Raw genomic sequence first — 288,358 nt, 5'->3', positions numbered from 1 at the left:
GTGACATTGTCACTAATAGTCATTGACTGATTTGATTACTTCCCCTACACATTACACATTCTGCTCCTTTTAGTACAGAAAACCTCAGGACACACAAATGCCACCATGTCAGCATACATCAGAGTTTGGTCAGAGGTTTGAGGACAGCCTGGATCTAATAGTCGAGTCTGTCTCAGGGAGGCTAACTATAGAATCTTTTTTGTGCACTATTGGCTCAAGATAGCTTGGCCCTGCTCCACCAACAGGGGGCGGAGTGGAAGGTGACATCGGGTGAGGCTGTACTATTCTGTGAGGTACAGCACTTCTGATTCCAGAGGGCCCGGGTATTGCAGGGTGAGGGGCCGGCTGTTGCCCAATGGATGTGGAGGAAACATGGGCTGACAGTGGTGGGCTGGTACCCACAACTGTCACTCCGTCCTGGGGCAAAGAGGTTTGGGAACTGGACAACGCGCGTGCATCTTGGCTCATGCTTTCCACATGTTGCAAGGAGTGAGCACCCTTGCGTGTTGGACTGGGCACATGCTGCTGAACAAGGGACAGCTGAGATCCTGTACGCCCACCCATGGGGCTACAACCATACTGGAATGTCCTTGATCCCATTGGTGCCATTGGACTCTGCCCAGGTGGACTGGATGTGGCAGCGGAAGCACATGCACCCCCTGGCATGGGGCCTGGTGGCTGTGGCTGCATAGGAGAGACCGATGCAGGGCTGGAAATGTTCTGGATTACCTGGAAGCGCCGAACCATGCGGGGGGATTGTAGAGTGCCCGGGCCCACCAAAGGATTAGCCATTTGTGGGCAGAAGCTCATGGCTACGGCCTGCTGTAGGGTGGCAATGGCTGAGGTGCCTTGTGCCTGGCCAGGTGGGGCAAATATGCCACCAGGGATTGAAGCTGTCATAGACATGGCACGTGGACGTTGAAAGTCCACCAGTTTGACCATCTCACGGTCGTACTTCACAATTTCCTGAATCATTTCATTCTCTTGATTGTTGAAAACTCCAGTGTTGAGGTCATGTTGTACCTTGTGCATCAATATGGAGTTCTTCTTACCTGGTAGAGAAGGTATAAAAGATGGCAATTCAATTAAAAAGTAGGATGTCATGACACATTTGATCTTCTTCACCATATACCATAACACCGGTAATCTGTCATCCATCAAGAAGATATTTGTACAGCATTTTATGGAATTTTTGCTGCTCTAACAGATTCCTTACTTAGAGTCAGTGCATGACTCAGCTGACTGACTAAAACTATGGAAATACTATATTTGTTTTTTACATCCTGTCTGTTTTACTAGGAAAACATAAGACAAATGTTGTTTTCGTTGTCATTGATTTTTTTTACTTTAAGTATTTTTTCAGAGCAGGTGACACACCATCATCATTTAAATTTAACATCTTAAAGAAACAAACACTTATACAACATTATCGTTAAACCTTAATCCACATTAATAGAAGAGTGCAACCCTCTTACCTAGACGATCAAGTCTGTCGATTGCTACAGTCTCAAATGCTCTTCTCATCATAGGGTACTCCTCTAGTACCTCGTTGAAGTTGTCCACAGAGAGTGAGTAAAGACGGCAGTATGTCTCTGCCTGAACACTTGCTGTCCGGCGCCCTCGAGTTAGCAAACAGATTTCTGTAGGAAAAACAAACCACATACACACAAAGCACCTTGATTTGCATCTGCTATTTTGCATAGTGAAATTCCACACCTGTTGTTTTTGTCCACTATGAGTATACAGTAGGTATTCCCATCCTCACGCCATAGACAAAAAAACTGTGCGACATAACAAATATGTTTTTTTGGTGAACACAGAAGAAAAACAGATGTTTAGGCAAAGTCAGGTGTTGAAGTTGATACCTCTGAATTTTATGAGCATCCATTTCATTAGATGCGGATGGTGACTGGGGACGGTTCCACTTTACCATTAAGATAAGAAGTCTTGGCCTCGGCTGATGCAGACAGCTTTTCTCTGAGGACTTGTGACTGCAGTCGCTTGATAGTTAAAGACTGGGATTTTTTACAGACTACAGTACCTGAGCCTCCAATAATGAACTGAACTCCATATTAACCCTAAAGACATCAACTGTTATATTGAACTTCCAGCTGCTTAACACACAGTATGAATGCAGATCAATCCCTGCTTTCCATTATCACCTAAATGAGGATGGGTTCTCTGTTGAGTCGGGTTCCTCTCAAGGTTCCTTCCTATTGCCATCTCAGGGAGTTTTTCCCTCACCACTGTCGCTCTTGGCTTGCTCATCAGGGACTATCTAATAATGTTCATTCTCACACATTTACATTTTATACAAACTTCCAAAATTTCCTTTTGATTGTGTAAAGCTGCTTTGCGACAATTACAATTGTTAAAAGCGCTATACAAATCAAATTTAATTGAATTGAAGTTTCAGCTTAACAAATATGTATAATGTATTTTTGGAACAGCTTTTCTTCGCTCAGTTCATTTCTGGCTTCCACATCAAATTATTTCCAAGTACTGTACAAGCAACATAAATATAATCTCTGAAGAACAGATTTTCCACCAAGTGATGATCAGCAAGTGCAAGAGGGAGCAGCAATCAGCATATCCTCCAGCATTGCTATAGCCATCCATGGACAAGAGCCAAAGAAAGAAAATCTGCGAATGAATATCAGGGAAGGAGGGATGGATGGCAATACCACTCTCCCGTAAAAGCCGGTGACACTACCAATCGTGGACTTTTGAAAGCTCATAAACTGTACATGGTAGAGAGCGCTTTAGAAGGTGTTAGCCTTCACCTTCGCCATTTGGAAGACATTGTCCATGATAGTTGTTAGCAGGTGGAAACAGCAGGTCAAAACAAATGGTGGATTAAACGCATATACACAGCACTGCTTCGATTATTAGTCCAAAATTTGTGCAGATCTGTTCTCCTCAATGACTGGTAAAAACATTCTAATACCTCTTGCTGACATTATAAACACTGGCCAGTGTATTAACATCGCCTTCCATCAATCAGAGCCGGCCCCCAGCCTGGGCTCTAAATCAGTTCTGGATCAGCAGATGCAAATTCCAATATTCTTCTTCCAGGAGGCTGAAATTAATTATAGACAGCAGTGTCACTCCACAGCTACTCACTCACTGCTGGGTCTCATTCATCAAGTCAAGAGGCGATATTTGAAAGCACGCACACACAACTGAATGGCCCAACACAAGAACACATTCACGGGTGTGCACCAATACACCCTGGCACATACGCACATGCAAACAGATTAACACTAACAGCTCGACTCGCGTCTGGTCTCTGCCTCAGTCTCTCTATTTTGTAAAGCCCCTGAAGGCTGGCACACTGCATTGAAGAAAAACCAAAAAACCATGCTGTTGCTGCTACTGCTACTGATATTTCTCTCATGATTGAGTTCAATATCTGTCCTACTGAACACCCCAGGGGACAGACATCTGAAAAAGCCTTTTAACTCAGGCTACAGAAGGCATCTGTTTTAGTCTCAACCTTTCCAAGGTCAGTCGGGGGAAAAGCTCCCAGTCGCTCAGCAGTGCTGAGTCATCAGGGGTTTAACGGCACGCTAAGCTCATCTTCCACTTCCTAAATAAATAGATAAATAAATAACAATAATCATAATAGAAATTCCACCAAGTTGCATCACTTACCAGGCTCCATTTTCGTGCTAGTTGGTCATCTTACAGTATATGGATGAAATGAACAATGACTTTCTCTTGATTTTGTTCCTCCAGACTGAAATCAGCCATCATCCAGTAGTCATCATTGTACTGTACCTCACCACCCTTTGCTACCACTGCTGCTCCAACACCACCAACACCACCCTTCTACTACTTCTTCTTTTACTGCACTACTGTACTAACCATCACTACTACTACAGCTACATTACTGACTACTACTTCTACAGTACTTACCATGACCACCACTTGGAAGACAACTTCTTCTACTCATACTGTACATCACTAACCAGTATTTAGCATTGCCAAATACTACTACTTCTACTATTCAAACTTTTATTAATCTGACTGTTAATAAGAACTGCTGCTAATTTTGCCAACCCTACTGTTCTTAATTCTAAAACCTTTACATTTAGGCATTTGGCAGACGCTCTTATCCAGAGCGACTTACATTTTTTTAATCTCATTACACATCCGAGCAGTTGAGGGTTAAGGGCCTTGCTCAAGGGCCCAACAGTAGCAACTTGTGGTTGTGGGGTTTGAACCTGGGACCTTCCGAACCGTAGTCCAATGCCTTAACCACTAACCCCTGGCGTTAATGGTGGCTTAGTGGTTAGCACTGTCGCCCTTGCACCTCTATGGTCTGGATTTGCGTGTTCTCCCCATGCTTGGTGGGTTTCCTCAGGTACTCAGGTGGGGATTAGGCTGACTGGCGTTCCCAAATTGCCCGCATGTGTGTGACCTGTGATGGACTGGCACCATCCCCCACCCAAATCCCCCCCGCCCCTTTGGCGACCATGTATACAGGAATATGCTGTATAGACGATATGTGAGTGAGTAACGTTACTACTATTACAAAGTATACCACACCTGCTTCATCTTTTACTACTACTGCTACTACCGCTGCAGCTGTTTTTACCCCTTTTTTCTTTCTGTCCTCTTCCTGCTACTAGCATACTTGGTACTACCGCTAACACTAAACTAGGAACAAAAACCAGTAATGCATTAACTGTGCAGTTATGTCAAAATCTCCAGTCTAACATATCTCATTTTCTAGTTCATGCTCAAATTCTAGCTGCTTATGCAAACATTAAATCCTTAGTCCTTTGCAAACCAAGAGTGTACACCTTTAAGATTATTGAAGTTCAGTTGATAAATTTGTTTCAAGAAAGCATTATAAAGAGGCAGAGCTTGAGTCAGAAGCCATTATAAATCAACTTTCAAAACGAAAAGGTCATTGACTATCAATTCTGGTTGGTTGTAAGAGTTCACCATTTGCATTATGGAGCACTGAGTGAATTCGGAAATCGCAGGGAAATAAACCACAGATGCCTGTGGAACATGTGCTCGGAGTTTAATTAAATGCGGTGCACATTAAGAGAGTAATTATCTGTACAGCCCGTACCCTTGTCACTGTAAACAATAGGACACAAAAAGCAAACACCTGCACTTAACAAAGCTAACTCAGAGATCTTTAAAAATCTGCTTGCTATTTTTTTTTTTATTCAGCTGACTTTCCGTTAAAACCTGCTGTTCTGGCTTTGTGCCCTATGAAAGCATATTATTGCAGCATCATGATATAATTATTTGATCTGAGCATGAATGTTTGCGTGAGCTACATCAAAAGGCTAGACACTTTGCCATACAGAACACCATAAAAAATAAACTCATTACTGAACAGGGATATAATTATCATGCTAGCTTATCAGCATGAACATTGTAACCGAATAAGTACTGATAGAATTATGCTCGTCTCATAAAAACTATAAAGGTAAAATTACCAAATGAGCTCAGGAAAATTATGCCATCATAAATGACACAGCAATCTCAAAAGGTTTTGATGGGTGCTATCACCTTGTGAAACAAGCTTATACACAAAATAAATCATGTCCTAAATCTTGTAGGGTCATAATTAGGATTTAGGCAGTTTAATTACAGAATGTGACACTTTAATTTCCGTTATAAAAACAGGTTTATTTCAAGGATGACAGGATACTCTACTTTACCTCCAAAATAGGAGCCGTCGGATAGCTTCATTCCTAGAGTTCCTTTGGTGAGGACGTTGACCACGCCGTGTTGGATGAAGTACATCTTTTTGCCAATGGTGCCTTCGCGGATGATGTAATCCCGGGGTTGGAAGACCTCGAAGCGGAGCTTAGTTAGCATTGCCGTGACAAAGTTGGGCTCAGCGTTGGCAAACAGGGGCATCGAGGCCACCAACTTACGGCAGTTGAAGTTTACGATTTCCTAGCGAATGATAAAAAAAAATGCACCAAATATAAATAATATATACAGCATGCAATACATAAAACATTAAAAGCATAAAGATTGAGGTCAGCAGCTTGGTGCCAGACAGGCTGTTTGAGAACTTTCCAGCTTGCCAGCTTCATTTTACATGCAGTAGTCTCTAGAGAAAGTTCAGTCTGTTCTGAGATGCTTTTCTGGTCACCATGGTTGTAAAGAGTAGTTACTCAAGACTTTCTCTCCACTTAAAATAGACCGGGTATGCTTCTCCTATTTCAGGAAGGTGCTTCTACTCATAGAACTGCCACTCACTGGACTTTTTTCGTCTTTCCATACCATTCTGTCTAAACCTAAGAGACTATAGTGTGTAAAAAAAGAAAAAAAAACTGTTATTTAAAGGTGATCAGATCTGATCTGGATCTAATCAGGCTGGAAGCCCTAATCTGAAATATTGTCAACCTATCTATTTTGTTTGTTAGTAAAGACACTGGAGCTTTGCATAAAGTATGATTTTTCTCATATAGAAGGAATTAAATCTCGACACTCCCTCTGGTTTTGCCAACAGTGATGCATCCCCCCAAAGTGCTCTTAGACATTTTACTTTACCCTCTGTCCAGGGATTGTTATTGCTCTCCATTTCCATACTGTGGTTAAGCAAACCGCTCCTCCTGAAAGCACGCTAAAATCAAGGGTGTGGCCTTTACATACATCGCAGTAGTAGCACCAAAAGATGAAGAAAGACCTTCTGTGACCTTCTTAACTTTCTACAAAATGATATTTTTTTTATTTCCATCTCAGTTTCATCCACCATGACCTCCCGCTCAAATAAAGTCCATGGAATGTCTGGACTGAGACACATACTGTATTTCGGAATCTGATTTGAATCAGTTTTATGGTTCAGACTACATCTGATTCCAATCAGATGTAGTCTGCCAAAATCGGATTTGGGCTGGCATTCTGAACGAGATCATATTTTCCCTCATTTGGATTTTTGATAGGAACATAAACTCACACTCATGTTCTGTACCTGCACGATTTTATGCATTGCAAGGGTGCCACATGGAAAGTGGCTAGTCACTTTAAATCCCGTGCTACTATACATACAGTATATGCAAACATACCTAAGAAGATTTTGTAAACATACCTAAGAAGACTTTCTCATTTTTACTGAAACGAAACAAAAAAAAAAATTACAAAATGCATTGTGGCTTTTCTGAGAGAAGGATTGCTTTGTGCAGTACAACGCATTTTACCGTCAGCATCCTTTCATTGTTTTGGAAAGTGAGAAGAGTGCTGAGGTAACTGCATGGCCTCCTGGGATTTTTTTCCATGGATGTTTACACACAGACATCTACACCAACGTTCCCCCTACACAAAGTGAGTGTGCTCTGTCTCACCTCTCGGAGTGGTTCGTTCAGCTCCTCCAGGATGCTCTCCTCATCAAACATCTTTCCCTGGTAGCGGTGCTCGTAGTAGTCGTGGATCTTCTGCCGGAAATCTGCTGGAAGTTTGTGGAAGGACATGTACTGCTCCACTTGCTTGTACTAAGGCAAAAATATACGGAAGAAAATCACAGATAGTGTGTGTTAAAGGAACTATGTCTGTCTCCACATATTTGCACAGCTACAGTACACCTTTGTTATAAGGGTTTACTGTAAGTGAGTATACTGTAAGTGAGTATACTGTAAGCTATATCTTCCGTAAAAACACAGTCTAAAACCATTTGTGATGTTATATGGACCCCTGAGCTGCCCTGATAGATCATTTCCAGTTTTCATGATAGTTTATGGTTTTACTTATTAAGCCAGCATGCAGTATCTTTGTATGACGTATATGACGTATATGTCACATCTTTCTACAGTATGTATTGTAACTATTATGACACGATACAACAGGTTTTTATTTGATTCACTCTTACAACACAAGGGGCTTTCAAGTCAATCCAGTACTTGTGATGAAATGTCTAGTGGTAAAACTGATTGATATTTCCAGACAACATATAGGTACAGTAACGACTCTCTTAGCCTCAGTAAACCATTTGAATAGTGCAAATGTTTTAAAGAAGGCAGTATGTCTGTGAGTAACAATGACAGTCCTGGCCGAGGTGAATCAGAACCAATTGTTCCTGGGAACATTAAGCAAGTGGAATGCTTTCAAGAAAAAAAAAAAAACCTGGTTTGATTACCAAAGATGTTCTGTTTTTGCAAGACAATGCATGACTTTATCTTTCCCACTGCACCGTTTGTAGAAACTCAGCTGGGAGGTATTGCCAGTTTCCCCATACAGTCCTGACCTGTTTGAGCTATTAAAGGAGTTCCTGGGAGGCCAGCGTTTTAGACGTGAAGCAGACAGTCTGGTCGCTACAGCATACTGAGAAAACGTTCCACCTTGATGGTATCCAAGCACTAGTGAAATGCATTAGTGTAACAGGGGATTATATAGAGATGAAAAGATGATCCATGTACACTGTAACTTAATACTGAAAGGCAGGTAAAGCTCCAATAATAACTTTTTTTTAACTATAAACAGCATGCCTGCACATATCCTTCTTCCCATACCTGTAGTACTACAGACTTCTAACATTATCCTAACGGTCACTGTAACTGACACTGAACGTATCATGATCATTTTTACTGTATGACTGGACTTTAACTGGTGAATGATATACTCAGGGTTTAAATACTGTAGGAATACACCCTGGGTGACAGAATGCACACAAACACACACACTCATTCACAGCTACTGTAGGGGTCATTTAGACTCATCAATCCACCTATTTTTTGGGAGATGGAAGGAAACAAGATAACATGCACAAAACAAATTTCTGCACCGCCAGTAAACCAGACAGGAGCACTAAATACTGTCTTGGGTAATAGTTTTGTTAAACAAATAGAACTTGTCGCTCGTTTAACTCTAAAGACCACAATGGCATGATTATTAGCACCATTAAGCTACTTTATCATGGCACTGCTCGATAAGCATTAAGGAGTCGAAAGAAATCTTGGCCATGATGGCTCAGTAGCTCATCGGGCTCATTGATAGCTTAATAAAGGTAAATGTGCTTAATGGTTGACTCGAGAGAGAAAACACATACACTATTCTCGATTGAGAATACAAGTGATATAGACTGATGTCTCTTTATGTTGGGGAAAAAAGGGACAACCTCAGAATAGAATCCAGACACAATGAGAAAAGTAACTGAATTATGTTAGATAACAGACATGAACGGAAAAATGTGTCAATTTGTGTTTTCTGCGAGACTTTGATTGCCTTAGGGATTCGACTACAGGCATATCATCACTGGCTTGATGGGCTGAATTACGAAATATTATCTGTCTCTACTCACACGCTGAAAGATAGCAGTAATCACTTACAAGCAAAAAAGTACTAGAACAAAACACACATTCATAGGCTTGTGCTTGAATGTGTGTTTCCCATGCAGGGGACTAAGACAGAGCTGTAATGGCTGTCTCACTCCTTTATCTGTGTTGTGTTAGGTGATTTATAGTTGCGTATTTATAGCTGTGCCATACTGTAGGCTTCCAGTGAGATGTGCAGTGGCGGTTAAGCTCAGGGACACTAGGAGGTCTCGGTGTACTGCTTCGTGTCAGCCTCCTTCTCTGTGATTTACAGCAGGTCTGGCTAAAAGTGCTAAGCTTCATCAGACATGAGCCCGACTGTCAATGTGCATTGACTCGCTTCAAGAAATATACACACGCACGCATAAAAGTTTGATGCTCAAACTAGAACTCGATATAGCCCTAAGCAGACTCAAGCATGATAAAAGGAACACACTTTAGAATTCGGATCATGTGCAAATCGGGTGACGGCGGTGCAAAGTGTGAAATCATGCAGATACAGATCAAGAGCATCAACGAATGTGCACAGGCAACATCAGAATGGGGAAAGAGATCAGAGGGTAAGTGACAGGATGCATCAGGCTGACTGGAAGACTGTATTTTATCCCACTTCTGTCAGCCGAGGATCTGGTCTTCTTTCGGAAAATGACAAGTGGTGCATCCATTTTTGCTCGCACCGTGGTTACAAATGAATTGATTTAACATGTTCACAAATGCACAGCGCCCAATAAATGTTTTCCTACAAACTCGACTCATGTAATAGTTTACTGTATCTAAAGTAGTGATGGGAAGTTTGAATCTTTTCGAGTCATTTAGTTCAAACATTCTTTTGATTAGAAATAAAATAAAATGTTGCATTTTTAATACACAGACCCCCAACACATCTTCATACACAAATTTTGGCTATAGTTCTAGTAATTAAAATATTACAATGCAGCTAACATATTATGATAAACAGAATGAGCAGCTCACCTCTCATATCTTCTGGTCTGAGTCAGTCATTTTTTTGATTGCACTGCATAGCGTCTATGGGAGTCACATGACAAAAGAGCGACCGACTCAGGCTAAAAGACTCATCGAGAAGAATCACTCAATTCTGTTTCCCGTGTACCGCACTGCATAGCGTCTATGGGAGTCACGGGACAAAAGAACGGACGATTCGGACCAAAGACTCAATAGTAACTACTCATTTCTGTTTCCTGTACATAACCTATGGAGGTTTTCTACCCAGTAGAAAATTAATGCATCACTTTCCGAGAGTACTCGTTCTTCTGAGTCACGTTAAAGACTCGCTAAAAAAGAACAAATCATTCATGAACGACCATCTCTAATCTAAAGTACCTTTTGGGCGTCCTTGTTAACTCTTATATACAGCAACACAACGGCTCATTCTCTAGACAATACGTACAAAGGCACCGCACCAATACTAACAATGTATTAAATAATCCCTTCAGATGGAGAGGATTCCATTCTGTTCACCGATAGCAAGATTGTGGATGAGCAATAAGAGAGAGGAGCATGGCTATTCCAAATGCCTCAGTTGTGACCTTCAGTCCTACACCCAGCTGTAATGATTGAGAGAAAGAAACAGACAGGGGAAGGGGAGACCGATGAGGAGGGAAGGAGAAGTGGCCCTGGAGGCTAAATGTCTGGGTGTGAATAATTGAGAAGAGTAAAGATTCCCTACAGCTCCGGGTATCAAACTCTTTTTCCCCTGAGGGACCACATTACATGTTCTTCTGCTAGGTTGTCTTCTAAGGTTGTAAAACATCATAATCTGTATTTAAAGTCAATAACAGAATAATAGAATCCAGTTATGAGAGGGTTTCCTCCAGGTACTCCGGGTTCCTCCCACAGTTCAAAAACATGCAGATTAGACTAATTGGCGTTCCCAAATTGACCGCAGGGTGTGAATGAGTGTGTGTATGTGTGTGCCCAACCATGAATTGGCACCCTGTCCAGCGTATACCCTGCCTCATGCCCTAAGTTTCCTGGGATTGGCTCCAGGCTTCTCGCGACCCTGTATACAGGATTAAGTGGTATGTCACACCAGGATTAAGTGGTAAAGCGCACCTCCGGGACAGAGGGTCCAGATTCCCGTCTGGGGTGTGTGTGAGTGGAGTTTGCATGTTCTCCTCGTGCTTGGTTGGTTTCCAGGTACTCTGGTTTCCACCTATAGTCCAAAGGTTATTTGGCGCTTTTAAATTGCCTGTAGTATATGTGTGTGTGTCCTGCAATGGATTGGCACCCTGTCCAAGATGTACCCCACATTGTCCCCAAGTCTCATGATGATAAGTGAGTTATGAGAGTAGAAACTACCTTTAATTTGTCTATATTCCTCTGCTACACTAGTGCTTGATATATCAAGGTATATAAAGTTTTCTCAGAACGCTGGAGCCATGATCGGATTGCCTGCTTCACATCTGAAATTCCGGCCTCCCAAGAACTCCTTTAACAGCATTAAAAAAGACATGTGGCATGGCTTGGAGCGAGGTCAGGACTGTATGGGGGGATGTGCCAATACTTTCTAGCCAAGATCGTGTAATGTGCAAGTGGTGTTCATGAATGATTGTGTGTACAGTTCCCACAGACAGATGCGTCTCTTTCGCAAGTTGGCGGCAAGTTATCAGTTGATTTTTTTACGGATCAGGCATTCCATTCTGGCCAGCTTGGCCGGAATGCCTTCAGGTTTTTTTGCGTTCATTCACTAAAAATTTCACCTGGTTTGACTTGAACACCACTTATCTATCTATTTAGGGGGGCATGGTGGCATAGTTGTTTGCACTGTGTCGTCGCACCTCCAGGTGGATTTGCACCCTGTCCAGGGTGTACCCCACACTGTCCCCAAAGTCTCCTGATAGGCTCCAGGCCCACGTGAAAGATTGAAAAATTAAAGGTCATTTGCACTGAGAAAATGATTACGTCTTATTCAATATAAACAGCAATTCTGTAATGCTAAAAATAGCCACATGTCTGTTGGAAAAGGTCACAGAAAAAAAAAAAGGAATGATTTCATTTGACAAGGTTTTGTTCTCTGCCTTTCAGCTCACAGTGTCTTTTTCTTCTGCCTAAGACTTATTAAGAAGCCTGCTTTAAAAAAAAAAAAAATGATTAGTCCTATCTGAATATGTCAAAAGCTCAACTCCTATTCTCATTACGCATTCGAGACATGCTGTACTGCTCCGCGTTTAAACATTGTCTAATCCAAAACAAAACACTTAGCCATCACACAGCAACTAAGTGGAAACTACGCAAGGCAGCATGTCTGCTAAGTAGATAAACCTTCAGCAGGGGTTGTGTGTGTGCGCGTTTGTGTATGTGTGTGTATTCTAGGCACAGCGTGTCAACCCTCCCGCAGCTCTGTCGCAGTGCCCTCCTGCCGCAAGTGAAGTTTGACTAATTTGAGGTTGGGAACATGCACCTCAGCACACACTCACCTGGGAGGTGCTTAACTCGTCCTTCGGATTTGGGCGGAAAATGGCTCGTTAAATTACTGAGCAACGCCACTGCTGCTGGCAGACAGGGCTGAGCCGAAATCAGTCTGCCCCAGAGCTATGTGCTGAACTACTCCTCACCCGTCACTTCAACTCTCGAGTTAAAGTCGTCAGCGACAGTGAATACCTCCAAGCCGGGAGGTTATTTTAATTCTGTCTTGAGAACAAAACTAGAGCATGCTCGGTTACTTAATAAAGCTTACAGAAATGTTCCCAGAAAAGAAATGTATATTCTGGTTAAAGAACTTCACAATACTTACTTCTATAATTAAATATCAATTATTTACTGCCTTGTCAGTTGCCATTTTAGAAGGGTCAAATTGTTGGCCTGCATCAAGCGAAAAAAACAACTAAGGAAATTTAAAATGACTAGAATTGTGTTAAGAACTGTAAAAGACGTTATTCAAACTACAATGCAGCCCTTATGGAAAAGAATAGATGGCAATATATTGTAAAATATAATGTAATATATCAAATAATACATTTCCATATATAGAAAACTAGTGCGTATATTTAATAATATATTGCAATATATGCATGGACCCTGTATGGATATATACTGTATAGATTGCAATGAAGACAAAAACTATTATATTTATACTTTATTAAAACTTTATGGATGTTTAAGAATTATACACACTTTCTCAGTGGCTCTGATTAATTGATTAATTAATTTTGTTCAAACTACATTAACATATAAGCATGTTGTAAAAAAAAAATAATAAAAAAGAAATATATATATATACAGTGGAACCTTGGATTACGAGCATAATTCGTTTCGGAAGTGGGCTCTTATTTCAAAACACTTGTAAACCAATTTTTTTTTTTCTATAAGAAATTATTCATTTCACAGCCCAAAAAAATAAATAAATAAAGTTAAAATAAAACAAATTATCCCGCACTTTTCCTTTTAAAAAAGTAAAAATAAATCCTGACAGATAAGTGTTATCGTTAATGCGTGCAGGCGCTGTGTGTCTGTGTGTAATGTGCGTGCACACACACAAATTAACAGAAAGACTGTTTTATCAGAAAAATTTGCAAGGAACACCGCTAATGAGACTCGCGTGAGCGTAAAATAATGAAATCACTGCTGTAAAGTAAAACAACAAACAAACAAATTAACCTGCACTTTACCTTTGAAAAAAATTGCGACAGAGCAGTGTTTCTGTGTAGAGCAGAGAGTGTGCGTCTGTATGTGTGTGGGAAGCCGAGAGGAGGAAGGTAGGGGGGCTGTAAAGGCGAGAGAGAGAGAGAGAGAGTGTGTGTGTGTGTTTGTGTGTGTGTGTGTGTGAGTGTGTGTGTGAAGGAGCACAGTGTCAAATTACGTGTGCGCACGCACATAACGACTAACTACAAAGAGTAAGAGAAAAAATGGATCTTTACCCTCTAATGAGACTTTCTTTTGCTTTATACGCGCGCACATGTGTGTTATAATAAACAGTACACGCGCACTGTACACACATGCTTAGAAACACAAAATAAAATATGTTTTACGCGCACACACATGCTCACAGTGTTACAGTATAGTAAACAGTACACACGCGCACGGATGTTGGCTATACCAGTAAGAGACGCGCACTAAGACCCAGCAGGGGAGACGATTACCCACAATCCCGCAGCACAAGAGAGAGTAAAACCGTTGGCTCAGTTGTGATCATGTGACGTTCGGCGTTAAAACACTCGGTACTCTTAAACCAAGACTTGCTAATTTTTAAAGTCAAAATGTTTTTAAAATCTTTGCTCGTCTTGCAGAACACTTGCAAACTGTGTTACTCGCAATCCGAGGTTTCACTGTATATTATTCTGTATATTGTGAATATATTTTTGAATATGAATATCTTTTTTATGTTAATTATTAGTTAGTATCAGTTAGTGTAGCAACAAGGAATATTAACGTTATAAAATCTTTGCAATTTACCATTAGATCAGAACACTAAATCATTTAATATACTGACAGTTCATGTATAGGGACATATTTCCTTTGCTTAAGAGAGCTTATGAAAGGAGATCATTTAAATGCTTGGTGAGGTTGCATCATAAAAAACCCGAAGTAGAAATCAAAGTTATGTTTTATAGTAAAATTAAGAACATACAGTATCCACACACACACACACACACACACACACACACAATGTGACAAGAGCCCACAGGATTTGGACTAAATCTCTGGAGACAAATCATTAAAAAAGGATGATATTTGCTAGGGAGCACAAAGATTGGACTTTGGAGAAATAGAAAAAGGTCGTGCGGTCTGAGGAGTTCAGATTGACCCTATTCTATAGAGATGAGTGTGCATAAGGGAAGGGAAGCGCATGAAGCGATGCACCCGTGATGCACTGTACAAGCCTCTGGAGACAGCGTTATGATCCGGGATTGCTTCAGTTGGGTGGGTGTAGGTTCAGCAACGTTGTGTGGCAAAAAAATAAAGTCAGCTGATTACCTCAATGTACTGAATGACCAGGATATCACAAAAAAGTACTTCGATGAAATTAAAAGAAAAGAAAAAGAAACAAGTAACTAATTACAGTGGAACCTCGGATTGCAAGTAATGGGTTTTTTAAAAATAAATTTTGACTTTTGAAAATGAGCAAGTCTTGGTTTACTAATACAGAGTATCATGTGTCACGCATGCGCTTCTTGTTTTGATGCCGAGTGTCACGTGATCACAACAGAGCCAACGTTTTTTCTCTTTTGCACGCTGCAGAATTGTGGATAATCATCTCCCCTGCTCGGTTTTAGTGCGCGTCTCCCACTGGTACAATCAACATTCGTGCACGTGTGTACTGTTTACTATAACACTGTGACCATGTGTGTGTGTGTGTGTAAAACATATTTTGTGTGTGTGTGCGTGAAAGCCGTCATTTCAAGAAGCAAGTCTTATTAGAGAGGTTAAATTTCTCTCTTTCTTTCTCTCTCTCTGTCAGCCTGCATGCACACGCACGTCATTGGACAGGGTGCTCCTTTCCCCCCTCCTATCGCCTTCACACTCACACACCCAGCCCTCCTCCTCTCGCCTTCACACAAACACACACACACACACACACACACACACACACAAACACACACACTTAATGGAAACACTGCTCTGTCGCGATTCTTTACAGCAGTGATTCCGTTAGTGTGCGCTCACTCGTGTGTCATTAGCGATGTTCTTTGTTAAGTTTCTCAATAAAACAGTCTCTCGTTAATGTGTGTGTGTGTGTGTGTAAGAGAGAGAGAAACTCAATTAAGAGAAGAGGAAGGGTTACTGTGTAAGAAGAGAAGAGGGAGAGGAAAGAACACCCACAGCGCGTGTATGCACAAACACAGTTACATGTGTGCATGCGCACACAAACACACACACATGCGCGCACAAACACTAACGGAAACACTTATCCGTCGGGATTTATTTTTACTTTTCTCAAAGGTAAAGTGCAGGTTAATTTGTTTTATTTTCACTTTATATTTTGTGTTAATTATTTTTATGCATTTCTTTTTTGGGCTGTGAAACAAATAATTTGAGTTTTCATTATTTCTTATGGGGAAATTCACTTTGATTTACGAGTGTTTGATATACGATCCCGCTTCCGAAAAGAATTATGCTCGCAATCCAAGGCCCCACTGTATTTACAAGCTTTAAAGGTTTATTTTGCCCCAAAACATATTTTAATCTCAATTCTTGCACTATTTATGTCATTAACTAGAGGTTGACTTGCTGCATAGACTTTATTACTTAGTGTAACAAAGAAGCAAAAAAAAGCCGGCTTAGTTAAATAAATATGTGAATGTTAGCAAATTAATGAAAATAACCTCAAAATGTTTTTTTTTTTTTTTTTAGATTAGATGCAATTCATGCCGTCTGTGGAGGCGAAAGAGACACTTCATTTTAATTAAGTCTTCACATAGTGAAGACATTATTGATGCAGGGCCAGGTGTGCTCATTCTCCACACTGCAGTCTGGTGAATTATCCATATTCATATCCATACAGATAGCTACAGCATTCACTTTTACATTCTGCAGCATGAGAAGGTCACAGTGTAAATGACATTAGGGGACTATTCTATTCTATTCTTCACACTGATGATCTTTATTGGATGGAAACTAAAATGACTGAATACTAAACCTTTGAAAAATATAAGAAAAGGGACCTGAATAAAAAAATGTAAGATGTAATTACACACAAGAACAAGTATTAAAATCTAATAATACAACAATAAAGTAAAGTGTAAACATGCCAAATGTGTGCCTAGTAGAGAATTACTCTCATATTTTTCCACCACTAATCATATACTGTAGCGTCTCGGCCTTCTGGATATTATATCATAGCTGCCTCTAAGTAATGTAGTTGTGGTCCTTGCTAATCATATGACTATCGGCATTTTTACTGTAAGTCGACTCGGTTATTTGAGTCAGATGACCTCCGGGATCAATTCTGGACTTGTTTGTTAAAGGTTTTCATTTCATAACATCAAAGGTTCACATTTTTATACATTGTTTGTCAATGATTTCCTTTTATTGCTCTCATTTATGTTTGCTTGAAATTATGTGTGATGAGCATACAGTATGCTCTAATTCCAAATTTAACAAGTATTTTAGTTATGCACAGTATATACAGGAGTATCATATATACAACGGTTATAAATGTAATAGTGCCGTGCCTAAATACAGTAATATAATTGTCGTCCTTGCATTTTTACAATTACCCTAAATATTTGATCGGAATTTGATTCCGAGGCTTTCCGGGATTGATTCTGAGCTTTGTTTCATCATCACACATGTGCAATACAATTATCATTTAAGAAATAATTTCTGCTGTGTAGATTATTTTATCAATCTGTCAATTCTCTTTGTGATTCTTTGCTCCTTGTAAGACTGTGCAAACCATTTGGCAGACATTTGACATCCAAACATGAGCATCTTGCTCAAGGACTTGTTTGTAGTCCAAAGCCTTAATCACTCAGCCACTCAGGCTTATAGTATCAGGCAGGTCCTCATGCACCGCTACCTTCAAGCATGTCTTTCTCACTCCAGATCAATTGTTGCAATTGTCACGAGAAGTGCATCCTAAGCCATGCTCTTCATGCAAATATGTGCACCACAACCACAAACTGAGCTGACTGCAGTATCCAATTTCCAGTCATATGCAATTCCATAGTGTTATACATACAGTACAGTACAGTATATTGACACATAACATAGAACCCATTACATCAGTGACCTAGAGAAACATTTTGTAACCACATATGCTTTGCACAAATGAGCTGCTTCTGAAGCACGATGTAACGTGACACGACGTCCAGTCCCAGGAGTATAGATACCTTACATAGATGGTGCAATCCACACCCAGGCTGACTTGAGGTGAACCTGAAACCACATACTGTGATTTTTAAGCAGACCAGGGACAGCTTTTCTGGACTGCACTTAAAACTGAAATGAATCAAATAAAATGTCAGTTCATGCTGCTGCAAAGCCCATTTGTGCACATCTGTATCGAATGACACATCTCTGAGAGCTCTCAAATGTCCCAAAGAGAAGTGAACCTTTATAAGCTGTGGTCAGAACATCTAGAGAATATCATTCAGGTCTTCCAACAAGAAACATAGATTTGGTTTAGACCTAGTGTTTATTGCATTGTATTTGCTGCATGTCTTGGCAATTTCCAAACCTGTCCAAGTTAGGCAACTATGAGCAGTATTGATTAAACCCTGAACTAATTTACTCACTGTGACCAAGTGAGCAACTTCTCATACTGTAGACGCTATAGAGCCCTGGCTAGGTTAAGGATCAATTCACTATAGGATGCATATTTTTAGCAGCGCGCAGACAAAGAGTAATGGCAAGGCGCCATATTAGATAAACGGCCAGAGATGAGGGAAAACGGAGGTGATAAGTGATAAGGAGCAAGAGCAATGCGCTAGAAGACAAACGACTGCTGGAGCCTAATAGTGAGAAAAGACAAAGAAAGAGAATCATTCTTCATGCTTGGCTCTTTGGACTGAACTGCACCTGAACTGCAGGTGTATCTAATAAAACCCAGTGGAGCTACAGATGGAGCTTATAGCGTGCTTCAACTACTGCAATTAGCCAGATGTGACTTGCTCATCTATTTATAGATTACTCACTCTCACTCACTCATCGTCTGTACTGCTTTATCCTGTATTCAGGGTCGCGGGGAGCCTGGAGTCTATCCCAGGAGACTTAGGGCATAAGGCGTGGCACACCCTGGGCAGGGTGCCAAACCATCGCAGGGCACACACACATACACACACACACACACACACACACTCACACTATGGACAATCTGGGAACACCAATTAGCCTAATATGCATGTTTTTGGACTGTGGGATGAAACCAGAGTACCCAGAGGAAACCCACTAGGAGACTTCATGCACACAGAGGCGGGAATCGACCCTGGCCGAGAATCAAACCCGGAATCTGGAGGTGCAAGGCGACAGTGCTAACCACTACACCGCCTTAAACAAAACAAAAATGGTGTTTAGATATTTCAATACTAAATTAGACATATTTAATATATAGGAAACTATTCTTAGGTACTTAGGAGCTTATGGGGCGGTGGCTCAATGTGTTAAGAGATCGGAAGGTCTGTGGTTCAAGCCCCGGGTCTGCTATAGGTTGCCACAGTTGGGCCCTTGAGCAAGGCCCTAAACCCTGTGTGTTCTGGGGCGGTGTATAATGGCTGAACCTGCGCACTGACCTCAGACATCTGCTAACAAAAAACTTGGGATATGCAAAGAATAAAGAACTTCACTGCACAGTAATGTACTGTATATGTGATGAATAAAGGCTGAACTTAACTTAATAACATCCTGAAGGTATTGCCATGAAGGCCCACATCCTGAAGTGTTATACTCATCTAAAACAATTGTTTTCAAATATAACGGCTTATTATTTACTAAAGAATGTATAATAATTAAAGAATCTGCTGGTCCATTTATAATCCATTTCTACAACTAGTTCCTCGTGTCTGAGTCATTCCCTCACCAGACTGCCTTTTCTCTCTCTTTCTCTCTCTCAAAGGTAATAAGCCAGAAAAAGCAGCATATGTTATCAGGAAATTGCAAATCATTCTATCCATCCTGAACAATTTTCACTGTCTGACGAGGTTTACCTCTTACTGTCATAATGTGCTGTCACTGGTGACTCCTCCCCCAAATTACCCATATTTCTCACACAACGCTTTCAATACACTCCTTATAAAACGATGTTGTTATTGCAGTTTAAAGTTGTTATCGGCATGATAGAGCAATACACAACGCAACAGGCAGATTGATATAAACCTTATCAACATGGTCTTTTAAAAGCATTGTGGTGTATAATGCACATTCTTCTGTTCTAATGTGTCACATTCTATTCATACAGAGTACACACTGATCAGACATTTAAACTTTTAATCCTTTAATATTAAAACCACCTAGGTTCTAGCTTTGCCTTGTGCATCGTGATGTGGTGGGATCAGACCTCAATGGATCAGAATCGTTTGTCTGGTGCGTCCGTTTGTCCTGGTGATGTGTCCTTAATCGGATTAGGATCTTGGAAGTTCAACAACTTTGGTCTCTTTGCCCGCTGAGCCACATACACAGCAGGCTGTTCTGCCTTTGTATTGTGGCTAGCATGGACTTTTCCCAGCAATTTGTGCTATATTAGCTTGGTCTATGGGATTGGACCGGACAGGCTAGCGTTTGGTCCCCATGTGTGGAGATGAGCTTTGGGCGAACATGATACTTTAACAAGTTTACTGATATATAATTAATAATCATTGTTATGTTCACCTGATAAGTTTTTATTTATTTATTTTTGTGTTAAAATAAGGCTGTGTATTTATTTAAGTATATATGAACTAGTTATTTTGGATATTTGCAACTTACTGTAGGTTGTGCTTAATGCTACAGTAAATGTCATTACAGTGTCAATTTAGTCATATGGTATAAAGGCCTTTTTCATGACAATTAAGGGGGAAATTGACATCAGAAGGTTTTTATAGCATGAAAATGTTCTACTCCAGTTTTCATATAAAGTACACTACATGGCCAAAAGTATGTGGACACCTGACCATCACATTAGGTGTTTTTTTTTTTTTCCTGATTTTCCCCCTTACTTAGTTGTGTCCAATTCCTCCCCGTCACTAGGGGGCGCTCCCACATAAAGGTTTCTACTACCACTGGGTCAGGAGGGCACACTCGGAGGACAGCGCTATCCGCTCCTTCTGCTTAGGTGAGCTCACAGACTGGCTCTGAGAGAGCTCAGCGACTGGCTCTGAGAGAGCTCAGCCAATCAGCTCTCTCTAGACCTCCGACTGCGAGAGGTTACAGCACCCCCCGGGAATCGAACCAGCGATCTCCGGATGATAGGGCGAGCGCTTTACCACTGCGCCACTCGGACATAAATTTAAATAGAACTTTATGATGGATGGGTTGAATGAACCTGAGTGGCCCGATCAGTCGTTAGCTCATTACCCCATTATCACGAAGTATTGAAATGTGTCATGTTGTCGTGTTGTCACTTTGTCGCTGATGTTTTCACATTTGCAGGTGCACTTTACGTTGTCTCTTTTGTATAGGACTATGTATTTCTGTTAATTAAAAAATCTGTCTTCTTTCAGCTACTTAGCTAATTATGTTTCTTAAATAGCTAGTAGCTTTGTTTATTTATCGTTTCACTGTGTACTAAACTGTACAGTATATGGTTGAAATGCCCATAAAAGCCTACTTGACTTGACTTGCGCTAGCTTGCTCTTAGCTTAACAACTCAAGGCTTTCCCTGCTTCAACAGAACAACCCAGATCCAATGTCTACAACTTATTCATTTATTTTCCTGGTAATTACCTGCGGAAATGAGCAACCACCGTTTTAAAGCTTATGATTAACATAAAATTAATTCATCATGCTCAAATTGATACTTTGCATGCCACGCTAACAACACGGATAGCGCAAATTATGTACTCAGTAGACAATAGACAACTAAACTTGCCGCAGGAGAAGTTTAAAATGTCAGGGTTTGAATGATGTTTCTGCTTTTTGCCAAATCTTCTTGGCACAGAGAGGAAAGCTGTAGGCTGTAAAAAAAATTTTTTAAGTAAATTAAGGGGTTTTTAGTTTAAGAAAGGAGCTGCGAAATGTGTGTATGTGTGTTTGAGGTGACAAATGAAGACACATTGATGAGTCTGCCTCAATCTCATTTTTTACTACCTAATCTCTTTCTCCATCTTTTAGATTTACTACAGCCATCCAACTTAGTTTTATAGAGGCTATACAATCATTACTGGATAATGTACACACACACACACACACGCTCACGGACACAGACACAGCTTCGCACGTATGCACACATACTGTCAAGCAGAGCTAAAGCAGGTCAGGTGCCTGAAGGAATCGCACGCAGTAGACACAATCATTTAATGCAGCATATGCAGAGGGACATGAGTGCTGTTTTTGTGTCAAACGTCACCTCCAGGCTGTGAGCACCCACCAGTAGTCAAATCTCACATCTCAATGCTATGACTTTGTTTGTGTTGTGCGAACACTTGTACGTGTTCTCGGTCGTTATAGATAGAAGGCAGAGCCTCTGCTCTCACTTGAATATACCGTATTTCACCAAACTACAGTATACAGATGTTTTACATACACTTGGATCATTGGCTTCAAAACTTAAATGAAATAAAAATGTTCAAGCAAAGAAAAAAATTGTCATAATTATCTGATCATGTTTTTCGTGCTACAATGATCAATCAAGGACACAGCTGTCATAATGTCATACGCATGCTGTTTATTTCGTTATAATGGATTATTTATTTATCTTTTGGTTACAGTGAAGCATGTTTGTTCCATCCAGAGAAAGTCTCACCGCCATATGTTTGTTCCATCCAGAAAAAAGTCTCACCGCCTTTTACAAAGCAGATTTTATTTGATATATACAGTACACTGTCTGGCCGACACTCAGTAAAACTCCCACACTCAATAAAATTCCGGCACTCAATAAGGTGGCCAATTCATGTGTGAAAATGATTCCTCATGCTCACAGGAACCACTCTTTCACCATTTAAGTCTTGAAATATGCTTCTGCCATCAGGAAAGAAAAACTCCATAGATGTGATACCCTGATTAATCAGTACATTCAGGTCATCAGCTAACTTCGTTTTATTTCCACATAACGTTGCTGAGTCTAGCACTCTGAACGACCACGGCCCCCTGAAGTTAGAATAGTAACTACAACTACTTATATCAAGTACTATATGGTAATTAGGGTGATTTTGTTTGTTTGCTTGTTTTTAACTCACACTACGCATTCGCACTGTATGATCAATCAATGCAGTTCATATGTAATGTTCTGTATGATCAATCTTACAATCCTTGTTTTGTCGCACATTTATAAAAAAATCACTTTTTGGTCATTTTAGACACTATAAACACAACCTCTTCTCTTTTTTCATATTAACATTTCTATATTTTTTTCACTTAAATTTCCATGGCGAAGGATACTGAACTGACGTTTGAGTGAAAACATTTTTGTTGAAGCCCCTCGTCCACCCAGGAGGGGCCACATTGTGAAAACAACGACCTCTAACCCCCATAACACCCCCCACCCCAATCTGCAATGTGAAGAAAACCTGCCTATCAAAGTTGTACGTCTGCATCCTTAACATTTCACATTATACTACTATTATACCACAATAAGAGACAAATCAGATCCTGAAGCTGCTGTATAATTGTTACCATTTTAAAGTTACTGTTTATGTTGAATTTAGGCACACTGTGAGGCTAATGATGTTGCTAACGATATCTCGCATTGCATCTCTAAACATACGCATAGGGATAGACATTTGAAAACAGTTCTAATGTTCTTTAGATGATCTGTGTTGATTACTGATTAGCAGATGAACTCAAAAGATAATCCAGCTTCTTTTGTGTGAGTAGGAGTAGACGAGCCATCTTCTCATATCCAAAAAGTGGAACTAAACCTATGATCTGTCTGTTATTTATTGGGCAAACAAAGATTGGTTGTTTGAGGTAAGAAAACGTGGAAATACTCAAAACTAGATGTAAATATAAAACCTTTCTGCAGTACCTCTGTGGAGGCTTCCACAGAACATCTACATCTAGGCATTTGGAAGATGCTCTTATCCAGAGCAACTTACATTTTTATCTTATTATATATATATATATGATATATTGGTCCAAGGGACAAACAGAGGCAAATTAATGGTGGTGTGGTTTGAACCTGGGACCTTTTGAACCATAGTCCAATGCCTTACCACCAAACTAACCCTGACCCTCCACCACTTTTTTTTCCTTCAAGTTAGAAGAAAGAATCTTGTTGAAATTCATATAGAGTTTTGTAAGTGCTTGGAAAGCTTATAAGGAAAGCTGGTAACTCTAAATGATATTCTCTTCTCCAGCAGAGGTAAGTTTTGGCGTTGCTTTCCTGGGATGGTCTTCATGAGAGCCAGTTTCATCATGGTGCTTGATGGGTTTTGCATTGTTCTTTCAAGAACAGTAAAATAACAACTGACTGTTGTTGTTGCTTAATTTCATAATTCCATAAGTATTTTTTCATAGTTTATCAAATTTCCAGTATTGTTCTCGAATGTAGAAAAATAGATCAAACTTGTGTCCAACCTTTTGATGTACAGTATGTCCATGAAAAGAAACTAGAACTTACAACTAATAACATGCAGTTGTTGTAAAAATACAGTACTTTCAGTGGTTTCGATGTGAGCTTTATGGAACATTTCAGTACACAAACAACATAAACAAAACAATATTTGCTGGCTAAAATAAAAATGGAATTAAATTTAATTTAAACTTTAATTGTCACATACACAACCATACACAGAATGATATGCAGTGAAATGCTTATACAACCTAAAAAATTTTTTTTTTTAAAGTAGAAATAGCAAAACAGAAATATAAAAGGATTTTACTGCACTAGGAGAAATTGCATTAAGAGAAATGTAAATTAAAACATTAGGATAGGACTAAAAGCAGCCTTTCTGTTCACATGCATACATTCATCAAAAACTGTAGAATGTCATGCCTAGGTCTATGTGCATTGCCACAAATACATATACAAATTTAATCTGTTTTTAGAGGCAAATTCGGGAGCTCTTAAAGTGAAATTTTGTATAGTGAAACGCATTTTCCCATAGGAAATAATGAAAATCTAGATAATCCGATCCAGTCACCCAAAAAATATTACCAATAATTTAAATTTCCAACACTATGATTATATTTTACATAAAAAACAATCAAAACATTTAGAAAAGACATATTAGTAAAGTAAAATATGAAATAAACATACATTAAACTTAATCTTAATTTATGATTCCTCTTGGCACCTTTTTTTCCTGCTACCATCCTTGATAACATTCTTGGGACCCATTGCACAAAATTGCATAAAATGCAAAAAAAAAACAAAAAAAAAACAATAACTATAAAGCTTCGTTTGGCAAATGCCTTGTATGCCGAGGCAATTTTATTAGCTTACAAAATATAATGTATTGTTGCAAAAGACATATGTAAGATAAATTATTATTCATATTAAATACTAGACCAGTCTTCATTTCCTCACTGACATGTATGTGTGCGTGCACATGGATGCTATTTCAGAATTTTCTGGCTATGCCAAAAAAAAAAAAAAAAAAAAGTGGGAGGGGTGGGGGGAGTTTTTGGCAGAGATTAACTAAAATTGCGGTGAACAAACCAAATCAACTGATGAGCCACTCATCACTCTTTCCAATGATTTTACTGCGGTCTCTACAAACACGTTCCTCCGTGTACAAAGCTGAGTGTGCCAAGTCCTCGAGGAAGACAAGGTCGAGCATCGTCTGCAATCAGTCTTTAAATATGCTTTTCATATGATTCGTTCTGCAAATGTCATCGATTTGCACCTCGTTGTGAGCTCTAAAGTCCGTAATTACTCCGTTGCCCTAACATGGTTCAAAAGTGTGATGAGCGCCCCTCCTAAGGATCCCAGAGTGTGTAAATATGCACACTAAGGACGATAACCCTACTAGAAATTCTAGTTTAGCCCACATGATCAGGTCTTATGATACACCGCAGACCTGAACATGAAAAGGATTGATTAAGTCAGGATCATGCACAGGATAATTATACACCTCCTTAGATGTAACTGTAGGGTCTTTTCATCTTCTTCCAGTTTTCGAATTAGCGGAACACCTCTCTGAAAACCCGGAAATGTCACTAATTATGAACCAGGAATGTAAGAATTAGAATAATACAAACAGAAAAATACTGCGTGCTGGTTATTGACATAACCTGTCACTCTCGATCAGCCAACGCTTGTGTTTTTTGGTTGAAGTCGCGCCTTTAAAAGAGGAACCGTGAATATATCCTCTCATGCGGTGTCGCATTGGCACAAAAGAGATAGGATTACACTCTGAGTGCTAAAAGGAAGAGTATAGTGGAAGATGTGCGGGGTGGAGAGGGGTTTGAGCCACTCTCATGTAATAGTCACCTTTACAATAAAGCAGGGCTTTGAGTGACAAAATGATCTAAAACAGTTCTTAAATACGGCACATAATGCAGGCAACCTCTTACACGTCGCCTACAGAAACACTCGGTCTCTCATCAGCTTATTACTCTACCCTCAAGGACACCAAACGAGCCATAGAAATGTGCGCACGCACACGCACGCTTACACGCACACACACACACACACACACACACACACACACACACACACACAGTGTATATCACCTTCAAAAGGACATCCGCAGAACACTGTTTTGCTACCTCGGCAATTTCTGCCTGTCTAGTGGGATGCTGTAATATCTTAGCCACACGCAAGCACGCACACATGCACATTTATACGCACACACACAAATGATCCCACCCTAGCATGCACGAGCACACAGCAGGACACAACCCCTGCTTCTCAGCTGAGGCGAATCTAATTGCAGACTGCAGATCAGTAAGTGGGTCATATATAGGCTTGAATACACACTCTAACACAAAGTGTGACGAAATGGGGGAGGCAAGGATGCAAGTGCAATGGCAGGAATGTTTTCTTTGCATGCATGCAGTATTTATAGGCACTAAACAAAACACAAAAAAATAGAACATGAACTTATGACATTAGCTAGCATTAAACAAAGAGATAAAAACAGAGACTCACTGTCTAATAATGGACACGCCACGTGAAAGTATAAAGACAATCATGTGGACAATTAATGCTACGCAAAAAACAATGAAGCTAAAAGGATTCCATAAGGCAACTTGTTGGTGGTGTCCTGTTGGCTGCCGCCATGATGGGGTTGACACGTTTTATACGCTGGATGTTTTTCGTTTTTTTTTTTTTTTTGGATGCAACCCTTTAATTTTACCCAGATTTAGGACCAGCACTGCATCCAATGGATGGGGTTTGGGAATTGACTGGGAATCAAACCTAGCCCTTCCACATAGCAAGCAAGGAACCTACAGTACCACTAAGCCACCAATGCCTGTTTATGTAAGGCAAATGCAAAGTTTGTGAATCCAGTTAAAACAGGAAGTCATCGGTGTACTGAAACACTAAGAACTCTACAAAACAAAGGTCCAAGAATGTGATCACTGTGGCAGCCACTCTACTTTCCCACATCTGTCTCTTCAAAGCTGAAGCTGAGATAGAATGGAGCAGAGTTCATCCAGAGGCTTGTTGGCTGGACCAAAGCTGAACTGGGACTGGGCATGGGGGCTAGGTGCGAGCTTGCTGTGTGAGCTGTGATAAAATTTGGCATGGGAGCATGGCATGGAGAGGTGGAACTGAACTTGGCATGTGGGCTGTGACAGACTTAGGTCAGGCTCTGGAATGAAAGTTGGCATGAGTGCTGGCCCGGAACAACCCATGGGCAATCAGTTGATGTTTAGAATACTCAAACTTGGCAAGGGAGCTGAGCTGAAACTAAGCATGGGAACTGGGCCAGAACTTAGCATGGGCTCACCATAGAAGGAGCCATCTCTGAATGCCAAGGCCACCTCATAGTCCTTTGGGAAGAGCCTGATAAAAGCAAAATGTCCTTAAGCCACTCTGTCAGTCTCACCCTGGAGAATCTGATGCTCTGTGGAGACCTTCATTGAAGTGTGGTCTGCCTTACTTCAAACACATTGCTGATCTACTGCTCATGTCAACTCAGTGTCTGATCTTTTAGCTTTATCTTTTAGCCTACATAGCACACTAGCTCTCCATTTTACGTTGTTTGGGACGCAACCTCAAGACCATTAAGTAGCTGAGGCTATTGTAAAACGGAGTAAGTAGCGACATGAAGAGAAACTTAAGAGATTTACAGGACTGTCCACTACTTCAGTGGTTTATTTTGCTTGCCTTGGCTACAGTACATTTAAGTTTACGTGACTCCTCTTAGATACACTTATTTAATCACCATCTATACCATTTTATCCTGTATGAAGCGTCATAGAAGCCTGAATACATTGGCTAACCTACATGTCTTTGGACTGTAGGAGGAAATCCACCAAGCACAGGGAGAACATGCAAACTCCACGCACACAGATCCCAAGTTGGGAATCGAACCAAGACCCAGAAGGTGCAAGGCGACAGTGCTAACCACTACGCTACTGTGCTGACTCCTCACAGCTACATTCTTCAAAACAACCTTCAGGTGTTTTTCATATGCCCTTAATTACAGTACATATTCAGATTTTTACTCAAGTGCACACTTCATTATATTGATCAACATGAACAATAACGCAGCCAGTCAGGATTTTTAATTGACTCAGCTTCCTCGAGTGATTTGACTGGACTACAGATGTGTTTAAAGTTTCCTTGAGGTTTATAGAACAACAGTGTGGCCCATAGTGACTCATTCAACCAGTACTAGTAAGAGCAATAAATGTCTCAGTGCTGTAACATTGATCACCAAGACAGCTTGAAGACAAGATGGAATAAAAGCTGCTCGAGGCGAGAAAGGAAAAATGGCAGCTGGGCCGTTAGCTTTAAGTACCCTGCCTTGACGTTTAAACTGTTTCTGTTTTTGAACAGCTGAAGACGTACCATAAAAAAACAGCATTTATTCTGGAAAGCTTTACAACCAGTTAGCACGGTCGCTTAGTGGTTAGAACAGCCTTATACTGTGCATGCACGGTCCGGGTTCGATTCCCGCCAGAGGTCTGGTTGCATGGAGTTGGCGTGTTCTTCCCATGCTTGGTGGGTTTCCTCCTACTGTTCAAAGACATGCAGAATAGGCTGAATGAGGGGGGGATGGATTGGAACCCCATCTATGCCCTTAGGACCAAGGTCTGGGATAGGGTCCAGGCTCTACATGACCATGTATACAGAATAAAGGGGTATAGACAATGAGTGAGAGAGATTTACAACCATTGCAGTATTTATCCAACTAAATATTATGACTGAGTGTCAGGATTATGACCGATTGTGGGTTGATTTTATATTTAGTCTAATTTCTGCAATATTCTGGGAAAAGTGACAGCTTCAAGACCGTCCGTCATGGACCCTACAAATGAGTGAGACTAGTGAGAAAATCAGGAAGAGAGCATGTCTCAGAAGAGACAGACACATTTAAAGAGACCTTATGTAGGTACAAAAAAAAATGTGAAGAAGGTGGTGTGTTGGGAGACGCAGATGGATATAGAGAGAGGAGGCAGAAAAAAGAACAGTCGGAAAATTATTAGTAAAAATAAAAGCGATAAACAGCCTGGAGGAAAAAAATCTCTGAAAAACAAGAACTACACTGTTACCATTGGTCCTAAACCCGTGAGAGTTTTTCATGCAAAAGAAAAAAAAATGCATCAAAATACAGAGTTAAGAGATAAATAAATAAATAAAAACGTCCCAACCTGAGGGACTGTGAGTGAGCGACTGACTGTCCACCCACACACTCCTCCCACTGATGTGAGTGTTTGTATACTGGTATGTGTGTACACACAAATGTGTGACTGTTAACAATTTGTTTTCTTAAATATGTCTCACTGCATAATAAGGCTTTTATAATATTTATGTCCATCATGCACTGCTGAATTAGATTACTTTTTTTTTATCAATTAACTTGAAAGGACAATATGTTAGATAGATAGATAGATAGATAGATAGATAGATAGATAGATAGATAGATAGATAGATAGATAGATAGATAGATAGTGAAGGAAAGGAGATGTACAGTACAGTAGTGTGAAAGTGATAGGTACATATCGATAAAAGCTTGAGAAAAAAAGAAAGCAAGAAAGAGAGAGATTATTAGAAAGTGACTTTGTTCTCGACCGAACTGCCAAGTAAAAGACTGATGTCGTATTAATGAAGAGGAAAATCAGATCTACTGATATGAATGAAGAAAAAAAAGAATGCATATAGTTTCATAAATGAAAGCAGTTGCAGACAATCTGGTGAGTCATGCGTGCTAAATAAAACAGGCTCATCATTATACAGCGTGATTAATCTGGGCAGGGGTTTATGTTGGGTGATCAACTCTGGTTGTGTGTTTGTGCTGGGATTAAAACTGTTTTGTGCAACTCATAATGATCAGGAGAGTAAAATGATTTAATATTCATTTTAATATTTGCGCTCACACACACACACGCACACACACACTTGCACACACATTAGGGCTGAACAATTATTCTTCGGTTAATCATAATCACGAGTTGTGATTTCAGTAATTAATTAAACATAATAAGTGTGTAATTATTCAGCTTAGCTTTGACTTGATGGATTCTATACTGAACATCTTTAAAAAGAATAAATACATAATTACATTATTATGTCATTTACACAATAATTTCGTGTAAACATTTTAACATTACAGTACTGCCATATGCTTCCACAAGTAACAAAGTTATACAAGTAATCAGATTATTACACTTTTAACTGTTAATAATTGATTGAATAATTGGATGATTTATATTTAATTGTTAATTGTTTAATTGATGCGATTTAATCAGTGATCATTGGCCAGATTCAGATTGCTGCACTGCCATGGCTGGTGTACTGGGGTGGGTGGTATTACTTTTGCAATTAAAGCAAAGAGCCGCTAAGACTTGTTCCTCATCACTGTACCAACCATGGGGAGATTCCTCCTTAAGAGCTCCTGACCAAGTTCAAATTCTAGGGGCTCAGTTTTATAGCCCCTAGGTGTGTGCAAACATATTTATACACACACACACACACACACACACACACACACACACACACACGCACCTCTGATCTATGTTGATTGTGTGAACTTGTTTGGAAAAATGAAAGCTTACTTGCAGTCTTGTATAAAGTACTTGAAAGCAATACTTGAGTACAAGTACAGTAGCTTACCAGAAAATGACTTTAGTAGAAACTTTCCAAACATTACTTGAGGTCTTAAAGGTCTTAAAGTATCTGATATCTACTGCACTTATGCATCAACAGAATTTTTTTGATAAAAAAATTACTTAAATATTACAAATATAAAAAGTAAACGTATAAAAAAAGTGCGCAGCTATAATTCTGGCTCTGAGTTTCTGCTTAAAAAACAAATTTTGAATAAATTCCAGGAAAAAAAAAATCAGTTAAATCAGTTGCTAAAATCTGCATGTAGTCTAATCTGCGACAGTAACTAGTATACATTTGCCTGGTCATCATGTTAGTCAGATATCTAAACAAGCTTATGAAAAAAAACTAATTAACATTTTCTTTTTTTTTTTATGGTAGTAATTTACCTGACCCGGATGTGCTAATCCAGGTTAGATGGGGAGTTTTTAAATGCCAATAATTTAGTGAATTTCGGCAGGCATGAAAGGCATGGAAACACTAGCAGTTGGTCAAGATGGTGTCACGGTCCCCTCTGAACTTTCTCAACTTTCCCAGTGACAATGAAATAAAAAATATATAATCCAATGAAACAATGAAAATAATTCAACCGTTTAATTATATTTTTGTAAAATCTGGGCCATTTTGGGAAACGTCATAAAATCCTAAGCAAGAACAATATAACTTATGGGGTTTTATTGCTCTTAAATGTCAAAATAAGTCAAAATAGACTCAAACAGTATGACAGAGTTAGGCAAAGAATTTATAAATGACTTTATTGTTTTGAAATCATCACATTGCTGTGGTCTAAGTGGAATAAAACACGATGGAGCTCACTTTAACAGGAAAATCAACAAAATTAGGACTTTATTCCTCAAATACCAAAACATTTTGTTAATTTCATTTCTTTTTTTTTCTTTTTTTATTAAAATTGTTTCATTCAAGTTACAAGTTAGTACTAATAAGCAAGTTAGGTCATGCTGTCATTTGCTGTTGGAATCTACTGTAGATATCAGCATTTCTAGTATGTATGGCTCGAGCGTCAGTTTTGTTGTGGACTGTGGTGGCAGACTGAGTGAAATTGACGGATCGGTTATTTGACAAGGTTGCACATTCAGAAATGTGAATTTTAGTATTCATTTAAATTCTATTTTGTTATAACTTTTTTTTTTTTTGGTTAGTTGATTGACTGACTGATTGATTGTGTAATTGTGTTGCTACAAAAGTTTGCATGGCAACTCTTACTTTAATAAGAAAGTTCATTTATTTGAGCCAAAAACTTAAAAAAAAAATAATCCCCTCAGTATTAAAACTTTCTTTCTTTCTAAGAACTATAGTTACAGTAACAACATGGACATCTCTGTAACTTTTCTCTAATGAAAAATTCAACTGTGTGTTTAGAATCTGTGTCAAAATCTTGACTATAAAATAGCAACTAAAAAGTGCTCCATGATACTGAACAAATCATTTTTGTACAAACCTGCGTTAGTTAAGAACCAGGGAGAGAGGGGGCTATTATTCGCTCCTTCAGAACACGTGGTGCCGCATTTTTTCAAACTACAGTACTGCTAACGCACAGTTAGGGGGCGGCATCAAACACTCAGAGCTAAGTGCTATCTGCGTGAGCTCACAGATGGTCATGACATTGTAGTGTTGCTATGACTGGTGTGTGAGAGAGCACACCCAATCTGCTTCCTAAACTCCTGCTACTGATGGCTTGAGCATCAACCGAGATTCAAATTTGCAATTATTGAATGATAGAGCGATCGTTTCCTGTTGCACCTCCCATGAGCCCATGCATGTACTGTAGGGTTAGTTTTCTGGCACAGAATCAGATGTATTTGAGATCATCTGGGAACAATCAAGCTGAAAATGATTGGATTCTGGTCACTGTTAATCAATCCATGCATCATAAATTCAAACTATTTTGTTCACAAAACAGACAATTGAAAAGTATTCCATTTCCTTCAAATCTTTAAATGTCATGTTTCCATCAGCATTTGCTCATTGCAGCCTCATGATCACCTTTTTGCCTGATTAGACCTGGAACTTGATATGAATTTATTAATTATTGGAGTTGTTGTCACCATCCTCTCAACTCGAACCAGGCTGTACATTCTCCCCTGACCTCTTTTAAACCAGAATACTGGATGTATATTGCACTATTCTCTGTAAACTATTGACTACGGTGACACACCATTGTGTGTGAAAATCACAGAAGATCAGTCATTCTCGGCTTGTCTGGCACTAACCACCACCATGATGTTCTGGTCGAAGTGGCTGAGATCACATTTTCCTCCTCGGTCTGATTCATTATAATTGTGATAATATCATCTGTATGATATTATGTGTTTCTCCGCAGTGACAAGCAAAGCAGGCGTTCCTAACAAAGTGGCCGGTGAGTGTACTGGATATCAACAATGTCACTGTAATCTCAGAAACACTGACACTGACAAATAATAGCTACTACAGTGTATGTTGGTGTGGAGACTCAGAACAGTTGCTGGCAGGAGTTACCTGCCTGAGGCAAAGAAATTCTTCCTCTAACCTCTGTAAAAGCCTTTTGTGGGCCTTTAATGGACCCCCCCAGGGTCAGCGAATTTTTCTTCCAAACAATAAGACAATTTCCTGCTGTGGCAGGAAGTTCCACTCAACTCCAGCAGCCAATCCATCTTCCTCTGGTGTGATTGCAAACGGCTGCAGCTTTCAGTTATTGCCATGGATCATTCCAGTGGAATAGCTTCTCAAAACAACATAATAACTTTTTTTTTTTTTTGAAATAAAATGACATGGCTTAAACAAACCAATTAGATTGTTTCCCTTAATCAGACCTCATAGGATTGAAGTTACTGTAGTGTACCAACCATCCGCAGTACTGTGCCGTACCCTTTTCTTCAAATTTATAGATTAAATGAAAGAAATGAGAACATATGTTTAACTGTGAGAGACTTCAAACAACCTAAAGATACTATTAAACAAATCGGTGGTTTATGTAACAATCTTAGCAGCAACCTCATTCCCCCTCTCGTCTGTTCCAACCACTCAGTAACTCTTATTCTGCACCACCAATATACTAAACACTGGCATCTTCATGTGTCATCATCTGCACCTAGTTCTCACTGGTTCATGCCTTAAGTACCTGCTTGAATGATTCATAGGTCACAGTGTGGCTTAACAAACAAAAAACATTCCTCTAAAACTGCTAAGGGACTGGACTGAACATGAGAGCCAAAAACCTGCCAAGTATAAGAGCCAAAACAGTCCTTCAGCAATCCTGGAGAACTATTCCATAAAACTATTGAAAAATTCAAGAAGGTCTGACTTTTGTAAGTAAAATGTAAATAAATAAGGATCAAGACTTTTGCACAACACTGTAAGTCCCTTTATGAATTGTTTACTAAAGTATTAAAATAAGTGCATGAATTTAAGTCTGTAATCTGCCCTTAATCAGGACCTCTTGAACCATCAGAATTGAGCAATCAGTACATTACATTATGGCATTTGGCAGACGCCCTTATCCAGAAAGACTTACACTTACATCTCATTATACATCTGAGCAGTTGAGGGTTAAGGGCCTTTCTCAAGGGCCCAACAGTGGCAACTTGGTGATGGTAGGGTTTAAGCCCGGGACCTTCCGATCACTTGTCCAGTGTCTTGACCACTGAGTAGCAGTTTAGCTATTAGTTAAAAGTCGATATAGTCTTGTTTGAGAAATATAATTAGACAAAAATATTTTTCATGAAAAAATAATAACAGATACTCAAGCTGATCATTCTATTTGGATGTTTTTCTTACATATCCGTTATCCGCCTAATACCAAAACACAAACGTATGTATTTCCGGGCATTGATTTAATAAGGTCTTTGCATTCGTCCACCTTTTGATTTGTCATCTCATGTTAAAAACCAAGCACTACCACAATACCTGCTTACAAACCTTAAAACCTTCAAAACCTGCATGCAACATTAGCTTCATCTTATCCTTGTTAACTGTGTTTCATAGACACGCCCTGCCATTCCACCTCCATTTCTCAGCGAATATACAGTACAGTGGCATTTGCCATGATTAAAGTACAGCTAAGCAAATATACAACCAATCTCTCCTTCAAAAGGTCATCAGCTTTGATATCCCACATCACTGGCTTTCTTACCTTTTCCTGGTACTGTCGCCGGGAGGAGTCCAGCGATTGGATGAGAGCGGTGGCGTGGCCGATGAAGACGGCGTAGCAGGTGGCTCCTACGATCATGCTGAGCATGGTCAGCCAAATATCAGACAAACTCTCCGGAGCCTGACGGCCATAACCTATACAGAGCATATGACTCATGGCCTTAAACACGGCAAAGGAGTACAGCTCACTCCAAGTGTCATTCTGCAGAGAGAGCGAGAGAGAGAGAGAGTTAATAGCATTTAGTCACAGCCCATGCAACTGTCCTAATGACGAGTGATAATGATAACTCTTCTAAAGAGAATGAACAGTGAAGCTGAGAGTGAGTTTTCTCAACTGAGAGTTTTGTCTCCAGCGGACTGTCTCAAATAAGCCACCATTAACCTTTAAAGTTACCCTATATTTTACAAAAAGCGCTGTGGATGATTTCATTATTTCAGGAGAATGCACCTGAATGCACAGACTAAATGAAACGCTGTCACGTTGTTTGGAACAAGAAAAGAAAGCTGAATGTGTTCCTGTAAAAATGTGAGTTGATCATGTGACAGTCAAGTAAGTTTTCTTTTTAGCTACTTGCAATATCATTCCCTTCCTTAAGCCACTTTTATGATTTAACATTATGCTAACACTTTATTTGAAACGAACCTGCATATGGGATTATGACACATTCATAACCATGATGTTACAATGTTAGATGATAGATGATGTTAGAAGGCGTTTGTGAAAACTCATCATGTGATGTTATAGGTTTTATAAAAGGCTTATGCCAACCTTATGAATGATTCTGATCCCTTTAAACTAAAGTGATAAAACAATCACTCGTCATCTATACCGCTTTATTCTGTATACAGGGTCACGGGGCCTGGAGCTTATCCCAGGTGACTGTGAAGCGGCACGAGGCGAGGAACACCCTGGATAAGGTGCCAACCATTTACACACTAAGGGCAAATTGGGAATGACAATTAGCCTAATCTGCATGTCTTTTGGAGAAATCCAGAGTACATGGAGGAAACCCACCAAGCATGCAAACTTCATGCAAACAGACCCGTGGGAATCGAACCTAGAAACTGGAGATGCAAGGCGACAGTGCTAACCACTGAGCCACTGTGCCACCAGTGATGAAACGTTTTCTCTTTATCATGTCATCTGTTCTGAACCCGCTGATATCAAGTTATCTGATGAATTTTTTTAGGGTGTGAGATTTTGGACTGTGACAGCAAAAATCATACAATGTAAAGCATTTATGTTCACATCCATGTAATAACTCTTCTGCACAGCAAATGTGAAACCTGCATTCACAAATGCATTTAGCAATCCACATATCAGTGTAAGGTAATTCACAAATGTATTTCTTGACCCACATATAAATGTCATACATGAATTCACATGATGCGAAAGTATGATTGAAAGTAGAGCATATTTTGGAACATTAACATCCTCGGGCCTCAGGTTGCTGTAGTACACATGTAAGTCCCATAAAAGGTCTGATAAGCCCATTACAGCTGTGCATAACCACACATACTCATGGCATGTACACATGCGTGCTGTGCCGAAGTAATGCTCTGTAGTCACATTCAATCATACTCTCGTTTATGTGATTGCCTGAAGTTGTCGCCAGAAATTAAGTATGATAGCCAAAAAAGAACGCCCTTATCAGGGAAGTCTTATAAATACACAGAAATGCAGGGATGTTCATGAAAAGTCGTATGGTTTGTGAAGGCAAATTCGTGATAGATAGATAGATAGATAGATAGATAGATAGATAGATAGATAGATGGATAGATAGATAGATAGATAGATAGATAGATAGATAGATAGATAGATAGATAGATAGATAGATATTTAGTTAATTCTTTAGCTATGTTGTGTTAAACTGCAAACAATTCATAAAAAAATCCAAAAATTTAAATAAAACCCTGTGATGGATTGACACCGCATCCATGGTGTACCCCACCTCGTGCCCTAAGTCTCCCAAAATAGGCTCAAGGCCCCTCTGATTTTGTAGACAGGATAAGCAGTATAGAAGAATGAATGAATGAATGAATGAATGAATGAATGTATGTATGAACGAATGAATGAAAATTAAACCAGTCACTATAAGGTTTGTGCATTGTATGGTTGAATACAAAGGACAATCATTTCAGTCTTTTCCTGTTTACTCATAATAGAGGCCTAATGGCACTAGGAACCTCTCTCTCTCTCTCTCTCTCTCTCTCTCTCTCTCTCTTTCTCTCTCTCTCTCTCTCTCACCTGCCACCTGGTTTTCTTATCAGTACCAGATCCTGACACATCCCTACCGCTGTGTCTCCTCTCACCCTCCAGGCCCACCTGATTCATCCTGACGCTTCACTTCAGCTTGGAGCTTCTGCACTTGTGCCTCATTTTCATCTCCTGTCCATGTATAAATATTGTATGTATTGTATTTATAAACCCCTCCCCCTACAGAAAAAAAAGCAAAAGAAAAGCCAACTCTCTCATTGCTTAAGTCGATAATCCTTCCTGGATCTTGTAGATTTGGATTAAGGAACTGCTGCTGCAATCATAAGGACTGTGCCGTGCTCATCCTAAGACATTATATACTGTACTCATACTGTGACCACAACACAATTAGTACTGTATGAGGCGCCGGCAGGGTTATCTTTCATCGTATACACAAGAACCGCATTTACTAAAAGAATAAGTGAGCAAGCGAGCAAGATCAGGAAAGATTGATTCCCCTTGTTTATTTATTTATTTATTTATTTTTGCACTTAACAGAGGAAACACCTCTAAACTCCAATTACCTACTGCATGCATTTCTAAAGGCCAGACTCTGTGCAGCTTTTGCTCTAAGCTGAATCTTCACTGCGCACATCAGGTCGCCTCTATTTTCAAAAGCATGAACAATTATCAGTTGTTTTCTTTTGCTTATTTCTATGCTACTTATTTGCCTGCTAGATTTTTTTCTTTTTTTTTTATATTTAGCAGACGCCCTAATCCAGAGTGAGTTACAATTATATCTGATCATACTGTATCAAGGGCCTTGATCAAAGGTCCAATGGGGCAACATGGTGGTGCTGGGGTTTGAACCTGGGACCTTCTGGACCTTAGTCGAATGCCCTTACCACTGGGCTACCCCTGGCCACTGGGCTACCCCTGGTCATGTACAGCTGCTTTGTTACGCCATTGTTTGTTAAAAGACTACGTATATAATAAATACACTAATCACCCATAGCATTATGACCACCTGACTAATATTGAGTAGGTTCCCCCTATGTGAACAGCAATGTACTGTTCTAACACCTTTCTATCACAACCAACATTAACCTTTTCATGAATTTGTGCTTCTATTGGATCGGATTACACGTGCCAGCCTTCGCGATATTAAGGTATCGCTGCAGCTACAAGAAAAAAGTAGTGTGTTGGAAAAGCTCCAATGCACTATTTTAAGTATTTAATTTGCCCTTTTTGAAACTATTCTATGGCAACCCTGCAGCGATTTAATTGCCAAATCAAGATTAATTGCTGTGCTGCCTAAATGAGCGTTGATGACATTAGCGTGAGTTTTGTGTGCGTTCAGCAAGTCTTGAAAAAGTTTCAGGGCTTTAAGTGAAATTTACCAGGAAGCTTCAGAGAGCACTCAGGGAGAGACGTGAAATGGGAACTGACGTGAAAAAGAAAAGAGCACCTAAAGTCATTAGGGTGAGTGGAAGTGAACTGGATGAGGATTAAAGAGCTTGAAGAGTTCGAGAGGAGGATGACGAGAAAGAGAGTGAGTGATGCAGGGAGGAGGGGACGAGGAGAGCACATGAAGGAGAAAAGGCCTGAGAGGAGCACAGGTATGAAAGCAGTGGATTGAATGAGTTTGAATAATAGATGCAAAGTGAGCACTTAGTCCTGAAAATAGAAATTTCAGAGAGTGTATAGCTACACATATGCAAACACACACACACACGCACACAAACCAGACGGCTTCCTGTTCACGCATGGGCATGGGAAGGCCAAGCAGGCGTGTGTGCCCAGGAGCCGATAAGCTCCACAAACATCATCTAGCTTCACCACACACACACACACACACACACACACACACACACAGCACAGCAGTCCTCCCCTATGCATCCTCTGTTCACCTCCACTTATCTGGACACCCAGTGCTCTGTCTGCCTTTGGCTCATGTCACCAAGATTCACTTTAAAGCACCCGATGAGCCATAATATATGGATTTAATCCCAGAATAGACAGCAAGACAAACCTCTCCGAAAACAGCTTCATTTCAGCTCATCTCAAACACAAACACGACTCAACGTGTCCTCACATTCCTGTTGTACCCGCGTGTTCTTTTAATGCTGTTTATTTACCTTTGTGTGTGTGTGTGTAAGTGTGTACAACATGACAACACTAGTTGTAATCAAACATGTAATTATTCACCCGAGCATCTCAAAAGGAGCAAAGTGTGAAGCAGGTGAGGCTGGATATTAAAATCAATGTCACTTTACTTTTTTTTGTGTAAAGATGGTTTAATAAGGGGTTATGGGATTTCCTGTGGACAATTTACAAAACAAAACAAAACTGAAAGACATCTGGTAACAGTCCAGGATCTGTTTTTAGGAACAGTTTCTTTTTAAATGTCTGTTTCACAGATTTATCTAGAAACTACAAAGGCCATGAACATTGATAACAATTTTTTTTTTTACAAAAAACGATTTTTACAGATTCATGACTTTAGATAATAATTTTTTTGTACAATAATGTCATGTCTAGAAACAAAGATTTTACAATAAAAGTTATAACTACTGTATAGACAACTATTTTCACAAAATATCATGTAGACAAAGTTCGTATAGGAAATTGTCATGACCGAAGACAACTATTTTTTACAAAAAGTTCATGTCCATAGACAAAGATTCTACAAAAATTTAATGATTTTAGACAATAATTAAAAAAAAATTGCCTGTAGACAACGTTGCTAAAAAGGTTCCATGACTATAGACAACTATATATTTTTTTTACAAATATGTTATGTCTATACGCAAAGTTTCTACAATAAAGGCCATAGCTATAGACAACCACAAAATATCATGTAGACAAAGTTTGTACAAGAAATTGTCATGACTAGAGACAACTATTTTTACAAAAATATTATGTCTATAGACAAAGTTTCTGTAGTTTCATGTTACAGACAGCTTTTTTTTTCGAATTTCATGTCTGTAGATAAAGTTTTTACAGATTCATGACTATAGATAATTATTCTCTTGTACAATAATGTCATGTCTAGAAATAAAGATTCTACAATAAAGCCTATAGATACTGTATAGACAACTATTTTCACAAAATATCATGTCGGCAAAGTTTGTACAAGAAATTGTCATGACCGAAGACAACTATTTTTACATAAACTTTATGATTTTATACAACAATTAAAAAAAATATATCATATCTCTAGACAAGGTTTCTACAAAGATTCCATGACTATAGAATTTTTTTTTTTTTACGAGAACGTGATGTCTTGATGCAAAGTTTTAACAATAAAGGCCATAAAAATAAACTATTTTTACAAAATATTATGTAGACAAAGTTTGTACAAGAAATTCTCCAGGCTGGAAACAACAATTTTTACAAAAATGTCATGTCCATAGACAAAGTTTCTATAAAAGTTTTATGACTATAGACAACTATTTTTTACAAAAATGTCATGTCTATAGACTTTGTTTCTACAGAGATCTGATGGCTATAGACAGTATTTTTACAAAAATAGCAGTCGATAGACAAAGTTTTTACGAAAATGTCATGCGCAGAAAACAATTTTACAAAAATGTTGTCTCTAAAACCTCATGTCTACAGACAACATTTTCACAGAAATATCATTTCTATAAACAAAGAGTCTATGAGAAATGTCATGTCTGTAAACAAATATTTTTGTCTATAGATTTTTCATAAAACTTTATTTGTTTGTATTTATTTATTTGTGTATTTGTTACACTTTTTAAAAGAAAATGTCACATCTATAGACCAATTTTTTTCTTTTAATTAAATTTAATGTCTATAGATAAATACATTTCTCAGCTCTTTACTAATCTATTTATATTAGAATTAATTCTGGCTCCATTGGTGTAGATTAATCTACTATAACAGCAGCTCTGAGGGCATATAACTGTAAATATTCTAACAACTTACAGTTATTTTAATAATTTAATACAGTAGTAACACTTAATTAACACAGTAATTGTATGACTTAATGATAAATAAATTCTATTAGGGACTGTTTCTTTATGTAATAAGAAACAGTAAATGGAACATTTATAGAAGGAGTCTCCAGTGTCAGCACTTTGTAACAGTTCCTTTTGGGGTTTCTAATGGAATAGTCCACAGTGCTAGGTTACTATTATTATTATTAGGTCTTCTCATTTCCTCTGAGATCCTGATAGCAGGGCATGTTCATATCATGGGAAACGGGTGGATAAACTCACGAGTACAAAATGTGCTTGGATTATTGTGGAGCTTCAACACTGATCAACAGTCACTACTACGGATGTCATCAATGAAGCTGTTCAGTCAGGATTTGGCATGTTTACAGATCTGTAGTGACTATAAATATGGAATATGTCGAAATGTTGAAAACATTCAAATGTCGAACTGAATAGTATGAAAATCCCATGTGGTGAAACGGAAAAATATTCATCCTATCGTCAAGACATCATGAGCTTAGCTCTGAATGATGCTGCAGACATCTGTGCAAAGGACCCAGGAGGCCAAAGCTGTCTGTGCTGTCAGAATGGGAGGGATGACATACTGTCTCTCCACTGTCAATCACATTATGCAGAAGAGGATTGATTCAGCTTGGCCTATAATGAAGCACTTTGAAATAAAGAAAGCACTTAAAGGAAGCATGTGTTGGCCTCCACTAACATCAGTTGCCGTATACAAGATAATTGGGAAACATTGTCAGGTGACTGTAATGAAGAAGAAAAATTTCATGAGATGTACTTCATACAGACTTTAGCTGCATGTTCACCGATCACATATTGCGTATGTTCACCGATTGCGTATATTATCCTTGTGTCAGCTATGTATGGCCCCTTAGGGCATGACTCCACTCATGGTTGTGTTTGGTGATGGGACCTCTACAGTGGACTTGTCTGCCCTGCACATTCCATAGATGCTCAATCGGATTGGGATCTGGGGAGTTTAGAGACCGGGTTGGCAGTCTTTGTCATCCCGTTGTTTACTTGGTGTTCTTTCATTCATGGCCAGCATTTTTAATCAATATGTGTTGCATTGACTTTTCTGTAGGATCTGACCAGACAGGCTAGCCTTTGCTCTCTGCAGGCATGGGTGAGCATTTGGTGCCCATCAACACATGCACATTTACTGGTACACTGGTATAATTGATAATCAGTGATAATGTGTTGATGTTAAATTACAGTATGTCACCTTACGATTGGTGTATACCACAGCACTGCCTTATTCTTGAATTCTGATTGATCAGAAAATGGTTAATAACATTTTATAGCGACAGCTCCAACATGGTGAGATATTTTCAAGAATATCAATGTGCAGATACCTGCACATAATTGCTTCTTTATGAACAATTTACACCAAGCCTTGTATGGTGAACCCTCAACAACCAACTGAAAATCTTTAATCATTAATATGCTAATGCAGTATTGGAAGGTCACTCCAGTGTCAGAGTCTGTCTTTGAGTGTTAATACCATTTCACCATCAGTGCATTATTTTTTATCCTTTTGAACCATCCAGAGGCGTCTCTACGTATGACTGAAAGCATATACTAATCTTTTCGAGTGTTTATCTTAATTATTTAATGAATTACAGTGCATCGCCGTAACCGCTATATCCTTAAATGGATAAAATCTGAAGCTAAAGAACACGACTGCAGCTGTGAGACAGCTGTCGCTTAAACACAGTGTCTCTACAGCACAATGTGTTTCACAAGGTCTGGGGCAAACTGTGACATATTGTTCGGGATTTCAAACACATCCCATTAAATACTGCAGACCGGCACAGCAGCCACAGTAGTGTGCAATTGGAAAAATACTCCAAAATAAAGGGTGGAATATGATCCTATTTTCGACTTGACCTCTCATGGGTTTATGTAACACACAGATTGTTGCTACTGGTTGTTAACTGAATAATCCGACAAATGAAGGAAGACAGCAAAATATACACAAAATTAGTGCTTGTGTGAAGCCTTAGCTACTTTGCATTTCAATTATTTACCCCGAAGCAGCACCATACATATCGCCCCTGACTCGGATTTCTAACAGATGTTCCGTATGCAACACTTCGAGATGGCTGCTGGTACACAAGGGATCCTGATTATTCAGGTATACAGTAGCAGCAGCACCTCAATAGACATCTGTACATTTATTAACACCGAATAGAAAAGTGTGTTGTTTGGAAATCATTTCAGATAGAGGTCAAAGATAGACAAGAAAGATTAGTAGTAGTAGTAATAGTAGAAGGTGTGGTAGCAGTATTGATTTTCGGCACTAACAGTATCTGTGTTATGTACAGTTTGCACATGTAATACACACCCTAAATAGGCACTCTTACATTAAAGCAGAATTCTTTATGTCAGCTTACTCTATACGAACGTTACTGGATTTATTTAATGACAGCACTGTAATATACTGTATATGTAAATTCTATTCAAATTAACTAAGGAATAAAACACATGTTGTGAAAGGAAAATAATCAAGGAGGTGTTGGTGTGATGTTACTGTTACAACCCCATTGTTGATTTATTTTCCAAAACAGCATGTGATAAAGGAGGAAGTGGTGGCTATAAAAGGTTAAGGCTCTGGGGCGCTGGTTGGAGGGTCGGTGGTTCAGAGCCCTTAACCGAAGCCCATATAAGCACCACAAGTGATGATAAAGTAAATAATGGCAAAATGGTTTACTCCATTACAACTTTTTAACAGGATTAAGATTTAATTATTTGTCACATGCACAGGGATATTTTTTTTTTTTTCCGCAAATCCCATTTAGGAAGCTGGAGACAAAGCGCAGGGGGTCAGCCAGGATACAGCGCCCTTGGAGCAGATAGGGTTAAGGTGCCATGCTCAATGGCTTAACAGTGGCAACTTGTGTGTTAAAGCTGGGGCTTAAACACACAAACTTCCAGTCAGTATTCTAGAGATTTAATCATTTGTTAGTAGAGAAATGATCAACGGTGGATCATTGGTAGGGTTCTCACCTACGATGTAGAAGGCCTGGGTTCAATTCCTAGGCACTGCCCAAACAAGCCACTAGGTTAAAGACATCCTTAGTCCTAAGCCTGGATATAAATGGAGGGTGTGCGTAAAACCACAGACAGTATAAGAACTGGACAAACCATTCATGATGTCACCTATACATGTTCGCAATCTCGGCAAGAGCTGACTCTAATTTATCAATGGGCAAATGCGAGGAATGAACAGAGGCTGGCTACAGAAGCTAGTTAGCTTAGCTAAACTGGTATGGTTGCTAATGCTAATTTATATGCTAACTTTACTTTGCATTTGACTACCCTACCCATTCATACCCTACACGTCATCCAATGTCAAGTCCTTTATTTCTTGTGGTAATTTCAGTTAGCTGGTTGGTTACACAGAGCAGACAGCCTACCTGCAATGCAGCTGTCACTCAAAATGGCCACACCCCTAATTTTGCATAATTTTATGGCTTATGTAAATCTAATTAATGAATTACATACAATTAAACCCTCACACAGTTGTCATGAATGGGAAATTTAGTCATGGAGAGCAAAAAAATAAAAAATAAAATGTACAGCCAGCTCTTGGAGGTTATCCCTTGTGTAAAACCTGTGGAAAGTTGAAATGTGCTGAACGGATGTTCTGTGGTGGCAACCACTTAATGGGAGCAGCAGAAAGAACAACACCATAAACAACATTTAATCTAAAGCTCCATACTGGGTACATGAAGAAATAAAATGCTGTTATTGGGAAATAATCAACATCATTGTGGTGTTACTAATGTAAAGTTGCATATATTCCTGAATGGCACCTTTAAAGTGATGTTTGGGATGGACAGTACAGATCCAGATTCAGTCAAGTTCTGATTCAGAATGGGTCTTGATTAAGGAGGTGACTAAGATAAGGACAATCTTCCTCTAAGACACCTGCAATGTTTCCAGCTGTTTCTCACTCAGAGGAAAGAGGTATCTGTTCTTTTCCACAAACCTGAGTCACTGTGCACGACAGGGGAGAGGGGAATGCCATCCCTCCTACCCAGACCCAGCCGTTCCTCCTTAGCTCCAGGCTACAGATGGGTATGGCATTATCTGGACTTTGAATGTTAAAGTGAAGCATTTTTGAGTTGTAAGTCTTCGATATCATTTTTGGCAAAAAAAAGGTAACAAATCTTCTCAAAAGGGCCCAATTCCACATAGAATTTCTAATTGGATCCTGCATGTGTGTGTGTGTGTATGTGACAGATTGGCTTCCCACTGTTAGAAGCTGCGAGGACGTCTAACAGGTCCCGGCATCCTAATGCGGTACAGAACCAAAGACAGATGTCCTGCCTGTGTGTGTGTATACAACAATGTAACAAATTATCAACATAATCAGCATATGAAGAACTCTAAAGGAACCTGATAGAGCCTCTTCAAAAATCGTTCGCTCCGAGTAACCTTTTCTCTCCGACCTGTCTTTTACCGTCTCTCTGAACTTTCCCTCTGATGTGTTTTTCCCCCCGAAACCCTTGCTGTCTGATCTCCCGAGGATTAATTTCATGACATTATATGCGACTGCTCCATGGACCTGATATTACAAAGAACTTACGGGAATTTCAATGAGGAAGAGCAAGACAGGGGAAATTTAAATGAACTGATAAGAAAAGCATATTATGGTTAATCCTGCTAATAGTCTTGACTGTAACCAGATTTTTTTTTTAATCACAATGAGGACTCATGTGTGTGTGTGTGTGTGTGTGTGTGTGTGTGTGTGTGTGGGCGTGTGCATCTGAGAGTGTGAAGGAGTTTACATTTGCACGTGTAATGGTATTTTAGAGCAAGATAAAGTCAAGACTTTGATCAAATAAACCCTACTGTACATGCCTTCAGTTCATTTTTCATTTTTTGTCTTTGATGCTTAAATAGGAATTCACGTTAGAAGGTTTTTGTGAGACTAAATCTCAAATATACTTCATGTAGTGTGAACACCTTAAAGGTCACTCCTCAGAGCCAAAGGGAAATTTGACACATTTTCAAATTTGATCCCAAACTACTGTACTACAGTCAGGATATATTTAAAAAATTTATAATATGATACTGTCAGGATGTTCGTCAGAGCTCGGTATCGCCTGTAGCTTTTTGGAAGACATCAAAGCTGTAAAAAATTGCTGATGTTCAAAAGTTTTTTATTCATATGTCTTAAAAAGAAACCTTAAAAAGAAACCTTGATAAGAAACCTTGCAGAAGTTCAGAACTTATTCACAGATGGCTCAGTACCAATGCTGATTGGTCAATGTGGACCAGTTAGTAAAGGGTTGTTTATGAACGATTCGTTCCTTTTGAATGAGTCTTTAACATGAGAAGTGTCAGAGAGTGATTCGTTCATTTTCTACTGGATGCACATGCAAAATCCATAGGTTATATACAGGAAACAAAAACAAGTAGTTACCTCTCGAGTCTTCTAGTCCGAGTCATTCTATCTTTTGTCACGTGACTCCCATAGCCGCTATGCTGTGCAACAGTTTTAAAAGAACGACTCGGACCAGAAGACTCGTGAGAAGAACCGCTCAATTTTGTTTCATGTGTCTGGAAGCTAGTCACTAAAATGATCCAAATTTCCCATCATTAGGGCCAATCACAGTTGTTGCGGTCTGCGTTGCTACGACGTGTTGTCACGTTTCTGAGGAGGTGCACATCAGGCTACGCCATAGGGTACGCTGTAGTGTACGTGACTACACAAGACCTATGGCCGGGGTACTCAATAGATGGACTCGGTGCACATCCGAACCCAAATACGGTTAAATCTGGACCGACGCCAAAACAAACATTGGGATTATGATTAAATTATGCTAATTTAATTATAATCCCAATGAGTTCTCAATGAAGTGCACAACTGTGATTCCGCGGGATATATCTTTGAGGCTTTTACTCGGTTTGGCTGCTTCATCTATGTCTAGCCAGATTTATATACTGTAGCAGTCATCAAAAATGGTCACCTTCTGGACAAAGACGGTTACTGCAGCAGGTGTTCCTCTCCTGCAGAAGATGGCCCTTCAAATTCTCACAATGTTTCCCTCAACGTACTGCTGTAAATCTGCCTTTTAAACTATAAACAAGGTGAAAAACACATACCGCAGCACCCTCACCAATGAACATTTACGTCAGTGCCTCGGCCTGGACCTCACACCTTTTATGCCCAAGTTCAAACAACTCACAACAAAATGTTGCTGTCCAAATGACGTACCCTAGAGACGGTGTACAGACAGTGTATCCTTAATGCATTTTAATGTATGTACAGAATAACGAGTATTGTCTGCAAATTTAGGACAAACGAGTGTTACATTGGTGAGTCTTATCTTAAACCTTTGTTTTTTGCTTCCAACAAAAAAACCTCAATGATACATTTTTTAATTAGGACAGAATTGTAAAAGCAGCTACAGTACTACATTATGGGACGAAAATGAATTCAAGCAATTTTATAAGGCGCTCATGGACATAAATTCAGATCATAGAGAGAGGGAGGGAAATAAACAGCAATACCCATTATTATTAAAACAGGAACTTTTTAAATGAAGGTAAATTAAAGAGGTGTGTGTGTGTGTGTGTGTGTCTGTGTTTGTGTGTTTAGTGTCTCACACACACTAAACAGGTTCTTTCATGTGTGTTAAAAGGAGGAACAAAAAGAGCAGCTGCTCTGGCACGTCCCAGGTCTCCCACACACACACACACACACACACACACACACACCCTTTTATCTCACTGTCATCACCTTGCCTCGATTCACCCCCGAACACAAAACCGAGGTGCATCACACCTCACACGATTCTCCCTTCTTCATCTTTCTGCTCATCATCATGATAAAGGTTGAAAACGTCTCTCCTGAATTCTTCACTCAGCAAACCGTTCCACAAGCAAGCCTCTGCGTCTCTTCTTTCTCATTTTGAAGACCTATAGCGTCTGCCTAATGATTCGATCGGACTGGAGGGGTTTTATGTTTCTCTTATTAAAGTGCATGGTCTCTGCCCGATGTACCTGAAGCCCTAGTGATCTCAGTGCACTTAGCTAACTAGTGTATACCCTTATCAGTTTCCTTAACCGAATGTCACATTGCATAAGAAAATTCAATAATGTAAATGCTACAAGACATTAAATTTCTGCAAATTACCCGGGGTGAGCTGTCCTCTCCTGCTTCAGGAGGCATTAATCTGTATATTCATGCCAAGGGAACAGAATAAATCTAATTAAATTCAATTTAATTATGCCGCTCTGGTATCGGGGCTCGGCTAGTGAGCTGATTTGCCTATTTCGCATCATTGTGCTAGCGCTAATGCATGCTGGCCAGGATTGGCAGAGGTCTCTCAATGTACCTCACCCTATTGTTCCTGATACACTCTCGCAGCATGTGGCATTGAAAATGAAAAAGATGAGAATCAGCGAGCGGACTAAAAGGAAGACAGTGTGTTTGAACAGTTTGGATTGTTAATGGTTTACTCACCACCATTTTGTTGAGAGAGACCCAGCAGTCAGAGGGGAAGTCCTGCAGCATGGGCACGAGGAACTGAAGACAGCCGTCCCAGTGGCACAGCAGCAGCATCATCGCGATCAGGTTAAAGATGCGCATCATGGCACTCGCCAGGTCATAGGTCATGTGGAAAATCTGCAAAAAACAACAACATTGTTGAGCTCTACATTTAAGTTTTTCGAAAAAAAAATTTCGAGCTTGAGCCTTAAGAAACCCAATTATTACGGGTTATTTATCTATTCCTTTCTTTATTTTTCACCGTACCACCTTTACTCGTTTTAGAAATGATTGTGCTTTAGCTGAGATGACGAACATCATCCGATATAAGGGACGATCATATCTGTATATTACCATTCATCAATTCATTTTCAGTAACAGATTTATTTGGGTCTTGTGGATCTGGAATCTATCCCGGAAAGGCGGGAAAGCCCTGGATGAGATGCCAGTGCACACACAGACACATAGACAGATATATAAAGAGAAAATGTGCATACTTAAGCGAGAAACTGGAAAAATACCCACATTAAACCCAGAACATGTGAAACTTAAGATCAGGATCAAATGGGGAACAATGTTACCTACTCCACCAAGGTTTAACCGAATTCAGTGTTCATAAGATAATAAAAAAAATTTATATAACGCAATTGTCATTGTCGTAAAGCAGCATGTCCTTGAATGTTCTTATAATGAAAAATGAGAAAAGAATCTTTATAACAATTTTATCAACATGTTTTCTAAAGTACATTCTTTAACTCACTTAAATTAACTAAATTATAAGCGCTTTCCATCAGATAATGCTATATTAGGATCGCATTAATAGTCATTTTTTCACTTCTTGTAAAATAGTAAAACAAATCTCCCAAAATCAAGAACAAATAACTAAAATATAAATAAGACTTTTTTAGGAAAATAAAAAAGGTTTCCACTATGACGTACCTCTAATGCGGCGTTTTAGTGTAGAATTTGGAAAACAATTAAATCTAGAACCTTAAAGTGATAGTTCGAGTTTTTCCTTAAAGTCTGTATATAAGTACATTACCAGAGGTCTTGATGGTTATACATGTTCCTGGTCTGCAAATTCCACAACCCTTGTTCCATGCATAATGCATTCAGCTGAGACTCATACAAAGCTTTTACAGTCCAAACAAGCGAAACCGAATTGGTATCTTACAAAGTTATGGTGCATTGGCAAATTACATTATACACGTGTTTCAGAAGACAATTTATAACAACCAAGACCTCTTACAGTATATAAAATATATACATATATATGCCTGCTGTATATATATATATATATATATATATATATATATATATATATATATATATATATATATATATATATACAGTATATATACTGCATGCATATATATAAAACTGTACGATTTGATTTATGACATCCTTTAAAGTTCCAACGAAGGAGAGAAATGTCCTAAAACAACAACATAAGAGGCAGTAAAACCTTTTTATTCCACTTGCTGTGTTTCATTTTTTTTCAACGTTTTTTTTTCAACGTTTTTCTTCCTTTTTTAAGGAGCCTGGACTTGAGAACACAGATCGAATATACGAGTAATCTGTTCATTTATTCTTTTTCCGTACTGCTTATCCTGTGTGATCCCCAACGCAGGACAGAAGACAGACACAAACACATAATCATACACTACTGGCGCGCGCAATTTGGAAACACCAATTGTAATTGGACTGTGGGGGGGCAAACCGGAGCACCCGGAGGAAACCCACCAAGCATGGCGAGATATAAGCTTAGACATTGATAAAATCCTAAGAGTTCCAGAAGACATAAAAAAAAAAAAAACTATATAACGTAGGACAATGTAGGACACCTGTTATCCGCTCTATATTTACTGCATGTAATCTAACACTTTCATTCTTTCTATCACGCTCTAAGCAATGGGTGTGTGTTTATGTGTATGTGTGTGTGTGTAAAAGCAGTGTGAGAACTGGAAAGCTGCAGCGTTATTTCTGAGAAACCTTGAGAAAAGATTTACATTGCATTAATGATGGTGTGCAAAGCCAAAGGCACAAGCACACACACACACACACACACACACAACAGCTCATGCATGCTCTTACCCTAGCTCTGCCGTGTGTTCTGCCTTATGCACAGAAACAGGAATCTAAAGGTACGCTGCTGCTTATAATGTTCATGTTTTATTACTTTTTGCATCCATGGCCTTGTTAAGCAGCCTTGGTGCCTTAGTGCTACTTTTATCTAGCAACTTTTTGCACATGAGAACATTTTCACTTTTCATGAGGTATAAATGATCTGCACTTGCAACACATCTTAAAAAAAAAATAATAATAATAATATACGACAAAGCCAACTCCATGCACAGAAATCTTATGAGTTTAATCGAAAGGAAATGATTTGTTCTGCACAAGACTAATGGATAATAAAACCTCAGGCTTCAGTCTAGTGAAGGGTACTTAGAGGGCTGTGAGGTTTTGTATTTTACATAACAACCGTGTTTCCGTTCCAGTGCAACTAAAAAGCTTTAATAAACAGGAATGAGAAATCAAGTGGATGATATGACGTTGCTGTCACCGGCATAGTTATTTTTATATATTGTACTTCTCGAATTTTCTTGCTGATTTATCAATAGGTGTTGATCAGTTTCCCATAACAGCAGCTCGGACTGATTAATAAGCTCTGTGAATATGTGTTAAAAGACTTCGTTGATATATAAAATAGAGGAAGTATATGAATGAAATATATGAATCTGTATTAAATTAATAAACAGTATACGTGAGTTTACTTTTTTTCATTTAAATAAGGATTTAAAGAAGGAGTCTCCAGTGTCGGTTAGTGATGGGTCGTTCATGAACGATTCGTTCTTTTGAAACGAGTCTTTAGCGTGACTCAGGAGAACGAGTAGTCTCAGGGAGCGATTCATTTATTTTCTACTGGGTGCACACATGGGCAAAACATACCTTCGAGTCTTCTAGTCCCAATCGTTCGTTCTTTTGTCACGTGACTCCCATAGACGCTATGCAGTGCAATAGGTTTAAAAGATGACTTTTAATGACTCGGACTAGAAGACTTATGAAACGGACTGTGTAATTCTGTTTCCTGTGTTATGCACTGCATTGCGTCTAGGAGATTCACGTGACTAAAGAACGAAAGATTCGGATCAGAAGATATGAGAGGTGAGCTGCTCATTCTGTTTATCATAATATGTCCTTAGCTGCACTGTAATATTTTCATTGCTGGAACTATAGCCAAAATTTGTTTATATAGACGTGTTGGGGGTCTGTTTACTGAAACTGTAACTTTTTATTTTATTTCTGATCAAAAGAACGAAATGAAATAAATGACTCACAAAAATGATTCCTTCATTTTGATAAACGAGATTCAAAGAACCGAGTCACTAAAATGATCCAAACTTCCCATCACTAGTGGCGTCCTCCTGTATTCCGAGGAGGTAAGAATGAGAAGTAATGCTGTAACAAAGTTTTCCAGCATGACACGTCAACATGACATGAGAGACAGAAAGAAAGAAAAAGAGAAAGAGAATAATAAGGAAATATTTTAACTTAAATTAAAAAATCAATTAACTTTTTCATTGCTAGGCTCAAGGAAATAAAGAATAGGATTTTCATTATTCTTTTCTAAGTGAGGATTTTAAACCATTTTTGGAAGAAAAAAAATCTACTCTTTAATTTCAATAACATTAACTCAACATGCAGTTTATTTACTTCAACATATTTCGTATTTAAACCGATTTTTGCTAGTCAAAACAAAATGATGCAAACAAATGATGGTCCAGCAGCTCTGTGTTACTGTAGCACTACATAAGAGGAGAGTCAATCAGTGCAACTGTTTTGAAGCCAACAACACACATGTGATACAGAAGGGGTTCATCATGCAGCTGTAGATTAGTACAAAAGCGTTCTGCCTTAGCCTTTTTAACAAGGTGCGTTCGAGTCAAACCGGGACTTGTGATGCAATCATTCCTGGTGAATGAAGGTGTAAATTGATTGGCATTTACAAAAGATGGTCACAGTAAAATGATGGTGCAAACATTTTTAGAAAAAGGCTGTACATCTTATCCAAGCACTCGTGAAAGTGCATTAGTATAGCAGGGGATTATATAGAGAAATGAAGGTAGCTTTTACTCTCATTACTGTGTTCTGCACAATCAAAAGTCCCGGTTTGACTTGAACACTCTTCATACGTTCTATTTCGTCTCCTCCAGTGCTCTGCTACATTTGCATGTATTGACTTACACTCAGGAAAACACAGAGTGATTAGTGCCGATTAATCTACTGTAGCATCCCACCATCAGGCATTCGTCAGCCACAGGACATTTGTTACCACACAGCAGCACTTATCAATCAATGATGCCCTACATTCACTCACACCTCCCCCTCCCCCAGCACAGTGAAACCTGCACAGTGCATACAATACGGCTTGGAAATAAATATAACTCTTAGTCTCTCCGGTATGAATAAACAACTACACACAATCACGTTGTTTGCAAACTGTTTCTCCCGATTTCTGAGATGTCTGTAAGCAGTTCAGGAGGGAGCTGATGAATCTACTGCAAAGGTGTAATCAGGCTTCAGCAGGTTGTCTCCGCTGACTCAGAATACAAATAAGTATATATTTCAGCATAAAAAATAATAACAAAGTCAACTCTACTGGCACAGTATTACAAAGGTAAGGATATATTAAAGCGCATACTCAGGTTTAAAAACCGCATGATGAATTGCATAAGTCCCAGAATGAATCAGACTCACACTGAAGGAAAAGTCTGTCATCAGCATATGTCATTGTACTTTACAGGGTGATAATTGCACTAGTGAAAATCTAATACTTTTGCTTTTGCATTGTATCACTTAGCTCTATTGCTCATGTTTATTGAGAGTGGAAATGTTCCGACTGCTCTCCCGACACTGCTAAACGAGGGACAATTCTAAACAAATATTGCAATGTACTACAGTGAGTCCCCTACATACAAACATTCAAGTTACGAACGTTTGCAGATCAATGGCGGAAGTTAGATCACACGTCCGACGTACATTACATTGTTATGCACATGTAGCGTGCATCCCAGGATGTCCGGAAGCAAGCATAAAAGAAGCAGCGTTGAAGCGCCAAGCAGTAAAAAAGTGACAAAAGTGAAACCAATTTGCGAGAATGGAGCGAGGTGAAAAGATAGCAGACATTGCTTGTTCTTTGAACATGAATCGTTCAACCATTGGCACGATTCTAAAGAACGCTGTACTGTATTATACTGTGTATAGCCAGTTGCAGCACCTAGACAATGTTTGTTGGACTTACGAACAAATTGGACTTACAAACGAGCTCTCGAAACGGAACTCATTCATATGTAGGGGACTGACTGTATAGCTCAAGTGTGGATCCTAAAGCTGTAAGTTTTATTATTTTAAAGTTGAATTTAGGCACACTGGGACTATAATGTTGATAGTGTGTATTGGTACACCCACATTCACACCCACCCAGAAACCAGAGAACATGGTGAAACCCACTCTGACAAAAACAACTTAAACACAGACTGTAACCCGATCGATAAAGATGGTGGCTCACTGGTTAGCTTGGTCATTAGCAAATTGTTAGTCATATGATGGTCCCTTTCCAGAAGGGGCAGAATCCTGACTGACAAATATATACAGCAGATGGCCAATACACTGACGGTGTAAGTTTACCATATTGTATTCCATATAAATCGCATCCCTAGCCTATTTTGTAATATTCAAATTTCTGCATTTTCCGCATTATCTTGTCTTCTGACTCACTTCTGACTCACCAAGCCGAATCACCTCATCAGCTATTTGCATTTATTCTGCTTCCTCTTTGTAACTCCATATGTTCTAACCACCTTCATTACATCGACATGTCCTCGGTGTCACCACCAGCCCATTTCCAGCTGGGGCCTGCGATGTTTGCTGGCTCGAGTGGCCAATCATAGGTTCTCAGAGGTCAGAGCTGAGTGTCTGAGCGGAAGGGAGGAACGGAAGGCTCTGGGTGGCGGGAGACAGGATTATACAGTTAAAGTAATTACACCAGAGCGCAGCCCTAGCACTGCGCTCTGAATGATAATCACTAATGCCCCTGAATGAGCCCGGGCTGTAATTTACCAATTTACTGGAGACTCACGCTGACAATAAAAGAAGCCAGAGTTCTGCATTCTCAGATAGCTCAAAACACTCTAATTACTGAAAACTATTACGTAAAAATGAGTAAACTCAAAATGTATGCAGTTATGGAGCTGTTATATTGTGTAAGACTCAAATACTGGGTCATGTCTTGTTACAGAGCTTTCTTGCTTCCAGGTTTTTTACCACCACCGCTACGCTCGTTTCACATCTGTCCACACCTGCCTGCTTTAATTAGTCTCAATGTGTCTTGTTTACATGTATATTAATGTTATTGCCGTGCTACTGTATTGTCAGTGTCTGTTCAATGCTCCAAACATCAGCAGAAAACTTTCTGCTTTATATGTTTTTTGTTACTCATATACCCTACCACTGTGCCACTGGAAGCAGAAAAACACTGGGGGGGAATGCCAGACATTGCAGCACAGTGTGTGAATCATGATTCTAACAGTTTTCTCAGCCTCAGCTACCTCACTTAAGTTCATAATTGGTGCATGATTGTTTTTTTAGCCAATAATTCTGGTTTTAATCTGCCTGTAATGATCTTTGATGCTCTTTTGATACCCTTTTGTTTCATCGTCGCATCATCTATACCATTTTATCCTGTATACAGGGTCGCGGAGGGCATGAGGAGGGGTACACCCTGGACAGGGTGCCAATCCATCACACACATACACACACACTACGGGCAATTTGGGGACACCAATTAGCCTAATCTTTGGACTGTGGGAGAAAACCGGAGTACTCGGAGGAATCCCATCAATCCTGAGGAGAACATGCAAACTCCATGCACACAGAGACAGGAATCAAACCCAGACCCTGGAGGTACAAGGTGACAGTGCTAAGCACTAAGCCAGTGTGCCGCCCCCATGTGCTTTTTAAACATCAAATTCCAGATTTGCTCTTTATTACTCTCCGCTCTTCTGGAAAGGCTTTGCACTAGATTTTGAGACATTAGTAGTAAGAGAACACTAGTGAGAGTGGGCACTCATGTTGGATGAGTAGGCTTGGAGTTCAGTCCGTGTTGCAGTTCATCTCAAAGCTGTTCAGTGGGGTCGAGGTCCGTGATCTGTACAGGACACTTGAGAAACTTTTACACCAACTTTGGCAAACCACAAATTTAACTCTTTTCTGTTTGTTTAACCATACAACTAGGATGTGTAGAAGAAAAGAGTTAAGAGTTGGTACTAAAGACACCATAATCAAACATAAGAAACCAACTTTATTGAGCTCAGTGGGGACGGCACAAGCTTCATATGAGTCTCGGTTGAACTTTGGAATGCATTTTTGCATGGAACGAGGGTTGTAGAATTTGGACCCAATTACTGGGTGACAAACTTCACGTCAATGTACAGAGCAGGAACATTTATAATGACCAAGACCTACAGTATGGTAATGTACTGATATATACACCCACTATATATAGTTATATTGATTTAGGAGATGTCATTTTTTTATACCAGATAACATATCCGTATTTAAATCCAAATGTTCCTAATCTATATACATAATCAGTTACTTGTTAGCAAATCCGATTGCATTTCCAGTCAAAGTCACTGGTAAGTCTACCATATAGATGTACAGTTACTACTGTATATAAAGTCAGGGGTCAATGAACAAGGCACACTACTGGTAAGAACATATTGTAGCATCGTCATGACATGGTCCTGCTATTTCTTTTTAAGACTGTTTTCTGTCCACATTATTAACCACGCCCACTTTATTGGTAAGAAGATACTGTAAGACATCATGCATATTCTACACACACATAATCATCCTCTACCTTTCACTAGCATCAGATTCTGACTGTATAACGTCAATATTTCAGATGATTCAATTTTTTTTCGATTATTAACATTACATTAAAATATCAATAAGACTTTTGGGATCTACAGTGATATTTGCCTACATGTTTTTTTTTTAGTCACAATTCTTGGATTCTACTCAAATGATGAATCTGAGCTGACTGCTGGCTCTGAAACATGATTTATGATCAGTAGTTGCTTGCCAGCACCATTTCTCAGCATAATATCTGGATTAAGAGTGGTAGAAGTTTTATATAGGTAGAAGTTTTATATAGCCACAGACATCACATATGAGTAATAGATGCACTTTATGATCCAATATACGTATTATGCACAACAACCACCAAAAAAAAAAAACAGTGTCTCATGCTTCAAATTTATTTTGAATGAACTGGTCTAATCAAACATAAATGTATTGTATTGGGATTTTAGACCAACACAAAGTGGCACAAAGGGGTGTGCATTTGTATTCCGCCCCCTTTACTCCAATACCCCTGACTAAAATCCAGTGGAACCCATTGCCTTCAGAAGTCACCTAATTAGTAAATAGAGTTCATCTGTGTGTGATTTAATCTCTGTATAAATACGGCTGTTTGGTGAAGCCCTCAGAGATTTGTTAGAGAACATTAGTGAACAAACAGCATCATAAAGCCCAAGGATAAAGTAGTGGAGACGTTTACAGCAGGGTTAGGGTCTAAAAAAAAAATATCCCAAGCTTTGAACATCTCACGGGGGAACTTTTCAATCCATCACCCGAAAATGGAAAGAGTATGGCACAACTGCAAACCTACCAAGACACGGCCGTCCACCTAAACTGACAGGCCGGGCAAGTAGAGCATTAATCAGAGAAGCAGCCAGGAGGCCCCTGGTAACTCTGGAGGAGCTCAGGTGGGAGAATCTGGAGTGCATCACATTTAGTCATGCACTCCACAAAATCTGGACTTCATGGAAGAGTGGCAAGAAGAAAGCCATTGTTGAAAAAAAGCCGTTTGCAGTTTGTGATAATCCATGTGGAACTGCAAACGGGACGTCTTAATGCTTTCATTCATTTTTTTCCTTCCACTTTACAACTATGTGCCACTTTGTGTGGGACATAAAATCCCAATAAAATACATTTGTGGTTGTAACTTGACAAAAATGTGGTCCATTTTGGATGGTCCAAAAATATAAAGGAATGATGTAAGCAAAGTGTAACTTTTTATTAACTGAAATAGGTCTTTTTCTGTACAAAGGTACCACTTAATATAGAGTTTCGATATTCGAAAGCTTGGTTTAACGATGGTGCAGATGCATTACTTGTGATGGAGACTGTATTGAGTCGTACCTTTGTATAGAAAAAGAGTTATGCCAGCACTGTATCCAAGGGCTAGGGTTTGGGTACTGGCTGGGAATCGAACCTGGGCTTTTCACAGGGCAGGTGAAACATCTACCACAGCTTTACGTCATATAGCAGACCTTTTTTGTTTTATCCAGCTAAACTAGTAAAAGGCGATGTTGTAAAATGAGCTTTACTTACATAAAGATGTTGACATGACTGTCAGAGTAGCATCGTCTGCCACAGACCACATGTTTACGTCATGCAACAAGGCACATTTACTATGCAATGTATCTAATGCTTGTCTATTGTATTGTATGTTCTGTTTATAAATTACCCGTCCATCCATCCATCCATCCATCCATCCATCCATCCATTCGTACAGTACATGAAGCACTACAGTATATGAGATAAGGGAGACAGTGTTCTTGAAAGCAGTGATTCATTCTAGACTCTGTGTTACAGTATAACAGGTAGGATGTTCTGACTTGCAATGTGACACACAAGCCGAGTCCCCTCGTTAAACAGGGTGAGTGCTGAGCGCAGTGCTGCAGGTGTCTGGTGCGCTGATTTATACCAGCTTCAGTAATAAATGTGTGGCTAGACAGAATCTACATGATATTTTCGAGTGATATGTCAGTAAAACCTGAATATTTATTACTCTTCAATAGTATAAGTAACGTTTCATCCATCCGTCTAGGAACCTCTGTAGTCCAACTATGGGACGGAGAGACCAGTGGTGATCACCGTTGTATTTATTCCCGTCAACATTCACACACGTCATTCATAGCCCTAACTGTACTCTAAAACACTCTGGGAGTGAATTCGACACCGGGGGTTTTGCTATGCAGACAATAATCTCGAGATAATTAGGTAATCAAATGTGAAAATGTACTGTTTTGTTAGACTGAATATTAAAAACATAAACAAAGGGGTAAGGGGTATTTCTTAGATAACCGTCCCTGTTTATATGCTTATAGCACTTTAAAGGAGAGTGTTTTTAATAAACCATAAACGCAATTATATTATGTTCTAATATAATCATAAAGCATTGCATTTGCAATTATGTATGAAAATTCATGGGGTGTTCAAGTCAAAGCAGGACTTTTGATTGTGCAGAATAATAGAACACAGTCATAAGCAATAAAAACTAGCTTTATTTCTCTATATAATCCCCTGCTATACTCATGCACTTATCCCAGCGTTTCACTAGTGCTTGGATACCATCAAGGTAGAAAAAATTTTCAGTATAATGAAGCCACGGTGGGACTGTCTGCTTCACGTCTGAAAGGCTGGCCTCCCAGGAACTCCTTTAATGGCCCAAACATGTGGAAATTAAGTTAAAACCTGATATTATTTTAATCTGCTTACACAAAGCCAACTTGTATCTGTATTGTTCTTGTAATCCATTATAAACAAGGGAATCTATCCAGTCTCTCATATGTTCTGATGGTTCATTACAGGCAAATGATCAGTTACTGGATAATTATCATTGGTCGGTCGCTCATTATTGCATTTACAGTGCCTGCTTGATCCGCCCCTGGTGCTTTAATTGATCCAGCCATGTTGACTTTTGTGTTGTGCTGCCTGGGTGTAGCTCTCAAGTATATCTAGGGATTAGAATAACGCCAGGGAGACGTATAGAGGAGGCATGCAGGGACTCAGGTGCCGGAATACAGTACAATGTGCAAGGACAAGACAACACAAATGGCACACTGTACTGGGCTAACAGCCTAGTTTCACATTCAGACCAAACGGCAAATTAGTGATGGAAGCAAGGACTCAAGAGTCCTATGATCATCTGAGCATCTCTGAAAGCACTGAGAACATTCTTCATCACTTGTTTATTACAAAGCAATTATTTCATCTCTTCGTTTGCTCTCTTTCATTCCTAAAAATACTTTTTTTCAATGATGTTCTCCCCTTTCATTACAGTGTAACCTCAGCTTTACTTCATCTGTAAGAGGCGCCATTCCTCTGCAATCAATAAATAATCAATAACTTGTTTATCTATTACTTGATCTGGTCTGAATGCAGTTCTTGTCATATTATTTCCGATTATTGTGACTATTCGCTTTAAATGCCGAACTGCCATAATGTTACAATGTGAAGTACAGTTTCGTAGGTTCGCCTTGGGCCACTCAGGGCATGACTTCACAAGACCTCTGGGGGTGTGCTGTGGTGTCTGGCAGTAGGATGTTGGAAGCAGATCATTTTGGTGCTGTGGGTTCCATAGATCAGACTTGTTTGTCCAGAGCATCCCATGGGTCCTTGATTGGATTGGGAACTGCGAAGTTTAGATGCCAGGTTGGGTGTCTTTGCACTGCAGCCTGTGGTGCACTGGGTCTTATGATGCCTTTCTATCAAGGACAGCACTGACTTTTTTCAGCACTTTATGCTGCATTTGCTTTTCAGTGGAATCAGACCAGACATAGCCTTTGTTCGGGCAAAAATGAGCCTTATGATCCCATGATCATATAAGTGATAATCAGTGCTAATGTGTTAATGTTTTGGGGTGTTAATCCTTGAACTGATACTGATGTATATATTCACCGTGCACTAACAGTACAATCAGGAACTGCACTCTTTATGCGATATCATAAAAATGTTACTGTGACATAATTTTGTGATTAACAGTGTCATTCCCCATGAAAAGAAAATAATGTGAATTGATTTTCAAAAACATCAACACTGTATTTCACCTCTTTATGTTCTTTACAATATGAGATCTCAGTAGTGATATGAATACAAAAAGAGTGTATTCCTGCAGTTCGGTTGACTGAATTGAATTAACGTCAGACACGTCGTCCCTTGAGGCTTAACCACAGTTAGTCATGTGCGATAACAGACACCCAAATGAACACTTGGACTTTTGACTGCTATTTAGATGCGGCTTTAAATGGGAGATATCGGGATAGTTTTTTTTTTTTCATTATTTTTTTTAATATAAATTGAATTACGAGCATACTGGAAGCAGCAGCTGATGTGTCTGTATTTATTTTTAAAATGGTAAAAAAAAAAGCTTTTAAGATGCTCAGGGTCTTTATGTGCGTGTTTATGGGGGGGATTTTGGGGATGAACAATAGCACAGTTCAAATGTTAGGAACTTGTCGAAAGGGTCCATAAAACTAAATATGAGTTAAAGAAATATTTTAACACCTAGTGATTCCACATTTACTAATGATAAGTCTTCATTTATGAAGACATTTGGTACAAGGCAGGTTACACCCTGTACAGGTTTCCAATCCATTGCAGGGTACACACAGCATGGACAATTTGGGAACGTTAATTAGCCTAATCTGCTTGTCTTTGGACAGTGGGAGGAAACCAGAGTACCTGGAGAAAACCCACCAAGTACGGGGAGAACTTTCAAAATCCACACAGGCGGGAATCGAACCCACAACCCTGGGGGAACGAGGCTACAAACCACTACAATACAAGCCCTACTGCAATATTATATCTGTATTATGTTGTTACATAGGTTTAAGTAGTTGATTTGTATCAATTGCAGGCACAGAATCAATGAAATTTTGTAAAACGAATTAAAGGAAAGCAATCCCTTAAAAACAAGAAAACATAAAATACGGCAAACATCAAGTAAACAGGAACTGTGTAAAAAGAAACCAAAAAAGTCCCACTAAAAGTCCCTTGCAACACCAAAGACTAAGGGGACTGCCTTGAGACAACAGCAACAGCTACGCCATGCTAGCAAACGGTTATTGTAGATCACCTATTTATAAGTTCTATATCAATATATAGGCTTTAGCATACCAAATCAGTAACTTTTTCATTGTGCCATCATACTGAATTTCGCCTTAGCTCTACCTTAGCATTTTGTGAGCTACACAGTAGCTAGCTATGTCATGGTTTATAAACCATAGTGATTTAAAGCAATACCTGTGAAAGTGGGAACTGGGTATTAGTCTATGCAGTGATGCACTGCAGTGGCTGAGCTGCATTATTGGAAAAACTAGGACATGTTTTATTGATGCCACTCTTTAATGATATAATCATTAGCAATTCAAAACATTTATCCTGGTTGCTTCCAATTGTCGTTTTCAAAAGTTGGATTCTTGCTTCTATTAAACATGGGCCTTTGAAAGATATCCCATGTGCATTTCTAATTTGTATTATATCCAAACAGAAGCCTACCTCCTCCCACTGGTGTATGTAGCGGATGAGCCGGGAGAGTCTCAGCAGCCTCAGCAGACTGAGGATCTTGGTGAAGCGCACGATGCGCAGGGCCCGGGCCGTCTTGTACATCTCCGAGTCTATTCCCTTCTCCACAATGAGAAAGATGTAATCCACAGGGATGGACGAGACAAAGTCCACCACAAACCATGTCTTCAGGTACTTTTTCTTAATGACCTTGGGATCCAGGATGATGTCAGAGTTGTCTTCGATGATGATGCCAGTGCGGAAGTTGAGCACCAGGTCCATAAGAAAGAAGGTGTCGGAGACAACGTTGAAGATGATCCAAGGTGTGGTGGTCTCCTCTTTGAAGAACGTGATGCCTACTGGAATAATAATCAGGTTGCCCACCATGAAGAGGAGCATTGTAAAGTCCCAGTAGAACCTGAAGGGAAGAGAGAGCAGGAGGCAAAATAAAACAAGATGAGCAATCACTTCTAGTATGAAAAGTACAAAATGTATGGGGCTTTGTTTGTTGGTTTGTTTACATGATCAGACACATAATGATGTAATATAGTTTTGCACATCTGGACATACTTGTTACATTTGACTTTTAGGCTTTGCGTAAAAAAATGTAGTGTTATAGAATTAATTGTTCTACTGTTTACCATGCTCCATTGTTTACTGTTATATACGCAATCTGCCCCCCCAAAACATCCCATACTAAGATTTCATTCCACCGCATTTAACTTTGATTACAGCCTGCAATATGGTGGCCAGTTCATGTGTGAAATGATTCCTCATGCTCTCAGAACCACTCTTTCTGGGTCCTGAAATACGCCTGTGCCATCCGGGAGGAAATAAAATGCACTGATGGAATTTCCTGGTCTTTCAGTACATCAGCTGACTTGATTTTATTACCATGTTATGTTGCTCAGTCTAGACCTGCCTCATAATGCTGCCTCCAAAAGCTTGTAGAGTTCCCTTCTAACCACGATGCACCCATTACTCTGGAAAAGGGTCAACTCACCAGACCACATGACTTTTTCCGAATTGAATCTAAAGCGTCTCATTAACTATTAGTTTTATTAATGATAGCTGTGTAGTCGCAATCCTGTGAGTTTCCTCCACATTGTATGTGTTTGTGTAAATACTTTTAGCATTTAAATGATCTCTATTCATGATTACTTTTAACCACAGCACTATCCTATCAGACGATGTTTCAAAAGCTTTTTTACCCAAACATATTTGTATATTCTAATCAATGTAAACTTATGAATTTCTAATGTTTTTTTCTTTAAGCTAAATAATGTCACCAGGCAATATACAAGGCTTTGTTTTTTGCAGTAAAACATTGGGTTGCATTTCTTTAATTTAATTAACATTATTTAATTTCATTTAATACAAAGAAATAAGGTGTGGCTCAAGTGTTTTGCACGATACTGTATTGCATGTCCATTCCTCTCCAAACCATGCATGTTAGTACAGATAAATTAGAAGTAGTGTATACTTAAATAGGTAGATAAGACTGTGTTTTTTTTAATGGACATGTAAGTGTTTGCAATGAAGGACAAATAAAGAATATTTAAAAAGAAAATACAAGACCCTAATTGACCAGGTTGAACATTGGAAGTTTGATGTAGGCCTAATATTGAAGCAGACTAACCAAGCTAACCAGATTTTTTTTTTTTATTATTGGTAATGTTTTGACTTTACATCCATGACCTGTAATGACCTTTGCAGCAGGGTAATTGTATTGTGTTTGTGTGGTGCTGAATGAACACATGCTCTGGAGTGTCTGAGGATTGGCGGAAGTGACGGAGTTTCCGTGCGGCACGTGGGGAGAGCTCAAGGTCACCGCTATCACTCCCGAGGCGCACTGCTGACTCATAACTTGAGGCTGATGTAATCCATGACCACATTCACTTCTTTAGGCTTAATTGTTTTTTTTTTAACATCACACCTTTCCCTCTCGCTCTCTCTCTCTGTCTCTCTCTCTCTTTCTCTCTTTCTCTCACTCACACACACACCTGTGCATTTTGCACTAATAGACACTGGTATATACACCTGAGCTAACACCAATCAGTAAATCATTTCTTTTTTTACCAATAATATACAAGTGCTACAGATTGTAGTCTTCAATGCAATACAGCATCATTTCTGACATTCGAAAGATTTTAAAGTTGTGATACAGATAAGATAACAGTACAAAGATGTTATACGTCTGGTAGATATATTACACACATATAACCGTACCAGGGCTGCTGTCAGTCATGAAATAAAACCCTCGCTGCTTCCAACCTTAAATGACACCTCTTTCACTCCTCTCCAATTTATGCACGAATAATGAACTAGCTCATGGTGATTTACATGACTGTAGTAAGCATACAGAGAATTAAAAACTCTAAAGCAATTCTGAATTATTATATTCACTGACATAAGTGAAACATCATTTCATGGTGCCATCTGCCTGCGAGTGTGCTGTTGTCTCTGTTTCTCCTAAAAGCTACCATTGCCCAGAACTCCATGTCTTAAAACCTTGGATATGGCACTGAGGGAAAGAGCCAGATCAATCTGGCAACCCCAATGTGGATAATTGCATGCGCTATGCGATGTAAAGCTCAAACTGAAACACAGATGGGGAAATCTTAGGAACAGCCAAAAAACAAACAAACAAATAAAAAAAACAAGAACTGTGCGGAAATATAAATGTGAGACATGAATGATAATTAAAAAGCATTAGAGATCAATGGTTTAGTCTGGCTGTTTCTGGCGCTGTCTGTGGTGCTGAAATCCAGCCCCTGACTTCATACAGCTCTCTTTTATTCTTTCACTTTTGTTTTGTGGATAAAAACAGAGAGTGTACAATTACAAAGCAAACACACACACACACACACACTTTACACAGCACAACTTTCCTTTCCCTCTCGTAGATCTTACCTGAAGTCGCTGTAAGGGTGGATGATCCACTTCCCGGCTGACTTGACGCGCTCCTGCTCTCTCTCCACCGCTTTCTGGCTGCCGTACATCCGTAAGGAGAATTTATTGACCCCCGGCTGGAGCATGCTCCCGAACTGCCTCTGCATGAAACTCGCCTGGCTCCCGCGCGCCTCGCCATCCTCGGCCGCGATCTGCGCCCCGTCCTCGGACTTGAGGAACGTCACGGAGTTCCTGGGCTGCTGGCTCTGCGTGGAAGCGGACGCTTTTCGACTCGGCGCGTTGGAGAACGACACCTTGGAGTCCTTCTTCTCGGGGACGCCGCCGGCGGCGGGACTGGAGGAGTCCCTGGGGCCCGCGGGCGCGTCCGAGCCCGAAGTCGAGCAGGTCGTCGCGCGTTTGTTCGCGTCCTGCTTGTCCTGTTTGGACATGATGGAGCGCAAGCTGCCGGTGCCGGAGCCTCGTCTGCACTCGCCGTTTTTGTTGCACTTCATTGCGGAAACCGGAGCTGCGCCGTGGCCGCCTCCTTCTCCCGGAACATGACAGGCGTCTACGGTGAGCGCGAGAGGAGACGCTTTGCCGGGATCGGGTTCGTCGCGCGCCGCCGCATCACTCAGACGCGCAGGCGCGAACGTCCGAACCGCTGCGTCTGTGGGAGCAACTACTTCTACTTGATCGACTCGCTCTGGAGTGTCTTGGAGAGCCGGGATCTCGTCGTTGGAGGAGCTCTTGTGCGCGGATCCCCCTCCCGACGCGAAGTTTTGCATCTTCCCCGCTCCTCCTCCTCCTCCTCCTCCTCCTCCTGCTGCTGATGCTCCCACACCTCCTCCTCCTCCTCCGGTGCCACCGGCTCGCCTAAGTCGAGGGTGTTGAAACTTGGGATCTTCTTCACTGTCCTCCGCCTCGTCCATCATGTCGTGATTGTTCGGGCCGCACTGGTTGGACAGTCTGGTGTCGCAGCGGCTTGCGCAGTGGATCGACGTTGCGCCACAACCGCTCACGACCGCGGGCTTATGCGTGACGACTCCAGAACCTGGGGAAAGCTCGTTCCGGTCCATAGTGTTCGGGGATCAAAATGGGCCACCGGGAATCTTCTTGGGAGGGGAAACCAATCACAAGAAAGAAGGAAAGAAAGAGATAGAGAAAGAAAGAAAGAGTTTTAATCGCCTTTCATGCTTTATACATACAGCAGCTTCATTCATTCATTCCTTCATTCATTCATTCATACAGTTAGGCTACTTTTTATGCAGCACAATATAGTGGAAGAACTCAAACTTCAACTTATATAGTAACAAAAAATGAATAAATTTCGCCTTCATCAATCAGATCATCAGTCTGGTCTCTGAAGTTTGCTTCTTGTTTTGCACTTAGAAGATTCTTTAATAGCTGAAAAGCTATTTTCCCCCCAGTTCTAATCAATCAATCAATATCAGAGCTTTTTCAAATTTCCTTATTCTAGTGTTATGGGGGGAAAAAAAAAACTACAATGGTTTATATAATCTGCCACATTAAGATCCTGTTTAATCAACTCAGCTTGTGTTTTGATCATTGTTCAGAACAATTTCTGATATTTAGCAGGGAATAGAATGCAAAATAGATGTAAAATAGAATGAATAATGTTCAGATACCAAATAAATAGTGATTAAAAGCATCAAATTCTAGTTTAGCTATTGTAAAATATATAGATTGATAGCCTCATCAGTGTTTTGGCTGCTCCACATGGTCTTTCTAGAGAGAGAGAGAGAGAGAGGTGTGATTACACCTAAATGTGATCTACATATCCAGTGAGATTTATGTAATATCAAGGAGACTGCCAATACTCGCCATTAAAAAAAAAAACAGGTGTGGGTTCTTGGAGGGCTCTGTTTAATTGTTTTAAAGGGGGTGAAAGCCCAGTTATTAGAATTAACTGATAAAAAAAAAAATCAAAGCCCAAAATCTTTTTGAGTTTTTAAACATTTCAGAAAACATTTTTTTAAAATAATTGGCTGGATTTAATTTTCTTTAAAGAAGCAGTTTGGTTTTATAGCTTTCTGTTGACAGTAATGGAAACTGCATGCGCATATCAAATATTGACAAGCATATGTCTTTCTAACAACTGATAATGTTTCTAACCTCAAAACCTAAGAGGTCATCATGCCATCCATGCCAGCTGCTAGTGGAGCTCATTTATGGTCTGTAAAACAATGTAATATCTTTAACCTGCTAAATGAAATGCCTGCTACAAACCTGTTATGTTCATTTTATTTCATTTGTATTCTTTTTTTTTTTTTTGCAAGAGATTCTCTGCAGGACAGTTTTATCTGTACACTTGTTTCTAGCTAAAATAAATTCAAATTCATCTTATTAACCAAGTTTCATTCAAATGCCACTGCAGTAGCCGAGTACGCTTTGAAGTAATCAGCATAAAATATGATTGCCACGACATTGTGAGGTCCTTGTCATAGAGGATGTCCTCAATGACAGGTTTACCTCAATGACATTAACTTACTGCCCCCTGGTGATGGAAATGGGAGACTGTCTCACATACTAAGGCAAGACAGGAAAAGAGGCAAGCAGTGTGTTCAGGTTCAGCCCAGGTTTATCTCAATTACATTGACTACAAGGCAGTAAAACACTCACATAGACAGAGCTTGGAGTTAAACTGAGACTTTAAGACTTTGGTTAGAAATCTTCCCTTTTCTCTTCGCTGTACCGATGATAATGTTCTATGAGATTTGTCCTTTGATCTGGCTTTGATTTCAGGGTTAATGCAACTGACCGAAAATGCTTATTTCTTTTAAACATTTGACTACACGTTAAAAGATGTGCAGTATCACAGACATTCATCCAGATACAAGACTCATTAAACAATAAAAAGCTACACAACAAAGCATCCAACAGATAATAATAGAATAGTAATATAACAATGTCTCGATTGTTTTTTAATAGAGGTCATTAAACTCATCATGAGCACCTACACGCTCTCGTTGCACACTTCTACGGAGTGAACGCTACACATGGCAGAGTAAAGGCATGCACCTGACTTACACCAAGTAACAACAACTCAACAATAAAGCTCACTGATTTATTTAATTCCACATCTTAAAGAACACAGAACAAACCCTTCCACAACGTTCCCTTTAGCTGACATAAATTTACCCCTGGAAGAGAGACAGGCTTACCTTGAGAGAGCCGGCGTGTGCCAATGTCATTGAAAGGTTGTCTGAGCTCTGTGGACTGGAGCGTGGCATCCATGTGCCGAGGACACACATCATGCGGCACCTAAAAGAGGGTCAGTGAGCCGTCAAGGCATCCTGTTTCCCCCCGGTTGCTTCTTTTTACCTTCAAGTGCTTGCTGCTGAGTGATTGATGACAAGCTGCATAACACTGAATCACAGTTTCTCTGTGTCTGCAGCGTCACGCGCTTCCTGGTTGGACACACAGGAGTGTGATGCTCCCGGCTTCATTTGCATAAAAGGCAGAGTTCCGAGAAAAGGAGACGAGACTGGGATTGATCTTGGAGGGGAGCCAGACGGACGAGATCGCAGGAACCGAGACAGAAGAAGGCAGAATAGATATACAGTATATACAATGTCCTTTTGTAACATCTACCAGGTATCAAGGGCATTTGTAGTTTGTACAGTATCATCCATATCAGATGATACTGTATCTTCAAATATAGCTCTGTACTAAATGTTTAATTTCCTTTTTTGTTTGTTTGTTTGTTTATAAGATAAATAATCAATCAGGTTTGTTGACGGTGAAGTGACTGGTTTCTTTACTTGCTAGGGAGCCCTCATGTCTTTGTTTCCTTCTGGCTCTCCCTTTTAGTTATGCTGTTATAGTTAGTCCTGCAAGAGTCTTTTGGAAGTTTCGCACACATTTTACACTCATTTCTCTCATTTGTGATAATGGCCATTATTAAACGTGCTATATAAATTAAAATTAATTTAATTGAATCTGCAGGAGTGTTATTAGAGGTGGATTTTATAGCTTTTTAAATGGCTTGACTTCCTACATTCTTTTTAATTATCTTGCAAATGAAACGTTTGGTACTTGGAAACCTATCAGATATGGAAACATTTGGTTGTCGGGTTCCTGCAGACAGACAAGCTGAAGAATGGTTAATGAATCCAGATTGAACCTTTTCTAAGAGTCTTAATATCATAACGCATATCACATATTCTAAACATCATTAAAAAATGTCATGATATATGAAATTTTTACAAAATCTGTTGTTTAAAATTTTTCCATGCAAGCCCAAACTGTTACCTCCATCCTCACTGATTCACTGATTGATGAGCAGATCTTTCCTTTCTCCACACTTTGGCCTTTCCATTACGTTAGAGGTCCATTTTTGTTCCTTAATTTTTCATTTCTTTACACCTTCTAAATCTGACCTTCTAAATCTTACTACTTATGACAGGTTTGCATCTTGTGGTATTTATATAAATTAAAAAAACAGGTTTTGTCTGTACATTGATCAGAACTCGCCCTTTCAATGATCTTTACGTTTCATACATTGGAGGATCAAAATCAGTCCCCGAAAATTTTCTGTCTGTATGTCTGTATGTCTGTCCTGGTGATTTTTGTCACAGCATCACACTTAACTGGCTGGACAGAATTTTATTAAACTTTGCCAGTCCTCAGCCATTTGCCTGAAGTTAAATTTGAGCCAGAAATGTAATCAAAATGTTGAGTAGAAAGGATGTTATGAGCAGTTTTGTATCAGATTACCTCACAGTAACCCCCATTTTTGGTGACAAATACAGTGCTTTTGCCCTCAAATTGGGTGTGACTATACGTTGTGGTACTCAACAGGGCCAGTTAACGTGATAGTTTACCGTAAATACACGTATTTATGGAAGGTATGAAACTGACTCCTCAAAGATAATTGGGCAGATCAATGTATGTTTATTCTTCCTGCGGGAAGTTTAAAATCAGTTTGTCTTATTTGTTCCAAAACCATGGTGCTAATAGAAAGCAGTCATGTGAAGCTACTACAAGATAAAACATGGGCCGTTAGAGCAAACATATCCGCAACATTCCGAGGTGAGTGCGTGTAAAATACCTGAACTGACAGTATTATGCATACATATCATGTACCGAGATTAATAATCTACTTTAAACAGGAAGTGTATTTGACATAAACAAGGCATAAGATTGTCAACCTTACAAAATTTGAAAGTTAGGCAGAGAGTTCTGACATACAGAAAGACAGGCGGACATGTACTTGGGGTTCAACCATTACACTAAAACTGATCAGCTTTAACCTTTTAACTATATCTAAAAACTCTGTTATTAACCAGTACTAATGTTACAGCCTCCATATTCCTTTACTTAAAGAGACAAGGATACCTTTACCCCTAACCTGTGAAGGTCATTGATGATGTCATTGATTGTTGTGGTTTTTCCCCTTTGTTTAGTGCCTGGTTGTGAGTACACACCAGTGACTTCTTTCTTTTTCAGAACATTGTAAATCGTTGTGTTGGCTATGCTCAATGCCTGTGCAATGGCTCTGGACAGTTTTTACTCTTGTTTCAACTTCAATAAGGCTTGCATTTTTCCCATAGACAGCTCTCTAGGCTTCACAATGGTTTATAATTTTTAACAACAAGACCCAGGCTAAAACCGAGGGTAAACACATAGAGCTATTCATTTGTTAAGCAATTAATCAGGGCAACAAAAAAGTTCTTTTAGTCAAGTTCCAATATTTTTCCTCATAAAAAGTGGGTGGGTTTAAACAAAAGATGCCACATTCTACTTCCTAATTCTAATTTTTAAATATCAGGAAATGAAAGCATTTCATGATCTAGAATTTCACATTCATTGTTTGATATGAAATCCAAATGCCTTTAGCATGCTTAATTAATCATTTAAGCAGACCAATGAAATGAGACATCCTTTTGAAAGGATTGTGTCTGCACTAATTAAAAGAGAGAGGAAACCAACCAAAGCACCGTTGTCCCATACAAATCAACAAGGCCAAGAACAAAGGAGATATCTGAGGACATGAACAAGAGGGTAGTGACAGCTCATCAGTCTGGGAAGGGCTATCTCCAAAAGATTCCAGCTTCACCCATCCACTGTACGATAGATAATTTACAAATGGAGGGCGTTCAACAGGACGGCAACTTTGCCTAGAAGTGGACACCCATCAAAAATATCACCCAAAAGCACCAGAAAAATAATAAATCAGGTAAAGGACAACCCACACATCACCTCTAGAGAGTTGCAGACCTCTCTGGCAGCATCTGGGACTAATGTGCATGGGTCTACAATCAGACGAAAATTGGATAGCCATGACATTCATGGGAAGGTTGCTAGAAGGAAGCCTCTGCTCTCAGGAAAGAACAAAGCTGCCCGTTTACTTTGCCAGAGAGCACTTGGACAAACCAGAGGCCTTCTGGAAGTCCATTCTCTGGACAGACAAGTCCAAAATAAAATTATTCGGTCACAATTAAAACTGACATGTTTGGAGAAAAGCCAACACGGCATATGAAGAAAAGAACCCCCTCCCAACCGTGAAGTATGGTGGTGAAGGTCTGGGGCTGCTTTTCTGCTTCTGGACCTGGACGACTCCCATGAATTCTTCGACATATCAACAAATTCTTGATTAGAACCTCCTGCGATCCATCAGGGGGTTAAAGCTGGGACGAAAATGGATTATGCAACAGGACAATGACCCAAAGCATTCCAGCATAACTACAAAGGAATGGCTTCAGCGAAAGAGGATTCACACTCTGGATTGGCCCAGTCAAAGTCCCCACCTTAACCCAGTTGAAATGTTGTGGCGAGACCTGAAGAAGTTGGTACATGCCAGATGTCCCTCCACCCTCTTTCAACTGGCTGAGTTATGCAAGGAGGAGTGGGCAAAAATCCCCATAGCAGATGTACTGTAAGTTACTGGTTAGTGGTTACAGGAGATGTTTAGTTAAAGTAATGGCTGCAAAATAAGATGCCACAAGCTACTAATACAAGAATTTTGTGAAATTAACTGCCTTTGTTGAATTAAATTAAAAAAATATACCGTTTTTGTGTGTCCATTATTTGGAAGGTGTGCTGTACCTGAGCTATTGTGCTAAAGAGAATCTTGGGTGGACGCACAGAAAACCTGAAAACATAATGTACCTGTTGGAGGACTTTGCAAAATAATCAACTTTATGTTATTAGCAACAACTCCGCTTTGTCTCGGCCGCGTCACGATCCGTCTTAATGATTTTCCTGTAACAGCATCCTTCACTTATTATAATCACCCTGCACGATTAATACATAGCCGAGCTAAAAGCTTTAAAGCAGCATGTCAGTTACACATCTGTCACGGTAAGCTGAGAAAGCAGTGCCACTGAGCTTGAAGCATCAACCCCGAGCACCCTGTTATCACACATTACAAACATGTAATGGGATAATGAGTGAGATAATCTCCTGTAGATTTTCACCACAAGCCACGTTTGACCTTCGAGCCTCCCAGACTGCAGAAGAGGAATGAGTCATGGAGTACTCCAGGGGGTTTCAGAACACAAGGGGCTCATTAGTACAGCGGCAACACTCGCTCTCCGTGGGTGTGTATGTATGTGTGTGTGTGTGCGTGTGTGTGGGCACCTAGTGGGGGGAAAAAGACAAAAATCCAACACCAGAAACTGCTGTTTAGCATTCAAAGAGACAAGAATGTAGTTAGTATTCTGGAATTTTTTATATCCATTTTGTACCTGACACTGATACTTATACGGAATCTACAGCTGTGGACAAAAGTTTTGAGAATAACACTTTTTCACGAAGTCTGCTGCTACAGATGTGTTTTTAGATCTTTTTGTCAGATGTTACTGAAGTGTTAACCCTTCTTTTTCAGGACCTCTGCCATTCACCCTGCTGTGCTGTCAATCAACTTCTGGGCCACATCCTGACTGATGGCGTGGCCCATTCTTGCATAATCAATGCTTGGAGTTTGCCAGAATTTGTGGGTTTTTGTTTGTCCACCCACATCTTGAGGACTGACCACAAGTTCTCAATGGGATTAAGGTCGGGAAAGTTTCCTGGCCATGGACACAAAATTTAGATCTTTTGTTCCCTGAGCCACTTATGGTAAGGTGCTCCATCATGCTAGAAAAGGCATTTTTCATCATCAACCTGTTCTTGGATGGTTGGGAGAAGTTGGCCCTCAGAGGATATTTCTGCACTATTCTTTATTCATGGCTGTGTTCTTGGGTAAAATTGAAAGTAAGCCCACTTCCTTGGCTCAGAAGCAACCACATGCATTAATGGTCTCAGGTTGCTTTACTGTCGGCATGACACAGGCCTGACGGTAGCACCATTTTATCTGGTATATAATCTACTTCTTTTTCTTTCTTTCTTTCTTTTTTTTTGCTTTCTGGCTGCAATCTTGATAAGTGCTCAGGTCAAAAATGTACATAGTATATAGATCTTTATTTAACCTGGTACAATAGATTGTATTTGTTAATTACAAATTGAAAAGATGCGGTCGGCTGGCGTAACATGGTTTGGAGGAAACACGTGATAGTCTTCGGCCCTCCCGACTGAGTGGTAGTAGTAACCTTAATGTGGGAGCCCCCTAGTGACGGGGAGGAATTGGCCACGACTAAATTAGGGAGAAAATCTGGAAGAAAATCCAAAAAAATAATAATAATAATAAAAAAAAAGAAGATGCTGGTTATTTATTTGGTTGTTTAGTAGCTTGTTTGTTTGACATTTTAAGTATTAACGTTTGATTAAGTACAGCCTTGAATTTAGAGATATTTTAAAAACACAAGCTTAATTTTCAAAGTTAAAGAAAAGCCAATTAGGCCATTTTGTAATTCATCGAACAATGCTGTGGTCAATTCGATTCAATTCAATATTACGTATAGAATGCTTTTAACTATGGTCACTGCCACAAAGCAGCTATACAGAATCAAAGAATAATGAAAGTAAGTTTAAAATGTGTAATACATATACGCATATATAACGCTCAGTTTCTCCTTGATGAGCAAACGGGGGTGACAGTGGCAAAGAAAACTCCCTGAGACGGCAACAGGAAGAAGCCGTTTGGAAAATAACGGCTTATTTACACATATAAAATAAGTTCTTATAAAAGAGTTCTTGATTGTGGTCTTAGACCCCTGCGTGCGGTGAAACTGAAGACGTCAAACACAAAGATACGAGAGCTAAAAATGGGTCACAAGAAGAGCCAGCTAGAGGAGAGCTGATAACGCAACGCAGACTATTTCTCACACAGCTGTCAGGGAGCGCATAACAACATGTCTGTTTATGTTTAGCGGTGCAAAAATGATTTTGTTTAAACTGGAAATAGGTAAAATAAAGCACAAGCTGTCAGAGGAAAATACTGATCTAGGTGTTTTCTTTACCTTATAGCAATTTGTCAATTTATTTATGACCTTTATAAATTCTGGCCCATTTATAGTAGAACATCTGCTAAACAAGCTCATCATCTTTTTAAGTTGTGCTTCCTTTATTTTTTACTGAAATAAAGCAGACAAAGATTCAAGAATTTTCCCACTCGAAGGCGCAATGATTAGATATCTTACTTTGTTAAATGATCATTTTTTCTAATCTGTAAAGCTACTATAAAAATGTTTGCATTTTGCTTCATCTATGAACATGGGGAAACCAACATCACACTTTTTTTTACCTCGGAATTTCAAGCTGCAAAGTTCAAAATGCATGTGTGTGTGTATTACTCAAATTAAATATGTTGAACTGGTGTAGAAGTAGAACTGACCTCTTTTTGTGTTGATTTAATATGACTGGTTTGTTCACTTTTAAAGATAAAATATTTAAAGTTAATTAGAATTATTATTAGTATTAGGAACGCTGGTTAATGGGTTTCTCAAAGTGGAGTAAATAGAGGAGTACTCACTTCATCTATCTGTTCTCTGACAAAATTTTGTCATTTTCAGACCTGCAAAGTCAGTATAAATGACCAAATTCTGAATTTTTCAGATTTGTGTAGATCTCACTCAATAAGACAGAAAGCACTCTATGTATCTGAGGTTGAGCGACTGCTTGAGTATCTATACAAGGCACTATTAAACATATATCTTTCATCCTTAACAGGTTCACGGGGCATTTGGGAAAGAGACCTGAAGGGCAGGTGGAAACGAGTGCAATCTAAAAGTACCTCTGTTACTATACATGAGATTATTTACAAGTTTATTAATAGAATTTACTAAACCCCAGATAAACAGAATGTCGCCAAACAGACCAGATCTGTGTCCTAAATGTCAAGTCACAAAAAGGCACTTTTGTTCATTCCTCTTGGCACAAAGACAACATTAAGCTTTTTTGGAAAGCGGTACACTACACTGTGCAAAACATCTTGACTTGATTCCTAGTTTATGTTTATGAGGGTGAGTTAAAAAAGATCCACACTCTGGTTGAATTAAAACTGCAAGACTGTAGTTAGTATTCAGGAATACTGTAGGAGTTCTGCATGTTTATATGCTCTATGTTTCCTTTACTGTATATATTACACTATATCTAATTCCAATCAGTAAGATGCTCCAATTATACTGCTCGAATTTTATAGCTAACACTGATATCTATACTGAATCTACAGCTGTAGCCAAAAGTTTTGATAATGACAAATATTAGTTTTGACAAAGTCTGCTGCTACAGTGTTTTAAGATCTTTTGTCATATGTTACTACGGTATACTAAAGTATTGCTGCAAGCGTTTGCTACTCTTCATAAGAGTCACGAATTTACATTACATAAAGATATACATGCAAACAGTCAATATTGGCAGTGTTGACACTTCTTTTTTCAAGACCTTTACAATTCACCCTGGCAGGCTGTCAATCAATTTCTGGGCCACATCCTGACTAATGGCTGATGGCCTCTTGAGGACTGACCGAAAGTTCTCAATGGGATTAAGGTCGGGAAAGTTTCCTGGCCATGGACCCAATATTTAGATCTTTTGTTCCCTGAGCCACTTATGACAAGGTGCCCAATCATGCTAGAAAAGACATTGTTCGTCATTATTAAGCATTTTTGGGAAGTGGTACACTACACTGTGCAAACAATATCTTAATTTTTTTTGAGTCCTAGTTTGTTTACGAGGGTGAGTCAAAAATTATCCGCACTCTGGTTATATTTCAACTTTCTTTGCCCACACAGTGAGAAAACTAATATAAGGAACAGGTTACTTTTAATAACTCTTACACTCTTTTTAAAGATTTAAAATTAAAACAAAATCAGGGGTAAAATATAACTTTGAATCAGAATTCTTATAAAATCATGATACTTTAAAATATTAATCGAATTACCATGTTGGATCATGACAGTATCGTATCAGAAGGAGACTAGTGATTCCCATCTCTACTGTCAACACTCTGGAAAAACGTTTGTTTTAAGATGTTAAAGCATCCACCCTATCTTGCTCTGACTTTCACCTTTTTGGTGTCCTGTAAGCAGCCCTACAACGATGACAATTAGTAAAGAAAGCATGGATAAAACATTTTTTTTAAATAAGGGAATACAAAGGCTTGTTGACAGATTTACAGTGTATTGAAAAGCAAGGAGATTGTTAAATATAATGCCTTTGTCTTTTCTAAAAGTTAATTGAACTAAATTCTACAACTAGAGTGCGAATAATTCTTGACTCACCACTCATATTTTACAAAATGCAACCTTTGATATTGTTACTCCGTATAGTTATTCTACTTTACTGCTTCATTGGTTCTACACATTTTGTTTAATCTTTTCTAATCCTTATTATAAATATTATAAATGTTCAATTTTCCTTCCTTTTTAAAAAGGAGTGTATTATGAGATACAGTATACTACTAGCTGCATTCGCACACATTTATGTTCATTGTTCTATTCAGAACCTAGAAACTAAACTAGGAAACAAGGGAAACAACATTTTGCAAACAAATACTTCACACAAACCTGAGAGTTATGTTCACTTGTCTCTCATTTTTTTCACCTCAATAAATATCACTATATGTGTAAATACAGAGCACACCTCTTGGCCATTGACATATAAATTAAAAAATTCATTTTAATAAAACCTAAAGCAAAAAAAAAAGTTCTAGTTGATGTTTTTTTCTCTTTATGGAAATGGGACGGTCTCTATTTAAATGACATTCAAATCCTGTAATTGGCCAGACATGACAATGTGTGTATCTGCAAGAGTTCATTACACATCTAACATCGTTCATCCCTTTTTTTTCACCCTTTATTTGCCCCCCCAGTCAGGTTTTGACTTAAAACCCCATCCCTGTTTGTACAGGACTGCTTGTCGTATTTGTTAAAAAAAAATAATAATAAAATAAGAGGAACGATCATGCTCCAGTTCAAAGATAAAATTAATACAGATGACGGTGGTGGTGAGTGCATGTGTGAATGTGGTTTCTCTCCTCCGCTTCTAAACATGTCCTTTGGCGCTTGCTCCAGGAAGCCAGATGATAAAGATTGATGATGATGATGATGATGAAGATGAGGTTAATAGGGTGTTAGCCTTAAAGGGTGTATTCTAGTCGATCAGGTTTCAGCTCAGCCCTCACCTCATTCTCAGTAACAGCAGAACCGAGTCTGAAATGCCAGAACAATCTAAAACAGGGGTGGGCAAACTTATTGGTCATTTAAAAGGCCAGGGCGAGTTTTAAAAGGTACTGTAGGATCTGTGGCATGCTTTTTTAATGTTTATCACACTGAATCTGCTCACACACACACGCACGCACACAAAGGTAGAGCCAAACACCACCAACATCTTCTGTGCCATATCCCGGATGTTTGGATACTTGGATTCGTTTAAAGAAGCATAAAACTTTTCCAGTTTCAGGGAGTTAAGTTTCTCCTTAAGAAACGATTCACACTGAAGACCTATCAGTTTCAACTGCAACTCCTGTGGCACTGTTGACACCAGCTGAAGTGACTTCTCACTAAACTTTTTATTTTAACTTTTTTTCAAAATCAGAGAAATGATGGTGGAATTTTCCATGCAGATCATCTGTTGATTTGCTGTATTTCTTCACATGTTGAGGGACTCCTTTTAGCGTTGAAAGTGTCGGGAAATAATCGTCGTTTGATATTTGTCTCGAGAATAAAGTAAATTCGGCTTTGATGGCTTTCGACATTTCATGGACAAATGGATCTTTCACATATAGCTTTGTAACTCTGTTTACTGTTGATGCTGTGAGCAGGGTGTTAACTTGTTAACATGTTTCCCCAAGAGGATGTCTGAGTTGAGGGATTCCTTGCACTGCTTTTTCTTTTCTGAATTATGACTCAAAGTCAGCTTAAGAACAGTAGCCCATTAGTATAAACCTGTGATGAGAATTACAGCTGAGGCTACACTTAAAGCTGATGTTATACAAAACTATTCACCACCTATAGACCAATCTGATTAAAAAAATTCAACAAGGCGAAATTCAACAAGGCAAAAAAATATATATATATAAAAAGCCTATTTAAGTGTGTCATGATAAAATCCTTTAGCAGAACCACTAAAGTGAAAGTGTGACTATTCATGATGCAAAATTTTCTTTATCATTCTAATTTCCTGACAGATGATGTACATTCTGATTTTTAATTCATTATGATTTACAAAAAAATATTGTTCAACTTATTTTAAGTTAAAAGAATAAAAATAAAACATCTGCACCGAATTGACAAATTGAAAATGAAATAAGTAAAGTATTAGCCTGGCTGAGGATGAATGGAAAGTGGAGGCTGTATGGCGCTAAATGAAAGCATTAAAAACTATACAAACGCTCCAAACGTTCTTAAAAATGTAAAATAGCCTGCAGTTTTGTGTTCAGCACATTCATGCGCGACCATGGATGCAATGGCAAATATAAAGAATGAGTCCAGCCTAACTGGCCATATGTGACCTGTGGGCGACAGTTTGTCCACTAGTGATCTAGAACAATCCTGGTTCTTCACGGTTGCATTATTCAGACTGGTGTGAGGGCTTGAGCTTTAACAGGATTGGCCACGCCCTCTCTGACTGAGACAATAAAATGTTATGGGCTGTTGTTTCTGTTCATGTTTGTGTGTGCACGCATGTGGATGGGTTGTGGGGTATTTTAGGAATTGTTGGCATCGTTTTCGTTACTAGGGGAACTGGAGGAGGAAGATGATGATGAAGATGAAAAGTTAATTCCTGATAAGCCAGGGGGATCTGTGGCTGTGTTCTGGCCGCTCAAGCTCTTCCTGCACACTGGACACGTGTCATGCTGTGAAGAGAAAAAAAAAAACAAGAGACACACAAAATGAGTAGTGAGCACAACTATGTGTCTATTCAGGGGTCCTTATTTTAAAACTAAAACATATCATTAATAAAATGTAAGATTATGAATGTGCAGGATTATACAGCAACATGAAATGAAAAGATTTACTCTATTTCTTTAAAAAAATTTAACTGGGCTGTAATTTTCAAAATAAACTTCTTTACAACTTCTTTAACTTGGCTTGTTTAGCAGCAGTGCATTTTGGCCATCTGTGCAACTTAAGAAGAACTACAGAATAAAAAGACTATTGCTCCTTTCTTGTGATATCTCAGACACACAATGTCATGGCGGAAAAAAAACTATGCCATAGGTGTAATGTCCCACCAAATATGAATTGCAGCATAATTGTTAACAGAGGTAGACCTGTTGATTCAATTAAATTCTAGACAGTGCAATTTACAATTTAATTCATTTCAATAGCCCTAAAGTTTACTGTCTGATTTGTCTAAACAGCTAAATTTCTTACAGGCTCTAAAGTTTTAAGAAATTCTGTCTAAATTGTGCTGATTGTTTTTAACGGTTATGTCTCATCCGCCACAATCCTTTCCTTCTCCACACTCCAGTCCACTAGATGGTGATAGTGCACCAACTGTCCATAAATTAAAAAGAAGGCGGCATACCCTTATTTAAAAAAAAGGTAATTTTAAAAAGTGTAATTCGATTCTGAATCGATAACTGATTCCTCTATTCAATTAATCAAGCAACAAAATCTCAATTAAAATACATAATCTATTAAAATCACCTAGCTTTGGATATTAATATTATATTAGTTCGTATCGCTCACCACTATTTAAACATTTAATAGGCCTGTACTTAAAGACTTTGTTGATTTTTTATTCATTGGTGTAAAACGCTTAAAAAAGAATCTTTGAAAGAATAATTAGTGACTGTGCCTTTTCCCCGCCCACAAATCACATATCAGAATATTTCTGTCAATATAAAATAAATTTACTTTACTACACTCAGTATAATGAAACTGACCCTAGCCGAAATGCTTGTAGTATTTTGTATTAGCTTTACAAACATTTTCATGTGATCATGATGAAGTGAACTGTTTAAATGGCTGCTCTGCTATAAAAAATCCAATTAAATTTTATTTTATTTGTATAGCGCTTTTAACGATGGTCATTGTCGCAAAGCAACTTTTCAGAATCAAAGAAAAATTAGAAACATAAAAATGTGTATGAAATGTGGCAAAATATGCATGAATCAAAATGATCAGATTTATCGGTCGAAGTACTGTGCAAACGTCTTGAGCCACCACTAAATTCATCATAGTAAATTAAAGGATGTAGATCAAATAGACAAAGTGCATAAAAATGTTTCCCCTCTCGTCTATTCTAACCAGAATTCAGCATCACCAATCATTCACTAATCACCAGCCTTACAGTCACAAACAAACATTCCCTCTGAAGAACTATTCAAGCTATTGGAAGCAAAATATAAAAAAAATGACGGGTGCTCAAGGTTTTTGCTCAGTACTGTACGTTCCCAGATATTATCAAAAAATGTTATCTTTAAAATTATACTTATGTAAGAATAGACAGCGTTCGAACAATATGAACAGTGGGAACAAACAGTCAAATCAATCTAAACAGAATCAATACCGCAGTATTGTAAAATTAATCAGAAAGTGCAGATGGCAGGAGCTACCTGTTCAAGCCAGGGCACTATACAGTCATTGTGATAGAGGTGATTGCATGGAAGTTGTCGAACGTTCTCGCCCTCTGTGTAGTCCTCTTTACACACAGGACATTCTGCACCAGATCCTGCACAAAAACAGGGGATAAAAAGAGAAGGTAATGATGCTGGAAAAATTAAGCTCTCAGTGTTTAACGAGGTCAGAGAAAAATTATTTAATCAAGTCAACACCAGCTTAACCACTTTTAAGAGAGATGCATTTTCAGTATCTGTATCAGGCTGACATCAGCAGAAAATGCTCGATCTGATATCGGTGAGAAAAAAGAAAAAAAAAAATCGGATCTGTTTTTGTAGCAAGCTTACATTCCACAAAACACGATGTTCTGTTATGATAAAATAAAGAACAATGTGTAAGATAATTTTCTTATACGAGCACGTCTAAATCAGGTAGGGACGTACCGATCTGACTTTTTATTCAGATCGAGTATGAGTATAAGCACTATCATTTGGGGCCTTGCCGATACAAGTACATTTAGTTTCGAAGAGCACAGTGTAAACAGAACACAGGGAAGGACCAATCAGAACCAACAGTAAGTCCCCGACTTACGAACGAATTCCGTTCTGTTCCGGGAGCACGTTCATAAGTAAGATTCGTTCGTAAGTCCGACAAAGTGAGTCTTGTACACCTTTGACACAAATGTACAATAAAAAGTGTAACAAAACCAAACACTGAGGTTTGATGTTTTGGTTCTGCATTATAAACTGTTATACACTGAAGGTGACCCAGCAGGGTTATCTGACTTTGTTTAAAGGCGGCTCGGGAAGAAGTTGAGGATGTCACTGCATGGTGTTTACTGCACGGTGTTTACTGCACGCTTGAACTTATGCCATTTTGTCTCAGAGCTGTACTGGACTGTAAACTCTGTCTAGTTTAGGATTTTTCATAAATTAGGGGGACAGCTTTACAATATCAGGATGTCAATGTATTTTAGTTTGGATTTAGACTTTAATTCACTTCAGTATTCTTGATACCTTTATTTTTTGTTCATTGTAAATAAGTTATTTTAGTAATAAAGGATGATTTAATACCCGTGTTATAATGGTGACTAAGGCCTATCTTGTTGAGGATTTTTCCAAAATTATAGGAAGAGCTTTACAGGACAGCCATTTGCTATCATCATGCTCCCGGACTGATTCATTAAAACCGATGAGGCCGACTCATTTCTCCCGCACCCCCACACGCACACATATACTTTGGACATTTTATACATTCAGTTACACACTGAAAATATTGTATATAACTGTAAATATTGGTATCTGCTGCACTGCAGTATCTTTTGTACAATCCACGTGAGCTACTTCCGCGATTTTTTCCGCATCTACAAATGTTTGGAGATCCGCGGTCCATTCTATCTGAGTAAAGATTTTTACTTTTTTGGGGACTTACTGTATGGTTCACTTCACTTCGGTGCATCTTTATTTACCTTTTATTATTGTCTTATATTAATATTTGTTATATAGCTTTTTTAATTTAATTTTGTAATAACTTAGGTATAAATTTCTTGATTTTAAGAAGTATTGTGATATCTGGTATAATATCAATACCACGCTGAATAAACAGCACGTAGGAGAAGAGCTATTTTATTACAAGTGAATCTTCTCATTCTTGCAGTCGCACAGACACCAGTTTTGTCACTCGAGGATCAATCTCGCTAGGGGCAGGTGTCCAATCCAATTTCACATGAAAAATGATGACGCCTGGTCTTTTCCAGACACCAGTCGGGGAGCTTGCTTTTTATATAGCTGAACATTTGGACGGGCTGAACTCACAGATACACTTCTTTCACAGCCACAAGGGGAAATCGTATCTGGCAGGTTCTTGGGGTGGAATGGCCTGTGAAACAAGACGTGAGAGAACCAGGAAGATGTACTTTCACCTTTTTTTTTTTTGGAGCTGAAAATTAGATACGAGTGAGATATTTTTGGCCTGGCTGAAAGAATAAGTAAGTCACTGTTTCAAAAGGGCCTACACTCAAGCAATTGGGATTGGAACTAAACATGGCACTTATCAGAAAAAAATATCTGAAAAAAGGCTTGATTTGCTAGGGAGCAAAAAGAAATGGAAAACGTGTCATGTGGTCCAGATTGACCCTGATCCAGACTGCTATGTGCGTCAGGGTAAGAAGGGAAGCGCAGGGTTATGAACTGTGGTTGCTCCAGTTGGTCATTCAATGCTTTTTTAAAACAGCTTGGTTTTTACTTGATGCATAATGCTCTCTCTGCAAATGTTATGGAAATCAGAGCTGTGGTTACCAACCAAACCAGCTTTTTTTTCACATTCACGGTTTACGTTACACAATTGAAATCATTAACGCTGGCTAAATGAGTAGCAAACTAGTCTGCAGTTTCTCAACATCCTCCCACAACACAGCGGTAATAAAACAAACTCTGCTGGCAGCGACTCACCCACATGCTCCTCTGTGATCTGAATCGTCGGGAGATTTTTGATCTTTTCTCTGTCTGCAGGAGGTGGACCCGTATTCTCAAATTGATTTAATAACTGTGGGAAGGCGAGAGGGAAAGATAAAAATGAGCAAATATTCAAAGCAAATTGAGCGTACTTTGCTACAGTGGAACCTTGGATTACGAGCATAGTTCGTTCCGGAAGTGGGCTCGTAAACCAAATTTAATTTTCCCATAAGAAATAATGGAAACTTAAATTATTCGTTTTACAGCCCAAAAAAATTAATACATAAAAATAATTAATACAAAATATTAAGTGAAAATAAAACAAATTAACCTGCACGTTACCTTTCAAAAAAGTTAAAAATAAATCCTGGCAGATAAGCGTTTTCCTTTGTGCATGTGTGTGCGCGTGTGCGTGTTATGCGAGAGTAAGTGGAGACTCTTGTTTTCAGCCCCTTCTGTCTCTCTTTCCTCATCTTACACATTAAAACTTTCTTCTCTCGTTTAAACACACTCACACACACATTAACGGAAAGACTGTTGTTCTGGTCTAAATTATTAAAGCTTCATTTTAATGTTGCTCGCGACAGTGTAACAGCCCGTTAATTCATGCTCGTGTAATGATGAGATGGACAAACTCATCAATGCCCGTTCTTTTATTTTCTGCATTGTCAGGTTATATTACAAACTTTCGGGTGGATCCTGCACTTAAATCCAACTAAAAAAACTACTGAAGAACAAAACTCAGGCTCAATATCCTAACTTAAATCTCACATTCGCGTTCACACACACCGGACTGCATTACCCACAATGCATCTCCCGCACTGGACTACACTTCCGTAAATAGCAGTCATAAATTAACGTCTCTCTCCCGCTACACTGTTTTATCTAAAAAGCAATAAACATCGCTAATGACACTCGTGTGAGCGCAAACTAACAGAATCACTGCTGTAAAGTAAAACAAACAAACAAATGACCCAGCACCTTACCTCTGAAAAGATTTGCGACAGAGTTTCTCCGGAGAGCAGAGTGTGTGTCTCTTGTCTTCATTTCTGTGCGCGTGTGTGTTTGTAAACAACAAATGAGGATTTCACACACACACACACACACACATACACACACATACACACACAGCCGGCACAGTGTCTAATTACGCTCGCGCGCGCACACACACACACACACACACACACATATACACCGCGATAAGGAAGAAAATAGATTTTTAACCTCTGTATTGAGAATTTATTTTGCCTTACTCGCACGCACACACGTGTGTTATAAGAAACAGTACACGCGCTGCACACACGCGCTTCCGAACACATAATAAAATATGTTTCACACACACGTAGTCACAGTGTTATAGTAAACAGTACACGCGTGCACAGATGTTGATTATACCAGTATGAGACAAGCACAAGACCCAGCAGGGGAGATGAATACCCGCAGCACAAGAGAGAGAAAAACCGTTGGCTCAGTTGTGATGACGTGACGCTTGGTGTCAAAACAAGAAGCGCATGCATTATACATAATACTCGGAGCTCGTAAACCACGACAACGCTCGTTTTTTAAGTCAAAATTTATAAAAAATCTTTGCTCGTCTTCCGAAACACTCGTAAACCGCATTACTCGTAATCCGAGGTTCCACTGTATTTTGTTTAACTAATCGATAAAATATCATAATGTCAATGTAGTTCAGTTTGGATTCAGACCTAATTCATTTGTTATAAACAAACTCCGAAACACATACATACCTCTAAAATATCATTTTTAATTATATTACCTTGGGTTTGAATAGGTTTAGCGTTAAAAAAAACAACACTTCAATATTCTTTATACCTTTACTTGTGTTTATTGTAAATAAGTTATTTCGGTAATAAAGGATGATATAATACCTGTGTTATAATGGTGTCTAAGCCGTTGGCACCCCATGCATAGTCCATTGGATTTGAATGTAGCATTCCCCTTAAAGGAAAAAAAAATCCCACAAATATATATAAATACACATAAAATATAAATATACATTGTTCAGAATTCACTCTTTCAATAATATCATGTTTTATACACCAGAAACTAAGCTCAGTAAAATTTCTGTCTGTATGTCCGTCTGTCTCTGTATGTATGTCCAGCCAGATTTGTGCCACAGCATCAATACAGAGTTTAATGAAAGTAAGTATGATAAGATATTTGCCTGAAGTTAGACCTGTGGCATTAAACAAGTCAAAATGTTATGAGCAGTTATGTGCCAGACTACGTCACAGCATCTGGTGCATTCTTGAACTAATATAGCACACCTTTTTTTCCCCTCGACAAAGCCAATTAATGTGACAACATTAAAGACAGAAACAACAGTAATGCACCTACAAACCGCCACAACCCTTAGAAAAGCAACACAGCATGGCTTATTTCAAAATAAAAATAAAAAAGGCAAGTAATCTATGAAAAAGTCAATGTATGTTTATTGTTCTTGCAGGAAGTTTAAAACCGGTTTGTCTCATATGACCTGAAACCGTGACACTAATAAAAAGAAATACTGTGAAGCGCAAACATGAGGTAAAACACGGGTCGTTAGAGTAAACATATCCGCAGCATTTCAGGGTGAGGGCGTGTAATATCTGACAACCCAGTGTTATGCACTAAAATCAAGTTATAAGCAGTTATGTGGCAGATTATGTCAAAGCGCCATGCAAAACTGACTGGACAGAATTTATTAAAACTTTTGCAGTACTTGGATATTTGCCTAATGTTTAACCTGCCCCATAAGTGAAATCTAAATGTTGAGTAAAAGCAATGTTATAAACAGTTATGTGCTGGATTTAAAATTAAACTTTTAAATAAGCTACTAATAAGCTTGCTTAATACTACTACTTGCTCAACGTAATAAATAAATAAATAAATAAACACCTGCACCAATAGATATTAATTTGAAAAGCTTAACTAAATATTTTTACCAAGCAAATCTTTTTTCTTAAAACTTTTTTTTAGCATATACACAAAATCAGACCATGTGAGAATTAAATACTAAACACTGTAACGATTAAATAAAACAAAGTGTGAATTCTACATTAACATACCATGGCATAGCAGGTTGCGCGATGAGTCCGTTTACTATCTGCTGAACTATCCTGTTAAAACACAAAAACAAATCCTAAAATTGTATAACCAACAACAGAGACAAGATTTTTAAATAATATGATGATTTAGAAGATCATTTTATGTATTTAGTAAGACCTTAGATTTCGAGTAACACGGTTTGCAGGTGTTCCGCAAGACAAGCAAAAAAAAAAATTTAAAGGTAAAGTGCAAGTTAATTTTTTTTATTATTACTTTATATTTTGTGTTAATTATTTTTATGTATTTATTTTTTGGGGCTGTGGAACGAACAATTTGAGTTCCCTTATTTCTTATGGGGAAATTCGATTAGCTTTTAGAACGAATTATGCTCTTAATTCAAGGTTCCACTGTATGTATGTGTATATACAGTATAAAATAAGGCATAAGCCCCAGAGCATGATGCTTCCAGCCCAATGTTTCACTGTAGGTATGGTATTATTGGGATGATACTCATCATTCTTCTTCCTCCAAACACGGCAAATGTGCACAGGTGCCTTTATGACAGGTAATGATCTTAAACAGGTGCTACTTATTTAGAATTATGAGCAGATTGTGGCTGGACCATTTAAAATAAAAATAACAGGTATTTGAGGGTCAGAAATCTGGCTGATAAGCAAGTGATCAAATACTTATTTGACTCAGTAATTCAGAAATAAATTGTTTTTAAAAAAATCATATGATTTCCGAAATTTTCTTTTCAGATTCTCTCACAGTGGAGATGCACCTATGCAGAAAATTGAAGTAAGTAAAAGAACTTGCAAAACCACAGGGTGATCAAATACTTATTGTCCTCACTGTATATATAAAAAAGATGTAGCTTAAATGTGACTCCCCCCCCCCCTTTTGTTACTCCACACAGCAATCAATTCACAGTCAACCTGGAATGCCTTGCTATCTGTCCCGTCACTGCTCTAAAATTCCCACTGCTTGCAAATAACCACTATGTTGATCCAGTCCTCACCCCTCTAAAGTGTGCACTGTTTCGGGCCGTGGAGTTTGTCTCCGGAGACCGTGTCGTCCCTGAGGTTGTCTCGCCCCGTAGCGTTGGCGTGATGGCATCTCCCGATCCCGGCGGTTCTCACCATCGCGCCAGTCCTCGGGGGACATGCCCGCCTGGAGATCAATTCCCTCGCCGAAAATGCTCAGAGCCAGTTGGCCGTACGGGTGTGGTAATGTCAGCAGGGTCTGGTCCGCATTCTGAGAAAACAGCAAGGCGACTATTAGATAATACACTTGATTTTGCTCTTTTTTGAACACTTACTGAATTCTACACAAGTTACTTGGTCCTAATCAAACCTAACCTCGCTTTCACACTCAAGTGATTTTCCAATTCACCTCCCTCAACTTGCGCTATGCTGGCTGGTAATTGCTGTTTCTATCTTTAGTTTACAACCAGCTGCCATGGTTTTACTGGAAGCACTAGTCGAGCGTGCCTAGATACAAAATGTAAGCAATTTTTCCAAAAATCACTGATAGTGTGAATGGGGTTACGGAATAATACTTACTGCGATGACACTAGAACAAGAAGTACCATTAATGTTTCGTGTGATCATATTGTTTTTGGTTGATGACCAAAAGACAGCAAAAGCAAACTGAAGCCTAGACCAAACAGTTCGCTGGAGGAGGTCTGCTCACTCACCTCAAATGGATGACGGTTCGGAGCGCTGGTGGATGATGTGGATGTGGAACTGGTCTCTGTACTGCAGGCAGAAACAACCAAATTAATGAATTAATATTATTCTGCAGAAGTGGGAAGAATTGGAGGTGTGAACTTTCTAAAGGAGTGAGCTGGATTAGTCCATCCTTCAAAGTGGGATTGGTGGGCCTTGTTGCGAGAGTTGATACAATTAGTAAAACCTTCCAGAGTCGGATTAGTGAAAATTTTGCAGAAGTTGATGGGATTGGTTCAACTTCCATAGAAGTAGGTGGAATTGCTGAAACATGTAGGACTAAGTGGACTAGATAAAATATTATTGAATGAGAGTGGGCTGGATTGGTGACACATTCAATAGCAGTACCATTCAAAATCATTTAAACAAAAAAAAAAAAATCACTATTTAACAGCACCTTGGATTTGAGCCATTATGAATGCTTTACAGATTATAAGTAGTATTGCTTTACAATGTAAACAGAAATATAAATCAGGTAAGACCATGGAATTATAATATGTTTTTCAAACGTTTAACTGGTAACTGGTACTGTATGCGAGAGTAGTTAAACAGTAAGTGGGAGGAATCGTTGAAACTTCCGAGTTGAGTAAAATTATTCCACTTTTCTGCAGGAGGAAAAGGGATTCATGAAAATGTTTGCAGGAACAGGTGGGATTGGTCACGAAAGCTTGGTGGTGTGCCTGTGATCAGTCAGAATTTCTTAGGAAGTTAGAAATGTCTTAGGAAAAATGATCCATGTGCACCCCAAGTTAAACATTCCAGTAATTTCTGTACAGAAAGCAAGTAATGGCAAGGTTTTGGTAGACATTTAGCAAACATGGTAGAAAGCGTTTGTTTTGTTTTTTTTAAATAAATGATGAACATACCTTCTTTCTGGTAACTCTTCAATGAAGCCAGACTCACACCGCGGACAGGTGTAATCCTAAACAAATTATAAACACACTTCAGCAAGCTGGCAAAATGGGGTTACTCGGGTCACAGAGCATTGTCAGTGAGGTTTAGGCCAGCTACACACAACTGCTGAAAGCATCCAAAATGTGACCTTCCCACACACACTAGATTAGATTCAACTTTGTCATTGTGCAAGGTACATGTACAAAGACAATAAAATGCAGTTAGCATCTAACCAGAAGAGTGGTCTTTATACAAGTTACAATAAATAACAACGTGGTAAATGAGTGTATGCATATATTATATAAGTGACAATGCAGTAGAGCTACATTACATGACAACAGTTTTCAGACTGAAAAAACAATTAACGTAGGATCCTGGGTTTTTACATGAAAATAGAAAGAAGCATGAAAAGATTTCCAGAAGAACTCATTGTCCAGCACGCTCAGTAAAGCATAACAGCTGCAGTACTGTGCAAAGGTCTTGGGCACATAAAAAAACATAAAAATTAAATGCCTTTTAAAACATTTCTACACAAACAAAAAAAAAGTCTATAAGCAGCAGTAAAGAGTAAGAAAATTACCACAGTGAATATTTGGTGTGAAAAATAATCAGTAGTGTCAGATACAGATTTGTGTAGTGTCAGTAAAGCAGCTATTAGATTTTACTGAGTGTGCTGGAGAATATAAGTAACTTTGCTGCACTTGCTTCTTTCTATTGTCATGCAAAACTCAGGAGCCTAAAGTATAATTATTTTGTTCACCATCTGAAAACTGGTCTGGCATGTAATATGTTGCTGTCTTTACAAGCATGCAAATAATCTCCACTAATGTTTTCTGATTATTCATTTTCAAGTCATGTTTGGAAATACTGAATGGTTTTGTACGAAATAATGAGAACATATTTATAACTATAAATATATATAACAACATTTGTATTGAAGAAAATATAAATAAGACTTTTGCACAGTATGTAGATATTGTACTGTAAAAGTAGATGTATTCAGACAGAGTTCTGGAGGATCTGTACAATAATGGGTCACTGTACACACAGGACATTGTTAGTCTTTATGAAAAGCGATCAAGCAACACAAACACAGTTTGAAATTCCAGGATCTTTAAAAATGCGTGAAATCTCACTTCTCTGCGTGTCTGTATGAGATAAATGACTGCAAGCAAACATGACCCTTAGAACTTTCTGGAAATGGAAAACTCTTTTGATCAGCTGCCATATTTGATGAAATATAAACAGATCACAAAAGCAATATTATTCCTGGTGACAGAAAAGAGTTAAGCGTGACATGTGACATTGGCAGGCTGGAACTGGGAAATCTTCTACTTAATAAATTCTCAGCTTTAATTACTGTAAACGACACTAAATACATAGTTTTCTAGAAGAGACTGAATGGTTTAAGCACCAGACCGACAGATTTATAATCATAATACATGAAAGCAAGAAGGTTTATTCATATAGAAACATATTTATTAGATAATTAAACACAATATTCTCAACAACAACAGAAAAAACATCAGTAACAAGCTATTAAACCACACTGACAACGAGCCAGTTAACCCAAATAACATAACCTCGGATTTCTGTGCAGTCTGTCAGCTAGCTAACTTCTAATAAAATCCACTTAGCCGGTTAGCTAGCATTAGTTTAATACTCTAAAAGAATACTAGACTATTACGCAGTAATTAGCAACTAGCTAACAAGCCACATCTCTCAAACAAAACCAGCAGACACGGCTGTGTGCGACAGGCTAATATCTAACGTTAGTTCTCTTAGCTGGGAGCTATGCTAACTAGCGGATAATCGAGCCTAAACTAGCGACGTTTCCAAGCAAATTAACGTTTCTTTAAAATAACTAACACACCCAACGTCACTGATATGGCCGACTCTTTTACGCGTAGGACTTACAGGCAGCCGAGGGCTAATCTCTTCAGAACATCTGTGGCAGAAATACCGGCAGGTCTGTAAAGGAGCTTCCGCCATCTTCGGATTCACTACAGCGGGACTAGCAGAGACACAGCGCGTGTACGGGTCCCCAGCAGGGACAAACCGCCTGAGCGCGAGGCGTGAGAGAGCGAGCGGAGCAACCAGTAGTAAACTGTACAGTGCTTTTAAACAAATACTGAAACAAAAACAAACAAACAAAAATCAGTGGCGTCACTATAGGGTTAATTTTTACTAAATGGGGTAACTAATGACGTCACAACACATAAGTGGGGATAACGAGTGCCCCTGTGATCAGCCATAATATTATGACCACCTGCCTAATATTAAGTAGGTCATCACTTTTGCCACCATAACAGTGATGCACTGTGTTTTCTGACATCTTTTTATCACAACCAGCATTAATGTTTTTCACCAGTTTGATTGCCAGGGCCCGGGTTCAATTCCCAGGCTGTTGCGTGTCCTCCCCGTGATTGGTGGGTTTCCTCCGGGAGCTCCAGTTTCCTTCCACAGTCCCAGGAATTGTAGATTATGCTAACTGGCATTCCCAAATTGCCTATAGTGTGTGAATGAGTGTGTGTACTGTATGTGTGGCCCATCTAGGGTGTACCCTGCCTCGTGGGATAGGCTCCCTGGTTATGGCCATTAGAAAATGACTATGTAAAGTTCAATGGATGACTGTTGTATTTATAAATGTATTTAGTTTAAATATTTTAATAAATCATCTTTTAAAAAAAAAATCTTTTTGTTTTTTGTCAGGTTTGCTCCAGGTACTCTGGTTCTATCATTTTCTAGCGATGAAAAACAACTCATCAACTATAATAGAAACATAATGTAAGAAATAAGGAACAGAAGCTCCAAAACAGGCCTGAAGATGGAGCTGTGCTACCTACTATAATATTCACCTCTCCCCTATAGAAACATTCATAGCTTTCAGAGAGAAAAGGGTACCAGAATGTACAGTACAGAATCTTTCCTAAATTCCATATTAGGTAGACTGGGAATTTTTTTGCAATGTTTTCAGAATCATTTAAACTGTTTATATTATAATGTCGAGTCATTTAGTCCATTTAGATGTTTTTTTTTTAAATCATGTAATCTGTCTTTACATCATCTAATGTCTATACACAGTATGTTTGGAACTGTTTAATCTGTCTATAAATGCTTGATGTGTCTGAATCTTTGAATTTATCCATATTTGTTTACTTAGTTACTTAATTTGTTCTCATATATATAATTTTTTTGTATTTTGGTCCGTCCATGTGATATCTGGCAGATTGGGCGACGGACACTCCCTATCCTGGAGATCTATCCAACATTTCTGTGGCAGTTACTTAGGGCGCCTGGTTGCCAGCTCGATGCCCAATTGTCATTCCCACACACAACCTGCAATTTGGGAACGCCTAACCTGCCTGTCTTTGAACTGTGAAAGGAAACCGGAGCACCTGAAAGAAACCCAACAAGTACGGGGAGAACATGCAAACTCCATGCACACAGAAGCAGAAATTGAACCCTCGACCCTGGATGTGCAAGGCGACTGTGCTAAACACTAATTCACTATGCTGCCGTCCATATGTAGCTGAATCATTTCATTCCTCGTATACCATGCTCAGGGAATTACGAATTTTGTTCATATAGGTTTGGTACATCATTTGATCTGTCTATTAATTTACTAAATCATTTACTTTGTCTATATGTCTTTGCTAAATCATTAAACCAGTCAAGGAAATTGCTGAATTATTTAATATTCCTATTGAAAAATCATTAAATGTGAGGATATGACTTTTGCTGAGTCGTATCATTGCTCTTTATGTTTTTGATGAGTCATTTATTCTGTCCATATTTGCAGAGTCAATTCCTTCAGTTTTAATGTGTTGGCTGAATCATTTAATGCATCGGATCCTTTACTTTTTATCAAATCCATTAGTGAAATCACTCTTCTGTGAAGAGTATGGCAAGGGCATTGTAATTTGTAGTGTAGTAGCACACACACACATGCACACACACACACATGCACATGCACGCACACAAATTCAGACCAATTTATTTAGCAAAATGAGTCAGTTGTAGATACTGTCTGTCTTTTTTAAATTAGCAAAACTCTCTCCATCAACTAGAGACCGTGGAGACCAATTTAGAAACACGAATTAACCTAATCTGCATGTCTTTGCACTATCGGAGGAAACCCACCAAGCAACAAGAGAACATGCCAACTCCATGCACACAGACCCATCGTGGGAATCGAACACAGGACCTGGAGGTGCAAGGCGGCAATACTAACCACTAAGCCACCAAACATGACAACAATGATAACCCATTACAGTAAAAAAAAATATATATATATTTATTAAATAATGCAAATTTGGCTTAATTAGCCATATAAAATGTTTAGGAGGTTTATAGAAATAAAACACCTCTCACAGACATGCTGCTTTAGGAAATAACTAAGGAGAGGTTTCTTCATTCATACATCTTATCCCATACAGGGTCTCAGTGGGGCCAGGAGACTTTGAACACAAGGAGCACACCCTGAACAGTATGCAAACCCATTGCAGGATGAATGCACACAGACCCAAGGTGAGAATTGAACCCTGGACTCTAGAGGTGCAAGACCACAGTGCTAACTTCTATTCCACCGTGCTGCCTGGGCAAGATTCGATTCCCACCTTGGGTCTATGTGCATTCATTCTGCGATAGATTGGCACCCTGTCCAGGGTGTACCCCACTTTGTGCCCCAAATCTCCTTGAATAGGCTCCCTGGGACTCTGTTTAGGATCCGTGATATAGACTATGGATAGATGAATGAATTAATCAATAAAGACACACCATACGTTTTACATGGTTACATTTAATGTTTTAATGAGCCAAAAATGTGCAAAATTCTTTCCTTGAAGACTTTTCTGAAATACACCACTATCGATTAATATGTCCGCTCATCAGTCCATGAATAACATGAAACCCATGTAAAAACTATAACATTTTTAATGAAATGAGAACTTGCTCTCTGTTAAACTTTAAAAGCTTTTTGAAAACTTAAATAAGTCTCAGGTCTGTTCATTATGGTGTTTTTCATATTGCTTATTGTGGGATGAACTTTATTCACTCATGGTATGAACACCAGCTATAGTTTGAGGCAATAATTCCTGGAACTGTAAAGTAATATATATACGAGGGGCCTTCAAGTCAAACCGGGAACCCAGTTATGAGAGTAAAAACTACCTTTATTTCTCTATATAATCCTCTGCTACACTAATGCACTTATTCAAGCATTTCAGTAGTGCTTGGATACCATCGAGGTGGAAAGTTTACTCAGGACACCGAAGCCATGATTTGACCGCTTGCCTCATGTCTGAAACACTGGCCTCCAAAGAACCAAAGAAGTGGTGGCTATGGGTGATTGAGTGTACAGTTTCCACTAACAGATTCATCTCTTCTGCAAGTTAGTGACGAGTTATCCTTCGATTTTCAATGATCAGGCATTCCACCCACCGAATGTTCCCGAGAACAACTGAATAATCATTTACGAGCATACTCTTCATACATATGCTCTTCTTTAAAGCATTTGCACCATTTAAATATTTTACTGCGGCTGAGAGTCTCATCACCGACTGTACAGAAGTCTTCTGTAAATATTAGTTCTTTTAATGCCTTCATCACAAGTCCCGGTTTGACTTGAACACCCTTCGAAAATATGCCGTATTTGGTAAAATAAAATAAAACAATTCCGCCATAGGTTTCTTACAGCAAAGGATTGATACTCTATATAAATAAGAATACTCATATATGTTTGCAAACCATAGTGTCCTCTACATTGATGGTTAATTGTATAGACGTTTAAGCTCAGCTACGTGAGCGCACAGGAAGAGTGCCATCTAGTGCCCAAGAATGATCCACACTGCACAGACATTAAAGGGTTAAACACATAAATTAGATCATCAACCAACAGAAAATCAGTGTAAAAAAAAAAAAAGAAAGATATATTACACGCCATCAGCAACAAAAGATGGAATGGCATCACAGGCCCAACACAGGCCCATATGAACGTGTGTGTATGTGTTTATGAGTCAGCACTATCAGAAGAGACAGTTCATGCATTTGACCGCCTTGCTGCCGTAGTCCACACACTCAGGCCCGATGCACTCACAGCACGCGTTGTGGAACCAGCGGTACTTTGACGCTCCCATTGACTCACAGTACTGCTTACACTGGCGTATGGACACACACTCGTCGAAATACACCACCGTGCACAGGTTATCTGTCAGACAGGAGAGAAGAGCGAGGGGAAGTAAAAAATACAAATAAGAGAAAACAAAAGAAGAGAAGAAACAGAATAGTACTAATAGGATTTTAAAAAAAAGAAATGATTTACAACAAAAGAAATGAAATGAAAACAAAACATACAAAACACCAATATCAGTAATAATAAATAAAACATGGTACTAAAAAAGGCAAGAGAAAAAAAAGGAAAAACATGTAAAAAGATGAAGAGAGAAATGAAAATTGGCAGAAATTAGGGAAAAATAAAGAGGAAAGCAAAAGAGAAGTGATAAGAAGAAATGAGAAGAGAAGAAAAGAAGAAACCATAGTAAGAAACAATGGAAGCAGAGAAAGAGAGAGAGAGAGAGAGAGAGAGAGAGAGAGCTAGTGGAATAAATCAAATGACTTGTGTATGACAAGGATTTTTATTTTCATCCTGCTACCTTTATCATAAGTGTCGTGGACGCTCGCCCCAGGTAGCGAGATGTTATGATGCTCTTGCTGCAGAGACTCCAGGAAGGACACAAGGTTCTCGTGGTGTGAGAGTTCCTCGGCCACAGGGAATGACACCACCATCATGTTGATGGGAGTGTCTCCGTCAGTGAGGGCCCTGAAGAGTGACGGAATGGGAGCATGAAGGTCCTCCACTGTGCTTTTAGAAGTGGGCGGGGTCTCGCTGTAGTTCCTGGGGTTACACATGCCTACGACCATCAGACATATATGTTTATGGATCACTAACACCGTTCAATATACGGTTTATGAACATTAGGGAAAATGTATTAAACAAACATAGAGATGATAGTAGGATAGTAGGGTTGCAAATTTCACACATTTTTCTTAACCTGATAGTTCAACACATCATAATAATCATAATAACCAATTAATCATTAATAATGAAAGATAAGAAAATGCACGTTCCTTCATCAGGTATAATCCTAACAAATTACCTATGTGACACAAGTAATATAAAAGCCCAAATAGTTTCATCTGTTAAGTTCTAATTTGCAATTATTTGATGAAATATTACTGATTATTATCTCTAACTGATGGGTTATTTGGATAAATGTCAAACTTAATAAAAAATTCAACAGCACAAAACTGACACTCCCACACCATACTGTATATTTTATTTAATATTAAAAATGTTATTTAATGTTAAAGTCCTTAAGACAGCAGTTGTAATAGTCAGAGCCCCAATGCTAACTGGTTTTCCTACTACGGTTAATAACTTAAAATTTTAAAAACCTGTCCAGAAGTTAGTCTTGAAGGCGGTCTTGATTTTCTAATATTTTTCAGTAAATACAGTATTTTCAACAGTAAAGAGTTTTCGAACACACCAACTGCGAAAAGTTTTCTAAGGAAACCAAACTCAATACTGTACATTAATAATAATTAATAATTTGGTCCTGATGTGATTTATAGTAGATAGTATAGTCACTTTGTCACATTGTTTTGGTCTGCGACATACAGTAGCACATCACACATTAAAAAATAAATAAATAAATAATAATTAAAATATATATATATATATATATATATATATATATATATATATATATATTGTATAAAAAAAATATATATGTATAATAATAATAATAATAATATATATTGTTTTGTTTACTTGATTTCAAAATAATTTGCTTAAAGACATGTACAGTATTAGCAACAATCTGATATGGATACTAAAATTTTAACCTTAGGAGAGAGGATTTTATACATACAGTAATGCTAGGTCATTTAATTAAAAGGCATTATCTCTTACTGTAGCTCAAAATCAAAACCCAAGAGAAAAGTCGCTATTTTTTAATTTAATGAATTTTATATCCAGTACAATATGCAGTGAAATGCTTATACGACCGTCCGTGACCTTAAAAAAGATTATCAATAGGAAATAAATATGAAATAAAATAAGAAAAAATATATAAATAAACTTTAGGAAAATCAAGGAAAATATAGTTATAAATAATAAAACCCATACGAAATTACCTTTAGTAATGTACACATGAACACACAATGTTATGTTTAGCACAATGTTTATTAGTTCAATCAAGAAGCAAATCAAGAACACATTCAGTTTTATATATCAAATAGTTTTCTCCTCTGCAAAGCTACAGTACTTTTTTTTTTTTTGCCTGCATTTGTCCCAGCACTATGCAACTGCTTCCAAGTCTCCCAAGTCTAGTGCAAATAAAAGAAGTAACTTTTGGTCAAACTACTCTGTTATGATGATGACATGTTGTGCCTGGTTCATTTCAGCTCACACCCTCTTTCCTGTCAGACTGTACAGAGGATTAGGTGAGAGAGCTGGGCAGACTAAAGCACTAAAGACTAAAACGCTGCCGTATCATTCCCTTTAGGGAGAAATAAAACTGCTAAAACTTACTAGTGCCACAATCATCAGGTTCTAATGGCACTGTGAATGGGTAATGCTAGAAACTAAAAGTAGACAAATATGTCTGTGTCTATGAAATGAGTGCAACTTAAAAAATCTTAATGGTTCTGGGTGTATTTTTATTTCTGTATTTTTTACTGATTAATATCGACTCACCCACACAGTCACAGCACTCTTCCCATAGTGTGCTCAAACACAGCATACACTCTTTACAGCAGGAACAGTTTCCTTCTGATGGTCGGCACTGACATAGGCCCTGCACACACGCGCACACACACACACACACACACACACACACACACACACACATAAATACACACAGAAGCAGTTCTTGTGATATACATAAAATATAAATATCTTCCACCTGTTTTAGGATTTCTAAGTAATATTTGCATCATGGACAGCCTTCAATATGAACCTCATCACAGCTAAATACAGTCTGAGTCACTTGGAATGACATGCTTAAAGGAAAGACAAACACAAACATGTCCAAGACTTGCCACGAAATGAATAAAACTATCCAAAGGAAGCCTGGAATAGTCAGACACACGGATAAATACAGGATTAGGAAATAAAAACAGTAGAAAATGGAAACAGTAAAAATATAGAAAAAAAAAAATTGGCACGACCCAATCATCTTTACACAAAGATCAGTATGATGAAAAACAAAAAAAACAATCACAGAGCTGAAAAAAGACTCAGTGAGGAAAGTGAGCAGGATTATGGATATGTTTAGAGGTAATTACAGGGTGAAAGAGAAGGAGAAGAGCTCAAGAATAAAGCAGCGTACAGATGCCTGTGTAAGTGCAAGAATGGAGAAATTCCCCTTCTCAGTACTGCTGTAATTATGTTCTTCTTGACTTGTTCTTACTATTTCACATCCAAATGTTTTGTAACATTAATAACAATATATATATATGAGCCCAATCTAGAGCGCACTGTCAAATGAGATGTTGTTTTATGGTAAAGGTATTAATATATTTACAAAACCAAAAAAAAAGAAGAAGAAGAAAAAGAAAAAGTCATATAAAATAGAAAACTCTTGTTATTATTATGTTATTGTTGACTTGCCCTTACTATTACACATCCAAATATATATATATATATATATATATATATATATATATATATATATATATATATATATAATATTTTGAAAGCTACAAAATTTACTCATGTTTGTATACATACTGTATGTTTTAGCATTTTAATGTATTAAGCATATAAAAAATTATAATAAAATATATGCCCGTTTTTCTAAGAAATATAGCTTTAAAACAATTTAGTCTAAACATGACTATGAAAATCACACTTAACTGGCAAGACATCGTATCCCACATAAATCACTGCAGAACGCCTAAAAATAAATTCAAAAAACATTTTCCTGCCATTTTGGTGAAATATATTTATGATTTATGAATTGAAGTGTCAAACCTCGTTATAGACAGAAAATCTCTATTCTAGAAAAAATCACTCCTTTTTTCTTTTTATCCAGAATTCAGCCTCAGCTACATTCACTTTGTTTGTCAGACGTAATTCGATTAAAGGTCTATTTGTGGTTCCTGTACTTTCTTTTAAAACAGCACACTGCTAACAACTTCCCTTTGCACACCAGTTACTCCGTGATTAAAACAAGGTTTTATGGCCAGGTAGCAACCATGCATATTTTATTAACGAGTCAGTTAAATTACACCTAGTGCCCTAAGTCGAGATTGTGTCTTAAAATAGCTGCAATTCCCATATGATTGACTCAGCAGAGGTCTTTTACCACACATAAATACCTTAAAGTGTATTGAAGGGCAGCCAAAGCACATTTTATAACATTTTTAATGTATTTTGCTAATACAATTCTAAAGACAGGGGTCTGGGGAGGCAGGCAGGGAGGGAGAGAGTAATAGGAGCACTTGGGTAAAAAAAATACAGACCTCCGGACCTGACAGACCTCCAAATGTTTTTAATTTAACACAGGAAGGAAAAACCATTCAGTACAAAAATGCATCTGAACATCCAGTTAGGGATTACTGTGTTTGCGAATGGACTCATAAATGTCATGATATACGTGGTAGAAAAGTGCACTATGGCATGATTATTTATCAACAAAACAAAATGTGTCACTTGGAGCTATTTTCATAAAAGATGAAAGTTTTAAATGATTTAAATTCCAGGAATAAAAATATAAAGTGATATTATAGACCAATTAGAACACACACACACACACGTGTATGTTATTTTTTGTTTTTTGGTCTTTTAGACATCCATCCCTGCTAGGTATAGAAATCATAGAGATCATTGTAGTCATAAACATTTTACTCCCAAACCCCCACCTCCACCTCCACTCATCAACTTTCCTTTACAGCACAAAGGGTTTTTTTTACCATAAAGGATTTGCCCTCATATTTTCCCAACTTTCATATTCATATAATCCTTTCCTTACAAAATAAATTATATGTCACATAATTTTAAGGATATAGTTTGGGAACCACAACCACAAATGTCATATTGCATTTATAACAATAATAATTGTTTTTAAAGAACATGCTTATGTTTTTTGATTTTGTTTCTTTAATCTCTGCTTCACAGTCAAATGTTGTCCAGAATTCACTTACTTCCAAAGTTGTTATTCCATTAATTTAGACTCAAGCGAAGGGAATTTTTTTATTCCAAATGGGGTTGTACCAGGATGTCCCTACTTATAGAATGCCCCTGCTTTGTATCATAAAAAATCTATTAACCAAACCTACCAGTTGTATTAGAAAATAAGTAAATAAAAGGAGTGTGCCGCACATCAAAGCAGTCAAAACTCCAAGTTGTAAGCTGGAAATGGACTGAAATATTCACGGAATAGTGCTTACAACTGAGTGAAACGTAGATGAGGTGGCTAATTATATGCACTCTGCTTCATTCCAGTAAAACAAAAAAAAAGCACATTAGACAGATGTAGGATTTTCAGGTTATAACGCTTCACTCAGCACACAGCAAGATTAAAGGGAACATTAAAGACTGATAGTGAAAAAAGTGTGGAAGGGGGAAAAGAGAGGAGAGGTGCATTCCATGAAGAGGTACGTCACATGCCGGGGCTGGAGAGGGACAACAGAAATAAACTCCAGCAGTACAAAACCATAGAGCTTTACTACGCTGAGTGTTCTGTCTATCCTTTTCTCAACTTCATCCATATCTAACGGCTTTTACTTTTCTTATTTCTGTCCCTCTTTTTTTTACTCTCATAGTTTCACGTTTCCTTTCTGTCTCTGGTTCCCCTCGCTTTTGTTTGCTGTTCTTTCCCTCCCCCTCCTTTAGCCGTCTCTAGCCGTCCGTATATCATTTCTGTTTGCTGTTCTCGGCCCTCCTTTAACGTTTTCTTGTCTCTTTCCACTTTTCTGTCTCCCACCCCCGTGTTCTCTCCATCCATTTTAGGAGAAACACATGCTCACTATAAACATAACATCCTGACTGAGATCTGACTCACTAAGCTTTCACAGAACGGCCACACACACACACACATGTTTGAGCATGCACACACACACACACACACACACACACACACAGCTGACTCTGATTCATGTTGTCCAGTGTGGATGAAAGCTCATAGCGCCTTGTCTATAAAACAAATGTCAGACACGCAGTTAAACCAGAGCACATGAATAAGAGTAAAACAATCCATTGTAAAATAAGACTGGTTAAAAAAAGATATGTTTTCAAGCTTCACTACATAATTTCAGTTTCACATACAATCATAGAATCTGATCCAGAATTATAATAAAAAGTAACGACTGATGCAGAAAGTGCAAGCACACATAGAGAGGGAATACAGGTAAGGTATTAAATCACTGCATTCCATTACTGAAAAAGCCTAGCTTACAATATTGTAAAGGCACCAAATAAAAATCACCTCATGGCCAAAACATGGTATTGGTGCTTAAAGTGTCTCACCAAGGTGAAAAAAGTCAATTTTACTTTAAACTTAATGCTTCTTTTTTTGTTCGTAAATATGCATATACATTTATATTTTTATCAGATAAAAAGAAACACATTTGCTAAATATGTTAAATATGTTAAATATGTTAAATATGCCCTCTTATGTAGTGTCCGTAACTTTTTTTAAAAAAATTAAAATCTTTCAATAATCTTGATTGTCATTCATATGAAACTTGGCCGATTTAGATCCTGCAAAAGTGTATTATTCTAAATGCAAAAAAATTCTTAAGATATTGCAACATGTATTTGACATGGTTACGGACACTACAGATTTGTCACTTTTCAAGCTTTCACCAAAAACCATCTTTTTTCAATTTAAGCAACATTTTTTACAATCCATTGTCATCTACTTCTACAAGCTTTTTATATGATACACCCATTGTAGTATCAATACTCATTAAGAAATATGAATAATTTGTATTTGACGCTAAAAATTTGTTTTTTAGGGGCACATATGAAATCAGCTCTCCAAAACAGCTCTTAACTTAACTTGATTAAAAAAAAATTTTTTTTATAGAAGTAAGATCGGTCACTCCCATGTTGCATAAACTTGGCACACACATTTTCTGAGTTATCGGTTTAACATAAAATAAACTTAATCAGCACCGATCCTGTGTTCTGGCTGTGTTCAGGATTACATGACATAAGTTGTCAAAAAAACAAGTAACCCAGTCTAATATTTGAAATGCAACACTGATACACACATTTATAAGAAAAACACAGAAAAGTTGGACTCCTTGGTTCTGACTGATGAGAAGCATATCTTTTTCCTGGTACACCATGACCTTTATGTGACCCCATAGGGAAAAATCAAGTCTGGGGATATGTACAGTACTGTGCCAAAGTCTTGAGCCAGAATTCCGTCTGTTTTTCTTAATGTAGTCTTGAAGTATAGTTTTCCAGGCTGACCGAAGAACTTTTTTTGCCCCTCATTTTCAGTCCAGTCTGTGTTTGTTAAACCACACAGTGACCTATGAATCATTCAGGCACGAAACAAAAACATCAAACTTAAGGCCTGACCCAGTGAGAAACAGGTGCAGATGATCAGAACGGTGATTATTATACCGGTGATGCTGAATGCTGAGTGGTTGGAACAGACGAGAGGGGAAATGAGGTTGCTGCTGAGGTTCCTACATAAATAACCCATTTTTTATTTGTATATTTAGGCACTTTGCATTTGTTGAAAAGAAATTAATTTAATTTAACCTACAACATTTATTGTGATGTAATAAATGAAGACAGTAAATTAAGAATAGCTCAAGACTTTGCACAATACCGTATGTATATTTTGCTTCTATAGGTTGATCTACAAAGTATTGTATCATGGGGTACTTACTGTAGTATTACCCAGATTATAATTTTTTTGCCCTCATTTTTGTTAAATAAATAATGACATGGTGAAAAAAATGTTGCCTAAGTTTGTATTTGACTAATATTAAGACCCTCAACAATCATTCATTCATTTATCTTCTATACCACTTATCATGTACAGGGTCATGGGGGCCAGCAGACACAGGGTATACCCTGGAACGGTGCCAATCCATTGCAGGACTCACACACACGCGCACACACACACTACGAGCAAACTATGGAACACCAATGAACCTTATCTGTCTGTCTTTGGACTGTGGGAGGAAACCAGAGTACCCACAGGAAACCCACCAAGCACGGGGAGAACATGCAAACTCCATGCACACAGACCTGAGACAAGAATCAAACCCTCGACTCTGGAAGTGCGAGGCCACAGTACTAACCACTATCGTCAGATAAGTTTTATTATGTTTTTATAGACGGATGGTAAGAGTGGCGGGTCTCGACTCACCTGTAGGAGGCACTTGCTGACGTCACTGGCGCACAGAGCTTTGTTACAGGCGGAGATGATGGGGATGTGGGAAAGCAGCAGGAGAGAGCAGAGTGAGGAGAGAAAGAGGAAGAGGAGAGCCGACCTCATCCTCACCACTCAGGGGTATACACATACATACACACCTACAAGGTAAACACAGAGAGGAGTTAAACATACACACGAGGGGTTGCTGTGGTAATATGGGTAAGTTTTTCTGTTTTAATGATAATATAATAAAAAGCATGCAACATTAATATGGGATCCTATCAGAGTGGGTTTATAATAATAATAATAATAATAATAATAATAATAACAGTAGTAGTAGTATCCTTACTATCTCTTGCTGTTTCAATAACATGTATCTTAAAGCAAAACCTTTATATAAAAAATTCTAATTTAAAATTCAAAACTGTAACTTCATAATTATGGAAATAAAAAAAAAATGTAACGTTATATTGTGAACTTCTGTCCAAGCATTAGAGTTGTGTTATAATACATAATAAAATAATAATAATAATACCTTTATGATTTATTCTATTAGGTTTACACCCTACATCAGTTGTTAGGTGATACACTAGTAGTTCTGTACATGTGTTCCAGTCTTAGATAGTATTTTGCACAGATGTAAAACTAAACACACCCCTGTCTCACAAGAACGCACCAGGGCGCAGGTTTAATCTCATACACTCCTAATGCAAGCTAAAATGAAAGAGCAGAAGCGAGTTGGGTCTTACCGTGTGGAGCAGAAAGCAGCTGCTGGTGCCTCTGCGTGCGTATGCGTGTGTGTGTGTGTGTCTCTCTCTCTCTCTCTCTCTTACACACACACACACACACACACACTTTAGTCTTTCCACCACGCCCAAGGGAAGGACTGGCAGCTTCTTAAAGACACCATGACCCTCAATAAACACTGAGCTCTACTGTATGTCTCATGTTCAGCAGTATGTTGTGGTCTATCATCCGATTTCTTGAAGGTGCAAAAGTATTTATACCTCTTGAACTTTTCCATATTTTGTCACATCACAACCACAAACGTTGATGTATTTGATTGGGATTCTATGTGATACACCAACACAAAGTTGCACATAATTGTAAAGTGGAAGGAAAATTATAAATGTTTTTTCACAATTAAAAATTTGAAAAGTGTGGCCCTCATTTGTATCCAGCCCCCTTTCTATTTTTTAGTAAAACCAAATACCCCCTAATAAGTGAATAGAGTCCAGCTGTGTGTACTTCAATCTCAGTATAAATACAGCTCTCAGCATTGTGAAGCCCTTCGAGGTTTGTTAGAGAACATCAGTAAACAAACAGCATCATGAAGCGCAAGGAACACAGCAGACAGCTCAGGGATAAAGTGCTGGAGAAGTTTACAGCAGGGTTAGGTTTTAAAAAAATATGCCAAGCAATGAACATCTTATTGAGCACTGTTTAATCCATTATCTGAATATGGAAAGAGTATGGCACAACCGCAGACCTACCAAGACATGGCCATCCACCTAAACTGACAGGCCGGGCAAGTAGAGCATAAATCAGAGAAGAAGAAGAAAGCCCATGTTAAAAGAAATGGATGTGGAAGCGTCATGTTGCCGGGATGCTTTTTTTCAGCATGGACAAGAAAGCCAAAGACAGGGCAACCTTAGAAGCAAACCTGTTAGAATCTGCAAAGGACTTGAGACTGGGGCGGAGGTTCACCGTCCAGCAGGACAGCGATCCTAAACATACAGCCAGAGCTTCGGTGGAATGGTTTAAATCAAAGCATATCCAAGTAGTAGAATGTCCCAGTCAAAGTGTAGACCTAAATCCAACTGAGAATCTGTGGCATAATAATAATAATAACACTGTTACTTTCAACATTTTTACATGGACATAAATTGAAATCAAATTGGTGTCTGAATGGATCAACAATCATTTTAAATAAATAAATGTATGGTTAATTATATACTTGTACCTAGGACCTACTTTATTTTTTACTGTGTAAGGTGTAAGGGAAATTCTTTCCTTTATGGGATGCCAGTCCATTTGCAAGGCATCATGAAGACACGAACACCGATCGGCCCACAACACAAATCATTCTGCGCAGTATTGTTTAGGTTTCCTGTTGTTCCAGGGGTGCAGGGTGTATCGGACATACACTAAATAGTATACAGTGTGTTTCCCCCTTTTGCGTTAAACAGAAATGACAAATAAGCAGCGCAATAATTCATGTCATTGAATTACACACAAACGGCACACACAGGAGCGACTGCAGGCACACTGCAAAACCGCAACTAAATAAAGTGTCCAGAAACCCACAGTTGAGATTTTGGTAAGTTTAATATATTATCAGAAGTACAATAGATCTCACTAAACATTTCAGTATGAGAACACTACTCGTATTAAAACGAACGGAATATTAGAACATGTTTCATAAAAAAAGGTATTTGTGCCAAAATGACTGATTATAACAAGCATAGGCGTTTTACGTAAACACAGTGAAGGCCAATGTTTAGAAACGTGTGGAGTGTGGACAGAAACATGCCTTTTAAGCTACAGCCAAACCCACAACCCACTCACTTAATTACTGCATATGTTTCCATTTACTTATGAGAACATGCATTCCCAAGAACTACTGGTTTTTGTAGAATACGGCGAGAAGAAAGTGACACAGGAATGTGAGCAATACACTGTCAGCTGGGCATTGAATCAGGAGCACACACTTGTTTGATTGGCCTTAAGCTGTAACACACCAGATTGTTTTTCACCCTAATTACCCTAATCTCGTACAATTTTTTCGCCCAAGCTCAAAGTAGTTATATAAGCTAAATAAACTAAAAAAAAAAAGGGTTTTCCAACTATCCATTCAAAGAATTGCTTAAACGACTATGATTAAAAAAATATGCCTGGAATGCAGCTTGTATGATGATGTGTAACAGCCGAAGGTGATGTTCTCCTCGATAAGAGACTCGATAAAAAGAAAAAACACAACATTTATTGTTCACAACCAATAAAATTTATTCAGGTATATATTACAATTATGTACAATATCCTGTAACAAGTAAATATTAAAATAGACATATTTTTAGAACCATCGTTCAAAAGGCGTGTTGTAAAAAATAGGTTTTGTTTCGTTGTGATCTCACATTAAAACTGTAAAAGTAAATTTCCTTTTCTAACGAGAAGACACATCTATCCTGTTTTCGCTTAATGTGTGCAAGACACAACGGGCAACACAGATAAAGTGAGTGTTACTAAGGGACGACAAAGGCGGGGAAAAAAAAAAGGCAGGACCACTTACATAAACCTCACCACAACACAGCTTTCAGAAAAAGAAGTACAAACCTGCAACGCATGCACAGCATAGAAATCACAAGTCAAAAAACACTTGCTGTGATGAATCTAGGAGGAAACATGTAGTAGAAGAAACGTAACGAACGTAACGAACGAAATTCCAAAACACATGCTTAAAGTTTTTAAGCCAACATCAACAACAGAGAGGACGCGCAATATAAAACCAACTTTGGTCCATTAAACGTTTGACAAAAAGTTTACAATCAAAATATCTATTAACTTCCTTTCTGTTATTTTCTCTTTTTACAAGTTAAAAATAATAATAATTACATGGCTATTTACAAATGCACAATCAGTATGTATAAAATAAGTTAAAAAAGAATGAAGAGCACAATCTATACATCATGAACACTCACTTTTTTGAAACGAGTTGGAACGAGACCTCTCTTCTCTCAGAGGAAAGGTAAAGTGTTTGCTTTGTTTGTCTTTTTTTTTTCAACTTTTCCCTCTCACCTCTCTCATGTTCTCATGCTGACCATTCAAGGCAGACACTGCCCTCTGCTGGCAGGATCTCCAACATGCAGCGTCTGCCTGCGCTTCTACTGTTCTGAACCAGAAACTTTAAGTGCATTTCAGTTTGGACCTAAAGCCAGCATGTGCAAAAAGCTATGTTTTGCACTGGATTCTTATGACAGAAGTGCATTTGGAGCAGGTAAGTGTATTTAAAGAGCTGATACAGAGAAAAGTAATTGGGCCCTATGGGACGCAGTGCAGTGCTGAGCCTTGGACCCATTACTGAAATGTAGCGTGTGTGTTTAGTCTTTTGCCAGACACTTTACTCAGGATGACTTCGAGATGACTTTCTAATCCACAGAGAAAGAGGACTGTTATTTACTTCTGTCTCACTGTTATATATATATATATATATATATATATATATATATATATATATTTTTTTTTTTTTTCCCCTCTCTGGAGTATCTGATCACTTGGTGCAAGACTGTGCAACACACATATACACACTGCTGCTTGCCCAATACAAGTGCTTTGTGTTTCTCTGCTTTTCTCAAAGTCCTGGAGAGATGAGCCTTGTCAGTTCTTCTCCATCCGAGCACTGGCTCACTGTTGTTATATCGGGGTGAGGTCAAAGTCATCGTTGACCTCAACAAGGGGGATGTGAAACTCTGGGATTTCGAAGATGCTGGTTGATTTGTAAGTGGCAGGCTCCAGCTCCTGTAGCTTCAGCTGCCACTCCAATCGCTGAACGGCGTTAAGAGCTGCTGCCTCGTGCTGCTGCCTCATCAGGAGACATGTCTGTGACAGGCAAAGCAGAAGAAACGCACCATCAGGACACAAATGTCTTATAACCCAAATATAACAGCATTACATTTTGCTTTAACAATAGTTGCCACTCCGACTACCCCAAAAATGATCAATTATTTTTAACTCAAACTGTGTATGTTCGAAATTAAGGATTTAAAATGATGTCATTCCTCTTTAATCTTACAAGTGGTACACTCTAAACTATTTACACAGCAAAGCATCCTGGTTGGTTTGTTTAGAAAAACTGAGAAAAGATATATTACATTGAAACGAGATATTTACAAAATTGCAATACGGACAGGGTAAGGATCTGCATCTAGGTATTGTGATAATATGGTATCGAGTAATCCCTGGTGATGTGTTTAGTTTACCTTCAACTTGTCAAATTTGTCATCCACATCCTGAAGCCAAGACATGAACTGTCTTGCATTAAACCGATCTCTAACTGAGGTTTTCCCGTCATCTCCCTTTCATCCATGAAACATGAGAAACACATAAGAATAAAACAAAATTAATAAATTAGTACTACATTATTACCCTCCTGACTAGTTTATTGCTTGTAATGTTTTTAAATTAATTCATCCATTATTTATACCACTTATCCTGTGTCTAGGGTCACAGGGTGTCTGAAGCCTATCACAGGGAACTCAGGTAGCGCACACACATACACATACTTTCAATATGGACAATTTGGAAACACCAATCAACCTACACTGCATGTCTTTGGACTGTGGGAGAAAACCCAGCCAGCATGTAGAGAACATGCACACAGAATGTTGAAGAGACTCGAACCCCAAACCTGGAGGTGCAATGTTACAGTACTAACCACTATGTCACCATCGGGGAATATACAATTTAGAAATACAGAGTTACGAAAGTAGCATCATGCAGCATTTCAGTCACTGAGATGAGATATTTTTTTCTGTTCAGACATGACTTTTTATTTTAGTAGTTATTTTAGTTAACATAAAAATACACTTCCATACAAGGACACATGTACATGAAGTATCAAAAGCACACAGGTCACGAAAAGGACACCAGAAGCACCTGCAATTAAAAAAATTATAAAGTCACAGTACATACCTGTACATCCTGGGGCATGTTGTATACTTCTGCGTCCAATAAGACTGTGCAAGCACTAAAGGGAAGCGTCTGATTGGCTAATGTTCTGGCAGCACGATAATGAACGCGCAGGACTTCTTGCTCATTGGACACAATCAACTTCTCCTGTGAGGAGGGAAAAAAAACATTTATCTGTCAAAAGCCTGGAAAACCACTGTAAGCATAGGGCATAGCAATAGGGCACATAACCGAATACTACCTCCTCCAACATTATTCCAATTGTAAAGAATTTACTAATTCCCAAAAACTACACTTAAATTTGAGGTGCTACAACCCTGGAACTTCTACTGTTACTGATGCGAAGCTGCTTTCCAATAGTCACTTACCCTTTCAATGCTGTGCTGCAAGCGCAGCTTCATGCGCACAACCTCCTGCTGTTTGAACATCTCTTTTAGTGGTTCAGGTAATGATGGTGGTGGTGTTATCTAATGATAATAAATAGGTTAATGAGTTAATACTGACAATAGAAAAATAGTTACAATACAAATATAAAATGCAAAAAAAACAAAAACTCACAGTTGGAATACAGAGCTTGCTCAGAGGATTCCCATCGAGCAAGTAGGACCCGTTGAATGTAACATACTCATCATAATACTGCGGCGCTTGAGGAATGACACTACACAGTACTTTCCTCTTCTCCTCAATCTTTTTGCGGATGTGCAGGAACTCGTAATAAGGATTGGCCCTTTCTGTCTGGTAGGGCTCAATTTCCTCAAGCTTTAGGGAGTCCACGATGGCTGCCAAAGACTGCTGGGTCTTCTCCTTAATCTGCTGCGCTGAAAGGCTGGCTTGGGTTGAAGGTGTAGCTCTGGGCATCTTTCGTTTTCTGGGATGCGTGACCTGGATGTCGACCTCGTCATCCAGAGGTTTCATTTTTGACCTGGCTCCGGCTGGGTCACTGTCTCGATCTGCTACTGACAAAGGAGAAGAGCTTCCAGATGTAATTTCTGATTGGGAATCAAGCTGAACCCCAGTGCAGCATAGATTCTGGTCGCCATCTGATGGGGTACTTGGCTTTATAGGTTTCTCTTCAGCAGTAAGCTGGTCCGTCATCTCCACATCAACATCCGATTTAGTGTCTGAGAAGGTCTGGGTTTGACTCGTGTCCTTTGTAGGCACAGCTTTCTCTGCTTGTGTCTCAGCAACCACCTGGCTGTTGTCTGGCTCGTCACCCGATACGTCCATTGGCTCTTCAGATGACTGTTCGGGACTAGCACAGTAAGGGACGTTTGAAACTGAAGGGACGGGCAAACAATGTTCATTTTTCTCCAGCTGTGTTAAATCAGCTGTTTCTGCAGTCTCAGTTGAAAGACTTGACTTACAGTCATCGTGTGAAACCTTTTCTGTGACCTGCTGAGAATCTCTGATCGCGCTGGGTATACATGGCAGCGTCTTAGTCGACTCTTCTGAACTATTCCTACAAGAGCTAACGGGTGAAGCTTGGCTAGGTGTCCAATCCATTTTGCTCCCGCAAGAAACGCTTTCCATGCTTCTGTCCTCAATAATGTTTTCAGGTCCCGTTGATAGACTTCTGGCTTTCTGCTCTGGTCTCAAATCAACATCTGTCTTTGTCGAGTGATCACTACTGGGTTCTGACCCAAGATCCCATTTTAGGTTAACTGAATGCGGAGGCGTTTTCGTGAGGAAGCCTTGCTCTGGTTGTGAGGATGCACCCGAGGCAAACTGCGACACCGGCGCTGACAAGGAATTTTTGTTTAAGCCATCTGTCATTTCCGTGTCAGAGCTGTCAAGTTGATTTTGTTCACTTTGCTCTGATAACGTTTCAGTGTTTAACTTGTTGATCTCTACTGTAGTTGGCAACAAGCTGCTGGCTTGTGAAAGGCTAGTTTGGTTGCCGGTGGAATCTTTAAGTGAAGTATCTCGAGAGTTTGACAGACATGTAGACTGATTACTTAAAGTGCCACCTGCATCCTCAGCACCTACAGGATGTTCAACTTCAGCTGCAGCACAAGGGTGATGCATGGAGAACGAGCTGTGACTACTAGGGGTTTCCTGTGTGACTGCTCCACTGGTTTCAGTCTGTTGTATTTTAACAGGCTCCTCATTGGTGGAGTATGCTACATCACCGAGTTTTTGAGGTTCTTCACTTAATCTGTCTGCTTCACATGGACCTGCTTTAGCATCCTCATCCATGGCAGCTCTTAAATAAGGGGATGCAAGTCTGCTTGGCAGTGGTGTTCGACTGCCCGAAGCTATTTCAGGAAGACTGGTAGTATCTTTGTCATTGACAACTGGTGATCTGGAGGACTGAACTATAAGGGAAGACTGGAGGAATGGTGGCTGGGAGTCAGACGCTTCCAAATTGACGTCCGAGTCATACTCAGTGGGCCTGGGTGTTAGCATGCTAGCCTGGCAGGAATCCTCTGAACTGGCTACTGAAACCATGGACACTGATCTTGACATGAGACCAGATCGTTCACTGTCAGGTCTTGGAGATCGACTAAGGCTGTTTTCCATCACTGGACCAGACTTTCCGGAACATGAAAGACTCTTTGCGTCGAGTGAAAGCGTCCTTCCACTGGTTGCATCTTTTAGGATCTTATCCCGACTGGAAGCTTCTGGGACTTCTGAGCTCTTGGAGCGCAACAGTTCTTTGTTTGTACACGGTTCACTGGAAGTAGATATCTTTGATTTTTCTTTGCTTTTCTGTTTTTCTCCCGGTCGCTGTTTCAGCCTTTCCCTCTCTTTTTGCTTGATCTTTTCCAAGTGTTTCTTGTGCCACTGTTCAATCTCCTGGTCCTTCAGGCTAAGCATTCGTTCAAAGCTGGTCTGCATGAGGTCATCATTAACCAATCTTTTCTCTTTAGGACGGGTTTCCTTTTGTGCAGATGAGGCTTTGGATTTGGACCGGTCAGACTCAGACTCAACAGGTCTGACTTTATTGGGCTTGCTATCCCTATTCTGCTGTGACCTTTCTTTATCCTTGTCCTTTTCCTTGTGCCGCTCTCGATCCCGGTCCCGATGCCTTTCCAAATCTCGATCCCTTTCTCGTCTGTCCCGATCTTTCTCGGGGGTTTTCATAACGTCTTCCCTTAATTTTGTGGTTACTGTTTTATTGCTCTCAGATGTGTACCCCTTTTTCTCTTCCAAAAGAAATCTGAGATTAGAACTCGAAGAGGAGAGATTGGCTTCTTTTGATTTTTCTTTTTTCTTCTTGTCTGAGTCCTTGTCTTTTTCTCTTTCCTTTTCTTTATTTCGATCTATTTTGCTATGATCACTGTTCTTCTCTGGAGCCTTTCCTTTTTTTTCAGAACTCATTTTGTCTTTTTCCCGGTGATCACTTGAGGAATGTTCTTTCTCTTGCCTCTCCTTCTCACTTTTTCTCTCAAGCTTGTCCTTATTCTTTTTGTTTTCCTCATGCTTTTTAGCAACAGGCACAAGTTTAAGTTTTTCACTTTCCCTGTGGCTCTTTTCACCGGACAAATTAAATGTGGTTGTTAATCTGTCCCGCTCTTTCCATCGCTCAGTAGAGTTGTGAAGGTCAGATTTATCTAATGCGTGTTCAAGTTTTGTTTTCTTTTCTTTTTCTGCCTGCTTTTTCTCACATTTTTCAGATTCTCTGTCCTTTGTGGGTAGCCGTTTTTCATTTTTTTCTCGGCAGCTCTTTTCTGTAGTCTCCAGCTGATTGTGATCAACCAAGTTTCCAGTAAGAGGCTTGTCTTCCACCTCCTCTTTTACACAAGGACTTGGAAGGGAGTCTTCAGACTTTCGTAACACGTTAAGACCTTCTGACCGGTCATCATTTTCAGCCCCTTTCCAATCCTTTCCTCCTCTTTCATCCTTATATGCCACATCTTTCTTCTCTTTTTTAATGAGCTTGTCTTTCTCTCGCTCGTCTTTTAGTTTTCTGTCCTTGGTGCTGTTGCAGATCGAATGTTTGTCTTTTAATGTTGCCTTTTCTTCTTTTATTGGTGAGGAGTCGATAGACTTCTGAGGAGAACAACTGCGGGGTGTCTCGCATTTCCCTTTAAACTCTTCGTTCTCATCGCTTTTGAAGAAATTCTCTTTCCAAAATTCTCGATCAAACTCCAAGTTCCTATGGCCATCTTTCCGTAGCTCCTTCTGCCGATGCCGATTCCTTTCAGACTCGTAGTCTTTCCTGTACTTGTCCTTCTCCTTGTGTTTTAGCTTATGCTTCTTGACAACCTTACTATCTTTGTCAGCCTTCCTGAAGGCCCCTTCAGAACCATCCAAACTGTTACTTAAACTGGCATCTTTAAAAGGACTGGAGCTTCTGTCATCTCCATCCAAGCTATGTTCCTTATAGTGATGTTTGCTCTTGTCCTTGTGCTTACAGCTCTTACTGCTGGAACCTTCAGTGTAATCAGAATCTGTGTAGTGGTTGTACTTGACACCATCCATAGGGCAGGATCCATCTCCGATGGAAACAAAAGTCTTAGCATTTTCCTGTTTTAATGGGGTCATCTGCTTGTCAGTTTGGCTGTAAGTTAGCTTTGGGGAAAAGTGAAAGAGGTGCACTGACGAATCGTCCTTTGGGCTGAAGGACATTTTGAAAGAGTCTTCCTCTCGAACACTTTTATCTGAGTTGTCAGACACCGTTGCTGTAGAAAACAAAAGAGACTTGCTGTTTTCCTTTCCATCCTCTTGAACCTCTTGATTTTCCTTGTTTTTGCTTTGACTCTTGTTCTTCTTCTTGTTTGCTTTGCCCTTTTCAGCTGGTGTTAGGCTTAGGCTTTCTCTTTTTGTCCTGCTCTCTGTTTTATGAGTATCGTTGCAGAGTGACCTGGTCGGTGAACACTTTTGTTCTGCCTCTGTGTCGTCGTCTGAACTGTCTGAACTGCAGTAAAGGACCCGAGATGATTTTGACTTTTTTAATTTGCAGGACGACACTGTCTGATCGCTCTTGTTGGACTGTTTGGGTGTGTAATGGTTTTGGTCCTTTTCCTCCTTCTCTTTTTGACGTGCTTCCCGTCTCAGGATGTGTCGGTCATTTAGGGCCTTGCTCAGGTCTTCCTCCTCTTCCTCATCCTTGAACTCGTACTCATCCATACCAGAAACTGAAGACGTGGCCTTTGCTGTGGTCGATTTGCCATCAGAGTCCTTCTCAGTGTCTGAGTACTCCATGTTCTCATCTACGCTGGAAGGGTTCACTGATGGAGGGTCCTCAGAGTCTATAATACACAGGACAATCAATCATTCAATCAATCAATCCAATAATCAAATATTCAATTTGTTTCAACTAAGGTGAAAGTAAAAACATCAATGAAGTGATTAGGCATAAGCATGCAACAGCAAAACGTACAGACAATGAACAAACTCACGATGAGCCAAAGATGTGGATACTTGACCATCACTGGTGCGTTGTGAATGTCCCATTACAGATGGAGTCCCCAATGCAATTATAATAACCTCTAGTCTTCTGCTAAGGCTTTCCACTAGATTAAACTTTTCTTAAAGCTGTCCATTGAGTTTAAGATCAGGGCTGTGCGCAGGATACTTGAGTTCTTCCAACCATGGCAGACCAGGTCTTTGTGCACAGGGGCACTTTCATGCTGGAACAGGATTAAACTCTGTAGTTCCAGTGAAGGAAATTTTTTACTGCTACAGCCTACATAGACATTCTGTACAGTTGTGTGCTTCCAACTTTATCTCTGGAAGAACATATGACTGTGATGGTCAGGTGTCACGCCTTTGCTCATGTAGTGTAGATGTAGGGAAGTTAATGTCCCGGTCCGTACCTGAAGAGCTGTCATCTGGGTCAGACAATGGGATCTCCCCTTTTAGAAGCTGCTCGACCTCCTGAGAATCTGCAACGTCCACTGGCCGCTCTCCTCTCTTATTAGCCTGGAAGGCATTTCCTCCATGCTGCAATAGTAACTTCACGATCTGCAAAGAACAAAGAACAAAAAAAAAACAAAAAACAAAAACAAAAACAATACTGGTTAAGATTTAAGTAACTTGATCATCCATCACAACCCCTTTGTATTTCATAAACATCATTTGTAAGTCAAGAGAGCAATGCAATGAAACATACATCTTTGTGTCCACTGCTGGAGGCATCATGAAGAGGGGTATCATCGTCCAGCCCCTGTGTGTTCACTTCTGCTCCTGCACCAATTAGCACCTTTGCTACATCATAGTAACCAAGGTTGCAAGCTTCGTGTAGAGGTGTCCAACCTTTAAAAACATATAGTGTCGACCATATATACTTATTTAAAAAAAGAATAAATAAAAACAACGAATAATGCAGGCCCGCATAAAAATGATCATCGTTTAAAAACATTACCTGCAAAATCTTTCATGTTTACATCCGCCCCGAGTCCTATGAGCTCCTTGACTTGTTTGACATCGCCTCTGATTGCAGCCATGTGCAGCGGTGTTTCTCCACGCTCGTTCCTCTTGTTCACCTTGTCTTTCTGACGTGAAGTGGAGCTATTGGGTGTCTTTTTCTGCACTGCTGGAGCTTGGGAGGGGTGGCTCGGCGTGGTGTCTGCGTCGGAGGAAATGAGATATTAAAAAAAAGCTTAAACTTCACTCTTGGTTAGAATACAAGGAAACGAATGTGAGTCGAATGTGAAGAAATCATGTCAAAGATTAATCGCAATATATAACAGGATACGTTTTTGCACATCCTGAAAGATCCTTGTTTAACTAAATTCCACATATCAAATAATACAGTTCATGTCAGGCAGCTGCAATTACCTGGACTGTTGTCTCTTGCTGTCATCTGCATCAGCAGGGCCATCTGCTTGCGTTCAGACAGCGGGTAACCAAACAAAATATTCACAGGGGTGGACTTCTTACCACCGGACTCCTTTTTCACCCTCTTTTTATCAGGACCGTCTTTATCTGCATAAAAAACATCACCAAAAGCATATTTAAATTCCAGGAATAATGCATTTAAAAAGGTTTATAGTTTATAGTGTGGCAAACTGCAAAATAAATCAGATAAGAACATTGTTGTAAGCTTGTCTAGATTCATGCATTATTCATTGAAATCGGTCACCTCCAATTTGTGCGCACGATTTTAAGAGGCATGCGTGTCGAATGGATATAGCAGACGTTTATGCCTGGAAACAGCCGACTATCATCACGGTTAAGAAGTGGAAGAAACAAAATCTAAAATAAAAGGATTCTGTATATTCAGCAACAAAAGGAGATAATGCAATCACTGCGTTACAGAAACCACCCAGTTATGGAAAAAGAGTTAGATTACAGAAAGTTCATGCGGAAGGTGTTAGTGACAGCGGGTTCTCAGACAGAATTTTTATATCATTAAACCCAAATTATAGCATGGCAAAAGTTATATACAATATGTCAGGCAGAGAGTGTGCTGGGATTTATTTAAGGCTGACGCACATCAATATGGTGCCCATGCTTGCTGAGTTAAGCAGTCTGTAAAACGGCTCGGGTTTCTCCGCCGATCATTTTGCTGCCTTTGAGCGGCACAGCAGAGCGGCGGATTTAGCTGAGGCAGTTACCTGCGTATATCCTGCAGGGAGGAAGTAATCTCTCTCCCCACATATCGCTCGACTGGCCGGGGTCAGAGTCATCTACAGTGCAGAAGCAGAGAAGCGGGGAGGAGGGTGGGGGAGAAGGAGGAGGGGTGGAAAGGGGGAGGAGGGGGGGAACGGGAGAGGAGAGCATTGCGTTACACTCACTCGCTCGCTCCCTCCTTTCGCTCAGATGATAAGCAGAAAATACAATGTGCTTCGCTATGGCATACAAGGGCTCTGCCACTGAAAGCCAAAACAACCACCTCATTGTGACTAAACGGGCCAAATCCACCCCCTTCCCAAAGGGTTAAGTTGTGTCTACTTTTCCTACATAATAGTAAAAAGGATTCACTTCCTATTAGGATAAGAAGCATGCGTTCTTCAACATTTTAACTAAAAATGTCTTAAAACACCTAGTAACTATAAGCTGGCATAAATAGAAAGGGCACATTATCTTCTTTGCTTCCTTTTTAGGTAGAAAAACTACATTCCCACATTATTACAGAATATACAATTCCCAGTCCGAGCAGCTATTTCTAGTTTCTCTCCCAGTCACACGTATGAATAATATTTCCCTGTCTTCCGCATTTGAAGACACTGGTTTAACTGTTATATAACTCCAGGGAAAAAAAATAAAAAAAGAACAGCGCTACAGTGTGTACATTCAACCATTTCCAAGACTAACCACAAGAGGCAGCGTAGAGGCACATGACTGCTACTGGAATTTTCTACCAGAATGAAACTGACCTGTGTCTGAGTCCCGTTCCTCGTTACGGGGCAGGCTGACACTGAAGGAGAGCTTGCGTTTCATGGAAGACTTCGGCTTCCCCTCCTTCCCCATGATCTCGCTCCGATCCAGCTTCGGAGTTTTGGTAAATGGGGAGATTTTATCTTTACTCTGCAAAGGAAAAAAAAAATAAATAAACAAACAGTGATTAGATTTTTTTCAATAAACCATAGCGATGTGGAACATCACCTCTTATTTATTAAATAAAATTTTAACCCGGAATTGTAAACTACAAATATATACATACTCTACAGCAAGTCCTATTAAACTGAAGCACTAAGCAACATTTCTCAATCCTACAATAAGAGATCAGAGCACTTCATGTGTATGGCCTCTGGAGCGTACCAAACAACTGCAACCAAATGCTTGTATTATTGTAACAAAGTTTCATTTTCACCATTCATCTTTTTTTAATGCCTGAGAATAATACGCATCAGTTACAAAAAAAAAATGACCAGAGTGGGCGCTGCAGAGGAGGGAGTTGGATGGATATGGTTTAACACGAGATGCATAAATTTTCCTTTAAATTATATACTATTTAAATACTGTACATTTTAAAGCCTCAGGCTTCAGGTGTTCACTCACTCTCATATCTACATATTGTGCAAATACGCATCAAAGCTGTGGCAAACTGCTTTTTATTTTTGCACTAATTACTATTTAACACTGTTGTCTGTTTTTTTTTTACTTCATTTACTTCACTTAATTTTTTTGATTAAATTATATTATTTATTACCTCCTAGTATGACATAAAATTTGATTACACTGCCTACTGTTATGATCATGAGGCACGCCTGTGATGTTCTTCTGTCCAGAAAGTCTTTACTTGAACAGGTTTCCTCAAATTCCCATCATGTGCATTTTGATTTTGAGGTGGTATCCATCCCCGAGAATGCGCACTCTCATGTCAGTCCACAAGGTTTTTCTCTTGACGGCAAACTGGACACTTTGAGGGAATTGTAGAATTCGTCTGCGCTTGTTATTGTTCCTCGTAGAATAACGGGTAGACTTTGACGAAAGTCTCCTGTGGGCAGGACAACAGCTCCTTCCATTATTTTTTCAGCATCTCTAAGATCATGTGATGTTTGACGAATCCCATGTTTTACCTTACACTTGCTTGATGCCTTTGAGACGATCTTCACCTGAAAAACTCTTGTCCCAAAAGTCTTTAACCTGATTAATCAGGGTTCCTTTAATTCCCATCATGTGCATTTTGATGATCTAGTGGTAATCAAATGAAGATGTATTATTACCTCAAAGTATGGCAAAAATTGTTGATGATGACGCCACCTACTGTTACTTTTAGTGAGGAACCTGTGACGGAACGCCTGTGATGAAACGCCTGTGCAAACACCGCAAAAACAGAATTTCTGTTTTATATACGTATTATAATATAAAATAATCTTGTTAATCCTGTTATAATATAATTGTCTATTATTTTATTTTTTATTGATTTTGTTAATAACTTTTTTTATTAATTGCTGTTTTGAGTTTTTTTATTTTTATGTTTAATCTAAAGTGTCCTTGGGTGCTTATTAATAATATTTGCTATTATTTTATTATTATTATTATTGCCACTTTTTTCATCACTACAACTGAACACCAGTGGTTGTACTGAAATTTTCAAACAAAATTCATTCCATTTATTTCCTTTATATAATTTTTTTATTTTCACTGTTAGGATTTTACATACGACTTTGTCATTCACCTTATGTTATTCTGGTAGTTTAGCAGCACTGGTGATCTCCCACATGTGTATCTTGTCTCTTGCCTCCTGACCACGAATATGCTCTACAAGCCTTTACGATAGTTTCTGTTCTCATTGCTACAATTACAACTATAATTGCCCTATAATTACAATCATAATTACAATTAGAAGGAACAAAACACAAGGAGGCATGCTGTTTATATTACCACACCACAGTTGACTGTTTTCCAATAACAGCATTTTCTCAAGAATTTTTATTTCTCTTTCTCTGTCAGATCTTTTTTCTCCCTCCTAAAGTTAATAGGACAGATGCAGCCTGTCATGTTACAGAGGAACTGCGAAACCCTCAGTCAGTCACTCCCATGTTGGAAGAATTAAAAGGAAGAGCATGTACTGTTCCACTGAGACAGAAGACTCTTTCTAAAAATGCTAAATAAACCTCTTTGATTAATTAAATGATGCATTAACATAAACCTTGCGCCAGGAACTACAGTCAGACCTACTGCTGCAGAAAACTAATCAACACCATCTGATCAGACCTAAACTACTATCAAGATTCAAAGAACTTTATTAATCCCAGAGAGAAATTGCTTAACACTGATCAGCACAGTGGTATAAAGTCACTCTTAACAAACACATGATTTCTAAAAAAAAAAAACTTAGATCTGTAGAAGAAAAAACAACAACATGAGAACCAATAAACAGTAAACAGCAAATCCCTGAATATTTATACTACTGCACGAACTTATGGTATATTGAAAGGTATGCTTGTGTCACCTTCTTCCCAGTCGTCTTTTCCACCATGGCTCCATCTCTGTCGGTCCCCGGCTTGGCCATGGTGCAGCTTCTGACTAGCTGTGGCAGCTACGGCTTACCGGGTTCATCATTGGCCTGCAGGTAAAGTCAAAGCCTTAGATTAGACTCAGCAAATACTTTCTGCATCAGATCAGATTGCCTGTTATGCTTTCTGTTCAGACACACTTCAATAATGGCATACTTAATATGCTATAACCCCTACGGGTTATGTGTTCGTAGTAACTCAAATTAAGAACCTGAAAAGATGAATCAAAGACCTGATTTGGATACGATGGAATGAGTAATACTGTGAAGTAAGGAATCTTATCTCGCACAAGCGCTGCTACTCTGATGTGATGAGAACCAGGGTCCGAGCCGAACATTCGAGTCATCTTGTGCAAATATAATACATCTCATTAGTGCTGCCTCACAGCTTCATAACAGATATTTACAGTCACCCGGCAGACTAACAGGTCCAATTGTCTCCAGCTTCCCCCACCCTCAATTTACTAAAGACATTAGCTTGTTTTGATCACAGTGTGTGTGGATTATTAGGATCTGCCATTTAAAGTGTTCTATTGATTGTGTAGCATGTGTTTGTTTGTTTGTTTATTGCTATTCTAAAACAGATTACTATTATCCTAAATTCATAAATTTTAAACCTTTATTGATTAGAAAGCACCATATTCCATGCTTCAATTATTTCATGTAGATTATAAACAAAACAAAACTAAGCGTGCAGCCTATGCTCGACTAAAGAGTAAAAATTTTCCATTTCTCAACTAGCATCAAGCGGCCACACACACACACACACACACACACACACACATACACACAGACCGAAATGCTTATCTAAAATGTGTCTGTCATTTTATACTCTCTCGTTATAACGTGCAGCACATGGATCAAGGCTGCGTCGATGAATAACAAACCGAAACTCTACATCAAACATCTTTAAACAAACACAGACAGACATCAGTCAGTTTGTATTTGTCGAGCCAATCATGGCTACCCATTAGTAAGCGGTGAGGGCAGGTGTTTTTTTACAAATGTCATAATTTCTGCATTTTTAGAAAACTATAATAAAATATCTATACCTCTTTTATCCAGAATGTGTGTAGCCGTGCTGAATAGTCGCTCACTTTAGAGGTAGAGAGTAGAGGTAAGGTAAACCCGGGCTGCCTCAGCCAGAGCTGGGGATCTCTCTTTATTATTATAATTTTTGTGACAATGGTTTTAGTCTTTTTACACTCTGCAGTGAAAGGCTCAAGCGTTTTGAGCACGTCTGCTATAGGTGGCTGACGATGAGGGTCAACTTAAAAGATTTAGCTGCTGCCTTTGCAGATAAGTTCTCATGCTTCATTCATGGTGCCTCATTCTTAACTGGCGGATAGGGTTAGTTGTATTAAAGCTTTTGGCAGACGTTTCCTACATGGTTTTGCTTTTAAAAGAAGAACGTATTTGCATATTGCAAGTCTGAGGGCGTTTAAAGAGACTTGGTAATATTCCCGGACCGGCAAAAGCATGTTGACTGTATTTTGCTTTATCACAATAGTCTTGGGTTTATGTGATCCACCAGCTGCGAGACAACCGATCGATTGGTGCACCCTTACATGTTTTGATGGACCTTTTGACCCTCTAAAATGTTTGCTTATATGCAAAAAAAGACTGCAAAGCAGAACAACATTAACACAATGCACATGTGTAAAAGTTGCTTTTTTGTTTCAAAATGTGACATGACTTGCGGTATTGTAAAAAAAAAAAAAAAATGTTTTGCCAAAGTCATATTTATATGAAATTGTAAAAATCACTTGATCTTCATCTTGCAAACTATCATCATATGTGAACTCGGCTTTAATTAAAAGAACGTTTAAGTCTCCTTTTTTGCAGAATCTGTTACTGTTTGTTACTGCGTTCCTCAGCTTTGTATCAACCATGTTTCTTCTAAGACTCTAAGTATGCTTTTTGTAGATGCTCAAAAATGACTTAAATAACACCACAGCTCGTAATTAAAATGTTGGCCATTTTGGTTCAGAACATAAACATGGTGCTTCATCATGAATCTGTATTAATGCACATTATGATCTTTTTAATACTTTCAGTTAAATAAGGTTAGCTGTAGTGCTGCACAATTAATCACATAAAAATCACAATATGAATCTGTGCAATTACTTACTAGCAAAAGGCTACAATTTATTACAGCTAATATAAACATAGATAGGAACTGAAGTAAAGTTTTCAAGTAAATTAAGTATTTTTTTTTAAATAATATTATAGTGAAGTTAGAAATTGGTAATATTGGTAATATTTTTGGGTGGGTGGAACGAATTATCTGCATTTACATTATTTTTTATAGGAAAGTGTTCTATATTTTTTTACACTTGATTTACTTGTACATTTATGTCATTCAGCAGATGCCCTTATCCAGACTGACTTAATATAAATTTATAATTCCTGTCATCCCTTTCCGTTTAAGCCTACTGTCTCCCCTGTCACTGCAGCGCAGGTGTGAACATGTTACAGTTTATTTGTAACTGCGGTGCGAGCAAAAATGGATGCACTTGTGACTTGCACAAAAGAAGAGCAGGATGCAGAGATTCAGGTTTTTTGTGGTGTGACAGTGTACCTGGTGCCGAAACAACTATGAAACAGCATAAACAAAGGTGTTTGGATATCTGCAAACAAAATGTGGACCGATACTCTAAGGAAGGCAAAATTTTCTTCATTAAGAATCATTATTGGTTAAGAGATGTGGATTCTTCACTACGAGCCCGAGAGTAAACGGCAGAGTATGGAAGATAAACATCCTCAATCTTAGACTGAGAAAAAGTAAAAAAAATCAACTACCAGCTGGAAAGGTGATGCTTATAGTTTTCTATAATTCTTAAAATCATGTTTTGAGGTGTTAAAGCATCCTCACTATAGTCCTGATCTTGCTCAATTCGCACGTTCACCTGTTTGATTCCCTGAAAACATCTCTGCGAGGACGAAGATTCACTTCTTATGAAGTAGTGAAGACAGCGAGGCTCACAGCACAGCCTAAAACATTTTTAATAAGGGGATATGAAAGCTTGTTGACAGAGAGATAAAGTCTATTGAAAAGTAGAGAGATTATGTCGCAAAATAATTTTTTTGTCTTTTCTAAAAGTTGCTGAAAATAAATTCTACAGCCAGAGTGCGGATAATTTCTGACTCACTGTTGTAAATATCTTGCTAACTAATACACCATAATTTACTTTGCTTGCCATGTGTCCATGTGCGGTAAATCACTACAGCATATGTGAAATTCACTCTAAATGTTTCAAGACTGGATTCACAGCTTTTAACGCCAACTGACTCTTTTTGGGATTTAATTTAATGTAAACCGAATGCAGAGTGGAGACACGATGACTTAACATACAATATAAGGGTATACAGGTCAACCGGAAAATCTAGACAAACGAGCAAATTGTGTAATATTTAGCAGCAACTTCTCCGTGTAAAGAATCCTGTCTGAGAACGAGTTTTAATTCATCTTCTAATCTTCATTTAAGGAAAATGCATTTGCGCCACCCTGTATATAAAATACAGAAAGCTGTGCTGTAAGTTAGCAGTGTGTCGTCAGCGTTTCCTCAAATCTCACTACACCACCGCCTTCTGCAATTTGGTTCACGTATACCATGTGATACTATTTCACATATGTAGGGCTTTAATAACTAAATAAAATAAAATAGTGTATAGTATAAATAGCTAAAATAACTAAAAAGTATAGTATAAAATGATTTTTACAATAGGTAATCTACTTGTAGGCTAATTGGTGAGAAAAGCTTCACCCCTTGCTATCCAACACTACATAACGCACAGGCTAGTGAGAAAACGTTCATCTCATAGACTAGCTATTAGAAAGCAGGTTGATCAAAAGCTGATGGGGCAGAAAAGATAGACGAGTGTGACCAGAAATGTGCAACGCAGATAGAAAAGCTTGAAAGAATACACAGAGGTTAACAAGGCTGTTTCAACTCAGGGACCCTGTGCTTTCAGTTACAAATCGAAATATAACTCACGAAAACACGAAAAGTTGTCATGAGGCCAAAGAATGTGCTCCATCACTTCCAGTCCAATTTCCATAACGTGCCTCATGATATAATCCAGCTAATCAATAAGGCCAGGTTTTTTTTGTACCCATTTTTTTTTTATTTAGTTATTTAAGCCGTACATATCTGACATATTTAAGTATCCCATGGTATACGTGAACCGAATCACAGAAGGCGGTGGTGTAGTGAGATTTAAAGAAACGCTGACGACACACTGCTTACTCACAGCACAGGGGGAAAGAAAAAAAGAAAGAAAGAAAAAACCTGCTCTCCATATTTCTATACAAAACTACGCGAAAAGGAGTAGAAGCGCTGAGTCATTCTCTCATAGTGGAGAGTGGAGGGAGAGGAGGTGGGGGAAATAAGCAACTACGCTACTCAGCAGCCAAAACGGCTGTGTGGGACAAATTCAGCTCAGAGGATTTCCTGTTTGAAAAGAAAAAGCCTTCAGATGCGTACAATATGGCTCTACGTCACATGAGACCAAAATCCCTTTACGCTCTCTAGAGTTTGGGTTCGCCAAGCCAGTCGAAACAAGTACAAACTTTCGGCTCGGCAGAAAAGAAAGATGATGACTGTGATCACCTACAAACTGTTTTAGATTTCCTGTACATAAATGTCACAGCAGTGAAACAATGGATAGAATTTAAGTCGAGTATTTAAACAGACAGAATTGACGTTAAGTGTAAATATTTGGAGCGTTTAACTAGTTGCAATTGCGAGATTTATTGATGACAAATTACGATAAGAAAAAAGAAATCAGAACAGGGACATCGATCCCTATAACAATTAAACCTGTGTGATCCAATTAATTATGAGATTTAGTCCATCTTTTGCCGGTTGATTGGATTAAATGTATTAATTGGTCAGTTTTTATTTTGAAATATACAGTGGAACCTTGGATTACGAGTATAATTCCGGAAGTGGACTCGTATTCCAAAACACTCATAAACCAAATTGAATTTTTTCATAAGCAATAATAGAAACTCAAATCATTTCTTCCACAGCCCGCCCAAAAAATACATAAAAATAATTAACACAACATATTAAGTAAAAATAAAACAAACACGCGTGCACGGATGTTGATTATACCAGTAAGAGACGTGCACTAAGACCCAGCAGGGGAAACATTTACCCACAATTCCGCAGCACAAGAGAGAGAAAAAATGTTGGCTCAGTTGTGATCATCTCGGCGTCAAAACAAAAAGCGCATGCGTGATGCATGATACTTGGTACTTGTAAACCAAGACTTGTTCGTTTTCCAAATCAAAATATATTAAAAATCTTTGCTCGTCTTGCGGAACACTCGCAAACCTCTTTACTCGCAATCCTAGGTTTCCATGTATGTGATTCACATCTCTAATCATTTCACAAACACACACTTTCGGAACAAAACAAACCTCCATAAAGTCCATAAATCATTAAAAAAAATGACTCTCTCATTATCTCTTTTTTCTGATAACAATAATGTGTTGGTGACGTCTAGAAATGCAAAGAAATTGATAAGCCAAAACAGTCAGGCGTATATCAACAAAACAAAAAAGTATTTCAGACAGGACTAGATGTTTGCATCAGCAAAGAACGCTTAGACACAATTACATCCCAAGATGAACACGCAGTGTAATTTCACTACACTATGGGAGGTAAATGACAGATTTGGGTATTCAAGAACTTTAAACACACACACTCACACACACTCACACAGACACACAGACACACATGCATTAACATATGCAGTATGTGTGCATGTCTGGCACTGGAATGGGAACACAAACAGTTCCAGGACGTGCAGCGCGACTGTGGTCTGTCGTCTCCTCTGGGACTCTGGGTCGTCAGGAGCACTAGCAGCTCCGTCTTTTTCCCCAAAGCAGCCTCGCTAATGCTCATCTATCTCAATCTCCCCTTGCATTAAGATCCCACTCAGGGGTTTATGTCACAATTTTTAAGAATAAGTTTACACTAACAATATTTGATTAAACTGTTTTAAAAATATGAAATTGCTACACAAATCAGCTCAGTTCACATGGTATGTGAACAACTCCAGTCTGCTGGTGTGATTTTGTGGGAGTTTGACCTTGTCAAGCCAAACCACTTCCACGGCTCCATTATTAGGGAATCAATTTTTCCCAGACTCCACAGTAAGCTTTTTGCCCTTGAAGGACTGCACAAGAACAAATAAATAAATAAATTTTGCTCTCTTTATAGTTATATAGTTCCTGCTGACAATCTGACATCCTGTCACCTGACAAATCACTGCATTTTTGCTTTATTCATTTAAACATTTACCATCATACAATTTCAAGTACTGAAACTTAATAATTAAAGTGTCTGGGTAATTCATTCACTTTCCTTGTACTATATAATAAGAATTGAAGCTGATTTCTATAATTTTTCCACTTCGATTGTGATTCAAAAACCCAAAAATAAAACAATAAAAAAAAACATCTTAAAAATCCAGTCACCCTGTTTCGTAATAATTGCAATTTTATGGAAAAACTGGCAACCATGAGCCCGTCGTCAAACCCTGGCAACCCAGCAGCAGGTGTTACACAGCTCTATGGAGCTCCAATGTGTTTTTGAATCTTGCATTCTTCATTATTCTGAGTAGCGTTTCATATGTGCAGGTGTCCCTCCTACTCTCTGTTTTCTTTAAAAGGAAGCTGCGTCTTAAACCCTTAATTCAGACAGGATTACACTGCAACCAGGTCCTGGGGCAATTTCCGATTTTACACAAGCTTTAATTTAATTTCTATCCAGATGTACCATGCCAGTGTTTTATTGATTTGCACCAAACTTCAAGCAGTTAACTGATAATTTTTGGCCTGTCTGGATAAACATTTGTGACTTACTACGAATAGGTTTTAGACTTTGTAAATGTCCAGATTTGAAATTATAAGCTAACTTAATAATGCGCTCCTACCACACCGTGTAAATAGTTTAGAGGACACAACCTGCATGTTTATAGATGAAGAGCAATATTTACTGCTTGTATAAAATGAAAAGCCAGGCCTTTTTTTTCCAACATCAGTGTCTGACCTCACAAATCCACTTCTGGAAAAATAGTCAAAAATTCTCATAAACACACTCCTAAAACTTGTGGAAAGCCTTCCCAGAAGAGTTGAAGCTGTCCTAGCTGAAAAGGATGGGCCAACATCATATTAAATCCTACAGACTAAGAATTTGAATTTTCTCAAATTCATATGCATGTGAAGGCAGCCGGCCGAATACTTTCGGCAATATAGTGCATCAATATGCTACGATGCTAGCCTATTATCTCATGATAAACACCACACATATTAGAAACAAGTTCTTTTTTTAATGGCTGTAGCCTCTTGAGTCAAAATATAGCAAAGGACATTGCTACTTTCTTTGGTACTATGTGTAATACAGTCTGGACTCTACAACTAAAAGTCTCCTTGAGAATCAAGAACCTCACATCAAACAACTGTTACACCACTAACACCACACGTTTCCTTTCACATGTAACAAATGGGGAAAATATATATATTTTTTTGCTAAGCTTGGGTTCGTAGTCTGTAGGTCAGTCAGAGCCTGATGTCCATAAGCTACCTTGCAACCCTGACTAATGGAAACGGCACTTCAGTGATGAGAGGCAGAGTGCTTAAAAAAGCACACTCCCTTTCATGAGGCTTCTCCTTTAAATGCACTCCTCTGGGAAAAGAAAAATCAGCGATGACAGCGCATATGCTCCACAGGAAAATCACTGCTGTGTCTCCAGGACTTGCAACACCCAGTAGTAACATTGCAACATACTGGCTTTCAGCACTCAAAAATATTTTGTTTGTTTAATTTATTGAGTAATCAACAATAGTCAAGTTCGCTTACAGTTCAAAAGAAAGCAAACATTTTTTTTGTTTGCTTAGACTGTTCAATATCTTACACTAAAATAAGAAATTAATTTAAAATCTCCCTATTTAACATTGTTCAGATGCACAAATTCTAAAAACTCCTTCCTTTTTTGTCCTTCTTCTTCTTCTTCTTCTTCTGGCTGCCCGAGTTAGTGGACACCACAGCAGATCATCTGATCCACCTATTTAATTTGGCACAGGTTTTTATGCCGGATGCCCTACCTGACACAACCCTCCACATTTTGTCTTGGTTTTGGGATCAGTACCGGGCCTGATCTTACACGAGACAAGCCGAGATACTGGTCCCACTGTGTTAACAAGGCTGATTCTTCAAGATGTTCCCAGCTAAATATAATGGTGATGCTAAAGACCTGCTTCATTATCAACCGCGGCTAAGTTAACAGATTTGGCTGGTAAATTTTACCAGCACATTAAAAGATATTTTGATTGCATTTTTCTATCTACAGCATGAGCAAACGAGGATATGCAGTATTAGATGGGCTTTTTAGGTTTAAAAAAAATAAAAATAATGATAATAATGGAAAAAAACAGCTCATCACTGGTTCTGTTCTTAAAGTAAAAAACACTTTACTCTGCGAGACTAAAGATGCCATTTGAACAAACAAATGCAAGTTTATCAGTGTGGACTGTTTATTTCTGGCACACAAATTTATATTAAAAGCAAAACAGATGTTCTGTACTGCTGCCCGGTGTTTTGCATGCACTGCTGTTTGGAGCGGAGATCAGAACAAAGATCTGGGATTTAGTTTAGTGATGTACAGAACAACAATGGAGTGAGGTTTCTGCGCCGCTTGGCTCCGTTATGTGACACTACAGTCAATCAAAAGGTCTTATTTAAAGGCAGGAAAAACTGCAGGTTTAATAAAAAAAGAAGAAAAACAATGAATAAATTGGGCAACTTGAGCAACTCCTTATTTCTTTATATTACATTAAATTAAATTGTGTAGATTAAATAAAAAAGGAAACATATGTTTTATTGCAACAGGCTGCAAAGTGCTTAAAGATAAAATGTAAAAATTAACCGTTTATGTAACAACCCCAGCAGCAACCTCAATTCCCTTCTCGTCTGTTCCAACCACTAAGCATTCAGCATCACCGGTATAATAATCACTGGCCTGATCATCTGTCACCTGTTTCTCACTGGTTTATGCATTAAATTAGACATGTTTTAATGCTTGAATGATTCATTGTTCAGTGTGTGGTTTTAACAAAAACATTTCTCAGAAACTGGTCAGGTAAAGGGAGTGGACTGAAAATGAGAGACAAAAAAAAGTCTTTCAGGAAGCCTGAAGAAATAAGAAGAAGAAAAAAGAAAGACAAAAAGAAGAAGGATATGGGTTTTAATATTATAAATAGTACTGTAAATAAACAAGCAAGGAAGGAAATAAAGGTTTAATTTTTTTAATTTATTTTAAAACTAAATTTGGGATCACAACATTAAATAAATTTTTTTAGTTTTTTCTAATCAGCTTTTCCCAGTCAGGTTGAACAAAAAAATCTCTCGAACATCCACGAAAACCCACATCATGACAACATATATATTAATCATATACTCAATCACAGAATCCGGCCTTATCGTACACCATGACCCGGCAAGAGTGAATTCTGCCGACGTGAGACTCGTCGCGTATCCTAATCAGTGGAGTTGATCTACAAGGTATGTTACACAGACTGTGTGTAAGAACAATCTGTTTCTGCCTCTGTGCATCGATTATTCATTTAAACATTCTCGAATCATTTAAGTGATCATGAACCACTCGTGACCTGGTAACCTCTATCGTTGGGCTACAATACATATTTAGACGTAAGGAATGTGAGATGTGGGAGGAGTTTCACACAACTCTTTCGCAGTTTCACAGCTTGGCATACATCATTCGCACATTTAGAACCAAAGCTTTCTGGAGATCACGTAGATATCGTGTAACAAAAGGTTAATGAGTAATCCCGTCGTGTTATTCTCAGAACCTAAAAAAGACGTACTCTTGACATATTGATTTATACCAGATAAAATATATCAAAGGTTTAGCTATTTGAAACCAGTAATGTTAGACACAGACTAGACAGAGGTTTGATGAAAAGATGAAGATATAAAACGCACCTCATGTCAAGTACAGTAAAGTGTAGGGGTGAAACGGTTCCTCGAGTAACTTGACTAATTCGATTACAAAAAATTATCGAGGCAAGATCTTCTGCCTCGAAGCTTTTTAAAATAAATTTTAAAAGCTTGCGTTATGTTTTTGTGCAATTATATGTTGACAGCGCGCTTTTGACACAGCGCGCTTACGGATGCAAGCAGTCATTAAACACAGACGAAGAAGAAGCGCTTACGTCACCCACAAAGTGGAACGAGACGCAAACAGTTAGCTGTGTATTGATTTGAGGGAGCGTTCTGTTGCAGACTGCAAAATGGAAAGGAGCGATAAAATTATCAGCGAGTCAAGAGAAGAAGAAACCAGCAAGGGAAAACAACAGAAATTGTCAGTAAAGGCTTATGTTATGCCTGAGTTGTAAATTTTGAAACTTTTAGTTCTGAAACTTAAGTTGCACAACGTAGTGTTTTTGTATAATTATTTATTTTAATGTGTTCCTTAGTTTTTTTTATACTTAAAGTCATTTGAAATACCTTTTTTTTGTTTTTGCATCTGGGAAAAAGCTTTAAAATAGGAATATATTGCACTGTAATGCACATAATTCATCTCAGTCAACTTTATTTAGTACTATATTTAACTATAGTCAACTATATTTATTAGGTACTACATACAACATAAATTAACAACATAAATTAACAGAAACTAACTAGCTAACTTAGAGACCTAATTAGCCAGCTAGCTGGGACAAGACAGATTGACATTTTAAGTTTACAGGAAACTTGTTTGATTGTAAAGTAATATATCGATATCTTCGGCAGTTACTCTTGTGCAGTGAATGCATTTAATTATTTCTGTCCTTGTTTTACTTGGAAATGACCAACCAAAAGTCTTGTATTACACGAGAAATATACAACAAAAATTTTCATTTGATTTCATCTTTTTGCCACTGTGCCTGAGAAATCTTCTAGAAGAAATCCCTGACAGTTCATGACACAAATATCTCAAAAAGATATTGGTTGATATTGTCCGTATTTTTTTCTTCTTAAAATGACTTTGCATTGCAATGATGCAATATTCATAAGAAACATAAGAGATCTAAACTTCGTAGGAAGCAGTACACATCGTTACACAGAGCTCGCACTCTGCAGCTCAGAAAGTAGGTTAATGGCCACATGTACCCACACAAGCTCAAAACAACACACTACGTCGTTACTGCAGATCACAACATCTGAAAATGTGCACCACATTCCACCTGCACATGTTTTTCTACGTAGATGTTTGCACACTTCCTTATTTTGCTCGCCGTACTACTTTCTTACTGAATATCTGAACCATGGGTAACGAGAACAACATAGACACAAGTCACACTGGCTTATCTTTACTGACCGTTACAGACATGAGCCAGAGAGTAACGGAGAGTGGTGAACTGATAAGAAAGGGGAAGAGCAAGCCAGTCAAATAGGGTGAAGAAAAAGAAGAAGAAGAAAACATGACTAAGACTGGTGTGAAGAGAATGAAATGGGGATAGACTGGCTGAGGTATGAAAAGGTCAATAAGATGAAGGTCTGGCAGTGTAATTAACCTCCTATGGGCCTCCTTAGGAAATGACCTGAGAGGATACAGGGGTAAAAACACGTTTACAGCGTTTATGTGGGTTGGGGTTTTGAATATTTAATAATTAATCTGATTCCAAGTAATGCATTTTTGTAAGAGAGAGAAAAGAATCCAGATGATTTACACACATTAAGCGATGTACTCAAGATAAATTACTAGATATGCACACTCACAAGAACGTCTTAAAAAATGTATGGTACTGAATCTGTTAAATTTTGGATTTAACAAAAATGTTTATGTTGCCATGAATTGCGCGGAATGAAGGTGTGAGATTGCGTTTATTAAGCAGATTTCAATCACACACACTTAAGCATGTATTAAAATAGGTACAGCGCCATCTGTTAAGATTACAAATTTTTCAAGGTCAATTTTTTTATGATGATATAAGGGCGTTTTTATTTAAATTTAAAATTAGTATCTTCTTTTCCTGTGGGCCGACTGCCATGAAACAAAGCCTATATGTTACGTCAAGCTTGGCCAAATAAGCCTGTGAAAACACCATTAAAATTCGCTCAGGTGTACAAAGTCAGACAAAATAAACAAATTGCTATGTTCTACTACTCATTTTACGTTCCCCCAAATTATTTTGTTCGCAAATATCTTGCCAACTTATTTTATTTATTATATGTAAACTGATAAGCGACTTAAAATCCACCTCATTCTGTGTCAGCAGCACACTACAAGAACACTAAACACTCCCACTAGCTCAAGCGATATTCAATCATTAAACTACAGTGAAACCTCGAATTACAAATAACGCAATTTGTGAGTGTTCCACAAGACGAGCAAAGATTTTTAATAAATTTTGACTTGAAAAACGAAAAAGTCTTGGTTTACGAGTACCGACTATCATGTATCACGTATGCCCTTCTTATTTTGATGCCAAGTGTCACGTGATCACAACTGAGCCAACAGTTTGTCTCTCTCTTGTGCTGCGGAATTGTGGGTAAATGTCTCCCCTGCTAGGTCTTAGTGTGCATCTCTTACTGGTATAATCAACATCCGTGCACGGGTGTACTGTTTACTATAACACTGCAACGCAGAAGCAAAAGCATGTCTCATTAGAAAGGTTAAAGATCCATTACTCTCTGTATCAGCCTGCTCTTTGTGTCTGGGTGCCACACACACACAAACACAGACCCTTCCTACTTTTGCCTTCACAGACACACACACACTTTTTCTCTCTGCACTACACAGAAACACTGCTCTGTCACGATTCTTTTCAAAGGTAAAGTACAGGTTAATTTGTTTTATTTTTACTTTACATTAGTGATTCCGTTAGTGTGTCGCTCATGTGCGTCATTAGAGATTTCCTGTTTATTTTTCCAATATAACAGCGTTTCCGTTGTTTGCGCGTGTGTAAAAGGAGTGAAGGAAGGGTAACTGTGTAAGACAAGAAGGGGGAGAGGGGAGCTTACTTTAGATTCACACACACACACACACACACACACAAACATCGCCTGCGCGCACAAACAGAAATACTTATCTGTCAGGATTTATTTTTACTTTTTTTTTTTTTAAGTAAAGTGCAGGTTAATTATTTTTATTTTAACTTCATATTTTGTGTTAATTAATTGCATGTATTTAATTTTTTTTGGAGCTGTGAAACAAATTATTTGAGCTGCCATTATTTCTTATGAGAAAATTAGATTTGGTTTATGAGTGTTTTAAAATATTAGCCCACTCCAGGAATGAATTATGTTCGTTATCCAAGGTTCCACTGTAATTCATGCATATAAAAATCATTTTAGAATTTGAGTGATCAACTCTAAACCTAACCACCTTCTTGAGAAAACCTCTGGCGATTGAGTTGGACGATTTAAGTCTTGCAGTGTCCTCCATACATCCTGCAACAGATTTCCTTTCACCTATTTTGTACTCTTCTACAGACCTTTAATAATAGTCTGCACTAAAAGGACGAACGGACTGTCTTTACCAAAGATAGGAAAAAGAAAAAGAAAAAAAAACAGAGGAATGGAAAATCAGTTGATGACTTCCAATCGTTTGGATGGAAGGATGCCACACTGTCTCTCCAGCTATCACAGTGACACCAGTGATCATCTGCGTCTGTGAGCTCAGTGTGTGGATAGCGAGTTTTTCTTTGAGTGTGACCAGATGTTGAGGCTTTCTGGCTTTGTGTGTCTCAGAGGAAGCATGTGATCCCTTTAACGCTCCCAGTTTAGTAGCAGTTGTGTTATAGGTGAACCGTATTTTTGTGCACGGTAAAATCCTTTTTCTTCAAACGCTGTGAGTGAATTAGACTCAAACCTACTCATTAAGCATGCTTACACCAGTCTCCAAACACCGCAAGAAGAAATTAGTGTCAAAATCGTGTGCGTTAAAAGCCTCATGTGCCCATGTGAGAAGACTCTCAACCCATACCCTCAATTTCGAGTTCTGACACTTTGGAGGCATTTAAGGCACAAAAATGTCATCCTACATATAATTATTATCAGATATATAAATTATGATGGATGAAAGAAATACATGCCGCTCAGATAAGTGTTAAACCTTTGAATTTTAAGTTAGTTTCTATTGTTTAAATGCTGCACTTGTCTTTTAAGTGACTAATGTTATAAGAAACGGCCTTTATTTAATTAATCATTAAACTTTTTAAAAGGTTATATGTAATAAAATAAATGTAATATCAAATCACAATATTATAATATAGAAACTCAATTTTAATTGAATATACACACAAACAGGTGCATCACATATATTAAGCTCAGTCATCAGAAATTTTTCTAATTTACTTCACTGTTAAGTTGTTGTAACTGTATTTCCTGTATTTACACAGAACTACGCAATAGCAAGACATTGTATATCTCGTAAAGTTAAATACTCATAAAATACTATGGTAAATCCTGCAGTTTAATGCAGTATAATATAGTAAGCTTTAGTATTTTTTTCTTGTAGGGTATATTTCTGTCCTAAATGACAGAGTGAACATTATTGGGTTTAAAAACAAAAAAAGTTCACACACTCTTTGAGAGAAGCACGTGGTTACCAAACAATTCAGCAGCCGTTAAAATCTGAGATACTCATCAAAACAAAAAAAAGAAGAAAAAAACACTCCAAACAATAACAGACAGCTGAGTACATTGTGCAATCAGCATGCCTGAAAAGCACACGCACGCACACACACACACACAAACACACGTGTATTATCATGTACTTTGGTTTATGTACTTGACTGTGTATTGCACACGACTCGCTTTAAGGCATGCAGAAGAGTTTCGTTTTCACATCCTCTTTGAAACAGTCTGCCAGATGGGTCAGTTTACAGACAGCAATTCACTTGCTTTCAAACTGCACTACACTTCTAAAATTCTCTAAAGAAAACCAATTTGTGGTTTTAAAAAGCTAGCATTGTGAGATTTTGGCTTGTCGTATTAAACTACGTCACACGATAACTGCCAAAAGCTTTAAAAAGAAAGATTGAAAAGCTCAGGACACCTTGTTTCATTTTTCACAACTCGAGCAGCTGCTTCTAATTTGGTACGGATATGATTTTTACTCTTAGCCTAACTATAACTGAGGATGCTCCTGACAAACCCAGTGATGAAAACTATGCCACATTTAACCAATTTGATCTTTATCTTCATATAAAATTATTGGACTGTATGGAAAATTCTAGAAGAACTTTCTTTCTTGGTTCTGTACCTTTTCATCTAATTAACCTCATCATAGAAATGCTGAAAATTAGGCAGAAATTAACGTATTTGATATGAAATGGTAGTCACAACTAGAGCTGTAGCTATCGAATATTGTAGTAATCGAGCATTCCATTAAAAAAAAAATCGATTAATCGACTAATCGTATAAAATGCACCTTTGCGTAATTAAACAGCAATTTAAAATATATAAGAGAAGCAAATATTAATTGGTTTTCTTTTTTTAAAAATCTACTTTTATTTTTTAAATGCATACAGCATTTTATCAAAAATAAATATTGTCATTATTCACAATAGAAGGAATGGCTTAAAGTTGACTGAGTGCATTACAGTGCAATACATTCTTACTTTAAAGCCTTTTCTTAGATGCAAAAACAAAAAAGGCATTTCAAATGACTAAGTATCAAAAAAAAAACTAAGGCTCACATAAAATTAAATAATTATACAAAAACACTAAGGTATGCAACTTCACGTCTTCATCTCTTGGCTCGCTGATAATTTTATCGCTCCCTTCCATTTTGTATCCCGCAACAGAATGCTCCTTCAAATCAATACACAGCTAACTGTTTGCGCTTCTTCTTCATCTGTGTTTACTGGCGGCTTGCATCCGGAAGCGCGCTGTGTCACGCCAAACAAATAATTGCGCAAGCTTTTAAAATAAATTAAAAGAAGCTCTGAGGCAGAAGATTTTGCCACTATCATTTTTTTGTATCGAATCGAATTACTCGAGTTACTCGAGGAATCGTTTCAGCCCTCACAACCTAACCTGAAAAGCCTAGACTTAAAAAGTAAACAATAGCCACTTTAGATGTAACGCATCACGGCTTGAGCCATACTTTCCTGCAACACGGCAAATGCAAACAATTACATAAATCTCTGGTTCGAGATCCGGGTGATGCTGTAACCTCTCGCAGCCGGAGGTCTAGAGAGAGCTGATTGGCTGAGCTCTCTCAGAGGGCAGGGATACGTGGTACAGAGGAAACACCTGATGGTCTTCGGCCCTTCCGACTGAGTGGTAGTAGTAGCCTTAATGTGGGAGTCCCCTAGTGACGGGGAAGAATTAGACACGACTAAATTAGGGAGAAAATTGGGGGAAAATCCCAAGAAAAAACACAAAACAACAACATAAATACATTCCTGATATGATGGTGCAGCCCATAACATGTCCTCTTAGCTAACACTTATTTACTATAAAGACTTTGGTCTTGGGTGAAGTGTGACAGCTGAGACAGCATATTAATTCCTATCAACTTGACATGTTGTATACAATACAGATAAACAAAGCATCACACCTCAACTCACTACTGCTCTGATATGATCTGATTCTGAGCTACTTGGGTTCTGTGTATCTGGGTTTGTGTGTAGTTTTTGTCTTAACCAAACAGTTTACTGTATAAGTGAGCAGGTCCTTGTGAATAGGATTCTATCTATTGCTTTTCAGCTGTCTACAAGTGTGATGAAGCGAGCAGTGAAAGAAACCACTAACACCAGCATTAACCGTTACATCTTTAGCTGCAGCTTCAACTTGGTTAGCATCGTGCCAGTGTGTAGCAAGGCCGGTGCTTTGGAAGCTTTGCACATAACAGTGCTTGTGTTAAGCTCCCTGGTGCAAAATTGTCAAATCCAGAGTTGTTTCTTGCTCACGCTGACACACACTCAGCCCTGCACATGTTCGGAGTGGCGAGTGCAAGTTAATTTTCCAAAGCCGTAGGAGTTTTAAAAATTGTCGCTTCAGACTGGGACTGCAAAAAACAACTTTAACTCAACATTTGGATTTTATTTACGACACAGGTTTAATTTCAGGCAAATACTTAGGTACTTTAAAAATTTCACCAAATTCTGTTTTGCAAGTTTTGCATGATGCTGTGACAAAATCTGTCTGGACACACATACAAACAGACAAAAAAATTTCAGAGAACGGTTTCAGTTCTCCAGTGTATGAAACAAAGACATTGTTGAAAGAGTGAGCTTCGACCAATGTACTGACAAAAAATCTCTTTCTTTTATTTAAATATATATATATATATATATATATATATATATATATATATATATATATATAATCACACCTCTACCACCACATGGCGTTCGGTGTGTGTTGTGATCTGAGTGAATACAGTAAAGCTGGATGAGTAATAAAACATTTCGACCTAACAAGAAACAAGTCCAGTTGCCCATGTCTCGACTTCCAGATAGCCTCACCTTCACAGTCAGTCTAGCCCTAACTGGTACTGGGGGATTTTCTCTATTAATGGGGTTTGTTGAAATTAAAGGAACAGGCCTGAGATCTTGTAGTAAAAGATTCAAAAGATTTCTTCATTTCTAAGTCACTCAATGTCCTCAGATAATACTAATCCCGTGCGAATAGGGCTAAAGTAAAAAACGAGATGCTGCACATCAACAAAACACTAGGCAGCTCACTCTGGTAAGTGATATATATTTCCTTTCTCAAAACACTGAACTGCATAGTCAGTGTTTGAAATTTAACAAGCAAATATACCTGTACAGTATGTTGATTAATCTAAGACTAATACATTTATATACAGTATAGCTCATTTAAAAATTGCAAGTTTTACTTTGTTTATTTCCGATGCTGTGAGAAGCCATGCTGACCAGGAAAAACTCAGATCTGGAAATAAAGTTAAAATGCTCCCTATTTACTCTGTCAAGAAATAAAGGTTCGCTGAATTGTGTAAAAGTACAGTGGCTTCAGTATATAGTGTGTATGTTTAAAATAATCACTGTTTGCACTATTTGCTATAGGAAGTGCTGCTACCATTCTTAAATAAGTTTCCACATTGATACCTAGACACAGGTAGGTTTTGTTGTTGTTTTTTTCTTAAAGTAGAAAAAAGTATGTGGCATTTGATGGATTGCTTATGTGTTTAGAGAATTACGACCAGTTTCCTTAGCACCACGTCAAGTAACTAGACAGAGTTTTTCTTCTAAGGCTAGAATCCAGGAGGTGACAAACAATACAGACAAGTTGTCTTTCCAAGATCACAAGATGAGAATGTATATCCTGAATCATTCCATTGTCAAAGGTTAAAACAGAAATATCTACCAGTCATCTGTTTAAGCATTTTGAATAGCCCTATTAACTTCACCGAAGGCGGTCGGTGCAGACAGCCAGACTAGGTCTCCTGGAAGACAATCAGCTGCTGGGACGCTGACAGCCTTCACCGTTCACACTGCCTGATTCTTCAGATGATAAATCGCCTGTGGATGCCTTAAACTGACAGAAAGGTGCTGCAGTCCAAGTCTCCTCATCCAGTCTTTCCCAGTTTTTCTTTATGGGTTTATGGATAAGTGTAGCATGCAGAAGGACACACCTCCAGCAATGGCATATCTACAGTACTGTGCATGACAGTACATGCTGACAGGCTGAATCAACTCCACGTGTGTCTGACTGCGTAACGTTGTGAACCTCATTCGGCGAGTTTCAGTATAACATTCGCACATGTGCTAGTACATCTGAACTTCAGTATAACCAATAAACTAATAAATCCAATGAACTTTAACGCTGTTAGGGTGGCATCAGTAATAAATGCAACTTCTATGACATGACTCTTGTTTCCAGAGAACTAAGACATTTCTATTAGATGTCTTGTCATTAAAATGGTTGGTTTTTATCATTCTGTGGGACTGTTTTTTGTTCCTTTTCCATTTTAACAGCTTCCTACTGTAGTAGTAAAGATACACTAAATTGCCAAAAGTATTCGCTCGCCAGCCTTCACATGCATATGAACTTGAGTTTATTCAAGTTCAATATGATGTTGGCCTGCCCTTTTTATTTATTACAGCTTCAACTCTTCTGTGAAGGCTTTCCACACGGTTTAGGAAGGAGTTTATGGGAATTTTTGACCATTAAGTTCTTCCACACCAAACTCGCTCATCCATGTCTTTATGGACCTTGCTTTGTGCACTGGTGCACTTGCTTTGTGCACTAGTCATGTTGTAACTAGTATGAGGTTGTTTTTTGGGAGTTGGCCTCGGACCGTTAGTTCCAGTAAAGGGAACTCTTAATGCTTCAGCACACAGAGACACTTTGTACAATTTCATGCTCCTAACTTTGTAGGAACAGTGTGAGGATGGTCCCTTCCTGTTCCAACATCACTGCGCACCAGGTCACAAATCAAGGTCCAAAAAGATTTTTGATGTGGAAGAACTTGACTGTGCAGGCGCACAGTCCTGACCTCAACCCGATAGAATGCCTTTGGGATGAATTAGAGTGGAGACTGCAAGCCAGCCCTTCCTTCTTGTCCAACCTCAGTGTCGGACCTTAGAAATGCGCTTTTGGAAGAATGATCAAAAGTTCGCATTAACATACTACTAAACATTGTGGAAAAGCCTTCACAGAAGAGTTGAAGATGTAATAGGTGGAAAGGGTGGGCCAACAGTATATTTAACCCTAAGGATTAAGAATTGGATGTTACTCAAGTTCATATGCATGTGAAAACAGCTTGAGCGAATACTTTTGGTGATATAGTTTATATATGTAGGCGACAGAGACCAGAACTTTTTCTGAGATGCTTAAGTATCCAGCTTTTAAAAAAAAAATTTAATACAACCGATGGAGAAAATCCCCTTGATAGCGTAAAGAGTTCAAGCCTCACACAAAGGCTTTCGATACATATGGACTTATGTTCTCAGTGATTGAATACTACACAGATTTAACTCCAGTGACATCTTCACTCCTACGACTCCTATGGTCAAAACAAAGAGCAGCGTCATTTTTCGTTTTAAGACTTCCTATGTTTACTTTGCTGTAAATTCTGGCGTGGCTGAGGCACTCTGCCCCCTGGTGTGATGGAAGTATGCAGGAAGACACATACGCCAGCGCCATTCCACAAAACTCTATTGTGGTCCCACATACCCAGTCAGAGTACAGTATGACGTTTGTGTGAGTGGGTATATTATAAAGGCAAGACTCGGTTAAGAACAGGTTAAGATTCTTGTCACAGTCATGCAGTAAAAAGGTCAGCTGATCTGGCCAAGCTTTGCCCTTAACACTCTTAACAATATAATATAAAAAAAAATAATAATAAAGCTCACTGGAGCTTTTAGAGGTTTGTTTGATTTAATATATTCCATATTATTCCACATAGTTTGGTAGGATTAAAAAAGGGTAGTGGCATGTTGGCAACATGGTGGCTTATTGGTCAGCACCATCGTCTTGCACCTCCAGGTCCTGGGTTTGAATCTTGCCTTGGGTCATGAGTGTGCATGTTCTCCCCATGCTTGGTGGGTTTTCTCTGGATACTCTGGTTTCCTCCCACAGTCCAAAGACATGCAGACTAGGTGGCATTTTCAAATTGCCTGTAGTGTATGAATGTTGACTGGAGGTTCTACCATGGTCATACAGATGGGAATAATAATAAGAAGAATCTATATTGGCCTCCACGGTCCCTAGTTTTTCCTACGTAGGTTATTAGATGGTTGGATTGATGCAGGTAATGAACGCACTCTTTTTTAAGGGGCCAGGTTAACAGCCATCAGCTCAAACCTGTCCATGTTATAGTCCAGGGTGTGAGAACATATAAAGAACACTCTGTGCCAATATGGACTCAGAATCTCTCGCATCTACATTGAATAGCAACACCGAAAGTTCAGAAATGGAAGCTGAATCTGAATGAATGAATGAATGAATCTGATAAAAGACTTTGTGACAATCCCAGCAAGTGAAATATTAAATATTCATAATGCCACACAGAGGATTTCAAAATTTACACCCTCCTTAGGTCCAGTGTGATCAATTTGGATGCTCCTCTGACTTATTCGTAACTACTGTGTAAACAAAGTAACACATTTAATCACACAAGATGTGAATTTATTGTGCTTCTGACAGAAATGTAACAATGCCGTGTTTTGAATATAATTTAATGAGCAATGGTTGACGTATGGGGCCCAATGTTGCTTGGTGGCCAACACTGTTGCCTTATACCGCCAGGGTTGGGGGTTTGAATCTCACTTCTGGTCTGTGTGTAGTTTGCATGTTCTCCCCGTGCTTTCCTCCCACAGTCCAAAGACATGTGGTGTAGGCTGACTGGCATTTCGAAATTGCTCACAGTGTATGAGTGGGTGTGAGAGTGTGTACGAGAGTGCGCCCTGTGCTCGGATAGCACTCTGTTTAGGACAAATCCCATGGCAAAGAAGTCAAGATGGTAATGGTATCAAGTATTGTATCAAGTATCATTGCCTAAAAGACCAAAATCATATCGCACTGTGTGGAAGCCTGAGGTTCACAGCCCTAAGGTGCTGGAATAGTTTGGACCTTCATATGCGATTTGAACATAAAATAGCTTTAGCCATCAGCACTGCTAAAATCTCCAGGCTTTTTGATCAGAAGGTGTTAAAAGTGAAGCTCTGACAGCAGTATAGGCAGTAGACAGTAAAAGTGATTGAGTAGGTAGGTAGCACTTTCCTACAAATGTGTTAGGAAGTTACTCTGCTTTCAAAAGTTGGAAGTACGAGGGTGTGAATTTGTCGTAAAAATCTGTAAACAAATTTGTCCTTAAACATGCTCATTACACGTGTGCACTAATCTCAAAACACTGAGTGCAACACTGGGTCAGTGGCTGATGTCTCCACCATAAACATTGATATCTATAGACCACAAGACTGGCCTGTGAGCAAGTACGAGTAAAGCGGTAGAGCTGCGGCTTTTCAGAACGGAAAGTACAAGAATGTTTAAATTTTTCATCCTATCAGTTTGTTTTTGTTTCTTAAAAGGTTTATGATCTGCATGTAGTACAAAAAAATAATAAAATGTTCATCTCCAATTATTAAGAACTGTGATGCGGTTGCAGGAACGAATGAACAGTTTCACAAACGACACTTATTATCAACATACTATAATTTCTTCTTGGATGAGAGACAGGTTTTGCAAAATGCGGTTAAGTGTTAGTAAACAATGTTAACTGACAGCAGATCGTACTCTTTGGCCCCTGAAACTAGACACACCCAACAACAGAAGCAGTGTGGAACGTGAGGGACAACAGACGTGAGGAATAAACTGTTGATAAAAAAAAAAGGACGGGTTAGCTTAGCAGTATGGCAGTTTTCGTGCTCTGACTGAGATCAGATCACATTTGTGTGTAAACTGTGTAGCCCCAAAACTGGGGATACAACGAACAAATTTTATGGTTTACTTACTTACTTACAGAGTTCATATTTCTAATATTTATTGTATGGATTTTAATTGCTTTCTTTATTTAATATGACTCAAGGTAAGATCATTTAATTACCTTTATTTATTTATTTATTTATTTATTTATTTATTTTTTAATTTAAGGGTAGGACCTCTTCTCCTTTGTGTCACATGATAAAAAGTGGTTTAAATAAACCTTTTTCTCCTTCTGTTTATTTAAACAATAAACCCTTGTATAAAAGTAATCAATAATTATCAATATCAAATGTTGTGGAAAAATAAAAAATAAAAGGGATGTCTGAACAAGTGTTAACCCAGGAACATAAACCAAATCCATGCATGACAAATGTGTTATTAAAATGTCTTAAGATAGTGAATTATTTTCTCCCATGAAACATTTATAGCATAAATACAAATATAATCCAACGCAGCACAAACCAGAGACAAGAATCAATCCTGGCAATGACTCAGCCAAAGAGTTCAAGGTTCTTGAACCGGCTTTCAAATTCTCCAGATCTCAATGTGATCAAGCCTTCCATGGAATGTACTACAAACAACTCTGATTCATGAAGGCCACACACCCCTCAACCAACAGCACCCAAAGGATCAGCCACTAACGTTCAGGTGTCAGCGACTACAGCACACACCCAGAGATCCCGTGGAGCCATGTCCAGGGGGATCAAAGCTGCCATGGTGGCACATGGGGAACCCAAAACCTAGATGGTTTTAATGTTTATGTTTTGGTTGATGTAGCTCATAAATCTGTGAATAAACAAAAAGAACTGATCAGTTAAAATCGGGTAATGAATGAAAATCTTATAGTCACTTTTTGATCTGAAAACCTGGAGAGGCATCGTTTACTCATGCTTTCTCACTTATGATGTCTATGTAGCGATGTCTATGGTGACAGGAGCAGAAACATCGGCTGCTGCCTCTGAACTTCCAAAACTTGATGACAAGTGTGTTTAACTTGACAATGTGTGAGTTTTAAGACTTATGTCTAGTTTTGAGAAATATATTGTAGAGCTATACTGCCTGTCTTAACCACTTTATGAACCAAAAAAACGTAGGTAAACTGTTTAAAGCAGTTAAATGGACCAGCGTGACAAAAAATTACATGTTTTTAGAGCAGTTCCACAACATTAAATACAAAGATTAACGGATATGAACTATAAAACATGCAAACTGCTGTATTGTTATGGTTTTTAATGTTAATGATTGGAACCTGTAATAATCTGACTACATCTTCAGTAGGTAACACCTGAGAATCCTGAGATTTAAATCTTAAATCAGCCTCCCTTGAGTGTTTTGCTCGGCCATCACGTCTGTGCTTGGGCAGTCCTGCAGGTGGCAGCATGAAAATAACAAAAAAAAGCTTAGTAGCAAAACAACTAACATCTACTGTGTGTTTTATTAAAAAAAAAATAATAACCTAGCTGGGTCTTAAATACAGAACTGAGCTCAAATTAGCATCGTCTTTGCTCACTGAGCTGTATGATGTGTAGTTTTCCATACGACAGAGATGGTGTTTTAGCTATGTATTTAAGCTGCGACCAGAAACAATGTGATGAAAGTGGATGAGTATCACATTACAGCTGTTTTGAGCTTGGACTAGATTCGTTAAAGGTTCATCGCGTCACTCATATCGACTAATTCTTTTTCGAGATACTAAAATACAAAAGAATTCAATGAATCAGTGTTTACCTTTTACAAGTCACTCTTTTTTCCAGCGTGGTCCAGACCACAGTCACAGACGATTCACACATCAGCTGGCTACAGTTAAACCACATTCCTGCACAGACTGCTCTTTCAGGTGGGACTGCTCTTTTAGGGATTCCCCCTGGAAATTATGATTGTGTGTGTGTGTGTGTGTGTGTGTGTGTGTGTTTTTCTTCAAATTGTTAAACCCCTCTAAAAAAATGTAAAAAGCTAAATACGGCATGATTTCTAGGCCTTTGAAAAAAATTTTGAGCAGACAATCTTTACATTTTATTCGAAGGTCACGGGTGATAACCTCCTAATGGAAATTGAAATTTAAAGGACACATAACTTCATCCATCACAGAGCAGTATTTGAATGTAATGCAAAGCTTTATGGACACTACAAGTTCCTAAATCTTACACGTACAACTTTTAATGAGTTTGTAGTAAGCTGAAGTGGAACAAAATGCCTTTCTTTGAAATAATAAGCGGAATAACAGGACCTGTAATCAAATCTCACTGTCTCTAAAGAAGAAGAGGAAAAACCTTGCATGTACTTAACGCACTACGAGCGCTGATGTTCGTTACAGGTTAACCTGGAAATTAAAGAGGTAAAAAAAAACAAAAAAGGGAACATTTATACTCATGACTTTATGTCAAGTCCAATTCTAATTAAAATGCACAGGAGTTTACATAAATATCCACAAAAATATCACTGATACCTTCAATTAAGGAAAAAAAAGTATATATATTTGTACACATTTTAATGTTGTGGAAAAAAAAGAGCGAAATAAAAACGAAATCCAGCTCGAATGTGAAGCAGAGCGAGGGGTCTCTCACGGGAACTGCTCTGAACACAAAGGGCAATGTCTAATGGGTAAGAGGGTGAGTCAGTGTGCTCATACGCATGCCTGTTTCTGTCTCTTGCCGCTACGCTAATGGTAACAGCCCCGGCTCACAGGATGGCCGCCATGGAAATGCTTATCCTTATCGCCCAATGGCGCAGACTGCAGATCCGCATCACTGGTATAAAGCACATAAAGCTTTACACACTGTACATGTTATCACTTAACACTCCATATAAATATGTAACCTTCATGTCATTTATGTGATTGTGCAAAATTACAGCACTACTGTTTGTTTGACTGTAGTGCTGCTGTTGTTTTTAACTCAACTACTACATTTACCCATTATTTTCCCACCATCCATCACTATGCAACCAACCAGGAAACATGAAGTCTTACACGAGGTTTCCTCTGAGACATGTGAAGCCAGTTAACTGCGCATTATTTCCGATCTGCTGCTCTTTCGACACCACAGGCAAGCGAAACACCCTTGAATGAAAGTGCTATCCGCCCTCTTCCTCATACATGAACTCAAGAACAAAAATGTCTATAAATGCTTTTTTTTATAGTTTAAACCCTAAATATGTCCCAAATCACATTAAGTTAATTTGACACTTAGCTTATATATTTAAAAAAAAAAAGAGAGAGAGAGAATGTAAAGGTAAACAAGTACTGTACAGTACTGTACTGCTGTGTCTCCCGCGGTGCGAGAATGTAAAATACTGAAGTTATCCCCTATATGTACTGTAATTTATGCAAGTGCGTTTTCTTTAGTAAAAGTACTGTGGAGTAAATACGGTAATAATTCATCATCCCAGGGCGCGTTTTGTGTCGCTTTGTGTTCTCTCTAAGTAATATAAAATTTAATTTAATTTTAATTAAATTTTATTTATATAGCGCTTTTAACAATGGTCATTGTCTCAAAGCAGCTTCACAAAATGAAATAATTTTTTAGAAAAGAAAATAATAAAAACAAAAAAAATTTAAACAACATTATAACATTAATATTTATGCTACAAAATTAGTAAATTAAATTGTTCTCAATAGTTTAGCATTAAAACAGCTGAAAATTTATATATTGCCATGAAAAATGCGATAAAAAAAACACGTAGAGGATATTTGCGGTTTCCACAAACAATTATTAATTAGGTTCTAAGAAAAAAATCTGTGAACAACTGAGGCCGCAAACTCCACAAAAGAAAGAGAGTGCCATCTTGTCTATGCAGAAAGCAGGTAAAAATTTGTTCCTGTGACTCCTAGGACTATAGAGTGAAAGTTTTACTCAGACATCCTTAAGTCTTTTAGCAATACTGCACTCTGAAAACTACCAACACCAGAATGGAGATTATATTATAAAATATCTTGTAAACGTTTAAAAATCACAAACCAGATAAAATTGATTTCTGTGAATTGATTAAAAACTTAATATTTCCTTAAAATCCTAATTGAAGTCTGGCTAAGAATAAACAGGCTGTGAGCATGCCATAAAGAAACCGAAACTACTGATGCACTTAAAAGTGCCTTCAGCGTTATAAATTCTCAGTCTGTATTTCTGCATACGTGAATCAATTTTTATATTTATTTACCAATGGTGGTCACTTCATCACATTATTTTGACATGTATTGCAATCGTGACTTAAACTGCAATATTCAAATATTAATTTTACATAATTTTGTATTCAAACCTGTTTATCTAGGTTAACAGCAAAAAATGGCACAAATTGTCTCATTAAGAGGGTGTCTATTTATTAACATTCATTCATCACCTCAAAAGTATTTAAAAACTAAATAAAAAAAACAGCATACTTAAATTATTGACAAAATCTATATAAATTCCTGACTATGCTTATATTACTCGAATAATTAGCATCCTTTAGCGATTTATTAGTTGCACAGGTCCATCATGCTATTTTCCATTTTTATGTAATTAAATGTTCAGTAATACCACTTCATGAAAATTAATCCAAGATTGTCCCTACTGGTTTTCAGAGAAAGTCCAATGGGCATATCTACTAACTTCAGTCCTTAGAACCCCCTATCCTATAGTCTGGGTTCTCCTTACCCTCAACACGCTTGCTGTCCCACCTCATTGGTTGGACTGGGTGTGTCAGCGGTAAAGAAAACTTTAAACTGTGCAGGACAGGAAGTCCCCAGGTCTGATGTTTAAACCGCTGCAGTAAAAAGATAAGTCTTAAAATGATTAACAGCACTCTTTAAAGACACCGGTTCATAAAATGTCATAAAGATAAATTAAACTTGATTTCTTAGTTATTTGTTATTTAATTTTTAAATATTCACCTTACCTATTATTTTACAAATAAATAAAAAATCATGAATACTGATTATGTTTATTCTGCAGATTTAGGAAATGCTCAGATCAATTAATCTTAATTAGAGTAAGACTGATCCTTGATCACATTACTACATATCCTTAAACATAGAGATAATCCCACTATATCGTATGCCTAATCTGAAACGTCCTATTGATCATTAGTTTCTGTTTTCCAGAATCACATGGGATTATGTTTGAATACTTGTGGAGAGCAAAAACCCTGAACATGATTTACATCTGATTAATTGTGCAGGCCTTAAACCTTCATGCTACTAATTCTGTTTGACACCAGAGCTAGAACAAGATAATCAGATAGGTGTTAAATAGAAATAACGGGTAAAGTTATACTGCAACATATACTCAGTAATAATATTATTAATAATAATAATAATAATTAAGCATGATTTTAGGCATAATTCATCATCAAATTATTTTCCCTGCTACGTCAATTATCCTTTGTATTAATAATAATGCTGGGCTGAGATTTAGCAAAATGCTAATCATCATTCGTGGTTTGTTTATGTAGACAAACAAGTCTAAAGCACACAGAAAGACATCTACATCTCCATCTTAAATACGTCCTGCTGAAACTGGACCAAATTCTCATCCGAGACCTTGTGCATGTGGCTAAACGCCTGAAAAGGGGTCAATGGAAAAATGAACGACCGCGAGCTCCTGTTGGCCGACGGCCCGGTGGAAAAGCGGGAGCTTCGGATAATCCCTAATATGTCATTTTGTGAGTGTGTGAGTGCAGGACTGTTCGAGTGGGTGTAGAGATTTGATTTATGCTCCAGAATAAAGCCCAAGAGAAAGATCTTTGTCCAAAACACACAGAGAGTCAAAGCTGAAATATTAACATGGTCACGATATTAGGTCAGTCAGTTTTAGTAATTTGGGAGACACAAATACATCCATTGCAAAAAATATTCATTATTATCATTATTATTAATTATAATTATTTTTCTTATTATTATTATAATAAATAATAAGAAGAAGAAAAATAATACAGTGCTATGTGTCATGTTACAGAGTAAAATCTTCCAGCTTTATGTTACTGTACTATGATCATCTATTTGCAGACAAAGGTAGATGGTTTTTTTTTATTTCATTACATGCTGTATGGTACTGCGCTGAAGTGTCACATTCCTATGTCATGTTGTACAGTAATAAATAATTGTGTTTGGCACGAGGATATTGATTTATAAACAATAATTAGCTTGTTATTTTTTGTGTAAATAAAACTATCCTAAATAAAATTAAAACACTATTGGAATGATACAGAATTATACTTGTGTGAGTATTTTATTTACTAAATGTATATATCATATAATGCAATTAAAAAACTGTATATAAAATCTATACTAAAATATTTTGATGAACTGCTTAAAAATTCATTTATATTATCTATCTACCTTACTGCAGTTGTATTTTGGTATAATCATACAAATGTGTGTACAGTTTATTATTTTATATAAACATGCTGCATATGGTTACAGCTACTTGCCAGAACAAATTGCTGTAAATTACTAACATCTTAGAGATAAACTGTAAAACTGAAGTGTTGCATTAAACGTTACATTACACTAAGATTCAGGGATCATTTTAATAAAAATCATTATTCAACACTAAAAAAGAGGACAAATATTCTAGCAAGTCATCTCCCTACAGTCAATCTCCACTGTAATAAGAAAAGCTATAAATCACGGTCCTGATACCTAAAATAATAATAATCATAATTTAAAAAATGCTCACAATATGAAAATTGTACCACCACATCCCGGAGACGTGATTACTGTATAGAATAGGTCTTCTACAGTAAACCAAAAAAAAATTAATAAATCCAAACATCAATGATACTCCTGGACACTGATGCCTGGAATTTTTTGGTCATTATGAGAAGAACTCTATCTAAGTAAACATTTTACTATTCTGCAGCATTAGCTATGATTATATATATTTAAAATCATAGACAATGCTGCAGGATAACAAAATGTTTAGTCAATTTATATATAATGTAATGTGACAGAATCAATCCAGATTTGTAGATTATTCCTCCACATCCCCAAGCCCTGATTACTGTATAGGTTAGATTTGTTACAGTGAATGAAATAAATAAATAAATAAATAAATAAATTCAGGCGTCAATGGTACTCCTGGATACTGAGGTTGTCCAAGCTGTACGTGTGTTTTTGCCCTCAGTTAACCTATCTATGGTTTTAAATAAATAATTTTCAAGTACTGATTTAAGGTCAGATAATGTTAACGATAATGATATATGTGATAAAATTATAATAAGATATAATATAAGATAATGATAAAATGTTGACTCAATAATAACAATAACAGTAATAAAATATTACGTCTGTGTGTGAGTACTTTTTGTACATTGCCTACAATACAGCAGGTATTATAATAATTATAAGACCTAATATTTATTAGAGCTGGTGTGGTGTTGTTGTGGTAGTGGTCATGTCTCATGGTGCAACAGCAGGGCTAGTAAACAGCGTAGTAGAAAGGGAGTTTGCTTTGTTGACAAAATACACGGATAAGGAAATGAAGAACGTGGGAACGGCGATAGGGAAAGAGAAAGAAAGACGCCTTCTCGATGAAAGCCACGTCCTTTAGACAAAAGGCATCTTGCACGAAGGACGCTCACGAAAATCCAGCTCTGTGGTAACACACACACACACACAAGAAACACAAGCGCCTGGGTTTGTCAATGCAGTCGCGTGGCGCAGATACAACCACTACAGCTATAACGCAATCATACATGTGTTATAAATACGCACACGCACGCGCGCACGCGAGCTCGTGTTTATTTTACCTCCATATGTAAAGGAGTGAAAGGAAAAGCAAAACGGCGTTGAGAGTTGGACTGCCCGTTTAGTGAAGTGTTTAGATTGAGAGCTGGTGGTGTTGCAGACTGCGCCACCCCTTCCAACTGCAGACAAAAGCGCTCAGGAGCGCTCGCGACAGCGCCTCAGCACTTCTCTCTCTATGCTAGTTGTGCTAGCCGTGCTAACAGCAGCGCTCCTCATCCCCTCCAAGTCCTGAGAGGGAGAGAGAGAGCGAGAGCACAGCGAGCCTGTAGTGTCACTGCCCCTTTTCCGTCGCTGCAGCTCAAACACAGACAGAGAGAGCGGGAGAGGGGGGAATGCTAACGCTAACGTCTATGTGCTGAATAAAGAAAACACCTCCTGTTTAAACGCGAACACTGACCTACCCGGTGGTGTCTAACGTCCAAGCAACCACGTCCTTTCCGCCACACACATGTCAGAGCTAACGCTACACAAACACCCCGTAACGCCTCCATGCTAGCACGCTAGCCACGTTAGCCATTATCAAAGGAAGACTTTTCCTGCTTACCTTAAAAGCGACGCCTTTTTCGGGTTCCGCTTCAGCTCGGCGCGAGGAAATAGCGTTGTGTTTGTTTGCTCGTTTGTTGGTTGTTTCACGGGAAACCGTTTACTTGAATAAAACGCTGAAAAGCGCTCATGAGCCTGCGACTGTGTGACGTTTCTCTCCAGCTCACGGCTCGGTTTGAAAACATCGCTAAGAAAAGCCAAGCAAAAACACGGCGAACCTCGCGCTCATTGGCACGAGCCCGGGCCACGTGACCGCTAGCGCGAGCTCTGCGTGCAAGAGCTCAAAAAGGTCTGCGTGCGCGCTCAGCTGGGGCAGGACATGCCTCATAGTAACAGCCTGGCCGCCTCCATTTTGAACTTCTCGCACTAAAACGCTGCTGCAGGTGTGTGTGTTGGTCTGCACGTTTGGTTTGTCGTGTTCTTCCAATTACTGAAATTCCGCGTCGTGAACGCGTTCAGAGGGGGGAAAAATTAAAGAGGGCGAGGTGACGCGCGAGCGCGTGACGTCATCCTCTTTTTCCGCTCGGCGCGAGCTGCAGCTACACGTTCTCGAAACGTCCGCGGGATGAGCTTAAACTGCAGACTGGAGTAAATATACATTTCAATTTTCTTTAATACGAATATGATAAGGTAGTAATAGAAGTATGTTAACGTGTATGGGTGTTGTGTAGGTCGAGTTTTGAAAGCTCAGTCGTATGTGTGTGTATGTGTGGCGCAGTGGTATTTGCATGATGGAGAAATGTTCGCGCAGGCGCAGTGGCCGCCATTATGTTGCAGAACAGGCTCAAATCGCGAGGGAGAAATGTGCGCGTGGGGGGAAGGGCGCTGGCTAGACACATCGACAAACAGGAGCACGGCTGAGTGAACGCGCGAGCTGACAGACATGGAATAACTGCTTTATTACACCGTAATGCAGGCACTGGTTTGCAGCGTGAAGGCATGTAGTAGTGGATTGGGGTGGGTGGCCTGGTTTTACATTATTTGCTTTGAAAGAGGTGTGTGTTATGAGTCTGGGACACGATTTACATTTACGGCATTTTGCAGACGCCCTTATCCAGAGCCACTTACATTTTATCTCATTTTACATCTGAACAATTGAAAGGGCCCAGCAGGAGCAACTTGGTGGTGCCGGGGTTTAAACCTGGGACCTTTCAGTCAGTAGTCCAAAGCCTTTTACAACTGAGCTGCTACCAACTTGCAAGGAAAGACATTTCTTCATTAGTGTATGTCGCAAAATAACCCGGGTGATGTGAAAACCCCGTCTGTAAAAATAAACCCACAAGCTTTCCAACAGAGCTGTCATCTTTTAACTGACTCCACCGTTAGATTCCAAGGCGTGCCAGGTGCTTTAAGGCTGATCAGTTTGATTTGATCTGGACTCCTCAAGCAGATGTCGAAAGGTCTGAATTTTTTTTAAAGATCAGCAAAATCACTGAAATGGGCACACAAAAATATGGATATCTTGTCAAAGTACATGGGCAACAGGAATTGCACAAGCCAAAAAAGCTATATATATATATATATATATATATATATATATATATATATATATATATATATATACAGAGTCAGGAAAATGGCTACACACTTCAGAAAAGAAAAAAAAAAATTTTTATATAAATTTAATATTAATAATACAATTTTATCATATATATAAAACATACAGCAATACATTTAGTATTTAACTGTTTATACAAGTTTCTCTTTTCCTGAAGTGTATTCATTCTTTTGACCCTATAAATTATAGCAAATGCTTAAATTGGCAGCCTCTGATTTCATGTCTCCTTCAATGCGACTGCTGTTCTGGGTCAACACTAATAGACTGCTTACTTCAGACGACCTTAAGATAAAAGTCAACTGGTGTTAGGTCTGGTTGTATCCGATCCTCAGTTATAAGATTAGAAGTAATCTTGAGTCAAAATTAAAAATAAGGAAAACACATATAGATTTTTTGAGACACCTTGTAGACTCGACATTTCAGGTGTAATTATGCTGTTCTTACCCATAACACAGCCTCCCTAATATGTATATTTATGATTCTGTTTAAAGTAGGAACATTAGAGAAAATCTGAGAGTGAAAGTCTGGAAATTTGGGCAGGCAAAAAGGTTTGAAAAAAGTTGGTTTCAGTTTCAAGGACTGCATTTGACTTATCCAGCACCAAACGAATCAGATCCAGTGTGAATGGAAATTAAATAGTCAAGGTACTGAATATCTACAGAAAAATGCCCTGAATCTCTGGCAGTTTAATCTCAAATACACAGTGACATTTTTTTATTACAGGAATAATATTTCCTGGGAATTTTAAATATGTTCACTTCTTTGTACAATACAGATTTGGCTGTTTACTGATTAATTTTTAAGAAAGTTTGGGTGCAAGCCATCTCCAGTCAAAAGAAAAGTAAAGCTATCCTTTACATCAGTGATACTGATGATATTTTTTGCCACAGAGATGATAATAATAATCTATAAAGTCCACAGGATTAGTAGGTTTTCTTCACAAATACCACAACACTTCAGCAATAATGCTGCATATCATAGAAATAATTTATAATTATAAAAATGTATTATATCATGTACCAGGGCTTCTCAAATTCTGGACTCCCATTTCAGATGAAATAAGGGAATGTGTCCTACCTTGACACAAACACGTTTTGTACTCGTCAGTTATTTGCCTGTTAGTGTATGTGGAGATCAGTTCCGGTGTTCCTGACCCGCGATTAAGGCTATAAACGTAATAGTTTTCACATCGTTGTCATAGTAACGTTGACAGCGGGAAAGTGTTTGGTGTGTTACGTCACAGGGTTCAATGGTCGGCTATCGGGCGCCAGATTTAGCGAGTTAGCTCACATATAACGGGGCTTTCACGTTCACGGAAGGGTACGACTTCATCTATCAGTGTACATCACACGTCCCCCGTCGCGTTCAAAATGTGAAAAGAAAAGGTGCGTGTTCCCTGTGTCTTGCGACCACACCTTTAGGCGGGTAACAGAAACCAGACTGCAATTTCTTACTGTATTTAAATGGCCTTGGGTCCGTTCACGCGTCGCGTGCTCAGTTTTATCATTTTTAAATAGAGAGACTCGCGAGAGCGACGCTCGCGCGTTTCCCGTGCGCTCTTTTCAGAAAGCCTCGACCAATCAGCTTCACTCTTCCTGGATCATGTGGTGAAATTCTCCGCATTTTCTTCACGCTTGAAGGTGGCGGAAAACACCACGGAAGAAGTCACGAAAACGCAAGTTCGTTGGAAGCAGAAAAAAGAAAAACGCGACGCGGCTGACGTTTTCCACGTATTTTTAGACGTGACACGTGAACGACCCCTCAGGGCATCATATAACTTTTACTTCTAAATCATTTTGATATTGCAGAGTCTTATTGTGTTGGTCTTTAAGGTCGGTTTATTCCGAAATTAAAGATACACTTGACTTATTTAGTGGTTCAGCATGAAAATCAGTCAGGAAAGACTTTTCTATTGTAGTTCATTCTTTTTTCTAAAACGTCTGTAAACTTTGTAATGTTGACAGTTGGAGCTGTTTATGTTCAATTGACATTTTTTTGCATCAAACAGTCTTTTGCATGAACTTAAACGCATTTTAAATCTTTCTGACACTCGAATATACACTATACAGACAAAAGTATTTGGCCAAGCCTAATAATCATTGAATTTAGGTGATTCAGTCAGGCCCCTTATCCTTAGTGATGTGCAATCATAACGTTTGAGCATCCCAAGACATCTTGGTTGTTTCCTAATTTGGGGCAACAGTTTGGGGATGGCCCTTTTCTATTCCAAGATGACCAGCCCCAGTGCACAAAGTAAGAACTATAAAGACATGGTTTGATGAGTTTGATGAGTTTGTTGTGGAAGAACTTGACTGGCCCGCACAGAGCCCTGACCTCAACCCCATCGAACACCTTTGGGATGAACTGGAATGAAGATTGCGAGCCAGGCCTTCTTGTTTAACATCAGTGCCTGACCTCATAAATGCTCTACAGAATGAATGGGCACGAATTCACACAAACACTCTAAAATCTTGTGGACAGCCTTCCAAAAAGATTGGAAGCTCTTATGGCTGGAAAAAGGGTGACCAACTCCATACTAAAGTATATCTATTTGGATACAATGTTATTGCAGATTGCTTTAAAGTCTGATTTAAAGAGTTGCTTTGGTATAAGTAAATTTTTTTCCACTGGGTTTAAATGTGTTTAGTCTCAGACTGCCTTATATGTGAATGTTCGTTGCATGCAAGTTTAATAAAAGTTATTTGCTAAATCACTAATCGTTTCCAGACCTTTGACCTTGAATAGAAATAAGACTCAGGCCTAGTATGTACTGTATTACATAAAGTTCTCTATATAATATTTAGTCTTGTTACAATAAATAGAAAATGGACCATTTAAAAACAACCACATCACTAATCTGTACAATGAACAACATTTTTATTTACACTTACAATGATGTTTGAATTATAAGATTATAATAACTTGGGTTAAGTTAGATGACCCAATGCTGGAGTTATAAGTCAGGCCTGACTCCAAAGCCGGGTCCAGGAGGAGGTCCGGTCAGAGAGGTCAGTCCTCCGGCAGGCTCGCACGAGAAACGGCCGCTCCTGCAAAATGTCACACGAAAATCAATAATTCATCAGTGCTCTCGAGTTTAAAGTTGCTTAAATCACATGATCCTTTGTGATTTATAGCGTTTATCATATAATTATCATTGAGTTAAGATATACAGGATAATAATATCAGGCAACCCAATATCAATGAATAGAAGATATACAAACCAGCCAATTTATTAGGAACACCTGTATGTTCGTGCGGTTGGGCAAAAATCATGCAGGTACAGGCCAAACTCTTCAGTAAATTTTTCATGTAAACATCTTAATGGGAAAAAAAGTGTGACCTGTGACTTTTAACTGTGGCATGGTTATGGGTACCAGATAAGCTGTGTGACTTTTTCAGAAACTGCTGAGCTGCTGGGATTTTTATACACAACTCTTTCTAGGGTAGCAAAGACTGTTTATGAGTTACTGTATCCTTACTGGTAGCTCAGAATAATCTGGCCATTCTCCTCTGAACAAGGTGTTTCCACCCACAGAACTGACACTCATTCAATGTTTTTTTTTTTTTTTTGTATCATTCTGTGTAAAGAATGACACAGAGTCACTAGAGACTAGTGTCTGTGTGCGCGTGCGTGCGTGTGGGAAAACCCCTATAAGATCAGCAGCAACTGAAATACTCAAACCAGCTCTTCTGTTACCAACAGCCATGCATCGATCACGGTTACGTTTTCTTAGTGCGGATGTGATGTGAACATTAACTGAATTTTTTGACCTGTATCTGTATGACCTTTTGCAGTGTGTGCAGCTACCACATGGTTGGATGATTAAATAACTCCATAAATAAGATGTGCAGGTGTTCCTAATAAAGCGGACTGTGAGCATACCTGTGTAACATAGATCATATATACACTAGTCATTTAAAAACTATATTTTTATACTCTGTGTGTCAGTAACACTAAATAATTATATGATTTAGGAAAGTGAAACATTGTTATAGTGTTGAGGTTTTCTTCAAGGAGCTGAACACAGTGTGTAACACTTAAGGAAGGAGACTCCGGTACCAGTGCTTAAAAGTTCAGGATGTGTTTTAATACAGGAAAGTCATCAGGAAGAAGGACCTTAATTTTCCCCCACTTCTAGTCAACATAAGCTTTTCCTTTTAATTTTTTTAATAGATTTATCTTTCAATTATCGTTATAGAGACAAAAGAAAGGCTGGTAAGGGATTAATTGCTGTTGGAAAACGATCAACCTCGGAGTGGTAACAGCAACTCTGCTAAATGTTCAGCTGCATCACATGGCTAACCTGTACTCATTTACTCATAGTATTACACAAATCAAAAGTAACAGTCTTTTTATGGTTATTACTCAGAAATAGCACCCAGAAAGGCCTTCATACCTTGGCCCAGGTGGAGGGACTCTCCCGGCCTTTAGTTCATCAATGATGTGCTCAATATCAGAAGGCTTCAGATCCTCCTGAAGAAAAGAGAAAAAGAAAGCACTTATAATTGCTGAACACTCAAGTTCCACTCACAATAGGCATATTTCTTAAGAAGCTGAGAACTTATTGGTGGACTTTGGTGAGTTTTAATGAGTCACCCTCTGTTTCCTGGTTACTTGGAATGACCACTCTGCAGGTAAATACCCATTTATTTTTTTTCCCCCCGAAAGTGTGACCCCCGAATGCGAGGCACTACAGGATATGACTCGTGATCACGTATTCACCAAACGTTAGCTACAACAAGGCCACATAATTAACAAGTGTCCTTATGAAAACTTTAATGTTAGACTTTAAAAAAAAAACTGCCTATAGAAATGTGTAACATAAGCTACCGTCAGTCAGTGTTGTATATGTAGTGCGATGTGGGCTATGGCAGCGGTTCCTTAAAACTGGATGATGTTTAACAATAAAACAACAATAAACACATTTTACTTGGCAAAAATTTATTTTATGAGTATATTCCAACAATCTGAATATTAAGCCCATTATTTAAAGCTATAAAGTAACATTACAGCTGTTTTTTTAAATCCATAAAGCTTTGAATTAGTGATGTCGGGACCTTGTAAAATCGGCTTTTAATTGTAAATTGTAATAATTCTAAAAAACTAATAGTGGAATGTAAGTTAGTAAGTAAAAAAATAAATAACATCAATAACTAACCGATTTTAATCACCACCACAGGGTTGTGCCTTAAAACCCCAGAACCTATAGCTGCAAAAGTTTCTCAGAGAAAATATTCCTCAAGTCCAACTGTGGTTAATCGAGCCCTTCCTCTCTGACCATGTTACACCGTAGCCCCAAGACAACGTCCAAGCACAGAGTTGATAATTAACCATGAGTGGAATCTGTTGACCAAATTTTAGTCCCTGAAAGTGACTTTCCATTCACCCATGTACTGTAATACTCGATTTAACTGCATCATCACCTTTGTTTTATTTACTCAGTGGCTGAATGGGATTTACCCCACCATTTTTTTTAAATAATTACTTTTTGAGGTTAGCTAGTAAAATCACTTTTAAAATCAGAGCTAAACTTATGTCATTCCTTTAAACATCCAACAAGCATTTTTTTAAAGTGTTTATACAAATGCTGAATAAAGCTACAGTACTGTTGAAATAAAAATGCATTAAAACTTTTGCAAGGTTGTGTGTTTGTTTCTTAGTTCGTATTAAGTGGACATTTTTCAATTAAACTGCTTTACTCAAAGATGTCACTCCAGTTTCTGCATAAATTTTGGCTTTGAGACTTAAAAACAAAGCATGAGACTTTCATCAATGACTCCATGCAGTCTTTTCTCCACATCTGATAAAACTGACACTTGGGGAGAAAAAAAATGCTTTCAAATAAATTTCTATAATTTAACGAAAGAACAACAGGTTAAGTTTGGACATTTTTTCTCATTAGAAGCAGATCTCTCTGAGAGAACAGCTGATAGAGAGTGAAGGAGGCATGTACTCACATGGAGAAGCAGAAGGTTTTCAGCATGACAGATGCCCTACTTTTCCTGCTGGTGTTTTATTGGTTTGTTGTGGGACTGTCACATGACACGATTTATGCATAACGGCAGTGATTCTTTTGTCAAAAATGTTTCCACTACTGTTTCCCGTGACATTTCACACATCAACAGAGATTTGTCTGTTAAATTTAAAGAGTGTGTTTGTATACACATTTTTTTAGATTCCTATTTGATCAGATTTCAGTCTTTTAGAAAAAAGCATTTAGATGGAATCTTGACTAAAGACGATAAAATGAAGTAGTTAAGGTTAGATGCCCCGAGGTCTGTGACTGTGTGTTATATTTATAGCTTCCTAGTCTAACAAATCACATCATAATGGTACTAATGTTAATGTTAAGCCTTGCATACATAATGTTGAGCTGGTAAGGGGTTTACCCTGAACTATTTCTGAAAGTCCTTCAGTTGCTCACAAAGATCCTTTTATATATATATATTTATATATATATATATATATATATATATATATATATATATATATATATATATATATCTTTAATAACAAGACATACATGAAAAATAAAACATCAATTGTGTGCATTTACTGATATAATTCTTACAATTAGAAGTATTAATATGTTTACACTGTATTCCTGAATTAAATTTAGGTTATACCTTTAACAGTAGACTGAATTGTCCTATTAACAGGATGGAAAATAGCTTATAAGTTAAAATATTTAATTAACACCAAATTGATTCTGAGAATGTTATATCAGTTGTGTCATTTGTTTAATAACGTATACCTTTTTACCACAAATAAACAGGTTAATTAATATTATAATAAATCAGAGGACTTATAAACTACTGAAGAATTTATTTTATAGATGACAAAAAGATTTTATTGGGTTTTTAACTTTTTTGGAATATTACACGCTGCCACTTGAGTAGTTTTTTTTTTTTTTTTTTTTTTATTACTGACTCGCCTTTTATGAATCGACTTTAAGTGAAGAGACTTTTCATTTTAACACGGTGTATTTAAGGATGCGTTTTTTTGTGCATTCATTACTGACTCAGTTATCTACTAAATGCCACACGACAGGTGAACGGACGAGTGGAGTTCCATGAGTATAAACTGCCCGGGTTTGTTTTCTGGACTGGGTCACTGCACTTGTCATCAGTTCACCTTAGGTTGTTGCACAGAAACCATTACTATGGGAGCATTAGTGACAACATGCAACATGAGCCACCTTGAAATACAAAAGCTTGTCAGATGAAGATGAGTAAGAAAAAGTGAAGCACCATTAACAGGAATGTACAAACCAGTGTGGGCTCAACAAGCAAACTAACTGGCTGTCAGCGAGTGTCTGTGTTGGCATGGCAGCACGCAAAACGTGTCTGTGTTGGCATGGCAGCACGCAAAACGTGTCTGTGTTGGCATGGCAGCACGCAAAACTTTACCCATCTGTGGCTTTTTTTTGTGATCCGTTTCCGCTAACAAAGAGCAAAAATAAACAAAAAATGTTTGGCTAAATTATGTCCGAAATATCAGGCCTCCGATATTATTTTTTTATTTAGTTAAAAGCAATATCGCATTCACAGTCATGCAGTAGTACTAATTATACCGGCCCGCCTGGCTTTACCTGCAGAATGACAAAATCACAGCCAAGCAGCTACATGCTATATCACTAGCCTTGCTTTAATTAAACCTGCATATGTTCTAAACACTTCAAATTAGATGTATTTCTGTACACCAAAGGGAAGGTTTTAAGAGCATGTTTAACAACAGCAGTGCCATATACTAAAATCAGGACAGAAGAAGAAAAAAAAAAGTCAGTCCTATTAACTACCGAAAGAACTGACATTAAACCCCGCCAGCACCGTGGCACACCGAGGGCTTGAACAGGTGTACTTACATAATAGTTGTCATTGATTTGGACCATTGGGGCATTAACACAAGCACCAAGACATTCGACCTCTATTAGCGTGAACAGCCCGTCTGCTGTGGTCTCGCCAACCTTGATGCCTAGGAGACAGAAAGCAGTGGTATTGAGTTCATAAGTAAGAAGCAGATCAAATTAAACCGCTCAGGCTGCAGACATGCAGTAATGAACCATGTCTTTTATCAGCGGTGTGTATCGATTTACATGTACTTGCAGACTAGTATGAAAAACCTACACTTGTAAAAGTCATCTTAAATTGAACACATGGCTAAGGTAAGTTCAAGAAATCTGATCCTGCATGAACACAAGCTTAACGTGGAGTCCTTTCTGAACGCTCTGCTTCACATTAGGAATTTCGCCACACGTTTTTCTTCAGTAGAATAAAATATATCTGATATATTTCTGAGCGTTTTGTCCTCAGGTTATTCGGAGTATGACAAGCCTTGTTATTTCCTCCTCACGTGCTTAAGCGCTGACTAGCATGCTGTGCTCTAAGAAGATTTACAGTTTATGACAGCTTTGTCCTGTACATAACTTTCCTGTTTCATCAGTGGTTCCGCATACCTGCATGTGTTCCTGATGAGACTGTCTGTCACCTGTGCAAGATAATTAATCCAGCTACTAGAAATGATGTGTAATGCAGCGTGTTTAGGGGGGAAGAAGGCCTGTGATATGGATGTAGGATTAATATGCATAAAAGCCATTCAGGCAACTCTGAATAAAAATAATGGTAAGGCAAGGCAAGTTCATTTGTATAGCACATTTCATACACAATGGTAATTCAAAGTGCTTTACATGAAAGAGAAGTAAATAATCATAAAAAGAAATAGAAAAGAATAGCAATAAAACGTTTACAATTATTTAAAATTTTATTTAAATAAAAATAGTGTGTAGTGGCGCTTTTAAAACTATGTAAAAGTTGATTTAGAATCAAATAATAAAACAGTTGAAACATAAAATACAGTGCAGTCAGTTCGGACGTAGCACAGTGCGCATTCAATAAATGCACAGCTATACAGATGAGTTTTAATTCTAGATTTAAATGTGACTAATGTTTTACATTTACATTTAGGCATTTGGCAGACGCTCTTATCCAGAGCGACTTACATTTTTTTAATCTCATTACACATCCGAGCAGTTGAGGGTTAAGGGCCTTGCTCAAGGGCCCAACAGTGGCAACTTGGTGGTTGTGGGGTTTGAACCTGGGATCTTCCGAACCGTAGTCCAATGCCTTAACCACTGAGCTACCCCTGGCCACAGCACATGTTTTAGCACATCTGATCTCTTCTGGAAGCTGGTTTCAACTGCGGGCAGCGTAATAGCTACAAGCAGACTCCCCTTGTTTTGTGTGAACCCTTGTCATCAGGCTGCTCCCGTTGAGGGTATTCACAACAACTTGATACAGGTTTTAAGCCCTTGTTGGCGAAACCGTCTAATTTTATCCAGGCTTGGGACCGGCACTGCATCCAGTGGCTGGGGTTTGGCAGACGAGAGACCTACCACATCTACATCTAGGCATTTGGCAGACGCCCTTATCCAGAGCAACCTACATTTTTATCTCATTATACATCTGAGCAATTGAGTGTTAAGGGCCTTCCTCAAGGGCCCAAAAGTAGCAACTTAGTGGTTGTGGGGTTTTAACCTAGGATGTTATGAACCATAGCCAATGCGTTAACCACTAAGCCACTAATGCACTAATAATAACAACAACAATCATCCAGCAAAGCAATCACTCCCACCTCTTATTTATATGATTAAATATAAATAAATATACAGTCAGACAAAAAATGTACAATCCTTTTTTAAACCTTGAACTGGATTATGCCGGCAATGTGTAGTATTATGTTTCCTCTAAAGAGGTCAGTAGTCGCATCTATCGTTGATGCGATCATATGATCGTCAAAAGAGAAGCATATATTTTTCATGTGGAAGTGCGTATAAATTTTTTTTTGGCCGACACTTTTGTTTATATGAAGTGTTCTTTGCAAACACTACATATCTCCATTTTTATAATGTTATTTTTATAATGCACCCCAGGAAATACCAAACAAATTGGCTCCTCCGATTTAGGATTCTGAATGTGGCTCACAAAGAATTATACACATGAGTTAAACAGTTTACTGTGATTTGTTTTTGCCAATGCAACCCATCACATGCTTCCCTCTTTCTGTGAGGCTTCCTACACACATCTGTGACGTTACAATTGAGTTTAACTAAGACAAAGCCCTCTTTGCTTACCCAGTTTATTCTGGATGGCCTGCAGGATGCTGTCCGAATCGCACAGCATGCAGGGTGTAGTGGTGCACACCTGGACGTGGTACTTCCCCACTGGCTGCCGGTTGAACATGGTGTAGAATGTGGCTACCTCGTACACTCTCATTGGGGAGACATCTAAGACCTCGGCTACCTGGAAAGTTCACAAATACCACATTCAGATGACTGACTGAGAGAGTTTCCTAAAACTGTCTGTTTGGGCATTAGCAAGAGCAGAGAAGTACCCAGCTGAACACTGGTGATAGGAACGGAATACAATTAATGTATTCATGTACTGTATATAAATATACTTTCTCTATTAATGCATTTATCTAATCAGCCAATTATATGGTATCAGCACTGTGTATCAAATGATTGAACAACCACTAATAAAGTCAGTGGTGAGCAAAATTTATAAATCGTTTCTTTTGCAATATTTGAAACCAGGCCAGGAGCTAAGAATCTCATCATGTTCTTGGAAGCATGTTTAGATTTCTCCAGCCCTACAGGACAGCAAAATAACTCTAAAACCGAGCATAATAGACAAACACTGTCAACTGATCTGAAGCTCTGAATGTAACCCAATGTCAATCATCTAATAATCAGGTAAAAGGTGCGATTTTATTTATTCCTTCTTTTTACAAATAAACCTGGTATATATGCCAAACATGACAAAATAAAAAAAATTTAGGCCATGATCTCAATGCAAATGGCAGAAGAAGAAAAAAACAGAGGTTTGGAAAACCGCCTTGCTTTTGTTTGTGTTTGGATGGACCTCCAAACCATTTTCCATTTTAAAGATACTCTACTTGAAGATGCTTATCCTGTGGGTAGAGCTTCATGCACTTGGGTGGGAATCATCCAATGTCAAGCAGAACGGTTATAAAAAGACTAATCTTCCCTAAAGCACCTTTAAGCATTGATAAACAACAACAAAAAATAAAATAATTATAATAATAACAGTAATAATAAGAAGAAAGTTTTCTTATCAAAATTTTCTAAAGGTTTTGAATATTATTATAAATTGTTTTTATAATGATTTATTAGCGTGCTACTAGAATGTTATCAGCATAAACAGAGAGAAATATAAGAAATCCACATTTTAAAACTTATTATATAATAATACCTATTATGAAAATTTTGTTGTGACTTTTCTTTCTTAACGCTTTTAAAAGAATGAGAGCATGTGTCATATTTTTCTGATAACTACACAAACCTTTACCTCTATCTTTTAATCTCACAATGTTGTTTTACCTTGTTCATTGCTGAAATGGGGAGCCAGCCATGCTGCCTCTGAGCCAGGTCCAGAACAGGGATGGTAGCAGCCTGCTTGTGACCCTCAGGGTAGTTTTTTATTATAGCTTCAACTCGCTATCACCACATGGAAAGGGGGGGAGGAAACAAAACACACACATCAGAAAGACCAGTTAAACTAACATGCAGCTACATTTCACAGCACTGAAAATCATGATGACTAAATTCACTTTCTAGATTTTTTACCAGTACTAATTCTGAGGACTTTTTCTTTTTGTTTTTTCCAATGACTCATACACCGGATTTTAATATTCTTACACAACTACTCTATTCTCTACATTAGCGTTGGACTAAAAGAGGATATTGCGATTATACACGCTGCCAGGCCAATAGGCTACATTATGGATAATTTTTACCAACATTTATTCACAACACGGGCACACAACATTTCTCAGACTCCTCAGTGCACTTGGTTACGTGTTATAGACCTCTTTGAGATCGGTACAGCAAATGACAATATCGCAAAGTAACAAATGATATAATATGCAGCCACACGAGTAAGCCGATGTGATTAAATTTCAAGTGGGAGAGTCATGGATCATGTCTCACCTTCATGTTCTCGGGTGTGAACTCGAATGGAGTATCGGGATTATTTTCTGGTGTATCCCTGTGCTGGGGGGGGAAACAAAAATAAACAAGTTGTAGTAATTGGTGGTAAGGGATGTCTGACAATGGGGCACAGATTTGTGTTTGAAACCTTGTTTTTAAAACAGATAAACTCATACACAAACAAACACATCATATACATTCACATCAATGTGTTACATATATCTTATATACACACATATCAGAGAGGGGCCCAAAAATGTACACACACTTTATCATTGTTATCTATGTCACTATGCCCTTTTTTAAGGTTGAACTTAATGTGTAGCATCAGATTTCCTCTAATTTACAGTAGCAACTGATGTGAATCTTTACAGAAGAGATTGACGCATTGCGTGCCCTGTTGAAGAAAACATTTCAACTTCGATCACCGGATGCTGCCCCCTGGTGAATGTCAACACAGATAATTGATTTTTTTTTAAAAAAAACCTAGGACAACAGCAAGTAACTTTTTCACACTTTTAAACATGGTAAGCTCACTGGAAATTGGTTTAAAGAAAACTGGCTTCTGGTGAGCAGATTTCCGACACAGAAAAAAGATTAAGTCATGAAGACTACGCTGATTTCAACACAACAATCTCGGGGATCAATTTGTGGTATTTTCATAAAGGTCTCTGAATTATCATGGGACAAATAATATTATCTGCATAGTTTACAATAATTTTACTTTAAATGGACTGTACTTTTGCACACTACTGTATGTTTGCACACACAGTGCATTTGTTTCTGCTTTTTTCCCCCCCTCAGGATTATCCCCCCTAGTAAGGGAGTGACAGAAAGAGGAAATTTAAAACAAATTGAATCCTGGCTAAATTCTGTTGAATGCACATTCCAACATACAGAATGTTAACTGTGCATTTTATCGATTTTTTGGACAGGTATTCGTAACAAAGTAGCCCATGAGCGTACGTCCTGTCCAGAAGTTAGTGCATTTAAAGGGAATCCCATAGCAAAGTTGCAGCCAACATGGGTTTTTTTTCTTTACGTGTCCAAAAGTATTCAGACACAGGTGCACACTGTTCATATCCAAATTCTTCCTATTAAGTTCAAAGGCACATAATTGTCTCTGTGTGCATCCTCCTTGAAGACATGGTCTGAAAAGTGGCAGTTATTACAGGAAGTCCCTGACTTACATTTCAGCATTTGGCAGAAACCCAACCTTGTTGGGTAGACCTTGTTTCTTGCTATTTTCTGAAATTAGGACTATTTACCAACAGGACAGTTTTACTTTATTTTGATTCCTTGAAACCGGTGAGGCCGACTCATTTCTTCCGGCACCCCACACGCACACACATATTAAAATATACCAGACTTTTTAATTTATTTAATTATTTTCTTTAATACAGACATTTTATACATTTACTTTAACACTGAAAATATTGTATATAATTGTAAATATTTGTATCTGGTGCACTACAGCATAATTTTTTTTTGTACAATACACGTGAGCTACTTCTGTGACATAACCGAAAGTAAAACCGCGGTCCGTTCGTATCTACGGAAATTCGTAACTCGGATGTTCGTAAGACGGGGACTACCTGTATAATATTAATTGTGGGACTGGATCTGGAACGGGACGCTCACAAAGCACATGAGGGTGATGGTCAGGTGTGCACAACCTTTGGTCATATATTGCATATTTTAAGGTCATTTAGCCTACGACAGTGGCTAATCAAGTCACAAGTACTACAACATCGACCTATTACATAAAAAAATAATAACATACAACAAATGAAAGATTATGTTTATGTAGATCTTTATGTGTAACAAACATTTTAACAATGCAGTCGTTACTGATGAAACAGTATTTTAGTTCCAGATCAATGGAAGCAATTTATTTTACTTAGATCCAGGTTTTGATATCGTCTAAAGTTATAAGAGCAAAAGTGAAAGTTCTTTGAATCTCCTTGGAACATTTAAAAAAAAACTTAAGAATTTAAGAATAAAAAAAAAAAAGAAAAAGAAAAGGAATTTCTTACCACAAAGATTCCTCCTGCTCCAGCACGGACAGCAGATCTGTGCACGCTTCGCACCTGCCTGCCCTAAAACACACCAGACACACTTTATATTAAGACAGTGACAACAGACTGCAGAACAACAAACAAATGTAAGACTGATTACACGTGAACTGAAATATTTCAAGCCCTTTTTGTTTTAATTTACATGATTATGGCTTACAGCTCATGAAAATCAAATATCCACTATCTTAATATATAAGACTACTTCATTTTGAGCTGGAGTAAAGAACTATTACTGGTTACTCAAAATGCAGTAGTGAGTGTCCATAGTAGAACCAGATGATATGAACGCATCACCCGTCTCTTCTCCCAGTGAAATGCAGACAGCTGTTCTCTGAGGACTTGTGACTGCAGTCTCTCAGTAGTTCAGGACTGGAATTGCCTACAGTCTACCTGAGCCTTCAATAACAAACTGGACTTCATATTAACTTAAAGACATCATCTATTATGTTCAACTTCCAGCCTCCTACACCGAGTATGAAACAATTCCTGCTATCTGTTATCACCCAAATGAGGAAGTTAAGTCTGGTTTCTCTTACCCTTTTTTTATATTGACATCTCAGGAAGTTTTTCCTTGTCCTTGGCTCGCTCACCAGAAACAATCTGATCATTTTAATTCATACACATTTTCTCACGTTTACTTCTGATTTTGTAAAGCTGCTTTGTGACAATAATTATTCAGAGAGGCTACAACTGTTGCATTCTCTTTTCAGATGAAAGTAATTATTTTATTTTGTTTGGAAATCAGGGTTCCAGAGTCTAAAGGCAGAGTAAAGAGACACAATCCAAGTTGCTTAAAGTCCAGCATGAAGTTTAAAGACTTGGTGATTATCTGGGGTGCCATGTCATTTGCTCTTGTGGATTCACTTTTATAAAGTATAAAGTCAGCGTGGCCATCGACCAGGAGATTTTAGAGCACTTCATGGTTCTATGTGCTGATAAACCTGAAATGCATAATCCTTCTCTAGCAGGACTTAGCACCTTCCCACAGCTACCACAGCTACCACTGACCAGTTTGCTGGCCTGAACCTCTCTGAATCTATGGGTTTCTATAAACCTGAACTGACAATACAGACAAGCTTCTATCAAAGCAACCTGGTCTTCAATAACCCCTTAAGCAGTGCCACAGATCGCCTCCATGCCATGCTGCATTGATGCAATACTTCGTGCTAAAGGAGCTCTAACCAAGCACTGAGTGCGTAAATGAACAGATTTTTCAGATTTTCTATATTGTAAATAATATTTGATTGATCTTAGGAAATATTTAAATATTTTGAGATACTGAATTTTTTCTCATGTAAACTGTAATGTAACTGTAATTTGTAAATTAAAAAAAGGCTTGAAATATTAGACTTAACATTAGCGCTGTCAATTGATAGAAATTTTTAATCTAGTTAATCACAGTCATAGACTGCGAAAAAATAGTAATGGACTGGTGACAGGTCCATGGGGACCCAAGGCTCATTTTGGCCTCCAAGCTCTCCAGATCCAAACTTGTCTTATCCATGGAAGCTCCATCCCACAACCCACAGAACCCAAAAGATCTGCTGCCAACATCCTGGTGCACTCCCACAGATGCACTGTGGAGCAAAGCCCAGAGGAGGCAAAGTCACCCTGTTGGCACAAGAGGGACCTAGAAAATACTGGCTATAATATTTCGCTTTGTAATGTTATGGCTGGTGGGTGTTTACATATACACACACAGCATATACAACATATATGCAACAATTTGACCATTAGCCTATTACTGAGCAAGTCCTTCTTGCCAAAATGTAAACGAAAATGTAATTCCTCAGACCAGGCCACCTTCTTCCATTGCTCCATAGTCCAGTTCTGACACTCACACTGACCGGACTGCAGTTACATAGCCCTTTACATAACACACTGTGATGCACAGTGTAAATAAAAATGATACTTTTCTATTGGAACCAGTATTAACTTTTTCAGCAGTTTGAGCTATAGTAGCTCTGCTGTTTAATCGGACTACACGGACCCATGTCAAATAAAATTCACTTCTACCACACAGAATGAAAATAGTTCAGAGTGTACCGCCTGTAGGATTATAAAGAGGCTGCAATGTTTTACCACCTGAAATGTCTCCAAAGGGACAAAACTCCTGACAGTGACTCAGTGACAGTGGCATGTGCAGCTTGAAACGCGGAGATGCAGGGCTCCTAATGCATTTAATTTGCGCTTGCAGTGTTTTGAAACTGGTTGTAAGCGTGTGTAATGCGTGGCTTTGACACTTTTTCGATTAGAGTTTTTAAAAAAGGCAGATCGGAGACTTTTAACGCACACTATTTTTGATACTGTAATTCCATAGAAATGCGCTTGTCTTGAGCCACTCGGACGTTTCTACGGTCAGTACAGAATCAAAATCAGTTATAGGTTATAAACAGAATCAACTCATCACCGGTCATGGGCAGTCAAACTGAAAACCAGCCAATTCTCATCACTGGCTGATCGATCGGTAAAAAATAACAAATAAAAACATAGATTCCTCTATTTAAAAAAATAGTTGTTTTTTCCCCCAAAGAAACTTTTAACTGAAAAACAATCCGAATTGTTTTACAGTGTGGAAGGAAATAAAAATCAAGAAAGCCATTGAATTAGAAGTTGCTTTAAACACTACCAGCCAAAAGTTTGGACACAACTCCTCACACAATTCAAATGTCTTACCTGATTTTTAATTTCCTTCTACAATGCTCTCTTGTTTATCTCCCATAAACAGTTGATATTGAGATGTGTCTGCTCTGTAAAGCATTCATATCGGCTCTAATCCGAGGTGCTGTTTGTTAATTGGTCATTTCTGAAACTGGTGACTCTAAATTAACATCTCCTCTGCAGCAGAGGTAGGTTTTGGTCTTGCTTTACTGGGGAGGCCTTGATGAGAGCCAGGTTCATCATGGTGCTTGATGGGTTTTGCAAAGGCACTAGACATTACTGTTCTTGCTAGAACTATTCCAGAAGAGTTGACCTTCACATTTAAAAATAAGAACTGACTGTTGTTGTTGCACCTTAATTATTTTAATTTTATTCAATATGTGTTATGAAACAAAAAATCCAGTATTGTGCTAGAATGTAGAAAATAAAGAAAACTTGTGTCCAGACTTTTGACTGCTTCTGTGTGTGTGTGTGTGTGTGTGTGTGTGTAAGATATATATATATATATATATATATATATATATATATATATATATATATAAAACGAATGTAAGATAGATAGATAGATAGATAGATAGACAGCTCGTGCTCCTGTACAGATGTACACAGCACTGTCATTAGCTCCTGAGCTGTTTGCTAACGTTAGCTAACCTTAGCCGGGTAGCTACATTCAACTTGCCCTTGCAAGATGTCATAAAGAAACATCCTCTTGCAAATGCGAGTTAAAATCCTAACTAATACCCACACAAAAGGTAAAAAAAAAAAATCCTAAAATTATTCTCTCACCGCATGAGACACAGCAGCCCGCAGTGCTGAAGAGAGCAGCATGTTTGAGGAGAGCTTCTGTGCCTGCGCCCGGTCACTCTAACGAACCACAATGGCGGACATCAACACGAGAACGATGCGAGCTCGATTGAGCAGGTCTAGTGACGAGCTTCCCTCTAGGCTGCCTAATCAATAGAAGATAACACTCTCTGCAAGGTTTCAATGGAGTGCTTTATCAGGTGGCAACATACTGTGTGTTTAACTGTATTATTAAATATATTTTAGTGTCGCAAAATTATTTATCCAACTTCTACAACACGTATCCTGTACAGGGTCAGAAGGGGCCTGGAGCCTATTCCAGGAGAACTTTGGCCACCAATCCATCACACACATACTACAGGCGATTTAGGAACATAAATTAGTCTATTTTGCTTGTCTTTGGACAGTAGGAGGAAACCGGAGTACACGAAGGGTATTCCTCCTACAAGGCAGACCCCACATTGCTAACCACTACACCAATGTGTCGCTAACTTAAATATTCATTCAATTATTTATCTAAAGAAACAAACGACATTTTTGTTTGTGAGTTCGCTCTTAAAGTTCCCCAGAAGAGCCGGTTCAATTTGCAAACAACATACTGTACACTAAAATACAATAATCTCTTTTTAACAGTTGATATTGAGCCTGCTACTTATGCTCTGCAAAGCCTTTATAACGGTTCTGTTAACTGGTGATTCCTGAGGCTGGTAACTCTAAATGAACATCTCTCCAACAGAGATAAGTTTTGGTCTTGCTGTCCTGGGAAGGTCTTCATGAGAGCCAGTTTCATCATGGTGCTTGATGGGTTTTGCAAATGCACTTGACATTACTGCTCCTGCAAGAACTGTTGTAGAACACCTGACCTTCATGTCTTAAAATAACAACTTACTGTTGTTGTTATTGTTACTTAATTACCTAATGCCATATGTATTTACAATTTTGAAAATAATTCAGTATTGTTTTAGAATGTAAAAATTTAAAACCCAACTTTTGACTGGTACCATCCTTCTTTCTTTTCCCTTCTTCTATTTCCTTTATTAACCAATAAATCAGCCTTTTTGGAAGCAGGAATCTTGTTTCAATGACACAGATCCATCAAATGCAATAGACCTGGAATAGCCATCATTTATATACTTAGCTATATTCATGCCTGGTAGGTTCTTTTCCAGCAGTAGCTGTGCACATACAAGGTCAAGCTTCATGGAAGCCGAACACGATTAAAGGACCGAAGAATATACAGTACAGTATTGTGCAAAAGTTTTAGGTATCATATAATCTTTAGTACAGATTTATTATATATGTTTATCATGTTTGCATTATTATGTACAAAATCATTCAATCATCTGGAGATTGTACCAGCTTTAGTAGATAAAGGCCAACCCTGTGAGGATCCTGAGGCATCCAGAGAAGGACCAGCTCCAGCTGAATTCTGCCTTATTATGATTGGAGCTACACATCCTGCTCCTGTGCTCCCAGTGATCCAGACCCCATCTGCCCTCTGCACCTACTGACTCATCCCTATGCTGAACTGGACTTCATGTTAATTTAAATAATTTCTGTTTATATTGTACTCTCAGCTGCATAACACACATGGTATTATATTATCTCTATCTGTTATCACCCAAATGAGAATGGGTTCCCTGTTGAGTCTGGTTCCTCTCAAGGTTTCTTCCTATTGCCATCTCAGGGAGTTTTTCCTTGCCACTGTCGCCATCACCCTTGGCTTGCTCATCAGAGAAATTTCATTCATTCATCTTGTTATTATCTAGAGACACTTTTCTCACACATACACTATTTATTATTATTTTTTTTTTATTATTTATTTATTTATTTTTTTTTTTTTTTGTGAATTTCTTTCATCTTTGTGAAGCTGCTTTGAGACAATGACCATTGTTAAAAGCGCTATATAAATAAAATTGAATTGAATTGAATTGAATTCACTATTTCCAAACATAACTTTATTGATGAAAATAATAAAGAAATAACATTACAGAAGAATATTTGCATGTCTGTAAAAAAAAAAAGGAACTTATTACATGACAGACAGACCAAAAAATTTTTACATAAAAGAAAATTTTATAAAGAGGACTAAAGAGTGATAAAATGACCACAATTAATATTTGGTGTGAAAACTCTTTACTTGAAAAGAATCAGTCATGTCAGATACAGATTCAGATGCAGTTTTATAAGTAAAACAGCTGTTAGGTTTTACTGAGCATGCTGGAGAATAAACAGTATGTTCTTTTGATAAGTTTATCATGTATTCTTTCGATTTTCTTGCAAAAACCAGGAGCCTACATTAGTTTTTTAGTTAGATTTTTTTCACATTTCCCAATTAGGAGGCTGAGGTTAGAGTGCATGGTCGGCCAGGAATCAGCAACCCTGGTGTCCTTTCTCGAGGGCTCAGCAGTACGGAACATGGTGGAACTGGGTCTTGAACCCCAGCCCTTTAGATCAATAACCCAGAACTTTAACCACTTGAGCCCCATAACAGGTTGCTTTCTTAACAGGTATGCAAATGTTCTTCCGCAATGTTATTTATGGATTAATTTTTAAGGTATGTTTGTAAATAGCGAATGATAAAGACATGATAAACATAAACAGTATAACACAATTTGTACTAAAGATAATATGGTGCCTAAGTACTGTAGCTATAAGGCAGTGTGTGCTTTATTTAAACATGGTGAAGTGTCAAAGTCTAATGGAAAGTTTTAATTTCGGAGGAAACATTATTATATTGTTGTGGTAATCTTTCGCATAAGCTGTAAAGAATGTATGCCATGTTCCAAAAACAAAGCGCTCCTTTACTGGAAGAAGTGAGGAGGCACGTTCTCTCTCTCTCTCTCTCTCTCTCTCTCTATCACGCTCTCTGTCTCTCTGAGACACAAACCATAGCCTATGTTTAGTAGTGCTGGTCCTGCCTCAAACCTTCTCTCCTCCCTCCTACCCTCCCTCCTCCTATAATGGGATCAGCAGCAGGCAGGCCACTCAGCCAATGAAAAAGTAGGAGTGCCAAACAGACCATGCTGACTGGTGTGTGAGGTCCTGAGCAGACCAAGGAAATAATATGACATCATGAGATGGAGGCAGGACTTACAGTGACATCCACAATAAACTGCTTTATAGTTCAAGTGCAGGGCAGTACCCAGCTGTCAATGCTTTTGGGAGTTAAAGGAACAAGACATCTTCGGTTATCAACTGCTTCCTGTTTTAGGTCCATCTGACAAACATGGTTGTTCCTGGGCTGGAAGACAAGGATGAGAAAGTATACTTTCCACCCGAGGATCTGCAAACGGTTGCTCACGTGCCTGATTTTAACTCATATCTTGAGTTGTACAAAAGGTCCATTGAGGAACCTGAAGGTAAGTGAGCTGAAAATTAGCAGAAGTGAAACCTAGGGAAAAACATGTATGCCATTGTATAAGCAGATGTGCTCTGGTGTGTCAGCTTTTGAACAATCTGCTAATCCACAGAGTTCTGGAGGGAAGTTGCTCAAGAGTTTTACTGGAAGAACCCCCCCACAGACCAAATGCTGCAATATAACTTTGATATTACAAAGGGCCAGGTTTCCATCGACTTCATGAAAGGAGCGAAGACCAATATCTGCTACAATGTGCTAGATCGTAACGTGCTGGACCTGAAACTGGGCGAGAAAGTTGCATACTACTGGTGAGCTTGCTTACAGGTTTCTACATCATCCACACTGATTACATCGGAGTTTCACCACCATTGTGTGAAGATAGCACTTCACTGTAAACCGTGTCGCCAGTGGTTTTTTTTTTTTTTTTTTTTTGGGGGGGGGGGTAACTTATTAATGATCTTTGCATTCAATGGAACTGCCAAAACAAGATTAAAATACCTGCTATTGAGGATCAAGGTATTTCGGGTAAACAGTTCTTGGGATTTATTTCACAAATGAGGACCGTTACTTATCTCTGTATCAGCTTTTCAAGAAAATACACCATATACACCTAATTATATGATTACATTATATACCTGATATATACAAAATAAGATTATATGTGTAACTGTGTGGTTACTGTATTGAAAATACTGCAATGTCTACAGTAACTTTAGATTTCTAATAACGCTATCAATTTGACTGATGCATTTTTCTAAAACGACCTACAATAAAAAAATAAATAAAAAAAACATCAAACAGGATACAATCCGAACATTAATCTGACGACTAATCAGACTCTGTGGAAGCTTTGGAATCTCAACTCATAGCCTTCTTACGATTAGATCTTCCACCATGTGATACTACTGTAGTTTATACAGAGAGCAGTCACTATCTCAGAAGACAGAGCAACAGACCAAACAACTGACTCTAGGTCAGACAACGTATCTTGAGAAGTGTGTGTCATATACTACTGAAAGTGCACTGTCTATAAAGTGCCATATGTTACATATTTCTTCATTTGTTATTCATAGCAGGGTTTCTCATAATCTTGAAACAATTATGCATTTAAATTATAGACAGGTATTTAAATAGCAGACAAGTGATTATTAAACATGAATTTGTATCCCCTTTTGCATAACCAAATGTATTATATTATGCATTCTCATAGCATAGTCTTTTTATGTTACTTAAAAGATATACTGTACTTCCCTATCAATATAATAATAAAAATCATAATGATATTGTAATATGTTCAATAGGAACACTGTATGTAATTGATCAATAGGTATGAATCAGCTGTTTACTCAGTGATGATGTCATGCATTATAAAATCATTATGACTAAGCACATATCAGTATAGGAGGACAGGTGATGTTTTATTGGGTCGTCCCAGAGAATGTTGGGACACCTGCTGCCAGCTGTCTCTGTCTGGTTCACCTGATGGGGTGATGCAGTTTAGTGCCAGCGATTGGCAATAATCTAGTTAGACATTAACCAAGAGGTGTTGTTGAAAGCGTGCACACAGCTTCCATCCAACGATTCCCGCTTCTATTTAAAGCTGCCAGGACGAAGCCATAGTCCATGCAAACAATACAGCTGGATACATGGAAGCAAGATCTGGGAAGGTTTACGCCTTAGCAGCAATGCGTGATGATGCAACATGGCAGCACATATCATATATTTCAATGGCCATTTTCTGGCCTAGGAAGACATGACTGTAAATATGGTATGGTTAGTTGTTTTACAGTGATAAAATGACTCCGTCCAATGTGCAGGCTGATTATAGAGGCAAAGCAAACAGCGAAGCTTTGAACAGGCTGCTGGCCATATTGTAATTCAGTCATTTGGCTGTCCTTTCAGCTTGTGCAATAAACTTTGCAGCATTACCATGTAAACATATTGCAGACAGACGTCCAAATATAATGCGGAGAAGCCGGCCAGAGAACGCGTTATCTTCTTTTATATGAGATAAACTATGTTTACATAAAGAAATTTATCATTCAAGAGTTACGAATGTGAATTGTAATGAAATTTAGTTCCTTGTCTTATGTTTAGTCAAAAGTGTTTTTTTTTTTTTTTGCAACAACCTTGATGCAATCTATAAGGGCATATGATTGTACCTCTGCGACTTACCTTACTTTCCTTATTGCCTCCTGCTGATGCTCTGTGTAGGGAGGGGAACACACCTGACCATCATCTAACCATCACATACAGCCAGCTTCTAAAACAGGTGTGCAAATGTGCCAACGCTCTCAAGCAGCTGGGTAAGAGTAGTGCATTTATATTTCTCTGTACAAGTATCTGTGTTGTATCTGGTGTAATTATGCTTGTCCATCCAAAACATATCCAACTATGCATTGCATTTTCCAACCAATATAAATGACACTGCTTTCAGTTCACAATCATTTACAAAACAATTCTGTAAAATTATCCAGCAGCATTTTTGAAACACATTTCCAGGGCTGAGGGTTCGAGTCCCGACCTCGGGTCAGTGTGCATGTAGTAAGGAGATGTTTTTTTTAATTTTTTTTATGAATAATAAATGTTATTGCTGGCTAATTGTCATGGCACAAGTTCAGTGGGAAAGAAACAGTTTCGTCATAACTTGGGCAGAGTAACTCCTCTTTGTGCCAGGCTGCATCACAACATCCTGATTCAAAACTCTATAAATCACAGATATAGACTATATTGTATTACCATAATCTCTGTCTAGGTGTGTGTCTATACAACAATATGAAGTTTGGGTATTTCTCTGTCTTTCAGGTGTGAAGAAAGGAGACCGAGTGGCCATTTACTTGCCTATGATCCCCGAGCTTGTGTTCATCATGCTGGCCTGTGCTCGAATAGGGGCAGTGCATTCCATTGTGGTACGTGTGCACCAGAATTGCTCTCATGTGCAGCAGATTCTGCAAAGCAAACATTATTGCAGGAGCACACTTTCTCTTTTTTTGGCGTTAGTGCTGAGTGCATGTCTCGAGTGAAACTCGTCAGACAACACTGTCAGGATCAACCAGAAGATTATGAGCTTGAGTCTTCCATTTTTTTTATGATGTTGTGCAACCCATATTAATAGAGTTTAATTTGTTGTTATCTTGTGCATTGAGTGTATGCCAGAACTCCCTGTCTCCTTCACCCAGGATTATTTTTGCCATTTGGGTTCTGGTGCCAGGTTGCAGCTGAAGTTAAAAATACTGCCGGGTAACCTTGAAGGCTATTTTAGTGGCATATAAAGGTCTATTTCGGGGTTACTTGCATGTGAGGCCTCATTCCTACCAGGCCATTGTCCCATTTCCTATAACTGAAAACATCTTTCCCTTATGCCAGCTGTAGCTGATTAGGTTAGACATGTCCTGTTTGTGTCTTTAGTTTTGCACTCAAACTAACTAAAGCTTCTGTGGAATTACAGTATATGCAATTACATTCATCTTTACAGAAAAACAAGTGCCTATTTTTGCATCTGATTATTGTATGGGGCGATGTAGAATTCCTACAGAAGAACATGCACAAGTGCATTTTAACAAATAATGAACAAAACTAATGAAGGCACATAATAATAAATAAAAATAAATAATAATAGATAAATAAATCCTACGTATCATATGTCCTATATGTAAAAATTACTAAACAAAAATGCAAATAAAATCACATAAATTGTCGTGGCCAATTCCTCCCCGTCACTAGGGGGCTCCCACATTAAGGCTACTACTACCATTCAGCCGAAGACTATCACGTGTTTCCCCCAAACCGCGTGACGCCAGCCGACCGCATCTTTTCGAACTGCTTGCTCACGCACTGTTAGGGGCGGAGTAACACACTCGGAGGACAGCGCTAGCTGCTCCTTCCGCTTGCGCGAGCTCACAGACGCCCCTGATTGGCTGTAGAGCCGTGATTAATGTGGGAGCACAAAGATCCTCTCATCTCTCCCCCCTGAGAGAGCTCGGCCAATCAGCTCTCTCTAGACCTCCGATTGTGAGAACCAGCGCTCCCCGGATGATAGGGCGAGCACTTTAGCACTGCGCCACTCTGAGGCCTGTTAAGAGAAATTTTTACGAAACTGACTTTTTCTCAAAATTCTGATTAAACTAATAATTCAGATTTTATTAGATTCCATGGATGCTGGTTAAGGCTGGTTTGCTGGTTTTTAGGACACAGACATTTATTTATTTTTATTACTTAAGGAAATGGGCACCATAAAAAATTAAGTTCTGACTTTTTTTTACTGACTTAATCTAAAAAATATATATATATATATCACAATTCTATTTTTTGTGTTTTTTTGAATTATTTTCTTAGAATTTTGATTTTCGACTTTAATTTAAAATCTAATTTTAATATCAGAATTCAGACTTTTTCCCTCTCAGAATCCAGACCTTTTTTTTTTTTTAATTCAGACCTAAATACGAAAAATTCACATCTATTATCAGAATTCTGAATTTTCCCCCTCAGAATTCTGATTTCTTTTTTCAAAATTCGGACTTAAAACTAATAAATTAGATTTTTCAGATTCTAATTTAATCTCAGAATTTTCACTTTTTTTCTCAGAATTCTAACTCTAAAACCAAAAAAAAAAAAAAGTGTCCCTGTCCTCCCTTGTAGACATTAGCTTTAGAGCTCTAGTGCAATAATTCTGCATCAGTGGATGCTGGTTAAGGGAGATTTTTATGAAACAGAAATTCATTTAATTTTACTTATACTTACAGAGAGGCGCACCATAAAAATTAAGTTATAACTTTTTCTCAGAATTCTGACTTAATCTAAAAAAAAATATTTCACAATTCTGACGTTTTCCCTTCAGAATTCAGACTTTAATGAAAAAAATCAAATTTTTATATCAGAATTCTGACTTTTTCTCAAAATTTACTTTAAACTAATAATTTTGATTTTTTCAGATTCAAATTTAATTTCAGAATTTTGACTTTTACTCAGAATTTTAACTCTGAGACTAAAGTGATAAGTATCAAAAAGAATCAAGTCTTATTAACAGAAACTCGACAGGTCTGACCGACCACCCTTAGTTCTGATAATGGTGTGCGTTTATATTGCACCGCGCTGTTCTCTTCTCTGCGTCACTCTGTCCTTTCTTCAGTTTGCAGGGTTTTCCTCTGAGTCTCTGGCTGAGAGGATCGTGGACGCTCAGTGTAACATCCTGGTGACGGCAGGTAACACACACTCTGACGTGTGACACTGTGCCAGCAAAGTCAACTTGAGTTTATCATTCTGTATTTATGAGGCAATTATCGTCAGATATCAGTTGGAAAACAATGGATAAGACACAGTAAATACTGTAAGATGCCCGGCCCTTTTTAACTATCTTCTTTTCATGCTTTTGTGTGTGTGGCTGTCCAACTTGCAGACGGCGTTTACAGGGGAGACAAGCTAATCAACCTGAAGCAGATTTCAGACCATGCCTTGGAGCATTGCCGGGAAAAGTAAGTGTCCTCCTTCTACTACGTCTTGATCTCTTTCAGTCACGTTAGCTTTCTTTTTACCCAAACCTGCCCTAACAAGCCCCAGCCTGGGCCCGTTGGCCTTACACCCTGCACCAGCTGCCTTTATTGAAGCTTATCAGTCCCACTCAGCCACTCAAAGCCATGGCCAACGGCGACAAGTTGCCGGGCAACAGCACGGCGTGGAAACGGCATGCACGGGTTGTCATGGCGACAGGTGAAACGGACCGTACGTGCAACTGAAGAGGGCAAAGAGATGAAATGTGAAAAAAAAAAATGAAGGATGGTAAATAATGTAATAGAAACCCTTCCCGATCAGAAGGTGCTGTTGACACTCTGACTCATCCAACACAAAGATAAGTGGATGTGATGGCACGATGAGACATATTCGACTTACACATTATACAAACTACAATTTTCTGACCTCAGTTGTTGCCCCAGTTGTGATTAATCCCTTGCATCGAACTAACTTGATTTATAAATGTGGTGGAGTTGTTGAGTCATAGTTACAGACATTCTCCTTCACCTCATCTCTCCCTCTCTCTCTCTCTCTCTCTCTCTCTCTCTGTATATTTCAGAAGTGCATTTACAGTCAAGAAATGTCTCGTAGTGAAGCATCACGCCTTCAAGACAACCAATACCTGCAATAAGCTACAGGTTGGTCTAACTCACTTTTTTGCTTGTTTGTTTGTTTGTTTCAGATGAGACAAGATTTAATACAAAATCAGTGTTTCCACCTCACTGTTTAAAATATTGGATATATGATGTCTTACACCGGCTCATATTGTATTTGCATTAGAGTTTAAATGCGATGGACCTGTCTACTTATCTGTACAGTACTATGCAAAAGTCTTGACACCCCCTTACCATTTCTTCATATTTTACTTTAAAAGAGCCAGACGTTCTTGTATTTTTAATGTTCAGTAAACTTGAGGAATAGTACGTCATGCTTCCAGAATGACCTTTGTCTTTTATTTCCAGTCCAGTCCCTGTACCTGATCAGTTTCAAAAGAATGTTTTTTTGTTTGTTAAGCCACATAGTGACCTATGAATCACCCTCGCTCACTCATCGTCTATACCGCTTTATCCTGTATTCAGAGTCGCAGGGGCTTGGAGCCTATCCGAGGAGGTGGAGTACACCCCTCATATACACTCACTCACACACTCATTCACACACTACAGGCAATTTGGAAACGCCAATTAGCCTAATCTGCATGTCTTTGGACTGTAAATGGAAATCAGAGTACCTGGAGGAAACCCACCAAGTATGGAGAGAACATGCAAACTCCATGAAAGGCATGAAACAGTGAGAAACAGGTGATCAGTGGTTTTAACAGACAAGAGGAGAAATTAGGTTGCTGCTGAGGTTGTGAAAAAACAACACATTTTTAAATTGTGTTTTTAAGCACTTTGCAGCCTGTCTGGAAAACACCCCCAAAAAAACCCAGAGTGTCATTGTGGTCTGTTCACAGCAGCTCTAAGAGATTCTCAACATCAGCCACATCCCTTGAGTTTATAAATGGTGTCAACTAGTGATGTGCCTGGGAATTTATTTTTTTTCGTAATAATTATAATAATTTTGGTTTGTACCTGCCTGCAATATTTTTATTAAAAATCTGTGTATTAATATCCATTTTAACCACTATATACTGTCATTTCCAATAACATACTGTACTCATATTTGTTTACTTCCTTACAGTGAATTTATGCATGTTTATTGTGTTTGTATCTCACAGACTCCCTGGAATGCAGAATGTGACGTGTGGTGGGATGACGTTGTGAACGTCGCATCTGAGGAGTGTGAGCCCGAGTGGCTGGATGCTGAAGACCCGCTTTTCATCCTTTATACCAGCGGGTCCACGGGCAAACCCAAGGCAAGGACTTTCATCTATTTATTTATTTATTTATTTATCTACAGCACTTAAAAAATGCACTGAGGATGACAAGCTAGTATTGCATTGACTACAGAGACACCATGGTGAACAATTCATTATTATGGTACTGTAGTATGGCACAAATACCAGAACTATGTGTTGAATAACATTGTTATTGGTTTGCTGGTGTTTTATAGGGCATACTGCACACAACTGCTGGCTACCTGATCTACACATCTCTTACATTTAAATACGTTTTCGATTACCACCATGATGATGTGTATTGGTGCACGGCAGACATTGGCTGGATTACAGGCCACTCCTACATCGCATATGGTCCGCTAGCCAATGGGGCGACCAGTGTCCTGGTTAGCCATGCTTTATTATACCTATGTTTTTTAATCCAAAGTAAATTCCATCACAACTTGGTTGGTGTGTATAATCAGACATATGTATGTGTGTGTGTGTGTGTGTGTGTGTGTGTGTGTGTGTGTGTGGACTTGTGGCAGTTTGAAGGCATTCCAGTCTACCCTCATGTGGGCCGGATTTGGGAGATCATAGAGAAGCACAGAGTGTCTAAGTTTTACACAGCACCCACTGCCATCAGGCTGCTTATGAAGTTCGGGAGTGAGCCACTGCAAAAGTGAGTGTAATGTAGTGCACACTTTATGTATTCTACACACATCTCTCATGATTATTTATCTTATTTTAAAGATAAGATTATAAGAAATCACATCCAGCTGTTATAGAAGGATGATCAAAGACAGGGTGGTATGATGACACGAAATGAAGCTACTGTAAACCATAATAATAATAATCAGGATAAGTATTTGGATATTTAGATGGGATGTATTGTACATCCTGAAGTAGTTTATTTATCTTTTACCATAGCAAAGAATTTTGTTAATTAAACTTGAACCTTTTTGTATCTTACTGGGCTTCCCAGTAAGTATAATAATAATAATAATAATAATAATAATAATAATAATAATAATAATAGGCGGCATGGTGGCTCACTGGTTAGCACTGTCACCTGCACCTTTAGGGTCGAGAGTTCAATTCCCGCCTCGGGACTGTGTACATGGAGTTCTCCCCGTGCTTGGTGGATTTTCTGCGATGACTCCCTCAGTTTAAACCACACACAGATTAGACTAACTGGTGTTACCAAATTGTCCATAGTGTGTGTGTATTGGCTCCCTGTCCAGGGTGTACCCCTCCTCCTGCCCCAAGTCTCCTCAGATAGTTTCTAGTCCCTTGAACCGGTATACAGGATGAAGCGGGTTAGTAATAATTATAATTATTACTTTTTATTTTTTCCAGATTTTCTCTCTAATTTATTCCTCCCCGTCACTAGGGGGCTCCCACATTTAGGCTACTACTACCACTCAGTCAGGAGGGCCGAAGACTATGACTTCGCCAGCCGACCGCATCTTTTTGAAATGCTCGCTCACGAACCGCTGGGGGCGGAGTAACACACTCGGAGGACAGCACTATCCGCTCCTTCCGCTTGCGTGAGCTCACAGACGCCCCTGATTTGCTGTAGAGCCGTGATTATTGTGTGAGCACAAAGTACCTCTCATCCCTCCCCTCTGAGAGAGCTCGGCCAATCAGCTCTCTCTCCTCCGGCTGCGTGAGGTTACAGCATCACCTGGGAATCGAACCCGCGTTCTCCGGATGATAGGGCGAGCACTTTACCACTAAACTATTATTATTATTATTATTATTATTGTTATTACTTTTATTATTATTAATAGTTGTAGTAGTAGTAGAGTTTAAATATATAGTTAACTTTTACAATTTATGTTGTGGATCATTATCACTTATCCTATAGCAGCAATACTGATTCTACTCATCACAGTCATCTCTGGGGGGTTTTTCTCGTCATGTTGCAAAGAAACCACAAAGCTTTCTATTTTTAAAACTGTTGCATGCTAAAAAAAAATAAATACCCAAAAAAAAAAAATAGCAACAAACTGCCACTGAGAAAATGTTTGCAAATCATGACCAAATCAGGAAGTTGGTGGTCAAGTATGAGCTGATCTGCATAGATGAACATTTCACTTTAAATACTGTAAACGCAAAAGGCAAAAAAATAATAATAAAATAAAATTCTAAAGACCATTAAAAAAAAGTTTAAAAAAATAAATAAATAAAAAACTTATTCCATTTTAAAAGGGTCTTATTCCAATTCAGGACTCAAGGATTCAATTCAAGGAGCATTTAGCATCATGAAAGAGGAATTTCCATCAATTAATTTTCTTTTAGCTCTTGAAATCGTTGAAATGTTTGACCTTCAGACGCACACAGAGAACATGCGAAAACCCACAAACAGATCAGGACTGAGCTATTAACCCTGGAACCATTGTGCTACTTAGACATGTGTTTGCAAGGCCTTCAAGCGGAATGCAGTTTAAAATAAGGGGAAAGTAATCAGAAGGTATTTGGAGATTTGATTCGTCTCAGTAACCAGGAAGTTTGTAACTTTATCCGGTTCTCAGAAGAAAAAAAAAAACTGACACAGCAGACGACACCTCATGCTCGAATGATGCTTTTTTTCATGACTTTTATCACCATAACCCGAGTAATTGAGATTTACGATTAGACCAGCATGTTCTAACGGAACTGACAGCTAGCTATTCCGATGCGCTCTTCAGAAGCTTCTCCTCAGGGCTCAGGGCCTGTTAGGCGGCTGCGGTTGAAGCAGTAAACTGTACTGCAGTCTCTGATGGTGTAGGATTTAACTGGAACTCACTGGTTTTCGTGGCATGACGGGGTTCACTGGGTTCATTTCCCAGCTCTGTGCTGCCAGGAGAGTGGAACTGATGCCATCTACTGGAGACAGAAGGGATCACAAGCAGAGAATGTTCTAGCAATAACGACTGTCATTTGTCTTGTTTTATTAAGGTATTAACTTGCGCACAGGCTAACAAGAACAACATGAGCAACAACAAAAGTGCAAATATAACGGAAATATAATATCGAGAAAGAGTGTTGAGCTTTATGGTTGCTTTGTAACATGATAAGCTGTTTTTTGGTTTTGTTTTGTTTTTTGAACCTAAAGAAAGAGAACAATGAGGCTGATAAGGGAACTCCTGTTTAGCTGCTTTAACATAATTGCATTAAATACATTCTGTACCATTCAATGTCACTACAAGTGGTTAAAACATTATGATTTAAAATTAGAATCACTTGCCAGTTAAATGAAGATATCGATTTAGGCGATGCTGTTACTGTCTCATCGCATTACTACGTTGTTAATCATTTTCCTATAACAGCATATGCAAAGTGTTTTATTCCTTACATAACAAATTAAGGTATGTTATTTTTTATGTACATAAACCGTATTTTCTTAGATGACTTACATAATTAGTTTAGCCTTCATTCCCCCCCATTTTAGGTTTCTCTTAATTCAGTCTCATCATTAGTAAAAACAACAATAATGCAGGTTTATGTTACTATAATATTACTATAATAAGAAAATATTTTATATCACTATTTATATTACTAGTATAATAAACGCCAAGCCTTCCAATTGCTGAGTATTCTCATACAATTGCAAAGTGCTGAATGAATGAATGAATAACAATCCCTATTTTAATTATGCATATTTTTTTTATTTATATCCGTGACATAGTATTTCTATAATTTGTTATTTTATGTTTTGACTAAGTTGTTACTTTTACTTGTCTCTCCCTCTCTTTTTTTAAAAAGTAAATACCGAAAAAAAAGGCTCTTTGAAACAGTTACATGTTGTCTTTAATTTCAATGATCTCTGACCGTTTAAAGAATCATCAATAATATCACAAGCTCTGATCTCTGGAATTAATTCATGGCTTCTTACTCTGTTTGTTTCAGATATGATCTGTCCAGTTTGCGTGTCCTGGGGACCGTAGGAGAGCCCATAAACCCAGAGGCCTGGCTCTGGTATCATGAAGTCGTGGGTCAGGGTAGATGCCCCGTAGTTGACACGTTCTGGCAGACTGAGACGGTAAAGTAATGTACATTTGCCAAAAGAACATAAGTATGCACATCTAAAGGATGTATACATAGTCACTGAGTGAAGATTTATTTTGTATAATAAATTTTACAAATTTGAAAAGTTGTATTTGGTGTTTAGGGAGGTCATGTTCTGACTCCACTGCCTGCAGCAACACCACTAAAGCCAGGATCTGCAGTAAGTCGCTTTATTTCCATATATTTCTCGGTTAATTTTAAAACAAGATAATGATAACTGATTGCGTAGTTGGTTTCTTTTTTATGGGTAAAATGCATTCTGATTATTAGTATCATCAAATTTAGTCTGGATTTTTCAATATCTAATCTAATCTAATCTAATCTAATCTAATCTAATCATTCGCCTGCCTGACTTTACATGCATATGAACTTGAGTAACATCCAATTCCTAATGCATAGGGTTTAATATGATGTTGGCCCCGCCCCTTTTGCAGCTATAACAGCTTCATCTCTTCTGGGAAGGCTTTCCACAAGGTTTAGGAGTGTGTTTATAGGGATTTTTGACTATTCTTCCAGAAGCGCGTTTGTAAGATCAGACACTGATGTTGAAGCTGTTAATACCCAAAACTGATGAAGCTGTTATAGCTACAAAGAGTGGGCCAACATCATACTAAACCCTATGGATTAAGAATTGAATGTTACTTAAGTTAAAATGCATGTGAAGGCAGTCTAGAGAATAGTTTGGGCAAAATAGAATATTTTAAAATATTTAAAAATAAATAACACAACATACCTTTTGTGCATTTTTAGTTACTTTCAATGTTGTGAAACAATTAGTTCCTGCTATTACTTACATTAACATCACCGAGAAACAGTTCTTTACGAGTCTCTCTTGGCATTAGTTAAAAAGTGCAGCTTTTATATTACTGTAATATTACTATAATAAAAAAGTAATACTATAATAGTAATATTTTATATTACTATTTATATTACCATAATAATAAATGCCAAGCCTTCCAATACCTGATTTATCTCAGACGCTAAGACATAGAGAGTCCTTTGGAAAAAAAAAATGAAAGAATGAATAAATGAATAACTAGCCTCATGTTAATAATTATATATATATTGGTTGGATGTAAAACCTTATATTGCGTGTTTAAAATTTATAAATGACATTTAGACTGTATAGAAGCCCTGAATCAGGAGGAGTGGATTTCTTTCAAGAGTTATATCAGTGTTCAGTTTAGTTTTATATATTCATATTATACAGTACTTATGACATAATTTTTCCTTATTTTGTTATTTTCACTTATTATTTTGACTTAATGGTCTAATTATTCTGGAGCAGTGATGGTTCAGTTGGTTGAGGCTCTGGGATGCTGATCTGAGGGTTGGGGGTTCGGGCCCTACCACCAATGGCTTGCCACTTTTGGGTCCTTGGGCAAGACCCATAACTGGGGTACAACCCAGAAACTGCATGCAGTACCAAACCCATGACTTCGGTTGCAAGGGGGAGGGCATTTAGCATAAACCCTGTGAAAGGCCTTGTGGATTAAATGAAACCACCCTAGTATAATAAAGACAAAGCCCAAGAGAAAAAAGTGTCTCATTATTTCGATGTCATTTTGTTTTGCTTAGTATCTCATTATTTCAACTATTTTAAATAAAGTCCTTACTTTTCATAACTTGTTATTTAATATTATAAAAGCTTATCAAGTCATTATTTTAACTTAAAAAGAGGGGTTACTTTAACTTATTATCCCATTATTTTTAATTCATATTTCATTATATTGACTTTATGACCCATGATTTTTACAACTTGCAGTTTCAGGGGAAAAAAAAAACACTTGAACATAAGCCAAAGAAAATGACTGTGCAATCTGTTATGTGTTACAGTGTGTTACAGTGTGTTACAGTGTATTATGATTTTGGCAGTGTAACATCATTTATTTATGAGAACTTGTAACAATTGCTTATGATGAAGACAGAATGTTGTTACACAGGCAAACCTAGCTGACAGTGATGTAGTGTGCGGGATGTAAATAACGTAAATGCCCACTACAATATGATTTATTTTTTGTTTGTGTGTGCATTATGCAGACGTTACCATTTTTCGGTGTGCAGCCCACAATCCTGAACGAGCACGGAGAGGAGCTGGAGGGAGAAGCCGAGGGCTACTTGGTGAGAGGCTTGTAGCTCAGAGGGCAGCTTTATTCATTTATTTATTTAATCATTTATTTATTTATTTTTAATTGCTTGCTGGTCCTAGCAAATATCTCATTAAAATTGTAAAGCATGCATGTTATGCCTCTTTTTAGATTTTAATTCATAGTATCGACTCACATTGCAAATGGAATAAAGCTTTAGTCCTGCTGACGAACCTTGAACATATACAGTACTAAAGTGTCAAAGTCATAAATCACCATTTCTTCATATAAAATGTATAATTTTATATTGAAATTTTATATTTAACAACTTCAGCAGCAACCTCATTTCCCCTCTCGTCTGTTCCAACCACTCAGCATTCAGCATCACTCATTCAGCAACAGTCACTACATTAGGGCCAGTGACACCACCAAAGCATGTGGCAGATGACACTTTGTAGAAACTTTCACCGTACTGTAAAATATGTAAGACTATCAGAAGAAAATGTGTGAAATTGATGGTAGAGGTGCCCATTTTATCACCTTTAACAGAAATGTACAATTTAATGTGAGCTGGCTAGCCAGTTAGCCGAGTGGCTATAGAGTTAGTGTACCATCTTTGGGAGACATATGCACTACCAAAGCAGGAATAAACAGCCAATTTTGTGATATTATATTAAAACTGTTAAGCAATGACTTTATTAAGTGATTATCAGTAAGACTGAAGTAATGAAGACTGTTTGAGGCCTCTGTTTAACTGCAGGTTTGACTGTATGATTCCAGGTTTTCTGTAAACCCTGGCCAGGCATCATGCGGGGCATCTATCAAAATCAAGAACGATTCCAAAACACGTACTTCAAAAAGTTCCCAGGGTTTTATGTGACAGGAGACGGTAAGTGACGGGAAAATGAGATGTCAGCTTGATGTGCAGTGGAGCTACAGTTACCATCCAGAAATTGATTCTTTTTCAATAAATGCACCTTTCATACCCATTATACCACATCAACTACTGATTTATTTATAATATTTTATGAATGAAAGACATTTATAAATGCCCTTATCCAAATTTTATGGAACATCCATGAAAGAAATTCCTGGGTTCACTTACAGTCATGTTCGAAAGTTAGTACACCCTCTTTATTTACGTTAGTACATCTGTGTGTGTGTGTGTGTGTGTGTGTGTGTGTGTGTGTGTGTGTGTGTGTGTGTGAGAGAAACATAAGAAAAATCATCTGATTGTAGTGGGTCTTAATATTAGGGAAATACAAACCTCGGACAACCAACTATGTATAACTTTTAAACAACATTTTTATTTTATTTGGCTTCATTTTTGTTAAATAAATAATGGCTCGGTGAAAGTTATATGTTGTAGGCTGTATTTTCCTAATACTAAGACCTACTATAATAAGATGAGTTTTACTGTTGTCAAACAAAAAGCTTTTATTAACTTTTAGCTTGTATTAAAAACTTTTACACGTTTGTATGTGAACTTACTGTATATAAACATTCTCTCACATTATTTTACTAGGAAACTGCAAAACTGTCCATCATAAAGACTTTCCTGTAATAGAAAAGACTTAAATGAGGAGCTTTCATTCTGTTGCTTGCTTGTGGAAGCTTCTTTATATAATAATAATAATAATAATAATAATAATAAAAATAATAATAACAATAATAATAATAATAATAAATAATAATAATCATAATAATAATAATTACAATGGTATTTATTTATTTATTTATTATTGTTATTTTTTTTATAAATACAGTCTTATAAATAAATAAATATAAATATTTATTATATAAATACTGCTAATTCTCCTAGAGTAAAGCAAATCGCTGTATGACCTTCTGGTGTTGTATTCCATTAGCACCGTGCTGCATTACAGAGGTGTCAGTGTTGTGCTGACAAGGTGTGTGCCGTGTCTTTTCATTTCAGGATGCAGGAGGGACAAAGATGGGTATTATTGGATAACTGGCAGAATAGATGACATGCTCAATGTCTCAGGTGAGGGTTAGTTTATTATAGATTAATTATATCTGCTGTGATTATGTTTAACATTTTCTAATAGGTCTAAGGCTTTAGGGAGTTTTTTTTATCTATTAAACAACTGTTTTTCTGTTGCATTACTATATAAATAATATGAAAGATTTTGCCTGTACAGTACATTGGTCAGAACTGGCTCTTTTAATGACATCTTTATGTCTCATACATTGGAGAACTCGAAATCAATCTCAGAAAATTTCTGTCTGTATGTCTGTATGTCTGTCCAGTCGATTTTGTCTCAGCATCACATAAAACTGGGTGGATAGAATTTAATAAAATCTTGCCAGTCCTTCTGTATTTCCCTAAAGTTAAATCTGTACCATAAATTAAATCGAGTTAAATCGAGTAAAAGTTTTTGGATTACAGAGACATAGAAATATGGAAATCTACCTTCTTCCAGGTCACTTGCTGAGCACAGCTGAGGTGGAGGCGGCGTTATCAGAACACCCGGCTGTGGCTGAAGCAGCTGTGGTCAGCTGTCCTCATACAGTGAAGGGCGAATGTCTTTACTGCTTTGTCACACTTAAGGACAGCCAGGAGTTCAACCACACACTCAAGGAGGAGCTTAAGAAAAAAGGTCAGTTGTTACCCAGAGGACTGGAGTGTGATTTATAGATCTTATATAATTTTACAGATTTTATAGATTTTATTGCCACAAAATGAAACAAATATATATATATTTTATATTATATTTATATATATTTTTTTTTTGACAGTGAGAGAAAAGATCGGCCCAATAGCCACTCCAGATTTCATACAGAATGCCCCTGGCCTCCCTAAAACCCGCTCAGGTTTGATCATCATCTTTATTTTCTAATTTCTTAACCCTTGTATTCCGTTTACTACTTATCAGTTGATCTCATATTCAGTCCTGAAGTGTTTTATTCCTTTTATGCCACAGTCATTTTTCAGTGCTATAGTAGGTCATTTATGAGAAAAATAATCAACACCTCCCGGCCGATCAGATTCGCGAGTGCTGTGGTATAAATTCTTAGGTTTTTTTTCCTCCCTAGGAAAGATCATGCGGCGGATCCTGAGGCAGATTGCCCGGAACGAGAAGGACCTGGGTGATCTTTCCACTCTGGCTGATCCCAAAGTTGTAGAAGTGCTCTTCAGTCAGAGGTGTGAGGCAGCAGCATGAGAGCTTCATGACACTTCTCATGCCTTTCCAATTACTCCAGGAACAGCTTCAATAATCAAAAAAGAAAAAATGTTCTCAATGGCCAGTAGTGGGTTAGCCGATCCTAAATTAGAAGCAGAGGGGCTTTTTTCACCCTATCCGTAATGGAGTTTAGATTTTCCTTGAAGCCTTGATGTAAAAATTTGCACAAAAGCACGCACAAGGACGATTTTGACTGATGTTCACAGATGTTCTGGAATAAACTGTGTGTGAGTCCTGTTATATTTAAGAAGGTACCCAAACAGACAGGTCATGTACTGTAGATACTTAAGATAACCATATTGTGTCACCAGCCACTGAACATTGTAACGGTCCAACCACTAGACTTCAATAGTGTACATACGATCCACTATATATAGATATATAGATATCCACAAGATATACAATATGCAATATGACAGGTCAAGTACTCATCAGAAAAAAATGACTTGATATATGTTACTGTGTTCGCACCCTTGATAAACTGTAGCAGATATTAGTCTATAGCACATTTATGAGGCTTGACCTTTGCCATTCCTAGACAAGCTAGAAGAGATGGGAATCACCTGATACGATATGGTATTATCACGATACCCAAGTTGACAATTAGATTTGTCTTGTAATGCTTTAAGTATCATGATTTTGTAAAAATCCCAATCATGATTTTGTATATCCCAATCCCCCCCCATCATCTCTACTAAGTAGTAAGAGTGTTTTGTTAAACAAATAAGACCATATCAATGGTCATGTAAGCTGTGATCCAATTTCATAGTGACACTACGTACCCAGTTACAACCTAACGTGCAGTGAATAATCAGACAAGATTATAAAACCAATACTTCATGCAAGTAAAAGTTTTTGTTTGTATGAATTAATATTCTGATCAAGGTAATGAAATGTAAACGTGTGATTGAATGCCGGGCGAATCCTCGCTGCATGGAATATACTACTTAGACCAAAAAAATAGTCTTTTTGTTCATTCTTGAATTGCGTACCAAGTGTGTATCGTGTGAAACAGACCGTTTCTTACTTTACGTATCATCAAGAACATAACACCTGTACACACTTTAGGTCTTCTGTTGGTCTTCCTTATAGTTCTCAAATCTTGATTAAAATCATGATATCACATGAAAATGCATTCTGGTTACATTCATTTGAAATGTTTTGTAACTTGCTGCTTTAATGCTGTAATGCACATTGGCTTAAAGCTGAATGTTTTCAAGGTTCTATATAAATAAATGTTCTTACGTACTAACTAAGTGATGCGTCATTCTATGTCTTTTTGAACAAACCCTTGTCTGTAATACCTAAAATGCCCTTACACTTGTGAGACACCACTGTTCTTATGCTATTGGATCATAACATTCTGAAGTCAGCCTCAGAATTATCTTGACGCCCTTGGTAAATATGGATTAAATAAAGATTATACGTAGGTAACCATGCTGGAAATAAATAAAATAAACTTTTTTTTTGGTGAAGTGGTTAGTACCACCAGGGTCTGGGTTCGATTCCCACCTCGGGTTTGTGTGCATGGAGATTGCGTATTCTTCCTGTGTCTGGTGCTTGGGTTTTCTTCGGGTACTCCGGTTTCCTCCCACAGTCCAAAGACTAACTGGCATTCCCAAATTGCCCATAGTGTGTGAATGTGAAAAAGCATGTGAGTGTGTCTGTGATGGATTGGCACTCTATTGGCACTCAATCTTGTAAGATTTCCATAAAAAAACAGCTGCATATATTATCATCTTTTTGTTTGAAAAATAAAGATTAAGATAACATCTGGTGATTTTGTTCTAAAATTAGAGCAGGGATGCACAATTTCATAAGGTGTAACCGAAAACAAATACATCAATTATTTTATCCATTATCTACATATATACCGCTCATTGTGTGTAGGGTCTCAGGGGGTCTGGAGTCTATCCAGGGGAACTTAGGACAAAAGGCAGGGGACACTTTGGATGTGGTGCCAGTGCATCGTGGAGCAGAATCACACAAACAATACGAGGAATTTGGAAACACCGATCAGCCTACACCACATGTCCTTGCACTGTAGGGGAAACCGGAGCGACCAGAGGAAACTTATCAAGCAAAGGAAGAACATGCAAACGCCACACACTCAGACTGGAGGATCGATTTAAAACCATGACCCTGGAAGTCTAAGGTGCCAGTCCTGGGATTTTACTTTCATGCAATGTAGGTGTTTTTACTCATCACATACCCTTACACAAAGAAAATATATTTCTCTGTATATTTACTGTCAATATATTAAATGATTTAGTGTTCTGATCTACTGGTAAATTGTAAAAATTATTTATATTATTAAAATACCTTGTTCCTATACTAACAAATAATTACCAGAAAAAAAGATACTTATGTTTAAAAATATATTCACAATACACAGATGCGTTTTTGTGTAAAAACCATAATAAGAATCATGTGAATGTAGCACGTTGTAGATTAAAGCATCCTCACCTTAACATTTTAATAATACCATCGACTTTAAACAAGATAACAGACACAAACTACAGTAAGTGTCCCTGTTTTTCTCATCTTACTCTTTCTCTATCCGAGACTAAATGCCTGGATGTGTGGCTTTCATCTGGAGGCCATTAAAGATTTTACAAGTCACCACAACAGACTATGCAAAGGTCATGTCTTTCACAGAAATATTTTGTAAAGGAACGCTTTGCACAGTAATAGAGAAGTACAGTCCCGTGAAAAAGTATGTCGTCCCCCCCCCCACCCCAGATCATCAAACTAAATAAAAATATTACACAAAGATACACAGAGAAAATACAGTTTTTAAATGATCATTTAAAATTTTATTTTTAAGGAAAAAAAACAAGCTTACCAAACCTGCCTGGCCCTATGTAAAAAAAATAAATAATTGCCCCATTAACCTAATAACTGGTTGTTCCACCCTTGGCGGCAACAACTGCAATTATGCGTTTGCGATCTGGCAATCTTGACTTTCTGCATAATCCAAGTGCGCTTGACCTTGAGGACATGAACTGATGGCTGGACATTACACCAACACACTACCACCACCATGTTTGACTGTTAGTTTTATGCTAGATGTAGCCTGATCGACACCTTCCAAAACGTTCAACTTTTTGTCAACTTTCAAGTCTCATTAGTCCACAGAATAGTTACCAATAATCCCTGATGTGTCTGAAACAGCAAAGACTTCAGGCTGTTTGCTACTATAACTAATGCCTATTAGTAAATCCAAAAATATTAATACTACCTGCTGACAACTTTCACATGTCCTTCATCCCCTCTTCTCTTCGACTCTTTCTACTCAATATCTATAAAGGGCATTTCCCAATCCAATTTCCACTTACTCAATTAGATCATATCTCATGCATAACTAGAGATCCGATTAATTAAAACAATGCAGATAAACATAGATCTTGATATTAATTAAGGCTGTGCTATTAAATGATAACATACATCACACCAAATCCACTTTGCTTAAGTGGTCAATTTAGTGGAATGGAAACGGCAAAGCAGGGCAACGAGATAAGCTGAGAGATTTTGCTCACATGCGGTCACAATACGATCAACTAATTGAGTTCCATTTGCTCATAAATGAGCTGAGGAATCTGTCTTTCTAGAGTTTGTGATATACTGTAGATAGTTGGGTGCCGAGGTTTGCACAAAACTAAATGTGATCATATTTGCAAAACATTTAGTGAAAAGTTCCACAGAGGTTCCTTTATTATGTCAAACCAGAACGTACACCTTCATATATTTCTATTCTCTGAGCCCTTACCAGAGTAAAATAATGTCTAAAAAGAAACACAAAGGGGAAAAATAATCAGTAGTGGGGTTGTATGATCCAGTCGAACGCGAACCTGAGTTACTGTTACTGCCCTGAACATGTAGCTCTTTTTTGAAGACTTTCCCTTATTTGGAAACTTTAAGAACATCTTCCTTTTGATTGTTACAAAGTTCTAACATTGGAGACTCCTTCCATAAATGATAAAAAACACATAGAAAAACCTTATACTGTATATAACCATATTACACCTTTTTTTTCCTTTTGCACATTTGGTCATGTGTCCAAGTTACGTAAATACAAATTATTGAGTAACTTACTATAAAGAAAAAAAATTAAATTGAATGCTCACACATCAACTTTGCTCTATTGCAGTACTGGATGCAGGACTGCAACCCATGCAATGCTCTTTTTAAGAGTCAATCAACACCTTCTGATCAATCAGAATTAAGCATTTAACAGCATTACAGTATAACTACAGTAATAATAAATAATATTCCTACAATGTTTCAATGTGTGACTGAGAGATTGGACCAAAGCTTTCTAAAAACATGAAGTTCCAAATATTCCTCTTGATTTTAATGGGTTTTTGGCAAAGCTTAAACAAAACAGAGAGAGAGAGAGAGAGAGAGAGAGAGAGAAAGAGAGAGAGATAGTGTTATTAGATCTCTGCACCTTTTGAATCAGTTTTACTGGCTTCAGGAAAATGAAAAACTACACACCCCATATGAGCACGCTGAAATCATGTAGCTGCTCAGCTCTTGGCTGGTTCCCTTTCTGTTTCTAAAAATACAGACATACATGCCGAGTTCTGAACAGGTTTGTGCTGAATGATTCATTTTGTGGACATTTTGATGCAGAGAGACTGAATGGATTTAATGGAAAGCAGATGTGGTTCCAAAGAGCGAAGGAGACCCTTCCAGTGGAACAAACATCAGACCATTTGTGAAAGATAGCTGCTCACCTCAGCGCATGTGGTCGCCAAATGATCTCTATAGGAGAAGCTCCTTAAACCTAAGAAAAGTCAACAATGTATTAACCAATCGCAGGCACTCTCAACAATCTCTCACTTTCTGATTAGAAATAAATAATTAACTTTGAATCTGTAATTTGAATTGAGATGTATTTTCAAAGTGATATTATCAAAAACATGAAAAAAAAACACTTACTTTGTTTCTTCTCATGATGTAATTTCCTGTTGACCATGTAACCTGTGGAATGTTCCAAATATTTCATAGGGGTTATATGGATTCACACATTAAAGAGAACATTTGTGATAATTATCTTGGTGAGATAATTGTAAAACCAGAACTATAAAACTATGTTTTATATTATTATTATTATTATTATTATTATTATTATTATTTGCATTTCCACACATATACAATGTAATGAGAATTCGGGAATGAACAAGTGTGTGACCATAAGAAAACCACGTTACTAAGACTAATAAAAAAAATACCTTCAATTTGGACTGTGAAACAATGGAAAAAAGTCATAGGGTGTGAGTTCAGATTGACCTGTTTCAGAGCATTTGGTGGCTCAGGGTAAAAAAGGAAGCACAGGAAATGATGCATTATTTGTGTCAATGCTGCAATGGAGAATTACTGATAGACGAGATTTAAAAGAAAACCATAGATACAGTGGAACCTTGGATTGCGAGTAACTTGGTCTGCAAGCATTTTGCAAAGACGAGCAAAAATTTTAAAAAATTTTAAATAAATTTTATCTCGATAAACGAGCGAGGTCTTGATATACGAGTTGTATGTATACGCGATCATAACTGGCCAATGGTTCAGGATTATGAGTAATCATCTCCCATGCTCAGTCTCAGTGGACGTGTGTCACGCATATTGTAAACATCTGTGCGCGTGTGTACTGTTTATTATAAAATTGTGACCATGTGTGTATGTGTGCACGTAAAGCAAAAGCAAGTGTCACTAACAAAAGTAACTTGTTAAAGAAGTGGCTGTTTTCCTGTCAGGAGTCTTTACAAAGGTAAAGGTTTATATTTTTGTATCTATATTTACTATATATATATATATATATATATTGTATGCTTGCGGAATTAAAAAAACATGCTCGCAATCCAAGGTTCAACTGTACAAAGAAAAGATCAATACACATTTTGCAAGGACCTCATGGTAATATTTAGAACATATAATTTAATAACATGTACTGTATACTGATTAAATGTAATCAGAATGGTACAACAGGTAGAATATTTCATCAAACATTTAATGGAACTCTTTAATGGAAAGCTTGGAGCGTAACATTTTCACATTTTGTCCCTTAGGAGTCCCTGATGAATGAAGCACCTTTCAGTAGACATGCCAATAAATCACTCCCCTGCTCCTTGGCAATGTTTCAAAGTTCCTGGAGGACAAAAGAAGGTCATGGCTTAATTCGCATTAGAATATAAGCAGCAGACGGCTTTCTATAAACCTATTAAATCATAAGGCCCCTGCAGTCTTAATTCTGCTTTTGAATTAAGTGGTGATTTCATTGGGTGGGTCTGATAGCAGTCTGCTTTACCCATGAAGGCAGGTACACAGGGATAATCAGATTAGAGGGAGAGAGAGAGAGAGAGAGAGAGAGAGAGAGAGAGAGAGATGTTTTCATGCTATTAAAGGAGAGAGTGCTTGTGAAGCTGCATTGTCAGCAACACCTCCATAGCAGCAGGAAAGGAACACACACACACACACACACGCACACAGAGTAGCAGCAGCTCTGTTAAACCACAGACACAGCAATGCAGACACACTCAAAAAGGTAAAGGGAAACTATAGGCTCTTTAAAGTTATGCATCTTTTAAGTAACTTCAGTAGAATTACATTATAATTAATTACATGACACACACCCTGAAAATGCTGTATATGCACACACCCAGTGCATAAAATTAGATTAGGTTAAATTAGAAAACCTGGCAGTTAGTAAATCATAAAGTCATGGTATGGAACAAGAAAAGAAGTGAAAGTCTTTCAATTGAAAGCATGAAATACAGTTTATATATAAAAACACACCGTATGAATTATACAGTAGTACATAGTACACTACTGTGGCATTTCTGTCATTGTGACAGAATATATTGCACTGCTAATCTGCAATATTCCTGGATCCAATCAGCCAGCAAAAAAAAAAAAAAAAAAAAGGTTACACACTAAGATTCATTCGACCACCTTTAGCTTTGACAGCAGTGCACAATGAGGTGGCCAATCCATGTGTGAAAATGATTCCTCATGCTCCCAGAACCACTCTTTTACAATATGAGTCCGGGAATATGCCCTTACCATGAGGAAATGAAAAATCCATTGCCATTCAATACGTTCAGGTAGTCAGCTGATTTCAGTTTACTGTTTCCTTGCAGGCAGTAGACAAGCCTTATGTACTGTATCTTCCCCCAACCCTGTGTCATCTGTGGGGACCTCTAAGGTCCTTAGCACTACCATTTTCAACACCAATATTAATGCCATTCCTAAAAGGAACTCCCAGAAAGTATGGTTGAATTAAAATCATTGGTGCTCACTTGCCCACCTTTCATGACTTGTACTGTACATGAAGCAGGAAAATCATAAGAAGATCCTCATACCTTAGACACCTCTTCCCTTCTGCCGGGTGCTAAAGAACCCTGTAGACCAGATCTCCCAGGTACAAGAGCAGTTCCCTCCTCATGCAATCATAAGAGTACCCTTAGTGAAAATTATCTACACCTCATCTCATGTGAATTTTAATTGAACAGTTGATTTTTATATACATATGTAGCTGCACATCTTTGTAATAACCATAAATAGAGATCTATTAAGTTATGTTCAACCTATCCATGAAGATCCACACAGATCCATAAACTTAAAACAAACTGTGTTGACTAGGCCCAATCTAGGCTAGGTTATTTTTAACCATGATTTTGAAGAGTACAGTATAGGCTTGTATATTCTGATGCAGTAAGCGGTCTAACTAATCGTGTATGCAATCTCAAACAGGGCATACAGTATATAGGGTATTGAAAAAACAATACAGTACATGTTTTTTTGGTTTCGGGTAAGCAATTATACTGTAAACTACTGATTATTTAATGGGCCCTAAATATGATACACCAATCATCCATAACCTTAAAACAAATAATATTGATAGCCTAGGTTTTGGGTTCTCCTTTGGACTGGCTCTACAGGGTCTCTGGGGGTTTGCAGTGGTGTCTGGCACCGGGTCGTTGGCAGCAGTTCCTTTGAGTACTGTGGGTTGTGGGGTGGGGTATCTATGGGTTGGGCTGGTTTGTAGCATATCCCATGGATCCCTAATGGATTGAGATGTAGGAAGTTTGGAAGCCAGGTCAGCAAACTTTGGCTTTTACCCTCCTGGGCCCATGATTGTCAGGCTGGGGTGCACTGGGTGCTCTGGTGCCTTTTTTCCATGGCTGACTATGACTTTTGTCTGTGATTTGTGCTGCATTGGCTTTTCTGTTAGATTGGACCGGGCAAGTTTGCCTTTGGCCCCCGCGGGCACGGTTGAGCTTTGGGTGCCCATGATCCTGTCACCAGTTTTCTGATGTATAGTTGGTGATCAGCGTTTCACCAAGTTATAAATGTACGACTGGTCGGTGTATAATTCTTGAGCTGTGTGCGTCACTATGCCAGCTAGTCCTGCACATAACCTGTATTTCATTTTTAATTCAATTCTTGCCCACTTTCTACATTCCGCAAATGAAAACCGATGGACTTCAGCATAGACTGGGAGTTTAATTGCTTTTCTGAATGACTCAAAAAATTCAACTAAATTCAATTTTCCTTTCCAGCCTACAGAGACTCAAGGTAACATTGCACAAAGCGAAACATTTCATTAGCAAAACACGATGTTGAACGTACAGTACAAATCCTTCATCGCTCTCTATTCTCTTATGTACAGATCGACGCACAGTGTTGCTTTTTCTTTTTGAAAAATTAGGCTCTTTCTTGTTTACTCTCAGGTCTTAATACAGTAATTCATCTCCTTCCCTCTGCATGGTAGAGAGCCAAAACGATCTATTCTCAACATCTCCTGCTCATGAATTTGAGCACCGCATTAATTATTTACAGATTTTCCTCTATCTAAGAGGAATAGGTGGTCTTCACTCTGACTTACGGCTTTAGTTACAGACCCTGGATTTTACAGTTCATGCACAATATCACATTTAAATAGGTTACAAGGGATTGATATAAGGGCAGTACAGGAGAATGAGATTTTTAAGAATTTGTATGCATTTGAACTCCAGACTATAAATGATTAAAAAAAAAAAAAGTCTTTCTACAAGAGTGTTTTAAAACAGTTCTTCTTCAAACACATTATTTTCTTTCAACATTCTAAAATGAATTAAATACAAATACCTTACATATCAATGTGCGTTAAGACAACTAAAAGCACATTTACAGGTATTATATGCATGAGTGTATGCAGTTAAGTAATGACATGCTATGGGTTTAAACATTAGATTTTTTTTACTGGGCTAACTGAAAAAAGATATTCTTGCAACTTATCCTGCCTGTGGCCACTTCTGTACCGTAGGTTGTACACAATAATTCCTATCACTTTAAGGGTCACACATTTTGATGCATTAATATACAATACATACTATATACAGTACTCTCTGCTACACTAATGCACTCATCCCAGTGTTTGACTAGTGCTTGGATACCATTGAGGTAGAAAGTTTTTCCCAGTATCCCAGAGCCATGTTTAGACTACCTGCTTCACGTCTGAAACGCTGGCCTCCCAGGAACTACTTTAATCACCCAAACATGTGGAAATGGCTTGGACTATACAGGGTTTCATTTCATGTCAAAATGTTTTTTTTTAAGTCTTTATTCGCGAGAATTTTTATCACATGTCCCAGTTTGACTTGAATGCCCCTCGTTGATGTACTTTATTGATCCTTGAGGAAAGACAAAATGCAACACAGAAATATTAACTCAATAACTCAGCCTGTATTTTTAGAGGATTCTCAGGTTAATTAAGGAGAATGTCTGCAGTTTAATTATAAGCCACATAGAATATCTAAAAGCTTCCTGTAAAAAGTTTTACTGTAAAAAAAACTGTTTAATGTAAAAATATTCAGTAAAATTATTATCGCATTTAGATAAATTGTAATTGACTTATATTATACTGTAGTACAGCTATGGGATTTGGGATCTGGGAGAATAATGAGGGCAAGACATTCGTTTACAACTGACTCCTGTGTGTGCTGCTTTTAAACTATTAGCTATTTAATATACACATATAGTACATATAAGTACAGTACAGTAACCAGAGACGAGCAGATTACACATCCAGAATAGAATTTACTTCACGTATTTTTAGTTGGGGTCTTTTCTGAATCCTGCTGTACTACTCTATGCAGACATACCTGGGATGTGGTCTATCAGTTAGTAGGTACTGTATTACTATACATATTTCTTAAGCTTAAATGAAAGAAGCAATATTTCCAGAAGGAAGGTATTGGAAATATTAAAAAACAAACAAAAGTACAGGTTGTCCCCTACTTGGAGCATGTTCGTAAGTCAGATTTGTTTTTAAGTCTGACAAAGTGAGTCTTATACGCCTTTGACACAAATATACAAATGTATTGGTATTTTATGTATAACATACTGATCGACTCGACTACATCTCCGTCCCTTTTCTCTACACTGCCATCATGTGGAAAAAAAAATAACTGTGAGTACTTAATATCACACGTCAAATGTACTGTATCAGTGTTGTGTTTGCACCTTTAAATCGTGAGGGGAATCCCAGGTGGCGTTTTTGTCTTAGAGCTGTTTTCCACTGTATTGGACTGGATTTTCCAAAATTAGGATTATTCAACTTTAGACATTTTATCCATTTACGTACAGAACACACTGAAAATATTGTATATATCATAAATATTATCTGATGCACTGCAGAGTCTATGTTTTGTACAATACACATGAACTACTTCCATGATTTGTTCGCATCTACACCGCGGCCTGTTCGTATGTGCAAAAGTATGTGCAAGGTGCTCATTTTTGGCTAGCTATTCAGAGATCAATAGAAAATGTGCTGCTTTTTATTTTTCATACATTCATGACCAAAAAAGAAAAAAAAAAGTCTTAACAAATAGTTGAGGGGGCAATTTACAGCAAATCATAGTGTCCTAGGTACTCTGTAGGCAGCGGTAGCTCAGTGGTTAAGCCAGTGGTCTAATGATTAGAAGGTCTCAGGTTCCAACCCCATTGGGCGCCTGAACAAGGCCCTTAACCCTCAACTGCTCAGACGTATAATGAGATAATATTTAAGTCGCTCTGGATAAGTGAGTCTGCCAAATGCTGTAAATGTAGACAAATTGTGAACGTTTGTGACAGTTCTGCATGAGTTTGGGTCAAAAGTACATAAGTGATTTATGACATCAGGGTCGAGCGATTAAGAACCATCAATTTAAATTTGGGATGATTCAGCAAGGTGAAACATTTATTTTGTCATTCTCTCGCTCACATAGACACACTCACTCTGTATCTGTCTATTATTTTTAAGCTTTCTCAAAATACAGCAGAACAGAACAGATCTGCATAACCAGACGAGTAATTTCTGTAAATACACATTCATTTTTATTACCAATTAAACAGACTTTATATCATTAGACTTTAGACACTGACTTAATTTAAAACATTCATATATATTTTTTTTTTTACAATCCCATTTTTATCCTTTAAAGAAATAATTTAAATATAATGATAATAATAATAATAATAATAATAATAATAATAATAATAACAACTATACAAAGACAGGGCAATAGGTACAATAAGCGACTTAAAAAGTGGTCTAATTTTGTGTAAATTTGACAGCAACAAAATCATTACAGATCATGGACAGTGGATTGCGTGTGCGCGCGTGTGTGTGTATGTATATGTGTACGTGTGTGGTTGAGTGTGTGTTCGTATATAGGGCTGTCTTATATTATAGAGCTATAGCACAAGGTACAACAGCATTTAACAACATGCACTAAAGTGCTAGGGTTGAAAAGGCATGCGGATCAAATTATGCAGGAAAATATGCATAAGGATAATCAGTTGCCCGTGACCTTCCTGTTGTGGTGCGTTAAACGTTCAGCTTTACTTTTGGAGTAATAAATACTTCAGTGTTGTTGACATCATGTTTCATGTTTTTCCCTGACTCAGGTTTCTGTTCTTCTGTCGCATAATCTTTTATTCGGTGTATAAAATAAATAAAATGTCTTTTTCTTAAATAAATTCAAGCCACAAGCAAAAAAGAAAAAAGAAAAAAAAGACAGAAATAAAACTATTACACAAAGAATAAGAAAATAATCTGATTAAGTATGTACATGGGAGATAACATATATATCCTAAACGGATGAGCAAAACAAAGCAACAACATGTAAACATTTAGACAAATCGATTTATCCGTTTTATTTTTTCCCCAGGATATAAGAAAAAAAAAAATCATCTCAATCTGACCAACACGTATAAATTCAGATGTATTGCATATACACAGAGACACACATATAAGGGACCGTTGAGATATCAAGTGTGTTTAGGCACCTCTGATGGAGTAGGTTGTGTTGTTTTGCTTCAGTACATTCTAGGTCCTTGAATTCTCACAGAAAGTACTAGAAGGTTGTTGCTTGTCGGCTGGTGCTCGAGGAACTGCGTCCTTCTCTCATCCCCGGTGTCGAGGACGTGAAAGTGGGAGAAGGGCTAGGACGTTCCGACGCTCTGGTGGTGCTTGTGTGGTCAGGCTGGATTAAAGGAGAAAGAGATGGAGGAGAACAGTGAGAAGGCGAGGAACGGAAGATGGTAAGAGGAGGAGAAGGAGGAGAAGAGATTGTCGGTGGATGAAGAAGAGGTCGTGGAGGAGAGGCTGAGTATGAGAGGAGAAGATGGAATATACAGGAGGCTGGTTAGAAAAGATGAAAGGAGGAATAGGAGGAGAGCATCAAAACAAAGAAGGTAAGGGGGAAATAAAGGAAAAGATGAAAAGGAAGAAGGGATAAGAAAAAGCAAATACAAAAGGATAAATGAGATTATAAGTAAATAAATGAGATAAAAAATGAAGAGAATGAGGATAGGAGAAAAATAAGAGTGGTGAGGAGCGTGGAAAAACTATATGAGAAAGAAGTTATAGGAGAAGAAGTCGGCAAAGGTGAGGAGAAAAAAAAAGAAAAAGAGGAAAAGAAGATAGTGGGATAAAGGAAGAGATTATGACAGGGAAGGAGAGGAGAAGGAGAAAAGGTAACAGAACAGATGGAGAGAACAATCCGAGTCTAATGCAAGTCTACAGTAGAGGTCAACTGTAGGTTTATGGCGGGATGCGAAGAAGAGTGAAGAAAAAAGAAGAAGAGAGGAGAGGACAGTGAGCAGGCTTGGCTGGTGCAGGATGTCCTCAGGCTGGGTGCTGAGGTAGTTCCTGACAGGACTCCTCTGTCTCTGGGATCGACTGGGCAGGTCTGATGGGCGAGGGGAAGCGGAACCTCTCTGTGTGATCTTTGTAGTTGGGTGAAGAAGAAGGAGAGTGCGCGGCCCAGCGAGAGGGAGGGCGCCGGTTGGCAGGACGCGCCGGGCGCAGGAAACAGGAGTCCAGGGGCGGGGCTACAGGAGATCGGGGGAGGTCCTTCGGGAAGGAGACACATGAAAATACATACATTTAAAAGATTTAAGTAAGAATTGAGGCTCAAGAGTAGGGCTGCTTTCGTGATTCAAATAGCGCTTCCTTTCGTCCTAGACTCCGTCCTTCCTTCCTTATTTCCTAGGGCTGCATGATTCACAGGACTTTCAACACTTTCAAAAAAGTACAGAAGTACAGTAAGAAGAATTTTGAAATTTGAACATAAATAGAATAACAGTATTAAATAAAAATAATTGATAAATATCATCTATGCTTTTTTGACACTAAAACACATTGCATGTTTTAGTTTATATCATTATTATTTTTAATAGCCTACGCTAAATGTAAAAGTTTGTAAGTAAGTTTAAAATTAAATACATATTTTATGTATATACTGTAATTTTTTGTTGTCAAAAGTTTTATTGCTCAGTCTTAACATAACTCTGGCATAATTCTCTGTGTTACAGAATCAACTCGTCAGATTTATTACTAATAACTCATACAGTAAGTTTTATTACTGTACAAGATGTCTCTGTTCAGATAGGTGTATATATTTACATTTTATTTGTGTAAAAATAAAAATATAAAACAATGCATGTGATAATAAAGTGTATATTCGCTGCTAAACACAAGAACAGAAGAAAACGCATTGAGGGACACAGAGAGCATCAAAAGAGCCAATCAGAAGCAGGTCATCAGAATGTTCCTGTCTCCAGTTTCTGTTTGGCTGGTTCGGTCCATGTTCTAGCCTCTGATTGACTGGTTCTGTCCCTGTTCTAGCCTCTGATTGACTGGTTCGGTCCCTGTTCTAGCCTCTGATTGACTGGTTCGGTCCCTGTTCTAGCCTCTGATTGACTGGTTCGGTCCCTGTTCTAGCCTCTGATTGACTGGTTCTGTCCCTGTTCTAGCCTCTGATTGACTGGTTCTGCCCCTGTTCTAGCCTCTGATTGACTGGTTCTGTCCCTGTTCTAGCCTCTGATTGACTGGTTCCGTCCCTGTTCTAGCCTCTGATTGGCTGGTTCTGTCCCTGTTCTAGCCTCTGTTTGACTGGTTCTGCCCCTGTTCTAGCCTCTGATTGACTGGTTCTGCCCCTGTTCTAGCCTCTGATTGACTGGTTCTGTCCCTGTTCTAGCCTCTGATTGACTGGTTCTGTCCCTGTTCTAGCCTCTGATTGACTGGTTCTGCCCCTGTTCTAGCCTCTGATTGACTGGTTCTGCCCCTGTTCTAGCCTCTGATTGACTGGTTTCGCCCCTGTTCTAGCCTCTGATTGACTGGTTCTGTCCCTGTTCTAGCCTCTGTTTGACTGGTTCTGTCCCTGTTCTAGCCTCTGATTGACTGGTTCTGCCCCTGTTCTAGCCTCTGATTGACTGGTTCTGCCCCTGTTCTAGCCTCTGATTGACTGGTTCTGCCCCTGTTCTAGCCTCTGATTGGCTGGTTCTGCCCCTGTTCTAGCCTCTGATTGGCTGGTTCTGCCCCTGTTCTAGCCTCTGATTGACTGGTTCGGTCCCTGTTCTAGCCTCTGATTGACTGGTTCGGTCCCTGTTCTAGCCTCTGATTGACTGGTTCCGTCCCTGTTCTAGCCTCTGATTGACTGGTTCCGCCCCTGTTCTAGCCTCTGATTGACTGGTTCCGCCCCTGTTCTAGCCTCTGATTGACTGGTTCGGTCCCTGTTCTAGCCTCTGATTGACTGGTTCCGTCCCTGTTCTAGCCTCTGATTGACTGGTTCCGTCCCTGTGCTAGCCTCTGATTGACTGGTTCTGTCCCTGTTCTAGCCTCTGATTGACTGGTTCCGTCCCTGTTCTAGCCTCTGATTGACTGGTTCTGCCCCTGTTCTAGCCTCTGATTGACTGGTTCGGTCCCTGTTCTAGCCTCTGATTGACTGGTTCCATCCCTGTTCTAGCCTCTGATTGACTGGTTCTGTCCCTGTTCTAGCCTCTGATTGACTGGTTCTGTCCCTGTTCTAGCCTCTGATTGACTGGTTCTGCCCCTGTTCTAGCCTCTGATTGACTGGTTCTGCCCCTGTTCTAGCCTCTAATTGACTGGTTCCATCCCTGTTCTAGCCTCTGATTGACTGGTTCTGTCCCTGTTCTAGCCTCTGATTGACTGGTTCTGCCCCTGTTCTAGCCTCTGATTGACTGGTTCTGTCCCTGTTCTAGCCTCTGATTGACTGGTTCTGCCCCTGTTCTAGCCTCTCTCCGCTCTTTGCTTTACTCTGTCCTCCATCCTTCCCGCCTCCTTTATACTGCAGCCTTCTTCCTTCTTATTCTTTCTTCCATCCTTCCTCTGTAGCCAACTTCCTTCTTATCCTTTCTATGTTTTTCTCTCTTTCATTCCTTTCTTCCTCTGTAGCCGCCTTCCTTTCTGTCCTTCATTCCCTCGTTCCCCTCCAGCCTCCAATCTTCATTTCGTCCTCCCTCTCTCCATCCTTCCTTCTCTCTTTTCTTCCTGCCTCTCTATCCTACTTCCTTCATTTTTTTTCTTTCTCTCTCATTCCTTCTTTTCTTTCAACAACTAAGATTTCAGATACTGTGAGTATTCGGTGGGAGTTTTAATAACTTCTGGTTTCTTGTAAAATGATTGCGGTAAAAGTAAAGCACACTGGTCTTACACTGTGGCACATCACAGCTATTTTTCGCACTAGTCTATTTTTCACACACAACGCTGTATAACTGCCATATGTTTTATCCCCCGCCATCATATTGTGCAGCCCTACTCCAGACTCTTCAGTGTAATATTAATATCTGTGAAGATACTCGTATAACCAAACGTATAAAAATGATAAAATTATTCAAATGCTTTCTGATGGGTCACATTAGAAAATCCCGTTCCATCTGTAGAAAGACACACAGTTTCCATCATTCTGTTACTCTGAGGTCTCTCTGTCTCTCTCTGATGTTATTATTGCGTTTCTTCAGGGCCCTTGTTGCAGATGAAAGATGGAGAGATCTAACACACACAACACAAACTGCTTCTGCTAAAAATAAAGCGCAGAGAGAGAGAGAGAGAGAGAGAGACACTTCATCTGACCTGATAAAGTGTGTCAAAGCCGATCGCCTTCATTACACAAGGCGAGACTGACGCTGTAGCGGCTGACGCTGTATTAATAACTCCTGCACACTTGGGAGACTGAAAACACACAGCTTATTATTTCTATTGTATTTGTTAAATACAACGTCAAATATTTTACTCCAATTTTGTTTCTTGTGATTTCTGATATGCATGCTGCATCTGTTACAAACCACGCTGTTTAGATTTTTAAACATTTTGGCCCTCCTGGACGGAGGATTCAGATTTCACACAGTGCCCTCCAAAATTAATGGCACCCCTTATAAAAATAATAGTTTAAATATAAACATACAATACATTTATTCATTGAAAAACATAACAAAGAATAATTATTGGTAGAACTCCTTTTTTTAATAATAATACACGTCAAATGATTGACATCCCAGCAAGAAATCTTGTCAAATGATTGACATCCCAGCAATAAATCTTGAAAAACCTTGCACACATGCAGCATCCATTTGTCATCATGGGGGAAAAAAAAACTTAGAGTAAGAAATGGTTGCTGATTTGCACAAATAATTTAAAGAAATCACCCATCACATCGATTCATATTCCAACTACTGTATGTCTCTAAAAAAAAAAATTTGGCTAACGCAATAGGAACTGGTCGTAACAACACTATGACTACCTGTCCAATATTAAATAGGGCCCTCCCTTTTGCCAACAAAACAGTAATGCCTTCCTATCAGAACCAGCAAAAACATTTTCCTTAATTTGAGCTACAGTAGCTCCTATTTTGGATCGGATTACAAGGGCCAGCCCTCTCTCCCCATGTGCATCAGTGCTGCCCATGACCCTGCCGCCAGTTCACCGGTTTTCCTTCCTTGGTCCTGACCACTGCAGTCTGGGAACATCCCACAAGAGCTGCTGTTACTAACTATGTACCATCAGTCATACACTGTTGGGAAGGTTTTTGTTTTTTACTCAGATTAACCCAAGGACCTTTTTTCCTGAGGTCGATGTGTTGGAAGCAGAAAAAAATGGGCAAGCCGAAGAATTTGAGTGATATTGACAGGGGTTATGGAGGCAAAAAGGGGGGACAATAAAGGGGTGTTAATATTAGACGGGCAGTCATAGTTTTATGGCTGATTGGTGCATTAACAATGGCATTGACCAGTTAATGACAAGTTTAACATCTTATAGTGATTTCACTGATGTACTACCAGCATGGTGCAGATGGAAAAGACTCCCATCTTATCATAAAGTATGACCTTCAGTATGGTTCTGAAAAGTGGGTCCAATGTTGAAGTGCCAAAACATACAGTTCATTCAAATGACTGACTCCAAAAATGAGTCCCATGTTAAAATGTTCAACTTTACAACAGAAATAATCCTTTGGAGCCTAGTACTCCATAGCTAGATTGTTCCGTGGGTGAATTTGTATGTAACTCATCTGTTAAAATAAATGTAAGTCAAATAATTATGCATAATCAGAGGCGTGGTCGTTTTGAGTGACAACTAAATTGCAGGTGTCAAACTGCTAGCTGTCTGCCACTGTACTCATCACTTTAGCTAACCAGCTGACTGAAATCGTTGTAGTTTACTTTAGCACAAGAAATGTAGGAGTTGACGCAGCTGAGCTTTAAAACCATTATTCAGAAAACCTATATGGAGGGTTTGTCCAGATCTAATATAGTCTATGGTCGAATGTGTTACTTTCTGTAAATATAAGTTTTACTTCAATTTCATAAAGGATGCCAATAATTCTGAAAGGCCCTGTAAATAAAAATACTGAATAGCTGTGATACTAAAAATCATGCATCTGCCTGTGAGAAATGGCAATTAGCCAGCAGAGGCTAACTTAGCTATTGTTAGTAATGAAATTATTATTTTTTAAATAATTTCTACAAACATCAACATTATAATACGATGTGGTATCGAAAAGTTTCGAGACTAGTTGTGTAACATGCCAAGCACAAGGCTGCACGCACAGTCACAGGGAGCACCAACTTTCATAAGTCAGTGTGCCAAAAGACATCATCCTGTAGGATCTGTGCAACTGGTGCTATTCTGTCCACGTGCGTTACCATGTCTACCATTTCATAATGGACAGCAAGAATGTGAAATTCTGCACGAAATTGAGCACATCTTGCCCAACATGATTCGGCAAGTTTACGGCGATGCTGCAATGAGTCGGCCGAGGTGTTTTGAGTGGCATGGGCGCTTTAAGAGTGGAAGAACATCACTGGAGGACAACAAGAGATCAGGAAGACCTCCAAAGAGCTCAACCATCGAAAATGTTGAAACCATTCGGCAGCTTGTGCACGATGATTGGTGGAGAACTTCAGCACCCACCCTAGTAGCCGGATAATAATTAATTATTAATAAAGTAATCAAGTACTTCCTTGAAAACAGAGCTAATCTTGAAACTTTTGATACCACCTCATAATTCTAGGATATATAAAAAATCTTTCATGTCACCTTAAAACTCACAGATGACACTAAATATGAAGAGTTTTGATATGAAACAGATGCAACATAGCACTTAACATAACACAGCGAACCAACCATATAGAGTACCTTTTGAGCTCACTAAAGCCTGCTGACGATACAGTCTCCCAGTAATGACTTTCGTATGATACGAATGTGAGTTAGGTGTTAAATTGTGAGGAACAGAGCAAGCCGCCAGTGTTGGAAGTCTACTCAAGTCTCACAATAAATGCACTACGTATAATATCATGAAATCCAGCGTGAAAATGCTAGCTGCACCGGCAAAACTACTAAGACTTTGCTAGTCGGCTAGCATAAACTAGCTTGGATCAGTATGAAATTCATGCTAGTCTAAGCTGTTTTTTTTTTTTCAGCAGATTTCGGCACAGACTCTCCTATAAGCATGCAGCGACAATACACACACTTTAACAGTCTGTTAACACAATGTGAAGAGCAGGAAAGGAAAAGAGAGGACAGAAATTGTTAGTGAGTAGTCTTCGAGGAGGTCATTTATGTAGGCGTGTAAACACGTTAGCCTCTTAATATGGCCTCCATTGAAAGAACTGCAAAAGAGGTCAGGAAAGGATAGAAATGGAGGATAACGTCATACGAACAAGACGCATAGCAGAACCTACTGGAAACACAGTGAGGTCATTTCAATTGCCTATGAAAAGATCGACAACATCCAAAAAGCTAGCAGTATGTCCTGGTGTATGTTTAGCGCTGGTGTAAAGGGCATTCGTGTTCTGTTTAGCTGGACACTACAGTATATGCTGCTAGCTTTTTAGATGAACCTTTTTTAGTTATTGATGGAATTAATTGATCAGCATGATCTGCATGCTCACACCTACACCACGACACTGTATAACCCACAACACGTCACAGCCGAAACCTTGTCTTTGTGAGGATGATGTGGCATGCAGTGCTATAGACGTCCATTAAAAACCAAAAACCAAAAAAAGAAAGAAAAACAGTTGGACACGACACGGTGAGGTCGCTCTGAGGGTAAACATCATAGAAGAAGAACTTACGGGACGGCTCGTGCGTGCGAGCGGCATTATAGTCCCCAGGGAGCAGTGAGTAAGACAGTGTGGTTCTGGAGACAGTCCGGAGAGGGAGACAGGGCAAAACACTAATCAGCACAAAAAATACAATCTCACAAAATACAGGAGATGTTGGCAAAGAAACAGCCTGGGTGATCATGCTCCATGAGAAACATCACTGCAGGCTACAGGAAGTCCACTCCTCTTGCTGTTGGACCTGTAAAAGGGGTGAGTCTGGGTTTTGGCATGACCATCCTCACTGTCCATTCAGAAGAGAAACATACTGAGTATACTCTACACCTCAGTATTTATAAACCCAAAATGAATTACTGTATTGACCTCATAATATAACACTTTCATGGTGGGAAGGATGACATTATTAACTAGTGTATTACAGGCTCTAAGGTGAAAATACGCTTTTTTTTTTCAATTACTTCCCTTGAAATCTTCCCCAGTCAAGCTTTCAGCACTTTATGGTGTATGACAGCAGTTCCCTCCAGATACAGTCAAGAAAAAGGCTTATTACACTATATCCCTATCTAAAGGTAAAATTGTATTGGTTTACGTGGTAATAGTCTGTCCTCGCCATTCACTTAACATGCCCAATACCCTAAGGACAGACGATTCTTTAGTTTCTCATATGATCGACATTTCTATATTCTGTAACAAGTAGAGACACACCCATTCCAATTTCCATGGCCGATACCGATTTACGTTGTTGTTGTTGTTTTTTTAAGAACTACAATTGAAAGCATACAAAAACATTTATAAACCCATTATATGTATATAGTACAACATGGCTTATTCAATATATTTTTCCATTTTGTAAGAGGGTGAAAGCTCTGGGATACTTCCTTCAAGAAACTATTGAACTGCTGCACATGCACTGTAAAGGGAGGGAATAAAGCGCAGACACACATCACTGGCTAGACTTTGGCTAGTGCCACGAAGACAGCCTGAGAGTACGCCTGGATTCATGTGGATTCATTACTTGCATTCATGTGGAAATGTCTAGCTCTTTTATCATGTTATATAATCATATCACACCATTTGACAGACATTGCTTATGATAAGGTGTAAACCTTTCCACGTACAGTAGCAGGTTAGGCTAACAGGTGTGATCTTCTTGCTAACAGATTGACTAAACCGAATAATGGCCATGTGTTTGCTTCCACTCGTTATCACCTGCTTATTGCTATGACTGCCTTACAATGTGTGATTTAACAATGTGCTCCGCCGTTTTAGCATTAAGATCAAGCAGCACATTTGAGTAATCTCAGCATACGCTTGAGCTTCACAAAGGCTGTTAGCTGACAACACTATTGACAGCCATATATTAACTCAGTGTGTTATTTATCCAAATGGACAGTAACTTAACAACAGTACTACAAAATTACATATTAAAACAATTAAGCTGAGCATGTGTCTGTAGCAAGAAAACAGTAAACAGCAGATTTTGTTAATTAATAAGCTGCAGAACAGCATCTCTGTCCCATGCTTTCTAGCCAGAGGCACACAAAGGCATGCAGCTTTGGCTTAATTAAATATTCTCATTCTGCACCATCTGCATGATGAGACCAAACCAGACACTAGTTTAGCTAAAAGTCACAAACATTCCATTTATTGTGCTAGAAAAAAAATCCTACCTCACGAAAAATTAGACTGTTAAAATGAGACAATCTGTATCTGTATGTTTAGGAGCATTTATGAGTTTTTACCTCAATGCATCCAGGTTTGTCCACTTCTCCCGCTTTGCTCTGTGCTGCTGTGGCTGAACCCTGTTTCTTCTCCTCCCTGAAGCCCTGCTCCAACAGTTTCTTATTTAATATCCGTGCAGCGTTCTCTGCTATCGTGTAACCCGGTGGCGCTGACAAGTCCTGTCTGATGCTAATCATCTCTGGGTTCTTCTCACCCTGTAATTCCACTATGAGCTGGATAGGGCTTGGGGAACGACCCCTGGGTGGCCTCGTCTGGTCCTGTGGTCCTCCACAATTGCCTGGTTTAGGGTCTGAAACACCTGCAGACCCACTTTCAACGGGCCTGGAACGACTTGGAGACTTGTTGAACTTCTGCGCAGAGTCATACGTCACTGGGGTATGGTCGATGATGTTGAAGAGGCTGGAGAGGCCATCGTTGATGGTGGTGTGGACGGGGCTGTCACGGGTAGTGGTGGAACGCGCCCATGCTGACTCACTGTTGCCCTTCAGAGCCTGAGAAGTGGGAGTTGGAGCTCTGGATATGGTGGCAGGGGGTTCAGATTTGCCTTGGCCATTATTGGTACACGAAGGTTTGCGCTGGAGCTTAGGTGATCCATATTTTGGTGAACAGCATGACCGTTCAAACTTGGCCTGTGTAGCAGGTGAGTACTGTGCCTTCCTGAGGCTACGTGAGGGCGATGAAACGGGAGTCAGGCAGCGGCGAGGGCTGCTGGTGAGTGTCTGCAGTGCCACATTTACACCCTGTGTGGTTTGTGTGCCACGTGTAGTTGAGCCATTTGTCTGGCATGCTGCATCACGCATTTGACGGTCCACAGGACTGGTTCCGGATGCCACATTAGAGCGGATGGCATTTCGGACAGAAAATGCCACTTCCTTCATGTCATCACTGAGGTTCCGAGATAGCTCTAGCTCAAGCGAAGATGTGTAACCCATCGCAGTGCACAGAGTAGCATGCTCATCACCTTCCAAATGTCTCAGTTCACAAGGCCACCTTCCTGCAAAAAAGTCCTCCCCTTCATTATCCATGCTCATTCTGGGAAAGGCATACTCCTGATCTGACGGTCCTGGGTTTAACCTCTCTGCCCTAGTGGGGCTGTGGAGGACACGCACTCCAAAGTGTTCAGGCACCGGGGAGCTTCTTGCAGCCAGGCGCTGGCAGTGCTCCAGGCTACTTGTGGTATTGGTGGTTAGTGTGGCACTGGTGGTCAAGTACCATGCAGCTGGCTGAAATGTATCTGATGAAGAAGGAACAGGTCTGTGGGTATCTGCCCGTTCCACCCATGCCTCCACTACTTGTGGGGGCAGCACAGGGCCTGGGATTGGGCAGGAAGACAGTGGGGATTTGGAAAGATCCCAGCCCTTGGTGTTAAACTCCTCAATATATTTGAGGTCATCAGGAGACAGTGGCGGGGTCACCTCATCCCGCCCACATTCACCTGACTTGCTCTTGTCTGGCAGGAAGGGCGAGCTGTCCATCAAACGCTGGAAGTCACTCATAGAACAGACTGATTTTGCCCTGTGGAGATACAAGCTCAGATCAGCTACTTACAATTTGACTACATACAGTAAATTTCTTTAATGTAAGCTCAATACTGTATGTTAAAAAAAGCCACACTGCAGGAATAAGCTATTTTTGCAATTTTAGTTGTATAAAAGGGAGTTAGTTTAGAAGATTACATAAGTACAATATGGCAACAAATATTAAACAGAAGGTCTCTGCATAGGGTTGACGTGGCAACCACCACGACAACTGGGCCAGTGGTAGCTCAGAGTGCCAGAGGGCTAAGGCATTGAGTTACTGATCGGAAGATCTGGGTTTGAGCCCTAGCTCCACCACGCCGCCATTGTTGGGCCCTTGAGCAAGACCCTTAACCCTATCTGGGGGGGAGAGACCATAAATGAGCATTTATAAAGATTGGACTTTGGAATAATGAAAAAAGGTCATGTGGCGCTATTGAGTCCGAACTGATCCTATTCCAGAGCAACGGGCAAGTCACGGTAAGAAGGGAACCACATAAAGCGATGAACCCAACATACATAGTGCCCCTTGTACAAGCCTCTGGATGCAGTGTTATAATCTGTTATGAATTCATTTTACTGTGATTAAAAACTGTGGTTTCATATATAACCCTAATGTTAGTCATGAAAAAGGAAAATCCACAGTCATATATGCACAGATATACTCATTCACACTCTCCAGGCACCTGAGGAGGCTGCCAGTGGTCATCTCTTCCTCGGGGTAGAGTACAGGCTCTGCTCTCTCTGAGATCTCATTCAGTGCCTGTAAAACATATCCACAAACACATGGGCACTCACTGGTACTGTACAGCATATGCACACTGACAGGCTCATTGTCAATTCACCAGCGAGTCTGAGTGGTAATATCTTACTTCATTCAGACAGGGAAACCTCCTCTCACTGTCCAGCCTGGATGAAGGTGGAACCTCAGCCTCATTTGGTGGATCCAGAGACAGAGCATTCAAGAAGAGGCTCTCACAGGGTCGTGTCCTTTCAGGAGATACAACAAGAATTTCATCATATTCACTGGTCATACTTTATAATATTTAATTCTCTGTACTTTTTCCTTACAATAATATCTGTATATCTAGGTCTGTATCAAAAAGGAAGTTCATAATTTGTGTACTTCTCTTCCAGCATGGCCTCCGAGTCTGAGTAGGAACGAGACACGGCACATGGAGCTCCGTGAGGAGACCGTGGAGATCTAGGGACCTTACAGGGACTGTCCTGAGGAGAGAAGACACGCGGCGTCCCTCCTTCAGAGTGACGGAGAGGCAGTTCCCGCTGCATCTACGGGTGAATAGACATGAGGTGCAAAGCGACAAGAAAAGGGACTGATAAGTTGTCAGATTGAGACAGTTCAGAAATAGTATTAGTAAATAAAATTACTATGGACAAAAAGATATTAATATTCTTTTATTAAATTTCATTAACATTTAGCAGATCAGTAGACAAATATGTAATTTTGAAATTCGTAAATAATTTCGTTCTGAAATCTCCCCAGCTTGACCTCTGACCCCCTGACCTTCTCCATCTTGCGCCGGAGGTCTTGTACGTAACGGTCTCGCTCCTGTCGCTCCCTCTCGAAGCTCTCCAGGAGTTCGCTTCTCTCCCTGGTCCATCGCCGCTCGCCGTGCCGCAGCTTCCAGCGCAGCTCCAGAGCCACGCCATGGCTGTCGGCCAGAAGCCTCCTCTGCTCCTCCCGCTCCCTCTCCTGCTCCCTCTCCCTCTCCTGCCACAAGGAGTCCGTCCCACCTACTAATGTTGCTCCTCTCGACTCCTCCAGCTAAAGGAGATAAAAATGTAGGAACACAGACAAACATACAAGAAAAAAAAAATCACTTTTTATCTCCAAGTGCAAGAATTTTAATAACTAGTGAATTCCACAGCAAATTGATAGACAGCTGTCGGCCCTCTGCCCATTAATCCAGTTCAGAGATCTTTAGCCAAGAGATGAAGTCAGAGAGGCCAGATTGAGGTGGTTCAGAGGAGAGATTGTGAGCATATCGGTAGAAGGATGCTGAGGTTGGAACTGCCAGGCAGGAGGTCTAGAGGAAGACCAAAGAGGAGATTTATGGATGCAGTGAGAGAGGACATGAAGTTAGTTGGTGTGAGAGAAGAGGATGCAGAGGATAGGGTTAGATGGAGGCAGATGATTCGCTGTGGCGACCCCTGAAAGGGAACAGCCGAAGGACAGAGAAGAGAGATCTCTAGCCAAGATATTTCTTCCTGGCAAGAAAATGGTCGCAGTGAGCAATTAATACGACATTACATCAGTCTTGTGCTTTTAAAATGAATAACTGATTAATACTCAATTATAAGACTATTATTAAAAGTAAAACATTAGATTCATAGAACCTTTGTGGAAAGCATGAAGCACAGACGTTTGACCAAAATTTTTTTATAAAATAATAAATTGTGATAAATATGAAGGCCGTGAATTTGATACTTTACACATATACTGTACATCATCTCTTGGCTTATATTAAACTATAAATGATTGCCATCTTTTACAATAGAGAATAATTTTAATTTTATTTTTATATAAACTAAGCCAGCATGTGAAACACACTACACGATGGCCCACGGCCCTAACGCAGGTGTGTGTCATACCTTTGCTCATGTCACATGTGTGTATGCTTCTATTTCAGACTGTCAGGATCTTCGCCGTGTATGCGGTAATGCCTGGGCGTGTCAGTACCTGTGCTATGTGGCTCCTCATCTCGGCACGCTGTATCTCCCACGCTGCTCTCTCATTAGCCAGCGCCTGCTGCAGCTGGCAGCATCTCTGAGCCTCGTCCCGTAGCTCCGCCCTCAACTCCTCCAGCAGAGAACGCAGGGCATGAAAGACGCGTCTACTGTCATCCGTCTGAGAGAGAGAGACAGAAAGAGAGAGAGAGACAGAAAGCAAGGAAGAGGAGATACCACCAGAGAAAAAACACCAGTATCATTAACATTAGATGCTACAATTACTTAGTGTTTTACAGATAGCAATCAGGTTTGAGAACGCACAAGGACAACGAGAGAAAAAAGGAACCCATGTTTTTGGGTTCGAATCCCGTCTCTGCTCTGCGTGCATGGAGCTTTGTGTTGTTGCTTGGTGTTTCCTCTAGATTCGACTTCAAATGAGTCTGTATAGTGTGATTGGGTGTGTCAGTGTGTGTGTGTGTGTGTGAGTGTCATGATTATCACAGATTTTAGTGCACTCAGGTAATCCTTGTGAGTCATATAGAATGGGATGGGAATGACTAACAATTGGTGAATCAGTGACCAAGCTTTTCTGCTCGGCTTATGCAGAATTCAATTTCTAACTCCATGTCTCCTGAGGTTCTAATTAACACCAGTCTTATCTCACACAGAGGGCACAGACTCGCTCCATGAACTATTCTCTTCAACATGCTTAAGCGCTAAAGAGGGCGAGCATCCAATTTAACACGAGGGCGACGATTCAACACACGCTCAGTCATATAGACACTAGAATTTAGTCGAAATTTTTTATATTGTTCCCTGTACACATGGGTAAACCCTGGGGGCGCATGATCCTGCCTGGTGTATAGTTGGTGATAAGTGTTGCTCTGTCTGAGGTCATAATTTTATGGCTGAGTGGTTTTATAGGGTTGTATAAATAGGCACACACACAGTATATATACCACACACACACACACACACACACACATATAGATCAATAGATGTAGATATAGATACACACACACGGTCCCAAAGGTAAAGGTCCTACATTGATAAAGCGCCTACATGTAAATACATAACATACATAAAATAAAATACTCATATTAAAAATGCTTAATATTAATGCAGATGCATATAAACACTATGCAGAATGAGACTTGTCCATACAGTATTTACTTCACTATTTTTTATTACAAAAATTGAGTCAATAACATAAAGCTCCATGTTTGTTATTCAACCTGATATATACCCAACAGGAGGCAAGTCCTCCAGTACAGTGTCCGATATCATTCGTCACATTAGGGCAGTGGAGTCTAGCTCGTGTCCTCGAGGCCACAACCTTACAAAGATTTATGGTTTCACCTTTTGTCCCAGACCCTTCCGCCCCTGAAAAACTTGGGCGCAATGAGGTAGAAAGTGCCATATGGTCTGCAGCCCTATTTCATATTTCCTTTCTTAAAAGAACCCGGTCTGTTGTGTAAACCCGTGCATGCGTGTTTCACTGTACCTGTTTCTGATAGAGTTTCTCCGGGGACAGTGAGAGTGGTCCAGGGTCAGGGATGTCCCCCCACACGGCCTGGGGACACACTTTTTTCTCTCGTTCTGGCTCTTCCTGAGCATGTTCCCTCATCATTCCAACCTCTGGGATGCTTTCCAGCCGCTCATACTGACAAAGTGACAGCGTTTGAATGATCTCATTGTGAATAGCTAATGATAATGCCCTAATCAACGAATAACTGTTGTGTGCATAAAATGTCCGACACAAATGCTTTACTGCTAAATGCAAATTGTTAGTGTTATTACTGGTGTATAAAATTTTGCATTCCAATAAAATGATCTAATTTTCCAGCTGAACAACTTTACTGATTTACTGTCCATGAGCTCACAGGCTTTTTTCTGGCATTTAAATATTACTTCCTCATTCAGACTGACCTCGGCTCCCTCCTCGGCTGCTTCTGCCCTGCGCCCGAGCCTCCAGTGCATCAGGATCCAGCGCAGCTTCATGTAGACTATGATGGCATTCTGACGGAACAGGCGCACTTCCTGTTGCAGGAGGGCTGTTTCCTGTGGCCATGTGGGCTCATGCGGCTGTAGACCCTGCAACTCCAGACCTCGACGCGCCTCCAGATGTCTCAGCTCCTCCTCCTAAGGTAAATTGTGGTAAAGGGTAATGAGGTTGACGAACTGGGATGTTTAAAACCATGATCAGAGGAGCAGAAAATTAACTTTCCAGTAAAGGAAAAAAGTGCTGAGTAAGCAGAAAAAACCTAAGCATAAAAACTAAAAGAAATCTGGGAAAGATAATATGCCACTGGGGAAACAGATTAAGTTGTTTTTTTTGGCTTATTTGAAGTATATGAGGCTGTTTTTGTGTCTGTGTAAAACACTAACTAACGTCTATCAAAATACATAAACTATCCATTAGCATGGCATTATCAGCGTGCAAACCGCCTTACAAAGTGTCTTTCATACTTTGTGCCGTGAAGCCTTCACAGCCTACAAAGCATGTTCAATATTTCGCTATATGACAAGCTCTGGTTGGTGGCCTTCGGCCCTCCATTAAGGGGTCCTCACAGCGGACCAACCGATCCGCACAACAACTTTGGCACAGCTTTTTATGCCAGATACCCTTCTTGACACAATCATCCTCTATTATCTGTGCTTGGGACCGGCACTGCATCCAGTGTCTGGAATTTGGGCGAAAATCAAACCCAGCCCTTCCACATGGCAGGTGAGACACCTACTGTACTATTGAGCCGCGAGTGCCCAATTGTCCCCCCCAAAAAAGTCAGTGTTGGGGTAAAATAAGCTAATTTAATAAGCAGTGAGTACATTCTCATTTCTTAAACAAACATGTCAAAAGACATTCCATAGTCTTAGAAAAGATATTAATGTGATCGGAGATCATTTATACACTTTGTAAAGTTGCATCATAAACAAAAAACAGACAGTAGAAATTACAGCTAATGTTTTACAGTGAAAGTAAGAGCATTTGTTAGAAAGCATAAAGATTGGACCTTGGAGCAATAGAAAAAGGCCCCTAGTCCAGAGTGAAGGGTGCGTCAGGGTAGGAATTTAAGAGCATGAAGCGATACACCCATCATGGATAGTGCCCACTGTACAAGCCTCTGGAGGCAGTGTTATGATCTGGGGTTGCAAGGTGTTATTTGGGCAATAAAATGAAGTCAGTTGACAACCTGAATGTACTGAATGATCAGGTTATCACATCTATGGATTTTAACTTTCCTAATGGCACAGCCATATTCCTGGACTGTAGTCTTCATTTTCATACATGAATTGGCCACCAGAGAGTAATGAGCTCAATCCCATTGAAAGTCTTTGGGATGTGCTGGAGAAGACTTTACGGAATTGGTCTCGACTCTCCAATCATCAGTACAAGATCTCGGCTAAAGAATGCAAATCTGGATGGAAATAAATGTTATGACGTTGCTAAAGGTTATCTAAACAAGGCAATTGTACTGTAACTAGGCCGTCCAACAAAAAACTAGAGGGTGCAGCGTATTTTTTGGCCAGTCAGTGCATGATGGGTCCTTTTTTAATTAATAAAACACTTCGGGTCATGCTAGAACAAGGAGAAAACTACTGTATTAACCTTGTGGTAGTAAATGCATTTCACCACCCTGCTATTCATTATTTTTTTAGAACATGATGTCCTGTTGTGTTTTATTCCATTAATATCATTTATCTTTTAGCACACTGGGAAGAAACGGGAAAATGACTAATGTAATATTCAGTGCAGGATGCTGTAGCACATTACAAATAAAGTCTGATCTAATATTCAGTATGGTAAAATATTGCCACTAGGCTTAATCTAATATTCAGTTTGGTGTATTGTAAAATGTCAGCGTGTTAAATGTGGCGTTTAAATCATCGAAATCCTGTAAGATTTGATATACCGCAAATGTAAAGAAACATCCGATGATAAAATAAAAATATTGTAGAATCTTTAACAATGTTGAAGGATTTTTAAATAGGTGAGGAAAAAGTTAAGATTATCCTAGGAATGCTGTATTTTCACTATTTTGCATTTACTATTGAGGGCACGGTGGCTTAATGGTTAGCACTATCGCCGTGCATCTCCAGGTCATGAGTTCGATTCCCATGTCGGGTCTGCATGCATGGAGTTTGCATGTTGTCCCTGTGCTCGGCAGGTCTTTTCGGTTTCCTCCCACAGTCCAAAAACATGCAGATTAAGTTAATTGGTGTCTCCAAAGTGCCCGTAGTGTCTGAATGTTGACCAGAGGTTCTACCACGGTTGTACAAATGGGAATAAATACAATGGTCACCATTGGCCTTCACGGTCCCTATTTGGACTACAGAGGTTCCTGGACTGATGGATGGGCATTTACTATATATACCCCCAACACACACACACACACACACAGACGTGTTATTTATATATAACTGTACAATAAACCTGATTTTAATATTTTTCTGTACTGGACTTTATTGAAAATTAATGCAGATAATAAAAGGTCTTCCACTAAAGATGAAACTGCTGTATTAACATTTAGACGGATGATTTATCCCGACTCTAATGCCTTCATGCAGACAGTGGCTCCTACCTGAGTGATGGAGGATGGCAGAGTGTCTCTGTCTTCCTGTCCTGCTCTCATCCTCCTCTCGAGATCCAGACCAAACGGTGTCTCCCTGGCTGGAGTGCCCACTTCAGACAGGGTCGGCTCCCGGAGCTGAACGTCATCGCAACACAGAACGCAAGCTCTCAGAGCACATTTGAGGATATCATTATGATTGCCCTGCCTTAACGTCACCCATACGTGTATGGATGAATACAATAATAAATCACGGTAATAACCATACAGTAATACAGTAATTATACTGCTCTTGCTGTAAGTTGATACATAGTCGTTATCTCTCACTGTACGAGGCAAATTTTTTTTTTAGTTCTCCTCCTAAAGTTAAATATGAGAATTGTAGTCAGTGGCCTCATTCTTAGTAGTGGCTCTGTAGGGAGTTGGTGTCCTAATAACACTCTCCCACATCCTCAGCGTCGGATAAACTGACAGACATGCAGAAATGGCAATTTGATACGCCTCTCTGTTCCTAAAGAGCCATGAAACAAGCTTTGATTTTTGCCTGGCATAAATGCGATATACCCAGCACCTAGGCTAGCAGCGATGGTACAAACTGTAAGCGACCGTTCTAGAGGACTTCTAAATATGTAGTAATTTTTGGCCTTTTTCTGACATAACCTTTAATTTAAATATTTTCTTTGAAAAGTGACAGGTTAGAGTGAATGCCAATGGAATTCTGTATGCAATCGCAGAAGCACTTCATGGAACAAACCAGCAGCAGCTCGTGATCATAAGACTTCAGTGGAGCAGGACAACATATAATTTGCATAACATAATCTCATAAGTTGAGACAAATATCACAATTGACTTTTCATACTTCATAGACTTACTATTTAGTCCATTTAGTCCATTTAGTCCACATCTCCATACGAAGCAGTTTTACACGCATCTTAGTTCAGCTGTATTTAAGGTATACCAAGGGTTGCCAGGTTTTAACAAGATTTCCATCCCAAGCACATCTCAAAACCAGACAGAAAGCTTGAAACTAGCTACAAAAATTCAGCCATTGAAAAGGAAAGACACATTTTCACCACCACTGTTGTGGGAAACTGTGGTGCTCATGCGTTTCTGATGTGCTGACATCATACAATAAATATCCCCCCACCCCCTTTTTTTATACAAATCTTTAGGGGGAAAAAAAAAGCAATAGAAATGCTTTTTTTTTTTTTTTTTTTAATTTTTAGATATAATTCCAAGACAAGATCTCAGAGAACACAGAGAATTCCTAAATAAAACCAGTTTGGGGGGAGGAAAGTGCTACCTTGGCAACCCTCTCGTTAACGCTTCGCGTCTGAACATGGGTTAGAGTGATGGCCAAATGGGCCCGTTATTGCTTATTGCAGTTCCCATTTTGACCACTAGGTGCAATAATAACTCTAAATGTGGTGGTGAATGTGCTCATCTTTAAATAAATACATTAATTAATTAATAAAAAAAACTTACAATTAATTAATTAATTATTTAAGCCAATTCAATGTCAGCTTAATTGGCAAGAAAATAAAACCTGTTTTTAAAATCGTTCATCAATTATTATTATTTGGATGGAATTTAAACTTTTAATTTAAAATCAACACTTATTGAACGGCTCATACAGTATGTGTGATAAACATATAGACAGACTCTGCCCCACCTGCCTCTATGGACGAGCTGCCACTGAAACAAGCACAGATTTAGCACAAAAAGGCTTCATGCTAATCCCAGCATTCACCAGACATGTACAAGAGCAAAGTGTTACACGCTAGCCCAGAGCGCCTGAGGTAAATGAGTTGTACATGAGTAATGAGAAATCAAAGCCAACCAAAATTAAGCGCAGAGGATGTGAGTTGCATGATCTTCGCAAACAGAAAAAAGGTGTGCTATGGACAATGGTGTGAGATCATGTGACCACCAGTCTTATTCAACCGTAGTGCTTAACACGCACAGACGGTCAAATCCCTGCAATTTCTTAGGGAGATAAAAAAAAAAAAAAGGCATATAACAAATGCACAGCTACTGTACAGTTCTCTTTGGGGACTTTTTTTTTTTTTTTTATCCTAAAAGACATTTCTTAGACATACTGTATATTGTTAATATAAGTAATAAGTACTTTTTTATAAAGCTTTACTCCTTGGTTGCTTTATAACTGTCTATAAAGAGATAAAAGAATCAGTACTGGGATAAAATTACAGGAAAATCCACCCTGAATAATCTGGATATTCATCTCTGCAATTGACAATTTTTTTTGGTAATGAATTTCTGTGCTTTTTTGGTTCACAACACACCGCGATGCATTTCTACTTTGATTAACAGTTTCTTCCATCACCCACAAAGCCCTACAACTAAATGGTATTAGATGGATTTAGCCCTTGCATCATCTTAACCTAAAGAGATGGTGTTTAATCGTTTACTCAGTCCAGCTCTTTGACCTTTTCGTTTGAAACCTAGATCGGTTTCCAAAGATTCAACCCATCCATCAACATGATCACGCTTGGGTCGAACCCAGATTCTCAGAATCTGGAGGCTTAGCTGCCTGAGCCACCACTCCCACGTCTTAATATAGAATATATGCAGAATATATTCTTGTAAAAATAGTTCAAACTCCCATCTAAAAGCTCTTTATAATGAAACTTGCCGTTTAGCACACCTGGTGATGTTTCCTCAGTCATCTTATTATATGCGTTATCATATGTATGCTATTATCACACACAGCCGGGTAACTGCGCTGTAATTATGGGAAGCCATTAGGGTCAAAATGTAACACAAATTATTTACATGATTAATTTGTGTTATAAAAATAGTAATCTGTTAAAATTTTAGGATTAATCCAATGCAGTAATGTCAATATTGACAGCCCTAGTTTTGGTCTTGGTTTTGGTCTCATGAGAGCCAGTTTCATCATGTTGCTTGATGGGTTTTGCAAATGCACTTGACAATACTGTTCTTGCAAGAATTGTTCTTCCTACCTTCGTGTCTTAAAATAACGACAGTTGTTGTTATTTAATTACTTTGACATATGTGTTGTTTCATAGTTTTGAAATCTCCAGTATTCATCCATCAAACTTTTGTCTAAACTTTAGACTGGTACTGTTTCTGAGTATTATATAATATATAGTCCAGCATTTTCTTTTGCTCTCTTCACTATTCCTATGTCAGAATTTTTTTTAAATATAACAAGATCAATGTTGGAAACAGTAAGTGAGAAAAGAGTATTCTGCTCTTTTGGTTAAGAAGCTAACAGTAAAACCTGACTTTTATTCCTCATGTCTGAGATTGTTGAAAATCTTTCCCCCTATTATACTATACTTCCATGTCTTTGTAACATCAAAGAGTCACAGAGTTATTATTCCTTCTCAGAGGAACAATGGAAATACAACACCAACCAACTCATTAGGTCCAGGATTGTTAAACACATTATAAATATTTCAATATGAAAATGATCAATTATTATTATTTCAGGGTGGATTTTTTACTATAAACCTAACAAAGAGGGCATGCATTCATTATTCACTATGATTTTAGTAGTCAAACCATAAAAAAAAACAATATTCTGAAGAAATCATGTCAGAAGCTCCTATTTTCCATGTCAGTGCTTTTTCAGGACTTTATTATTATTTTTAAGTGAAACATGAATAAAAGTCATCAGCGCTTTCTTAAGCCCAGGAGGGAGATGGACGAGGCACTGACCTCGGCTCTGACACAGTGGGGCCTGCCGTATCTACTGAGCGCAGGCGCCTCCGGGCCATTCCGCCGGCCTGGGGACCACTCGAACTCCTGCCTCCGGCCGGACTGTGAGTGAGGGAGGGAGGAGAGGGAGGAAAGGGAGGAGGAGAGGACGGGTGGACAGGGGTGGTGGGGGGCCAGGAGTGTGGTGGTGGAGAGTGGAGAGGGAGGTAACGAGGGGAAGGAGGTGCATGGAGTTGATTGGTGAACGACAACAAACGGAAAATTCACACGATAAGACACTGAATTCAAAATAATAGTACGAAAATGAGTACTGCTTAAAATATACTCAAAAGAAAAAGACAAAATGACTGACAAGCACAATAAAAGAAGAGATGGCGATGGAACCGAGATGGATCAAGACTAAATGCACAGAGATAGAAACAGGCAGAGTGGGCTACAGGACGAAGAAAAGCGCGAAAAGGAAAACCAACTTGAAGATAGTGGCGTAGGAAAGAGACGAGAAAAGGACGAGGATGAAAATGAACAGAATCATGGGCTGAAACATCTGAAGGAAACACAAAGAAAGAATGAGAGAGAGAGAGGCAGAGAAAAAAAGAGAGAGAGAGAGAGAGCCAGAGTGAGAGAAAGATAAAGATAGAGTAAGAGAGAGAGAGAGAGAGAGAAAGAGGGAGAGAAGGGGCCGGGAGAAAAAAAGAACGCAAAACACTTGTTATGAAGCGCATGCAATGAGGAATACATGAGCCTAAAAATCAACAACCGAACTGTGCTTAGCACCAAAGACATGCACGCACGTGGGTGTGTCTGTGTGCCATGTGTGTGTGCGCACACTTCAGCCATACTGTAAAAAAGCAGCATGCATATGAGATGCAGTTCTTAGCCAAAAGTCTTATACATATATCAAATATTTATAATGGGTTATATCTGACATCACAATAATATACAACATACAGGTCATGCTTAATGTAATGCCTTAATGTAATGCCTGTACTGGTGTATGGTTTACTGTAAGTGTACAAAATGTGATGATATTTAAAAACTGGACTAACTGCAGTGTGTTATTTTTAGTTTATATTTATAGTGCAACCGGATCAATTTTTGTTCCAAACCCAAATTATCACTATAAAAACCATTGTATCACATTTGATAAAGAAATCTCAAAGACGAAAACTATATCCGGGCAGGACTCTTCTGAGAGGTGCGCCCGCTAATAGAAAAATACGTTTTAGCCATATGACCTCAATATGGTTACGGCCACTAGTCAGCAGATACCAGAAACAAGTGGTGTAGGCTAACACAGGCTTCCTGCAGGAGATTAAGTCAGCCAATCTCATCTTTGCAAACTTTTGCTCATTCAAAATTACAGCAGCATATAGTGCAACCTACCCTCTTCGACATACATGAGCTCCCAAATGCCCACAACTGGTGGAGTGACTATGCTCTCCCTTCCACCCAGACAGAACAGGCAATGTTCCCAGATTCATTCACACGTCTATTGTCAAGTTTTTATGCTTCGACTTCATCAGGAGTTTAAATGACATTTGATCACAGTCACTTGTGGTTTATTGCTGGACACATTACTTCTGCAGAGTTGACAGCTCACCACTATCCTTGCAAAAGCACTGGACATTTCTTAACCACTTGTTTTTTCTTGCTTGATGCTGGCCATCAATATGACACTCCTGAAACTGTGACTTTTTTTTTTTTAGCCAGGCCAGTGTATGTTTCATGAAACATTATAGAGACTTTTCCTTTTCAATCCTGAACCCTAAACCTGACCCAGAAGTTCAGCGACACCTACGAGTGATCAAGAAAGGAAGGCACCTGTAGATGCATGGGTAGATTCAGGTTTGTACAGACAATAACATTAATCAGGTGACTGCGTGGGAGGGTTTGGGAAGGTCTTTAATCGACTGGGATGGTGTGTGTGTTATGTACAAGTAACTATGTATAAATTTCTCCCATTGTATAAAACCTCCAATTATAACCAAACCATGACTGTTATTGCTCATACTTTTTTTTTTTTTTTTTGCATATTTACTCTTGGGTTACTCTGAAATGGAAAATAGCACTGAATCTCAGTCAAAAAAATGAGTTTGCAAATTCACAGTTTAAAATTTCTGAAGTAAAATAAAAAGAAATGGAGTGTGCAAGCTGAAATGCTTTCCATGATTGAAGCAATGAAACTGCAACGTGGGCTGTCAAGCTGTAAATGATTTCCATGCTTAGACATGCCATTATGTATGTCTGGAAGCAAGAATACGGCCTTAAATTATAACTAATATGAACAAACTGTCATCAAATGAATTAAGCACCCACTCTATATTTACCTAATAGTATGAAACTAATATCTCTTGAGAACAGTTTTGGGTTTGTGGTGGATTTCTCCTTAAGGGCTACATGCCAGGCATGATTAGCTGATTAGTTTTGCTTGTTGAGTTTTGTTTAATATAAAGATTTAACCACTTGCTAAGCTGGAAAGAAAGGAAGCAGCAGAAGGTGAGCTTAATCATGTCTAGATGTAGCAATGACAGGAGGCGCTGCCAGGCTTGTGTAAAATATGATCTACCTGAAAGTCTGTCGACAGGTCCCTTCCCAGAGTTCCAATAGGCGAGTCGCGGGACATGGATGTGACAGATGACAAAAAGCTGCTCGACTCTGTTAGATTAGGCATTGGCGAAAGATCGTCGCTGCGGTCCCTTAGACCTTCGCCCAGGTGGTCCACTTTCTCCATGAAGGCATAAAGCTCTGCCCGGAATGTCCGCATGCGAGCATTGATGGCATCTAGCACCTGAGACTGAGAGTCAGGCTTGGATTCAGCTGAGTCTCCGTCACCCCTGAAGTCTGATCCCTCCCCCACCGAGTCGGCTCCGGTCACGACAAGTCTCCCCTCGCAGATCAGACTGTTCGTGTCCGAGATGAGCCTCTCCACGGTCTTTCCTAGCCGCTCAGCCTCCCTTTTAATACCACCAAGCATCTCGCGATCCTCCCGTCTCCGCTTTGTGAGCTCCACCGGTCCAAGCTCACCTATATCTGACCCCTTCCCAGCGCTTCCGAAACCTGAGGTGGCCGTCTTCTCGAACAGGTCCTCAGAGTCGCTCTCTCCACCAACTGGACCTTCTCGTTTGGGGTGAAGCAGCAAGAGCCGTCCTGTCTCTTCCTCCTCGGCATCCCTGCGTCCTGCGTCGCTGTCGGCATCGCTGTCACGAGGACTTGCAGAGTGAATGCCCAGGTGTGCAGCCAGGTCGCAGCGTTGCATGTTTGAGATCAGTACACGGTTTTCGTACTGCAGCTTCATCACCTTACCGCTCAGTTCATTTATCTGCATTCGGGCAGATTTCAGCTCTTCCTGCAGGGACACGATGCCACTCACTGGCATGCTTGCACTACTGTTTCCAGACTTCAGCATGGCCAAACCACCCTCTACCTCCTCGGCCTCACCATCCGAAGGTCCAAATTTAAAGCGATTGAGTTCGGTGGTCAGTTGTTTATTGCGGTCCTCGATCTCGGAAATGGAGCGCCGTAGCAGCTCAGCCTCTTCCTCCACAAACTGCAAATGGCGTCGCAGCTCAGTTGCAGACTCTGGAGCGTCTGCACCAAATGGAGATGTAGGCACACTGGAGAAAGGTTCACGCCCAAAGCAGTCACGCTCATACTGGCAGCGCAGGTCCTCGTTCTCAGCCCGCAAGCCTCGGTTTTCTACTTCAAGCTCTACAATCTTTCGACCCAGAATATTGGCCTCTTCCTCTACAAGCTTAAGGCGTAGTCGGAGTTCAGCTTCACGCGTGCTGTGCGGCCCGCCACCCGGTGCCTCGGCCAAGGGTAGGGGACTGTCCACGTCCCCGTACACAGACTTGTATTTCTGTAGCTCTTGCTCCAGCTCATCTTTCTCCCGGCCTAGCTTGGCCATCTTCTTGCGCATTAGGGCTGACTCTTCTTTAGAGAACTGCAGCTGACATCGCAGGTCAGCACTATCCTCCTGTACCAGAAGGAAAAAACAATACACGGTAGTGTAAAATGTACATCATTTATTATGCTTGCTAAATTACTGTCCTGCCCATAAACATTTTTCTGCCTAACAAAAGTGAGTGAGATTAGTAGTGTACTGTATTTTTAATATTACCATAAAGCACAATTTAACCTTTTATCCAAATGTCCTTTTATCCCTACTTATCTTTAAAAAACAACTGTGGACCATGCTTCTTCAATGTATTAGAAATTAATATGGTTATTGTAATTTAGCAAACACATTTTTACTCTTTTTAAAAATAACTTTGAGTTAGGAACTGTTAAATTTTCTGAATCAGTATATTACACTGTATGACTAAATTAGTTTCAAACCCACTCATTACACACTCCTACATCATAACGTGATGATGATGATGCATCATAACAGTCTTTAAACACCACAAGCGCTAATGAGGTGAAAACGGCGTACGTTAGAAATCCCACGTAACTCACAGGCACTCAACGTTGCTGTTTCTTTTTTAAATTTTATTTACACATTTTAATATTATGTGGTAGGAGTGGATTATTTGCAAAGTTTGTTTTAGAACAATAATTATGTTGGATGACAGGGATACGTGTTTTGATGTTAGTTTGTATTGTCTAAATGCTGCTCTTGGATTTTAAGTGAGAATGTTATAAGGAACAGACTACATTTAATTAATTCAGGGAAAAATGTAGTATTGGATCGTGATATTTATACAAATCTTGATACTTATAGAATTGCATTTTAATCGAATCGACACCTAGGTATGGTGATATCATATCGGGAGGTGACTGGTGATTTCCATCCCATGTCAGGAGCGTCAGGTTTTAACCAAACTCAGTTCCAGCGCTCATTTAAAGAGGGACATTAGTGTAGCTTTAACACTCTGGTGATGAGGATGTCTCTAGAGCATCATCAGGAGATTTTTAACTAAAAGGTGTTTTCAAATTTTGTCTTAGAGGCACACATTTCTGTTTTCAGGCACGGTAAAGTCTCTTGTTTCAACTGCAGCGACTCTTGGACAATGGAAAATTCTGATTGGATCAATCAGTTTATATCAACTGCCTAGTTAACTGTGATTACGATGCGTGTGCAAATATTATTTCTGCTATATTAGTTTTAAGCTGTCAATGAATACTGTACATCAACTTTATGGTATCTCGAACACAGGTTTTATATTTGATCTTTTTATTTTATTTTGATAAATTTAGACATGTCGCCAATTACATACTGTATAACAGCATTTGTTCCAGTATGTTTACATGCAGATTCTGGGTAAAAAAAGAAAAGCTGTGGATGTGGACACGTTCTAAACACACAAACCTGAGAAAGAGATTTTTTGTCTTTGAATGTTTCCCGGCTCCCTCGTCTTCTTATTGACACCTAAAGAAAGAATGAGATGATAGAAAAGCAGGTGTGAGGATAGAAAACAACACCTACAGTGTCACCACAATCAATTCAAGATATTAATTCTGAAGCTGCTTTAAATACCACCAGTGTTCAGTGCTTTATCATATTATATTGCATCAATGAGTGATGATTATGAAAAGGGTTTGCTGATTATTATTATTAATAATAATAAATCATTATGAAAAGTAGCATCAGCTGCAAAGGTTATGTTAATGTAAGCTATTATCAGACCGCATGACCTTTTTCCCATTGCTCCAAATTCCAATATTTATTTCCATTTTTTTCTCACTAGGCTAAGTGGTTTTCTTATGGACACACAGCTGTTTAGACCCAATTCTGTGAGGTCTCATCACATTGTGTGTGTATACATATGGGCTTACTTTCACTATTAAAAATACCATATATAGATTTTTTTTTTTTACCAACTTCACCTAGTGGTTAGTGTTTAGTCTTGACCACATGTCCTTCACAAAGTTGATGGTTCAGCTCTATCTTTTCAGGTTTTCATAATGTTCTGAAGGGTCCTTAACCCAGTTCCAGTCATTTCAAATCTCCTTGGTTCTTTTCTTTGCTTGATTCAGCCCGATAATTTAACCCTTCTGAAATGGCGACCTTTTTTTGTTTTGACCAGGCACTGTAATTGTTTCTATAGCAAGAACTTACAAATATGTATAATCTTTGAAATTGATAAGGTTGCTATAACGATTAAACATTTTTTAGAGTAGGCTTCAAAGTCGCACATGCCACAGCATTAAACATAACAATTTCAATTTATCAAAGAGCAACAGGTTGTACATGTTTACTGTTTATAATTAATCTAAACAAACAAACAAACAAAAAAACTTTTCATGTTTCAAAGAGAGAAAGTTATATCTTGGGCTGAATGATCCAAATATATAAAACTGGACACCTCTTATGTAAATGTGAAATAAAACAACATTTTTCTTTGTTAAATTACACATATTTAATTATACGAGTTTATATGGAGGGTCCACCATGCAATTAAATAAGGTAATGTATCAGGATGAGCATATAAAAATAGATACTTAAAGGTATTGATTACTATGATTTAACACAATAAGACATAAGTAGAGAGAGCGAGAGAGCGAGCGAGAGAGCGAGCAATGAGTTTATTTGATTCCTGAGCAACATTAGAGTCACTGTAGTTATTTAAAGTTCTCTGATGTTCCCTCCTGCACTGGAGCCTTTTTTTGGAAAGCCCTCTTGCTGATGCGCCTGATCAGAGCTACAGTAACCCACGTTTAACCCTCGCAAGCCTCAATCCGGACCTGCTTATTCCGAGTTTAAATAGCACACGGCTGCAGTAATACCTACAGCCTCCTGAGTCATTTCATGGCCAGACAACTGGAAAGTGTGTGAAAGAGCAAAGGGTCCAGAGATTACTCATTTCCCATTTTACTACAGAAAGGGAAAACACGGGCCAGAGATGTGGCACACCTAGATACAGTACCAAAACATGAGAAACACATTAATGTGATGTCATTCCTACACTGGTGAATATCCTTAGTCACAGAACAAGAAGTACGAGCTGCTTTATTTTTACAGACTTACAGTACAAACAAGAAAATGTATTACATCGAGAAAAAGCAGAACTTCTTCAGCCTGCAAATTACCTAGAAAAATGAGTTTATTTAGTATTGCTTCTGTGTAAACAGGTTTACTTTCTTTTTTTTCTTCCGTTTGCCAAACAGAGTGTAAGAACTTAAACACATTCTTCCTCACTTGCAAATCTAAGTCAAGCATGACCGCACATGTATTGTATATATGTTGTGAAATCAATAAAAAATTATAAAAGAAAGCCGTGAAATTGTGGCCTCACTCCTCCAGGGTTGGGGCTTTGAGTGTGTGTGTGGAGTAAAACTGCATTAAACTGCATTATGTGAACACCTTATTAGTAACAGTCTGACCAAAAACCGGCCCGATCGTAATTCATTATCTGGAATGAAGAGGGTGGTGTAAACTCATCAGTAAACTCACTGACAACACCTCTCTCTCACCTGTGTTTTTACGGTCATCCGCTAGGTCTCTGACTGAGGAAAGGACACTAATTAGCTCACCAGATCATACATAATTAAGCATCTAACTAACCACAACCACAGACGAGACTGAATTCTTGTAAATCATCATAACGTAGAATGCAGGATTTATCGGAAATGTTGGAACCTGAAAAATTGTTCTTCTACTTCTTGATAATTTCCAGCAGATTAATTGCTTCATGATAAGCAGAACCACTTTGTGCAAGTCAAAAAAAAAAAAAAAGATTCTGGGAGCATATGTAGAGTCTATAATTGGAGGAATGTAAATCGGATTGAAGCATGTAATGTATCATTTTCCTTCTACTTCACAATTATGTGCCACTCTTTGTTGGTTTAGATCATAAAATCCCAATAAAATACACTTATGTCCTTGGTTGTCACCTGACAAAATTTTGCTAGGCACTGTAGCTTGAGATTATTAGGGCCAAAGCACTGACATCAGCACAGTGATGACATCATCGACATGACGTCATCGCCATCGCTCAACAAACCTGTTTTAATAGTGATGTCATTTATATGACATCACTATTAAAACTATTAAAACTTTTATTAATGTCATTTAACTGTACATCATACTACCAGTCATAAGTTTAGACACACTGTTTAATTCCATGTTCTTTCCTGATTTTTATTTCTTTCTACATTGTAAAACAGTGCTAAAGGCATCCAAAATATGCCATAATCACCTTTAAACAGATGATATTGAGATGTGTCTGCTGCTTATGCTCTTTAAAGCCTTTATAGTGGCTCTAATAACCATTAGTATATAACTTGTTTGTTTTTTAATCCAGTATTTTTTAGAATTAAAAAAATTATTCACAAAACAAAAAACAACAACATTGAATTAGAAGGTATGCCCATACCTCGTGGCTTGTCGTCAGGGTGTTACTGTAGTATAGCCTGTTATTTTGTGAGTGATGGAGGGAATCACAACCCAGCTCTGCAGTCTTTATTTAGTCTCTATTAGGATCTTAAGTCAATAGTCTATAAATGAAAAGTCTCCCTCTCAGACAGAACTACACAATCACGTTCTATTCAAAGATTCCTGAGACTTGATTATCCATGTCTGAACCCTAATCTCTAATGGCACTGACCCACTCTTCGTGGAATGTTCATTTCTGGTAAAAGAAATATAAAATATATCAAATAAAAATAGGTTAAGGTCCCCCATAAACAGAGATCCTGTGTGTTCACTGGCCCCGTGTGCCACGTCATTATAAGTTCCCTCCACCTCGTTTCACTGCTACTGCTTTTCTCACCAACATTAGACTCTCCACTGAGTAGCACAGACTCAAAAATGGTGTGAATCAGACAGAATCTTGCTTACACACACCCACACGTCGCTCGATCCGGTGTGAAATCTTTGTAAGAGCGGTCTCTGGCTATGTTTCAGAATTGGTTGATTATTTTTACTGAATAAATGCCAGCATTCATTGACATGTGGAACTACCAGTTTTTCTCTTTTCTTAGGCAAAGTTCAGAATATTTTCATTAACTGTTTTGCTATACGGAATAGTGTGAAATTGTTAACTGTAAAAAAAAAAATACTGTCTATTTAAAATTATTAGGGCCCAAGCACTGACTCTATTATGTCATAATGTTTTAAGGGCCCTCTTGTTCTTCTAGGGAATATGTTTTTCAAGCATCCCGGGTTATAATATAACACAACATAAAAAGTCATAAAAATCATCACACAGGTTGGAATCTGCTTCCATTAGGATTTTGTTATCTCAAATAGTCCAGTCATGACTTTGCCTTCAACGTATGCCGAAATGTAGCAATTAACATTCCTGAGTGACATCACATTGAGTGACATCATAGGAAGATGTTTTTCTTCCAGAATCCAGGGCTTTTTGAAGGTCCTAACATAAAATCCTTCCCTATTCTAACATTAGGTCATAATGGTAGAGGCATGGCTGCACAGTGGCGTAGTGAGGAGTACTGTCGCCCTGCACCTCCAGGTTTAGGGTTTGGTTTGGAGTGCGCAGGATGTTATCATGTTCTTGCCGTGTTTGGTGGGTCTCCTCCGGGTCCTTTGGGTTCCTCCCACAGTCCAAATACAGACAGATTAGGTTGATTGGCATTGCCAAATTGCCACTAGTGTGTAAATGAGAGTTTAAGTGTGTGTGTGTGTGTGTGTGTGTGTGTGTGTGTGTGTGTGTGCGCGTGTGTGCCCTGCGGTGGATTGGCTCCCTGTCCAGGGTGTCCCCGCCTCGTGCCCCAAGTCTCCTGGGATAGGCTCCAGGCCCCCCACAACCCTGTATACAATATAAAGTGGTATAGACGATGAGTGAGTGAGTAAGTGAGTGGTATTGGCATGCCCTCTTTAAATGCATGTCCACTTTAAATGCATGTCCCCACTGTCCACTGTCTTTGGCACAGGTACTTGGGCCAGATCCTTGTTGCTTGCAATTATATTATTCAATTTTTTTTTTAAAGAAAGAGTCCATTGTGTATAGATGTATTTAAATAATTTCCAAAAGTCTTTCTCCTTGTGTGTGTTTCTTTCTCTCTCTATCTCAGTGGTGTGTGTGTGTGTGTGTGTGTGTGTGTGTGTGTGTGTGTGTGTGTGTGTGTGCGCGCTCGAGTGTGTGGGGGCAGGTGGCTGCCATGGTAGATAGAAAAGGCTGCACTATGGTTTTTGGTTTGGACGACACACACATTCATACAAACATAACGATTTAGTGGAATGAGGAACACGCACAAATACACACACCATAAATAAAGAGAATTTAACAAAACCCTTTTACAAACGCACACACTGATACACTGATATGGGTTTGCTTTTGGTCGCATAAGATTTTGACACACATGTGATATTTGAATACTGTGAATAATATGAGGGAGAATTATTATATATATATTTTGCTGTGACACAAAAGCAGTTGCGTAAGTATTCACCCTCTGTGATTCCACACCTGGCAGAAAAACATAATTAGGTTGAAGAGCTTTAATATGGAGAAAAGATCAAGGCAAGAATAAATGCTTATGTAATCACTGTACATAACTGCAGAACATCAGGAGCAGAATAGTTTGAACCAGTGCTTGAAAGATCAAAAGAAATCTTGTTCAGGGATAAAACGTTTTGCAGTCACATCCTTGAACACCCCCCTTCTGAAGGTATTCTAAGGGCAGGCTTTAAAATCGCACAAGTCATTCTTTCAGTAGATCCTGTGAATGTACCTCAAAGTTGATGTAGAAGTGCCTTAAACAAAGCAATTGTGATCAAATGATCATGTTGGAAATTTTTGCTAAAGATACATAAAACAGTTCGGGTAGGACGCTTCCTCATGTGTTGGTTTCATGCAGAGACCTTAAAGGTTAAGAACACACTTTTCTCTGGCAAATTAATAAGCGTGAAATGTGAGAAAGGTATGTGAAGTAGATTAGGTGTGGTATTATGGTATCGGGTTATCAGCCATGTAGTCTCGGGTACTGTTCCTATCACTTGTTTTGCGACAGTTTATAATAAAGTGACTCATATAGCTCATAAGAGCTCCATTAGAACAGCAGCTAATGAGGCTGTCAAGCATCTGCCAGTACAGTACAGTATATACCGTACATGAAAGGAGATTGAGGATTCATACACAATAGCGCTCACTGAAAAAAGTGAGATGCATCTTTACAAAGGGTGAGACAAATAAAAGGGCAAAAGAAATATGTCAAATGTTTTTTATTTTATTTTATTTGAATTGATGCTACCACCACCAGGTTCCTCATCTTATTCTTCCTTTAACAGACAATTTTAGTCTGTTTTTCCATTTTTTTATGTTTGGAAAAAAGTAGGCGAGCTGTTCAAGTATTGTGGCATCGAAAATACGGCAGACCACCACATCTTGTCAAGCTAGATACAACGCCTTTATACAAAGAGCACACCAAAGTGTCTACTTAATACCCTACTTCAATAAGTTGATTCAGCAAATTTCTACCGACTTCCAGATCCGTGTGCTGTTGCTGAGTGGGTAGAAGATGTTTGATAAATACATCTGTTTGACGGATAAACCTAGCGTGTACATCCGTGAGAAACTAGATACCAGATGTTTAAGACTATGTTATATGTGCATGTGCACAGAATGTCAAATAGCACGACATCATGACTTTTTCATAGTCAAGGACAAAAACACAAGCTGTGAGCTCGCAGACGCCCTTGATTGGCCTGTAGAGCCGTGATTAATGTTGGAGCACCAAGTACCTCTAATCCCTCCCCTCTGAGAGAGCTCGGCCAATCAGCTCTCTCTAGACCTCCGGCTGCAAGAGGTTACAGCATCACCCGGGAATCTAACTCCCGATCTCCGGATGATGAGCCGAGCACTTTACCACTGCGCCACTCGGAGACCCCACTGTTGACTTTCTTATTACTGATCAATTAATAAATCAATTATCCAATTAATCATTGCAGTTCTAGGATAATTAGCAGGCATTTTGGCCACAGACTAAATGTGAGGCAAGTGCTAGTCTCAAGCCCCACTCATAACGTGACACAGTTGACATGCTCAATAGCCTGTGGACATAGGCGTCATTGGTTGCTTTTGAAGCGGTCATGATCCAGATGGAATCCTGTAGAACCCGTAATACTGCCTTCAGCTTGGAAGTTCAGCTAAACGATCACGCTAGTCCGATACGTCTGTTGCCAAAATGCATGCGGATCTTTTTGTAAAGGGTCTGTTACCCTTCGGGCTATACTCACCCGAAATACTGATCCTATGCGCAGTGCCTGGGGCAGATTTTCTGTCAGAAGAACCTGTACGAGTCATTATGCAAGGCCTTAGCCAAAGCAGATTTCCAACACTACCTTAAAGATTCACATCCAAGCATGGTGCATAATATTCAACATTTCCAAATGGGAATCTTGTTTAAATAAACAGCTTTGTGAGTTTAAATCCCAGTGGTGCGATATGCGTATATGGTGAAAGAAAGTCAAATAGAGAATAACTGCCCTGGGGTTCTGGGTTGTAAACAAGACCATATTTTCTTCCCTTAAAATGAGTGTCACTCATAAAAGATGTCTGAGGTAGTGTATATTTAGTTGCCTGACTATGATGTAGTCATATGTAGTAGAAAAAATAGTTTCAAGTATATACCACAACTCATTCAAGTTTAAACGGACCAAACACAAGTTTTGAAAGTCATAATAAATGATCAATTCACCACCCAGCATAGTAAAAATAGCATGTGACTGTCTTTACAAATTGAGTGTTTGCAGTGTTTCATTTGAAAATAAAAAACTGTGACAAACATGTAATAAGGGGTTAAGTGTTTATAAAGATGATAAAGTGGTAAGCTGTGTTATTTTCGGCGAAGTTCATTAATGAAACATTATGAAATAAAGTAATGACTTAGACGTGCATCCTGTTCTTGGTTTGAGCAGATAAAACTTTATTTCTGTTGTCATTAACTCAGATTGAGCAAAAGGTGTGCAAAGCTAAGCTACTTGAGTGCTGCGCTCCTGGAGGGCTATGATTGATTGAATGGTGAGGTCGCATTTGATTGCTGGCAGCAACGTGGTTCATTTATACACACACACAAATCTAGGGCGATTCACACAGGAAAGACGATTTTCACATGGACAGTCCATTATACACTTGTGAATTTTAAACATTCAAAAGTTTGTACACAGTTGTACATCTGTGAATTGTGTTTTGCATTTTTGAAATGTATATTATGAATATATATATTTAGTTTTTGCACGTGAGTCGTTTTTTTGTGAATATATATACACGTGAATGTGGTTCGCATGTGAATTGGGATACGCATGTGTGCATGGTGTCTTTTGTGTGAATTATTATTGAGACTATTTTGCTTTCATATGGAACAAAGGTCGCTGCAGACTTCTGCAAAAGGAGACAATTTTCTTGTGTAATGTTGACACTGTACACTACCAAAAAAGCGTAACTTATAGACTGCATAACTGTGTTACTTGGTGCCGTCTTATTAAATCTCTCTTTCAGAAATTTCTGCTAACTCGGTTCCCATTCATGACCACTCCTGTATGAGCAGAAATACAGTTAAACCTTGGATTGTGAGCACAATTTTTACAGAAGCGTGCTTGTAAATCAAAGCAATTGTATACCAAAGTGAATTTCGTTATAAGAAATAATGGAAATTTTGACAATTTGTTCCACAACCCAACAATTATTATTACTAAATATAAAGTAAAAATAAAACAAATTAACCTGCACTTTATCTTGGAAAAGAATCATGGCTGTAGTGATTGAGACCAGAGAGAGAAGAGGAGAGGAGGGGGGCTACTGTGTAGAAATACTTTCTTACACGCACACACATACACATACACACACACACACACACACACACACCAATTTGCCGACGGAGACTCTCACTCCCACAAGTGCGCACACACATGCACACACACGCAAGCACACACACACACGCAATCCGATTTACAAGGTACTCAGAATCCAAGGCTTTATTGTAATACTCAACTTTGAAAACCCTTTACCTCCTTCGAGAGACCCATTTCCAACAACAACTGCACAACACAACTTCCTTTTCACTACTGGGAACACGTGCGGCTGGAGCTACACCCTGTCGTCAAAGGCACATGCATCTTCAAGATGGGCGAGATTTGTTGTTTAAAATACATCAGTCTGCACACTTTAACCGAACAACCCATCATTCTATTTTTTCCTTTCTCGAAAGTCACTACATACAGTATGTGTTACCATTCTTAGGGAGGAGGTTTGCCGCAGCCATGATAGGCTAAGCAAGGATGATGATACGCACAAAAGGGAGACCGTTATACACTCGGCGCCCAACGCATACATAAGTCTATTCAATGGTGACACAAAGCACGTCCCTTAGGAGCCTCTACACATTCCTCACTCTTTCTCGCTTGCTCTCGCTTGCACTCTGGATCTCATTTTGAACCAGAGTGAATTGATGCTCCATCTGGACTGCACCACATATCAGACATGAATTCCAGATCAGCACTGGTCTTTTCATTGCAAATCCGGGCCCAGGGTCGGATCTGCTGCAGGGAGGCTTTGAAAGGACGACAGCAGCACATTTCTCTGTTTTTTTTTTCCACTCGAAACTTTTTCAAAGTGATTAGTAATGAAGGTTCACAAAAGGAGAATTAGCTATTCAAACGCAGTGGAATGTGTCGTCGTTTCATTGGTTTGAATCCTGCCCTCTCAATCCTTTTTACTCCTTTTAACTTCTTGGGGGAAAAAATTATGTATTCTTTTTGTCTTGTGCCAATAGAATCAATTAATGCATACACTTATCACATAAGTAGCAAACAAGTCATTGAAATGCACCATGAGTGTCAAAATTCTATCTTTATTCCATGTCTAATGGCTAACATGTACAATAGAGGAAAGATTTTCAAACCAAACACGACTCTTAGGTTCTATAAAGTTCTCAAGAAAGGATACAAATGGGATCCCTCGGGACTGACGTCTGCTTGATGGACAGAAACAAAAACTGTGGTGGACGTGTGCTTTAGGTCTGAGATCAAGTGGAACCAGACAAAAAAAAGAAATAAATCACAGTAGTAGATGGTTTTATTTTTACTGCCATGTGGGCAAGAGTGGGCGGTAAAAGCTTGCAGATGTGCATTTGCATCAGGGCTTATTCATTCATGCATCTTCAGGAACTGCTTTAATGCAGTACTGCCAGAGTCTTGATGATTTAAGTCATTTTACTTGTATTTTGGGAAACATCCGTTTTAAAAATATCACAGACAGATGCAGACTAAATAATAACCGAGTAGGCAGAATTGCTCAAACTTTCAGTGGAAGGGATTTGGTCAGGAGTGTCTGCCCATTCCAGGACCTCGACTGAACTTAGGCTTGTTTAAATTTAATAAACCTTCCTAGGACCACTTTCAGGTATTTAGGAATATGTGGTGAGTTTGCATCACACCACCCAGGCATGGGATTGATTCCTTCCTTGCTTTTAGTTCCTTTTTTAATGAGGTTTGTTAGGTTAGGTCTTTTTACCCAGCATGCATTTTCGTACTCATCAGCCAGGCTATGGACAGACAGACATTTAGACCTTTATTGTTTAGAGATAAGGAAAAAAATCGATTCAGTTATGAATCCAGATTCTTTTGTGTGCCGATGCATGTTTTGCCACACTGACTCCAAAATCGATTTTAAACATTTATGAAATGCACCGGTCGATCAGCCAGTGTCCGTAATTGGGTGCTTTTTAGCTTGACCAGCCATGGTCCAGTGGTGCAAATGGAAACGCATTTTTGTAGCGTTACATTATCAAAAGTTGCGCATGTTAAACAAAAAAGCTTTTAATCAGTAAATTAGGCTTAAATCCACTTATTACACACTCTTATACCAGTCTCAAAAACCATGTGTGCTAATTAGTCTCAAATGCTCACAGTTAAACAATACGCCTTCAAGACTTCAGACGGTTTGAGGCAGTAAAACGTCACAGTTTCTTTATAATCCTACAGGTGCTTCTGTACACTCTGTTCCCACACTGGCATCCTGTGTGGTAGGAGTAAATTATTTGCTAAGTTTGTTTTAAAATAATTATTATGAAGGAAGACAAAGATACTTGATGCTCATTGAAACTGAGCGTAACAATAAACTTTAAATGTTTACCCACTCACTCATCATCTATACCGCTTTATCCTGTATACAGGGTCGTGAGGGGCCTGGAGCCTATCCCAGGAGACTTGGGGCACGAGGTGTGGTATAACCCTGGACAGGGTGCTAGTCAATCGCAGGGCACACACATTGACACACTACAGGTGATTTGGAAACACCAGTTAACCTAATCTGCATGTCTTTGGACTGTGTGAGGAAAGCGGAGTACCCGGAGGAAACCCACCGAGCACGGGGAGAACATGCACACAGACCCGAGGTGGGAATCGAACCCGGACCCTGGAGGTGCAAGGCCACAGTGCTAACCACTAAGCAGCGTTAAATGTTAAACTCTTGTATTTAAAATAAGTGTGAATTGTATTTGTATTGTGCACTTATATACAGAATGAGCTTCATTTAATTTTGGTGTAAAGCTGTTGAATAAATCTTTTTTATTTTTTCACTTTTTTTTGAATAAAAGTGTAATGACAACCTTTAAAGTCTTAAAAAAGTAACAAAATCGGAAAATAATTTAATATCAAAACACAATATTTATAAACTCCTGATACTTACAGAACAGCAGTATTAATCGTCACCTGACATATATTGTGATAATATTGTATCGGGTGGTGACTGGTGATTCCCATCCCTAGCATAACACATTTGTTGCAGGTGATATTGAGTTTGTCTGCGTTTAACACACAGAAACTTTCAGGGCCTCAGTGGAACTGCTCTCACTTGAGAAGACTGATGCTAATTAAAGTTGATTAAACAAAATATCGTCTACTGGCCCAACACCAATGTGTCTCCTGCTCCAGTGACCTTTGCCTACAATGAATACACTTAAAGGCAGCCACTTGGGAAAACATTCAATGCTTAGTGCTTGAAAAAAAACAACACAGACTGATTAGGGGTGACACGGTAGTGTAGTGGTTAGCACTGTTGCCTTGCACCTTCTGGGCCCGGAGGTTCAATTCCCGTCTCTGTGTGCATGGAGTTTGCATCTTCTCCCAGTGCTTGGTAGGTTTTTCTCCAGGTACACTGGTGTCCTCCCACAGTCCAAAGATATGCAGGTTAGGTTAATTGGCATTCCCAAATTGCCCGCAGTGAGTTTGTGTATGCATGTGTGTGTGTGTGTGCCCTGCAATGGATTGGCACCCTGTCCAGGGTGTACCCTGCCTCGTGTTCTAAGTCTCCTGGGATAGGCTCTAGGTCCCCGCGAGCCTGAATGCAGGATAAAGCGGTATAGAAGATGAGTGAATGAGTGAGACTGATTAGGTGTGCGTCCCTCATACTGACGTCTGTTTGGTATTAAGGTCAGATCAGTGCTCATCCCCTTACAGTATATACTTATATAATAGTTATTTAACTATATTCAACAAGGTCACAATAATTACTTATGTGTCAGACTCTAAACTCGTTAGTCTACTACTTAAAAGAGTTTAAAGAACATTGAAATTTTAACAAGAGAGGCGGTTAATCTTTTCATGAAAAAATGGCCAATTACAGATAAGAGTGGCTTCGTGATGTTGCTCTCTGATAGCGCTACACTATCGAGCTCTAAACAGAGATCCCAGAGGCCTTATTATCCATGTCTGAACCCTCTAATCTCCAGACGCACTGACCCACTACTAATCATGGAATCCAAACCAGTTATCGCTCACATCAAATTTCAGAAGATTGAGTCAGATGTCCTACAGCACCAGAAGATGATTTGGATTCAGACTGGTCAGTAAAGAACAGAAGTAATGTCTAGTACAGTATTTTATTTAAGTTGCTGTATAGGCTACTGGTGCGGCACAGTGGCTTAGTGGTTAGCACTTTCACCTTGCACCTCCAGGGTCCGGGTGCGATTCCCACCTTGGGATCCGTGGGTGGAGTTTGCATGTTCTCCTTGTGGTTGGTGGGTTTCCTCCGGGTACTCCGGTTTCCTCCCACAGTCCAAAGATATGCAGGTTAGGCTAAATGGCATTGGATTGAGTGTGTGTATGTATGTGTGCCCTGCAACAGACTAGCACCCCTCGAGGGTGTACCCCGCCTCGTGCCTCAAGTCTACTGGGATTGACTCCAGGCCGCCAACGACCTTGTATACAGGATGAAACGGTATGGAGCAAGTGAGCGAGTGAGTAAAGATTACCTGCACTATTTCGACTCTTCATTCTTTAGACACTAAAGCAGTACTGCAGTGCAGATATTCCATGATTTATAAATATCTCTATCTAGTGCACTACTTAATAAACCTAGTGTGACTCTGGACATAATGATCTTGTTTGTATAGTCTGGGGCTAAATAAGCTGTCGAGATTTCAGATTTTATAATAAATATTGAAATTAGGAGTGACCGAGCACACCACTGCATCTCATCACACATCTTTCTCCGTCTCATCTCTATTCTCTCTCGTTTCATTTTCTTTCCCAGGCTCGGGAGGCCCACTGCTCTCTCTGAAAGTGCGACTCGCAGACATTTCATCACACGATAAAGGGACCTCGCACACAAAGAAAGCCTTACTGAGACACAGAACGCCTTTCACCCAAGCAGGGCAACAAAGCACCCGGCTCACCCTGCATGGGCATGGCACGCCCCAAAAATACCACGCACCCCTCCTTCGAACCAACCGTTCTTTCTCTCTTTTGTGTTCTTACACTTTTGATTTCTACTTTTTTTTTGTGCCGCAAACAGAAATGTGTCCCATTACACATGGATCAAAAATGTGAAATAAGGTTTGGGACACTAATTTAAAGATCTCTGGGTCAGTTGTATTTTAATTAAAGGCGTTTATCAGATTAAGCACTTAATAGAATCCTAAATACTCTTCAGTGCCATACTGGAGTGTAATTAGATTATAATAATACTCATAGGATATACGATAAATTGTTCCCTGTATAAGAATAAAGATAATGATACTATGGATGACATGCAGTATGAATAATAATACTGTATGATAAGGTAATACTCATTAGTTTATCATATTGAGATCAGTCCTTAAAATAAAACCTGGGAATAACAAGATGACATTTTTCTGGCTGTGAAATTTGCTCTATTATTTTCCTTTTAACAGACAACCCCTATGGCTGAGTTACAGCTTTGTGACTGAGGGGAAAGGGCTCGTCAGAATAAAAGGGGGTTTTAACATAACAAACGACCCCTTTAACACTTAAGGAGGGGCAGTTCTGAAATCCAGCATCATACTAAAGTGTGTTATGATCAAATTATCAGACCTGTCCATCATGTAGGAACCTATTAAGGGAAAATCAATAGTAGGAAAGAAAAAAAAAGCGTAACCTAGGTCATACATGCACACACAGAGAGAGAGAGAGAGAGAGAGAGAGAGAGAGAAAGAGAAAGAGAGAGAGAGAGAGAGAGAGAGAGAGAGAGAGAGATAAGCTCATTATGACAGCATCAGACAGGAAGTACATTTTAATACATTTCCTGAGATCAGTAATGAGACCACTATTTAAGCTTTTTAGATTAGCTTATGCACATCCTTCACCCATAGCTGAAAGATGACAGATCGCAATAAAAATAATCAGGACCTTTATTTCCCACTATGTCTTTGCACGAAGACCCGCTATCTCAATTTAAAAAAGATTTCATTAACACTAACTCTACAATGAGAGGAGATTTAGATGCTCTATGAGTTCAAAACCCAGGACTGCCCTAGAGACTGGTGATAGCAAGATCTTTAAGCCTTCACTGCTCAGCTGTACACTTGTTATTATTCTGAGACAAGTTACAAATTACGCTGAGCATGACTCGCAAATTAGAACTTTAACCAATAACACAAAAAGGTTCACGAGTCTTAGGTTTGACTCCCTAATTACATAAACACTGCAAAATGGCAAATATCCATCCATCCATAGATTATACCACTTATCTTGTGTATAGGGTTGTGTGTAGGGTCAGAGGCCCCCTTACCAGTACCAACCCATCTCAGGCAACAAGCACACTCTCAGATAGGTAATCATACAGTACGAGCAGTTTGGAAACACCAATCAACCAGAACAGAGTACCAGGAGGAAACCCACCAAGCACGTGTCCCTTTTTTAAAAGCATTGAACGTATATATCTATATTTCGGCAAAATGCAATAGTGATCAACTGCGCATCATAGAAAAATGTGCTTCTTCTACCAGCTCAGAAAAAGTTCTAACTGCTATGAATGAACTAAATGTGTTCGATAAAGTTTTGGAGAGTGTTGAAGCCAAGAAAAAAGTTTGTTCACAATCTGTTACCTGCCATCGCGGTTTACTCTAGACTGAAGTACTGTCACCACTTTACAAAGGGGAGAAGGTGCTGATGATGTGTTGAGGATGACAATCTGATGATGCATGTATTTTAATTTTGCTTTTAACATTTCTCATGATCTTCAAAAAGATTTTGTGTGCAACAAAACTTGAACCTTTTTACACAAAGGTATTGAGATAGCTCAATACACAAAACATAAATCAAAGCATTTTATTTTTAATACTAAATTGTATATTTACACTGGTATGACCTAAACAATTTGAAAAAATATTTTGTGCCTTTGAAAATGCATGTAATTTAAACAAAACATACACAACGTATTTGTTTTATGGCATATTCTTTTTGCATCTTTTGTTCGAAACTGCCAAGAGGGATTTATCTGGTTTTGCACTGAAACTCATGAAATGTAAATGCAACATTTAGGCTGAACTAGAAACCTTTTCTTGCTTAAACAAAACTCATCAAAGAACTGTCCAGTTACTTACAGTATGCTGAAAAGGGGGCTTGTTTAAGCTGAGTTGAAAAGCACTGGGTCATTAAACATGTAATGTATCCCCTAGCACTCTTACTAGTTTCAAATGAATGCCTAGGCAGTTTATCCACTACACAGCAATAAATCGGTCGCACCGTCTCTCTCTCATTGTCTCGCACCTTCTCTCACGTTAACCCAAGCATGCGATGTCTCCTTTATTCTTTCTATCTGTAACACTTTTATCACTCTGTTCCACTACACACCAACATCCTCGTTCTCCTGTCTGTCAATGATGATTTAACACATGGCATTACTGTACTGTCAGTCACAACAAGACTAAGGAAAGGAGAAAAAGGAAGTGGAAAAACCTGTGTGTGTGTGTGTGTGTGTGTGTGAAAGAGAGAGAGAGAGAGGGAGAGAGAGAATATGTCAGAGATATAGAGAAATGGTTTAATGAGAATATTTAGCATGGTGATTTTCTTTGCAGTGTTACTGTAGGTCACATGACAATATCTGACAATACATACACACACTCTGTTAAAGGGTGAAGCTTCCAGGCAGTATGGTGTGTCGGTGCTGGGAGCCAGCACTAATCAATGAACTGGATGCAGACCAGACAGGGAGGCGGTAATCTCTCCAAAGAAGGCATGAGTGCAGACTTTGAGCTTGGCTAATTTAATTGCTGTATAAACTAGAGTATACATTCCAAGTGAGGAGGCTGAAAGAACATAGTAGGCCAAGGACCACCCACCTTCAGCTTTATACTACTTATACGGAACAGAAATCCAATTCTGCATGTGAATATACTGCATCAATTCACTCTTGATAGTATTTCTTAAAGGTGTAGCATACATGCATTAAAATCTCACTAAATAAGGGGCAGCTTGTGTGTCCAGAAGAACTAATGTAAATTTTGCTCCTATATATACAGTAGTGATACCTGAGCATACAAATGGCCCGTCTTCACTTTGTGGCTGGAGTAAACGAGAGAGGAGGAGGGGGAGGATGACTTTCACATACACACATTAATGGAATCACTCCTCTCTAACAGAGTCTCTTTCTGCTATCTTCTATAACAGAGGAACCTCTCCAATGACACTTGCTTTTGCCTCCTTTTAAGAATATTGTGAAAATGTGACGTTGAATTGTCCTTAAACAGCTTGATCTCCCGCACTGCTACAGCCTTCTTAACACTTTCTGTCACACAGGCCGTTGTTGCAGTACAGTTAGTAAAACAGTTACTGTATTTTTGGACACAACGATAATGTTACAATAATTAGTACTTGCGTGCACGGATGCTGACTATATGAGTGACACACACTTCTAAGACCGGGTATCGAATCATTCTGGAAAACGATTACCCATAATCCCTTGGCATGAGAGAGAGAGAACAATTGGCTCAGTTGTGATCATGTGACGCTCGCCAGACAAACTGCATGCGTATTACTCATATATCAAGATATATCGCTCGTTTATCAAGATAAAATTGATTTAAAAATTTAGCTTGCTCGTCTTGCAAAACACTCGCAGGCAATCGAAGGTTCCACTGTATATATAAATATACATAGATATATAAGTGTGTGTGTGTATATATATATATATATATATATATATATATATACACACACATTGTATGATTTATATATATATATATATATATATATATATATATATATATATATTTACACACACACACACACACACACACAGTATATCGTATGGCTCGTATAAAGGCTAATAAGCCAAGAACCATTTTCATTCCCTTTAAGTATATATAATTTGTACCCCATCTGCACAGTTTAAAATGTACTGTTATTATAAATACTACTAAAATCACTACTACTGCTAATTAACCCTAATCAGCTACTATGCCATGTTTGGAAATCCCTAAAAAAAGCGAGTGAAATGATTTATTTCCCCTTTAAAGTGCTGCATAGATCAGCTTTAGCCTGCCACTTACTGTATAAATGAGATTAATTAGAGACCTCGGATTGTTTTATCATGCAGAATTTCATGCTGAGAATGTGTATGTAGTGCTTATGTGGAGTCTGCGAAAATCGGAGGAGGAGAATCGTTTATTCAGTTGCCCCAAATCCTTCAGACACTTTGTGGATTCAAGTGTTCACTAAAACTCTCACCGCAACATGGAAACATGAAAATGAAAAACAAGGAAAAAAAACCTTCTACTTTCTACGTTATTTTTCATCTCTAAATTACAGAAATGACACGGCTTCGTTTCTAGATCCTCGTGATACTAATGGCATTATAACCTCATGTCAATGACTGAAAAAATAACAATAGATACTTTAGAAACGTTCATTCAGCAGATCCTAATACAACTAACAGGAATGTTTTCCAGCGGGAAACACGAGTCTCCTATTAGCTGGTGTCGCCCCTGTCAAGTAATTGTATAAAGATAAGAGCTGTGTGCTGGTGCTGGGAGTCGCAAGGCTTGCTCTAAGCTCTTAATCTCTGTCTGAGGGATGGCAGGAGGTTGCACCACCGAGGTTTGTTTACCATGAATACTCGGTGGTGCAAATATCTGTCCTGATCACGCAAGGGACAAATAACAATGGATGCTTCTATTTCATTTGGGGGCTGTGGTTCTCAAGAGAGTTTATGGTGTGTGTGTGTGTGTGTGTGTGTGTGTGTGTGTGTGTGTGTGTTTGTGCTCAAATGTGGGAGTGGCCTACGTGGCCCAGCTGGTTAATGAGAGGCTTGCCTTTTCCACCCTCTTCCCGCACGTGCACACACACAGATCTTTGGGTTGGTGGGGTTCCCATGGTGAGTTAGTAATGAGGGGGCTGGGCGTCTAATCTGGCGGTCTGTGAGGTTCGGAGAGTGAACAGCTGGTATAGGGGGACGAGTGTTTCTTTTTGAATATTCAGCACCACCCGCTGATTGGTCTACGCTGGCAGACAACAAACAACATTAAAAACACATTTATTAAGAAGATTAAGTGCATGCACTCTATTCAATTTGATTAGGCTTTTGTTTTTTTTAAAAAAATCATATGTTGAGACATTTTCCTACAGCTATCGAACATTCTAACTGAATGCAAAAGCATTCCCTGTTTCCCTGATGTACAGTATATAGTAAATATGAGCTTGCACACATAAAAAACCTTTTTGTCATCCATTCCCTAATTTGTCTGCCGCTCATTGACATCACCTGTGGTTTATACTGTAATTTTATACCCATTTTCATTCATTCTGATTAGGAGAAATCAAACATACAGTATATCAGGAATGTCAATGGAAATGCAAGTCCTTTCATAATCCGTAAAAAAAAAAAAAAATCAATAAATAATTGATCATCTCATTCAAGCCAACCCTTCCAAAGAAACAACAGGAAAAACATTTCCTGTTAAATACGAGACATCGGAACATAACTCATAGTCATACACCCAGTTCAATTAACACAATGAAATGGATGGCTCTTGTTGTGTTGATTACAGCTCTCTTGACCAGGTGGACCCTTTCTGTTGCTACTAGGAACTGGTCCAGATGGCCGGCTGCTAACCAGAGCCCTGGCTGACATAATGAGGTTTTAAACGGATGTCTCAAAGGAACAGATCTCTCACACCCACCGACACCATTTTACATAACACTGTAGTATAGATTGCGCTCTGTGCCAAAAACAAAGACATGTGACACGAACCGACCAGATGTTAACTCTTTACGCTGATAGATTAGCAGTGATCGAAGCTATGGCTTTATCCTGACTGTTATGTTAGTAATCACAAAAACTGAGCCCGGGTCAGTGTAAAGGAGCTTCTTTCGATCGAAAATGAAGACAGATGGTACTGTAGGAGTCAGACCTCCTCAGTGTGAAACAGAGGGAACTGGAGTCTCTTCCGATCAGTATGTCAGAGCAGAGAAGCCATTTTGGGCAACGAATGTGAGGAGAAATGTGGGTATTTATAATCTAGTGCAGTCTGACGGCTTGTTTTGTGGAAACTGAATTTTCAATGTGAAGTGCTAAATTGCAGGTTTAACTCAAGGAAAGAAATGTGAACTGTGTAAGAATTAATGTAGGACAGTCTGTAGTACTATATGAATTTACAGTATGTAAAAGGAATACTATATGAAGGATGTAAAAACGCCATTATTCATTATCATCATACACTGAATAATGTGCATTAATTTCTATTACGTTTGTATTTTCCAGCTTGCAAATGGTCTCAACTACTGTAAATAAGCTCAAATACATTAACAGTAGATATATAAAAGTATTTAGCCAAATCTGCAGTGTATCCCAATACATATACTTCGATATGTCCTCCTTTTGCAGCTATAACAGCTTCCATTATTGTTGGAAAGCTGTCCATAACATTTAAGTCTCCCTGTGGGAATTCGTGTCCATTCATTCTGCAGAGCATTTATGAGGCCAGGCACTGATGTTGGATGAGAAGGCCTGGCTCACAATCTCCAGTTCATCCCAAAGGTGCTCGATGGGACTGAGGTCAGGGCTCGGTATTAGGGCCAGTCAAGTTCTTCCAAACTCATCAAACCATGTCCTTATAGTCTTTACTTACAGTGCACTGGGACTGGTCATGTTGGAACAGAAAAAGGCCTTCCCCAAACTGCTGCCACAAAGTTGGAAGCATGGCATTGTCCAAGATGTCTTGTTAAGTATTAAGATCGGTCTTAACTGAGGATATGGGGGGAAATCCTTATGTGCATATAGTGTATCTTGAGATTACATCACTAGCCCTGGAACCTAGGGAAAAAAATTAGGCTGAACAGCCATTTTAGAAAAATCCCCTCCTACTGTACCTTACACTGCAGCTTTCATTTTCATAGGGCTAGCTAATGTACTGTATTAATGATTGAAGTTTAATGTCTTTCCTTGTACTCGCCATCCATCCAACCCTTTTCAAAAGTCTATATGATGATCCATTCATCGATCGATACGTGGCCTGAACTGGCCCATCGATTGACACAGACACATTACATCATCAGCAGTAAAGAGAACAGGGACAGCTTGCCTGCTTTAACAGTGCTGACATTTATTTCTACTGTCGCCCTTGTGCGGAGACTAATAAAGCAAAGGTACACGACTGTCCAAGAAACACCATACTTATCATGTCATGATAAGAGGATCCGTGTGTTAAAAAAAGAAAGACAGAGCTTACAACACATCTCACCAAGATCACATTTTACATTGGAGAAGAAAAGGTCACAATTTCCTGATACTGTACAAGATAAACCTGTGTAAGAGACTTGCATAGGGCTTTCAACATACAGTACAATATAATCGTTTCCAACAGCTCTAGAGGACGGTGTAGATACCAAGCCATTAGAGAACAAACTAGTGTTTATTTCCACTGTAGTGCTCAGATACAGTACAACAGTAAATCAAAAGCTGTAAATCAGGGCTTCTAATTTTTTTGATTACTTCGAATTAATCTCCTTGTTTTTCAATACACTTTTTCTGTCCGTCAACAAGCTTCCGTATTCCCTCATTAAAAATGTTTTAGACCGAGCTGCGAGCCACGAATGCACCGCTGTCTTCACTTCTTCATCAGAAGTGTATCTCCGTCCTTGTAGCACTGCTTTCAGGGAACCAAACAGGTGAAGGACATGTGGAGCGCGATCAGGAATATAGTGAGGATGCTTTAATTCCTTAAAATTAATGTCAACAGTGTGGTCACAACGCGCTTGGATAACAGTCCTCTATGTTTAATCCGAAGTTCAAGCTTCAGCTCTTCATTAAGTGTCTCACTGTAATGAACACTGCTGATTGTTGAACCTGTAAGCATTAACTTTGTCTTGATTGGCAACTACTGACCGATACTGTTGGCCAAGTCAGTGTAAGTATCTATAAACTCCCTGTAATATTTAGCAAATAATCCAGTTACAGTGTAAACTTAAATGTAATCGTTTTTTTTTTATACAGTCTACTCACTCTCGCCCCTCCGTTTCTCTCATCCTCTTTAAAACCACCGGCTGTGTAGGAATATATTTTTTTCCGAGCTGAAAGATACACAGCTATGAGGTAACACTGTCCACTCGGTACAGGCCAGGCCTAAAATAACATTTACCACATTATATCTGGGGTCCAGAGTATTTATGACTCATCTCCATTTCCTTCTCCCTTTCTCTCATCCAGACAAAGAGAGACAAACCGAGAAACAGAGACAGAAACAGTATGTAGTAAGGTTAAAAAAAAAGAAAAGAAAGGTTTTCAGGGGAAAACCTTAAAAAAAGACCAATAGAGAGAGGTGGAGAGGTGAGTGTAAGTCATTCACACCACTGCACCTCGTGCCAAACTGCCGCCACATCCTCTGAATAGACATCCAGCGCCTTCACAGCTCCTGGAAGCCTGGCAGCTTGAATAAATAGCTCTCTGCAGGCGTTTATATTTGGAAAGACTTAATGCTAGATGCTACAGCCGTAACAGCGTCTTCTTAGAATTAGGGACAGAATTTAATTAATGACAAGGCCACATGCTGATGTATGGAGAAACTCTTTAAAAATAAGGCCATTTGTTTTAAAGCTTACAGCACATATATTCCTTACAGCATTTCTGACTGAGGCTAGTCATGTGCTGATAATGAGTTATACAGTATAGTGCGCCTTGATTCGCCATTTTCACCATTTAAGTGAATGGACATCTAAAGAAAACCATAGGAACATATACATTTTATTTTCATCAGCAATCTGGTTTCAATGAATATGTAAAATTGACATGCTTCCTATTTGCATATCTGAACCTGATAGGCTCTTATAGTTTATGATGTAATAACGTAAAAAAAAGTATTTGCATGAAATTATTATTTTTATATATTTTTTGGAATGTTTATCACACTTCAATGATCGTCATTATCAAATTAATTTGAATATTACAAAGATACCCTGAGTAAATACAAAAGGCAGTTTTTAAATGATGATTTCATTTGTTAAGAAAAAAAACTGCTGTCCAAACCTTTCTGGCCTTATGTGGAAAAGTAATTGCCCCTGTATTTCACAGCAGTATATATACAGCGTGAAAACCCAGAATTCCATCTCTTCCTGCGTTCCTTTTATTTAAAACTACTGACCGTTTATGACATCACTATAATTAAGCAAACGCTAATTAATTAAATGAATCCTAATAATTTAACACTAGTGTTTCTGTGTTATCTTTAATGGAAGGTTCCCAGCTTGGTGATGCAAACTCCCTCTTGAAGTAAATGTGTGCCATGAAGAGAAATGCGGAAAATCATGCATTCCTGTCTGTGATATGTTTACACGGCCACTTATTGCATAAGTATCTCATTAACCATTTTATATATAAATATATCAAATAACATTAGGAAAGATCAGACCTGCACTTAAACACTAAACCCTAAAATCGGATTTTATGCCACATTTAGGCAAAAAATCGGATTTGTGTCACTTGAGTTTTCTCTGTACCTAATCATAGCCTTCATATCTTGTGTATCGGCTTTGATAACCCTGTTGTTCGACCTATAAAGCTGGAGTTAAACGTCCGTGCAGTGCTTTTGTTCCACTGCAGCCGGGATTGTTTTTGTGCCATCCCAGGGGGACAAAATTTGAGCCGTGAAAATGACTTATTTAATGCAGCTCGATAAACACACATACAGAATCTACATTTCTCACATTTACTGTGGGTTCTCCGTCATCTGAAACCTATAAACAAAATCCGAAAAAGTCTACAAAAAAGCATCTGAAACGTACTGTATGTTATTTCTATGTTATGTACCGTATATATTAAATATTGTTTTCAGACTTGCTTTTAAAATGGCAGCATATGTTTGCAGTGGATGATTTAACATTGCACATTACTGCAGATGTGTTTTGCAAGATGCAGTAAATATTGCAGTCCAACATTAAAAAAGTTCTTATAAACGCGCTGACCACAAAGCCCATATTTATGTGGTCAGTATGAGCAATGAGCATGCAGGTTTAATTTCATTTAGAAAGTCTGCGGCGTTCTTATTCAACCACATCGTTGCTTATAGCTGATGTGAGAACCTCAAGAATAAATTTTTGCACTTTCATTCGTTCAGATTCTGTAAACGGTTTATTCTGGTCCGGTTCTCTTTGGATCCGGGACAGATCTCCAGAACCCTTAGATGAAAACATCACCCTTTTTTGGATGCCAGCACATTGTAAGGCAGATTTCCAGGGGAAGTTTAGTACCAACACTGATCCATCTACCAGTGTGGTCGGATGGGGTTAAAAAACTGGGAAAACCCTGGAAGGTGAAAGGCAGCAATGCAATGCAATTTACACTCCCATATATATCAGATATTTTTTTTCTGATTCGACTTTTACTCTTTTATGGCAGATCTTCTTTCAAAGGATCCTTTGAAGACGTAACCTAACACACACCATCATGCAAACAGAACCAGATACATGTAATTTATTTGAAGAAGAAGCGTATAATCTTTCCCTAATGACAATTCCCTTTAATTAAAGCCCTCATTACAGGATGTGCTCAATTATAAAAAATAATAAATGCATGGCATGCCAGGGTTGTTCTTTCTGTTCTGTACCTCTTTCCTTTTGGTGAACAACACACACAAAAAAAAAACAGTAACTAGGTCAATGAAATTCATTTAATCCTAAAGCACCAGATACGGCATAGAAAGTGTGTGGTTGTATATTTGTATATGTGTGTATTGCTGGGGGCATCTATGGGTAGCGATACCATTTCTTCATATTCTGTGCTGCACTAAAAGCCCTCATCTTCGAACAATTCTATCCGCACTGCAACACATTCCCTAGGTAATAAGATGCAGGTAACGCTCTATCATACTGCACCTGTTTTTTATGTGCTGAATAGAATGAACAGTGCGAACTGAATGAGACATTGTGTGTCTGTTTACCAAACCCACGGTGCAAATATGGCGTAAACACATGGTGCTTGTGCTGTGTTTACGAGAACCTCTATAAGCTGATGCCATGTCACAGCCAGGAACTTATATAAACCTATGAGCTGCCCTTCCTCTCGGTGATCCTCCCTCTGCTCATCCTTGCACGCCTTGCACCTCCTTTCTCCCTCAGCTTTCTTCTCTCCTCCCTGTGAAAACTGAACATGCCAAGAGGTTTTATAACAGTCTGCTCCGTAGGATTACTGATCGTTTCGGTGCCAGGGCTACAGCTAGAGGTGGAGCCAGAGAGACACGATCTACTGCTACTATCTCAGAAATCAGTAGATCAGGATTTGTTACAATTAACACTATGGCAGTCGGAGGAATCAGAGCATGAAGCGCGGATACACTCTGAACGGGACGTTAGTCCATTGCAATATGGATACACACATTTACACTTATTATTACCTAGCCAATCCAAAAACTGGCATGTTTTTAGGAGGTAGAAGGAAACCAGACAGCCCTGAAAAACCCCTTCGGGTTTGGAATGTCGTGTCACGTACATATTTATTACTTCGACAGTTGTACATAAGTAAGTTCCCTGTCAGCCGCTCCTTTTCTCGTAACAAGGGAATGTCACAAATATGTACACAGTACGAACATTCGATTTAGACACTAAATACCCCATTTATTACCCAAACTCTTTTGAATTCTGCTTGATATGTTTTATGGAACATATCAAGCATGGCTGATAGTGAATAACACTAGATATGGCAACACCATTTGTTTGCTGTCACATGCATTTCTTCAGTTAATCTCTATAAAACGATTGCACAAACATGATCCGTATGCCGTCACAATCTAAGGGTTATAACACAAATCTGCTTAGACAGATGGAGGGCATAAACCGCTAAAACAACTGAAATGTTGCCATTCCTCTAAAATCCATCAGCTCTACCCTGTGGTGGAAGCAAATTGTTTGCAAAGTTTGTTTAAAATTGTAACAAAATTGAATATAGAGTGCTGTGAAAAAGTATTTGCCCCCTTCCTGGGTTGCACAACCAGTTATTAGGTTTAGGGACAATTATTTTTCACATGCTTTAATAAATACAAAAAAAATTTTTTTTTATTTAATTGGGTTATCTTTGTGTAATATTTAAATTTGTTTAATACACTAAATCAGTTATGATCATTTTTGTAAATTTCACAAAAATGACAAATATGCAAAAAAAATTGAAAGGGGCAAATACTTTTTCACAGCACTGTAGATAATCACACATCGCAATACAGAATCACAATACAAATCGAGTCGCCACCTAGGTATAGTGATAATTAAGTGTACAGTATACTGGATCAACAACCTGCCCCTGCATAATTAGCACTGGAATAATTCAGCAAAGTAACAGGAAATGAGTTAAAATTTGAGTGAAGTGAGTCAAATCACTGCACTGTTCACATCCGTCCCTGATTGTGGTGCGGCATGGTGAAGATCATGTGCATCAAGAAGCCTGAACCTCGGTGTCAAAAAGTGCTGGGATTCTTTAAACAGAGCCGTAATACAATAGTGCTCGGCATGCTGCGAGAAAGTGAAACGGCCTCCTACGGCATCGCAACCGCTGTGCGTTAGCATCTCGAAAGAAAAAGCACAAGTGCTTCAAAAGAGAACACTGCAGGGCTCTCTGACCTCAAATACAATGCAGGACAGCAGAGTAAATATTCATTACAGTGAGCTTCGTCTGATTGTTGGTTGGTATCAGTGCCTGGGTGTGGCCACTGTACGTATCTGTTGTGTTTCAGACAATGCTAATGGCTAATCTGGTCACTTGCCAGCGCATTTGCAAGTTGTAAGCAGTTTGTTTACAAAGATACACCCTTAAAAAACAAATTTTTATTAACGTCCTGCTGTAAGGTGGTGTACGCAACCTTTTGCAGATATATAATACAAGCACATTTCCGGGTTCATAATCGTACACTTGATAAACAGTACTGTGCCACCTCTTATTTCGACATATTAAATAAAATAAAATTATATAGATTAAATTAAAGAAATGGGCACTAATGTATCACTTTGGCAGACTGCAAAGTGCATGACGATACAATTTAAACATTGGCTGTTTAGGTAACAACCTCAGCAGCGACCTCATTTCCCCTCTCGTCTGTTTTAACCACGCAGCATTCAGCATCACCAGATTATCAGAACAGAGCAATTTCTAAAGACATTAAGTAGTTATATATGTAAAATATGTAGGTGTTAGTACCCTGCATCACCAAACATACTGTACATGTGAACTCTGGGCCACATTGCAAAATGTACACTGTTTAAAATGTACCGGATCACACCTGCTCAGATATGATCAGTTGTTGAGCTGCAATCCAACCCTGTATGAACCTGGACATGAAACGACGTCCGGGGAGGGAAGAATTTATCACCTGATGTGCCTGTGGACACGTAGACAGACCCTTACCTCCCGAGTAGACAGGGGGTAACCCGAGGAGAGGTATCGAGTAAGTTTGGTTTATAATCCTCACTCCCTGTTGCCAATCGGTTCTGCTGTGACAATGGATCACTATGTGCGATTTTGCCCCATGACTGAACATACATTTGAATTTTGCACCACTTTGCATCATGCACAGTGGGACTTTTCCACACTTCCTGTTTGAGCTCAAGATAATTTCTTCCCTAATCATGGCATGGCAGTGCTGCTCGAGATATCAACATTTCCTCCACAGTTTTGCATAACGCTTATCTTTAAGCATGTTACAGTAACATTCTGCTGACCAAATTAAGTATACACTTGGTTAGCATTGTGGTCTCGCACCCTTAGAGTCGGGGGTGCGATTCCCCCCTCGGGTCTGTGTACTGTACGACTGTACGTGGAGTTTCCTGAGTGACATCATAGCATGATGTTTTTCTTCCAAAATCCAGGGATTTTTGGAGGTCTTAAAATAAAATTCCCCCTTATTCTAAGATCATGTCATAATGGTACTATAGTGGCATGGCTGCACGTGGCATACAGTAGTGAGAAGCAATGTCGCCCTGCCCCTCCAGGATCTGGGTTTGATTCCAACCTTAGGTCTGTGTGCGTATAGTTTGCATGTTCTCCCCGTACTTGGAGGGTTTCCTCTGGCTCGTCCAGTTTCCTCCCACAGTCCAAATACATGCAGATTAGGTTAAGTGGCATTCATAAATTGCCCATAGTGTGTGTGTGTGTGTGTGTGCGTGTGCCCTGCAAAGGATTGGGCCCCTGTCCAGAGTGTACCTTTCGCCTCATGCCCTAAGTCACCTGCGATGGGCTGTACACGGGATAAGCGGTATAGAGGATGAATAAATGAATGAATGGATGTTTTAAACTGTTCCCTCCAACGTTCTTTCAGTCTTTGTTTCCCTAAAAGAAATTCATAGAAAGCCTAATGTTTACGCTTGTTGCTGTTTATAGTCTTTTGTACATTGCTGCCATTCTTAGGATTACCCGTGTTGTTTTCTCCACTCCCAGCCCTGAGTCCATCAGTTAATGAACAGGCCTTGTAGGAGCTGAACCAGTAGAGGGAAAGCGTACAACTTTGCAGAACTGCAGTCAATAAAGACTGAGGGGTCAAGCTTCCAGGCCGAGACATTCGCCACGCCAACAACAACAAAAAAAAGGTAAAATGTCTTCTGCAGAGTCAGAGCTTAACAAATCATGAGCTGTAACTCGATATGACGTTTTAGTCTGTTGAATGAAACTCAAGTGATTCATAAAGGTGTTATTGTTACTGATAAATGGCGAGTTGGCCTGGATGAACCGCATTCCAGGTTGTTACTGATCCTCGGTATGAATGAGGCAACTCTCGGAGTGCAGTCCCTCCTCTACAACATCTGAACTGCAATTACGACTACTGCCTATATTAAAGGAAAAACTGAATGATTAGGAGATAAAAAAGAGCAATTTGTTTTTTATTGTTTCACATTTATTAAAAGAGATGAATGGCAATTCAGACGAAAAGTTATTTCTTCAGCTGAACACATGTTTTGTAAATGTTTTCGACCAAAGCTTAGTTTTGTTGCTGATTTTATTTATCCTGTGTTATACGTATAATACATAAAATGTGTGTGTGTGTGTGTGTGTGTGTGTGCCAAAGAAGCTTCTTCTGAAGTTTATTCAACATGGAAGTGACCAAGCTGCTAAATTCAATGTTGCCATTTTGGAGAGATAATTTTATATGTGCCTAAAAAATGGCCATGTTTTACTGTTATACTGTCTCGCTTCAAACAATAATCATTTAAAATGCAAATAATACATATTTCTTTATGAATATAGATACTAAAATTGTTTTTTATAGTTTTTAGAAGCATATGATCTGTAAAAATTGGTGATAAATTAAAGCATTCCGTGCAAAATTAAGGATTTTTTTCCTGCAAAAATCTGTAGCGTCTATAACCATGTCAAATTCATGTTGCAATATCTTAACAATTTTGCATTTTAGAATAATACACTTTTGCAGTGAAATTCATGCGAAATTTAAATTGTCCAAATTTCATCTGAATGATGAAAATTTGAAGATCACTGAAAGATTTTAATTCAAAAAAAGGTTACGGACACTACATAAAAGAGCATGTTTTCAGCAAATATGTTACTTTTTATCTGATTATAATATTAAATGTTACAAAATACAAAGCATGGATCGGGAGAAGTATTATGAAAAACTTTGTTATATGATCCTATCTGAAAATTCACTTACAGGCGGTGAGGCCGATCCTATTTTCAGCATCAATACCATGTTTGGGCCATTTGCCTGAGTATGTTTTTTTTTTCCCAGAGCACATTAATGCATATTTTTATTCTCTCTGTGAGTTCTAATACTGACTGAGATCTAATATTCATATCTAATAAGTTCCGTGCAGTACCGCATGCAGCGGTCGTCTATTTAGGGCAGTACATTAATCGTCACTGGAGACGATGTTGTGTCATGGGGAGTCTGTACACATCTGTTTTTCTGCTCTTTGACTCCAGCAGACGGATGAAGAAAGGACTGATGGTTGGATGGAGGGATAGAAACAGCAAAGATAGAAACAGTCCCATGATGAATGGTGGAGAGCCATAGCTGGCTGTTTTCTGGGGCAAAGCAGGGAGAAAGGAGAAGCAAATGCAGAAGGAGAAAAAAAAACAAGTTGTTTTCTGGGGCAGACTTTAGAAAGAAAGAGGAGAACTGGAGATGAAAGAGGTGCAGGGGTTCACACGTCCACAACTCCCTATCAGCATGTGTGTGTGTGTGTATGCGTTTCCTGACGTCAGGCTCAGGCAGTCTGTCTGTCGAGATAAATGCAGAGTATAGGATAGATAACTCTTTCTTCTAATCAATGACAGACACCATGATTGTCATTTTTTTTATCCAATATATGCATGCTCTTCTCCATCATGTGCAGTAACACTGAAGCAGAAGTGACATTCGGGAGAACGACCTCATCCAAAGCTTTACCTTAATTTTGATCATCTCTGTCTTTCTTCATTGCGGGCAACGTTTTTACACACACACGCACACACACACAATCTCTGTATCTCCTTTGGTGGAACCGTGCCAGACTTTAACCAACAAAACCACCAGAATCATATTTTTGACTAAAAGTTCTTGTTTTTACACTAGTGAGCCATTATGACACATCTGTCCTCTGAAACGGTACGCATGTAAAGACCTATACTTCTTTCCTCGCACCTTTGGGGTAAAAACACATTATATTTGTGTAACCAGTCATTCATTTCAAACAATGGATGTGATTTTAGCGATAATACAGTATCCTTTGGGCTTTGCTCTGGACGACGGCAAGAAGTTAGTCGAACGTCCAGAAGACGGAAGAAAGCCAGACGTCCCGGTTAAGCTGATTTAGGAGCTGTTGCTAGCACTGCTATGAAATCCTCGCGCTGCCTGTGTGACAGACGACGTCAGCGCCCAAAATGCCACATGCATTCCGATCTGACTGCTCTCATTCAAATCGCATGGCCGCGTATCAGATATGTATCTGATCTAGGACAACATAGAAAAGTGACTCAGATAAGATCTGAAAATATCCAATTTGTGCATTCATAGCGGAAAAATCTGATCTGTAGGACTTTAGGGTAAAACAAAACGTAGACTTTTTTATTTTTTATTTACCAGGCAAATCTGGAACTTGGTGACTAGTGTAGGTTAAGAACCATAAATATAATGACTACAAATCAGTTAAACTAATGAACTAACATTAACTATTGAGCAAAACCTTAATATTAGCTGCTAAAATGTAGGCTATTACAGTATGTAACATCTGTAATCTGTAACATCTGTCTTCTGTTAAAGGTTTAACCCTATAGGGCATTAAATGTCATGTATAGGTTACTAGGAAACATTTTATTTACTTCTATTTACATTGTCCTTATATGCAGCTTAGAAAGTAGACATGTTTAAGGTGCCTTTGCATCTCGTTTAGCACATAAGGTACGTCTGTTCGTCCTCCTTTGGATGAATTCGATTATGCAGACAGAAGCCCCTCTCTGCTTCCGCAAAACACAGGCAGTTTTTGCCACTATAGTCTAGTTGGGGTACAGCATGGTGCACTCATAAATAGGCTCTTTACAAGCTGTTGCAAAAGTTAAACCGCGATAGGGTGGAGCGTGGTCTTGATGGCAACTCCATCTAATTGAGCACGCTTTGCTTCGGTGAGAGGCGTGGCTGATGATTCAGATTGAGTCAAATTGGGCAATGACCATTTCGGTGGCACTTTGGCATATTCTTGAAGTGCCCGTGGATATTAATGGGCTGTTTACTGAACAATACACTCACATTGTCACATTGTATTTAGGAACAGCCTTAATTGAGCATTTTGACTGGCTCAATGCAATGTACCTGTACTGTTTATACAGTATGTATGTAGAATGAGTACGGTATGTATGAACAAACTACCAACATACTGTATATGAATAATGAACAATTTGAACAGATTTGCTAGAAATAATACAACCACAGCAACAGCACAAAGCACTAACTGGAAATCCGCAATAAATACATGGCTCGGGGAAAACGCTGTCAAATCTCTCAGCAGATCGATGAGTGTACTGGCCGGTTGTTTTGAAACATTTAAAGCCAGATAGATCGCAGTTTTGACAGAAGCAGTTAAAGTAAAATTATCGAAAAGTTTGCATGTCGAAAAATCGACACGCAATCTTTGCACTCATATTACATCAACAGACTTGATCAGGGGATCATACTGAATCACGTTGGCACGGTTCAGCACTGATTCACAATAAAACCGGTTATCTTACAGTATACGCAGTATTATCAGGCCAGACCTGTTATGTTTAGGATTAAACACAGCGGCTTGGTTTTAAAGTTCCTATTGAAAACCGGGAAATCTTCATCCTAGTAAAGATGTTTGTAGAAGGTCGAGTCACGTGATGAAACGCGTTACCCCGGTATAATCGGCTTAGGCTTCCGTCACAACCCTGGATTCATTCTGTTTCATCTCGTCTCATCGATGTACAACTCTGGCAAGCAGAGCGTGTACTGTACAGATGCTATACAATGCCAGCTTAGCTTAAGTGTAACATGCATATTCAAATGTATTTTAGTGCAATATGATATAAGTAAAGAGTAAAACATGACAAGGTAAACAGTAATAAATAAAATGATCCATGACCACGGGCGGTTCCCACCCTGAAATTGATTCTGAAAGTATTTTATACCTTTTATACACAATGCTTTCTTTCCATTAAAGAAGGACACGTCATATTTTTAATTCATTTATAGGTTCTTTTAATTTTGTGGAATGTCCATGAAAGAAGATAGTTCCCTTTATTGCTTTCATTATAGCGGCACAAGGCTCTCTTGTTGCTTTCTTGCAGTTAATAAGTGAAAAAAAAATGCAGCTTTGCAGTATATTATGTTACTGAGAAACCTCAGAAAATGCCTCAAACTTTCCCATGATGAAAACCTTAAAGGAAACGTATTACTGTGACTGTAAGCACTGAGAGTGGAGGCTCCTTCCAGACATGCTTAAAAAGTAATTTGTCAGATCAACATATCACTCTTTCTCTCTATATACAGGGTGGATGGAGCCTGAAGCCTATCCCAGGGGACTTTAAGCACAAAGGTGGGTACACCCTGGATGAAGTGCCAATCCATAACAGGGCACAAGCACACACACTCACTGATACACTACCGACAATTTGGAAACATCGATTAGCCTAAGTGCACGTCTTTGGAAGGTAGGAGGAAGGTAGGAGGAAACTGGAGTACCCGGAGGAAACCCATCAAACACGGGGAAAACTTGCAAACTCCACATGCACCTATACAAAGGCGAAACTCGAACCCTCGACCCTGCGGGTGCAAGGCTACAGTGCTAACCGCTAACCACCATACCGTCTAGCAATTTATCAACCATCACATATAAATCTTACTATATAAACGATAACATTTTATAGCTTTACTGTTGTTTAAGAAAATTACACAACACCTTCCAATCAGATTTGAGTGCTGTGGCAAAATTTAGCAAAATTTCCTGAATCGGTCTGAGTAAAATCAAGCTGACCTTACCTAAAAAACGAAAAAACTTTTCTCAGACCTGTTGAGAAAAAAAATTAATTTGCCGTACCTCTTTGGCCCTGTCCAGCTCATTGTGCAGAGCCTGCTTGGAAATCTCCACCTCGATGATCTTCTGCCTGAGCGTCTCGTTCTCGTCCTCTGCCCGCGTGCGCTTGTCCTCCACGCTCTCCAGCTCGTTGTGTAGACGCACCGAGACATCTTTGGCTACCTGCGCTCAGAGGTGGAATGTATTCGAGTGGCATGCAGACTTTTATAACTTCTTTAAAGAAATATGAAAGGATAATTTACACACACACACACACACACACTCACACTCACACACACACCTTAAGTTCCTGTTCTAGGTTACGGAGCAGTTCTCCATCCACATGGCCAGTCTGGGCCACTCGCAGGCTTTTCTGCTCTGCCTTGCGCAGCCGGTATTGAAGGATACGGCAGTTCTTGTTGGAGCGATCCAGCTCCCTGCGTAGCTCCTGCAGCTGATACACCTCCTCTTCCAAGTAGCTGTCCCTGATCTCCTCCATCTCAGCACGCAGCTCATCCACTTCGTCCTGAGACAAGAATCATAAACAAACCATCAGGACCAACGTTAATCAGAACCAGATCCAGTGCTCTCAGGGTATGGTACATGCCCTTGAGAGAACCATGGCTGATGAAGTCACATGATCAGGATACCAAACTTTAAATACTGCAAAAACAACAAGATGAAATACAATAGCACTGGTCTCGTTCCTGAATCAACATTAGAATCTGAATCTCTAATCAAGTGCTTCATTGAAATTTACAGTAATTCTAAATCAGCAGAAGAATCTGAAAAATCGTTTCAATTTCATTTTATTTTATTTACATATCAATTCTAATAATGGACAATGTCACAAAGCAGCTTTACCAAACTCCGGATGCGGAATTAGATCTGTAATCAGCAAGCCAGAGGCAAACTGCTTGAGATGGCATGAGGATGAAACCTTAAGAAAAAAATGATTTTAAAAGCAACCTGTTCACTTTTAGGTGATATTGGATAGTGATCATAATTACAATGTGAATTGGCAATTTTAGAATCCGAATCAGTAGAAGTGTCCTAATAAGCAATCAGTAGTGTTATCCAAGTCAACTAATAACAGTTTTTCCCGACCGAGTAACCTGATTGGACGAGAGGCTTTCCATGAGTGGGGATAACGGACGGGACATTTAACTGCGTCACATGTGTTCTCTTTAATTACACAACTGTTGGTTGCAGCATGGGTATAAAAAAGGGGCGCTACAGTCTGCAGTACTGAGGAGAGAGCAGCTACATACCAAAACCCATATTCGAAACCAGTCAAGGAGACACTTTTAGCAATAAAACACATCTAATACTATTTTGCCAGTTTAAACAACACTTTGTCTTCTTAATAATTGCTTCTAACTCGTTCTGAATTGCCTCCGTGTTGTTTTATTTACACCTACAACAAGCTAACATGAGGCTGAAACCAAAATCAGTCTGTACCCCCTAATCAAGGGCACTACGTCGTGTGTTGAACAAGTGACTGTACACCCTTGCGCACTTACTTTCTATTTAAGCGGAAAAACAGTATACAGAGAAACTTATGTGATTTACAGGACTGTCCACCTTTTGGTTTACATAGTATGGGTAGGAATTTAAAACTACTTTCACCCCTGTTAATTACATTATGCTGTTGTGCTGGACCACTATCATGCCTATGTCCGCATCACGGCCATGCTGATAACCAGCACGACAGCACTCCCTCTTTTTTAATATTACTTAAATATTAATTGGAATCAGAATCAGCAACCTGAAGCAGAGTTACAATCTGATTGGCACTCTTTGCTGTATCTCAACCAAATGATGTTAAGGTTAAATGTACACTTATAAAAAGAGACAGCACTTGATACGGTACGTCCTTGGTAGAGAATAAATAGCATTGATTATGCACATCAACGAATTTATACATGACCTTCACACGACAATGGAGGACAGCATAGAAGGATCACATGGACAAAATCTTATTCCATTATTTAGCACAACAACTGAAGATGCACCTTATTATTTAGAAACATACTTATTAGCTTTCCAGACCATATTAAACATGTCTATACTTGAGGCATAATAGAACTGTAGAAGCTGTTTGGTTTTAAAGAGAGAAAGAGAGAGAGAGAGAGAGAGCGAGAGAGAGAGAAAGAGAGAGAGAGATACAAACCGACAGAGAATGATATCTTTGGAACAGAAGACGCATCTGGCACATCTGGCAAGATAGCCACAAAAACCCAGCTGACTCAAGCTGGTTCTTGAGGGGAAACAAGTGTTCTGTTGCCATAGCCGATTATCACACCGCTGTCGCAGGGCAACAGGGAGACATAATGATGTTATGAGAATACTGTATGTGATATGGATCTGAGGAATTAAATACGATTGCTGCTTATCTACGCCGGAACAGTTTCATATCAACAACAGATCAGATGTTAGTATAAGCATGTACGCTTACTTTATTATTATTATTATTATTATTAAATTTAAACATGGTTTCTGATCATAAGTTTACCTCCAATTTGTAGCAGCTTTTGGAAATCCCAGCTCTGTTTCATTCCTGTAGTAATATTGGGCCCACAACTAGAAAAACTTTCGTTCTAGAAGGCAGATTTCAGACATATAGACCAGGTGTCTGAGTGAGATCAGAAACCCAGTCATGCTTTGTCAGGTGTGAAAGTGTTAAACGGCGTCCTGTGGGCTTTTCATCTCACATGGGATTTACTTCATCAGGTCAAGCTGATGGTTGGACCCAAAGGAAAGGGTCCTTCGGGATGCTTGGAGGCGTCCTCTGACCTTCTGACAGATAACCCACATAACCGTGGTCCTGGAGTACACAGTCTGCACTTTTTTTGTATTTTCTCTAAAGCATGTGTGATGGAGGGACAGCCTTGGAGGGACTCAGATCTGCTCTATACAATGTGAATGCACCTCACTGTGATGAAATCATGGTTTAATGGACTCCTGTATTTGGGATGGTGGAACACTCTACACTCATATGTAAAAGCAGTGATTTGGGAGACTTTACCTTGAGGTAGTCGTTTTCCGAGCGAAGCTCTTCGATCTCCCGTAGTAAGTCCTCCTCCGCCAGCTCTTTGCAGACCTCCGGTTTGATCTGCGGGAGGGTTTCCGCTTTGGGTTTGTCCCTCGCAGGTGAAGCGTGTGCCTGGGCCGCGGTGGTGATGTCCGCTCTCTGTCCGTGCAGCAGTCGGGTTTCATCCGCAGCCGCAGCACTGCACCCGGACCCGGCTCCGGACTCGGCATCGCTGCTGGCGGCCTGAGCGAGGCGCTGCTCGTCGGACAGCGGCTCGGAGGGACAGTCCGAGAGATCCGAGCTGCTGTCCGTCTGAGCGAGGCGCCCCGTGGGAACGCGCACCGGCGAGTCGGAACCGTGGGCCGGGGGCGCGCGCGCCAGGGGGACCGGCTTCGCTTTTCCGGCTTTCGGCGCACGAGGGACGGAGTCCGCCGCCTTCACCGCCGGTTTCCCGGCAAGCGTGACCTTTGCGGCCTTTTTATTCGCCGCGGACTTGGCGGCGATTTTCCCCGGCGCAGGTTTGTCCTTCGCTCCGGCCGTCACGGCGCGTCTCACCAGGCGGCTGTGCGGACTGAAGGACGGCGGTGTGCAGTGCTGCTGCTGCTGCTGCTGCTTGTTGCTGAGTTTGGGAGATTTCGGCGTGAGCGCGGACGCTTTCGGAGCTCTGGAGTGGACATCCTTCAGGAAAGGTCTGGCTGGAGACGGTGCACGGTTTAACCTCTTCTTCTCCACCGGCTGGCTTTGTGGTTTCGCGTCGCTGGTGGAGCCATCAGCGCTTTCCATCATAACACCGAGCGGAAAACAAACCCGGACCGAACCGAACCGAGCGCGCACACGCGGTACTCCTCACCCTGCTCTCTCATCACTTCTCACGGATGCTCTCACTGCTCTCAATCAGCTCCGGTCCATCATCCGGCCAAAGTCAAGACAGATAAATCACCACACAGCGCTCTTATTACTACAATAATAATAATAATAATAATCCCTGAAAACCTGGCTTTTCAGCAACAAATGGTGCGCGCGCGCCACGGAGAACCGCATCCGCAGCCCGGAAATACCGGATCAATATGTCCGTCCGTCCAACCTTCTCACTGATCCCGAGCTCGCGGGCCTTCCTGCCTTCTCTCTCTCTCTCTCTCTCTCCTTCTCTCCTCCTGTTCTTCTTCTTCTTCTATCTGAAAAAAAAAAAAAAAAAGCTGCAGCCGCTGCGGTGTGACGCCCGGTGCCGTGAGCAGCGCAGTGCGCATGCGTCACTCTACACTCCCCTCGCGCTCGGCTTCGGTAGAGAAACGGCGTTATAAATCACTTTTTTTTTATCTTTCACACACACACACTTACTTACTCGTAGCCCGCGTATGCAAAGCACCTGCTACTAACAAACGAAGTCAGTAAAGCTGTTATACAAAGTCAGCAGGTGGAGCCTAGCCACGCCCCAGTAGAGGCTAGCCACGCCCCAGTGGAGGTTAGTCACGCCTTTTTGGTTACCTTGGTAGCAGGTGTGCCGCTCAGGGTTGTCCTCGTGCGCTCGAGCAAATCCACCATCCATCAATGCAAATCCAGTGTGTGACTCATGTCCTAAGGCAAATACTGCTTTTATTTAGTAATGTGTAGTTAGATAGACAAAGGGCACAGAGGCTCAGAGATCAGCACTGATTGCACTGCAACTCCAGCCTGGGGGGTTTGAATCTCACCTTTATGTCCGAGTACATGGCATTGCATCCTGGTTGTTTTGTAGGATTCCTGCAGATACTCCTGTATCACCAACGTGCACTGTAAAGTGAGTGGTGTTTCGAAAATACACGTAATATGCCCTGCCAAAGGTTGGCACCCCATCAGTGGTGTCACCTGCCTTACTCCATATCAGAAACGCTTTCTTCATTTCTATTGTTCTGCACACAACTTGGCACAGGTTTTACACCACCTGCCCTTCCTAATGCAACCCTCCCATTTCTTCCGGGTTTGAGACCGGCACTGCATCCAGTGGCTGGGGGTTTACAAAAATAACACCTTCTTCTTGCTAATATTGTGCATAAAAAAGCATGAACACTAAATGTAGCTAATATTAAAAAATAAATAGCAAATAAAACATTTTAAATAGTCAATATCTCAACATAATCACAGTTAAGCATAATTTAAATAGTCAATATGTCAACTTAACCGTTTGTCCTGCATGAATTAACCTCACTCATTCTCTGTAGTGCGTATCCTTAGCCTATCCCAGGGGACTCGGGGCACGAGGCAGGGTACACCCCAGATGGGATGCAGATCCAATGCAGGGCAGACAAGCACACACACCACTATGGGTAATTTGGAAATGCAAATTAATGTAATCTACATGTCTTTGGACTGGAAAGCAGGAGAGGAAACCCCCTAAGCACGGGGAGAACATGCAAACTCCACACACACAGGCAACTCGAGGCGGCATGAATTGCATTTTAAATAAATAAAATTTAAGTCAGGAAAGTTATATTTGTTCCTTCATTCATCTTTTATACCACTTACTGTATCTTGTATACAGGGTCACATGGGGGGCAGGACTGAAGCCTATCCCAGGAGACTTAGGGTACCTCCTAGACAGGGTGCCAATCCATCATGGGGCATGCACACGACAATTTGGAAACAACAAATTAATCTAATCTGCATGTCTTTGGACGGCAGGAGGTAGGAATCAAACCCTCGACCCTGGAAGTCCAAGGCCACAGTGCTTACCATTACACCACCTACATTTATATTTAAAAATAAACATGGTCACATAGCAGCAACTCAGAAATCCAGATTCATATTTAGGTCCCTAATGAGCAAGTCAGCGGTAACAGGAGCAAGAAAAAAAACTCACTGAAATAACAAAAACTGGAAGAGGAACCAGACTCGAAAAGGAATCCATTCTATTCTGGGGATACAACCAGTAGATTGTCTACATACACACTATCCAGGTGTGATTCTTGGTCATAAACAGCTGTTTGGATATCCACATGGGATTCGCATGAGCAGAAAGCGAGTCAGCATCAGCATTCTAGTGTTAAATCTATGCAAGAATCTTCATGGAGTTTCTCCTGAAAATGTTTTTTCCATTTCTGTCTCTGTTGAATCAAATGGCAACTCTTGAATCTGGTGCTTGTTGAAAACAATACTGTCACCATTAGATGGCAATCAGATATTGCCATCTATTGGTGTAAAGGAGACACTGAATTTCCCCAACAGCCTTAAAACCAAATGACAATAAATACAACAACGTTAATGTAGATAATAAATATATTTTTATTTGCACTTCATTAGTTCAAGAACACCATGAGTTATAAATATCACAAAAATGTTTAAACATGCCAAACTGTTTCAAATACCTAAAAATTTGATTACAAAGTACTCTTCCTCACCACACATAAAAGCGAGGGTCAATTTCTTTCTTGCTCTTTTTTTTATGTAACAATTTCTAAAACAGTCCTATAGGTGATGAAAATGAACATAAGATTACTCTATACAAGATATTAGATTTTCAAGGCAGCAATTATCACTACTTCAACTGAGGAAATCCTCACAGTGGGATGAACTGTTTTTAATGGGCCATGACATTTTTAACGTTCAATAACAAACGAAAACCACGTGACTGATTTACCAAGTATGAATATTAGAGCTTCTGGAACAATACTGATGTAGATTTTCTTTTGAAAAAAGAAAAAAAGAAAATTTACCTTAAATTACTCCATAAAAAAGGAGGGTTTAACTTAAAAATTATTCTAAAATAATAGGGAAATCAATACTTTCAATTTATCCTTAATGGGGGGAAAAAAGACAAGCAAAGAAATTGAGAATAGAGACAGAAAACAATTCTAGTAATAGCTTAGTAAATCTCAAGACTCATTTTGGCTTTCAAGAATCCAGAATACAAACAAAGGAAATGGAAATAAAAACAATTCTGCAAATAAGAAGTCACATAAAAAGCACTTAGTGATAAATAAAGGCCCTTCTTTCATCAAATCTGGCACATTCACAAAAGAAAAAAAAAAAAACAATAACAAAGAAGCAACCTTCAGGTTAGTACACATTCACAAAAAAAAAAAAATCTTGAAGAAACATGAGAAATACTGCAAGTTTTAGGCTGGTTTTTAGAAACCTTTACAAAGCCTTTGTTAGAAATCATACAAAATATGAAAATGAAACACATGGTCTTGGAGCTGTGTGGAAATCATGCACTGCTACATGAGGCTTAGACGTTCAGTACACACCACACATGCACAAAACAGAAACCCCTTTCTCAGAAGCAAAGCTGCCACGTCAGGTCTTTATGCAGTTTCGGGGTCTTTTGATAAACGTAAGGTGTGAATGCATTGTAACACCCAGAAAGCTCTCAGCATCATTACATCATTACGAAACGAGCATTCATATCGTTAAAAAAAAAAAGGAAAATACTGCTCTGTTTTCATCTACTTTATAAATTATTGTGCATTTTATTAATTAGTGATTACACAAGGTCTCAGAAACTAGAACACACACAATGTTGAGTCCTGTTACAAAGACAATCGATTCAAAGAATCCACAGCATCTCTGCAGACCAACGTCACGCGAGTGTAACAGCCGTTTGTGTCAATGTGTGTGTTCCCATGGCAATCTGTGCAGTGACCAAAACAACAGAAGATGCTCCAGTGTAAGGTGCAGCATTTCCATTTCATCGTTCCACGGTCTATTATACAATCCAGCCCCTAACAGCTGTTTAGTCAGGAACAAAGGTAGGTCTTCTAATTGTCGCTATTAACGTCAGCTACCTCGACGTCTTTTGCCGTGTAGCCCTTTAGGTAAAAAAAAGAAGGAAAAAAAATAATAATAATAATTCCAGTTCTCTATAAAACCCCTTTTTTTAGTGTAGTAGCAGAAATGGCACTGGTAGTGAACTATACGACGTATTAGTGCTTGGAAGTTTTCTGTACATCTCAACTACAAGTGAGGATTGTAGTGCAAGAACATGAATACTGATAAACACAAGGATGGAAGTCTGACCACCATCACCACAATCTTGGTTGGACTGCTGCCTATTGATAAGCAGCTCTTTAATTTTACTAATTAACAAGCTCACAATCTCACCTTTTTTTTTTTTTTTTTTTTAGATGTTTTTTAAATTTACAAATTAAGTTTATCCATCCTTTCTCCTTCAGACACTTACAGTACCAGTCAGAGCCAAGTTTGGAGGCATCTTCTAATTCCTAGATCTTTCCTAATTCTATTTCTCTTTCTATATTTTGGCAACCAAAATATGCACAGATCTCCTTTTACAAGTTGATATTGAGATGTGTCTGCTACTTATGCTCTGTAAAGCCTTTGTAGCAGCTTTAATCTGAGGTGCTGGTTGTTAATTGGTGATTTCTGAGGCTGGTATCTCTAAATGAACCCTATCCTCTGCAGCAGAGGTAAAGTTTTGGTCTTGCTTTCCAGGGATGATGTTTATGGTGCTTGATGGGTTTTGCAAATGCCTTTGACTATACAGAACAACTGATTGTTCCTTGTTATTTCATCGTTTTAAAATCTTCAGTATTGTTCTAGAATTGGCGGCACGTTGGCATAGTGGTTAGCACGGTCACCTCGCACCTCCAGGGGTCTTGTTTGATTCCCGCCTCAAGTCTGAGTATGTAGAGTTTGCATGTTCTCTCAGTGCTTGGTGGGTTTCCTCCGGGTGCTCCAGTTTCTTTCTACAGTCCAAAGGCATGCAGATTAGGCTAATTGGCGTTCCCAAATTGCCCAAAGTGTGTGAATGAATGTATGTAAGTGTGTGTGTGTACCCCCCGACCTCATGCACCAAGTCTCCTGGGATAGGCTCCTGGCCCCGCGACCCTGAACACAGATTGAAGCGGTCTAGACGATGAGTGAGTGTTCTACATTGAATTAGGAGCTGTGTCCAAACTTTTGACTGGTACTGTATATTTATTTGCATTGAGTTTGACTGCTGCTGCTGTAAGTCGCTCCGAACAAGACGTCTGCCAAATGCATAAATGTAAATTCAAATGCTGTAGCCGAAAAGCTGAAAAAGTAGCAAGGCTACTTCGAAACTAAACACTACCAAAACGGTAAATCACTCAAGAAAAAAAAAGGAAGAAAAAGAAGAAGAAGAAAAAAAAAAAAGAGCTGTTCGATTCAGGAAATCTGAGCTGACTTGTTTCTGACTGGCCTGATACGAGGCGTACACTCCTGAGGTCGTGACCATGCGCTCGATCACTGACATGCTACAGCGAGTCAAATTTCTTGGAAAGTACGTGTTAATCCCAAATACTGAAACTGAAGAAGCTTGTGTACGCAGCTACACGGTTAAAGAAAAAGAAATCAGTTCGTCAGTCTGGGTTTCATCTAGTGAACCTAACAGCAGCATCGTACAAAAAAAAAAAAGTCTAATGTGGTGAATAATTCTGAAAGCTCTTGCTCCCGGATGTGCCCTCATACTGCACATGCCCTGGAGTCCGCGTCTCCGAAATGTAGGAGGACTGCCTTGGTGCAGTGCAGGAGCGCTTTCCCCCCCTGGTGGTCAGTCTCTGGAAATACAGGAGCTTGTGGGAGAGAAAGGTTTGTTTTTATTTGTTTTTATTTTCAGGAGCAGGAGGACCGGATTGAGGCTCAACAACAGCGCATGCGAGGAGGCGGAAGTTCTGGGGGCAGTTCGGGCTCGGGCTGAAGGGAAAGCACGCTGTTGGAGAGCTCTCTACTGGGCATTTCCAGCGGCATCTGCAGAAACAAGAAGAACAGAGCAAAACATATTCCATTATACTCTATGACCGAAAACCTTCCCATCAGAAACAGGTGTTAATACTAATGATATTTACAACTCTGATTTCCCCTCACATTATGACTTTCTTTTTATTTGAATATTTGTAGTCGACAGGGTAAAGTCTCAAGTGAAACATTAAGAACTTGTATTAAAAATACTCCCTGTGTTCAATAAATACCAGCCCAGTACTGGGCAGTTTGATGGGAATAATGTGCATACATAAATAATCTTTCAATCGAACCATACTGACCTTGCTTAAAATATCATCCACTAGTTTGAGAAAGATCTCATCGACGTTGAAGTTGTCCTTGGCGCTGGCCTCGCAGAACCGCATCCCTGATATCCGCGAGGCAAACTGCCAATCAAGAGAGATATGACAGATTACCAGCTTACGCCTGTCCAGGGAAGTAACTAGCAACTAGCTATAGACTGTAAACAGATGAGATCATTTCTTTAAATTTGATAGGGAGGGCATTTTTACTTCCCAGTCAATAGCTTTAAAAACAACAACTTGGTTTTCAACAAGCCACGTTCACCAAAACCAGATCAGACCCGAAAGGATAAATACGAAACATATATAAATAAAAATTATTTGTTAATTCGTCACATTGAATAAGTTGCATTGCATACCGCCACCTTCTGGTCTTGATCATCATCTTCCTTTCAGTTTAATTCCTCTTTTATCCAATAAATCCTCTTTGTCCTTTTTTACATTTTCTAAAACACTCCTCAGATTGAACTCGCTTCATGCGCTTCCCTTCTTACACCATCGCCCCAAGCGTTCAAGTGTTTAAGACCGCGTTGCTTCTGCAAAGTTGACATTTAGCCTCGAATATAAACGATTCTGTACATGGCGCAGAAGCTTCCGAATGGTGCAACAGAAATGCATTTTTATGGCATTACATTATCAAAATTGTGTGCGTTAAAAGCCTCAAATCTGCCTTTTTTTTTTTTTTTTAACTCTGAGCAAATCAGTCTCAAACCCACACTCATTACACACTCTTGAACCAGTCTCCAATAAATGGTTAAAAACTGCATGCGCGCAATCGCACAACCACTCGACCTGCGCGGTCAAGTTGAGTTTTTAGGCATTTGAGGAGGTAAAACATCTTGGTTTCTTAGTCGCCTCCTTAGTTGTTTTCTTTGCTTGATGCAGGCCAATTATGTGACTCATCTGAGGCTTTGTTTTGTTGCTAAGTGATTATGAAAAATATCCTGATTTATTGCAAGAGAAGAAAACAAATTTATGCCAGTAATCTGAATTCAATAAAAACACACCACACGCAATATAGCTTAGTCAGTAAAAACACATACTGAGGAAATAAATATAGCTGCCTGCCCTTTCTGACTTCCCCACGCCTCGTAAATTATAACACTAAAAAGAGGGTGTAGTAGCAGCAGCACTTTTCTAAAACTGTCTGTCACACACAGACCTAATGATAGAGACGTCTACCGTTATTCAGAGCGCAGATGTAGCTTCTCTTGACTGTTTCGATAAAAGAATACACTCATCACCGTGTCTCAATGCCATGTTCTGCTTCAGGCTCATCACGAGCTGATAAAGTAATGCAGTGGCTCATAGAATGGTGTCATAGATTCCATCCCTCAACATGGGCGTGTTTAAAAAAAAAAAAAAAAAAACAGTGAGACACACTCACCCTCTCGGCCTGCTGACGCGCGATGACACGGTCGGACTCGCAGTCTAGTTTGTTCCCGACCAACAGGAGCTCGGCGTCTTCTGACGCGTACTGTTGGACAAACAAAATGTTGTGTAGCGTTTCCAGAATTATTAGCATTATAATCATAGGCGTAAAAAGTTATGAGCTATGTCTTATTAATACCTTGTCGATCATTTTCATCCATTTGGGCAAGTCCTCAAAGGTCTCCTGCTTGGTGATATCGTACACCAGGATGATTCCCTTAGCGCCTCGGTAGTAGGCTGATGTGATGCTGTTGAATCTCTCCTGACCGGCGGTGTCCCTAAAAACACCACAACGTTACGGCACCTCCAAATATAATAAAATAATCACTTCCTGACTGTATGAATATTAATCCGCTTTATGATATACTCTCACTCAGCGGTGACGTGCTAGGATACAGGGATTTATAAATGACAAGGCTGTGGGTTAGTCGCATGCATGGACGTGCACTGGGACCTGCAGCCGGTTTAATCAGCAGTTTAGTAAGATTGCATGCGTGCATTATGTATGTAAATATCTGACAGATTGATTAAACTTACCTAATGAAAACTGCAAATTATTCACGCTGGAATTATATTAATCTGTCTAATCGAAATCACTTTACTTTGTTACCACATTTAAAAATGACAACCTGGGTTTTTACTGTACCTTATCCACCCTAGTGGACATTAGTCGAAACAAACAGGGTATGATGATCACAGAGTGATAGGTGAGGCGTGGCATGGCAGAGATGGCAAGTTAAGGTGAATCGTGTTGAAGCCGAGGATGCTGGGTAGCCGGATGTCGGTAGATATGCGACACAAACACACAACATATAGAGATGGAGGTGGGATTAGTAAAGGGTGAAGAGTTAAAGGTTCGGGGTCGGCGCGGCTGAGCAGCAGCTCATTTAGGAGGGGGAGGGGGAGTGAAACGAGGAGTTTGAGGTATAAGAATATGGATTATCTGAAGAGTATTTACATTAACACACACTTTGGAGGAACTCTCAAGCCTTGAGACTTGGAGGAGTTTTTAACGACTCTTTAAGGAGTATGAGGTAGGGCTGGGCGATATGGCTGAAAACTGTATCACAATATCAGTGTTTCATATCGGTCGATATCGATAATTATTAATATTTTTAAGACCCATTTAAAATAAGGACCAGGAGAAAAATATATTCGATTTAAACATTTTTATTTTAAACTAAACCTTCCCCTGGTCATAGTCCCCTCAGTTATTAAGACAGAAATGTCGATAACCATGGAAAATAATTAAAATGTAAACATAAGTCTAAAGTCACAACGAACACTTAACAATCATCTCTAAACATTTAAGGTGCAAAATGAAAGAAAATGTAAGAAATGCTTAATAAAGTGTAATAAAATAAGTGCATTTTCTGCTTTTTGAAGAGGAATCCAGCAGACCAACATGAGACAACGACATGGCGCAACCAAACGTGATACTGTTACATGATTGACGTTAGTGTATCACTCCCTACGTTGCTAGGTTACCAGAGAGCGAGAGCCTTTGTTAATGCAACTGTCACGAGCAACTGGAAGCGGACCAGAAGACTAGCAGCTAGCCCTTGTAGCGTGGACGGTAAATCCAAACGCGGAAATAGCGTGAACAGGCAGGATAACCACACGAGTCATTGTAAGAACTCTCTCACGCCGAGAGCAAGAGTTTACACAATTATACCTGCTATTGCGGGAGAAAGGTCGATTTTACGGCAGCTGTTTACGGGAGTGTAGTCCAGTGCGGGCAATGCTTTGTGGGTAATGCAGTCCAATGTGCGTGAACGTGGAAATGTGAGATGAGCTGGAATATAGAGCCTGAACCTGTTTTCTTTTAGTAGTTTTTGGTTTGATTTAAGTACGGATTCCAACCGGACATTTGTAATATCACCTGACAACGCAGAAAATAAAAGAATGGACATGCATCGACTCGTTTGTCTTTCCCACTGCATGGGCATGAATTAACGGGCTGTTGCGCTGCCGTGAGAAACGACAAAATAAAGCGGAGAAGCTAACACCGCGTTCTAGCAACACACACTCAATCAGGAATTGGACCCAAAATCACATAAGATCCGGCGAAGCGTCGAAAACAGCATGGGCAGACTCAATGACTGAGTGATGTGAAGCGCCTTCTTGTCTCCTTTAACACTTCCTGAATCGCGACCGTACTACTTCAGGGTCTTAGTGCCGGTCGCGGAGCGAGTGCGCATGACAGCAACCAAACTAGCTTTGCAACCTCTGTTTTCTTCCGACAAAGAATAAAAATTATCGAACGTTTTATCGAACACATTTTTTATTGATATCGATCACGTGTCTATCGCGATGCATATCGTTATTGTTTTATCGCCCAGCCCTAGTATGAGGTACATAGAGTTAAACCTCCCAGTATAATGAGATACTTGGAAATTCAGCTACTTTTCCATTCAAGTTGCCATCTACAATATAATTTGTAATGAAAATAGCATTCGGTAAAAAAAAAAAAAATCATTCCGAGGACATAATGATTCTTGATTTTTTTTTTCCTGAAATGAGTCTGTAGCCAAAAACACTATGTTGAAGAGGCTCGGACTTGCACAAGGACTGCATTTGTGTCGCTCATTCCCCTTCAGTGCGAGTCTCAACGCTGATTTTTTTTAGCAGTGATTTCGGGAATAAGTTTATAGTCTTGTCTGTATACATGCTAGCAACTGTCACAGAAATCTACCAACGTGTTTGTATGTAACAGAAATGATATTGCATGACCGGATTGAGATCTGGGGAACTTGGAGGACAGATCTGCAACCTTCAACTCTTTAATTTTTAGCCCTGTGCGTGGCGGGCTGTAGTGCACTGAGTGCATTAGCTTTTCTGTAGGATCGGGACGGACAGTCCGTCATAGATGACCCTTAGGTGCCCACGATTCGGTCACAGATTTACTCATATATAACCGATAACACACATAATGCATGACTGAAAAACTCTCTGATATCCGGAAGAACCCAAATGAGGATGGGTTCTCTGTTGAGTCTGGCTCCCCTTAATGTTTCTCCCTGTGTATATATATATACACACACACATACATACATACAAACTAGAGCTGTGCGATATGGACAAAAGAAACCTATCACGATTTTCTTAAACAATATTGCGATTCCGATTTTAATGACGATTTTGGGACACACAGACATGTTTTACAGTGTGAATATGAAACAGGAAAATAAATAGATCTTTATCAAAGTCCTGTAACATGTCTCTAGAACAGACCAATGGCAAAAAGTAAGTGTGTGTGTGCGCGTGTGTGTGTGCGCGTGTGTTAGGGCTGTAGCTGACTAAGTATCAAAAAAACTGAGGCACACTGTTATGCGCTAAATTGCCACCCTGTCACGTCCTCCTGCCACAGGGGGGCATTTTAGCGCATAACACACACATTAAAATAAATAATTATACAAAAACACTACGTTGTGCAACTTAACTTTCAAAACTAAAAGTTTCGCTGTAAGGCGATTTAGAAATCAAGCATATTCACATCGCGATTTCGATACGATTTCAATTAATCGCACAGCCCTAATACAAACCCGATTCCAAAAAAGTTGGGACGCTGTACAAATTGTGAATAAAAACAAAATGCAATGAAGTGGAAGTTTCAAATTTCAATATTTTATTCAGAATACAACATAGATAACATATCCATGTTGAAAGTGAGACATTTTGAAATGTCATGCCAAACACTGGCTCACTTTGGATTTCATGAGAGCTACACATTCCAAAAAAAGTTTGGACAGTTAACAATGAAAGACCGGAAAAATTAAATGAAGATCATATATAGGAATGCTACAGTAATGGAAATCACAACATAGGCTCAGGAATACTTCCAGGAAACATTGTCGGTCAACACAATCCACCGTGTTATCCGCCGTTGCTGGCTGAAACTTTACAGTCAAAAAAGAAGCCATATCTAAACATGATCCAGAAGTGGGCCAAGGCCAAGGCTCATTTCAAATGGACTGTGGCAAAGTGGAAAACTGTTCTGTGGTCAGACGCATCAAAATTTAAAGTTCTTTTTGGAAACTGGGACGCCATGTCATCCGGACTAAAGAGGACAAGGACAACCCAAGTTGTTATCAGCGCTCAGTTCAGAAGCCTCTGATGGTATGGGGTTACATAAGTGCGTGTGGCATGGGCAGCTTACACATCTGGAAAGGCACCATCAATGCTGAAAGGTATATCCATGTTCTAGAACAACATATGCTCCCACCAGACGTCATCTCTTTCAGGGAAGACCCTGCATTTTCCAACAACACAATGCCAGAAGACATCAATTACAATATCATGCTGCGTAGGAGGAGGATCCGGGTACTAAAATGGCCAGCCTGCAGTCCAGATCTTTCACCCATAGAAAACATTTAGGTCTTCTTCATGCTCCAAGACAGTTGAACAACTAGAAGCCTGTATTAGACAAGAATGGGACAACGTTCCTGTTCCTAAACTTGAGCAACTTGTCTCCTCAGTCCCCAGACATTAAAGAAACAAGAGGGGATTCCACACAGAATTTAAAACTTCCACATCACCGCATTCTTACAAATTAAAATCTGTACAGTGTCCCAACTTTTTCGGAATCGGGTTTGTACGCGTGTGTGTGTGTGTGGATAGTCGCCTCTATTTCCTGAGAAGACTCCGGTCCCTTGGTGTTTGCAGGTCATTTTTTGTAACGTGTTTTATCATCATACTGTTGTGGCCAGTGGGATTTGTTTTATGTTGTGGTGTGCTGGGGCAAATAGTGAGTGTGAGATGCCAACAGGTTTAATAAGCAGCTCAGAAAGGCAGGCTCAGTCATAGCACCCACACTGACTCACTAGAGAAAAAACAAAAACACACATAAAAAAAAAAAAAAAAAAAAACAGACCATATTGAACAACGACTCTCATCCACTCTGTGTTGTCTTAACAAAACTAGATGTTAAGCACGTTGAGTAACAGACCGAGACAGGTTCGCTGCTCTAAGGAGCCTTATGGGAGGTTGTTTGTACCTGCAGCCGTTACGCTCTTTAATGATCCCTGCAGGGACGGGGTATTGTCGACCTCCTTGCTGCCGATGAAGTGAATTGCTGCTGTATAATTGTTTAGTCTCGCAGCTGCTGGACAATCCTACATGCCATATGTGCACAAGTGTGTCTTTAAAGACATACCACCTCCCTGGTCATGCGAGTATATATAAATAGATAAATAATATGTTTGTGCACTTGGGATATTTTATTTCATCCCTTTTCTCCCCCATCCGCCTTAGTACTTGTGTATGTTTAGCTCTGTGGGATTCTTATTCTGTGTCTGCAATCTCCCACTGGATTAATGGATTTATCTTATGGTCTTAGAGAGGGAGATTTTCTTTGTGCACTCATCCATTTTGAGAAGGTAAGCTTGGAGAGGCACAAACATTATTTATTTATTTATCTATCAGAAGTCAGCTGCAGTGATATTCATGTGATACATATAGACTGTTAACTCGGTTCAAGTTTTGAGCATTGTGATTTGTTTATTTGATTCAGTGACTCAAATTGTGATTTGTCTCATGCAGCTATATTTCTTACAGGTTTTAAAGTATTAAAAAACAAACAAAAAAAAAAAAACACCAAACGCAATAAAGGGAATGCCAAGTAGCCTAATCTGCATGTCTTTGGACTGTGGGAGGAAACCGGAGTACCCGGAGGAAACCCACCAAACACGGAGAGAACATGCAAACTCCATGCACACAGAGACGGGGGGAATCGAACCCGAACCCTGGAGATGCAGGGCAGACAGTGCTAACCATTAAGCCACCGTGCTGCCTACTACTAAAATGATTTAATGAAAATGTTTACGACTTTGTGTTTGTTGATTGTTTAAAGGCACGGCTTGTACAAAACGATGATCAATGTTTCCTGTAGGTGGCGGTATTGCCTATTTGCAGGCATTTAGCGACTTTAATTCCATCAGTTATACAATCATTAAAAAAGAATGAAAATAAAATTCAAGAATGAAAATTCAACAAAACTTTTAAACTGCACGATCGATAGCTTGAATCAAAATCAAACCTAGTTGCTTTTTCAATGCGAATATGTAATGGGTTCGAACAGGAACTGAGGGTAAAAAGTAACAAGGAAGAGATGAAATAAAGCCATTCAGATGGAAGAAATGCAAAGAGAATTACACAAGGAGATGCTCGTAAATGCTCACTCAAGATGATTAGTCTCCAGCAAGCGAAGCATATAGTAACACACTCATAGTAACTGGCTAAATAAAAACACCTCCCCTGTATATGTACGATGTTTGTACCAGTTCATGTGTGAAAATGACCCCTTATGCTCCTAGTACCGCTCGACCCATTTCCCGTCATTTCGAATCTCTACATGTTTGCATTATAGACATGAGGGAAAACGCACAGGATTAAATTCTGTATCAAACTCTAACACCTATACTCTTGTAGATGACACTTTGTAGCACAAAGAAGAGTTTTAACACTCGGAGACGACTAACATTCAGCCGCCTATAAAAATGACTCAACTTCTGCATTATCCTGATACTGGAATTAGTCTGTCAGCATGACCCTGAGAGAAAGAGGTGGGAGTTATATGTCTTAGACTTCCCGGCTGGGAGGGAGGGAGGGAGGGTGGACAGATCTGTCCCGTCTTGTGCTTTTGAGACACAGGAAGTGACAGAGTCAGTGCGTGTCGGTGATAAAGACTAAAGAACATCCTGTCCACTTACCAGATCTGCAACCTGATCTTCTTTCCTCGCAGCTCCACGGTTTTGATTTTAAAATCCACACCTTGCAGACAGAAGAGGACAAGACAAAGAGAGAGAGAGAGAGATGAAGAGACTAAATAAATAATGAAATATCAGGCTGTTATTAGCTATAAGACAAAATGCTGAACTGTTAAATCCGATTGGTCAAAAGGTGTTGATTTCTAGAACAGCAGCTCTAACAAACCTCTTTAGTGTCGTTCAAATCACAGGTCTATATTAATTTCTGATGTAACAGCACATTCATACTGACTCGTAGGGCAAACTCTGCATAATCAGCCACTCCATGATTTCGCAATTTCAACTTTTAACGCAAATTTAACCAATCCTCTATGCATTCTGCACAACCATGAGATTTTATCGCAAATTTGATAGTTATAGTGCCCCCAAAAACGTGACCAGTTTGTCACCAAATGCACTTCCTCGTTTATTCGTTTGAAAATGCAGATGTGTGACACGATCATCATGTGTTCACCAAAATCATTATATACACAGTTATATTTATATTGTAAAATGTTATGACAATTCTCTAATGCTCTTCACAAACGCAGAGGTAAACTACATTACCGGTCAAAGTCTATACACATTTAATAGACACTTCATTGTAAAACTACAAAATATACCATAATCTCCTCTGAAGAGGTGAAACTGTAATGTGTCTGATACTCATGATCTAATCTGAGCTGCTGGTTGTTAAGTGGTGATTTCTGAGGCTGGTGGCTCTAAATGAACTTCTCCCCTGCAGCAGACCTACGTTTTGGTCTTGGGATGATCTTCATGTGAGACAGTATCATCATGAGGTCTAACGGGTTTTTCCAAAAACACTTAAATACCATTCTCTATTGTTGTTTTTAGTTAATTCCCTAATGTGTTACTTCATAGTTAAAAAATAATAATCCAGTATTGATCTAGAATGTAAAAAATAAATCCAAACTTGTGTCCAAACTTTTGACTGGTACTGTATTTTGCACCTCCTGCAATGTTGTGATGGAACACAAATGAATGTCGGCGATTGATTAACTTTTACAGTGCGAAACATTCAGAGCGTGGCTGAAAAATACATCCTTATACACACCGTATATGTACCAATGTTTTGTATTGGGGTGATGGAAAACACAAAATGAGGTGCATCTCATTGTGTACAGGTGTGCCTTATATTGGGGCCAATCCCAAAGGACAACCTTTTTTAATGTGGCATCAATTTCAACATTCTGTGGGTATAAAAAGCTGGTAATGCCAGTAAGTCAAGTTCCAAGTTCATCATTCAAACAGCCATGAACACACAACGTCACTTAACCTGGCCATGGAGGTTTGTGAACCTTGTGAACTTGGTGTGTCTCAAAGTGTCATCAGCAGACTTGCATCAAGACACAGAACTACTGGCAGAGTTCATGACAGACCCAGGTGTGGAGCCCCACGAGTGACAGACAGCAACGATGACCACTACCTAAGGACCTACTGTATGCACTCAGACATCGTTATGCAACTGCCACACACTTGCAGGCCCATTTACGAGATGCGAGGGGTACTAGGCTTTCCAGACAAACCATTCGCAACCGACTCCACCACTTTGGCTTGAATGCCAGACGATCATTGCAGGTGACTCCACTGACACCAAGACACCGCCGTAAACGTTTGCAGTGGGCACAAGACCATGTGACCTGCACAATGTAGCAGTGATCTACCGTCATGTTTGACAAATGATTGTCGTCAGCGTTGCTGGAGAAGGTAAGGTGAATGATACGCTGAGGTCAACATGGTCCCCAGAGTTTGCTTTGGTGGAGGAGGTGCAACAGTCTGGTCAGGCATCACCAGTCAGCGCAAAACAGATTTGGTTATTGTACATGGCTCAGTCACTGCACGTTCTTACCTCGGAGACATCATAGAACCCATCATCATCCCCCAATACCGCCAGCACACCCCCAACTTCCTGTTCATGGATGATAATGCTCCACCACATCGTGGCAGAATTGTCACAGCTTGACTTCAGGAAGTTGGAGGGCCTCATATGGTATGGCCATTAATGTAGCACTTGTGGAAGAGTGGAACGCATTGCCTCAAAACATCATGAGGCTAGTGAGGAGCATGAGACGTGGCCGTCAAGCAGTTTTTGCGGCAAATGGTGGAAACACCCGCTACTGACATTGTCAATTTTTGTTATTTGGGGCTATCCCTGTTATTGTCTAAATTTTGGGGGTAATAAATATTAAACTAATGAAAATGGGGTTTCTGCTCATACATTATTAGTAATATCAAAGAGAACTTTTACTTATTTCATTCAAATTCAGAGCAAATAGAAAAAGCACTCATGTAAATAACAATATCCTTAGCTTATTGTGAGTAGTATATATATGTCTATATATATTATTTTATTTTTTTCCTGTATTCAATTCCCACCCGTCACTAGGGGATGCCCACATTAAGACTGCTCGCTCATGCACCATTTGGAGTGGCGCAACACGCTCGGAGGACAGCGCTATCCGCTCCTTCCTCTTGCGTGGGCTCACAGACTCCCATGATTGGCTGTAGAGCCGTGATTAATGTGAGAGCGCTAGGTTCCTTCTAGTCCACCTGGAGCTCGGCCAATCAGCTCTTTCTAGGCCCCCACGGCTGTGAAAAGCCACAGCATCAACCGGGAATCGAACTAGCTAGTTTACAGCTGCTATAATGCACTAACATTAATGAGCATTTCATAAATCTTCAGGTGCCCCCACTTCATGTGTGACTTCATCTGTGAAAATCAAGCAGCGTATTAGCCATTAAGTGGTGCGTTCCTGCTGGTGTGTTTCGCCAGATTTGTGATGACACTGGAAGTCAACAGCCGTCTGAACGATGTGTGTTACAAGAGTGACGGTGCAGAAAATGGAGGCTGTGCACCATGGCAGCTGTTTATTAAAGGCGGACTATTTTGGGAACTCGGTCTGATGCGATCTGAAGGCCTGAGCATGTGAGTGACATGGGTCAGTGTCAGGTTTCACACTGATATGTGCATGAGCTTGGGGAAAATCCCTAAATCGCTATACACGCTAATGTCTGATTTGGGCTTTAAAGACAAATCTAAAGAATCAGCGATGTGTTATTATGCTCATCACATAGCCGACACAGTAGACACAAGGCGCATGCTTAGGGGATGACATTCAGAGTTTCCAATCCAGATATCGTTTTTCATGAATGATTCTAATTCTCAAACCTGGTGAAGTGTTCCAGCATTAAACAGAGCACTTCAAACCAATCCTGTAGGAGAGCTGATAAACAAATACAGTGAAAGCTAGCCATCTACCTGCTCTGCTCCCGTAGCGCTCCTCTGCTGCGTTTTATCTAATCAATCAGTTTTATGTCCTACATTTATAATCAGATATTTGGCAGACACTCTTATCCAGAGTGACTTACAAATGTGCTTAGGTTTCCATCACTGGAGACATCGGATGTCTTTATTCACAAGTAATTTCATCACAAGTCCAGAGCTGAACACCCTCGAATTATTATTAATAATAATTATAATAAAACTTTTATTATTATTTTCAAATAATTATATAATCATCATCATCATAATCATCACTCACAACAGATCTAAAGAAAGTAGAAACAAAAAAAAAATTTTTGCGAAATAAATGAGAGTACATCTGGGTCGATGTAATAAGAGCAACATCCATGGATTGGACGTTTTAAAAAGGACTATTTTTCTATATTTATTTCAAAAATCTACTTTAAAAAGAGCAAACGTTAATCTGTTTCTTAAGTGTTTATTATATTAGGTTCATTATCCTTCCCATCTTTTTCATGGAATCCTACTTACTGCGTTACAACTTTTTACAACAATTCAGGTTTCATCCGTGATTGCTCAGATCTTCACCGTCTGCGAACCAATGTGTTTTTAGCACGGTTTGGCATGTGGTTTTTATAAATATTTATTATTAAATCTCAATGTAAAACAGTGTAAAAAAAGTTTAGGTTTTCTCTAAAAATTATTTTGTTAACGTAACAGCTTGTCTAGCAATTAGAGAATACCCAAAACGTATACGAGTTACTTAAGACGTTTTCGTTTCCAAAAGTTTCATTATACATGACTAAGGTTTCACATGATTATTATTTATTATTATGATATAAAAAAAACTCTAAACAATTTGTAAACCAAGAAAAAAATTAAATCAGTACATATTTTAATGAATAATATGTTTATTACAGTCAAGTTATGTTTTGTTTTTAATCTGGTAAATGAACACAAGCTAGGGCAGGGTCCTGACATCATAGTGAGAATGACCGTTATATTACTCCATCACTCACTCATCATCTAGACCACTTTATTCTGTATACAGTGTCATGGGTCACAAGGTCGTGTACACCCTGGATGGGGTACCAATCTATTGCAGAGCACACACACACACTAACACACTACGGGCACATTGGGAACGCCAGTTAGCCTAATCTGCAGGTCTCTGGACTGTGGAAGGAAACCGGAGTACTGGGAGGAAACCCACCAAGCACGGAGAGAAGAAGTCCAAACACAGAGCCGATGTGGAAATCGAACCCGGACCCTGAAGGTACAAGGTCACAGTGCCAACCAACACACCACCATATCATGATGTTGCTGGACGGAGTCATATCGACCGGCCCTCATCATCAGTCTGTATTTTATTTTTAGAGTTATGTGTGAGAGAGTAAACTTTAGGTTCACACACTGGTGTGGTCCCAGTCAAATGTGTGTGACCTGATGGTATACACTGTGAGGGTGACTTCTCAAATTACTTCTAAAGCCTGGTTAAATGGGATCAGAGGTATAGTTAAAGCTTTTAGGAAAACTTGGAGGGTGTATCCATTAGCCCCAAGCAGTCTGGGTCTAACACACACACACACACACACACACACACAGGATCAGATCCAGAAGAACTTCTTGCTTTTCTTACCCACGGTGGATTTACACGCCTCACAGAAGGTATCATCAGTGAACCTCTCCATCAGGCTGGTCTTTCCCACCCCGCGGGATCCGATGATGATGATCTGGAGTTTATAATCCGCCGGTCTGGGAGCCATCTTCCTGCGGCGCGCCTGCGCTCCCATAGCGGGGGAGCCGGTGACGGGGCTGCCGCTGAAACCACCACCACCACCACCGCCGCCGCCGCCGCCTCCTCCTCCGGGCCTCCGCTGGATATCATACCTCGAGTTCATCCCACTAACTCCACATCTGTGACACGGCCTCGGTTTAGGACTGGACCGCCATCACGTGGCGACACTTTAATCAACTTTTTAACCGCCCTTCCGTCGACTTACACAAAGTTTTTTCTCGCTCTTGGCGGTTGCCTGGCGTTAGGTAGAGAAGAACATCTGTTACGTCATAGCAACTTCCGGTTCCGTCCCGTTTCCCGTCCCGTTACATTTATTATCCAACCCGCATTGCGACTGATCCCACCTAATGGAAAAGGATTGGATATATATCAGTATCCTCACCACTGATTGGCTCATGAGCTGCAGGATACGAGCCGTTCTGGCCAATCAAATCCCAGGAACAAACCTCATTCAAAATATGGGTAGGAAAAATATACGAAGAATTTTTTTTTTTTTTTTGGTTGTTTGTTTGTTTGTTTGTCATGGATTCAAGACAAATTAGTTTCAGACACTCTCACCAAAAGCAATAATATCTACGTTTTTTTTTTACTTTACAAATGGCCTTTTTTTAAAAAACTTATTTCACCTTTCCTTATATGATACATAAAGTAATCAATACTCAAATATCTCATTTTATAAAATATTTATTTTACCATAGGTTTATGAAAGTATAGTGTATTACTTTAGGACTTTTTTCTCCCTATTAAATAAATCTCCAGGGTAAGAAATACCAAGTAGTACTGTCACCAAACTTTCATGATTACAGTAATATGACCAGTGTAAAAAAATATAATTAATAATGAGACCTACAGCACGGGGTGATTACACCCTGGACAGAGTGCCAAACCATCGCAGGACGCGTGCGCGCACACACACACACACACACACATGTAGCTACGGGCAATTTGGTAACACCAATCTGCATGTCTTTGGACTGTGGAAGGAAACCGGAGTACCCGGAGGAAACAACGGAGAAATGCACACTCCACGCACACAGACCCGAGGAGGGACCTGAACCCTCAACATATAAGACCACAGAAATAACGACTTACCGCTGTTGTTGTTTTTTTGGCTGCTTCCTGCAAGGGTTCACCACAGCCAACCATCCGGTCCGCACAACAAATTGGCACAGGTTTTATGCCAGATGCCCTTCCTGACGCAACCCTCCCATTTTACCCGGGCTTGCGACCGGCTCTGCATCCAGTGGCTGGGGTTTGGGCATCGAACCCAGGCCTTCCGCATGGCAGGTGAAAAAACTACCACTGAGCCACCATGCCATTTGTAAAAATATATTTAAATGCCTTTAAACCAATACATAAATTATCTATCTATCTATCTATCTATCTATCTATCTATCTGAGTAAAATATAATAATATTATATAGTAATAAAGCTAATTGTAAGGGCCCTATTTCATTCTTGTAATTTGTTGTTGTGTTTATTTTATTTAAATTTATTAGTTAAGCATTAAGCAGTAAGTCCATTAAGTGTATTGGTTTAAGCATTTAGTATTATACTCGTAAGTTTTATTGTGATATCATTTCATAAGTTGTTCTGTGACATTATCCCACAGTTATGTAGCTGCATGTCTATCACGCACGTTAGTTGTGCAGTTGCTGTAAGACATGGAAGGATACAGAAAGGTTTGGAGTACACAAGCTTTTGACCGTGAGCCACGTAAGACTTTAAGCTAAAAGATACAATAAAATGAGTTGTTGTAACTGTAATCTACTGAAGCTACAGAACACAGCAAACAACTTGTCATGACTACAGTGGATTTATGCAAGAAACTGTAACAACCGTTGTACTTTAATGTTGAAAATAAAACAAGAGACAAAGAAATCAACGATCGTCTGGAGTCGTCAGTGACACTGTGTAACAAAAAGACACGCGTCAGAACTTGTGAATAACATGCACGAACACTAATATTTTTTTAAAACTAAAAACATGTATTGCTAAAGTGACTTAAAAAATGGCTTAGCAGTTAGCACTGTCGCCTTGCACCCCAGGGTCTGGGTTCACTTCCCAGCCAGGTTCGACTCTGTACTCTGTGTGCACAGAGTTTTTATGTTCTCCCTGGGCATGTTTGTGTGCCCTGCGATGAATTGGCACCCTGTCCAGGGTGTACCCGCCTTGTGCCCTCATCTCCTGGGATAAGCTCCAGCCCACCCGTGACCATACAGGATAATGCAGTATAAACGATGAGTGAGTAAGAGTGGGTGAGTGTTCTAGAATGTAGAAAAACATTGAATTAGGAGCTGTGTCCAAACTTTTGACAGGCACTGTATATTTATTTGCATTGAGTTTGACTGCTGTTGCTGCAAGTTGTGACCCTGTATTCAGGATTAGGCGGTATAGACGGTGAGTGAGTGATTGAGTGATGATAGCAATAACATGAAATAAAAAATGTAACTTCCCTATTGAATTAATTAATTTATTTATCAATTTTTTATTATTATTTATTCACTCATCTTCTATACTGCTTTGGCCTGTAAACAGGGTTGCAAAGTCCTGGAGCCTATCCCTGGAGATTTTGGTCACAGTGGTCACTCCACTAGGGCTAATCCATCGCACACACTCTCACACACTCAAACATACCCTCACACACTCAAACATACTCTCTCTCTCACATACACACACACACACACACACACACACACACACACACACACACACACACACATACAGTTAGCCTAATCTGCATGTTTCCTCCCAAATTAGGGCTGTGTAAAAAAACAGGAGTACCCGGAGAAATCCAAATTATCCAAACTCCATGCACACA

At 39.1% G+C, this 288,358-nt stretch overlaps 8 protein-coding genes across 15 annotated transcripts; 1 reads left to right on the top strand and 7 right to left on the bottom strand.

Moving 5' to 3' along the window:
* Positions 1-129: 129 nt before the first annotated feature.
* LOC128513138 (potassium/sodium hyperpolarization-activated cyclic nucleotide-gated channel 2-like) lies at positions 130-68,403 on the bottom strand. 2 transcript variants are annotated; one of them, XM_053486793.1, is made up of 9 exons: positions 68,368-68,403; positions 65,207-66,294; positions 62,288-62,711; positions 48,851-49,012; positions 35,171-35,389; positions 7,323-7,469; positions 5,688-5,928; positions 1,476-1,640; positions 130-1,052 (listed from the first exon to the last, which is right to left on the bottom strand). In XM_053486793.1, exons 2-9 carry the CDS (start codon positions 66,259-66,261, stop codon positions 130-132), a joined length of 3,336 nt encoding a protein of 1,111 aa, XP_053342768.1. In that variant the 5' UTR covers positions 66,262-66,294; positions 68,368-68,403. The 2 variants fall into 2 exon arrangements, with proteins under 2 accessions (XP_053342768.1, XP_053342767.1); XM_053486792.1 differs by having other exon boundaries at positions 65,207-66,297; positions 68,368-68,397.
* An 8,276-nt stretch (positions 68,404-76,679) lies between these two features.
* Positions 76,680-91,265, bottom strand: rnf126 (ring finger protein 126). The gene is made up of 9 exons (XM_053486068.1): positions 91,136-91,265; positions 89,191-89,246; positions 88,294-88,354; positions 87,616-87,851; positions 86,615-86,665; positions 85,436-85,505; positions 83,544-83,637; positions 81,090-81,205; positions 76,680-79,382 (listed from the first exon to the last, which is right to left on the bottom strand). The coding sequence occupies exons 1-9, from the start codon at positions 91,208-91,210 to the stop codon at positions 79,233-79,235; spliced, it is 909 nt and encodes a 302-aa protein (XP_053342043.1). The 5' UTR covers positions 91,211-91,265; the 3' UTR covers positions 76,680-79,232.
* A 3,879-nt stretch (positions 91,266-95,144) lies between these two features.
* twsg1a (twisted gastrulation BMP signaling modulator 1a) lies at positions 95,145-104,443 on the bottom strand. The gene is made up of 5 exons (XM_053486193.1): positions 104,373-104,443; positions 103,618-103,781; positions 97,977-98,076; positions 95,872-96,129; positions 95,145-95,426 (listed from the first exon to the last, which is right to left on the bottom strand). Exons 2-5 carry the CDS (start codon positions 103,744-103,746, stop codon positions 95,245-95,247), a joined length of 669 nt encoding a protein of 222 aa, XP_053342168.1. The 5' UTR covers positions 103,747-103,781; positions 104,373-104,443; the 3' UTR covers positions 95,145-95,244.
* A 3,531-nt stretch (positions 104,444-107,974) lies between these two features.
* ankrd12 (ankyrin repeat domain 12) lies at positions 107,975-151,525 on the bottom strand. 2 transcript variants are annotated; one of them, XM_053486926.1, is made up of 13 exons: positions 150,852-151,525; positions 120,101-120,214; positions 117,576-117,726; positions 116,814-116,885; positions 116,035-116,181; positions 115,619-115,822; positions 115,367-115,509; positions 115,071-115,218; positions 109,867-114,503; positions 109,677-109,775; positions 109,312-109,455; positions 108,600-108,695; positions 107,975-108,219 (listed from the first exon to the last, which is right to left on the bottom strand). In XM_053486926.1, exons 2-13 carry the CDS (start codon positions 120,158-120,160, stop codon positions 108,034-108,036), a joined length of 6,087 nt encoding a protein of 2,028 aa, XP_053342901.1. In that variant the 5' UTR covers positions 120,161-120,214; positions 150,852-151,525; the 3' UTR covers positions 107,975-108,033. The 2 variants fall into 2 exon arrangements, with proteins under 2 accessions (XP_053342901.1, XP_053342903.1); XM_053486928.1 differs by lacking the exon at positions 116,814-116,885.
* A 3,743-nt stretch (positions 151,526-155,268) lies between these two features.
* On the bottom strand, positions 155,269-170,081 carry ndufv2 (NADH:ubiquinone oxidoreductase core subunit V2). The gene is made up of 8 exons (XM_053486929.1): positions 169,942-170,081; positions 166,453-166,515; positions 164,417-164,479; positions 163,808-163,924; positions 162,539-162,707; positions 160,274-160,383; positions 156,806-156,882; positions 155,269-155,455 (listed from the first exon to the last, which is right to left on the bottom strand). The coding sequence occupies exons 1-8, from the start codon at positions 169,981-169,983 to the stop codon at positions 155,362-155,364; spliced, it is 735 nt and encodes a 244-aa protein (XP_053342904.1). The 5' UTR covers positions 169,984-170,081; the 3' UTR covers positions 155,269-155,361.
* Positions 170,082-173,072: 2,991 nt separating this feature from the next.
* Positions 173,073-191,236, top strand: acss2l (acyl-CoA synthetase short chain family member 2 like). Its single transcript, XM_053487018.1, has 18 exons — positions 173,073-173,321; positions 173,433-173,628; positions 175,535-175,626; positions 176,126-176,229; positions 178,449-178,521; positions 178,716-178,791; positions 179,388-179,466; positions 180,546-180,683; positions 180,881-181,051; positions 181,193-181,326; positions 184,539-184,671; positions 184,801-184,857; positions 186,738-186,818; positions 187,565-187,673; positions 188,721-188,789; positions 189,229-189,405; positions 189,545-189,619; positions 189,842-191,236. Exons 1-18 carry the CDS (start codon positions 173,189-173,191, stop codon positions 189,967-189,969), a joined length of 2,025 nt encoding a protein of 674 aa, XP_053342993.1. The 5' UTR covers positions 173,073-173,188; the 3' UTR covers positions 189,970-191,236.
* A 10,067-nt stretch (positions 191,237-201,303) lies between these two features.
* LOC128512841 (microtubule cross-linking factor 1) lies at positions 201,304-266,627 on the bottom strand. Of its 6 annotated transcripts, XM_053486269.1 has the most exons (17): positions 265,276-266,627; positions 262,549-262,773; positions 262,272-262,430; positions 229,425-229,484; positions 226,680-228,089; positions 224,114-224,215; positions 220,421-220,546; positions 217,767-217,979; positions 217,342-217,500; positions 215,848-216,015; positions 214,672-214,932; positions 214,273-214,436; positions 214,019-214,136; positions 213,833-213,909; positions 211,629-213,144; positions 209,899-209,963; positions 203,251-203,377 (listed from the first exon to the last, which is right to left on the bottom strand). In XM_053486269.1, the coding sequence occupies exons 1-16, from the start codon at positions 266,065-266,067 to the stop codon at positions 209,925-209,927; spliced, it is 5,589 nt and encodes a 1,862-aa protein (XP_053342244.1). In that variant the 5' UTR covers positions 266,068-266,627; the 3' UTR covers positions 203,251-203,377; positions 209,899-209,924. The 6 variants fall into 6 exon arrangements, with proteins under 6 accessions (XP_053342246.1, XP_053342241.1, XP_053342242.1 ...); XM_053486266.1 differs by lacking the exon at positions 209,899-209,963 and having other exon boundaries at positions 201,307-203,377; XM_053486268.1 differs by lacking the exons at positions 203,251-203,377; positions 209,899-209,963 and adding an exon at positions 209,977-210,127.
* Positions 266,628-268,521: 1,894 nt separating this feature from the next.
* Positions 268,522-285,820, bottom strand: rab12 (RAB12, member RAS oncogene family). The gene is made up of 6 exons (XM_053487062.1): positions 285,379-285,820; positions 280,439-280,499; positions 273,868-274,006; positions 273,685-273,774; positions 272,277-272,381; positions 268,522-271,983 (listed from the first exon to the last, which is right to left on the bottom strand). Exons 1-6 carry the CDS (start codon positions 285,638-285,640, stop codon positions 271,876-271,878), a joined length of 765 nt encoding a protein of 254 aa, XP_053343037.1. The 5' UTR covers positions 285,641-285,820; the 3' UTR covers positions 268,522-271,875.
* Positions 285,821-288,358: the final 2,538 nt, after the last annotated feature.

This window comes from Clarias gariepinus, chromosome 25 (genome assembly GCF_024256425.1).
Source record: "Clarias gariepinus isolate MV-2021 ecotype Netherlands chromosome 25, CGAR_prim_01v2, whole genome shotgun sequence".
In the NCBI taxonomy this organism is placed as follows: domain Eukaryota; kingdom Metazoa; phylum Chordata; class Actinopteri; order Siluriformes; family Clariidae; genus Clarias; species Clarias gariepinus.
Note: the sequence above shows the minus strand (reverse complement) of the source record. Positions and strands in the feature narration are given on the sequence as shown.

What these genes read in the sequence shown, in the direction of transcription:
- LOC128513138 (XM_053486793.1), bottom strand. Translation starts at nt 66,261, where the DNA reads ATGGACCGGAACGAGCTTTCCCCAGGTTCTGGAGTCGTCACGCATAAG. An exon ending in GGCGACAGTACCAGGAAAAG is followed by an intron (nt 7,470 to 35,170) that starts GTAAGAAAGCCA and finishes TTTTTGCCTTAG; the next exon opens with TACAAGCAAGTGGAGCAGTA. An exon ending in CGACAGACTTGATCGTCTAG is followed by an intron (nt 1,053 to 1,475) that starts GTAAGAGGGTTG and finishes CTTCTCTACCAG; the next exon opens with GTAAGAAGAACTCCATATTG.
- rnf126 (XM_053486068.1), bottom strand. Translation starts at nt 91,210, where the DNA reads ATGGCGGAAGCTCCTTTACAGACCTGCCGGTATTTCTGCCACAGATGT. An exon ending in GAAGAGTTACCAGAAAGAAG is followed by an intron (nt 88,355 to 89,190) that starts GTATGTTCATCA and finishes TTCTGCCTGCAG; the next exon opens with TACAGAGACCAGTTCCACAT. An exon ending in CGAACCGTCATCCATTTGAG is followed by an intron (nt 87,852 to 88,293) that starts GTGAGTGAGCAG and finishes CTGTTTTCTCAG; the next exon opens with AATGCGGACCAGACCCTGCT.
- twsg1a (XM_053486193.1), bottom strand. Translation starts at nt 103,746, where the DNA reads ATGAGGTCGGCTCTCCTCTTCCTCTTTCTCTCCTCACTCTGCTCTCTC. An exon ending in TCAGCAAGTGCCTCCTACAG is followed by an intron (nt 98,077 to 103,617) that starts GTGAGTCGAGAC and finishes GCGTGTGTGCAG; the next exon opens with GGCCTATGTCAGTGCCGACC. An exon ending in AGAGTGCTGTGACTGTGTGG is followed by an intron (nt 96,130 to 97,976) that starts GTGAGTCGATAT and finishes TGATGGTCGTAG; the next exon opens with GCATGTGTAACCCCAGGAAC.
- ankrd12 (XM_053486926.1), bottom strand. Translation starts at nt 120,160, where the DNA reads ATGGCCAAGCCGGGGACCGACAGAGATGGAGCCATGGTGGAAAAGACG. An exon ending in GCAAGCTCTGTATTCCAACT is followed by an intron (nt 109,776 to 109,866) that starts GTGAGTTTTTGT and finishes TATTATCATTAG; the next exon opens with ATAACACCACCACCATCATT. An exon ending in ACATGCCCCAGGATGTACAG is followed by an intron (nt 108,696 to 109,311) that starts GTATGTACTGTG and finishes CATGGATGAAAG; the next exon opens with GGAGATGACGGGAAAACCTC.
- ndufv2 (XM_053486929.1), bottom strand. Translation starts at nt 169,983, where the DNA reads ATGCTGCTCTCTTCAGCACTGCGGGCTGCTGTGTCTCATGCG. An exon ending in GGGCTGCTGTGTCTCATGCG is followed by an intron (nt 166,516 to 169,941) that starts GTGAGAGAATAA and finishes GGTGTGTTTTAG; the next exon opens with GGCAGGCAGGTGCGAAGCGT. An exon ending in CCATTTCAGCAATGAACAAG is followed by an intron (nt 162,708 to 163,807) that starts GTAAAACAACAT and finishes TGAACTTTCCAG; the next exon opens with GTAGCCGAGGTCTTAGATGT.
- acss2l (XM_053487018.1), top strand. Translation starts at nt 173,189, where the DNA reads ATGGTTGTTCCTGGGCTGGAAGACAAGGATGAGAAAGTATACTTTCCA. An exon ending in GGTCCACGGGCAAACCCAAG is followed by an intron (nt 180,684 to 180,880) that starts GCAAGGACTTTC and finishes GGTGTTTTATAG; the next exon opens with GGCATACTGCACACAACTGC. An exon ending in GGGAGTGAGCCACTGCAAAA is followed by an intron (nt 181,327 to 184,538) that starts GTGAGTGTAATG and finishes TGTTTGTTTCAG; the next exon opens with ATATGATCTGTCCAGTTTGC.
- LOC128512841 (XM_053486266.1), bottom strand. Translation starts at nt 266,067, where the DNA reads ATGATGGAAAGCGCTGATGGCTCCACCAGCGACGCGAAACCACAAAGC. An exon ending in CGGAAAACGACTACCTCAAG is followed by an intron (nt 262,774 to 265,275) that starts GTAAAGTCTCCC and finishes TTCTTGTCTCAG; the next exon opens with GACGAAGTGGATGAGCTGCG. An exon ending in ACCTGTCGACAGACTTTCAG is followed by an intron (nt 224,216 to 226,679) that starts GTAGATCATATT and finishes CCTCACTCACAG; the next exon opens with TCCGGCCGGAGGCAGGAGTT.
- rab12 (XM_053487062.1), bottom strand. Translation starts at nt 285,640, where the DNA reads ATGAACTCGAGGTATGATATCCAGCGGAGGCCCGGAGGAGGAGGCGGC. An exon ending in CGCGTCAGCAGGCCGAGAGG is followed by an intron (nt 272,382 to 273,684) that starts GTGAGTGTGTCT and finishes CTTGATTGGCAG; the next exon opens with TTTGCCTCGCGGATATCAGG. An exon ending in TGGATGATATTTTAAGCAAG is followed by an intron (nt 271,984 to 272,276) that starts GTCAGTATGGTT and finishes TTGTTTCTGCAG; the next exon opens with ATGCCGCTGGAAATGCCCAG.